Below are 288,358 nucleotides of genomic sequence, written 5' to 3'. Positions count from 1 at the left end.
TTAAATTCCTGCTGGTTTGCTTCCTTGCTTCCTTCCTTTCCTTCTTTCTTTTTCTGATACAGGTTCCTGTCATGTAACCCAGGCTGACCTAGCCTTTACTATGTAGTGCAGGCTTGCCTGAAATGAACAATTCTGTATCAACTTCTGAAGCAGCTTGCAGTCCCAGGCAGGGACCATCATGGCTGCTGATTCTCTAGTCTTTAAAATGAAGACTTTAATTTCCACAGAAAATGTGGCATTTGTCTTTCTGGGCCTGACTTATTTCAAGTAATACAATGTCAGTGCTATCTATTGCTGAAAATAACAGAATTTCATTGTTTTTATAGTTGAATCATATTTTATTATTTTATTCATGCTGTCAGGTCCCAAAGAAATTCAAGACAAATGACTAACTGGTGCCTATTAGCATACCAAAGCGCACTCTACCCTGGCCCATACCCTAAACTTCTCTGGCCCTAGGGCTGGGCTTCCCTTCCCTGTCTTCTCTCCTATAAAAACCTGCCATTTCAGTAGGTGCTTTCTTTTTCTCCTGTCTTTCTTTACTCTCTTGTCCCTTGGCTCCTTTCTTTGTGTGTTCGCGCTCTCGTTGCCTTCCTCTCATGCACCAGTTCAGTATGGATTCTTCCAGATGCCTCTGGCTGTACTCTCCTATAATCTACAATAAAACCTTGTCTTCATTTCATTCACAAACCAAACTTTTTTTTTTTTGCGATTCATCTGCTAATAAAATTCTCAGTTGACTCCATATCTTGGCTATTGTGAACAGTGAGGCAATAAACATGGAAGTGGAGGTATCCCTTTAACATTGTGAAACTCTGTTCTCCAGAAATGCCATAGCTCTTGCTTTCCCGAATTTACAGCAGCTGAGATTAGCCACAAAACACCCTCACAAGGATGGTCCCTCATATTAATTCCCTCCTAGCAGGAGGGAGGGCTTCTGAGGAACATGAAGGAGAGAAGGAGAGCTTCCCAAAGCACATGTAGCTCAAGGAGGCTCTACCCATCCCCCAAGGTAGATAAGCACTTAATGAGCTTTGGTGGTGGGGGTTCTATGGTAGTTTAATCATCTTAAATTGGTCATATGACTGCCTGTAGGTAGCCCACGCTCCTATAAGCAATGTTAATTAAGCGCATTGGCTCATCATGCTAGGTTACTACAATAGACTGTTCTTTGGTCAGATATACTCTCTATATGAGCTAAGCAGATATTAATTCACATCCCCCTAAGAAAAGTTAATGCTTTAGATATACAACCCGTAGTGAGATTGCTGAATTGCAGTGATATTATTTCTAATGTTTCTTTTTACATTTTAACTTATCTTTAAAACAACCATTCAAGGTGCTATATATCATTATGGCATTTTTGAACAAAATGTGGGTTAGTCGATTTTCTTCTTCCTTGTAGAGATCCTCCTGCCTGGGTCTCCCAAGTGCTGGGGTTAAAGACGTGTGCTACCATGCCTGGCAACTGAAACTTTGATTTCATGTCGTCTCATTGGTTGAGTCTTGGGGATAGACGGTAACCTCTGATGAATTATTGTACACTATGTAACTGACACAAGCAAAATACGAGGTACATGAGCCAAGCAAAATCCAGGTTTCAGGAGCCAGAGAGGTGGCTCAGCGGTTAAGAGCACTGGCTGCTCTTCCAGAGGACGTGGGTTTGATTTCTAGCACACACGTAAGTGGTTCACAACCATTTGTAACTCCAGTTCCAGGGGATCTAGTACCCTCTTCTAGCCTCCGTGGGCACCAGGCAAACATGTGGCACACATGTATGTACATGTATGTACATACAGGAAAACAGATATAAAATTATTATTTAAGTCAGGTGGTGGTGGCACACACCTTTAATCCCACTACTTTGGAGGCAGAGTCAGACAGTTTAAGCCAACCTGGTCTACAGATCAAGTTCCAAGACAACCAAGAAACCCTGTCTTGAGATACAAACAAAAAAAAATATTTTTTTTTAAAAAAAAGACATGCAGAGCAGGGCAGTGGTGGCACACATCTTTGATTCTGGCACTTGGGAGGCAGTGGCAGGTGTATCTCTGTGAGTTCGAGGCCAGTCTAGTCTACAGAGTGAATTCCAGGACAGCCAGGCTGTTACACACAGAATCTCTGTCTAAATAATAATAATAATAATAATAATAATAATAATAATAAAACAAAGCAATAACAAAAAGATACAGAACAAGGGCTCCAGTCTTTCTCTTTATAGCCACCCCCGCCCCTTCTTTAACTCTTGGCAATAGTGAGTCTTGATTTCTAGATATTGTCATTGGAATTGAATCACACAGCACAAAGCCTTTGGGAGATGGCTTATTTTTTGTCTTTTATTAATGGTAGAGACTGAATTCAGGGATTTATTTGCTCATGTGGCTGTGCTACATCCCCAACTCTGGACTGGCCTTGTCACGCAGCCTGATTGTTTGAAGCTGCTCTGCTTGGTGTGGTCACTAATTGTATTTATTTTTTAAGAGGCTTTCTCTGTGTAACTATGGAGCCTGTCCTGGAACTCGCTCTGTAGACCAGGCTGGCCTCGAACTCACAGAGATCCACTTGTCTCTGCCTCCCGAGTGCTGGGACTAAAGGCGTGCACCACCACTGCCTGATGTTTGTTGCAACTATTCTGACAACAGTGTAGTAATATTTCATTGTAATTTAGGTTGTTTGGTTTTCTTTTGTATTCTGAAACAAGGTATGTTGTAGCCCAGGAAGACCTTGAACTTGTCAAGTAGCAGAGGATTACCTTGCATTTCTGATTCTCCTGTCTCCACTGGCTGAGTGTTGTCATTACAGACACATCTCAACATGCCTGGGGTCAGTGTACATTCTTTTTCTGATTCTCCTGCCTTTGATTTTCATGTTCTGGTATTGCAGGTGGGCACTACCTTGACCAATTTACATGGTACTGGGGCTCCAACCTAGGACCTTTATGTACGCTATGCAAGCAGTTTACTGAGTGAGCTACATCCTCAGCTAATCTGGTTTCAGACTTTTATTTATTTTCTATTCATTTCTTTTATTCTAACTGCCAAAGTCAACAAGATACTTTTCAACTCTTGCTTTCTCTCTCTCTCTCTCTCTCTCTCTCTCTCTCTTTCTCTCTCTTATTTTAAAAAATAATTGTTGGAGCTGGACAGATGGCTCAGCAGTTAAGAGCACTGGCTGCTCTTTCAGAGGACCTAGGTTCAATTCCTAGCACCCACATGGCAGCTCACTACTGTTTGTAACCCCAGTTTCAGGAGACCCAATACGTTCACACAGGCAATACATATACATATAATCTTTTTCTATTATAGACGTGTGTGTGTGTGTGTGTGTGTGTGAGTGAGAGAGAGAGAGAGAGAGACCAGAAGAAGGTATCAGATCCCGTGGAGTTAGAATTTTAGCTGGTTGTGTGCTACCCAAAAGAGGTACTAGACACCAAACATGGATCCTCTGGAAGAGCAGGGAGTGTTCTTAACTGCTAAGGCATCACTCCTGATCCTAAACATTTTTAAATTGTTATGTAAATGATATGTGTATACACATATACACATGTGCCACCGTGTTCGTGTGAAGAATTTTAGATGTTGCTTATTCCACTGTCGGTGAACAGGAAAAAGCTATAGCCTTACTCTACCAGTAGAGGCTAAAGGGAGAATAGAGTTCAGCCTTTTCCAGACTATAATGATGAGGGTCTCTCCAGCTTTACAACGGAAATTAGAAATTGTAGAATTCCAGCTCCATTAGTTCAGTACTAAGGTGACTCTCCTTTCCTCACTGGGATAACACCAAATGATCAAGTGGAGCATTCTGGCTTTTTGGCTATCACCCACTGTTATGCCAATGGAGGCCATGTGGGGGACAGCAATGAGCAACTCCTCCTCCCTCGCCTCTGGAGGTGTCAAGGGAAGCCTAGTCATGGAGTTCTTATCCCATCTAGCAGTAAGGAGAAGGCTTCCAATGTGACTGGCAGTGGAGGGTAGGTGCGAGTCTACACTTCTATCCCCAAAGGGCAATACGGAGGTTCTCCGTCTCCTACTTCCTGTACTGAAACAGAGGAAACCTGCTAAATGTCAAGACTTAGATAAGAGCTCCCCACAAAGAAGCTTCAGTAAAAAGGATATAAGAATGCCAAGTAAGCACACACAGGATATGAAGCATCAGTAGACACATACACGTTAAAACTACAGCGGCAGGCAAGCAGGATAACTCAGTAGGTTAAAGCATTTGCTATGCAAGCCCATGGCTGATACTGGAACCCCGAGGTGGGGGAGGAGAACCTTTCCAAGGTTGTAAGGATGAAATGCAGCAGCCGAGGTGAATCACTTGGGACAGCACCCACTATGGAAGCTGACTTTGAGCTGATGAAAGATTTTGCCATTTGTGCCGTTATTAGGACGGTTGTAAATGTTGTAATGTGGAGTACCTGGTAGGATTCCTTGCCCTTGGTAAGTGTTAGTTCTGTTCTGTATTCCCTCGTTGGAAACAACGAGGAACCAATATCAACGATAACTCTGTTCTGAAGGTTGGCAACGAGTGGGCGGGCAGAAGAAAGCTTGGATGGAGGGGCATCTGAATCTTGGTGCTCTTATCAGGACCTCCTGAGATTTGACAGTAGCAGCTACCACTGCCTTCCTCCAGTTCAAACAGCATCAGCTACCATGCCCAGTCACGTTTCAGTGTGGCCTCAATAATAATGGCCTCATTATCCCAATTTGGTGTTAAAGGGAGAGCTTGTCACTTAATATCCAAATTGCAGTTTGAAATCATGTTTCCTGTTTTTTTGTTTTATTTTGTTTCTGTTTGTTTGATTGTTTTTCGAGACAGGGTTTCTCTGTAATTTTGGAGCCTGTCCTGAAACTAGCTCTTGTAGACCAGGCTGGCCTTGAACTCACAGAGATCCGCCTGCCTCTGCCTGTGCTTGGATTGAAGGCGTGCGCCACCGCCATCTGGCTATGTTGCTATGTTTATTTTCAAACTGTGTCACTCGACACTTCTGTGAGGAGAATGGAAATAGTGTTTGGAAATTGAGCAGCAGTAGGACATTAGAAGTTGCCTGACTAGGAGTCATCTACTCTAATAATTGGACATAATTCATGAACTTGTTCCCCTGCAGAGAAAATTCTTCCAGCCCAGGCTTTTATGGAGTTGCCCTACTCTCTGCAGACAGCAGAGGGCCTCATTAGCACAAACTCAATGTCCCTGGCAAACACTCAAAAAGGGAAGTTAGCCAAGGCTCTAGGAGCGCAGTAAAACTTTAACAGAACTGGGCAAGAAAATTGACTGGTCAGCTTAATTCTGTTTAGGGAAAAAAAAGGACAATGGGGGTTGGACAGAACGTTCTTATTGTTCCCCTCTTTGTGGTTGAAGATTCATCTAAAATCCCTAAGTTGTTTTCACTACCTCAGCTAGTAATCGGGATCCTGGTTAGGGTTGCTAGGTTCAGAAAATAAAGGCACAGGACTTACAGAGAGCGACACTGAACACTATGTATTTTTAAATGTTATTGTCTTAAAGAAAGGGAAAAGGGAAGACTGACTAGGGACTACAGGACTTCAGTACGTGGGCGCCCCAGCTTTTCTTTCTGCCTCATATATCCTGGCCTGGGTGCCAGACAGGTTGCCAGATATGCCAGTGGGCACAGAAGAAGAACACCAAACAGAATCCAGCTTCTCTAGGTAAGCTGCCTCAGGAGAGAGGCAGCCTGGCAAGACAGAACGCTTCTCAACACCACTGCTCTTCTGCAGCCAAATACCACAAAGGAAAATGGCCCCAACTCACCCAGGCCGGCGAAGACTGAGTGGCAAACCTAAGTTTCCACTCTGGCCAGGATGTGAGGATACGGTCTCTCACCCGCACCAGGTTTTAGAAAAATTGCCTTGTATGGAGGTGACTTTTAAGAAGCAAGGCCAGGCAACACCGATACTAACATTTTCTTTGCTGTTTGTTTGTTTTCTTGAGATGCCTTTAGCCAGATATCCTGGTTTTCACTGGGTTATCCTAATTTTAAGTGAATCTGGATCCTGAGATTGAAGTCTAGCAAATTGTCATCACTCCAAGCCTTGGCAAGGAAATTGTAAGACGTTTTCTGGAGGCAGCATCAAGTGGGTAGATCCTGGGCGCCCCTCCCCCACGCCCTGATGGCTGCTTTTGGAAATTTTCTGCCGATGCCTGGTTTTTTGCTCCCTCTTTCTCATCTATCCTAAAAATCAATTATGGGAACAAAAAAGGCAGTTTAAACTCATGTGTCTTCTCCAAGGAAGATGTCTCTGGCAGGATTATTATGTGGAGTAAATGAGATAAAACACATGGGGAAAAAAAAGCCCTTGATACTCAGGAGTTGCCCAATAAATACTATTTTTCTTCTTATTATTGTAGCCCAGGCTTACTTGAAACATCATTTTTACTGAAAATTTATACACTATATTCTAATCTCAATTTCCTCTCCTGCCTCTCTATTCAGATCTTTCCTTGAAACTTCTGAGTGTGGGATCATAGATATCACAGATGTGGGCCACGGCACTGGAACACTGAGTCTCTCTCTCTCTCTCTCATATCTCTCTCTTCCTCCCTCTCCCTCTCTCCTCGCCTCCCCTTACTCAACAAGAATCTCCGCATGCAGTCCAGACTCATTTTGAATACACAATCATCGTGCTTCAGCGTCCTGAGTGTTGAAACCAGAGGCGTGCAGGATAACCATATCACTTCCCTTTTCTTACTTGCACATTAAAAGTAATGTTTGGACACCCTCACCATGCTGTCAGCCCAGGAATGAAACTCTCTGACCCTCTGAACCCTGAATGCCACTATTATTTTTAAAAATTAATCAATGCTTTCATTAAAACAAATAAGCCATGGTTAATGAAAATCCAGGCAGTGGGAACTGGTATGATGGGATAAAAAGGAAGTTTCTCTCTCTCCTGTCCCAGGCTACAGTTATCCACTTCCTCTCCCTCCAATTTATTCTTGCACAGACCTTCTATGCATGCGTATGCCTATATATAACCTTCCCCCCACCCTTGTGAGCACTAGATTCCTTGTTCCGTACCTTCATATGCTATTTTTAGCTTCTAGCAGCCTGGTTTTACTGGGCTACTGACCAGCGGTTGATCCTGGGGTCCGTATGAAAAACAGCCCTTTGAAACTTGTTGCTACCACTATTGGAAGGATGTCGTCAAGGATGTTGTGCATTGTATCCCACAGCATCCTCTCAGAGGCCCCTGGGAGGAATTCCTGTCTGATCTTAGGACGGAGAACAGTTGCCCTTCTGAGCAATTAGCTTGTTTTTTATCTCCTGGACATTGTGAATTGTGTAACGGCAAGGTTTCCCCTTTCCTGTTGGCTGCTGCAGAGCTTAAAGCCATCTTTTGGGCCCACCCTTTGTGGCAGCATGGTATGACTTTGGAGCCTTGTGCTTGCCGGTGCTTCCAGTCCACCTCCTGTTTTGCCGACCTTTAATTTATGCCGTCTTAACATATCTTGTGTGTCCTTATAAGGTATCTGAGCTCCTTTATGGAAGGCAATGGGGTTGGGATACCGAAATGACTGCCTGGCTGTTTGCTCACTGCCTCCAGCCTCCCTGCTCCCCTCCCTTAACCCCCACCGTACCTTTCTAGCAGTTTCTCCACACGCCCCTCTTGCTTGCTTAGCTATGATATCCCCCCTCCAAACTTTATCTCCATTTCCTTCACTGCTTTGTGGCTTAGGTGGAAAAATCAGGTTTGTCACTATCCCCTCCCTGCCCCTGTACTCACTTTCACACTCACTGTGCACAATTGTGCTTGCCGTCGTCGTTCTAGAGCAGAAATTCTGGGACTTGGATCTATATTAGGATAACCCTTTTAAAGAATTTGTTTAAAGATTTATTTCTTTTATGTATATGAGGTGTTTTGGTGCATGTGTGTCTATGTTCCATGTGCGAGCCTGGTGCCCACAGAGGTCAGAAGAGGGTGTCGGATGCCCTAGAAGTAGAGTTATGGATGATTATGAGTTGCCATGTGGGTGCTGGGCATTGAACCAAAGTCTGCTGGAAGAACAGCTAGTGCTCTTGACTGCTGAGCCATAACTCCAGCCCCCGTCCCATTAGGATCATTTACCATCCACCCAGGACTGAAGGTTGCAACTTGCAGCCAGGCACGCAGGGCATGTCAATCTGGGCCAGGCCTCCACGGATGCTGATGAGATGAGTTCTTTTTTTATTCGATTTCTAACCCATATGCATTTAAATACGCCAGCTCTCAAAAGGTTGAGGCAGGAGGATCCCACATTTCAGGTCAGTCTGAATTTCACAACAAGAATCTCCCCCTCAAACAGCACCCAAATGGTGATGAATGACGGAAAGGAGCTATGTACCAGGGAAACCGTCCCTTAAAGTTAGGAAGACCAAAAAGGCAAAGAAGAGAACATGAAGATCCTACGGAAAAATTGGGATTTCTGTCTATCCTAACCTGATACTAAGCAGCAAGACAATATCCATTAATTCCTTTCTGTTCCTAGGCCTCGGGTTTCTAATTCATTAAACAAACAAATGAAAACACCAGCCTGGTCTACAGAGCGAGGTTCAGGACAGCCAGGGTTACTCAGAGAGACCCTGTCTTGAAAAAACAAACAAAAAAATGAAAATAAAAGCAAGAGGACCTCTATGGGCCCTTCTGCTTTTGACAGTTTATGAACAGATACTCTATGTAATTCTTTTTGGTTTTGAGACAGGGTCTCATCTAGCCAGGCTGCTCTTGAACTCTCTGTGTAATCAAAGACGAACATCTGATTCTCATGATTCTGCCTGCCATGTGCTGGGATTGCAGCATGCCAGGCCAAGTCCAGTAGTCCCTCCCGTTCCTTTATGGCCTCTAGCCATTCCTGCCTCGGCCCTGGTGTCAGAGAGTGAGCCCCTTAGCCCCATCTGCTTGTAAGACCAGGCTCCAAACAGTTGGACGATTCTGCTTCTTGACCATAGAAGGGAGCCTTGCACAGTTAGGATTTTCCAAGCTGGTAGCAATGTTCTTGGATCCAAATCCAAGTTGACCTTTGTAAGAAGTTTAAGGAAAGCCCAGCCAGAGGCTCTGATAGGCCCACTACTTAGCTGTTTGCTCTGTCCTTCCGAGGTGCCAACCGCAGCAGCGACAGCAGGTGGAATGGCTCACAATGAAGCCCTTTTTACTGTTTCCTGTTAATCGCCCACCACCAGCCTCATTAGAGATGACTATGCTCAGCAGTTAGAGGACAGCACTTGCCTTTTCCTCAGAGTGGCTTTTTTGTTTGAGATCTTGCTACTCAGCTCTGGTTGGCTTTGTACTTGCTCTGTAGCTGAAGCTACACTCAAACTCCCCACAATCCTCCTGCCTTGGTCTCCTTAATTCTGTCATGGCAGGAATAGAGTGTGTGTGTGTGTGTGTGTGTGTGTGTGTGTGTGCACGCATACGTGGGTGGGTGTGTACGTGCGTGCGTGTGTGTGTGTACCAAGTCATGCATGTGGAGATCAGAAGAGAATTTATAGGATTGGGGTTCCGGGGATCAAACTCATGTCATCAGGTACACATGTCATTTCACGAGCCTAAATTTTGACTTTAAATTGGTATGTTTTGCTGGGCGTGATAGCATGCACTTGTAATCCCAACACTCAGGAGGTGAAGGCAGGAGGATCAGGAGTTCAAGATAACCCTGGGCTAAATAACAAGTTTAAGTCAAACCTGGGCGACATGGGAGATTCTATCTGGTTTAAAAAAAAAAAAAAAGATGGCTGGGCGATGGTGGCGCATGCCTTTAATCCCAACACTTAGGAGTTAGAGGCAGGCGGATCTCTGTGAGTTTGAGGCCAGACTGGTCTACAAAGTGAGTTCCAGGATAGCCAGTGCTAAACAGTGAAACGCTGTCTTAAAAAAACAAAAAACGATCTAGCTTGGAATGCAAACACCTTTCAAACATACAGAATTTAGTATGTACATGAAACCTGAAAATACTCAACATCCTTTTTCATCAGGGAAATGTAAACCAGAACTACATTGAGGTCTGCCTTACTCTGATCAGAATGGCTATCATCAGGAAAGCAGGCTGAAAAATAGCTCAGTCAGTAAAGCACTGGCCTTGCAACCTCAAGGATCTGAGTTTAGTTCCCCGAACCCAAGATTTTTTTTTTTTTCTTTAAAGCAAGCTGGGCAGTGGTGGTGCAATCTTTAATCCCAGAACTCAGGAGGCAGAGGCAGTCGTAGAATCTTTGTGTTCAAAGCCAATCTGGTCTACAGTGTGAGTTCCAAGACAGTCAGGGAGGGCTATACAGAGGAAACACTGTTTCGAAAAATAAAAACAAAAACCCTGCTATTTTATACAATAACTTGATTACGATTTTAAGAACAAACTCTTTTTATTTGCACAGCAAAGTGCAGAAACAGGAGAAGTAGGTCTTGTGAGTGATGTCACTGGTCCAGGGCAGGGATTAGGTTCGGGTATGAGATGGGAAATATCTATCCGTGGTGTGGATGGGAAAAGGTCACCGATGGGAGAGGAAGGACAGCTCTCTGCTTGGTATCTCATTTCTCACCCAGCTGCCTCGGTCTCCAAATAACTTTAACCCTTGCCCTTGCCCCCGCCCAGTGAAGCTATTTAGGATCACAGACATCCATGTCAAAGGCTGCAGACACCAGCCACTTCATTGTGCATACCCGGAAACTAGGACGAAAGATCATCCACAGTACAGAGTTAATCTGTGCCCAAACTCTCCCCCAGCTCACCAGCCTAGACTACATGAAACCCCATCTCAAAAGAAGGTAAAGGAAGGGACAAGGAAAGGGTGGAGGGGGAGAGCAAGCAGCAGCCCTAGTCACCACAAAGCTATTAAACTATAGGCCCATAAGACCACACTAGTTTTGAAAATATTTTGGTGGGGCTGGGGTACAGCGCAGCGTAAAGGGTCCTTGCCGGGTACACACAGGCCCTGGGACCAACCTGCCGAACCACAAAGGGGCTCAGCTGAGAAAGGCACTTGCTGCACCATGACCTGATATGGTGAAAGGACAGAACCAATTCCCAGACGTCATCATGCTCTTGAGCTCCATACATGTGCCCACACATGGACAAAATAAATGTAAGAAACAAAATAAAATGTTTAAATGTTCTAAATGTTACTTTAAAAGTGGTTTTGGTGGCTAATGAAGTTAAAGGTTAAAAAAGTAAAGTAAAATTGTAAAATAGAGTCTTACTGTGTAGTTCAGGCTGACCTTGAACTTGTGGCTCTTCTGGGTCAGCTTTACAAGTAGCTGAGATTACAGATCTGTGCCACCAAACTTAGGCAGGATCCGAGTGTTCCTATCTCATTGTCTGTCCCTGCTCTGTCTCCTTCATTAAGAAGTCTAAATGTTTCGGATTTCTAAACATTGGTGTGTGCCTCCCTACACTTGAACCTTCGGTAAACTCAGCCGAGGTGCTCCCTGCTGGATCCACACCATGGCTGCTTTTTCCAGCCCAGGCTCACAGAGGCCACTGTTTCCATACTATTTCCACTGGGTACATCATCCCAGGAGGTCAAAACCAAACTGAAGGTCACACCCCAAGTAGACTTCCCACCCCCGAAAGTGGCACTCACCGAATGCCAAATCAGAAATCTAGAAATATCCTTGACATCTCCCACTTCGAGGAACCAATCCACCTCCAAATCCTGCCAATTCTTTTCCCTGAACATGGTAGTAGCCGGGTGCAGTGGCTAATGCTTGGAATCCCAGCTGCGCTCAGGGAGCTGAGGCAAGGGGAATCGCCACAAAACCAGGGCTAGCCTCTGCTACATAGTGAGGTCCAGACCAGTCTTGGATACATGGTGAGGCTCTGTCTCAGAAATCAAACGGAATCAAGCATAGCCTCATTCTTGTCAATTTCTCAGCATGGCGGCGGCTTTTCTGCCTAAACCACCATGCTCTTTGTCCTGGATTCCGAATTGGTTTCTCTGCCTCCTTCTTTTTGAATAATTGGGTTCTGAACTTTAAAATTTAGATTTATTTTATTATTTTACACACATGAGGGTTTTGCCTGCATGTATACATGGGCACCATCTGTGTGCTTGGTGCCGGCAGTGGTCAGAAGAAAGTGTCAGATGCCTGAACTCCAGAGTTACAGACCATTGTGAACTGTCCTGTGAGTCCTAGGAATCAAACTCAGGGTCTCTGTAAGAACAACAGGTATTCTTAAATGCTGAAACAACACTTCAGTCCCACTCTAAGCTTCATCTATTGGTCATTACCCCCAAATAATGTCAGAATAATTCCTCCACCCCAAATTCTTTAATGTGCACTTATTGTCTACTACAGTCATTTTCTGTGCTTATTTTATTTTGCAGTACTGGAGACTGAACCCAGGGCCTCAGGAATGCAGGCCATGTGCTCTACTGTTTAACTATATCCCCAACAAAATATCCATTTTTAAAACCTATTTGAGGGTAGAGTGTTTTAAATAATAGATTTTTTAGGCATAGTGGTGTGTGTGTGTGTGTGTGTGTGTGTGTGTTGTTTTTTTTTTTTCAAGACAAAGTGTGTAACAGCCCTGGCTGTCCTGGAACTCACTCTGTAGACCGGGCTGGCCTGGAACTCAGAGATCTGCCTGTCTCTGCCTTCTGAGTACTGGGATTAAAGGTGTGCACCACCACCACCTGGCTGAATTTTTAGGTTTTCCAAACATCAAGCCAGATTTATAGACACAGACAAGCTGAAGCCTTTCTATGTGGAGAGAGGTATAACTCCGGCAGCCTTGTCTGCTCAGCTCCTTGGCCCCTGCTTGTCTCCTCCCGCACTCTTACTGCTGCCTTCTGCAGGAGGAGTTCAACAGAGGCGGCTCTGTCTGTCAAACTTGAGTGTTTTGGGGGGAGGGGGAGCAGCTGAAAAACTGCAAGATCCATTTCAGACTTTTACAAAACAGAGCAAACACCACCACCACCGAGGGGCTTCTCTCATGCTCTGGGCCTCCCTTCTTGGCTGCATGGTGTCTGCTAAGCCACCTCACTCAGCTGTAGCCGTTCACTGGCATCTCCCTCAAATCCTCGACACCAGTTTTGGCCTTTAATCCATAAACTTCCTGTTCCCTCCCTGTCACGTCTCAGTCCCAGATCATGACCATAAAAGTCAAAACAGCATTGAAAGTCTTCCTTGCCTCCTCCAGGACGATTTGTGGGTTTGGGGGCGGGGGCTAAGGGTAGGGAATGGAGTAGGGAACTTCTTCAAACTCTCAGAGCCTGCAGAATATCTCATTCATTATCTTGGTCCCGATGCCTCAAGGCAGCCATTTTATTCTGCTTATCTCTGTGTACCACAGAGCCTGGCTTGTAACAGGTGCCCAATCAATGCTTGGAGAACAGCCCAGTAAGACTGAAGCGAGATGGTCTTGACACTATTAATAGACCCTATTAATATGGTATTTTAACCAACAGGACACACGCACTAGATACGGGTATCTGCAAAGATAAGCGTGAAATACACTGTGCCCGGTTGCTTGTTTCCTAGCATAAACAATGTATTCCCTCTGTGACAGGTTCCTGAGTGGAAGGGGAGGTTTCTTAGAGCCAGCTACTGTTGGCAGCTTTCTGGAGTCAAGTTTGGCCCCTTACTGGGAGCCCAACAAGACCACCAGGTTATTGAGCGCACTGCACTGCAGTGCGATGTAGACCGTGTGAGGGATGAGACCATGCCCTATGCTCTTTGTGCCATCTACACTAGCTTAACCAGAGCTTTTCACTCTCCAGTGGGGGAGGTGTTGTCCTAGGAAGGCCATCAGTACTGGGGTAACCAGTAGAGACGTGATCCCATGTATTCACTAGTCCTCCTTGGTATTCTTCTGAGACAACTCCTAGGATCACCCCCATGGGTCTTGTGAGCTGAAGGAGAGCTTAAGCTGCCCATTCCCATTTCTTTAGAGTTTACTCTGCACCGGCCCCTTAATTCATGCCACTGTGCTTGCCATTTAGTCCTCATAACTACTTAGGGTAGGTATCATGATTATCATTCTCATTTTACCAGTGGAGACCCTGAGGCCTGACCAAATCAAGTGGACTTGCCTGGTCTTGCAGGATCCAGGTCCCGATAGTCTAGCTCCAGAATCCATGTCTCCCATCATGGCTGCACACTCCCATTTACCCTGGTCCATTGGAGAGCCAGCAATGACAGCAACCAGGGATGCCAGGATCTTTAAGGGAAAGGATATGACTGGAAAGCACAAGGCAGAAGCATAAATAATGTAGCCCAGAGATGCTCATTGGTCAGTTGATTCTGGGGATCACTGGCAACGGGGAGTGAAGGAGAGGGCAAAGCTACCTATGTTCATCACCTATGCCATCTGTGTAACAATGGTGCCATGGGAAGTGGAAACAAGGCCAGCTCTCAGTCGAAAACTGTGAGAGTCAGACCGCTAGGCTGCTTCAGGGAATAAGTGAGTAACTCCACCATGCATTCCTAGGGCTCTAGCTAAATTAATTGAAATCGGATACTTAGCCATAGGCTTATACACCAGTTCTTTTCGCAATAGCCCCCAAATGGAAACAACCCAAAAGTTCACTGACAGATGAAAGGACATGCAGTATAACCATGCAGGACATGCAGTATAACCATGCAGGACATGCAGTATAACCATGCAGGACATGCAGTATAACCATGCAATGGCATACTACTCAGCCTTTGAAAGGAATGCAGTTTTGATCAACGAGCAACATGGATGAGCCATGAAGACATGCTACATAACATAAACCAGACGCCAAGGGAAATATCACATGATTCCAGTAACACATCATATCTATAGTTGTCAAATCCGCAGGGACAGAAAATAGAGTAGCAATTATAAGGGATGGGGGAGGCTTGTGGGAAAATGGCATTTAGTATCATAGTTATAGGTTTGCAAGATGAGTTCTAATAATGGACGGTTGTAATAGTGGCATCGACTATGGGAACATACCTTAATCACTCAGGATTTCTACTTGAAATTGTTCCAGAATTTCAAGCACTTGCGGATGCTCAATTCTTATATACTTGCCATGGTACCTGCATATAAACCTACCTATAGGGTGCATAGGTCTTTAATCTTAGCTCTCAGGAGGCAGAAGCAGGAGGATCTCTGTGAGTCTGTGAATTTGAGACCAGCCTGGTCTATATATCAAGTTTCAGAACATCCTGGACTATGTAGAGAGACCCTATCTCAAAAGCATGCAAGCAAGCAAGGAAACAAACAAATCTATGCCAATTCTTTTATGGGCTTTAAAAACCTTCCATAGATTATGTATGATACCTATTACAATGTCAATGACATCTACATAGACATTCTACTGTATTTTTTTAGGGAATAATGCAGAAAGTCTGCATATGTTCAGTATAGATGTAGTTTTCTGGGTATTTTCAGATACTGGTTGAATGCATGGATGCAGATGGTACACCACTCAGTGCCCCTGAGTTATGCACTTAACACGACCTAACAACTGACTAAAACAAAAACAAACAACATCGTTCAACAGCAGCCTGATTCACAGAACAGGTGTGCTTTTAAGTCCAGAGACTCAGCCTGCGTCAGCAGATATTTTGACTTGGACAAGAATGGCAGTTATCAGAGATTGCCTGAAGAGGGCGCAAGAGAGCTCTGGGACAGTGAATTCTCTCCCCCTCCCTTCGTCCACCTCTTCCCAATCTCCATGGGCCCGCCTGGTCCCTGCGTGAGCCCACAACCTAGCCTGACTCAAAGTACAGTCAACCAGTTTAGTTTAAACTGTTGGGTGTGGCCGAGCTCCCAGGGAGTCCTGGGGGAATCCCTGTAAAAGAGCAAATTTACTCCTAGCTCCTCCAATGAGTGCGCTCCTCTCTGGGGCTCAATGCTCTGTATTGTCCAGAGAACTTTGCAGAGAGGAGCTATTGTGCCCTCACCTGTGGCCTGAGGGATAGAGAGGAAGTTCAGAACTGAAGGAAAGGTCCTGTACGTGAGCAACAGACATGTTCAAATTCTGATTCTCCGATATGGTAGTGAACGGCCTTGTACACAGTATTTAATGTGTCTCCATCTCTCTGTTTCCTTGTCTTAAGAATAAGATTAATAACCGTTCCAGCAGGAGAGAGGATCATCTCAAAAAAATTGTTTTAAGGGCTGTCAAACAGTAGGCCCAGCTCATAGTCACAATACTTAGAAGACAAGATATGAGAGTTGCCAGGAGTTCGAGGCTAACTGAGGCCACACAGCAAAATACTGCCTCACGAATCTAAAACCAGGGTTTGTGGATGTAACCCAGTTGGTCGTTTCCTTAGTGTGTACAAAGTGCTGGCTTCAGCCCCCGTATAGCCTAAGTTGAATGTGGTGGTGCACAGAAGGAATCCCAGCACTCGGTAGGTAGAAGCAGGAGGATCAGAATTTCAAAGTCATCTTGAGCTACATAGTGAGTTCAAGGCCAGTCTGCCTAGCGTCCAAGTTCTGCATTCAGTCCTACCACAAAGACTGGGCTGGGGATGTGTGTGTGTGTGTGTGTGTGTGTGTGTGTGTGTGTGTGTGTGCATGCTTGCAATCCCAGGACTTGGGGGGAGAATCAGGCAGGGTTATTCTTAACTACATAGGGAGTATGCGGCTAGCCCAGGCTATGTAAGACCCTGTCTCCAAAAAGCATCTAAGGGCTGGGCAGATGGCTCAGCAGTTAAGAGCATTTGCTGCTCTTTCAGAGGATCCCGGTTCAATCCCAGCACCTACAAGGCAGTTTACAACCCATCAAATGTAACTCCAGTTCTAGGGGATTCAAGGACCCCTGGATCCATGGGACCCTCTTCTGTTTTCCGTGGGTACAAGGCACACACATGGTATACATACATTCATGTAGGTAAAACACTCACACACATACAATGAATAAATCTTTTTTATCTAAGAGTTGTGCGGTTTTAAAAAGATATATAAAGTGCCAACCTCAGTGCCTGCACGTGGGAGTATGAAATGTGTCAGATAGAAATGCCCCCTCCCATAAAGTGATAAAGTTGTGATGACTAAAAGCTCCAAGAACCCAGTACCCTCTGGGTCCTCAGTTAGGTACTAGTTGGGCCTGATGAGGCAGTAACTATGGAAGCACTAAGGCAAGAAAAACTAGCAGAGGAGACAGTGAATACTGGAACAAAAAGGAAAGCCATATTTCGGAACTTGTGTGTGTGGGGGGAATGACAGCCAGACACCCTCACCCTTGAGCCAAATCCTGTGGCTTCAGGTAGCCATGCAAGAAGGCAAGGGAAAGCAGAGAAAGAGCCAGCACTGGGGAGCTTTTGGCACACTTGACCTTTGACTCATGGCACACCTCGGGGGAGGGGAGGGGAAGGTGTGGCTCCACCTTGGAGCCTCAGGTACCAGCTGTACAGTAACGCGTTCTGTTTCAATTCCTCCCAGCTCAGTGTCTAAGCTTGTTTTTGTGGCTGGCGAGGAAAAGCATGGGCGGGGCTGCACTGCACAGCACCAGCAACCCAACCACAAACCCGCCCCCGGACTAGGGTACAGAATGTACCCAGACTACAAACCACACCCTTGTGGCTTGGGGAGGCCCTGGGGCCGACTGGGGAACTGTCACACTACATTGTTTGAGAGCCGTGCCTAGCAACCGGCTTGGGATTCCTTAGTATTCAAACAATGGGATATCCCAAAGGGCTAGGACTTAGCCAAAGGACAGTCTGCCAAAGGGTCGGCTAGGACCAGAGAGATGCCTCTGATTGAAGAAGAGGTCCATGGTCCTCTGACACCCTCCTGGGACCAGATTGGCTCTGGGGCTGGCCTAGGAGAGCTTCCAGCCTAAGCCATTGTGTAGGGGACACCCCAAGGTACAGCCAGGCTTGCCAATAACCCCAAAGTTGGGGAATAGAGTCTGCCTCTCTTCCCTCACCCCCGTCATCTCCCAGGAGGCATAAGTGGGATTTCCAGAGAAGTGAGGACAGGGCACCAGCTGGGACCTTTGGGGAGGGTAGCAACAGTTTCTCTAATTCCGATGTGACTCGGAGATGAGAGAAGGCTGGGAGGAGGCCAAACCCACAAGAGATAGGAGAAACTTCCAGTCGGATGGGTCAGAGGGAGGTCCTGTGAAACCAGAATGAAATTCAGTGGGGACTAATGCAAGAGATTTGCTAGTGACAGACCCTAACAACATAAGCTGGCTCAACACAAACAGGGGAAACACCAGATAGCGAGAGCGCCCGCCACAACGGGATAGGAAGCGCCTTCACAACAGAGCACGGTTCACTGATGCCGACCACATTTTCCACACCAAATATCAGGCCACATATTTGACAAGCTTGAGTGTACTTGTGGGGAAACAAGCCTGGGGGTTGAGAGCCACCGTCAGGCCCAGATTTGATGAGATTATGCTAGGTGACAGTTTAGTCTTGATGAGAGAGCTGTGTGCAGACGCTGGGGAAAACAGACAAGGTTAAGATTAGGAAGGAAGAGGCGGAAAGACAAGGCCTCCCTAAAGACTGGAGGAGGCAATGTGGAAAGGCAAAAAGAGTTGGGTGTCTGTCACTTAGTGATCGAGCAATGTCAGGAATATTAACTACTCTGAGCTTTAGTTTCTTTGTCTTTAAAAGTGGGATGAGGCTTGGACAGTGGGGGTGCGCACCTTTAATCCCAGCAGTCAGGGAGCAGTGGCAGGAGGATCTCTGTGAGTTCAAGGCCTGAACTGCAGAGCTAGTTTCAGGACAGCCAGGGCTACAAAGAGAACCCTGTCTTCAAAAAGCAAAACAAAATCGTAATGGATCTTACTGTGATAATGATGTTGGTTTTGGTTTGGCTTGGTTTTTTTGAGACAGGGTTTCTCTGTGTAGCCCTGGTTGTCCTGGAACTTACTGTTTAGACCATGCTGGCCTTAAACTCACAGATCTACCTACCTCTACCACTTCTGCCCAGATAAATGTTTTGTTTTTGTTTTTGTTTGCTTGTTTGTTTTTCGAGACAGTTTCTCTGTGTAACAGTCCTGGTTGTCCTGGAACTCACTTTGTAGACCAGGCTGGCCTCAAACTCACAGAGATCTACCTGCTTCTGCCTCCCAAGTGCTGGTATTAAAGGCATGCACCACCACTGCCCAACTAGATGTTGCTTTCTTTCTTTCTTTCTTTCTTTCTTTGAGACAGGGTTTCTCTGTAGCTTTGGAACCTGTCCTGGAACTCGTTCTGTAGACCAGGCTGGACTCAAACTCACAGAAATCCACCTGCCTCTGCCTCCCAAGTGCTGGTATTAAAGGCATGCACCACCACTGCCCAACTAGATGTTGCTTTCTTTCTTTCCTTCTTTCTTTCCTTCTTTCTTTCTTTCTTTCTTTCTTTCTTTCTTTCTTTCTTTCTTTCTTTCTTTCTTTCTTTCTTTCTTTGAGACAGGGTTTCTCTGTAGCTTTGGAAACTGTCCTGGAACTCGTTCTGTAGACTAGGCTGGACTCGAACTCACAGAGATCCACCTGCCTCTGCCTCCCGAGTGCTGGGATTAAAGGTGTGCACCACCACCACCCGGCTAGATGTTGGTTTCTTAAGACAGGGTCTCACTATGTAACTCTGACTCATCTAGAACTCATTATAGATCAGGCTGGCCTTGGACCATCCCCATCCCTAGAGACCCCCCCCATCCCTATTTTTAAAGCTGTGTGCCACCATGCCTGGACCCATAATTATTCTTATTAACATTTGCATGATTCCAAAAACATAAAGCACCAAGTTCATAGTAGGTCCTCAACAAATGTGTGTCTTTGGGGAAGAGAGAGAAATAAGACAAGAGAAGATTTTAGGAGGGAGGTTACCAAGTGGTCCTTTCCCCACGTCTGTGGCAGCCAGAACAAGGGCACAGACTATGGCTGTGTACTACGGGCACTGGAGGGAACCCAGTGACCATCAGAACTTGCCAACTGCCACTGAAGAGGCCGAAACTAGCCCTCAGACAGGTTTGTTTGGCTTGAACAGCGTGTCCCCAAAATTTGAACTAGTTGGCTACCTTTTAAAAAGTGGAAGATTTTGTAACCGCCCTGGCAGAAGAGGAGACATTCTAGAGACAGGAAAGTTTGGGGCCTGGTGGCAGCCAGAGGAGGAAAGAAGAGAGTTCACTGAGTAGCTACACCTTGTCAGACCATCTTGGAAGAGACACGGGAGCCTAGACAGCTATGGGTCAGCGGTGGGCCGGACCACACCTAGCTGGGGACTCTTAGGCGATTCGTCCCTTTTGCCCTCTACTGGAAACCTAAACATCTTGTCAGGACCCTGAAGACAGACTGGTGGAGTCACCAGATGAACCCCTTTATTTTTTCCTCTTCCTGTGCCTACATTAAATGAATCTCCTGGCTCTGATTTTCGCCGTTACTTGTCTCTTTAGTGTGCCTTTCAGGAGGAGGATGCCCAGCTTGTTGGTCCTGCCAGGGCCTGGCCTTTCATCCTAAAATCTCTAGTGGTACATTCCTGTAGTCCCAACATTTGAAAGATGGAAACAGGAAGTTTGTCCATCTGAGGCCAGCCTGATGCGTCCCGTTGAGACCTTCATGCTATCTAGTCATCTGCAAGATTTTTGCACAGAAATCCATGTTTAAAACTTCTCTTGAAAAAAAAAAAACCAACAGAATATCTAGCAATGCTGGACTCCCATGTCCACAGGAAGAGAATGCGGTGGGCCTACTGTGGCCGAACTGCCTTGCATGTAGATGCAAATGAGCTAAGGAGACAAACCCGTTGGAACAGGAAGTATGGCAGTGAGTGCCTGGCTGAGGGGTGGGCGGAAATGGGGAGCAACTGCTAATGAGACTTTTTTTCCTAGGACGTAAAATGTCTGCACGCACTGTAGATAGGCTAAACACTGTGGAAATGCAATTCTCAAAGATAAAACTTAAGGTATGTGGTGTATATCTTAATAAGACTGTCTTTGTGTCTTGTTAGTTTTAAAGGCAAGTGCTGATTCAGCAGATCTGACCAGGAGCTGTTTTTGATGAGCTCTCAGGTGTGGTGCAGGGCGCTGGTGTGCAGGCAGGGCTGGTTTCTACTTTTGCTGCACATTCAAGCCACCTGGGCACTTTAAAAATAAATCCTTTGTCTAACCACCCCCCCCACCCCGGTCCTGTCAATCACCCAGCATGTCTGTCTGCTCTCAAGGCACTTGCATTCTGGCAGAAGACAGTTTAAAAAACAGACACTGTTCCTTTCTCTGGCTACCAGGCTACTGAAATATTGAGCCCCAAAGAATTATAGTTTCCCCAGGATATCCTGCTAGGGGAAGAGACGTGCTGAAGCCCTGATGGCAGCCGGCCCGAGGAGGAACTTGCCTCCTAGGAAGAGATTTCACACAGTTCTGACAACTTGTGGGACTTTCTTTCTCGGGAGAAACTGGAGCACAGACATTAATGGGTTAGTAATGGCCTTATAGCAGCCTTGGCCGACTACTTAGCTATGCGTATATCTATTGCATGCAGAACAGTACACGTTTGAGACGTTGTCTTTATTTGCTCCTGTTCCCAGTGTGGTCACAGTGAAAAAAATCTTCACTGTCTGATTTTCGCTATTACTTGTCTTTTTAATTGACGTATTGGGGATGGGAGTGTCTTGAGGCAGGCTTGTTTGGGAGCTGAGGGTCCAGACTCTGACCAAAAGAACTCTCAGTGGCATGCTGGAGGTTCTGCACACTGTTGCTGGCACAGCTACCGAATGAGCTTACTTTGTAGCAAAGTTAGGGAACTACCTACTTTCTGTTCCCCCCTCCTTCCCCAGTCCCAGCCTGGGCGGCAAGGCATTTGATCCAGCAAGGCTTCAAACTTCTCAGCTTGGCTTCCACAACCCTGGCTGCCTCCCCACTCAATGCCTCTACACATTCTATTTCTGACATTCTGAGTTTAGGCCCTTCCTCCCCTGTTCCCCAAGTCCCTTATTAATGGAGCTTGTTTTGTTTCCTTGGGCATCTTTGAGTGGGAGCATGTTAGACACATTTGGACAAATCTTGGGCACTTCAGTCCTCCCTGCTACTTCTCTTCCCCAATCCAGTCATCTAGAACTATCCAGGAGCTACAGGCTGGGCCGGCCACCCAGAGCTCGCCCGGCCTGCCCTGTCTGGCAACCGCGTGGAGAGCCACATGCCTTCTGCTTCCCTGCTAGCCACTGAACCTCATGGGGAGCCATGTGCTGCTGGTCATCAGGGAGGGGCAGTGCTCAGCTAGGAAGTCACCAAGAACCAAGAACCAACCGCAGCAGTCACTTTTCAGAGGCCCGAGGGAGGGGAAGAAAGTGGGCAGGACGTGGGAGGAGAGCTTGCAGCAAGGACACCTGGGTAATGTATTATTGCGTGAGAGTGTCTGGGAGCAAGCAGCCCTGACTGAGGTCCAGACGTGGGCAAGTCATTCCAAGGGAAAAGAGGTTATAACCACAGAAAGAAAGAACATTTCGTACCGAGTGGGAGCGAGACAGCTGGGCAGGGCCAATGGAAAGGCCCCCGCCCAGCCTGGCTTTGAAAGTGCAGCTGCCATCGCCCAGATGTTTTTGTAAACATAGGGTCTCTCATATTTTCTCGGTCGACTGTTTGTTTTCTCTGTTGAAGACGCCTTGGACGCAGCTATTTGTGTCTTTCCCTTTACTCTTTTGGCTTGTCCCTTTTCCTTGAGCTTCGAAAGCAGCTAATGAGAGTCTGCCTCGAAGGTGCAGTAACAGCCGAGGAAGGAAGCCGCAGTTAAGCCGAAGGTGTCCTAATGGATTTAACACCAGGGATATTTTCACACTCGCTTTTGATAATTCCTCTGAAGTTCAGTGGCAAGTGCCAGAACCTAGTGTAAAGTTTGGAAAGCAAACAAATGCCTCCACCCAAGACCCTTTGCCCTTGCAAGACTGTCTTTGTCTCTTACCTCTTCGGGGTTTAGTGCAAATTGGGGCACATGTGTGCCTGCAGGGACCTTTGCAGGGTGGCAGTCTATGCGGAGGTCTATGAAGACCATGATCTTTGTGTTTCTTGTTCCTTTCACACAGGAGGCCAAAGAGCCGGGTGGAGAGGACCTGTGACCCCGGAGCAGTCCAACTTTGAACAGGGTCAGAGTTGAACGTTCTCAGAAAGTTCTAGTCCTTCTGCGGCTGCCTTCCCACAAGGAAAAATCGCTGACAGGACATAGTCAGCACCCCTGCTGCCCCACCCAGCCTTGCCAGCTTGCTCTTGGTCCCTGCCCTTTGCCTTCTGGCTCTGGCTTCCTCTAAGACAGTGGCACCAGAGAGGAAAGGCGAAGTGCAGAGGTGTGTGGGGCCAGGGACTCTGGGTTAGGGTGAAAGACCCCAGGAGAGCCACCATCTGTCAAGCAAGAACTGGGAGCCTCATAAAAGAATTGGGGCGGGGGAGGTTGTAGTCTGGCAACAATGGCCAAATGAGGTTGGTCTGAGTTGGGACCTTGGGAAAAAGAATCAATGAAGGATTAAAGTGGGGATAATTTTAATAGCTAACACTTATTAAAGGCTTACTAAGTGTCAGATGCAAGGCCAGGTGCTTAACACGAGTGATCTCATTTAACTCTCTTAAATGTCTTTATTATCACTGCGTTATTCTTGGGTAGTGGAAATTCTGGCTCAGAGAGGTTAGGTAGCTTGTCTGAGGTCCACAGCCAATGAAGGAAGACTGAGGCCTAGAACTCACATAAGTTTGAAACATAATCTTAGGTAACCTCTTCACTGCATAGCTTCAGAGGTACCAAGGAAGGTGCTAGTAACTCCATTATAGGTCTTGAGAAAGACCACTGGGAGCAAGAGGTCCTGGAGAAATGCAGAAACAGTTTTGGGGAGGATCGTGTCTCACTAATGCAGCCTATGATGAGAAGCCTTTGTTGTTCTCAGCCTCCTGTCTCTGTCAAATCCACGTGGAGCTCCAGCCCTGTGCAACACAGAGGATCATGGGCCAGTGACAGGGCTTGAGGCTAGTTGGAACAGCTGTGCTAGAGCTCAGGAAATCACCGCACAGAAGAAGTTGACTTCCTGACTTCCATATCCCTAGGATGATGAAGTTTGAGCTAGAAGGGAGTGCTAGGGACTCATGACAGCCAGGCCTGAGACAGGGAAGGCGCCGGTTCACGGACTGTGCCGGAGGGCTCTCTATAAAAGGCCAGCACTGTTTTGACACCTGCTGTTTTCTCCTGTGCAAACCTTTCTATTCAGATTCCCACAGGAGGCCTTTGGAGTGTTCTTTGAGATTGCCTTGGATCTGGCCTGGCCCTTCTAGCCAGGGACAGTGATTCACCCCGACCAGAACATTGACATCTGCTCAGGAGAACACTGTGTGCTCTGGACTGGTGCCGGAGCCCAAGGGAAAAGGGAAGTGTGCAGAACCCACAGGCCAAGGGAAAGCCTGGGCGGGCTTCTGCTATGGCAGCTGCTCAAACACTTCCATCTAAGCCTGGCCTTCTTCCTTTGGGCAGTGGGCGACCATGGTACCGTCACCGGGTGCTTCCTCAGCTCTTCTTGGGGGCTGTTTTCCCGCAGGTAGCCTCTATTCCTTCGACTTCTAACATGAAATCCCCTTGAAGGTAGTAGCCTCAGCCGATTTGGAATGCATTGTCTCTGTATCCTGCCACCCTGTCCCTGCCCTCTGCCTCTATCATAATTTCCCATCCTCTTGCCTAGCCTCACAGCCTCCAGCTTTTCTCCCCAAAACTTTATATACCCCTCCATACTACCTGAGCCATCTGCTTGCAAGGCATGTGTGAGCCTGTTAGTCTTGCAGTGAAAACCTTTCAGTGGCTTCTCATCACCCCAGGACCCAGGGTAGACATTGGGGTGTAAGGCTCAGAATGTTCACAGTTCATCCAGACCTTGCTTTCTATCTACCACCATAAAGATACCAGGTTAAAAAAAAGAAAGAAAGAAAGAAAGAAAGAAAGAAAGAAAGAAAGAAAGAAAGAAAGAAAGGGAAGGTTTCTTTAGTGTAAATGTATCCCTGGTATTGTATCCCATACTGTTCCCCACTGTATTTCTGCCATGCATCATAGCTTTTCTGCTGATAGAACCTCGGTTAAAGCTTAGCATCCAGTCCCTGTATTGGATGACATCATTAGCATCCAAAGTGACTCTGGAGCCCCTAAGTCCCGCTTCTTCCAAACCATCTGTATTAGTTACTTTTGTCACTGTTTTGTCACATGTTCTTGCCGCATGGCCCAAATGCCTGACAAGAAGCAAGGTGATGGAGGGAGGATTCAGTTTGGATCCTGGTTTAAGAGACTATAGACCGTCATGACCGGGAAGGCATGGTGGTGGGAACATGAGGTGACTAGTCACTTTGTGTCCTCAGCCAGGAGACAAAGAAAGATGATTGCTTTCTCCTTTTCATTCATTCCAGGACTCTGGCCCAGGGAATGATGCTCCACACAGTCAAGGTAGGTCTTCCTTCTCAATTAAACTTTCTTGGAGATCCTCTCCCAGACATACCCAGAGGTGTGTTTCCATAGTGATTCTAAATCTAGGCAAATTGACAATGAAGATTAACCATCACACACGTAGCGTCCTCCCCTCTGTCCTGAGATGCTACTTAGGCCAGTTTTGGGATGGTATAGTTCTCAGTCTTGTGCACATTCTCCCCGTCTCTCCCCACCCTCCAGTTACTCCTGCATGATGCTTTCTGTAGACATCTGAGCGACAGTTACTCATTCTCTTCCTTTCCTGGAATATTGACACCTGACTTTATTTGATCATGCAATGTCTTGCATTTCAGTCTGTGTGTCTGTGTCTTCTTGGCTAGATTACAAGTTCAAAGAGTGTAGGAGCTTCCTCCCTTTTATGCTCCACTCCTGGCATTACATAATAGAGCTTCAGTAAGTGTAGCTTGCTCCATAGCGCATTTTTCCCTCTCATAAGACTGAACTTCCTTTCGGGAAGTTTCTAGACTGAGTCTTCTGAGTCTAAGGCCAGTTAGGACACCAAAGTGACAAGTTACAATGTAGTGTGCAGGGGACAAAGGACCTGGAGAGAATGGACATGGTGGGCAGAACTGAATGCTGAGGAATTGGGGGTTGAGAATACAACAGAGCTAATGCCTGTCTGCGGAGAGGAGACAGGTAGTCCAGCAAGGGGACACAAGCATGTAGGCAAGAAGGGGCACACGATGGATATTAAGGAGTCATGGAAAGTTCAAGAGCTTAGTTGAGGATGAAGGGTGTTGAACAGGTGTTTGGATGGAAAATTAAGCTGTCCAAAGGTTTTAACTGAGCAAATTCTGCATTAAGAGTGGGAGAGCGAGGGGTCAGAGTCATAGCTCAGTGTGTAAGAGCAGTGGCTGCTTGTCCAGAAGACCTGGGGTTCAATTCCCAGTACCCACATGAAGGCTCACACACAACTGTCTATAACTCTAGTCCCGGGGGATCTTCTGGCCTCTGTGGGTACCAGGCATGCTAAGGATACACACAGGCAAAAACTTCTTATACACCTAAAATCTAATTAATTATTAAATTTAAAAAAGAATAAGAAAGTCAAACACAAAAGAACACATATTTTAGAATTCCATTTATATGAAATTTCCAGGAAAGGCATGGCTTAGTGATTTTGGGTGGCTCAGAGTGGCAATAATGATTGAGTTCTAGTGGGAATGAGGGGCTTCTGTGGAGTGATTCGTTTTTGGTTTGGTTTGGTTTGGTTTTGTGGCGCTGAAGTATGAATCCAGCATACTAGGTAAGGCCCCACCACTGCACTTGGCAATGTATTAAAATCGAATTAAGGGATAAAGGGGCTGCTCAGTGCTTAGGTTGCTGCACAACCACAAGGTCTAACTTCAGTTCCCAGAACCCAAGTAACAGACTGAGTGCTTGTGCTCCTACACTCATCAGTAACCCTAGCACTGGGGACAGGGGTGGGGGGAGAAGAATCACTGGTACTAGCTGGAATTTCATATTCAGGAAGACCCTGGCTTAGAGGAATAAAGCAGAGAGTGATGGAAACCATCAGGTTCCCTTCTCTGTCTTCCATGTGCAGAGGCATGCATACATGTACACACTCATGTAACACATTCTCATACACACTAAAAATTAAAATAAATAAAATTTAATCAAAGTGATAGCCACACAATTTTGTGAATATACTAAAAATGATTGAACTGTACACTTAAAGGGATCAGTTACATATGACATGTAAACTATTCCTCAATAAACTATTCCTCTTTACATATGGCCAGGCGGTGGTGGCGCACGCCTTTAATCCCAGCACTTGGGAGGCAGAGACAGGCAGATCTCTGTGAGTTCGAGGACAACCTGGTCTACAGAGCTAGTTCCAGGACAGCTAGGGTTGTAACACAGAGGAAACCCTGTCTCTAAAACAACAACAACAACAACAACAACAACAAAAAAAACAAATGAAAACACCCCAAAACAAAAAAACTCTTACATATAAGAAAACAGATGTGGGACTGGAGACATAACTTAGTAGTCTAGCTCACTTTCTCCTCTGACATAGGACCTAACTTTTGTTCCCAGAACCCACATGGGGTTCCACAACCATCTATAACTTCAGTTCCAAAATGATCTAATATTCTCATATAACCTCTGTGGGCACCAGGCATGAATGTGGTGCATGTACATATAGGCAAGCAAAACACTCACACATATACACTAAAATAGTAAATCTAGTTTTAAAAAAATGTAAAGGAAAACCAGTAATTCCAGTTCTTGAGATGCAGAAGCAGGATGTGGATTGTGAGTTCAAGATCAGATAGGACACATAGTGAGACATGCCTCAAAAGATAAGAAAGACGGGGGGGGGGGGGGATGAGGGAGAGAGAGATAGAGAGATTGAGATAGAGAGAGACTGAGAGAGAGATTGGATGGATATCAAGTTTGTGACTGCTGTGTGTGAAGTAGGTCAGAGTGGCTAGCCCGGATATGGAGACTGCAGCAGTCAAGAAATTTCTGCAGCAGTTCAGGCAAGAGTTAGCCAGCTAGTGCTAAAGCAGAGGGCGGGACGGAAGGAGCACTAAAGCAGAGGGCGGGACGGAAGGAGCACTAAAGCAGAGGGCAGGAGGGAAGGAGCACTAAAGCAGAGGGCAGGAGGGAAGGAGCACTAAAGCAGAGGGCAGGAGGGAAGGAGCACTAAAGCAGAGGGCAGGAGGGAAGGAGCACTAAAGCAGAGGGCAGGAGGGAAGGAGCACTAAAGCAGAGGGCAGGACGGAAGGAGCACTAAAGCAGAGGGCAGGACGGAAGGAGCACTAAAGCAGAGGGCAGGACGGAAGGAGCACTAAAGCAGAGGGCAGGACGGAAGGAGCTGGAGTCCACAGATAGGTCGAAGGTCAAATGAGAGAGCAGGTAATTGAATTGATGGCTCTGTTTCTGGCATCCCATACATGCCTAAGCATGGAGGAGACCACCTGAGAATGAATCGTCACCAGAATCTAGAAGACTGCTCTCTTGGGCTCAGCATTCTTCTCTTACCCCATTTAACCTTCACCTTCTCACAGACTCTGCACTCACCCCAATCCCACCCTCTCCTTAGACTCAGCCACACACGACAGCAATCAGTGACGCAATGGAAATTCTCTGAACCCACTAAAGTCCTGGGCTTCCACTGGTTCCCACACAGATCAGCCACCTGCCAACCCACAACACCAGTGGACCTCCAAGTGTTCCCTTTAGACCATCTGTCTCTGAACCCTGAGGAATGCAGATAGATAACACACGCAGTGAGCCCCACACTGAACTTCTGAGTAAGAATCTGAGGAAGGGGAAGGCTTTCTGGGTGATTCTGGTGTCCAGTAATGCAGGCTTTGTTCTGGTGCATTAAGGATGCTTGTGGTTTGACACGCCAGCACGCAAGCCCTGTTGGCCACTGGTGGACAGATAGCTTGTCCTGAAATGATCCCCGACCCAGGCATCTTCCCCTCTTGCTGACTTTTCTGTCAGGAAATGCACCCCTGCCCTGCCACTAATCAGATTACCCTCTTGCACAATTGTCTGCCCCTCCTTTTTCTCTCATTAAATTTCCATAGGACAGTCAGTTCTCAACTTCTCTTTCCTCTGTCCTAGACACTTCTCACAATTTGTCTCATTTAGGAATTGCTTATTTATATGTCAGTGTTTGAGATGCTCAGAAGTCTGGGAAGACTAAAACTATCAGACTAATAGCATCTAAGACAGAGCCAGGCCCACCATAGGTAGCCAGTAGCTATTGAATGAATTGAATCATTGACAAAATCAGCATAATGTGGGACTAGCATAAACCGTAGACCGTTGCCCTTGGTTTTTAGAGTTTCTTGCAAGGCCAGATATGTCCTTCTGCCTTGCCTGACACACAGCTTTATAGGCCCAGAGACGTGGGAACACAATGACTTGCTACAACCAAAGTAGGCACTGTGGACCTGCACAGTAGGCTACCTGAGTTGGCAAGGTTCGTCATTCACTAACGTATTCACTACACCGTTCCATTCACTTTAGGCACTCCATGAAGTACCAAAGATAAATACAGAAAAATGAGTTAGGCTCGGCGACACGTGCCTGGACTCCCAGCTCGTGAACGGTGGAGGCTGAGGGACCAAGCACACAAGGCCAGTTTGGGCTATAGACAAGATCTGAGGGCAGCCTGGATTACGTGAGACCTGTTCAGGGCCAAATCTGCCTCGGCCCTCCATGCCTCAACAAAACGCATGGACAAGACACATGTGACTCATGTACTCACACTACCACAGCTTACAGTTTAGCAAGAGGGACAGATGTTAAACAGAGCTGTGAGAGAAGGACAATGTCCAGGGAAAGTAGAAATTGACAGGAGGGCTTTGCCTGGGGCATTAGAGAGGGGCCAAGGGTTTATCCAAGGATCTAAGGAAGTAATTTAGAGCTGAGACCGCAGGTGTGACCAGGGGTTAGATAGGCCAGTAAGCCTCAGCAGAGAAGAACCTTAGGCAGTTGCTAATTTGACCCTTGCCGAAGGGACAAGGTGTGGCTGAACAGTATGCACTCCAGCTCTCTGGAAGAAAACATGGGGGCAAAGTCTTTTACCCTTGGCTTGAGAATGACTCATGTTTCGTCTGAGTGCTTTCAAAGCTTGATATGCCCTCTTGAGCTTTCCTGACTGCAAGGGAGTGAGAGGTAGGAGGTGACAGTAGGTAGCCAGCTAGGGGCCAGAACTTTGTGGATCAGTCCTGCCTGGGACTGGGGTTTTTCAAATTGCAGACTGGGAGAGTTTTTACTTGGGAGGAGGGTGGCGCAATATAGCTTGACTGCTGTGTTGGTTGGTACTGGGTTGACAGGAGCCAAGAATGGAAGCAGACATGGTTCAGTCCACACATTTTGCGGAGAAGGAAATTGAAGCCCAGAAAGAGGGAGTGACTGGTCCAAGGTCATCCCACTTCTGGTTTTAGTCTCGGGTTAAGAGAGAAGTTAACAGAGAACTAAACAAAGAAAGCCAAGTGGGTTGTGGTAAGATGAAATTCACTAGTGCATTGTGGGAGACGCCGAGTTCTGGAAGCAGAGATGCCCAGACAGGGAGGAAAAGGGACTCTGGTATCCATTCTTCCAAGTACTTTGTCCTTCACAGCATATGGGCGAATGGGTGCCGTTAAATTAGCCAGCATCAGACCTCAGTTATATCCCAGCCCTGTTTAATCTGGCGGTTGCTCAGACAGGAGCTCCGTTCTTAAGGGCGGGGCAGTTCCTTCCTGCCTGTGGAGTCTAACGAAGTGCTGAGCTGGGCAGAACTCCCAGTGCTCCCTGGGTCCCAAAGCAAGCAAACAGAAACCTCATGCAGGGCCACGTGAGGTCAGGTGGGGCGGGGCCCGGAAACCCGAGCTGCAATAGGATTGGCTGCTGTTTGACACACCACTTCAGGAGCCCGCCAGCCACTGGAGGCGCAGCACCCTTGTGCTTCTTCCGGCCCGTCCCTCACTTGTCACTCTCCTTTGAGGGGGGCTAGTGGTGGTGGAGGTGGTGGTGGCGGGGTGGGGTTGGGGGGGGGATCGCCTCAGAACTTCCCTCTACTATTTGAGCTCAGAAGAGAAGTTTCTTCCCTTCACTAGCTCATTTTGTAGAGATGTGGACGGATACCACTGGAACTCTGCTAGCACCCCAAAGAGGATGAACACTGGCGGGAGAGGGGGTGAAGATCAGGCCGAGGAGCAATTAGGGAGAAATATACATCAAATGATTTTCAGCCATGGTTTACCTTAAAATCATCTTGGTTGTGCCTGAGCCGCAAAATGCCCTTAGAAGCATTTCTCCCATGAGGCTCGAGGCTTCACTTTCAAGTGAACATTACTGCCCATTTATGCTGCACCGGCCAAACAGGCTGTTGCTGCCTCTTCAACCTAGGCGCCAGCATTTAGGCCTTCCTCGCCTCACCACCTACCCACCTGCTTTTCGAGAACAGTTCTTTGGTTTGAGGGAGAAACAAGGTGGATTGCAGATGGTGGGGAAATCTTTTTACTATTCTCTAAATAAAAATTGTGAGTAAATGCTTCCTGAAGCCACTTTTAGGTGTGACATACCAATAGTCTATACACCAATATCAGACTGAACATTTTTACAGGCTTTTTTTGTTTGTTTTTGTGGTGGTAGGGAATCAAACTCAGAGCCTTGGACATCTAGATCACTTCTCCACCCCTGACCTACGTCCTCATTCCACATTTTACTTAAAAAAAAACATTTAAAGGCCTTATTTATTCTCCACAGCAGCTATTTTGAGTTGTATACCGTTGATGACCCACTGACTAGAACTTAATTTTGGGGACAGGGTCTTACTTTGTAGACCAGACTGGCCTGTAACCATGTAGCTCAGGCTAGGCCTACAACACAGTCACTACAATCCTTCCATCTCTGCCTCCCGAGTTCTGGGATTACAGAGGTGATTGCCCAAAACAATACCCCATGTATACTGTAAAGGCAAGGTAACTGTGATTTACCCATGGACACATAGCTTATAAAAGACAGAAATAGGATCTGGACTCAGTTATGTCTATCCCAGCACCTCCTACCGTTAGTTTCTTCCCTAAGCAGTGTCTTTAGAGATTTTATGTTGTCCACATTATTTTTGATATCTTGACAAGCTGGGCCTACCAGAGAAAAATGACTCCCTGTCTGCCTGTCTCAGACTTTGGAGTGCTGGAGTTGCATGTTCGTGGAAACAGGTGGACACATCAATGCCACGAGCTGGACTGTCGTGAGAAGGCTTCTTTCAAAGCTCCCTCCTAGTGGTGGCGATCTGCTGCCAGGCTGGTGGAGGTGGAGGGGGGCGAGGTTGTAGGCATCTAAAGAGAAGCAGGGACAGCTGGGGGGTTGGCAGAAAGGTGGCCTGCGATGCCTCCTTAGGTTCTTCAATGCCTGACACATCTTGGATGGGTTCTTGGTTCTCTTCTCTAAAGAGATTAATGAAAGCAGGGGAGCCTAGTGAATATTTAATAGACACATATAAAAAGTTTCACAGACTCTGTCTACACAAGGTTCTTTTGAAGGTCCACATAAAGCCACAAGGGCCTCTTGGAACTCTCAATCCAGGGAAATGATTAACCTGCCTCGTTTCTGGAGAACGATGCAGTCTGTTTATGAAATGCCTCGATTAATGGTAAAGGAGCCAGTGCAGTTGGGGGCTTTCCACCTGCATTCATCTGAGGCTCCTGGTCAGGGAAATTTGAGCCTGAGGCCCATTTGGCTTCCTGACCACTTCCTGCTCCCAAGCGCCTCCAACAGTGTGCCTTTAATAAGTCCGGGTTGTTTCCAGTTCAGCGTTAGTTAACTCTTTGAAGTCTGGGTAGACATATCATACTTAAAACCCACAAACCATTTAATATACATCAAAGATTGGTCAGCAGTGCAATTGGTCCTATGTAGATGTTTCCACTGTAGGGATCAAATGAGATAATGTGTGTGTGAAAGCGCTGTGTAATCCTTGAAGCACAGTAAATGACTTTATTATATTTCTCAATAGAATGGTTTATTTATTTATAAGATGGGTGCTCAATCTTATGAGGGCCTTTGAAGCAACCAAATTGGTACTTGTTGAGTGTGGAGCGGCAGTAAATTTCCCTCGTACTTCTTTCCATGTTTCCCAAGCTAATGAACTTGGGAGGCATTGTCTTGCTCACTTCAAGGCACTATAATTTGTTTTTTTTTCCTTTGCTTTTTCCCAAATAAGGAATACAAAAGACAAAATATGCAAATATGTTCCTAGAAATTTAGGAACTTGGTTTTGTCCATGACTCTTGTGAAACCCTAGAGATTAGTGCTCGCGGGGCAGGGATGCACACACAGAGGCTCTCTGGGCCGCTCCTGTAGATCAGCTGTACAGACGGGACAGCCTGGGAACTGGAGGTGGTTGATATGCTAAGAAAACCTCTTCTCAAAAGATCTGAGGCGATTCTCCTATAGTGCTGGGGGGAGGGGGGACAAGAAGATCGATTCAGCCCTTCAAAGCGGGATTTGACACTAGCTCACAAAATCATCTGTGCATGTATCTTTTGACTCACCAATTCCATTTCTAGGAATCTCTCTCCAATAGTTTGGAAATGCATATGTGCAGATGTATTTATTGCAGTGCTGTTGGTGGTGGCAAAATATTAGAAACAGGGGCTGGAGAGGTAGTTTCAGGCGGTGTTTGCCTTGAATTTCTAAGGCCCTGGCTTCCATTCCCAGCACTATAAAAAACGTCTTAATGTCTACAGACAAAACAGTTATTACTGCACAGAGCACAGCATGCCCATGGCGGAGTACTGCGCAGCTGTGAAAACAATACAGATCCTCCCTGTGAACTGGTAGGGAGTGACTTCTTGGCTTGTTCTTTGTTTATTTAGTTAATGTTGAGATAAGTTCTTGCTAGGTAGTCCAAGCCTAGAACCTGCAACCCTCCTGTCTCAAGCCTGTCAACTGCTTGTTTTATAGGTGTGAACCACCACATCCAGCTAGGATATATAGTTAATAAAATAAGAAGTATGGGACCAGGGCATAGCACAGTGGTAGAGTACTTGTTTAGCATGTGCAGGAGGCCCAGGGTTCTAGAGCTAACATTGCAAAAGCAAAGACAAGTGCAGAAAGTGTGTCAATGCGACATTCCTTCTTGCCTAAGAAGTAAAAATTACATGTGTACATATACAATATATATACACACATATGTTGCGAATTAGGTCAGTACAGTAAATAACCAGGCCAGCTCAAGAATAACAGTTATATTTTAATGGTTAAAAAGGGGAAACTCACGCTACAAGGGTGGGAGGACGACGTCCTATCTGTCCAGCAGGCACCGCGCAGAGAGCGCATGCATCTTGCATCTTGTGCGTGCATCTGGGTCCTCCCAGTTTCTCTACCTGGGCCCCAGGTAGCCATACCCTAACTAGATGTGATTGGTTGATAGAGTTTCCCCATCACACACATATATTTACATCCATTCATTTATGCAGAAAGAAACAGAAGAATAAACCAGAAACTAATAGAATTGGTTACCTACACAAAGACAGAAACCCAGACATAATAGGCACTGCAGAGGCATTTCTGGTGTTGATTTCTACGGTATGCTGAAGGGAATAGCTGATTCAGCCGAGGAGTTCGGGAAAGTTTTCTATTGCTGTCTTGAAAGACGAGTATGCTATCACCAGGTTGGCTGACCTTAATGGAGAGCTTCTTACTGGCAGGTGGAAGAGTTATGAGCAAAGGCCCAGAAGTGGAATAGCTTGGCATGTAAGGTGACCCGGGCACTGCGTGGGAGGGGGTTTCTGTGGGAAGAGTCACCAGAGGGGACAGGCATGCCTGAGACCTGGACATTCTGTAAGGCAGTGAGTGATCCAGGGTGTGAGGTTCCCTGGAGATGAGAAAGCCGTAGGGGAGATCCAGGCCAGTTCATGTGGCAGCTCTTCCTCTGACTGGAAGTGTGTGGTGTGGAATGCACCGGCTGAGGGGACAGCCGAGAAGTTCAGGAGGGGGCCCCTGTGACCACCGTGGTCAGGCAGGAGAGCCTGGTGGCTTGCATCTTGAGCTTAAGTAAAAGTGTTCTGGGTCATTGTAGATTTCAGAATGAGGAGAAGTGATTTCATTGTTTAAAACAGTTGAGAAAGGGAGTCAATAAATTGCCTAGACTGGTCTTAAATTTCCTCTGTAGTCCAACAGGTCTTGTGCTGTTGACCCTTTTATGTGCTATCAGGCCTGGCCCTAGAGAAGATTTTGCACATTCTCATCACAGGGAAATGCTAAGTCCAAGCTCTGATAATGTATTGCATATAGTGACATTTATTGTGTTGCTATACTGCCTTCCACTTATGTGTAGAATGATATGTTAGTTAAACTATTTTTAGGAACCCAAAGAGTATAATGGCTTATAGCTGTAACCACAGCGTTTGGAAGGTGGGAACAGGAGGAGCTGAAGGGTCAGGCTAGTCTTGGTTGTATGCCAAGAACTTCTGCCAAACAAACAGATAATGACAGCAGCAGCAGCAACAACAGCCTCCCCCCCACAAAAAACCCTGAATCTTGCAGTGAATAACTACAACCTTATGAAGACTTTACTTAATGTGTGTCCTGTTCTGACCTTCAGTTGAGAGCAGAAGGGCCAAAAACAGGCCTCCGGGAAAGAAAGGCCTTGGGCTCCTTTCCTGATTCTGCTGTCTGAGGCCACCTCCAGCCCTGAGAGTTAGAAGAACTTGAGTCGTAAATTAGGCCTCACATTCCCAACAGCTTGGAGTTTGTGGGTTGCTGTGGCTTGCTTGTGGGTTTGCTCTGTTTTGTTTCTGAGACAGTCCCGTTTGGGAGCCCAGGCTCACCTTGAAGCCTCGATCATCCTGCCTCAACCTTTCAAGTGCTAGGATTACAGGTGTGTGCCGCCAAGCCTGGCATTGTTTGTTCTGGCTTTTGACTTCATAAGCGCGTACACTAATCACTGTCTAACAGAAAACAATGGGCTGACTCTTGGTCTGTGGCAGTCTGATGACTATAGAACAGAGAGGCTCTATGGTGTGACTTGAACCCTGCCTCTGCATTGACCTTGCTGTATTTGTTCCGGGCGAGCTCCTACCACTTACCGAGCCTTGGCTGCTCTCGCTGCCTGCTAAGTGTAGTAGGCAGATGGCCTGCGGGCACCCGAAAACTCCAACTTTCTACCTTTGTGAAAAGGTTAACGAACTTCTATTACATTTTACAGCATGTGCTAAGCTCACAGCAAAGTTGACTAAGAATAGAGAAAGTTGTCTTATATTCCGTCATCACGCTTTTGTAGCTTCTCTCCATGACTGCCTGTTGACACTCCCTACCAGAGGGAAACATGCATCAACATTGACGAGCCTGCACTGAGACACTCTCATCACCCAAAGGCCACAGCTTGCCATGGGGCTCAGACTTGGTGTGTGTATCCTGTGGGTATCAGCCAGTGTTGAGCTATGTGTGTTCCATGACAGGACAACCCTGAAGAGTTTCATTGTCCCTCCGATCCTCTGTATCGTACCTAGTCTCTCTCTTTTCCATCAGCTCCTAGAAATCCTACATATTGTCTCCAGCTCTGAAGTTCCGAAGAAACCATAGTGTCCCATAGCTAGGATCATTCAGTTTGTGGCCTTTTTGCTTTGGCTTCTTCCACACAGCGCACCTAAAGCTCCTCTAGGTCAGTGGTTCTCAGCCTTCCTAAAGCTGCGACCTTTAATCCAGTTCCTCATATTGCGGTGACCCCCACAACCATAAAATTATTTTCATCGTTACTTCATAAATGTAATTTTGCTACTGTTATGGATCATAATGTAAATACTTGATATGCAAGACATCGGATATATGACTCCTCTGAAAAGGTCATCCCATTCTCAGAGAGGTCAAGAACTGCTTGCTGCTCTGTCTTCTCATGGTCTCAACAAAAAAAGAACCCACTAACAGAATTCCCCACCACTCATTTGTCCATTCATCTGCTCCAGGCCATCATGGTGGCTTCCAAGTTTGGGTATCAATGAATGAAACTGCTATAAACACATACAAGGGCTTTTTGTATGGATCTAAGTTTATGGGTCATCTAGGTAAACACTAAAGAGCATTATTGTTGGATCATGAGATAAACTCGATTTCACAACTCTTTCAATGTCATTGTATCATTTTGTATTCCCAGTCAGTGAAGAATCAAACTTCCTTTACCTTCACATCTTTCCCAGCTCCCGATGTTTGTAAAGTTTAGATTACGGCCATAATATTAGGTGTCTCATTCTTTTTTTTAATTTGCAATTCCCTAAGAATGCATGGTGTTCTGTATTTTTTTAGGGGGGGGGTGTTGTTCTGTATCTTTCCTTGTGCTGATATTCTCTCTCTCTCTCTCTCTCTCTCTCTCAGTATCCCTCCACACCTCTCCCTCCTTCTTTTCCTTCCTGACCTCACCCCACATCTCTGTTCATGTTCAAGACAAGTTTTCATTCACCGTGCAAATGAAATTGGCTGGAACTCACTCTGTATCCTAGGCTGGCCTTGAACTTGTGATCCATCTGCCTCAGCCTCTCAGATTCCGAGGAGACAGACGTGCATCATCATGCCAGGGAGGTTTGAATTTGACTGGAGTTTAATGTATCAACTATTTCTTCCACAGAGTCTGTGTCTGCGGTTCCATCTGACAAGTCATCCCCACAGCCAATGTGTGCGCACAGTGCTGGCTATAGAGGCAACCCAAGCAGCCACGTTGAATGAGACTTCATGGATGCTGCTTCTGACTCTAGGAAGAGACATGCTCTTGTAGCAAACTCCCTGATCCTCTGGCTCGGACAGTCTTTCTTCATTGTGCTGGGCTCTCCAACTGTGACTTTTCCCAGTGTCTCGCAATCCCTGTGCCCATCTGGCAGAGCAGAATGTCTGGAGGAGTCAGGGAGCTGGCTATCTCTCCCACCCCCATTCTGCCCACCCACTCACATCCTTTACACATTGTATCCCCCCCCAATCTATGTGGGAGACTCCAGAGAGCTGGAGTTGAGTGTGTCATTCCCCAAGGTTGCTCAGGCTCTGATGTCAGGGCAGCAGGTTAAGTTCTAGTAGAATTGTTTTTCCTCGGGCCTTTAAAAGAAGAACGGAATGCTCTGGCGTATTTCAGAATGTTTTCTTTTCTCCTCCCCCCACCCCCTTCCAGAAGCCAGGCTAGGGCGTTTCTGATATTGGCTGGGAGCTGGTGGAGCTCCTGGAGGTAAAACAAACGCCTGCTGCTGCTGTGGGGCAGGGTTGCACAGGGAATGTCTAATTCTCGAGCTTGTCCACAGCCTCCAGCAATTTGTCAGTTCCAGCCCTGGCTTTTCTGACCTGGCACTGGTCTCTGAAAAGGGTTTTTTGTTGTTGTTCTGGGAAAGTTGTCATTCTTTAAAGCTTGGAAGGTCGTCTTCCCTGTGAACTTTAAGAGTATTGTTGACTAACTGTTGGTGGCACTGATTTGTAAGACTGCCTGTCACAGAGCAATCAGGAGTTTATCTTCAGCTGCAATCAGAGTTTGTGTCTGGCCTGGGGTGTACAAGACCCTGTCTCGAAGCAAAAAAGAATAGGAGGAGAAGAAGGAGAAAGAAGAGGAGGAGGGTGTGTGTGTGTGTGTTAAAGTTTTGGTTTTTATAGCCTTTCATTTGTTAGGACTGTATGGAGACTTTGTGTGTCCATATTGGGGGAGGGGTGAGCACACATGGACATGCACACACGCATATGCCTAGAGAAACCAGAAGAGAAACTCCGACGTCTTGCTCTAGCACCCTCTGACTGACTCCCTGGAGACAGGCTTTCTCACCGAACTTACTGTTTTATTTTGTTTTCAGGAGACTGGCTGGCCAGCAAGCACCAGCGTGTGATTCTCTTGTCTCGGCACCCTACAGGGCTGGGCTTATAGGTCATGGCCTGCTTTTTTATATGAGCTCTGGGGACCTGAACTCAGGTCCTTATGCATGAGCAGCAAGTACGACTTACTCACTAAGTCATCTAGCTTCCTTCCATGCTGGACCAGGACCCCACCTCTCTGTGTGTCTTTATTTAGTTTGCCTCCTTGATTATATTATAGTTTTGCAAGAACAGAAATATTTATCTTTGTGAAAAACAGGGTCTCGCCGAGTGGTGGTGACACATACCTTTAATCCCAGCAGTTGGGAAGCGGAGACAGGCAGATCTCTGTGAGTTCCAGGCCAGCCTGGTCTACAGAGCGAGTTCCAGGACAGACTCCAAAGCTACAAAGAAACCCTGTCTCAAAAAACCCGAAAAAAAATAAAAAGGAAAGAAAGAAGGAAGGAAGGAGGAAGGGAGAGAGGGAGGGAGAGAAAAAAGAAAGAAAGGAAGGAAGGAAAGAAGGAAGGAAGGAAGAAAGAAAGAAAGAAAGAAAGAAAGAAAGAAAGGAAAAAAGAAAGAAGTAAATCAGGGTCTAACTACGTAGCCTGGAAACCCTAATCTTCCTGCCTCTGCCTTTTCTGTGCTCTGACTACAGCTGTGCACCACCATACCTGGTTCTTTGACGCTCACTGGCTTCAGGGCCTGGTGCTAAATGTTCAATCCATAGAACATGTTCAGTGACCAAAAAAAAAAAAAAAAGACATTGGCCATCACAAGATCTTGGCTGTGTGATCTAGGGGAGGCTGCTTCCTCCCTCCCAGCCTTGCTTCACTTAACACATGATGCTGTGCTTACTGGTTTCTGTTTTTGTCTGCCCGCCTCTCTCCACTAGGATGAAGCCACACAAGTTCAGGAGTTCTCATCTGTCCATGAGCCTCCTATGCAAGATTTCTAAGGCTTTGTCCGCTGAACAAATGCTGGACGAAATGACTGACTCTATAGGAGGAGGACTTTGGCCTTGATGCTTCGAGGGCAGATTCTGGGAAGTTCCCCTGCCCATCCCATTATGGGGTGCCTGTCTAGGCGAGTTGTAACTTCTCTGAAGGGCTTAATGCCTTTCTAGGAGAAGAGCCGCAAGTAGGTCACATGGGTTAAACTGGCCTGAAGTGTATGGAAAAACAACTCCCCAGACTTTGGAACTCAGCAGCTTCCCTTCATGCTATCCGGGGGAACAGGGGCTCTGCTCCAACATGTGTGTGGGACAACAATTTGAAGCTTGATGTTCAGTCAAAACCACACAGACTTATGTAACGTGACCCAGTTCCTTGATTTTGTAAAGAAGGCGGGGGAGGGGAGTCAACTGCGAGAAGAGAATGTAGTTATTTACCAGTTTCTTCCTAAGGGCAAAAAAACAGAATGTTCAGCATTCAAGGGAGGGGCGGGAGTTGGGTTCTGCCTGAGTAATTCTTGCTCACTGGAAAGACAGGGTCAGGTGACAAACTTCCATAGCTAGGCCTAGCACCAGAAAGGGCCCTGGCTAGGGGCCGGGCAAATGCCTTCCTGAAATCCAAGTGCCTCCAGCCCTTTGTAACTTTGCCCTGGTCTCCCATTTCCTACGTGGATGGGAATGTTAGACAGGTCGATGCTGTAGGCCCTGCAGGGGAAATTGGAGGTAGAAGACATTGAGAAGGAGGAGCCCTTGAGAGGAAGTACTGCAGAGCCCCTGGCCTGCTCACACCACACACACACACACACACACACACACACACACACACACACACACACACAGGTGCCTCTGAGTTAGTATGGCCCAGGTTGGCCTGCAATCTACCGTCTGCCTACTTCACCTTCTCCAGTGCTGCTATTCCAGGCTTTCCTCACCATGCTTGACCCTTGCCTTTTCCTACTTCTCCCTCCTCTCCCTCCTCCCCCTTCTCTTTTGGGCCCAGGTCTCACCACGTAGGCCAAGCAGACCTAGAACTCACCAGGTAGCCCCAACTCAGGGTTACAGTAATTCCCCTGCCTCCGCTTTTCAGGGACTGAGATGACAGCTGTGTGCCATCACCCACAACCCTTGCCTTTTTCTGAAGGCCAAAGGAACACATGGCTCTATCTCTCTCTTAGTCTTGAAGCTTCTGAGGCAGGGAGTGACACAAGCGAATTATAGGGGACAATAAGGCCTTCCATAACCCTTCGTCGACGTCTGTGTCCTCCTCTGTGTGGTAGTGATGGCTCTCCAGGAAGGCTGAAGACTGTTGACATGAATCTGTACTCCTAGGTTTGGGGAACTGGGTGTTATTGCATAATTATTCCATCCGTACACAAAGGAAATCCTTAAGACCTGAAAGAATGCTACATTCTTGAGGGCATGTGCCTGCTGTGGTGGCCTTTGCCTCTACTCCTAACACTTGAGACAGCGGGAAAGAGAATGTCAAGTTCAAAGACAGCCTGGGCTCCATAGCAAGATCCCATCTCAAAAATCAATGCACGAGCCGGCCGGTGGTAGCGCACGCCTTTAATCCCAGCACTTGGGAGGCAGAGGCAGGCAGATCTCTGTGAGTTCGAGACCAGCCTGGTCTACAAGAGCTAGTTCCAGGACAGGTTCCAAAGCTACAGAGAAAATTCGTCTCAAAAAAACAAGAACAAAACCAAAAACAAACCCAAAAAATCAATGCACGAATATACAGGGGCTACATTCCTAGGGAAAACTTTGCCCAGAAATAAACATCTCTGCACAACCCATGTGTCCTGCAGGAGGTTGCAGTGGGAAGGTATGAGGGATGGGAAGAGATGGGTGTGGCAGCTCTCCAGGCCTTTCCCAGTCTTAAAATAAAGAGACCTTTTTTCCCCCTCTCTGGAACACCCACTTTGAATAATAGGCTTTGGGCTGAGAGCTTATTATTATTTTTTGTTTGTTTGTTTTGAAGAGAGGCTTTCTCTCCGTATCCCTGGCTGTTCTGGAACTCACTCTGTAAAGCAGGCTGCGGGCCTCGAACTCACAGAGATCTGCCTGTCTCTGCTTCCCGAAGGCCGGGATAAAAGGCACCCACCACCATCGCTGTGCAAGAGCTGACTGTTGTAAAGATGGCTATAGAAAGACATTTAATAGGATAACCTGGGCTTCCTAGTGCTAGAGTTCCTCTGATAACCTTCCGAGACACCCCCCCACACACACACACGTGAGCCATTCTTAGAAGTCTATTCCCCAGCAGGAGAGACGGCACTCCTCCCAGGAGCCTGCACTGCTGACTCTGTTACTTAGGTATGCAGTCACGCCTCACAGCCAGCTATGGCCCACTAATGTAGGCTTTGTGGGAGTTAGTGGTTCCAGACCTTTCTGTGAAGCTCTTTTCTGTTCTCTTCCTCTTTTTCTTCTCTCTTCCCTCATTGTGTCTGGGTGTATCTCTCTTCCCTCATTGTGTCTGGGTGTATCTAGACACCTGCTTGCTGCCTCTCCAGTGTCTGTGTTCTCTGGTGCAAATGTGAATTTTGTTCAGTGGTCATAGTTAGTCATAGAGGAAAGAAAACCTCTCTTATAAATAGGGGTGGGCAGGTCACGTTCTGGCCAGTGAAATGTAAGCAAAAGCATGCATTACTTCTAGGAAGAGTTCTCAGAAGTCAGGAGCGGTTTTCCTTGTCCTTTCTGAGGCCTTTGGTGTGGATAGATTTGCCAGCACATAAACAGCCCTTCTGGACAATGAAACAATTAGCTATCTATGGTGAGTAGCAACTTGGGAGGACTTTGAGTAACTGGTAACTTTATAGAAATGTTGTATCCACCCACCTAGGCTGCCTATCTCCAGACTTCTTATGAGAGAGATAAGTTAACTATCATTTAAAAGCAATTGCTGCTGGTGTTTTTGTCAACAGGCAGAGCCAACCCTAGTAACTATGGCCATCTCTTGAAGAGAGACATGGCTTGACCAACACCTTCAGACAGTTAGCAGAATCGTCTAGGTTAAAACCTGGAGACGGGGGGATAAAAGCAGACCTTTGGAGTATCTTAAAGAATAACAGTAGGGACCTCTACAGTCTTCCTTTGCAGTAACCCATTTAGAAGCCAGCATCATATCGCCTAGGTTTACAACATCATATTCCCAGTGCGGAGTCTGCTGTCTGACAGACACACAGAACCAGCTCAATGAAAAGTTGTTGACAGAGAAAATCCTTCCTCAAGACTCAGTGATACCACTTTTGGGTATATATCCAAAGGATGCTCAGTCGTGTCACAAGGACATGTGCTCACCTATGTTCATAGCAGCATTGTTTGTCATAGCCAGAACCTGGAAACAACCTAAATGCCCTTTGACCAGAGAACGGATAAGGAAAATGTGTAATTTACACAATGGAGTACTACTCAGCAGAAAAAAAATAACAACAGCTTGAATTTTGCAGAAAAATGGATGGAGCTAGAAAACATCATTTTGAGTGAGGTAACCCAGACCTAGAAAGACAGTTATCACATGTACTCACTCATAGGTGGTTTTTAAACATAAAGCAAACAAAAGCAGCCCACAATCCCAGAGAACCTAGGCAGCAATGAGGACCCTAAGAGAGACATAGATACAATCTACGTGGGAAGTGGAAAAAGACAAGATCTCCTGAATAAATTGGAAGCATGGGGACCTTGGGAGAGGGTTGAAGGGGGGAGGGGAGAGGCAGGGAGGGGAGCAGAGAAAAATGTAGAGCTCAATAAAATCAATAAAAACCGTTGTTCACAGAACAAGTAGGTCATTGTTTTCATAACTGACGTGATCAACAAACCAGTTTGCTTGTGCCATTTGAAAGGCTTTGGGATGTAATTCCCCATTCCACCTCCATCAAAAAGCTTCTTGCCCAACCTTCCATCACTGGCTACAGCATCCAAAATGTCAAGAAATTTCATATTGATTGGCATGTGTCAGATACTGTGTGGTGCTCTGAAGATGTTTCCCTGGTCTTGGGAAGCTTCCAGAGTTCTAAGGCGCAAACAAAACTGTAAATCATGCAACCGGGATAAGTACCATTGGAGGATATTTCTTTGGAGAGAGTAGTGAACAAACATCATGGAGAGAGAGCGCGCGCCAAGAGACAGGACCAAGTAAGTTTGTGATTAGCAGAGTGAGCTGATGGGCAGCTGGGTGGTTCATGGCTCTTCACAGAGAAGCACATACCCAAAGTGTGGGGTGAGGAGTAGGGGAAGGAGGGAGTTCTGTGCAGATGGAGTTTGGCCAGAGCAGCAAAGTGGCACGTGGAGAGGCTAGAGAGGTCAGTGGAGGCTAGATCATGCAGCTACTGTGTGCCCTGGGAAGGAGTTTGGACTTTAGTCTAAGTATGATGATAAGCCATTGATAGGCTTAAGGCAAGGGGACTCCATGGTTTGGTTTGGCATTAAGGCTGCTCACTGTAGCCGCTCACTACAGCTGTGGGATGGACAGGGTCGAGCACAGAAGCAGGGAGCCCCACTGTGTGAGGATGTGTGAAGCTGTGTGAGGGTAGCTTAGACTACAGTGCTAGAGAAAAGGGATGTCTCTCCCTGCTCCCTCCCCCTCCATAAATGCATTTACAGGAGTACTGGAGCTAGGATGGAGACTTGGACAGCTGTGTAGTTGGGGATCCACAGCTATGGAGGTGAGAGTCAAGACTTGATTTTGATCTTAGAGATAACAATGTCTGTATGAAACACAGGAAAACCACCGAGAAGGAAAACTTTGAAAACCTGTGCCCCAAAGCTCAGGGCAAATCTTGAAACTAGACAGAGAGATTTTTTTGGAGCCACAAGACAAAGTAATGGTACTTAAGACCCTGAGAATAGCTGGGTGTGGTGGCGCACGCCTTTAATCCTAGCACTCAGGAGGCAGAGGCTGAGCCAATGTAACGGAGTCTTTTTGTTAATGGTTGTTTGGGTTTGAGACAGAGTCTGATTGTATAACCCAGGCTAGTTTAGAGCTTCCTTTGTAACCCTTGCTTGCTTTCATAGACTGTCCTCCCGTCTCAGTCCCCCAAATCCTAGGATTACCCGTGTGCACCACCCTGCTTGGTAATGTGTAGTTCTTTAAAATATATTTAATCCTGAACTTTCCCCAAAATTGTCTTTACTGATCCTTGTAGTTTAGGACCTAGTCAATTCGAGTACAAAGTTAATCTAACCACCGTGCCAAGGCATCTCTGGGCATTAGCAATTGCTCGGAGGGTTGTCATGTCTGCTGGTAGAAAATACAGTGAGGAGCTAGGGAAGTAGCCCTAGCACGCATGGAACCTTGGGTTTGCTCCCCAGAACAACAAAAACCAGGCATGATGAATCACACCTATAATTCCAGCATTCTCAAGGTAGAGACAGGAGGATCAGGATTTCAAGATTGTCCTCTGTTATATAATCCTAGGGGAAAAAAAACCAGAGAGAGAGAGAGAGAGAGAGAGAGAGGGAGAAAGAGAAAGAAGGAAGAACAAAAGAAAGAATGACAGGTAGTATCAGGAGGGTTGCATGGAGCTCTAAAGATATTTTAACTGAGTAACTTGATAAGAGCGTGCTATGAAAAATAGAAAGTAGAGGTTGGAGGGGAAACTGAGTCCCTTTGAGCAAAGAGGTAATCTGTCCAAATCTTACAGCCAGAGAGCTCCTCTGTCTTTGGGCTTCCTGGGCAGTGGTTTAGAAATGATCCCATGGAGGCACTTTGTTTGCACCTTGTGAAACCGAGGTCTAGAGAAGCCCATGCCAGGCCACCCGTGATATAGTTGGCTGTGGAAAGACAAGGAAGGACGGCAGTTCAGAACTCCTGAGTGTCTCTTCCTGGAATACCCCAGTTGCTTTAGGCTTCCTCAAAGTGACTTTTAGGGTTGTGTTCAATTTTACAGGATGGCATTTGAAGAAGAAATGTCAGAAAGAATGGAACAAAGAGTAAAAATGAGAGCGGGTCAGCAAACTGTTTTCCCCAGCTCTTGTGTCCCAGGCAATCTGGCTTTCTCCTGGGCTTTCTGCTTTCTGTTTGTCTCCCTCTGCAGCCCATTTCTCTCTGGGGTGGTGGCTTATGTTTATTCACATGACTTCAGCATTTCATTTCTGATGACATGCAGACATGGACAAGTCATGTGCTCCAGCTCTGGCCTTCACAGTTCTCTCTCCACACAGTTGTAACAGAGAATCTTTCCATATGCAAACATTCATAGCTCAGCTGGAAATGTAAATTAAAACGCACCTTCTTTCTGAAGAACCTTTCAGATCTACAAGATGCCACCCTTTCACAGTGGGGCTGGGAGTAAGGCGGAGCGCATGCTTCCTTGGGACACAGAATCAACTCAGAACATTGACTGCATTCTGGGGATGGTTTGATCATGGTAGCATGCCAATCTGAATGGCCAGTATCCTCCAAACTGGTTAAAATGAAATAAGGCTTGGTGGTTCAAACCTGTAGTCTCAGCTACTTTAGAATCTGAGGCAGAATACTTGAGCCCAGGAATATCAGGAAAATTCTCATCTAAAAAGAAGACTGGTTATGATACCGGAGAGATGACCCAGGAGCAAGAATATTGGCTGCTCTTCCAGAGGACCCAGGTTCAATTCACAGTTGTCTATAACTCCAGTTTCATGGAATCCAATGCCCTCTTTTTTGTCTCCCTGGGGACAAGGGATGCATGTGGTACACAGACATACATGCAGACACAATATCCATACACATAAAATGGATAAATAATTTTTAATTGGTTGACTTTGGATTTGGTGTTGCCCATCTGTGATCTTAGCATTCAGAAAGTGAAGGCAGCACGTCTTGATTTCTCGGTCATCTTGAGTTATATAGTTAAAAAAAAAGATTGCAGTCCCATGGTGGTGGTGGCACACGCCTTTAATCCTCGTACTGTGGAGGCAGAGGCAGGTGGAGCTCTGTGAGTTGGAGGCCAGCCTGGTCTACAGAGCGAGTTCTAGGATGACCAAGGCTACACAGAGAAACCCTGTATATAAAATCAACCCAAATCAATATCCAAGTCATCTTTGACCTAGACTACTTTGTTATTGCCTCTCTACCTGACTCATTTTGCCACTAGGTCATAGTGACTTTTCACCTGGTAGAAGATCCTCAAAGTTTCCCATAGTGGAGGCTCCCCAGCAACATGAACTTGGGAAATAGGCAGGGTCTACAGCCTGTGTGGAGCTGGAGTCTGCAGTTTGCACTTCTGGGTCATCCTGATGGAGTGGATTGCAGACCACACTTGAGAAGAAAGAACTGCCTTGTACTGACTTTGTCCTTTCCTTTTGGTGACCCCTGTTCTCACCCTTCCCTGGGCTGGCCCTCATCACCGCACAGCTGGATTAGAACAGCCTCTGTCTTTTCCAGCCTCCCCAGCTGCCACAACCCATCCTGTACAAATAATTCTTGCCTCCCATCCTTTCCCTGCTCAGAGGCTTCCCTGAGCGCTCTTAGATGCTAGCTAAAGGCATTTGGCTCTTGGCCAGCCTAGCCGGCTTCCCACCCTCCCCTTTCCTTCTTCTTGGTTCACTCCCACCCCCCACCCCCCCACCGGTCTTGTATCCATCGTTGGATTGGGAAACATTACACTACACGGGAGAAATCAAGACAACTATTGAGGTTATTCATCTCATTTGTTCAGGTATTCATCTCACCTCCTTTATATGCACAGTTTGCCTCGCACTAGCTCTATGACTTTGGCCAAAGGGCCCAAGTTCTCTGTACCTTACTTAGCATTCTCATTTTCTCATTGGTAAAATGAGAATGTTTATTATTGGTGGCTTTTGGCTGGAGATTAAGTCCGGGCCTTTCTTGTACTGGGTGTGCTCTCTACCACTGAGCTACACTGTGTCTAAATAGGGTTCTTAATAGGACATACTTCATAGGCTTGTGGAGACGACTTAAAAAGTCAATAAAATGGATTCTAATGGTATGCAACATAAACTGTCACGTAACTGAAGATATGATTGTGATCTTTGCCTCTTCCAGCCTGCTCTTTTCTAGAAACCATTTCTTCTCGGAATATTGAATTGATAAGAGTCCCTGGTAAGGCCTTGACTGATTCAGGGGTGGGGATATTTCAATGCTCAGTGTTTGGATCTAACTGGGTTTCTCTGCAGCCCTCTCCCAGGGACTGGGTTGTCTCTCAAGCTGTAATTGGCCTGCAAGGAGGAGAAAAGGTAAGATTTGAAAGCAAGGGTTTCCAGAATAAACACAATGATGTTAGTACAACTTCAAAACGTCTCCAGAGCCAGCGGGCCCTACACTTTCTTTCCTGGTGCTTTCTCCTATTTTTCTTCCTATACACCAGGTGCAAGCAGCCCTGCCTCTTCCCCTACTCAGTCTTCACTGGCTCTCCAGGAGGCCTCCCTCCCAAGTAGTTTCCTCTGTGCTTGTCTTGAACCCTGGAACCTTGCTCTTTGTAGCCAAGGCAGCCCCTTTCTGTTAATCTAGTCCCACTGTGGGTGTGGGTGTTCGTGGGTAGTTAAACTTAGCTAGATAGCAATGCATTACTACTGTTCTAGCGTTCAAATGAATGTCTCTGCTTTCACAGATAAATATAAGCAGTTCTTTTAAAAGCCACAGTGAGATACTGGACACAGTGGCATACCTTTAATCCCAGCACTGGGGAGGCAGAGACAGATGGATCTCTGTGAGTTCAGGACCAGCCTGGTCTACAAAGCAAGTTCCAGGACAGCCAAAGATACACAGAGAAAATCTGTGTCAAAAAAAAAAAAGAAAGAAAACCAAAAAAGTCACATTGAACTCAATAATTTTGTTCTTTGCTTTCTCCCTCATCATTTCCTTCCCCTCTTCCTCTCATTAAAGATGCCCAGTTCAACCACTATGGATTTGAGGGTGGTCTGAGAGTATTTTTGACATGTCTAGGGGAAGCTGCTGTCTCCTGAGGTCCGTGGGGTAACTCTGGGAGCCACACAGAGCCCTCTGCCTGTCAGTTTTCTGGTCTGTTTAATGGAACTCAACCATAACTGCCTTGTTATAAGGGCAGGAAACAGTTTTGCCCTCAGGATGGTGGCAGAGCGGTGCTCTTGTGATGATGCCAGGAGGATCAATGCGACAGTAGATCAGAGGTCACCCAGCAAGTTGGCATGCCCAGAACCAAAGGTTTACTGCTTCAGCTCCCCTTGCTTTTTTTTTTTTTTCTTCTTGTTCTGGGTCTGATGCAACCAGCTGAACCTAGAACTTCAAAAGCCATGAAAGCCCACGAGCAATGTTTTCTTTTCCTGCTTTTCTCCACCCTAGTTGGTTTTCTGTGGAGCAACAATAACAGCTTGGTGCTGTGTGTGAATAACAAACACCTAAAGTTCCTCTTATCTGGTCTGCTAACTGCTGTGGCCTCAGAGGTTGCAGTTGTTTGTCTCTGTTTAGGCGGGGTTGCCTAGGGAACAAAATTGTTCTCTTTACCACTAAGTGATTGTGGGACAAGTTTTTTCCCCTTTCTTGTACAGAAAGTGCTTGTTGACCAGAGGGTTTGATGGGCTGCTTTCTGCCCCTCTTCATTCCCTCTCCCATAAGAACTCTTCCTCTCCTAGTGCCCCCCTCCCCTTTTTGAGACAAGGTCTCCTGCAGCCCAAAATGTCCTTGAACTTCTTATCTGCCTGCCTCCAAATTCTCAGGTGCTGAGACTAGAACAGCGCTCACCACCACACTCACTTCACCCCTGCCCCCATCCCCATCTTTATAATACCGTGGATCAAACTTTTTGTTACTTTTCAGCTAGAAAACAGGGGTGTAAAGTCTATAGGTGTACTGAATAGTCCCCAAAACCCCTCAGTTTGTTTTACAGGGAATGGGTGAAAGGATTTGGGAATGAAGGTTAAGAACACTGGGTCAGAGGAGGGATGGTTCCTTGAGAGCGGATGTGGCCATAGCCCTCAGTTTGTATCTATGCCATTAGCTCTGTACTCTGCACAGCATGACCAAACTAACAGGTGCACACAATGAATTTGGCATCCTGAGCAGCAAGATTGAGATTAGATAGGGAAATTGAGTCTCAAGAGGCCAGCAGAGATGTGTGATGTCCTGAAAATTGGAAAAGAACAGGCTAATATGTATGACTCTGACAGAGAAGGAAGCATTTCATTTTGAGTTAATTTGAGTAGCAATTGGGCCAAGTCATTTTGGTCACCTTGAGACTTATTATGACTTAAGAAAAGTGAAATTCTATTCAAACGCATGTGTCCAAAACATAGCTGTGTGTTCTACAGGAAGTCCAGATTAAATGAAATAACTGCCATAAGGGTGGCTCTCTTAAGAACCCAGTAGGCTCAGAATTGGTCTAGAATTAAGTCCATTTGAGGGTGCAGCAGAAGAGAAACTAAATGTCCTTCATTAGTCAGACAAACTGCAGAGAAATGTGGACAGAGAAGGGCAGTAGAAAGTATCCCCTAAGAGGTGCAGAGGGAAGCTGAAATAGACTTGGCCCACACCACTGGTTGATGCTGAGAGAGCTCTCAGGACTAGTGGAGAAGCAGGAACTGAACACATCTTTCTTTGGGTGGGGTGGGGAAATCTGACTAAAAGAATGTGGCTTTGCCACCTCACACAGGCTCCTACTTTGTCAAGGTCAAGGATTCTGAGTGGATTATTAGAAGCAGGAAGAGGCAAGTTCACCTATGTTAACTTGGCTCCTCTCTTGATCCTTCAGAAGCATACCTTTCTTGTTTGTTTGGGGGGATTCTTAGAAGGTATTTTTCCAAATTTCCCTTCAAGCTAAAAGTTGGGTGTTAATAGTCATTTAGACCAAGTAGGAAGGCTAAGTTGTGTCCAAATTTTCATAAGGGCTGTGCGATTTTGGACAAGTTACTTAAACTCGCTGAGTCTCAGCTTCCCTATGTGAACAGAGAGGTAAGAGCAAAAGCATGTAGAGACTATGTAAATGATACACCATCAAGGGAGGCAGCAGCCTTTCCCGGGTGTTCAGCAAATATTGGACAGACTAGCAAAACATTTTGCCTCTATCAAATGCCCACCCAGTCTATGTATACAATCAGACACCAAGTTTATTTTTAGAAAAAAAAAGAGCAAAGTTTATTGAAATTTCAAGCTACATCTGAAAAATCCAAATCCAAATCCTGAAGACATACAGCAGGATAAGGTGTCAGAAAGTGGAAAGTGTCCGCTGTCACAGAACCTCCTTACACACACTTCCTGGGTACATCTCCCAGGCCCCCAAGGGATCGAAACTATTTACTTCTCTTATCCACCACAGGACTCCATCCTTTAATTCATCCCAAAGTTTCTTACAAGAAGAAAACAAAAAACAAAAAACCCAACCCCCCAAAACAACAACAACAACAACAAAACAAAACCAACAACAAAAACAAAAACAATTAAAAAAAAACCTCAAACAAAAAAGTGAAGTCCAAACTGATCTTCTCTCAACCCCATTCTATGTAGTCAGCACCAATGAATGGTGGGTTTGGCATTCAAATGAGGACTTCAGTGTCTTCAGTGGACAGATGGGGGAGGGATGCAGCAGCAAGGCATCTGTGGCCGCATTGTGAGGCTGGTCCCCCTCTCCCTCCCTTGTATCTTAAGTCTTAATTAATCTAAAGGTCAAAGTGGATCAATTTGGTAAATTAGCACAGTCAAAAAATTAGCTTTAAGAGATAAGGGACCAGTCAGTACTCCCAAAGCTGATTAGACCCTTCAACATGTAGGTGTATGTGTATATGTATACATCACTACACTAAGATATAGATCTAGCCCTATGGGTATATATATGCATTTATGGCTATATAGAAAAACTATGCCAACACTAACCAAACAGAACTTTGTAAGCGGTCATCCCAAAGCTGTAATCCCACACTGGGCTGTGCACAAAGCCATGCAATATACCATATTAACCAACAGAAGGCTGACTTGGCTCAATCTCTCCCATCTCTGCCCCTGCCTGGGCAAGACAGAGGAGAAGAGAGAGGCTGCCTCTGCTTAAAACACAAGTGGCTTCTTCATAGGAACAGTCATTGTCAGATGAAGCTGTGGAAGATGTCCATGAAATGAAAAACAGACCCCTTATACTTTCTGGAGCACACTGGCATTACATCTCAAACTACTTTCTCCTTTGCCAGCTGTAACTAAGTTGCCCAGGCCCTGGAAGGCCCCTGGGCCCGGTAGCATGAGAGGCTCACTGGCTTGGGGGTTACTAGGCCCCATGCAACTCAGTGTCCAGGGACCTGCTCTTTGTCAGGGGTCTGTCACTGGAGTGGACCCAGATGGCCATGTCCTTGGGACATCTCTTGGCACCAGCTATGTTAGGTGTAAAGTTCTCCACATGAGATGACGCTTGGGGAGCCAAAAAAACAAACTGGAAAGAACTAGGTAGAACAAGTTGTGGCTCTGCCCACCCTGAGGACAAGAGCCACTTACACCGCAGAACCACCAGGGGCTTCTGGGGTTTCTGGGGATTCGGGTGCTGGCTCTTCAGGGCTCAGCCTGGACTGGAACTTTTCCAGCTGCTCTGGGCTTGCCAGGGTCTTCAGGAGGGTGTTCTCACGCTCCAGCTGGGAGTTCTTCTCCACCAGCTCACGGATCTGCTCCTTTAGGATCTCCACCTCCTCTCTCACAGCATACATCAGATGATTCTTCACTAGATCCTGCCATGGAACAAAGCTATTTGTTAGCTATCATGGCCCCTCCGCAGCACTGTCACCCTGCAATCAATCTGCTGCACTGGTCTTTATGCCACCATCAAGCAACCCTCACACAGCATGTTGTGCCTAGAGCTCACTTCTTTGCGCCCTATTCTCTTACACACTTAAGACTCTTGTTTAGGACAGTTGCAGGATTTGGGCCATGCCAGGGTTGGGAGCCCAACTTTGTTCCAGACTCTCCAATTACTAATGATTTTCAAGTCTGACTAGGTTAAAACCTCTCAGTTTATCCTGCTGATGGCACAAATCAGGGGGAAGCCTACAGTGCACCCCATATTCTTGGTCTGTTTTATAAACATTTGCCAATAATATGAAATCCTAAAAATGCCATCTATTTTGGCATTTTCTCCCCTGCATGTAACCCAGTACATCGAGTCACCCTTGTCTTGAAAACTCAAATAGGACACATGAACCTTACTCTGGGGATGGGTAGAGCTTTCTGTACCCTTTGAATTTACTGAGGGACAGGGAACTGTGCCATTAAGCTCCACAGCACAGTTGAGGGGCTTATCACTGGAAGAAGCCCCAAGTCTCTGCAGCATTTTGGCTGCTCGGTGGAGTATGACCTCTACCTATTAAGACGCAGGCCAGCAAAAGGGTGGGGTGCTTTGCTTTCTGTTTCCTCCCAACTCCTGACCCCAGCCCAGGATCTGCAGAGGCACTGCAGTGCAACTGCATCCAATGAGCTCTGGCCCCTGCCAACTGCAGGAAACAGACAAATCCAAGAGTCGCAATTCTCACCTTGCACCATTCAGGAGGGAGTCAGAGGCTGCTGCAAAGCCCTGGGATGGAGGAGGAGTCAAAAGGGAGGTAGTCTACCAAGGGCAGATTGGGAATGTCCTAAAAGGCATCCCGCCAATTGTCCCCTAAGGTCTCCAATGAGGATAGGAAGCTGGCAGTTATTTTCCTTAGGATCCTGGCTAAACGCTTTTGCATCCACCCCCTCAGAACTGTCCAGAGTTACATAAGCTACAAATAAGTCAGGGGACGGTAATGACGCAGTGATGCCACTCACCATGGCCTGCTCAATCTTGTTGTCTAGGGCCACCACGCTGGCTCCGGAGGCACTGCCAAGACAAAAAGCAAAGCCACCCATTACTCACTCTAAGTCCAAGGCAGTTGTGGCTGAAGTCCTCCATCTGCCTAGGGTCTTCTTCTCTCCTGCCTCCCTGGCCTGAATTCCAGGCACTTAATGTCTCTCTCCAGCCCCTGCAGGAAACTGCACTTCTCTAACCCCCCCCCCCCCCCCCCCCCCCCCCCGCTAACCTTGCTTGGGCACCGCCCTGAGTTCCAAAGGATTGGAGCTCCGCGCGGTTCTGAGGCGCCTGGGCCTGAGCGGCCTGCTTTCAGGCTATTTGCAAACAATAGAGCGCGCGCCCAAGGAAAGCCCCCTGCGGCGGGGCCCCAAAGGTCCCCGGCAAACCTACCAATCTCCGAACCTAGCTAGGAATTTCTTCTCGATTTAGAAGCTTCCGACCTTTCCCCAGACGGTGCACAGCCTGTCCCAGCTCTGCCTAGTTCGCCGCCCCTCTGCCTTAGCGGCGGCAGCTGCTGGTTCTCACCGCCGCGCGGCAGCCGCAGGGACGCTCCGCCGGCGGATCACAGTGCGGAGGTGACCCCCCCTCCTGTGTCCCCCTATCCCCACCCCTTCCCAGGATGCTACACCGCGGGGAAACAGGGACCAGTGCAAGGCTAGCTAGCTCTGTGATCCACCTCGGAGCCCAGTCCCGTGGGCTCCGCGGCTCGATTCAGCGAGCGAGCTAGGGCAAGTGGTTACCTGTTATCCAGCTTAACGGAAACCACATCCCCTCCAAGCAGAGAAGAGAAGAAGGAGATGGAGAAATTGTGCAGCTGATAGACCGCCACCTCCATGGGGGTCTGATACATTTCGGTGTTCATGATTCGAGTTGCCGGGGGAGCTGTGGCTGGTTTGGGTGGCTGCTGGCGCGCTGCTATGGGATAGGCTCCGGCGCCGCAGTTCGGCCCTGGAGCTAGGAGTAGAAGGAAGGCTGCTGGGCAGAACCTGAGCAAGTCAGGCACTTCAAGCTGGAGTTGAAGGGAAGTGGCTCGAGGGAAGTCACCAAGTGTGTCACAAACTCCACAGCTGCCAGCCCAACCCAGACTCAGAGATAATTTCGGCTCCTGCTTCTTTATATAGGAGGAGCCCGCTGCGTCACATGGCGTCAGGGGCCATGCAAATGAGTCCTGTACTGGGCTTTGTGGCTCAGTTAAACCACATCCCCCTCGGTGAACCTTAGTCAGGGAGTGTAAACAGTTCAGCACTTTCTTGTGCCAACTGGCATCTCCAAAGAGGACTTTGGAGGCTGGTAAAAACCAAACTGGAGCTCATTTCTAGAGAAATGAACAGCAGGTAGAAAGCATTCAGTAGAGGGCGGCACTGCATTTAAAAGCTTTCCGGGTGCCAATCCATGTGCTCTAACTGGCTTTGCAATGCTCTCCTGTCACTCTCTGAATGCCTACCCCCACCATTAGGAGTCTCACTTTCTCCAGCTGACTGCGTCTTTCCTTGGACACAGACTTTCCATCTGTATGTTCACTCACTCAGCAATACAGCTGTCTAGCAAAGTATCAGCCAGATGCTTACCCAGTCTGGTCCAAACTCCAGGACCCGCTCAACTCATCTCTTCCTTGAGAAGTACAAGTATGGGAATAATGGGTGGTCTGCATGTAATACACTCACAGGTGTGCACGAATCTGTGAGTGCATGTGTATGGGGGAAAGGGGATTCAAAAGCTGATGAGATCGACACATAATAGGGAGCAGTAGGTGGCTGACAGAGGATGTGGAAAGAAGACAGAGTAGTGGAGTTGGCAATGGAGTGACCACCGATGACAGTCCTTTTCTCTTTGGTCTCTACACCCTACTCTGCAAAGAAAATACATTCACCACTATTGCCTGAGAACTCATGTCCCTATTTATTTTATTTTATGTGTATGAGTGTTTTACTGGTATTTATGTCTATGCACCACATGAGTGCCTGGTGTCTGTCTGAGGAGGCCAGAAAAGGGCATTGGATCCTCTGGGACTAGAGTTACAGAAGATTGTGAACAACCATGTGGTGCTGGCATTCGACTGGGTCCTCTGGAAGAGTAACCAGTGCTCTTGCTGCTGAGTCATCTCTCCAGCCCTATTTTTATTTATTTTTTACTTACTTACTTACAGGCAGGGTCTATCTATGTAGCTCAAGCTGATCTCCAATCACAATTTTCCTACATGCTGTGATTGTAGACTGAGCCAGCATGACTTGGCTAACTAATTTTTTAAAACATTTTTAAGGGCTGGAGGAATGACTCAGCCATTAAAGGCTAGGTTCACAACCAAAAATATTTCTAAAAACTTTCTTATAAACAGCAAACTGAAGAAGAAAACTACAAACCGAAGCTACACATAAATTGCCTCAGGAAAAATAGCTCCAGTGTCCACAGAGCCCTGAGGAAAGGAAGATTTAGGATTTCTCCAGGTGCTCCCAAGCTGAGAACCCTGAAGCACTGACACCAAGGGAAATTTGCCTCCTCCAGAAATCTCAAAGTCCTGATAACAGATCCATCTACATGTGCATATTTCCTGTTTTTTTTTTAACTTCTGTTTTACCATTCCTATAAAATATGAAATAATGAATGATACAGGAAATCCAAAAAGAAACTCCATCCCTGGGGGAAATTTGGCCAAACTATAAATAAATTCACTTTTATTTGCCCACTTCTGTTTACTTCAGAATACAGGAAATTAAGCTGGTACACTGTGGACCTAAGTGTCTAGTAGTAATGGGTCCAACTATATATATTCACCGTTGAAGAGTACTTAATGATGCCATAAGGAAAGGGGTTTCTGTTGTCTAATAAAATTACACGTGTTTGCATCAAAATGTATTTTCATTCTTTTGGGCATTAAAAAGGAAGGAAGGAAAGAAAAAGACTGAAAAAGGAGGTGGCATCTAAGCCTTGAGGTTCTTCCTACTCCTGCCTGAGAGGCCACCTGGTGGATAAAATTATAACTGCAAGGATAAGAATCAACGTGGGCAGAGAAAGGAATAAGTGATGCAATCACCAATACTGTTTACACCAACCCAGGACTAGAGGAACATTAGGTTCCACCAACATATACAATAGTTTGCATGATGTTAAGGCAAGTGCACATAAATCAGTGATCCACAAGCTATGGTCCAATGAAACAACTCAGGGCAATCATTCTATTGGAAAAGTACTGGGACCTCTTATCAGCAAAGGAGGTAATTATTTGCTTCAGGATATTTCTTAGACAGGTACCTGGTACTGACACCCTGGCTAAGGCCCCAGCCAAGCCCAGTCTGAAGACCTTGATTTCCTCCTGGCTTTTAGTGCATTTATGTCACTGAACAGTCACTGTTTTCAACTATGAAATGGGGCTCCAATGGTAGATTTCAATGGTAAAATATTCAATGTCCACTGCAGTTGCAAAGAGCTGACCAAACGTCGGGTGATGGTGGTGTCCGCCTTTAATCCCAGCACTAGGGAGGTCTACAAGAGCTAGTTCCAGGACAGGTTCCAAAGCTACAGAGAAACCCTGTCTCAAAAAAAAAAAATAAATAAATAAATAAAAAAGCAAAGAGCTGACCAATAAACTCCAAGCAAATCTTTTCCATAGCCCATTCCATACCATTTTAGGTGGGAGAAAATGGCAACCAACAAGACATTGTTAACTTCGGACTCTCTGAATGTGGTATTTGCACTAAGTGGTGTGTAGCAGACAGAACAAAGTATAGGTAGTATTTATAGGTCATTAAGAACATTATCCGAGGAGAAAAAAATCTTTTAAATTAGCGGCTTAGCTGCTCTTGGAGTTTCCTGATTTATTAATCTTCCCTCTGCCACCTAGAGCTTTCTTGGTCTGAAAAAACTTCTGGGTTAATTTTTTTTTATTGCTTTATAAATTTTTCCTAAACTACTGCTACTCACCCACCTCAAGACTACAAAGAAGATGGTGAGAAGACAGTGGGAGGTAGGGATAAGACAGGTTGGCAGGGGCAAAATACCACCAGGAAAATGATGTACAAGAGAAATAAAACAACCATTTTGATGAAGATTTCTTCATTTGGAAACAGTGACAGAGAATTTCAGGTACTTTGAGGAAAGAAGAGAAAAGAGGAAATAGGGGTTGCTCACAAGGTTGAATTGAATTGCTCACTAATTATACTTCAAATAAAAAACAACTTGAGTTTGAGATTCACTGACTATAATAGCTACTATAGCACTAGCTATGGGCTGACACTGTGCTGGCTATACCATAAACCCTGCATTTTAGGCAATATCGCTACCATTTACAAATGAAAAAAACTGAGGGTCTGGTACCTTGCCCAACATGGTGAATACATTGCAGAGCTAGGACTCTAGCACAAATCTACTGACCAAGAAACTAAGTTTATTTGTTTGACTATACCAGTTAATGGATAATTGTTGGTCAGGAAGTAGGTTTACCGAAAGAGCAGAGATTACTAAAGTTGGAGGGATGAATTGGAGGAGTCAGAGAAGGGTAAGGAGGAAAGAAAGGGTGAAGGGAAAATGCCTGTAGGATGCCAGCAACTTTGATGACATACAAGAGGCTCTAAGACCAACTTTGAGTTTTAAGCATAGTCAGCTTTTCTGACACTTGGAGATGAGAAAAAATATTCAAACTGTCCCTAAGAGCTTTAGAAAAGGGCCATGTTGCTTTTACTGGTTAATGAATAAAGAAACTGCTTTTGGCCAATGGCTTAACAGAGTAAAGCCAGGCTGAAAGAGATCTAAAGAGAGAGTAGGTGGAGTCAGGGAGAAGCCCTGTAGCCCCGCCATAGACAGACACCTGTCCGATGGAACTTTACCCTGTAAGCCACAACCACATGGCAATACACAGATTAACGGAGATGGGTTAGTTTAGGATATAAGAGTTAGGCAGAAATACATTTAAGCTATTGGCCAAAAGTATTGCAAATAAAAAAGAATAAAATAAAACTGATTAAACTGAAAAAAAGGGCCATGTTCATTTAGATCAGTTCAAAACACAATTGAGAAGTCTTCAAAGTCATGTCAGTCTAAGAAATAGGAGCTACTGGTGGTTCCATAAAGGAATGAATATATAGTTCCAGAGCACACACTATTCCAAATAAAGTGTATGGTTTTAGAATAACGATCACAATCTATTCAAACCTCAAATTTTTGGGTCCCGCACTTACTGACATCCTTAGTTAAATCTCTCAATTTTTTCTTATTCTTGCTGTACTGCCTTTAGAATGAGGTCAAAAAGTAAACAAGCTTAGTTGGGCATTGTGGCATACTTTTAATACCAAGAGGCAGAGACAGAGGCAGGCAGATTTCTGTGAGTTCAAGGCCAGTCTGTTGTATGTAGTGAGTTCCAGGTTAGTCAGGGCTATGGAGTGAGCGAACCCTTGTGAAAGGGAAGAAGGGAAGAGAAGAGAAGAAGGGAAGGGAAGGGAGGGAAGGGGATGGGACGGGGGGGAGGGAAGGGAAAGCAAGGCAAGTTTATACCAAGAACTTAGTGGTTTTGTTTTTCTGACTGAACCACTATCCTGTGGATTCAGCCCACACTTAGACCAATCTCTCTTCTGCTATATGTCCATAGTTTTGTATGTGAAAAGTAAGCTTTATCTCAATTTTCAGAGAATTACTGGATCCCAGGGTTATATAAAGAAAAAAAAGAACTTATGTAAATGTCTCTATACAAAGATTTTCTAATAAGGACAAGGGAGATTGGGGAAGGGGGTTGAACCTAAACGGTTAGTTTTATGGTTAACCCTCAGCATACCAGAAAACTCTTCTGTTTAAAACAGTTGCACCAACCCTTGGAGTGGGTGAAAGATTGCACAGTACATTATATCCATTACCTAGTCTAATACTTCTGATTAAAGTGCTGATCTTATCCTTCTGTCCTGCACAAGTGGACTCCACACAGGAACGAGAAACTCAAGACTTCAACAGCCCAACAACATCAACATTCAGAAATATTTCTAAGCCTCTTATATTCCACAACTTATAAATATAGCCTAGATCTGGAGCCAGCACACCAGTACCTGCTGTGTGTGAGCTAGGCTCTTCACTGGCTTCACTTTTAGTCCTAACGCCACAGTACTTTGCAAGGAAGCAGACATAGCTGACCCTACCTCCCTCAGGGGTGACCTCCTAAAGGAGGGTGTTGTGATGAGGATGGATCAATTTTCCTCATTTCAGGAGGCCATGGGAAGTAGTTTATTGTTTGAGCTGGAAGAATGTGTTCACATTCCCAATTGGTCTGTTCTACTTTAAAAACCAAAGTCATCCGGACAAGAGCTCCTGCTACTTGGGGTTCCCACAGGATAGTAGATAGGTAACTGGGAAAAATCCTAGCAGCATAAACCTCACATGGGATCTCAGCATGGTGCAAAAGGGTGGCGATCAGGCTTGGGTGGGTGTGGTAGGTTAGAGGAGGCAGTGAGGGGGAACATCTTACTTCCCTTTTTGTCACACTTGAAGCATTGTGTACCACACAGCCAGAAGGAAACTATTTATAGGCAAGTCTTCCGTATTTTCTACAGGGAATGTTCCACCCAAGGATTCAGCAATATTGCCAGCAAAACACAGGGTCCTATGTCAGGAGAAGCGGAAAAGGACATGATGCGAGAGGTGTGGGACCAGCCACAAAACAAACATTGGGTTAGGAGCTAGAAAGGGAAATACAAAAAGGATATTGAATGCCTGAGCATTAGTACAGTGCTAATGGGATAGGTCAAAAAATCCCTCCCCAGTTATTCCTCCACCAGAAACCCCTTCTATCTAGGCTCTGTCTAGTTCTGGTTACTTACTTGTCCCATTTTCTGAAGAGGCTGGGGGAATAAGGAGGCTGGAATGCCATGGTATAATCTGTCCTTGTTTCTTTCTTATCTTCTCTCTTCCCCTCTGGTTCCACTCCAATGTGGGAGACTATAGACAGGAAGGCCACTGCCACTTACATAGTTATTTTGACTTCATGGAAAATCCCCAGTGTTCAGAAGGAGAGAAGCAAGAAGAAAAGACGGTGACAGTGAAAGTGTCTTGTTCTCTGTCGATCATGTGAATTGCCTTGCATAGCCAGGACCCAGAGCCTTAATTTTGTTGGGCGGGAAAGTGGGGAGGATGTAGAAAATGCAGAAGGCAATGGTGTTACGGGGGACAAGTAGAATCCCGGTAGAAAGATGGATACTCTCTTGGAGAAGCAGCTCTAGCAAATGATTTGGGGCACACCCTGGCACTGGATGATGGCAAGAACAATGAATTGTGCCTTTCAGCTCCCTCCTGGACAGGGTCCCGTGTGAGCTTCACAAACAATATCTGAGTGACACTAGGGATAGGAGGCAGAACTGAACTCCATTTCAATAAGGCATTCTGCCCTCATCCCCCAACCCCCCTTATTAACATAAGTAAACATTGCTCTCCTCAAACCACCTTCATTACCCTGACTTTGATGGCTAACTGTGGGGAGGTCTTATATTGGAGTCTCAACAGGACTGGAAATATTGATGATTTTTCAGGAATGTAGTTTAACCTCAGTGGATCTCAAATTTCATGAACCTTGTATCAGTATTTATGCCTGTCTCCTTTCCCTTTATACCTTGTGGCTGGCACAATCAACCGCCATAATTTTTTCAAGCCTTCTTCACATTTTCACCCTTACCAATAACTATCTATAAATTTCCTGAAAAAGAGGTTTGTAAAATTAATTTAGGTAAAAAGCAAACTGGTAATATAAGATAAATTATGATTCCTTCTAGAATATCTTAAGTTTGTGGCAAGTTTAGAATTTCTCCCTACTGTTAGATGTTGGTGAAAAGTTTATGTAAAGAAAACAAAACAAAACAAAAAACTAGGGTTTGGCACAGGAGTGTAGCTTGGAGTTCATGGGAACCATACCATTTCTACCTCTGGGCATAATTTTAAAATGAAGAGTAAAGTTTTCTTATTCCCATCCTCTCTTCTCTTCGGCTACTGTCTACCTGAAGCTGATAATATAGCCGCCACAGAATATGGTGTTTTTGTAGGATCTGTTTTCTCTGACACTGTGACTGACAGTGCCAAGAAGGGTTTGTAATGTAAGGCCACCATGGGGGGGGCGTTTATGTCTCCCTGCCATGTTCTTGGCCTTTCTCCCTTGGCCAACTCAGTCTTAATCTCATTCTATATCCTTTATGAAGCAGATACTGGGCTTGTTTGCACACCCATCCCCAAGCCAAGAGACATATTAATGAAGGCAAATAACTTCTCTCTGAAAATCTTGGTGCACTATAGCCTTACAGAGGCTGGGAAAATAAGGGTATAATATGGCCAAGGACACACTGGCAGGGCCTTCTTACCCACTTTGCTCTGTGAAGCCATCTTGAGAGCCAAAATTCCAAATCATTTTTTTCTAGCAGTTGCCAAGGTTACTTGGATTGGTACATCAAGGACTTAAGGCTACTAGAAATTCTTAGGAGACAAAAACCAAGAGAACTCTGTTAGGGTGACAGAGACAACAGACAAGGGGCTTGCTAATAAGGCAGAGGACCTTGTCAGGGAGGCAGAGCTAACAGGCAAGGGATTTGTGAAGAAGGCATAGGCTCTAAGATGGAACACCTGGCTTCACTGTGTGACCCACAATAAAATAGGTGACCTTTGAAGTGATACAAGTTCTCTAAGGAATATAAGAATGGCTAATAATGCCAGCTTCTTTAGGGATTTTGGTTCCTGAATCTACAATGGGTCTTACATTGTGCTTAGTAAAGCCCCTTTAAATCACAGCAGAGCTATTCAACAAACAGTCACTTGAGGTGGATCCTTGGATCTCTTTTGTGGGACTCTATAACTTGTGGAGAGAGGCGCTACAAATTTCAAAGGATCTGGTCTGTCCACACCCTACCCTGGGATTTCCTGGATGGTGAGACGGCAGTTTAGATAGAGGGGATACAGAAATTGATTGAGAAATAGGGGTACACTTCTATTAAAACAGAAAGCAGAAAAATAGGTGGAATTATTCCTTGGGCAGGGCCCCCCAACCATGGGAATAGTGCCAGAGAACACTTAAAGGAGTGATGGGAGTGGTTAAGGAAGGCCTTTCAACAGGTTTAAGAAACGCTGACAAGGGATACACACACCTTCTCAGGAAGAAAGAGAAAAAACACACGCACGCGCGCGCACACACACACACACACACACACACACACACACTATGCAAACACTTCCTTCTCTAGCCTTTCACAAAGTCTGATTCCTAGAGATAGGCAGGCAAAGAGGGGTCTCATCTTCCTTTCTCCTTGGTTGTGAGCTTCCCTATCATTCTCAGTAAGATAATAGGGTCACAGTATATGGCAATATAGCAAGACAGGGCACTTTAAATCAAGTCAGTGTTTGAATCATGGCTTAAAGGTGTGAGCCAAGAAAAGGCCTATCTAAATAGCTCCTGTGGTACCATAGATAGATACTGAGTTCTACTTTGTATGATGTAGTTCAACATATTCTAGGCCAGTTACCTAATTTTCCATGTTTCTCACTCTTACAAACTTGATAAGACCACAAGAGAGCTATTATTAGGGGGATAATTTCAAAACTACTCTGTTTTTGTTTTATGTCTTTTTTGGGGGTGGGGAGGAAAGGTGTTGAGACAGCTTCTTGCTATACAGTCTTGACTGGCCTGGATCTTGCTTTGTAGTCCATGTTAACCTTGAATTTGCAGAGATCATCCTACTTCAGCCTCTTCAGTGTTGGGATTACAGGCATGTGCTGCCATGGCCAGCCTTTCTGAAATACTTTGATTTATATATAAACTTTGGAAAACTTTGCCTCTGTTAAAAGAAATAGATTATTTCTAAGGCACTTCACAGTTGTTTTTAGAATTCTGTCTGTGAAGTTTAGGAGGTTTGGAAATGGGATCTCACAACAGGGAAGAGAGAACTCAGGCCAGAGAATAGGAAGGGTCTGACTTTTCTGAACATCATAGTCAATGAACAGACCTTAATTCCATTTACAGAAGTTAGCTCTACTGAAGGTCCATGCTTGTCATCTAACTAGTCAAATGTGGGTTGGGTTGTTTACTAGGTTTGCCAAAAGGATGTAACTCATTCCCTAACAGTAACTTGCTAGGGCTGACTACAAATGCCCAGTTGGGGACTATTTGCTGCACACATGCCCATCCCTATCCTAACCCAAGGCTGAAACTTAACTACTTCTACCATCTCTATCACCCTATGCTATGATTATGTCATGTCCTTGGTCAAGAGGCTGCCTCCACTGCTTACCAATTCCCCTCTCTCAAGGGATAACAGGAGGGGAATTCACTGCTCTCTGTGATATGCATCTGATCTGTGACCTGTAGTTGGGCATTGTATTTCATTTTCATCTTTATTTTATACTGCTATATTCTGGGGCTTAGAAATAAGCAAAGGCTATGCTTTTCTCCAAGACCTGGATTTCCTGGTTTCCTGTCAAAAACAGAATGATCTTTTAACCTTTTTCTATTCTGTTCTTCCTTGAGACATTGTTATAGGTGAGACTTTAAAAGAGAGATACTTTGGGTCAAAAACCTGGAAAATTTTAGTGCCAGCCTAAAACACCAGAGTCATGTGTTGAATGTTTGGTCCCAAAGTGGTGGCACTATTTCAGGGGTTGGGGGTCTACCTGTAAAGAAGGAGGTTAATGTTAGACTGCTCTTGGAAGATTATACCCATTCCCCATCCCTTTCTGTTCTCTGTCCACTATTAGGTGAGCAGCCTTTGTCCACTGTTCTCTGTTCTCTGTCCACTATTAGGTGAGCAGCCTTTGTCCACTGTTTTCTGTTCTCTGTCCACTATTAGGTGAGACAGACTGTTCTCTGTCCACTATTAGGTGAGTAGCCTTTGCCACATGCTCCTGCCACCATGCTGTTCTGACTAATCATAGGTACAGAATCAATTAAACCAAAAACAATGAACTTGTAGCTGTTCTCTGAGGTACACAGCTCTCAGTCCTTCCTGAAAGCAGGCATGTGAAATAGTGAAGTCACCTTAACAAGTACAGACTTCTTTTAAAGGCCACAAGAATACTGTAAAGATAAAGCACAGAAAAGAAAAGTTCAAAGTGCCAGCATAGATTAAAAACAACAACAACAACAACAACAACAACTTATAGCTATCTTTGTGTCAATAATCAAAGACAGAAGTGCCTGGGTCATGATGGGTGAAGGTTTTATGAGCATAAGAAGCCTTTAAGACCTACAGACAACAGAGTTTGTGTGCCTGACCAGGTAAAGCTTCTTGCCAAAGCTCATACACCTTGAAAATAAGATGAACACTAGCTCCACTATCCTGGGATAGAGCTCTAGCAGCAACCTAATGAATCCTGGTCAATAGTTCTGTAATTTTGTTATTTGTTGAAACTAAATAATACTGTGGGGTTTGTTGACAGAGTTGCAAGAGAACTAAAGTAAATATGGAAAAAACTGAGGAATAGCCAAGTATAGGCAGTTATTACCTCTATGGCTAAGAAGGGATTTTTAAAGATACTCCCTTGACTTCTGTTATGTTACCAGTGAGTCCTCTCTAGGCAGTTATAATAAGGATTTGGCCCACATGCAGATACAGGTCCCTCAGACAGATGGTAATGAAAGAAGAGTGAAGAGATATTTCCTAATGTACTTTTCTTGAGAGATACTCTAACATCCATCCTAAATAAACCTTGTCAAGCAAGAAGAAAATTATGCCAGGAGACCAGAGTATTTTTCTCACGTTGCCTACTGGTCAGCTGGAAGACAGCATAGATGACTTCTAAACACCCTATGTTGTTAGATCCTCATCCATAAAAATGGAACTATGTTCTTCCTCTCATATAATGCCTCACAAGGTGTATATATTATGGACACCTTAAGGTCTGGAAATGAATAATTTCACTTTATTTTTAGCAGAACAAAAATGCTCTAGAAGATTATATATATAAACCATATATAATATGTGTGTATGTATTATATTTCTAGAGTTTATTGACAAGCTTTAGGCGCTCACATTCCTTAATTTGTTGGAGAATGAAAAGGGAACATGTGAATGTGATATACTACATGATCCTAAAGAATGATTAGAAAAAATGGCTTTCTAATTATGCAAACCTTCCAGTACTGTTTCAAAATTTCTGTCCAGTTTATAATTTTGTTCTAATGGCTTCAGAAGTTATTTACATCAATTATGTGGAGGAGGGTAGTTGAGGAATTGATATGAAAATGGAATCAATACATAAATTAGAATGCACAATATTAACCAAGTCACACAATCTCAGAAAGAAAAAAAAATCAAGTCACACAATCTCAGAAAGAAAAAAAATCACATGTTCTCTCTCACATGCAGAACCTAGACAATAATATATGTATATACATAAACAAATGTATAAGTGAGAACAATGTAACATGAAGAAAAGAGAACAAGAAAGACTAAAAGGAAAGAGGTGAGGAATGACTGAATGTAGGCAATGTTTATTACGAAAGATATCAAGTCATGAAAGAGGATATAAAGCTGTTTTCCTAGTTCTAATTCTGTCATGGATTTGTTTGTTTCTGTTGGTGTATAAGTGCATAAAATATATTTAGTACTAAAAGTATAAAATGTAATGCAAAGCCCACAGTTTCAGTTCCAAATGCCTATTCTAATTGCATAGAAATTCAAAATTAGAATTTTGCTAATAGTTAATTAGCAAAGCTAATTCTTTGCTAGAATTTTAGCAAGAAAGAACTATAGGCAAATTAATGTATTGACCTTTTGTTAACACATATGCTTTGAAATACTCATTGTCTGAGAGTAAGTCTACAGTTAATACATGAAAGGCCCTTGAAAATCAAATATTCCTTGCAAACAGAAATACAGTTTAACTGAGCAAGTGGCCACTGATAACTTGTAAGCAAAGTCCAACCACTTAAATAAAAAGGGACAGTTTGCCTGAGTATGTACTCTTGGTTCTCTGATCAGTTTCCATCTTTAGCTAAAGGGGCTGAGTCAGTTGGGAACAGGTCATCCACAGGGAGCAGTAGAGGGTGATAAAAGTCCAGGAGCAGGGCAGCCAAATCTCAACTGGCACTAATATCAAAGAGGGATTTAGGGCTAGCAGGCCTGAGTGACAGTACTATAACTTGAATGATGGCCTGGGAGGGAGAGACAAAACCCATCTAGATAAAAATATCCCAACATCCACTAAGATAAAGGCAATTCTTTGTCAATGTCACCCTTGTTTTTGAAATCTCCAAGCATTCTGTTAAAAATGAAAAGTCTTTCAGAGAGAAAACCCTTTATTTTTTTTTCAAGAATGGTGATGATCTTAGCTTGGTCTGAATTGGAAAGAATACTGCTTACCTGGTAGCCTAGGACATGCGAAGTGAGCCAAGATATTCAAGACTAGCTGTCAAGAAATCAAATATGTGTGATGGGCACCTGTAAAGGCAATAAACTTTATGGTCTTTGAGGCCAACTTGGAGATAACTCAGAAGACACCAGACTCAGATGGCCCTCATGGAGGAGGTAAGGAGGTAGTTGGGTGTCCTCCCGCCCCTAGGGCCCTGTTGTGAGGTGCTGACAGCTGGGAGAGGACCTGAAACCAGTTACCCTGGGGCTCCCAGCCAGCAGTGTATTTTCATCTTGTTTTGACTGGGACTGTCCTTCCCTGTATAAACACATCTACCTCAGAGGCAGAAAATGTAGAACAGCTTAAAATAGGTGAGTGGAATGTTTCTCGCTCCTGAATCACCAACAAAGAGATACCCTGCAGGTAGGCCTTGTTTAAAGCAAAATGGATATAAGGAAACTGTGGGAGTAAAGATCTGTGAGGTCTTGACCTAATGGGAGACCTCCAAAGCATCATCTGGTCTAAACTATAAAAGCAACAGCTCTCAAGTCCGGATTACCTATTCTAAGAGCAGTATCTACATTTGATTTGGGTTTTGGTTTATCCCCTCAGCATTTTAAATCTTGTCAATAGTCTTAGTAGCTCAGTTACTATATGATATGAGGCCTACTGTATGGATGAGAATCAGAAATGTTAAACCATTAAATGACTTTCCTGGAACTGCAGCACACTAGTGGCATAGGTCAGGTAAAAATCTTTGGTATTCTATTCCAAAGTACTGGCTTGTGTTTAACTGTGCATTGCTTGTTTGCAGTAAACCACTATATCACTGAGTTATTATGCCTCCAGACCTTTGTATCTTCTTTTATTTCCTTTGAGGAATGTTGCAAGTACAGTTGTATACTTGACAGTGACTGTAACTTACATCCAATGTCACTTCTTGGGTAATTCCTCTCATCACAGCAGCATGGAAATCGGGAAGGGGTCCTTATAAAGATCAGGAGGGAATCCCAGGACAAGTGGGCCCTCTAGGATGCAGGATAGAATAACTGCATTTCAGGAACAAACAGGTGCAAACCACCCAGGAGGCCATGTAGAAGGAACAAAAGACTGAGTATAGTACAGTATAAGGAAAGAGCAAAGGTAAACATGTACTTTGAAACAAACTGTCACCCATCACAGTGTCTTTGCAGGACTGGTGTCCCCTGCCTCAGGCTAAACTCAAGCAGGAACGTGTTTTAGAACCTTCCTGTTTCCTTTTCAGGTACCTTCCTCGTGCTTTTATCCTCAGGCGACCTGTGTCCTTGTCCTCCTACTGCCTGGGAGTTTCAGAGGTGGCTGGGCACTGGCCTCTCCACAGCACTGCTGCTTTCGGGAAAACTTTAGGTCTACCTTCCATAAACCAAGTGTACCTAGCATTTAGGCTAGCCCTAAAGGACAAATTAAAGAAATTTGTTTGTGTTTTCACTGGTCAGATCACAGGTGCTTTAATCAAAAGAAGTAAGTCCATAGCATAATTTTAGGTGAGGGTGGCAATGGTGAAGGAGACTGCATATCAACTATTTTTAAATATTGCCAAGAGGGCCATGCTATACACTCATAGCAGGTAAATCTGAGTATATATATAGGGATAAATACAGCTATTCCCATACAGGTGCATTATATTCTTTCCAGAACACAGTACAAGTAATGCTAGAATAGTAGTAAAGAAAAGCTAAGTTTGGACCTAGTTGTCTCTTGCTACCAAAACAGCTTTGAAAAAAGTCTTATAACAATTTCAGGTCCAAACTTTCTTAAACTATAAGATGAGAGGGCCAGGGCTGCAATTTTATAGAGTTTTGGTGCTTCTTTCATAAATGACACGCCTATGTAGACTGAGATCCATATATCTCAGTACCCATAACAGCACCTGGCACACAGTATATGCTCAACAAACAGAGTGATTGAATAAACAATAAAAGTGACTTTTATATTTGACACCAGCTCTAACACTTTCTGCCATGGTCTCAGATGCAGTGATTTTTGTGCATAAACGTTTGAATCAAGAGGACCCAAACCAGGTGAGATGATCAGGCCCTTGCTTACAGAACTAGGTTATGTCTGTACCATTTTGTTCATGAATAGTCTGTACTGTGCAGGGAAAGTTTCTGGAAATCAAAGGAGCAAGAATGAACTTCTAGAAGACCAAGAAGTTTACAGGATGCTGGACTAGGTGGAAGGGATGGTATGAGGGTTGTAGGAAGGTTGGGGTCAGTCAGGAGGAAAAGCCAGGGAAGTAACTTCTATATAGTTTTCTGTAAAATGGGAAGCCAAAATAGCAGAGACCTGTTGGGTGTCTGGGCTGAGGTAGGAAAAGTGCAGAGTAGCATGGTGACTCAAGGTCAGGAGTTGGACTGGGTCCCAGAGCTCTCAAGCTTCTGCTCACCCCCTTGGGACTGGCCCGTGGCTCCAGGCCAGCTCCCTGAATAGCTCCCCGACTTGGCCCCTCCATAATTCCAACTTCTTAGGCCAATCTGCTTCCTTCTCTAGCCACTGCCAAGGTTTTTTCCCTTCCCCACACAAAGGCTAAACGAACGAACGTCTTCCCCAAACCTCTTTCCAAGGACTTAGCTGGTTGGTGCAGTCCCCCTTTAGAGCTATCTGAGACCAGCCTTGCTTTTGGACAGGTTTGCTCCCTCCGGTATTGCCTGCATTTACTCAGATATAACTCCTCCTCCACTGCTTATGCAAATGAGTGGAGGCTTGCCAGCCACCACTGGGTTCCTTCCCTCCCAATATACCCCTGCCCTACTCCACAGGAACCATGGCTCAAGCCCATTCTTAGGAACTTTCCCAGATCCTGAGATGCTGAGACATTCTCCTTGGCTTCCCTACTCTAGCCTTCAGTAGCCTCTTTCATTTCTAATGGGCTACAATTTAAGTCCAAGAAGAAGGAACATCTAGAGAGTTGAAATTAAGGTATCTTCAAGCAAGAGAGAGAGAGAGACAGAGACAGAGACACAGAGAGAAAATAAATACCAGCCGATCAGCCAACAAACAAGTGACACAGAGACTTTCTGTAAAGGGCAAGACTTTGGATGAGTATCAGATATTCTGCTGCTGCTTCCTCTTGCCCATGAGCCATGATAGTCTTAAACAAACAAACAAACAAACAAACCACCAAAAAACATACCCACACGTCCTAGGCCAGTTTCCTTCCCTCTCTCCTAACTTTTCTCTCTCTTCCAGGGCTTGGACCCTATTTAAGATCATCTCCTGCCCAACCCACATCCACTTTACCACTTTCAAGCTTGTGTTCCTTCAAGTCTTCCTCCACCAAGCAAGAGCCTCTTCCCATGCTCTCTACCTCTCCTCCACTTTGTCTGTGGCCCTGCTTTTCTAGCACTGATCTAAGGCTCTCTCCTTCAAAGCATTAAAGAGGAAGGGACTCTAGGGGGTAATGACTAGACTAGACTGGAAAATTAGCTACAAAGGCTTAGCACAATGGGGAACACCCAGCATGTGCTCAAGAAACATATCATCGTTTGGTTACATAGGCTGGGGGAGACAATTTGGTGGAGTCTGCTTTGGTTCCCCTGAAATCTTGCCAGCCATGGACAACTACATTCTCCACCATTACATTCCTGCTTGTCTGTTCTTCCCACCTATCTTCCCCTTCACTTCTCAGCCCAGAGACTGCAACAGTTTACTTAATTTCCAGGACCTGCATGCTACAATGTGATTTCAGTTCTCTAGTCTAGTGTAGCTGAGTTTCTCTGGTGACCTTACCTTTCCTCCAGGGATCTGAGAGGCTGATAAAGTATGAGCACACTCCAGTTTCCTCAGCACAAGCAATCAGCTAGCTACCTCTGTATGATCACACTCACAAATCTTTCTCAACCTGAACCTCTCACCTAGCATTAAGAGCTCCTGGGTTTTGGCCTATGAGTAGGTAGGGGAATGAGTCTCATCACAGCAGAACAAAGACATGACAGTTCTGCTCCTATCCAAAGTGATAGGTCTGCAACGGAAAATAATTGGATTGGAAAATAATGGAGAGGGTTGCCCCCACTTTTTTCCTCCCTTGTGAGGACAAAGCCCTTGCTTTTATCTGTGCTCCCTTCGGGCTGCATTTTAACCTTCCTCTCCCCAAAAGGAGGAAATTTGAAGCAAAAGGTCACCTTGCTAGGCCTTGCCAGAAAACTGATGACAGAATGGCAATGCATGGCCTCATTTGGTTGTCCCCTGACACCTGTCTCCCACCTTCGAACTTCTTCTGGGGCTTACATGGACAGGCAGGTTGGAAGGAGGTAGAACACTCTGGAGAAACTGCCTTGGAATGCTGGTGTCATAAGGTAATTAAGAAGGCGATCCTGAGAAAACAGGGCTTGATTATTGGACCTGTATGACAGAACAGAACTCTAAAGAAAGCAAGGGATGAGATTAGTGGGATATTGGCGAGGTAGGTACTAGACTGTCATATTTACTGCCAGTAATGGTAGTAGTAGTAATCATAAAAGGATGATGATAATGATGATGATTATAGCTACTGCTATTGGAAGCTTATAATGTACCATTATGCTAAGTGATTTTCATGCGTTATTTCATTTATTTATAATAACCTAATGAAAAACATTATAGATGATAGATAAGGAAGCAGAAACCCAGAGAGGCTGTAACTAGCCTAAGATTACACAGTTTAGGTTTGAAGATCCAGTTAATTATAGACTCATATTCTTTCCCCTCATCTAGCCCTTATTTCCTGTGCTAGGTTCAGGTTTTGCAAACAAACAAACAAACAAACAAAAAACTCCATCAAGTTCCAGCCTTTGTAGATTGGCTTTTTAAGGCTTTAAGAGAACAGTTACCTGGAATTGGTTTTTCTTTACTGCTTTTTTTTTCTCTAATAGGCTAACATTTCAGTTTGGGGTTTGTTTAAGAAAACCCAGATAATGGAACAGGAATAATAAGAATACTTAACAACTTTTGCTCCTGGTTCTGCCATGAAATTGTTACAGGGTTCTTGGTAGGTTGAACCAATATCCATATAGACTTTGTCTGATTGATATAGCTCACTTGTGGAGTGCTTGCCTACCAAGCATAAAACCCTGGCTTCAACCACTAGCACTGCATAAATGAGATGTGGAAGCAGAAGAATCAGAAAGAAATTTAGGATCATCTTTAGTTACATAGCTGATGTCAAGGCCAATATGGGCTACATGAGACCCTGTCTCAAAAAACCAAAACCAAAACCAACCAACCAACCAACCAAATAAATAATTGAATAAGGAGAATAAAATCCAAGAGTGTAAAATACTTGATGAAGAGCCGTTAATTAAGTTCTGCACTCCCTCACCCTGCCAATTTGAAAGTGTTCCACCTCTCCTACTTTCCATTTGAGGTTCATTTTTTGGTGAGTCTGCTGTAGCACTCACCACCCTCTTCAACATCCTATTCTGGAATCCATTTCAGATCTCTATGCCAGGTGGTGGCTCCTTACCAGAATGTCTTCCAACCAAGTCTTCTCTCACTAAACATGTAGTAATAACATCTTTTCCAACAATTCTTTTGAGATGACCATGCCTTGTCATCCTCCTCCTCCAACTTTTGCATTGAAAATGCCATGTTTTAAAAACTCCTGACATAAATGATGATCCACAGTGGCTGGCCACTTTCTTAAATGCTTGCCTTTGATTTACTTGGCATATTCTGGCTTCTCTTTATTATAATTTTTTAACATATTCATAGAGATTAAAGGAGCCTTCAAGGTCAACTAGATCAATTTTCTCCATTAATGATAAAGTAATTTTAATTAGGTAGGAAAAAATGACTTGCTCAGGGTCTCACAGCTAGGTACAAAAAGAAGCTTCTATCCAGGTCTGCCTGATTCTAGAGCCACAGTTCTTTTTTGTTTCCCTTGCCCTATGTGTCAGATGTTAGCCTGCCATTCATCATCAACAGTGTCTCCCATCTCTAAATGCACAGCACTGAACACTGATTTTATTTCTTAAATGTATGTATGAATATATCTATTTTTTGCCTTAATAACAAAATGGCTTGGGTAGTAGAGAACTACAGGCATGAGATACAAAATACAAAACCGTGACATGACTTGCTTATTGTCATATAGCTCATTAGTGATATAAGTGAGAACAGAATCCATGGGGTTTCCATTCAGGACCACTCCCACTCCACCACAACACCTCTCTCTCTTCCCTAGTTTCCCCCTTTTTGTACTGTCCTAGAATTGTTCAATCTGAATCCCTTTCTTTCTTTTTCACACTTTTTTCCTTTCCTGATGCTGTATTTTCTTTTCACAAGCCTATAGGATTTTAGAGATAAGAATAATCTCTTTACCTATTCATTAACAGATTATAAAACCAAAAAGCAAAACCAACCAAATAAAACAAACAAATGAGCAAAAAACAGACAAGAAGAGGAGAAGCTATCTGCGTAAATTCAGATGGTTAATTGTGTGGCACAGTAGGGACACAAATCCCAGTCACCAATTCAACAAACCCTGTGCTCTTTCAGACATTCTTCTGCTGCCTCAACATCATTTTTCCTGTTCCTTCACCCTAGAAAAGCCTCCTTTCACTGATAAGAGCTTAGAGCATGTGGGTCTAGGTTCATATGACATCTCTGGGGAAACAGGAAGGAGTGGGGAATGCCTGGAATCACACACATACTATATCCCACCAAGGGAGGCCCAGCTTGGCCGTGCAGAGAGCGGTGACTATCAACTGTGTTGAAATAAAGGCACAGCCTCTGTGATTCTCAGTTTATGGCCTAGACAGTGGTGTCAAGGCCTAAGCTGGCCGCAAAATGAGATCAGTTCACTGTCCTCCCAATGGAAAAATCTTGCAAAATCAATAGCACTTAACGTCAAAGGACCTGGAGACCTTTCTTCTGTTTTGTTTTTTCTTGTTTTTTTTTTTTTTCCTTTGGGGTCAATCTCTTTCTCACCGATCATATGTGGAGGTATGGACAGCACAGAAATCTGGCATAAGAAGCTGACAATTCCAAAACACAGCTCTCAGAGTTCTTTCAGCGATGAAGACCAGGGCTACGATGAGTTATTAGGAACTGTTAAGATCTTAATCTAAACCTTCCTTATCCCCACCAGGAAGTGGTTCCTAACTCTAAGGCACTTCCTGGCCACTGCATGTGGTTGGAAATAGTAATAATGAGTTTCCCAAAAGCACTAGAAGAGATGCTAAAATCTCAGCTTTGACGTAGCTTTGTCACACTGGGACTTCAAATCACTAAGAGAGTCCCAAACCCAGTTAGACACCACCATGGTAGCCTTCCCGTGATGCGGAGTGTTATAGTCTCTCAGACTGCAGTGAGTCCTTTGCCCAGATATTCTCCCCAACCATACCATAGGTATATATACAGAGGGTGGGTGCCTACATATTATTTTCTGGCAGGATTCTTCTTCCTGACCTTCCCCATGAACTGGTCCTGCCATGGAGAGAAGCCTGTCTGCCTGGTATGTGTAGCAATAGATGAAAACTTTCTATATGAGAGTATTATACATTTATTTTAGGCTGTATTCACTTGACAAATATGTGTTGAGCACTGACTGAGTGTCAGACACTGGTTGCTTCTGTCAACTGTGTTTTGTGCAGTTAAATACTAGAGCACCCCATGAGTTCATCACTGCTGAACACCCACAGGACTTGACAAATAGCATCTGTTACATGAGAGGAAACTCGAGATGAGATGCAAAATGGCCCCTGAAACTAAGTATGTGCCTTGCTATGGATGGATTCCTGAGTTTTGGGACAGAGGCAGCTGAAGTGGTGAGGCCGGAAATACTCCTTTTATATAAACTCTTGTCCCAGAGAAGCTGTTCTGTGTGATTGTGATGTACACAAGTTAGGACAAAATATCAAAGATTTGCAAAGCTAAAGAACAACTGTACCCTCTGCCCTAAGTTCTGACAGCATGGATCTCTGTTGACTTCCAAAGAAAACCAAAGAACAAGCAATTGGAAAGAAATTACTCTATCTTTTCTGATATATCCTCTGATACCTGAGCTTGGCTGTGTTAGTGGTCAAAATTCATCCAAGATATTTAAAGGTAATGAGGTAGCTGAATAAAACTTCCTGATTAAATACCGAATCTCTACCTCTCAGATGTATGAACAAGATTTTGTAGCTCATCTTCTCTTAGGCAAGGCCTTGGCCCTGTGCCTATTCCCCCAACCCTGCCCTCTGGGTGATCTTGCTCAAGGACACCAAGGGAGTTGATGGCAAAGGCTGGGAGCACAGCCCAGGATTTCTGGATCCTGGCCTAGCACTGTTGCCACCAGACCCCACTGCTGCTCTCTTTCCTCTCCTGCCCTTTATGCTCAGTCTGCACCCCCTGGAGGCACATATCCCACATCCCATAAGCTTTCACTGGGTGAGATATTTCTGTCCAACACCAGTCAGCAGTCCAGCCCTATGGGGCATAGGGAGTTTGTCTGGTTGCTACCATGCCATGGAGTCATGCCTGGGATAGGATGGGGAAACACTAGCCACATTGCTAGTCTAAGACAGGCAGATCTGGATATTTAAGGAAGTTATTTTTATCTGGGACCCTAAGTGTGGTCCCTGAGCTTAGCTTCCCAGAGCCAGGGCCAGGCCCCTGTGGGTACCCTACTCCCAGCCTTGTTGCTATGACACATGGCTCTACAAGTGCTGAGTGGCATTGTTGGGGCCGGATGCAAACAGCACGCAGCAGGGTCTAGCTGTGAGCCAGTTGGCCAGCTGACATTTCAGGGTCCAAAGAGCTTGTGTGTACTGGACAAGCTGCTTATTGTGATGCTGGCACTGCCCAGCCCTTCAGACAGCAACAAATGCTCTCAAACTAGAAAAGAAGAGGAAATAAGGAATCAGTGGTAGCCAAGGCAGACCTAGACTCTCTCGCCCCTTGCCACTTGCTCCCCACAGCTGAGACACTTATGGTGCCAACCATTGGAAGTACTCTTTGAGGTAATTAAAGGAGTCAAGCTCCTCAAACATCCATTTGTGAAGAACTAGATGACAAATCATGTCCGTGCTATGTCTGTCTCCTTCTGACTGTCCAGCACTATAGAAACCACTGCTAATAGCATGTTGAACAATTTATAGTTGGGTTTGGACAAGAAATCTTGCTGTCATAAAGTTTACCATGCAGAGGAATTGGCACTCCAAGGTTGTGTACACACACTCACTGCACACCCTTGAGGAGATAGTAATAACCAGGCTGTGATAGAGGTAGTAGTCCTTTAGAGTCCTAGTCTGGTACTTTTACATGTATTTAAGCTTGAGAATATGCTGGGAAATATGTGGCAAGGGGTGTGTATTATTAGCACATAGGGCAGGATGGAAAGATGAAACAGATGTGACCCCAAATGAGGGAAGAAAGGAAGTCAGATTAGAGATGTTGCGTGTAAGGCATAACTTCCCAGAAGATATTTTTGCCCCTAACTCATGAACTAGTCTAAGTGACCCAAGGGGAAATTACTTGGGATATACATAATCAGGCAGGTGTTGAACTGTGCTTTAGACCCTTGTTTACTCCTTGCTCCATTCAAGTTTGTAGAGCCGAACAAATGGAATTGCTGAAAGGTCTTCAGAGTGTCTCTGCCAGGGTCTTTGGTTTTTCATAAAGTCAGTTCTATCAGCCCATTTGTGTGGGACAAACACCCTTTACCATCACAGAAATATTGAGGAACAGTAATAAAAAAAATCAGCAGCTAACGGTCATTGAGTGCTTACTTTCTGCTGAATAATGTTCAAAGCACTTCACACACAATATACATGTAAGCACAATCAGACTTCCCCAAAGTCATGGGGTTAGTATTATTGGTACCATTTTCACACAGAGAAAAGCTGAGGCTCAGAGAAGCGAGCTAGTGAAGAACTAACTCAAAGCTGGGAAGAGACTAAGGATTCAAGTCTAGCCCTAAAGTGCATGCTCATGCTTTAGAGCCATTTGTGATTGAGCATAAGAGTGCTCCCATTTGTAGAAGAAGCTTCATGGAAGGAGGAAGTGAAGACTGAGAAGCAAGAGTCAAGATCTTGGCCCAGGTAGAAGAACCACAATGTTAAGGAAAAGACAGGGATGATGGGCAGCAGAACACCTACGAGATGACAGAGGTAAGATCATCTACATTTTTTGTTCATCAGTACTCAGTAAAATTCAGCAAAAGAACAAAGAAGCACAACATGGTAACTTCAGGCAATACACATAGACCAAGTTATTGATTCCCACTGAATTAGATCCAAGCTTTAAAGTGAATTTCTCCAGCGTTTAAGTCATCAGTTGTTTAAGTAGGCAACCACTGGGGACCCTAGAGATACATAACAGGGATCTTGCTCTTGAGGTGTTTCCAAGTTTCTAGGGTGGGTATCAGGTTTTTTTAAGCCATTTCCAGGGTCAACTGAGGCAAGAAGTGCCTGTTGTGTGATCAGAGAATAGAATGAATACTCGAGGCCTCCCTGAAGATGTGGCTGTTGCCTTAAGTGCACAGAGATCAGTACTATCTTTGAACTTAGCAGCCCCAGTGGATTTCATTTTCATGAAGTTGTTTCAACATATGCATCTAACTTTTGGTGCTGGCCACTTCAGCTGAAAAATCAGAAATCTGAAGAGGATGCAGGCTGGGAAGAGAAGCAAAGCCACAGGTGGTCTGCCACTTCCAGAAAGAGAAGAACATCCTTCTTCTGAGCTCTCCCTCTGCCCAACATTGCTGTTTTTTTTCTCAATTGGAAGCCTAAAGTTCAGAGAAGTGAATCCCAGTAATTAACTAATTAATTAATATAGATGATTAAGTTGCTGAGGTTGCTGGAAAACACCCTGTTGCTGCCAGCACACAGTCTGGCTAGGCACCTACCTCCCACTGTGAGTTGACAGGGAAGCACTGGATTGTATCTCCCCAAGACTCTAGGTGTAGTAAAGAGCTCCTATGATGCACACCCATTGCTCAACTCTTGGAGACCAGCTTTTGAGTAACACATTCCCTCTCGAGACAGCCTCTTCCAGACCAGCTGCGGTTGTGATCTGCTTAGTTACTTAGCATGCAGATTTCTCTATGGTCCAAGGATGTTTGTATATGGCCTTTCCCAATGCAAAGTGCAAGGCTGTAAAAGATGGATAGATGGAGATAGGAAAAGAATTGAAAGAAGGAGACCAAGAGGCACACACAGCTGGCAGAAGCCCATCTCCAGCTGTTGGGCAGGCTGTTTCCTTTGATAAAGCACTTGGCAGTACTCCTAGTTCTGTAGTTTCTGGCCTGCGAAAGCACACCCGGAGCACGAGCCTGCCTGTGGGAGGACTTCAGCCTTTCTTTGTTTTCTTTTCTTTCTTCCTTACTTTGCCCCCAAGTACTAGAAAATGTCCCTCCCCTCCCAAGGAACTTGTCCTTCCCTCACACCTGTCCAAAGTGAAATTCTACCTGCAGTTGATGTTGCCTGGATCATTGGCATCTTCACAGAAAATTGGTGTGATGGAACCATGTTCAGGGTCTGGGATGAGTATGCAGTGAGGCCTCTGTATATATTTATTGGCATATGTATTTAAGTGTATGCATGTGTATGTATAGTAGGAAAGTGTTTGTAAATAAGACTGTACGCATTTGTCTGGGAAGTTGTGCTTATTTATTGTAGATGACACTACTTTCTGTGTGGCACATTATCACTGTTCTCCCTGTCTAGTTTCTTTCCAGTTTACTAATGCTTCCCGCAAAAGGACTATGAAATAGGGGCAATCCTAGTGTCACTACATGATCTTCCCTTCCTTCATCTCCCAGTCCAGCTTTATGAAGACCTTTCTTTTTTCTTCTCCTCAGCTCCCCAAAATGAAAACCCAGGCTTGAAGGCCTGAATTCAAGGTCCCTTGGAGAAAACAAAGTGTATAATGTTGCACAGCCCCTGCCCACTCTCATTTATAGTCTACTGGCAGCACTCTTCCCCAGGCCCATAGTTTGGTTCCCTCAGGGCCTCCATGCAACTTTCCCAGATTCTTGTCATGAATCTGATCCCATCCTGGGATCATTCTGGGACCTTCATATCTTCTAGAGAAATCCTCACTTCTCAGGAACCCTGAAAACCGCTCCTGTTCCCAAATGTGACTGACTCCACAATGCTGTCTGCCTGGCCATCAGGGATTTCAGGTCACCTCACAGGTCAGTGGCAATGATTCTGAGATAAGGGGCTCTGCTCTGGCAGCTTATCCCAGCACAGGTAATAGTATTTATTTTTTACCAGCCCATGCTCCCAGAGTAGCCCTGAACTACTAACCTGGTGGACCTGCTGACCTACCTTACCCACCTGCAGCCAGAGTGGCCCTTGGTCCTTAGAAATGGGGAAAACCAGTTAGGAAGAAGCAAACATGACATAAAATAAACCTAGCCTGAGAACTTTGCCCCAGCTTCCAAACTGGAGATTCTTAAATATCCCTTGCCCCTCCTCGAAATGTTTACCTCATGAAAACCAAAAGGACATGTAAACAAACAGGACAGACGTCAGAGCCAGAAGGCCACCTTCGGGATAATGTGGTTCAGCATTTGCATCTTCCATATGGGAAGACTGAGGCCAACAGTAGCAACAAGATTTCTGCTAGTTATCAGAAAAGCTGGAAGAAGATATACCAACTCAAGAATAAATGGGAATATCAGGACCCAGAAGCACTAGACCAATCTATAAATCTTAAGTGGAGAGTGCAACTTAGTGTGAACTGAAGCTAGCCAGAATGGTATTGTGGGGCTGGAGCATTCTAGACCCCTTTGTCAATTGGCATGCTTGGTAACACTGTCGGGTCAGATGAGAAGCATATTTGGGACTCAAGAATCAAACCTGAATGGTAACAAACTTCCTTTTTTTTCATCCTTTTTAGACTATTTGTTCTATCCAGGGCTCAAGCTCTGGAAGGAGGTAGGTGGCCAGACCTGTTTTTTTCATTGGTTGGGTAGGAGCAATGTGGAACAAATCAAGTTATGTAACATTTAAGTGTTTTTTGGTATTCAGACCCAATTTGTGCATTCCTACCTTCCATATACTCTAGTTGAAGCCTGTGTGTCTATCTGAAATGGAGCCTAGAAGAGGAAGAAGGTAGGTAGAACTACCTCCTAGCTCTAGGGTGATGAGTTGTTGGGAATTTTCTAAACTTTGAGAAAGTTCTGCGGTCAGATTATAGGCAGACAGAAAGGTTCATAATGCTGACTCCAGTGTGCCTAGGCCAACATTATAATCAAACAGGTCTGTGCTCAAGCTATGAGCAGGGACTGAAGCAGAGCTCATTCCCTGCCCTGTCCTCTGTGTTATGACCAACTTTCCACTCTTGTAAGTAGTCATTCCTTCATTATGACCAGTGGAAAATAGTACACATTGCATTCTGAGGTAAGGTAATCTAGATACCTCCTAGAAGTTCTGTAAAAATAAAGAACTCAGCATGGAAGATAATCATGCCTACTACTCTGAACACTTAAACACATGCCATGGAACATACCCTATAGGAGGTTCAGTGGCACACATGCACCAGAACAGTCTTACACACATGATGATCTTCATCAAGACTGTAGATAGTAACTGTCACCTAATTTCACCTGGTGCCAGAGACATCATTTTGGTTTGCACTATTTTGTATCCATGGAAAAATGTATTCTTGTTATTGTTCCTGAGAGGTTTGTCTGTGGATCTTATCTTCCCAACCTAATCTAAAGCTCCTGAAGGGTGGGGGCAAGCCTTCTGTAGTTTTCTCCCCTCCCCCTCCTCTTGTGGCACCCAGTACAGTGACATGGATTAGAGGATGGTCTCAATAGTGATTGTTCAACTCGGCAACAACTGGGGAGGCCAGTATAATTTCTGAATTCATCTGTAAGTGTGTCCAGTGATGACAGAAATCTGCAGCTGGACGTATCCCTTACAGCAAAAAGAATGAGCTATTCTTGACACGGCAAGCCAGCATTTCAGTTGACTTAACCAGCCCCTCCCCACGTCTTCATAAAATAACAAGTAAGCAATTGGGACAAGGGTAAAGCACCTCACACCAGGCAGCTTTTAAGCGCAGGGGCTGATGGACATTCCACTCCCTACCATCTTCTACTCTATTGCATCTATCTCTTGGACAACAGAGTTTTAGGTTTACTTTCTAGAAGTTGTAGTTCCTTTAAATCTACCCATGTAACTATATTGGCTGCAGAGTGAGTTACAGATAGGAAACCATTTGAAATTAAGATATACTAAACTTGATAAGATATACTCTTTTTTGAATTAACATGAGACTGGTTTTGATAACCCTACATATGAAAGCTGAGTATTTAGTAATACTTTTCCTACAACAGTCTTCAAAGGAGAGCTGAGTTTTACTTATAGCCTGCTTCAGAAGCAGGAGAGTAAAACAGATCAAATGGATAGACATTTTTAGTTTCAAACAGGAAAAAATCTAAGAGTAGTCTAAAGACCCATGTTATAACTAAAGACAGATTTATTTTACTATCTCTAAAGACAGAACTACTCTCTATTAACCAAACCATTAATTAGGGTCATGTTTGCACTTCAATTGCCAACTCCAAACATTTGTTTATTTAAACCCAGGTCACTCTAGTTTATTACAGTTATAGCCACTGGTGAGATAATGTGCTTAGATTTCACAAGTATGTGTGAATTGCCTACCTCAGCCTTTATTTTCATGGAATGGAGAGTTCTCTTGAAAGTACGGGTCAGACTAAAGATAATAAATGATTTTCTTTCTCAATAGAACTAAAAACAAGGTTTTAACTAATTCACCAAAACTCAAGGATTGAATATCTATATTACATTTCTTGACAATGTTAGTCGGTCCAAGGGTGACCCACAGGATTTCAATTGATCCAAGAACAATCTTTAGGCAGACATTTCATTGGCTTGAAGGTTGTTTCTCAATCATTGAATGCTGTCTTTCTTACTGGTTGACTCACCCCCACTTAGTTAGAAGACTAGGTAGGGGTAAAAACAGAAATGTGGGAGGGAGAAACTTCATGATAGGAAACATCTCCCTAAGAAAAAAGAAGCAGAGAAAGGAGGCCTAGGGGTGCATTATAGAAAAAGGAAGAGGAGCCAAGGTAGTTCTCCTCAAAGCAGAAGACTTGATGATTGTTTAGCAGACACACACAACCTCACTGAGCACGTGCGCACGCATACACACACACACACACACACACACACACACACACACACACACACACACACACGGCTTACGCATATACCCACACAGGAAGACACACATACCTTCTTCACATATGTCCTTGTCATCATGACTCTTGAGTCCCATATTGAAAAAGAGACTCAGGTAGAATCACAGAAGTCACACACATAGTAACATCAACCTTACCAGGTGCTAGCCTTCCAGCTGTCTTTTATCAAATGTACCCTGAACACTTAAACCTATCACCTGTTATTCTGCATCTTTTACGCATATGGCATAAACAGACTCTTTATATACATCTAAATTACTACCAAAGCCACTCCCACAAACTCAAGTCCTCACAATCACACATACACACACAAGCATACACATGCATGCTCGCATGCACACACACAAAATCCTCTTCCACAACGAAGTCTAAAAGAGTCTGTGTTAAATTCTTAGTGCTTTCATCTTTGATGAATAATATTTAAAACAATGACTTGATGCTAGGTGAAATGAAGAAGTATTTTTCCTGGTAGTTTATTAGCATGGTGGAAAAGTCCATCAAGGACATTTGAAATCCCTCATAGAGTTCACTCCCTTGGCCTATAGACAAGACACCAGTGGTAACCTTTAGAGACTGCCAAAAGCTTCTAAGATTCTCTTGGTCCTGCTATGCTAGCTGACCTTTGCAAGGAATCCTGGGTATTTTGAACTAGGAACATTTAGTATAAAACAAAACAAAAACAGAAATCTTTCCCTGACATTTAAGAACAATATCAAACTGCCTGACAAAACTAGCCTGGCAGGCCTGGCCTATGGCAAGCCAGTGATGAAGGAAGAACTGATTTTAAATCTCTCTGGCCCTATATGTTACTAGGAGATTGCTCACTTCTCTCTCCTCATGCATGCACTCAGGCCTTATTTTGTTCTCTGCCAAGCATAGTCTGATCTGGCCAAAGAAGCCTAGAACTAGGAAAAATACGTTTGGATTCAAATAGAAGAAAATCACAAGCTAGTCTAGAGGGATCAGTGAGTTCATGCAACCCAAATAATGTAGTACAACATCTAAGTGGTGGGCACTGTGATCCATAAAGTATAGTCAGCATAGGAAATCAAGACTCCAATGACCCCCCCCTCCCCAAGTTCCATCAGTCTGTCAAAAAGTTTAACTGTGCTTCTGCTGAAAAGCAATCAGATCTGTTATTGACACTGTTTCATTCTGAATAGCACAGAAGACTAAAGGCTTTCCTTACTTAGTTCATTAGTTAGCTAACAAGCATTTTTCAAGCACCTACTGTGCATGGATCACTGTCCCAGACACTCGGCTGTTGCTGTTGCCGCTCCTGCTATTGAATTTCTGAATACAGACTGTTGCCAGACATCCAATTTTCTGAGTGCCTGCTCTGACAGGGAACAATGACTAATGAACCAAACATCAGGGAGGGCCCTCTGATCTCCAGCACAGAACATGTCCATAAAGGCAGAGCCTAATTTGTTCAGCAAGCAGCTGCCAATTCTTCTGGGATCTTAATTACCTGGAGCAGTTTATATGGGTGAATCCCCTTGGGAAAGAAACCCTGAACCCTGTCTTTCTCACACCCTGTCATACCCCAGGCCCTATAAATGGCTTTAACCCCAGTCAGTGCATACGTGTACAAGGTCCAGGCTACAGCAATTCACCAGACAAGTATTCCCAGCTCGGTTCACAGTACTTCTGTCCTTCTTCATACTCTTACACACACACACACACACACACACACACACACACACACACACACACACACTTCAACATATTTGCTTCACCTTCTTTGTGTGACTTTTAGTAATTTTTTTTTTTTTGTCTCTGGGATTCTGTTTCCTCTCCTGGAAAAATGAGTGGATGGACCTTTACAGTTCTTGGACTTGACTATGGCTCCAGGAGTTTCAAGAAAGTCATGTGACAAGATCAGTTTTTTGGAGCAGAATTGAGACAAGGTGAGATAATGGCTCACTAGCCCTGGGAGCCACCATGATCAAGAAGGGATGTCTCTGCCTCCTTACGTGGGCCAATCCCAAAGTTCTACACTGCTTTTGATTCCCAAGCAGGGATGGTGGATCTGAAGTACTGTTGATTTTTCATCCCTTCTGCCTCATCTCTCTTCTTTGTCATTCCTTTCATAACCCTTGTTCCAACTCTTGTTCCCTTTATCTAGCCCTTCATCTCATCCTGACTAGTTTCCTTCAGCGAGCTCTCCAGTGAGGTCAGTCGATTAAATGTCTCAGGCCTCCCAGTCTGTAAAATATAAATAATAGTTCCTAGCCTGGCAGCACTCACAGACCTTCTAGAGGATCAAATAAGATAAAGCCTGTGAAAGTACTTTGGAAATTGTCAAGTACTATGCAAATATGAGAGATTATTATTAATGATGGGTGGGGAGGCAGTTACATGAAGTGGGAAACACTTTAACTGGGTGAAGGAACTGGCATTTCTAGCAAGCCTGAGCCACTGATCACATCTTAGGGACCATTATTTGATTAGTACTACATCCCTTTCACCGTCTGCTAGCAGAGTTCAGACTCAGAGGGAAGGCAAGGCATAGGTTAACTTTGACATGAAGAAAGGCCTAGAGCAGTAATTTAAAAAAGTGAACCTCTTCTTTCAAACATAGACTCATATGCCAAGCTCTGTTTATAAAATACACAAAAGCAGGGCTACTTGGGTTGGAGCTAGTGGGAGGGGTAAGTGGCCTCAATGGCTAAATCAACTTGTCCCTGAGATCCCTCCAGTGGATCCCTATGCCTCAGGTTCCAAAGGAGTACCCCTGCCAATTGACAGTGTAGAGCAGGAACCGCTGATTAACACGTGGTTCTTCCAGGCCTTCAGGCTGAGTATTGTAGGAGTTGGAGGACAGGACATGGGGAGGATGGGTGAGAGAATGCTACAGAAAGGTAGAGCTGAGTTTAGTCAGCAGCTTTTTCTACATCCCAATCATAAATTTTCAATCATTCTAGAATAGAACTACTGCTTTGGAAATCCGTGCAAAAAGTCTATTAACAATGTAGATCCCCCCCCCCCAAACGGATTTTAAAAAGAAAGTGAGAGCCCAGGTGAATAAGAGTTGTGTATCTGTTTTCTAGGATAAGTCTATTGAAGAAGCAGCTTTCAACTTGTGGAACCACAAATGAACAAGCCTGCCTTGGTGAGGACGAAAAGACCAAGAGAATATCTTTAGGTGGCTCAGTGGTCAGGCAGGCAGACATCTGCAACCAGCCCTAGGAGCTGAGCCAAAGAGGAGTGGTGGAAGCACTATATTGAAGTAATATACTGAACAAAACTGCAAACCCAGTGTTATAGGTGAGGAAATTGGGTCAAAACAGGATGGGGGCCCTGACACAGAACAAGTTTAGAGACCTGGAAAGTGGGGGTGGGGAAACTGAGAACAGTTTCCTCCTAGAATGCTTGCTCCATTTTCCCACCCTCCCCACCCAAACAGGCTCAGCAACAGGGCATATTTGACTGACTAGGCAGAAACTGATCAGATACTGCAGGAACAAGTTAGAGGCTCTAAGAAGGATAGGGGTATGTGTGTGTGCCCAAGATATTCACACAGTCAGAAGACTGGTAGTGGCTGATTCCCCAAGGCAGATGGAAGAGTGTCGGAGATTTTGGTGAAATCACTAAACCTAGGAAAGGATATAATAATCATTTAAAAATCACCTTAGAGTAAATTATGCTGGCATTCTAGAAACATCCGGTGCTGGCATTTCTACATTATTAAAGCTGTTTGCAAAGACCCAGCATCTTTCTCTAGGAGATTTTTATTCCACATGTGTCTTCCCCTGATTCCTTTTCCACATGTGGTAGCCTAGAGCTGCTTCTCAAATTACCCTGAGGTAGCTGCTACAGAGACACATTTGCTGTGCCAGGGTTGAGCAGGAAATGGGTAACCCAGAGCAAAGGATCAGCAGCAAAAACCATTTGAGCTTGAAGGAAACAAGAACATTTGGAATTCCGGTGTGCTTGGGCGGAGGGGAAGAGGTCATTATGTTGACCCAGACAGTCTTTGTCCCTGCTCTTCTAGAAGAACCAGTGGGACTATCTCGGAAAATGAGTTGGATGAGAGACTCACTTGGCTAGGGGTTACTTCCCCTGCGTAAGCTCTGTGAGCACAGACATTGAGAAGGAGGTGGAGAGAGAAAGAGGCTCTCCTGAGGGGCCTAAAAAGGAACAGAACTCAAAGAGGAAAGAAGAGCAAATGAGCCCAAAAATAGCTTTGTAGCAGATCCTTCTGAAGGACTATAACCCTTATTGTAAGTGGGAAGAGCTCCTCCCTCAAACAAAGGTGGGTTTGTCATCTTAAGTAACTGCCTCACACTTGCATTCTCAGATATTTAAAAAGTCAACTAAGATAGGTACACTGGGAAGAAGATTTGCAGTTTCTTGTCAGGATCTCTTTTAAGTGCCTGCCTGACTGGTGGGAAGATGGACTAGAGACTGAGGCAGAATTTTGCAGGCTTAAGTGAGGAGTTTACCTAGTCAAGATTTTCCCAGCTTCTTCTGCTATAATATGCTATAGCTATAACTACTATGGCTATGTAAGACCATGGCCAGGAATGACCTCACACACAAATGGGGAGGGTGACTTCCTGCATAGTTTGAGAGGATACAGATTGGACAATGTCCCCAAAAGCTCAGTTTACCTGTCCCCCACTGAGCCTGCATTGCTTACTTGGCTTACTCCCTTTGAAGGGCTAGGCTTAATAGAACTGGGACCTGCGTAGGACAGCATGTTTGCTGCTTACAGTTTACCTGGCATCAATATATAACATGAATTTTGGCAGACAGCAAGATGTTGAAAGCCATGGATGGTTAAGAGGCCAGGAGATCAGAGAAGTTCTATAACATAAGATATTATTGACAACTCTGAGCAGCTTCTGATTGTATGATGAATAATTTGCTAGAAGGAAAAATGGGGGAAGGGAGGGTGTTAAAACCAAATCCTACATCATTTGCTGATTTTTAAGAATAAAAATGTTTTTTTCCAGGCAATGGTGGCTCACACTTTTAATCCCAGCACTCAGGAGGCAGAGGCAGGCAGATCTCCGTAAGTTCTAGGCCAGCATGGTCTACAAGAGAGTAAAAATGTTTTCTATATAGCATCAAAGAGGTGAAATCTCCTTTAATGCTGAGGAATTTTCCCTCATATCATGTTCCTTCATCTCTTCCCACGTAGTATAGGGAACATGTGCTACAGAGAAGGAAGTAGGTCTGGAGTCTGAGTGGTACCTATTTTCCTTACTGAGATTCAATAAAGGCTTGTCAAGGCTCACCTCATGCTTCTTGAGAGAAGGAAATGCCAACAGTCATTAGGAAAGAAAGAATAAGGAAGAGTTAAACAAATAGCTGCATCTAGAGGTCTGGGATTTCTCTAGTCTGTCTTAGCAAGTGCTGGGATGAGTTGTGAGCAGAGTGGATGTTTCCCAAGATAGCTGAATACAACTTTTCAGCTGGGACTCCTTTGCATTGGGGATGTTACAAGCCATCAGGGAGGATAAGAGCACCAAAGATGAGTCCTGCTGCCCAGCTTAGATTCCCATGGACACCACTAATGCCTAATGAGGTTGCCAAAGGAGCCAGTCTGGCAGGCTCACAGCAGGGGAAGATATGTAAAGCAAAGACTTAGTCCCAGGCTCAGCAGAGAGCCCAAAGCAATGATATGCATGGCTGGTGAAAATGCAGAAACCAATTCACAAAGACAGCAAGAATTAAGACTAGATAGAGTCCAACTGAGCGACTGGCTTGTTTCTGTAGGCTGTGGGGATTGTCAAGACCCCATTAGTTGCCATTAGTGCCAGCCATGGTGACATGGCACCAGCTGCAAGCCTGCTGTGACTGACCCAAGCATCTTGTGTCTGTCCTCACATCCTCTAATTGGCACACAAAAAGCAGTCCAAGATCTTACTATCCTTTCTTCACCCACTGCATGGCCACTGGCAGGGTTCACTCAGCCAGTTCAGTTGCTTTCTTCAGTGTGTGCTGAGTAAGAGGGGAAGAAAGCAGGAAGTAAAGGAGAGAGCAGGGAGAGTGGACTCCAGGAAGGAAGAGAGAAAAGAGAAAAAGAGTCAATAATGCTGGCTAACTGAAATACCACTAATTCCCAATGAATGCACCACTGACTGCTAAAGGTAGCAGTGCTTCCCTCGCCAATTCTTGCACTTCTGGGAGTCATTTCTCAGCTCACACTTCCCTCCCATGACAGATACATAAATCCCTGGCCAAAGAGGCTGCCATGCTCCTTCCTGTCTCTGAAGTGATTTTCCTCAGATGGATTACACTACCTTTTGCAAACTCACACAGGTCAGGCACTGAGATATAGCCACTGTGCTATGAAGAGGATGGTGAAGGGGGCTATCAATTTCCTGAGAACTGCTTGATTCTATCTCTCCTAGGCAAATTAAGTCCCAATGGGTAGCTCCCTTAGATCTTTCTGGACAAATCTATGGGGTAAACGGTCATATAACACATTCCAAAGACAAACAAATATTATTTCTGTGTGCCAGAAAATCAACTCTCAAGTGTTTCTTGGTCTATCTACTTTGTGGCAAATACTTGGTCTCAGCTTAGTTTCTCCTTACATCCAGGTTCTTCTGGTTTTTACGCACTCCAATGATGCAAACTCATTTTCACATCAGCTCAAATAAGTAGAATGGCACAGCTATTAAAATATATGTGACTTATAGTGCACCTTTAAAGTTTGCTATACATGCTTTTCTTCCCATATTGATCCTTTGCCACACATTCTACCTTAGTGATCCTGGCATGGGAAATTCAACCATGCTTCAGTATGAAATCCAAATGTGAGTAGGTAATATGTTTTTCCAAAATTCTCCTTAATTTATACTCTGTATGGACTGGTGTCAAAGCACTCCTAAGTTCCCAGAAACTAGCTAGACAATATGCAAGTGGGCCACCTGAGATTTTGGAATTGCTATGAATAATTCACAAAACGAAAAAAAACAGGGATATTACAGATGTGGCTCTACCCATATACAAAATGGGACCATACCGGTGGGTAGTTAAAGGCAGGAGTTTACAATAAATTGCTATTACATAATTTAGCATTATTAAAGGAAATAGCATGATTGTGAATGATCTGAATGTGAAAGCAATATGTAGACTCTTTGAGGTCATTTTCCCTCTTTATTCTGTGGCCATTAAGCTACCAATAAAATCCGACACAACCCCAGTTTCCAGAAGGACAGCTAGCTAAAAAGGGTTTAGGGAAGGTAACTGGGCCTTCCACAGTCCAGTTACTTTTGATTCTTTCCAAACCTGCATCCTATAAATGTAAGTCATTGATCAAAGTTGGATTGGGGTGACTAGCTAAAAGTAAAGTCATTCATACTATAATCTTAAGCCCTTTTAAAAGATAGAATGAAATCTTTATTGGATAATTTGGAAACTATATGAAAGGTGGAGAAAAATGAGATGGTTCAAATCTATCTATCTATCTATCTATCTATCTATCTATCTATCTATCTATCTATCTATCTATGTATTTCAAGACAGGGTTTATCTATACAACAGCTCTGGCTGTCCTGGAATCTACTTTGTAGATTAGGCAGGCCTTGAACTCCATACCTGTCTCTGCCTCCAGAGTGCCAAGATTAAAGGCATGTGCCACCATCACCCAGAAAAATTTTTTATTAAAAATAGATTTCATACTATAAATCTGGCCAAGAATTTATGTTTGGGAGCTCATAGGCTCCAGGGGAGAATCCATTACTATTATATGGCTAAGTGGACATATCAAACTGCCATCTAAATTAATCTTTCTCTACCTATAGATTAGTGCAGCTCTCAGACTTCATCAGTGTTTTTTTGTGCAATGGATGGTGGCAAACACAGGAACTTGTAACTGGTCAAAGTGCAGAAAATAAGATTCAGTGGAGTGCTCAGCCACAAATGGGACATGCATATAACACTCCCTCTCCAAAGTTTAGGGATCATAGTTGGAAGAGGCAGGCAGAAAGACTGCAAGAGTCAGAGGTCAGAGATAACTAGACTCAAACTGTGTCATCTGAACATGACAGGACTACTGCATTGAAGAATTCACAGCTGTGGTGATATTTTGTTTGTGCTTTAAGAACGAAAGCTTGCCTGAAGATCAGAGTGTGGAGAAAACCAGTATTTAGCCATAGAGGCCAGGCAGTGGTGGCACACACCTTTAATTCCAGCACTCAGGAGGCAGAGGCAGACTCTGTGAGTTCAAGGCCAGTCTGGGGTACACTAGATTGTGATGTAGGTGGGTCATCTGTCTATGTGTTACTTTCATTGGTTAATAAAGAAACTGCCTTGGCTTTTTGATAGGGCAGAATTTAGATAGGTGGAGCAGACTGAACAGAATGCTGGGAGAAAGAAGGCAATGAGGCAGACACCATGATTCTCTGACCTGAGACGGATGTAGGTTAGGATCTTTCCTGGTAAGCCACTGCCTCGTGGTGCTACACAGATCATTAAAAATGGGTCAATCAAGATGTGAGAATTAGCCAATAAGAGACTAGAACTAATGGGCCAGGCAGTGTTTAAATGAATACAGCTTCCGTGTAATTATTTCGGGTAAAGCTAGCTGGGCTGCGGGAAGCGGCCCACCATTCCTATTTTACAACAAGATTGAGCCAGTCTCAAAGAAAAACAGAGCCAGGCAGTGGTGGCTCACACCTTTAATTCCAGCACTAGGGAGTCAAACACCTCTAATCCCAACACTAGGGAGGTGGAGACAGGAAGATATATATATATGGCTGGGTAGAGAGAGGAATATAAGACGGGAGGAGACAAGAGCTCAAAAAGCATTCAGTCTGAGGACTTATAGAGACAGGATACCCCATTCTTTCTGAGGATTTTGCAGAGGTAAGAACTAGTGGTTGACGGCTCTGCTTCTCTGATCCTCATGGAAGCTTTATTTGTTATAGCACAAACAAAATATCACCACACACAGCAGCTGTGGTTGCCTGCACAAGACTGGCACAAGATCAAGTCAGTCAACATTTTAGAATAGAGTGGGAGGGGTTCATTACTTCCCACTCCTAATTGAGTATCCATCAACAGTTGATGTCTTCTGGGATTAGAAGGGTCAGTCTTCTTTAAGTTAGGGGCTCCTGGTAGGTGGATCACATTCCAGTAGGTGACCCCCAACCCAGGAGTATATATGGGTAATGGGTAGCAGCACAAACTAGAGTAAATAAGTTTGGGTTATTATTATTATTATTTTATTACTTAAAAATACCAATCCAGATTCTCACTTCCTCTCCTCCTCCCACTTCCCTCCCACTCCCTCCACACACTTTCCCCCACCCCCTTCCAATCATAAGAGAGGGCAAGCACCCTGCCCTGTGGGAAGTCCAAGGCCCAAGGCCCTCCCCACTACATTCAGGTTGAGCAAGGTATACATCCAAAGAGAATAGGATCTCAAAAAGCTAGTATATGCAGTAGAGACAAATCCCAGTGCCATTGTCATTGGCTCCACAGTCTTCCCAAACTGTCAACCACATTCAGAGGAACTAGTTTGATTCCATGCTTGTTCATTCCCAGTCCAGTTGGAGTTGGTGAGCTCCCATTAGCTCAGGCACATTGTCTCAGTGGGTGAACCGTCATGGTCTTGACTTCCTTGCTCATACTCTCCCTCCTTCCACTCTTCAACTGGACCTTGGGAGCTCAGTCCAGTGCTCTGATGTGGGTCTCTGTCTCTGTTTCCATCTGTTGTTAGATGAAGGTTCTATGGTGATATTTAAGATAATCAGTCTGACTAGAGATGCGCCTCAACGGAAGAATGGATAAAGAAAGTGTGGCACATCTACACATCAGAGTACTACTCAGTGGTAAAAAACAATGATATTTTGAATTTTGCATGCAAATGGATGGAATTAGAAAACACTATCCTGAGTAAGATAACCCAGACTCAAAAAGTTGAATATAGTATGTACTCACTCATTAGTGGATACTAGCCATGAACAAAAGGACATTGAGCCTATAGCTCATGATCCTAGAGAAGCTAAGTAATAAGGTGAACTCAAATCAATCAATCAATCAATCAATATATATAGATATAGATATAGATAGATAGATTACTAGATAGATAGATAGAGAGATCCACCTGGAAATTGGAAGGAGACAAGATCACCTGACAAAATTAGGGAGCATGGGGGCGGGGGTAATAATTTCAGAGCAGAGCTAGTTAACCACTAGAATGTATGACCAAAGAAAATTCTTTGAGTTGAAGGTCAGTCAACTATACTTGAGCTAGTTCCAGAGGTCAGACACACAGGAAAGACATACAATTCTTCTGAATACAACCTAGCCATAAGGAAATATATACCAAGCTCACAATTTTCATTGCTTCTGCTCAGGGCTCACCCTCATAATCTGCCAGGCAGGACTCTGGGAGAAAGTAGGATTCAACATCAGGTTCTGTAAGCATCATGCTATCTGTCTCCAGTTAATCTCAGGTTAATGGAAGGAAGAGGTGAACTAAACTTATGTACACAGAGCCCATTATAGAATCCCAGCAGAAGTGAGAAGTCTCTTGTTCAGTTTGATTTTATACACATTTCTCACAAAATCTTTTTCTAATCTGTCCAAAGATCAGTACAAATCTATGCAAAGTTATCTCAGTGACAGTTCCCGTCCTCCTCTTGTTTTGAACATTCAAAGAAAGACTAATGTCTCGCCTTGCTTCCTGGGGGATACCTACCTTAGATTTGAAAGAAGTAATGGATAATGCTGAGAGGAAATCAATGGAGGCAGGTGGGGACAACCCCGCCAGCTCTCTAACACTTAGTAGTCCATGTTTACCAAAGTGTGGTTAAGACAGTGCTCACCAGGAGTGAAAGACCTACTGCTAATCAGGAGTGCTGAGTGTCATGGGGCAGAGAAGGACACCAAAGATATAAAAATAGCAGACTGATCTTGTGTTTGGAATAAGGTTTTCAGAGGATGATTTCCAGCCAGGTTCACATGAAAAAGAAAACCTCAGGCCTTACTGTATGGCTTCTGTTTTCCCCTGGATTTTCTTGCCATATGTCTGTTAAAGACATAGTGTGGTAGTTCCATGTCCTTGACTTAATTGTCTACTGTCAAGAAATTTTCTCAAAATTAACTTTAAGCAGATTAACCTTTTAAAAATGCCTCATCCTTAGAAATAGTTCTGAAATCAGAGTTTATGCGCTAACCAATTTATCCCTAATACATGTTAAATCAATAAATAGCTATAAAAAAGAAAAAAAAACAAAGTTAGTCCTTATACCACCTAAAATCATCTTGCACACCACCAGTGTATGTTTGCCACACTTGGATAAACAGTGCTTTCTGTATCATGCACACAGATGATTCCCTTAGCCAACAAGCACTGCTTTATTTCTTTCTCCAAATGTAAAGCTGGTGGGGCTTTCGACTGCCCCAAATGGCCAGGATACCATCCTGAGCCTGGCTCCTTCCCTCCTTCCTCTTAGAGCCAGTTATTATTTTTCTCCTTTCAGGTGACAGCCTCGGCCAAAGCTGGAGTTTGCTACAGAACACAGGGCCCTTATTCCTGGTCAAGTGTTCCTTCCCTCGAGCTATTTCCCCTGCACAGAATGCCACAGTAGATTTCACTTAACTAAACCAGTACACTCTGTGGAGTGGACTTCCTCCACCTTGGCCCCAGGGGCTGTGTGGGCTGGAGTGCCTCAAGCCCACATCAGTGGCTAGTCTGCCCACCCATGAGCCATATCTTGTACTTATAGAGGTCCCATGAAGCACAAGACGCCCCTAGTTGAACACTGCAGCCAAAAAACACCTCTGGCCACTAGCCTGCTACCCGGGTGGTAAAGAAACAAAGGAGGCTCGCAGCAGGAATGCTACTGGAAGGCTAAACTGTTCTGTTTCAAGAAGAATGTATGCTGATTTGATTTGTATTAAACAGATAGGCAGTCTAACAAGCAGGTTTGATCAACAAGAGAAATGGCTTGTGCTAGTACTAGTTGACTAAGTCCAGGCAGTGTCTCCACCTCTTATGGATAATTTATTTGTAAGAAATTCTTGTTTGATTGGAGAGTTAAGGTCCTTCAGTGGTTTACAAACCTCTTTGTGATTGCTAAACAATAATCACCCTCCATCCCTTGCCTACTCCCTACACTAAGCTAAAATCTTTCAAGGTCTCTGGATGCAAGGTCCTTAGAGAAGAGTTGCTTTATGGGAGGCTGGGAGCTCTGGCCACCTGGTTCCCCTACCTCCCAGAGCTGTCTAAATGTACCACCCTTGTGGTGTCTCCAACCATGGAAGGAGTGTGGAATTCTTTTGGCAAAGAAAAACAGTCAAATTGACGACCAAAATCCTACAAGCATTAAAGTCACATATAGATTCTTATTTGTGACTTTAGAAGTATAATCTCTACTTAGGGAAAGTGATAATACAATTTACCTCCTTTATTTGTTCCCAATTTTCTTTACCCCCTTTATCTCCCTTAAAGTAATTTCTCCTCTCCTCAGTAAAATCTCTTCCCTTTCTTTTCCTCTCCTTCTTACAGTCCCTAAGTTGCCAGAAAGGATTTTACATTTGCAATTATTAAAAAAAACCCTTTGTTCTGTGAAAATAAGAAGATCTTTTCAATCTTAGAAATCTATTAAGATTAATTCAAGTGGCCAGAAATCAGCCAAGAAATAATTGAAGAAATGAATTCAGTTGAGACAGACAGAATTATGGGCAAGTGTAAAGGTGAGGGTGAGGGCAAAGAATGCGTGATTAATGGCTCTAGGGTTGTGGGCAAGTTGAGGGAGGTTCCCTTTCTACTCATTGTCTCCACTGCAGTTTCCTCAGCAGTACAGATGTTGTTAGGCATAGGACAGCAGATGAAAATGTAAATAATTTGCCATATGAGAAACTTCAAGGTATCATGCCTGTCATAATGAGGAGCTCTTTGGTTGCTCAATAAATGTCTCCTCCTATAGTCTGTAGACACTTACCATATAACCCATGGAAGGGTGGCTAGTATTGAATGAATCTGAATATAGTATCATGTCCCAAACACTAGCACATATCAAGTAGATAAGGGTTTGGCAGTTCATCTACATATTATGAATGGGGGGGTCTGTCTGTCTATCTATCTATCTATCTATCTATCTATCTATCTATCTATCTATTTATCTATCTATCTCTATATTCTCAGATTTTTCTAAAGGGTCTGCTTTAAGTCATGCAGTAGTAAGTCTAGTGGGAGTTATGGTTTGCTAGGAATTCTGGATGTGAACAGATATCTGATATTACCTCCCTTCTGTTCAATTGAGAATTCCTCCAAAGCTACATATGAAAAACATAATAAACACAATTTGGGTTCAGTATCTGCATTATAGGATGGATGATGCCATGGGGAGGCATTTGGTTGAGGGATGTATTAGCAATAAGACCCCAAATGCCCCTTTTCCCATTACTTATATGCTTGCTCCAAGCCTAATCTCTTTGAGGTTTTTTTTTTTTTTAAATCAAAGCTGACATTATGGTAAGCCTTATATTGAGGGTCATAACTCCCACATTCACCACCTTTTTTATTCATCTTACTCATGTGAATCTTTTGTGCCCCTTCAACATCATTCTGACATTAAGGTATGCAACAACTGATTCAACTTTTTCTGCAATCGAACCCTACACATAGACAAATTTACAGACATATTCTTCCCAAATATCTGAACTGGAAGAGACCCTAGAGACCATCTTATCTCTTCCTCCCCATTGTATAATGAGGGAAAGCAGCCCGTAGAAGGGCAGGGAGTTACTTACTCAAGCTCAAGCATCAGATTCGTGGCAAAGTCTGGACTCGAACCCAGATCTTCTGGATCCAAATCTGACCCACTCTCTACCACATCGAGCTGTAACTCATCCAGAAACTGTGCCTCCTCCCCAGGCTCTGGGTCCTCCCCGAGCTGGGGCTCCTCCATGAGCTGGGGTTCCTCCAGCCTTTCCACCTTCATTTCCCAGTTGCACAGGGAAACTTTGGTTGCCTGGCTAGAGTTGTTTTTTTCTCTGTGTCTCCTCTTGTTCGTTCTCCCCTCTCTCTCTTTTCCTGTAGCTTCCTGGCTAGGGCAGGAGCAATTGGAAACTCTTTCACAGACTCCAAAGTAAAAGTGTCCAAGGAGCCTCAGGGCCAGCCTAGGCTGGCTCTGCTGCGAGGCCAAAAGATGCTCCCTGCCCTGAGTCCTGAGTGCCTCTGGGGGCTCTTGGGCTCTGAGGGAAGACTGGAGCTCCTGAGGCAAGTGCTGCCCTCAGGATCTTCTGCGGAGGCTGGGCCAGCTTCCTAAACTAACTCCCAGACTAAAGGGGAGGGCCGATCTTCCCGGGAAACCCAGACAGAGGCTCTGCCAGCCAGTCCCTGTGGTTGGAACTTTCAAAAAGACCAATGTTTCAGCAACTGATTTCTTTTCCAACCCGAACAGCAAGCTTTTCTGTCCCCTTTGCATGACTGTGGCTGTGGCGTGCAGCCCCAGTCTGAAGAGAAGTAGGATTCTAGGGCTGGGGCTCCCTAACACCCAAACCACTGGTCAATTCCATTAAATAAAATCAAATTTTAAAAACACGTTTTTGGCATTTGGTGGGCCTGAAGCTGGTCTCCTGGCATGGAGATGTTGTGTACCTACTGGGATGGTATGTGTACAGCCATCTAGAGATGAAAAGTTGGAAGATCATTGGATCAGAGAATCAGGAGACATGATTTCTTTATCCAGCTGTTCATTAATTGGCTGTTCAGTTTGGGGCGGGTACCACTGAACTTGGGGCCTCAGTATTCTCCTTGGTGTTTGGAGGGTTCAGACCAGATTATTGAGAAAGTATTTACAATTCTAAGCCTCTATGTTCTGTTCAAGGTACAGCAGATAATAGTCACTCTTGGGAAGGAAGTATGGGTCTCAAAGACGCCATCCCAAGTCCCACATTGCTCTGAACTTCATAAATTGACTAAGTAATGGTAGGAAGGTACCCCTGTGCTTATGTGTGTTTAAATTTCTGCTTTAAATGTCAATGCCATGGCTCACCCACCCCCAACCCCACACCACCACCATCAGGAGAGAAACCAGAAGTTAGTTTATTATATCTTAGTTCTTTATATCTAAAGGTGAATGAAGGCAGAGAGAGCTAGCCTTGTTGCAGGGAAAGCTTACCGGATTGGATTTCAGTTGTGGTTCTGGGCAGGAGAAGGTTTGTGACTGACAGCAGATGGGGAGGAGTCGGGCAGAGAAGGATTTAGGGAGAACGGGAGGCAAGGATAGACAGATGTTTTGTTTTTGTACCACATAAGATATCTCTAATACTAATGAAAGAATACTGGAATACAGATGCCTTCTAGGAGTGCCATCTCAATTTTTCTATTCATATTGTCACTAATTTCTAAATGATGACACCAAGGTTTGCTGGAAAACTGACAAGTTCACAGTATGTTAGATGATTGTCCCTTGAATGGGAAGCCCCTGTCTCATGAATACACAATGCCTGATGACCTCTGAGCTGCTTGGTAGTCCACTTTTGAAGGTTGAGTAGTCTACCAATTTCTCAGAAGGGCCAGAACCAATCAGTTTCCTGAGAAAAGAGATAAAGGAACAGTGAAATGGGGGTACTATCTCTCTGTAACCTTAGATTCCCAGAACCAAGCTACTTGTTCTTCAGCACTGAACCTAACCTGTAGCCCAAACAAGGTAATCTTAGCAAATCTTTTCACATTTAAAGAGTAAAATGAGGGAATAGCATTTTTGGAGATGTGACTATTTCTAGTGTGTGTACTGGAGGGTAGTTTCAAATAAATTTCCTTTCTTTTTTTTTTTTTGAGACAGTGTCTCAAGTACTCCAAGCTGATCTTGAATCTGCTAATGACCTTGAACTCCTGATCTTCAGGCGTCTACCTCTCAAGTGCTGGGATTATAGGCATATGCCACCATGAGCAGCTCTTTGGTCCTTTATTCACTTCATTGACCTCCATCCTGTTCATCTGGCAGGTAATGAACTCTTCAAAGTCTTCAAGACACAGATTTTTTAATTGATAGGCCACTGTGACACACAGAGAATCACTCTCCCTTAATCAAGACTATGTGATAGCAGGAATGAGAAAATTTACTTGGGATGGATTGCTTTTGTTTGACAAGACTTCAGTGAGTTGTAGGAGATTCAACATCCACTTTTGAGGGCATTAATGGTGAGAAGGTTCATTTTTTAAATTTTCTTGCTACTGATTTTGGGCAAGATATACTCACTGTGGGTCACTGGCAATTCCTAAGGTCTTAAGAAGGGATTCTCTTTTGCAGATTCTCTAGTCCCAAGTGAAGCCCCTCTTATGCTGTGCTCACCAGCTTCCTGTTCCTTTTCTGTGATAAGTGAATCAATATTTTCATTTGTGTAATTATTATTTTATATCTGTCCATACTACTAAATTTTAAGTTTTCTGGGGCAGGAAATCTGTCCTCTGCATCTAATCTTTGTCATGTGCATGAGGACAAAGTCCTTCTTTCCATAAGCACCTGGGATAGGCAATCTTATTCCACTGTCTCCAGAATAGAGTGAACTCCCAAATCGTTAAGTGTAAGTTATGGGAGCACCCCATTGATACTAATTTAGCTAAGAGACAAGAAAGCTGGAGGATTCTGGAAGGAGTCTTAACAGTTCCTCACACAGTTCATTTCCACACACCACTCTGTCATACAAGAACATATGCTAGCTGTAATGATTCACCTCTAATGGAAATTTAATTGATACACTTTCAAAGATTTATTTTTACCACTTTTAATTATGTATTGAGTGCTGGGGCCTGTGGAGCCCAGAGGTGTCATATCCCCCTGAAACTAGAGATACAGGACATTGTAAGCTATCCAACATGGGACATGGTTCTGGGAACTGAATTGAGTGAGAACAAAAGCAGGACAAACTTTTTTTTTTTTTTTTGAGACAGGGTTTCTCTGTAGCTTTGGAGCCTGTCCTGGAACTAGCTCTTATAGACCGTGCTGGCCTCAGACTCACAGAGATCCACCTGTCTCTGCCTCCCAAGTGAGTGTGGCACCACCACTGGGCAGTAGTACAAGCATTTAATGGCCAAACCATCACTCCAGCCCCACATAGCATTCTTATTATAAAATTGTCACACATTTTTATCTTGCATCATGTGCTTTTATTTTTTTATATGTTCTTGTTCCTTACCTATTTGCTTTCCCCAACTGTCTATCCCCTTCTGCCATGGCCTTTATTAAATCAACATTCTCACTCTTTTATCCAGCTATTGATAGCATTACACCTGCCCCATACTTTAAAGTCATAAATAATACTTTTTGGTAATTCTGTCTAGCTTCTCTGGATGCCTATAGTCAGGAAGTTATCTCTGCTATCTAATCTCAATTATTTATGCTATAGCATAGGAATGTTTTCTTTTATTCTGTCCCTAATGTGGTTGGGAAACAGCTAGTCAATATAGCTGAGCTGTCACTTTTCTTTTATTTGAAAACCTTCTGTCTCTTGATTACCACTTTCTCACACTTAAACTCCTCTTTCAGTCAGTGATCTTAGTTCCTTAGTTTTGACAAACAGGAACCTCCAGTCCTAAGTTTACCTCTTGTTGTCTCTGAAAGTCTTACAACCCAATCCTGACCCTTCACAATCTGATTTTCCTTTGATCCCATTTAGCTTTCAACTGTCACCTGTTTTTTCTTTGTGATGAAGTCATGTCTCTCAAAGGAAAGATATGTGGGGACCTTTGATCAATTTCCATGCCCACCTCAGTGGTGTAGTACCCTTCTCTTCAATATCCAGGTTATCTTTTTCAGCCTAGACAAATATCTGACATTACCATGGGCCCTAGAAAGGAGTTTAGACCTGCAGAGCTATGCCCAGTTGCCTCTTAAAATAAGAATCATTTGTAGTTCAGAAGAAGGATCTCAAAGGAGAAAAACAAACAAAAAGCATCCCTTCAATTGTGCTTTTGTCTGTTTTTTTTTTGTTTGTTTCTGTTGCTGCTGTTCAGTGAATAATTTACAAAACCAAATTTTCCTCCCCACAGGCTATACCCACTTTGTCACGGTCCCCAGGACTAGCCTTTACACATTTCCATACTGTCAGGGCCTATTTTTAGCAAAGGATAACATTAAATGCTAGTTGCCTCACGGGCTTCAAACTTATCTCTTCCACTTGTCAGAATGTTGTTATTCCTTCTGCTTTGGACCTGCTGTCTACTCAGGGTCTAGACATATGTCTAGGGGTGTGAGAACTATCTGCATGGTATTACTTGAAGGGTTCCAAAAAATCTTTTTTTTTTCTGGACATGTCTTCCTTTGACCTGTGTCTGGTAATTAGAATTTCTTTCTTTCTTTCTTTCTTTCTTTCTTTCTTTCTTTCTTTCTTTCTTTCTTTCTTTCTTTCCTTTTCTTTTCTTTTCTTTTCTTTTTTTTTTTGAGACAGGGTTTCTCTGATTAGTTTTGAAGCCTGTCCTGGAACTTGCTCTGTAGACCAGGATGGTCTTGAACTCACAGAAATCTGCCAGCCTCTGCCTTCAGAGTGTTGGGATTAAAGGTGTGTCTCACCACTGCCTGGCTGATAATTAGAATTTCAATACTGAATATTCATTTCTTTAGCACAGTTGCCATTCCTTAGGAAGTCTCTTTGCTATAGTCTTCTCTCTTGGTAGTTCAGAATTCATATATTCATTGCCATCACCATCTAGTTTCTGCCTGACTCTCTCAGATAAGATCATGCATGCCTTTTGTGCATTTCCCATTGTACCCTCAGTGACATTGAACCTAGAATATGAGAGATGTATACTGAGCACTTCTTGTTGAGTGAATCAGTTCATGAACTTAAGTGTGAATTCTTCAGACCACTTGTAAGAAAGGATGGTGGGCACAGGTGTCCAGGACATTGACTGGGGTAGAGAGCACTAGGAAATAAAGATAGAATACTGACCTTGAGCAATACCTTCCTTGATCAGTTGACCTGAGGCTGGTTCTTTTGCTACTTTAGCTCCCTCTCCCTTCCTGCCAACTTGAGGCTTTCCACCTTTCTCAATTCTATCTAAAGGCCTTCATTTAGAGAGCATCTAAGAAAGAGGTTTTATTTTTTGTTTGTTTTGTTTTGTCTTTCTTTTGGTTTTTCGAGACAGGGTTTCTCTGTAGCTTTGGAGCCTGTCCTGGAACTAGCTCTTGTAGACCAGGTTGGCTTCAAACTCACAGAGATCTGCCTGCCTCTGCCTCCCGAGTACTGGAACGTGCGCTGTCGCCACCACCACCTGGCTAAGAAAGAGTTTTCTGTGGTGTAAACAAGCCTAAAATGACACCCTGGAGGGCTACCAGTCTTTTTCCAAGAAAGACATGAGCAAATTTTACACACACACACACACACACACACACACACACACACACACACACACGGTAGCACCCTGATACTACTCTGCTTCTTCTTTTATTTCTTCTAAAGGGTCCTTGTAGAGATGGAAGCTGAGATCCAGATATGAAGCTACACCCCAGGTTCTTCAGGGGCTTACCCTCTACTGTATACCTATGTTCAACCTTCTTGGTTCCAGTAGTCATAAGACAGAGGTATCTTCCTGCTCCCATTCTCTAGATGCCTCCCTCTATGGAGGGATAGTCCAAAGTCCCGAGTAAAGGATATCAGAGTCAAGCTTGTTCTGAGTCAAAAAGGAATTGTGAGGGACAGTGCTAAAGTAAGCCTTTCTCTCCTGCTCCTAAAGCTTGGTAACTCTGGGTTCCAGCCCAGGAAGAATAAAAAGTGTTCTCACTCCAGGCCAGCTCCTTCCTACCAGGATCCCTGCGGGGCTGGCAAGCTTCTCCTCTCCTCTCCCAACCAGAAAGTCTTGCAGCCAGCCAGCCAGCTACTAAACACCTGCCAAAGCCAACCCATTCGTTAAGGCTCTGCTGGAAGCTGCCGCCATAAAGAGACTCTCCCTTCCTAGCTTGCTTTGGCACAAGCCAAGCTCCACTAAGCGTAAGACCTTTCTCTCAAGGAGCATAACCTCAACTCAGTTTTAAAAAGCCCGCAGCCTGCAACACTTCTTTGTCCCCAGTCCTTAGTGGCAGCTGCTCTACTCCCTAGGGCCACACCTTCAACTTTTCAGACACTGGCCTTGGTGTCTGATAGCCCTGTGTTCTTTACAGGGCCATGCAGGAAAGGTAGGCTTTCAATAAATCCACAGTCAGAGCTCAATAAGTATCAGACCTTTGGTCAATAAATGATGGATTAACTGAAGTGTTTGGTGGCTCAGTATAAGGTTGAATGAGATGCTGTCATTATTTATTTCTCTGTGCACCAGAGCAGGCAGATTAAGTACTCTTAAAACTGAGTAGTTCTTAGGCTTCCCTTTTTCTTTTTCATCCCTTTCCTTTTTCCTCTATGACTACGAAGCAGGGGAGAGGGAGGAGTGACAAGTGCAAATATCGTGGTAGGGGTTTACAGTTTTCCTTGATTCTGGCTGTAATGTGTCTTCAAGAACTCAGAATGCCCAGATCTCTTGAGTCCTGAGATAATGGTCATGGGCTCGTCCAAGAACTCATGAGTACGATCTCTGGTTGCAGATTATGCCTGTTAGTAATTTCCAAGTCACTTTTTAAAAACTTGTTTCCCTGCTTTTCTCTCTTTTTCTTGGACTAGAGAGCAGTCTCCTCAGTTAACCTCAGCTTACAAGCCACTTACCTGGTGGCAACATAGTGGAACAGGCTGGGGCAAACACAAGGGAGGAGAAGAGGAGGAGCTACTGACTTAGTCACAAACTTGGAGTCAACAGAATATTAGATCGATAGGGATATGTGTATTGTATATTGACTTGTTTATTAGAGAAGAATGTCAGAATCTAGCAACCCTAATTTTACTAGGGCTCAGTTGAACTAAGATGGTAATGTAATTTTCTAAATAGGCAAAAAGAAAACCCCCCAAACAAAACAAGACGAATCAACCTAAAATTCATGGTGAATTTAGGGAGACCTGAGAACTAAGAGACTTCATGGGAAATGGACTGGGAATTGGCATGTGAAGTGCTTTTCTTTACATGGCTCTTCTAGCTTCAGGTACATCTTTCTGCCAAATGTCTATCAAATTAGGGATCCAGAAACATTCCTGACCTGATAATCAGATAAAAAAGGAAAGGGGATTTCTGAGACCTATTCTGAAGCCCCTTCACACATCATTCCTTTAGTAGTGCACTATTAGGAAAAAGTAGTGGTACTCCTGCAAATGACTTCAGTCACACCAAATCCTTTCCAGCTTGCCTGTCTACTTACATCTACTTCTAAGTGTGGGACTAAAGCGACTCACACCTTGAAGTCTGGCATTTACCTCTGAGACAACTGTTTGCCTCACATAGGGAATAGCAAGCTTTTCCTTGGAAAGTATGAGCTCCATTTAAACCTGAAGCAGGCTTATGAGTGCCTCGCCTTGAGGGAAGCCCACCACTGAGCAAGCAGAAGCTTGATGGCTCAGTAACCTGGCACTGTTACATAAGACACTGCATGAGATATGAGTCAGGGCCCTGAGGCTGGCACAGGCCCAGCCTAGTTTGGAAAGTGAGGCTAAACAGTAGTGTAGGAGAGGTGCAAAGGGGCTAAGCTAGAATGCAGCCACTGCATCCACTTCTCTCCTCTCACTTCTCACTCTTTTCCTCGGGGATAATTGGAGCCAATTTTTGTTGGACACAACTCAGAGAAGTACACAGCTCAGAGAAGTAGAAATCACTATCAGACCCCTGCATTGTAAGCAGCTGCTCTTCATCTCCTCTGACAAGAAGACAAAAGAAAGTAGGTTGACTACTCAAGGCTATTTTGTGAGTAAATTCTTCCTCCGAGAAAGGTCACCGTGATGCTTCCATAGGCAGGGGACTGATTTCAGGCTTGGTCTAACTAAGAAATGTTACTCTAAAGAAAGGAAGGCAATAACATGCTTTGGTCATCACCGACTGAACCTACCTGCAGTCTTTGTTTTCTCTTGGACTAGTGTCTGCACATTGGGAACCTTCTCATTCCGTCTCTTGTGTTGGTTGGGACCTTACACCTCTTACAATGTTTCTAAAAGTTCAGTAGCTACTTTGGGGAAGATTCCCAGCCAGAAGGTACAAATGCACTTACTTTGCTTGCTGATAAAATCATCTTCTTCCTAGCACAGCATTTGAAAAAGCTGCTTTCTGCTTCTAGTTTATCTCTATTCCAACTCCTCGATTAAGCTGGATTTCAGCATGGAAGGCAGTAACTTCTAGAAGCCATTTTTTCCCCTAACTGACCCCTCACTGGGTGAAGTTTGCTAAAGGTGGGGTTTAGCCTTTAGTCCTACAGAGGCTCCCACTAACCTAGGCGATTCCATGGACAGCCTTGTCTGCCAAAGTTCTGGCATAAAATGAAGCCCTTACCCTTGCCCCATTATTGCAGGCATTGGGACAGCACAGTATGTCCTGAGTCATCATTACTCTCTTCATCTGAAAAGGAAATTTCATCTTTCTGACCCTTGTGGTCATGGAATGCTCTCCCTTGAGTACACTGAGCACACAAAGTACCCCTACAAATGAGCCCAAGCTTTGGCCTCTTTCAGCACACTGGTTTCTCAAGGGCTCAAAAGACTATTGCATGACACCAACCAATTTGTTATGTAAACTCAGTCAGCCATGGCAGATTACAGCTTTGCAGTTATCTTGAGGGATGCCTTACATAAGAGGAGAAAGTTCAGGTAGGAGCAGGATAATGATGAGCAAACACAGTGCAGTGGCTACCATCATGTACAGACACAGCCAACCTCATTCCTCTCAAGAAGTGGTTGGGGGCTAGTATTCTGTGGTGCTCCATCATTAAGGGGACCCAGAGACCCTGGAAACCTTGGCCAGACACATCTCTTTCCATTTATCTAGATGTCTTGGCCTTCAGGAGTGAGTCTGGAAAGAAGCCAACACTACCTGGAATTGAGAGCCTGTCAGTTTATCTGGAAGTACAAATATAAGCAAGGGTGTTAACTTCACTTAGGGAGGGAAAATAAGGTCACCCTGGAAAGAGTTATTTCCTAAGGTATGGACTCACATAGGTCCTCTCTGGGCTAAACTGACAAGAAGATAAAATTAATGCCTCATTCTGACTCTCTTTAAGAGCTGAATCTTCTAGGCAGACTTCTTGTGCTCTCTTGTTTCTCAGTGCCTCACCCACTAACAGCCCACCCAGCCTGGCCTTTCATGAATCCTGTACCCTCTATCCACTTCTATTTTCTAAACTTGGCTTTTCCATATCTCATTCACATTAAAATCTACTTCCTATGAGATGTCACCCTTTTCTCAGAGATGATGCAAAGAAGTAAATGACAGGTAATGACTATGAATACATGGTCAAAATTTTCGATGAAAATCAGTGAACAATGACATTCCCAGGTATATATCCCAAATAACTGCAAATACCCCAAATACCAGCTACTGTAGCGCATACTTGTATAGTATTAACAGCAGAATTCCTCATAATGGCCACACAAAGTAGAAACAATCCATGTCTGTTGACAGATGAATGCATAAACAAGATGTGTTATAGCAATAAGATGGAATATTATTCAGTCATGAAAAGAAGTGAAGTACTGTTACATGTTACAATGTGGATAAATCTCGAAAACATCATGAGAGTGAAAGAAGCCATACACAAAGGATCATACACTGCACACTTATATGGAATAACAAGAACAAGAAAATCTATAGAAACAGAAAGTTCCAGGTTACCAGGGATGGGGGAGAGGAGAGACTGAGTATGTTACTACTTAGTGAGTAAAGTGGTGAAAATGGCAAAATTTACATTGCAAATATTGGAGCACTAAACACATAAAATATATGTGTATGCACACAATATATATGGCCCAGAGATACTCATGTAATGGTGGTAGTAGGGCACTGAGTTTTCTCATCAGCATATGAACTGGCTTCCATGTACCAGCCTGCCAGTACATGCAATTCACATCTGTACTTTGGCAAAATGACAATTTTTTATATGGTAGGGTTCTCATAATGTATTCAAAACCTTAATGTTAAGTTTGCAAATGCATTTGTGTTTTTAATGGAGGATGTCCCTTAATCCTAGAGTGCCTATTTTGTGTCAGACTACTAGACACTTGGGAAATAGATATTTTAAATTACCTTAGGCCAAGGAAGGACTTTCGAAGTCTGATACCAAAAGCAAAAATCACAAAAGCAAAGAATGACAGGCTTAACCACATAGAAACTCAAAACCTCTCTATGACAAAGAATCCCGTCCTTGAAATCAAATGGTAAATAAATTAACAAAGGGTTGCAATCTCTAATTCAGGGTTTCTCACGGTGTGGTCTACATACCACTGATGCTATAGGAGAGGAGTTACAGATGGTTCAGATTCAAGGAGAGACTTGAGTCTTAAATAGTATGAAATATTTCTTGAGAAACAAAAACTTATGTCTATATCTAACTCTTCCTCCATTCTAGTACCTAACAAACAGCTCAACAAAGAATATTAAATGAATTAGCATACATCAAGCATTCAGAAATATTTAATATTATTTCCTGAGATTTGTGTATTAGAACCCGTTGGTAGCAGGTCGGCTTATAGATAGAATCCTAGGAATTTTGGAGCTGAAGGAATTAAGATTTAGGGTACTTGGGATGACACTGAGCACGTATGCTCTGGGACCAAGGGCAATATATGGTTAATTTTGGACGGGTGTGGTGGCTCATACCTATAATCCCAGCACTTGAGAGGCAGAGTCAGAAGGACTGTATTGAGTTCAAGACAAACTGGGCTATGTTGAGTTCCAGGACAGCCAAGACCATTATGAGTTCCAAGCCATCTTGAGCTGTAGTGTGAGACTCTATGTCAAAAAAGTCTTAGAAATAAATCTGAGGTTATAAAAACAGCAACTCATAGAACAGAATATTCCCAGTTACCATGTCAGTTAGCTACACCTTGCAAGTTAGGTAATTAAATTCATTCAAAATTTTCATTTAAGAAGGTTTATGTCTGTCTGTTTGTTTTAAATACTGCATATAAACTGGAAAATTCAGCTAGTTGTCCAGTGTACGCTGTCTTTCTCCTAAACTTTCTAGTATTCAGAAGCCAAGACAAATGATAAAGTGAAGTCTAAGAATAGTGACCAACCATCACACTTTCCCTGAGACTGTCCAAGTTTGATCATCAGAGTCCTGTGTCCCATGTAAGAGTAGAATAGTTGGACATTTTGATCACTTGGAAAATTTCTGGAATAACATTTTTTTTCTTTGCTTCGTAGAAACAATTTAAGTGTTCTAAGCACCTCTTTAGTGTTAGTTAGCTAGTTAGTTAGGGCTTTTAGACATTCAGTAGACTCCAGAATCCATGATATCAGTGGAGTTTTAGTATTGCTCTTCACTGTGAGACAGGGCAACTTAAAATTTCCAAGCATCAATTTTCTTCTTATAAAAGTGAAAATCGGTGCTAATAATATCAGTTTCATTGGGTTGGTATAAATACTAAATGACATTATGCAGATGTTATTATTGGTATGTATTATAAATGAACAATAATTGTTAGCTATTAATCCTTTATAGTTATTAATTACATTACAAAGATTTAAGGGTGGTGTTTAAAATACATTTCTTCTCCCTAATAGTCTAGAGGTACCATTTATATACCAAAAGGCTGCATACTCATCCTAACTGATTTCCATAAGTACAAACACTCCATCAGAACTTCTACCAAACTACTAGCTACCACATGTGATTAAAACTAAAAAAGAAAAATCCACATTTAAACACTGATAAGGATTTTCTAGGACATTATTAGTTGTGGGGCTGGAGAGATGGTTCAGTGGTTAAGAGTGTTTGGTGCTCTTGCAGAGGAAATGAGTTTGGTTCCTAACACCCACATTAGATATTTTACAATCACCTGTAACTCCAGCTTCAGGGGTTCTGATACTCTCTTTTGGCTTCCATGGGTACCTGCACACACACACAAACACATCATCAAGAAAAATTTTAAAAACCTTTTTTTTATAAAGGTTAAAGTTGTGAAATCTTTACCTCAGAGTACACCAACAATTAAGTAGTTATTCATAATCACCAGAACAGAACAAAACAAAAACACCTTTAATGAATACTGGCCGCATAAGTAGAAACAAAGGAGAAACCAAGCAAGTAAAACACAACCCTACCCTCAAATTGCTTATACTCTTTGTTCCAAGAAAATCCAGTCCTAAACTGGGAACTAGGACAGATCAATACCAATGAATCAGATATAAATCAAGAATGTGCCAAGTCTTCTTCCGAAGAATGTTGGAGGCCTTGAAATAGCAGAATAGGCTACAAGGTAAGAGGCAGAATCTCCGGTAGGAGTTGTTGCCTTGAAAGATGATAATGGAAAACACACTCAAACAGAGACCTGAAATGCCTTATTGTGAACTGGAACAGGAGTAAAAATTGTGGCTGGATTATGCAGGTAGAAACTCAGGGAATCAAATGATTCAAGAAAGGAAATATTCATATAACAGCCTGTCCAGCCTAGACATTGGAGAAGACCCATAACCAACAACAATGTTCTTCTAGTTTGCAAAGAACATGCCATTCTGTGCAAAGCCTCGACTGAATCTAGGATCTGAATCTCCAATACCAGTCATTAAGGAAAGAGTGATTTATCCTGCCATAATTATTAGGTTCTTACCAAAGGATCTGTCACTCACTACTGAGCTTCAAAAAAGCCTGGTAGCCTTCTGGCTTTTTCTGAGATAGCAGCACAGAACACTGACTGGTTCCAGAGTTGCTCTGGTTCCAGAAGGCATTGTGGTCAGGTGCCTATTCCCCTACTTTATTCTTTTATCTTATACAGTGCCTTTAATATTCCTATTCAGTAGCATTTTCAGGTTTTGCCAAGAACTAAGTACCCAAAACTGCTAGTGGGTGACAAAGGAGGTCTTTCAAGAAACCCAGGGAATCGGGACACTACAGGGGTGTGACACAAAAACTCTGCAAATCTCTGCAAATGTCAGCCTCACACTTTACTCACCCAGGTCAGACCCTTCTAAGGCCTCTTTTTTTTTCTAAACAGAAATCACCCTCTCACTTCACCAAAGACCTAGAAGAGCCCTTGCTTTGCCAGTTGAAGCAAATGCAAGTGCTGTCTCTAGGTTCCTCCCCCACTCTCTAACTGAGCTATGCCAGCAAGCAGATCATTACCACCATGACGAGCCAGTCAAGCATTGTGCTCTACAGCATTTCAGTGTCTGTGGGCTAAATACACTTGTAGTAGTATTTCATGGGAAATGAAGATCCTCTTGAATTCTAGTCTATAGCTTGGCTTTATTTTAGACCATGAAATAATGTGATGCCTAATGTGAAATAAGTAAGAAAATTATCCAATGGCATTGCAGATGCTTCAGAGAAACAACTTGATATAGCAACAATATTAAGACAAGTAGCCTTGCTTATCCCCACCAGGAACCACTTTGGCTAGAGTGAGGAGATAGTGGATGTGTACTGGGACAAAGGAGGTAAACACATTCTTTAGCGGTAGACAGGAGTGCCTCCTGCACTTCCTGGTAGCCTTTAAGATATCCCATTTGAGTTTTACTGCCATGCAAGTAGTGCATGAGGATTCAGCATTTCTTTGGGCATTTCATCACTTGGGCACACCATTTGCCCAAAGATGGGAAGTGCCCGACAGAGAGCAGGGAGGTAAGATAACTCGCTCAGGCTCAAACAAAAAGATAGAAGCATAACTTGTACTACCACCTAGGTCTCCCCCAGCAGGGAATGTCACTCTTACATAACCTGTGTCATTGAGCAAGAATAAAATCCACCCCAGTGTGCACAGACACACATGCACACAATGCACATGTGCATGCATGCACACATAAACACACACACATATACACACAATATCTCTAAGAACACTACACCTATAGAAGGGTTTCCTGAAGTTCCCGCCTCTAAATTGTCTGAGTCTTAAGTTATTAATAGCAAAGTATCTCGTTGTTGGGGATAGCAGATGCCCTGGGCATTCCCATTGTGTTTAACTCCTCCCTGCTCCCGTTCTTTCCTTCAGGCTTTCTAGAAAATCTGATACACACTCAGACACACACGTCTACATGGATGTGGATTCATCCACCCTCCTGCCATACAGGAGTCTTGAAGTTCTTAAAGTAATAATCCTAAACCACTTTTTCTGGGGTAGCTTTTCACTTGCATTCAAAATGGAAGGCTATAACCTACGGAGTGGGCCAGTTCTCCCCATCCCGAATCTCAAACGTTCTCACAGGTTTCTATTTTTCCCATCCCTCAACCTTGGTCTTCCACCTTCAGAAGCCTAATTTGTTCATGATGTTCCGCTTGTTCTCATTGTCAATGCCGCCCAGTTTCAGTTCCACTGAGTAGGGTGGAACTCAAATTCCAAGAGAACCTCAAGGCAGAATTGTCTGAAGGATTACAGAAATTCCAAGAGGGGGCATCTACAACTACTTCCAACCCATATGGCGTCACCCCATCTTCCGAGCCCTAGAGTTTGCGAGCACCATTCCAAAGGCACTTGCACCTGCTAAAATTCCCTGAGCTCTGCAGGGCTCTAAGCTAGCCAAAAGAATCAGCCATGGTCGCCTGTGAGCCTGCCGCTCCCCCCACCCACCCAGTGCCCCTCGGAAGCTTCCTGGTTGGCCCCCTCGTCAGAGGCCAAGATCCAGCAGAGGCCGGTGTCAGCAGGATCGTGTTCCTAGGCGTTCTGGCCGGCTACCCACCTGTGGAAGAAGAGCAGAATGGAGAGCATGGTCTGGTCGATGTTGCGGTTGCAGATGCCCTCGTTGATTAGGTAGCAGGGGTCCCGCAGCACCGGCTCCAGGGAATCCTGGCGCATTATGCTGTCGAGCTTGTCCGCGTTGAGGTTCTCGAAGATCAGCTTCTCCTGCAGCTGCCGAAAGTTGCTCACGGTGGGGCTGCCCGGGTTCCTGTCCCCGGGGCTGCCGCTCTGGACGTCGCTCCGATTGGCCAGGTCCAGGCAGCAGTTGCAGCAGTCGAGACCGACAGGTGAGCGGCAGTCGAGCTTGGACTGGGCCATCTTCTTCTCAGGCTTGGGGGCTGCCTGCTCGGCGGCGGCGAGGTCAGGGGCGGCTGGCAGGTGCGCGCCCGCCGAGCTGGCCTTTTGGGACTCCAGGGTGCCTGAGAATGACAAGCTGTGAGGAGAGTTGGAAATTAGCGCCTAAAAAAAGCCGGGCCACCTTCGGCGCGGGCCCCCTTCTGGCTGGAGCGCTCAGGGTGCGAAGAGAAACAGCTGGACAAACAGCTCCCCAGCGGATCCCTTGGGCTCACTTCCTCCTCCTCCTCCTCCTCCTCCTCCCCTTGGTCTGGAAGCCAGGGCCGCTCCCCTCCCCTTACCCCCCTACCCCGCCCCCCGCCGCCGCCACCTCTACCCTCCTTCCCCTGAGGTGCCACACGCGGGGCCCTCAGGCGCAGTCCTAAGTTTCCCAAGTGCGAGCAGGGCTCCTGGCGGACCTGCCGCGGGCAGGAAGGGCGGGCGGAATGGGAGAGCCGCGGCGCGCCCTCGCAGCCTCCGGGCCTCCGGCTCCCGGCCTCCGCTGACCGAGCGGCGGCAGGAGCCCGGAGCGAGCGGGCAAGCTAGCAAGCCGCCAGAGCCCGGGCGTCCGCACCGGGCCGTGACAGCACTTATATGAGCCCGGAGGGGCAGGCGGAGGACGGTCCGCCGCCGCTGTCGCCTTGAGGGGGCCGACCCCCTCCCCGCCGACGCGCTGAGTCGCCCCCCCCACCCCCGTCCCCTTAACGCCCACGCGGTCGCTCGCACCGTCGCCCGCCCGCGCTCCTGTGGAGGCGCCCGCTTCAAGGTTTGCTCAGCCGCTCGGCGCTGGGTGGCTCGGCGCTCAGCGCCTTAAACGTCCAGACCTCCAGGAGCGCGCGCGCGCCGCTCTCCCCCGCGAGAGAGGGAGAGAAGGGGGGTGGGGGGAGCGAACCGTCCCGGCCGCACAGGTCTCCCGCTCGCCGGGAGGGCCAATGGTGCCCGTCCCGCCGCTGCCCGGGGCTTCCCCGACAGGACGGCCTGAGGCGCTCAAGGCCGAAGGTGACAGGGCCTTTAAACGGCTGCCGCGCCGCGCCGCGCCGCCCGGCTGCGGAGAAGTGCAGAGGGAGTGCTGAGAGCCCCGGCCTCCTCAGCGAGCGACTCCGGAAAGTTCCAGAAAAACAGCATGAGTGCCTAAGCAAATGCCCCGACTCCAAACTCGCCGAAAACACGCCCGAGCTCTCGGTGCCCGTCACACCTCACTCGGCACCCCCCGCGGTGCTCCGTCCCGCCGCCCGTGCCCCGCTCGACGCCATCTCCCTTAGGTCCCGCTGTCGCGGCGGCCGCGGGCTTCCCTGGGGCCTCCCCTGCTCCCTCACCGCCGCCGCCGCCGCCGCTGTCGCTCAACTCGCCCGTTTCTTCTCCCGCTCTTTCCGCTATGTCTGTCATTTAACGTCTCCCCAAGTTTTTTTTTACCCGTTTCTTCGATTTCTCTCACCATTTCCCCTTCCCCTTTCTCGTATTTCTTTTCGCCCCTCTTATTTCTGGCTGCCCCTCTGTTTTTCTCTGATCCTGCTTCGACCCCATCCCCTCATATTTCCTTCATTTTATTTCCCCGTCTCCCCCCTTCGCCCCACATGTCGGCATTCCCTCCTTCTCCTCACTCATCTTTCCTGTTTTTTTTTACCCCCCAAACTTGTTCTCCCGCTTTTCCGAGCCCCCCTACCTGCTGCTTCAGGTGATCTGTCGCCTTCGCTCTTGAAGAGACTTCTGCACAGCCGCCCGCACGCACAGTCAGAGAGGAGTGATGCGTCCCGTAATGGCGGCGGAGGGATCTGGGAGAATAAACCTCCAGCGGAGGTATAGCAAGAGGGCACATATAGGGGTCACTCTGGTGCCCTGGGTTCAAGCCCCTGCTGTCGACGTGAGCTTCAGGGACGCGCGAGCCGATCAAGCAGTACGGCTTTTAGGGTGTCTGGGAGCTTAGAATATGTTTATCGTGGAAGACCGAGCAATCATTGATTCTTGGGAATTTTTTTAAAAAAAAATCCACATTATTCAGTTTTTGTATAAAACTCAAATTTCTATTCAGTCCAACTCCCTTACAACTCACCCCCACCCCCGCCCCCTTCATTCTCTTCATTCATGAACCCCGGGCATTTGAAATCGAGCAGTATATACTGCCATCTTCTGCCCAAAACCTGAACTATGTTCTCTCGGTACCTAAGGTTCAGCGCTGTGAGGAGACACTACAGGTGCCTCCTGGTGGAGTCCATTGGGACGCCAAGTCGAGGCAAAAGGCTCTCTATTTCAGTAAAAGTGAAGTTCCAGTTGCCTGAACCCTGCTAGACTTGACTTAAATACATTTCTAGCCTACCGTGGTGGAGCGCATCTAAAGTCCTGACTACTCGCAAAACAGAAGTAGGAGGCTCATTTGTTCCAAGCCTGCCTGAACTAAACAGTGAGACTGTCAAAAAACCAAACCAAGCCAAACCAAGCAACAACCAAAAAACCAAAGCAATCCAAACCAAACAACAACAACAAAAAACCCCAAACCCACCCCATATAAAACCAAGCCTCAAGCCAGACCTGTTACCAATTAGGAGCAAAGTGCGGCCAACTAATTCCTGTTCCCCAAGTCCTTCTGGCTCTTCCATGGGGTCCAAAGTGTGAGTAATTGGGGAAGGCAGTACTCGGTGCTGTAGTGACGAGAAAATCCAAACCTTCTTCTATTTCTGGTTCCGGAGAGGTTCACAAGGCCCAGGATGAAAGAGGCCGTGGGGGTTATCCCAGAGAGCAGTTTAACTGAGAGTATCCTCATAGACTAAGAAACGGCTATTTGATTTTCACTTAAAAGCCCGTCACGTCATTTTACTGCATTTTCTTCTTTCTTCTCTTTTTTTTTTAAACGTTCTTGGATAAAAGCCAGAGGAGGTAGTAGAATATAAAATTTCATCTGCATTGTGTAGACTTATAGTCTACAGAATTGTTTTTTAATTACAGTGTTTATTATTTTCCTTCTTGTTTATAATTATTTTATGTTAAATGTTATAATAAAATATATTAGTTCCACAAATGTTTATTTGCGTTCTGGGAACAGCTAGGCCTTTTGCTTCTCTGTTTGCCTGAACCCTCTTATCTTTGTGTATAACCTTGGGATGAGGCCCCGGTGGAACTATTTCCTTCTCAGCATTTGGCACCATTAAATTCAAGATTTTTGTCCCCTTGACATTTCCCTGTTGTAGTCCTTGTTCTCAAGGAGTATTGTTAATAATTCAGTACAGCTTTGCAAACCATATCAAGGCTGATCAAGAGCAAATAGAATTAAGATACAGACCAATGTAGATAGTACAGAGATAGAGTTCAGAGCGCCGGCATTTGTGTGCGCGCAACTTCAGCGAGCAAGTCCAGCTCGTGTTGACAGACTGCATACCTCTGTGAGGGAAGGCTGACGGAACCGGGCCCTCTTGACTCTCCTGTCTGAAGTCTTGCTTTACTGACATACAGTCGGGTTGAGAGATTCCAAACAAATGCTCTTGCATAAATTCAGAGAGCAGGCGTCTGGGGCACTAGTAGGCAAAGATGGTGGCTCTTTTGGGTGAAGCAAAAAAGGGAGTAGAAGAAACACCTACTTCTTGGATGGAGTCACTCAACAGCCATTTACTGTGTGCTTGTCCTGTGCCAAGTACAGCATTAATAAAAATTCAGAGGTAAATAAGATCACGTCAAAGCTCCCCACACGAATTCCTGCTTCAGCTGAAAAACCAGATTTACAGACAGACAAAATACTACAAGTCTAGCTGAGTCTGGGGGCACTGACCTGAAACACCGGGTTTTGTGGAGGCTAAGGCAGGAGGATTAGGATTACAAGTTCAAGGCCAGCTTGAACAACTTGCTCTCTCTCTCTCTCTCTCTCTCTCTCTCTCTCTCTCTCATGTGGGCACAAGCATGTGTGTTAAGAGTTGAGGATATAGCTCAGTGGTGGAGTATTTGTGTAATGTGCATAAGGCTTTAGGACCAGTCATCAGCACCTTAAAAAAAGAAAGAAAAGAAAACCAAAGCCTACCACTACAAGAGGTAAATGATAGGCACTTGGTGCTTCGGGGGAAGGCAACTGCATGTCCTGGAGAAGGTGGAGGAGAGTGCTTACTTTGGGGTGAATGGGCAATGTACACATGTTCCTTGTTTGAATTATAGCAAAGATATACCCCAGTGAATCCATCCTGAACCGAAAATATCCTAAATAAAAAAGTGGAGTTGCTACACTTAGTCCACTGAGCAACATAGCTTAGCAAACAGTAGTCCATCTGACTTTCCTAGTCTTCTGGCTTACTGGGAGCTGCCCATCATTCAAATCCTAAGTTTGAAGTAGAGAATAAACTTTGATTTTTTTCACCATCATAAAACAGAGAATTTGTGAGTAGAACCATTGAAAATCAGGGACTAGTGGAGAGAGGCCTGTGAGCGAGAGTAGTGGGTGTGTTTGGATCCTGTGTGAATTGCAAACGAGCTTTGTGTTACTAGAGAAGCTGAGAGTTGGAAAGGGACTCAGAGCTCATGTCTTAGGGACCCAGTGTAAAGCATTACAAACAATTTTGCTCTGACCTTAGTGTGGTGACTTATACCTGTAATCCCAACACTCAGGGTGATTTGGGCTACATAAAAGATCCTGGCTAAAAACCAGCCAGCAGCAAACCCATCCACTTCATAGATTTGCCTCGCTTTAGGTAATTATTAAGAAAAGAGATAACTATTTTTTATTGTGCCCTTACTATGTGCCCCAAATGTGCATCTCTCTCTCTCTCTCTCTCTCTCTCTCTCTCTCTCTCTCTCTCTCTCTCTCTCTCTCTTGTTTATTTGTCACAACAATCCTGTGAAGTAGATAGGTTTGATTTTGGTGGTGATGTGACCTTGGATATGTTAAAGAAACTCTCAGGCTATACAAGGAGTATATGATGGAGTCGGGGTTTGAACTTATAATTTCTTAACTTCAGAGCTTGTGTTCTTATCCATTGAGTGACTTTTAAAATGAAGGCTTATCAAATATTTACAAAGTGTAATGCCTGTTTTAAGAAGATTGATCGTTCACAGAAGCACATAGACATCCAAAGATTTCCTGACTAATATATTGAAAGATTTTTATTTACACTGTGGAGTACCGGGAAGGAAATTAGTGACCCTAGTATAATATTATAATAGCTGAAAATTTGAAGGGCCGTCATGAGCCAGGCATTATGTCCTTTATATGCTACCATACAAATTAATTTTCCCAACAACCTTCTGAGTTAGATGCTATCATCAGTCTCATTTAATAGATCAGGAAACTGAACCACAGGGGACAGGATAACGCACACCTGGATTATAAGTACACACCCTTTAAGCACGTATAGTCTAGTTAGGTTCAAATCAATATACCCAAGGGAGCTGTAGGCAAGTTCATTTCATATCATCAATACTCAGGTTTGTTAACTTCTCCTCACAGAGGGAATCAGATTCATTAAAACTCTCACACACTTTCGTATCACAGATTTATAAAAGCTGGGAATGGTAAATCTAGATCAGGTTCACAGCCTTTTTTTTCTGTTTTGTGCCACACATCCTTATGACAGTATAGGGAAGCTTATGAACCTCTGCTCAAAACAGTGTTCTTAGATAACACAAAATAAAGCACACAGGGTTACAAAGATAATCGATTGTACTGAAGCGAAGATTTCAAAATATACAAAATAGAAAATTATGTAAGTGCTTGTTAATATAGTAAAAGCAAGATTCTAGATGCAGCTTTGATAACCATGATAAAATCAGTATAATGGCTGCTAACATGTTTAAAGATACCCACAATAGCCGTAATGTGACATAAAACTGTTAATTATTTCTGGGGCAGGAGAGATGTCCCAGTCAGTAATGTACCTGCTACATGAGAACCTGAGATCAGATCTCCAGCACCCACATAAAATTAAAATACATTTTGTGGGTGGACTGAGGGTAGGTGGGGTTGGGAACAGGAGGAATCAAGTTGTGGGGAGGTAAGGGAGGAAATACTGGAAGAAACAATTGGAATGGGGGGAATTTCAGGGGTGACATGGAAACCTAGTGCAAGGGAAACTCCTAGTAAGAGGGGGGTGGATATTGAGCCTGAGCCGGTCATTTTCTGAAACCAAGTAAGGCTTCCAGTGGAGGGATTGGGACACTAAGCCTTCACAAAACCTTTGACCTACAGCTTGTCCTGCTTGCGGAGTGTTCTGGGACTGGACCTTAGCAGAAGTGTCATCAAAGAGACCAGAGAGACTTCATCCAGCAGATGCAGAGTTCCACAGCCAAACATTAGGGGAGACCTGTGGAGGAAGGATTAGAGGAACCAGAGGAGTCAGGAACACCAGGAGAACATGGCCCACAGAATCAATTGTCCAGAACTCATGGGGGCTCGCAGAAGTCAGTGAACCTATAGGGATCTGACTTAGGTCCTCTGTATATGTGTTATGGCTGAATAACTCGGTGTTCTTGTAGGATTCCTAACAGTGGGAGCCAGGTGGTTGCTGAGTCTTTTACCTGCTTGTAGGACCGTTTTCCTCCTACCGGGTTCTCTCATCCAGTCTTGATGTGATGCTATGTGCCTGATCTTATTGTAGCATATGTCGTGTTTGGTTGATATCCCAGGAGGCCTGCTCTTTTCTGAGGAGAGGCAGAGGAAGGGTGGATCTAGGGGAGAGGGGAGAGACTGGGAGGAGAGGAGTGTTGAAGGATATTCAATCACACTATGGACCCCGAGTTAGCATTTGCATTAATTAAATAAAATTAACCTTGGGTCAGGAGGCTGAGTTAGCAACTAGTTGACAGAAAGTAATCATAGAGCATCAGAGGGCGTCTGAAAGAGATAAAATGACATACCGGAAGTAGTAGGGAGGGGTTTTGAGTGTTTTTTTCTGTTTTGATAGAGTGGAAGAACAGGCTTTTGGGAGACGGCAGCAAGGAGAGAAGGTTAACTTGGTGCTCCTCAACCTCTCTGAGCTAGCAGGGTTTCGCCCCAGCCTTTGAGTCCTGAGTTTTCGTTATAAGTAGAACAATAGAGATTTAGTTAAAGCTACCTTTAGCTGCAGTGGCAGAGCCCGCAGGGAAAAGAATTCTGGCCAGGCCCGAGCAGCCAGGAGAGAAGCAGGCCTGTAACTGCAGGGTCCCAGCTGCTGGCTGAAATAGTAAATTAAGGTGCAGCCACTGTGACAGAGATAAAACGGGGGGGGGGACTGCAGTTGGAATGCAATATATGAAAGAGCAACAACAACAACTACAATAATAATAATAGTCACTAGTGCCCATTGAAGGCGTAAGTCACAGACAATCCCACACCAGTTTGGAATTATGATTAATAGAATGGTTATTTATTCAAAGGGGAAAAAACTTACAGATTACCGTCCCAGACAACAGCCCCTCCGCGCGAACAGGAAAGGAGTCCAGGGGCCGGAAACGGAGCCGGAAGACAAAGAGAAAGTGGAGGACAGCCGCTGCTTTTTTTAAAGGGAGAGACCACGCCCCAATGGGCTGGTAACTCAGCGGCGATTGGCTGAAGGAGCTGAAGGAACTCCCACAGCATCTCCCCCTTTTGTTTAAGTAAGAGAGTTCTAAGCCTACTACGCAATTATATATAATAAGTACAAACCTACGAAATTATATACAATAAATACAAATATCCTATTCTAACTAGCTTAAGTCTTGTATAACAAATAACTTGGCCAAGTCATGAAAGGAAAGTAACTACATTTATATAATCTTCAATCCCATCGAAGATCTGAGAAGGGAAATAATGTTATCTGAGTAATTAGGAAGTGCAATCAAACAACTTCCAGAACATGTAACAAATCGCAGAGACAACTGGCTACCTGGACAAACACCCAAAGTCACATTTGCAGCGTTGAAGCAACCAACTTTGGCTAAGGCCTGATGTAACTGACATACCATTTTCAAAGGCAAGAAACTTCAAAACTATCTTACCCTGTCTTGGCAGGATATGACAGTCTTGTTTTATCCATTTACGGATATTCTGTAACTCTGTCAGTAGTTGAGGTATAAGCATTTCTTTACCCAAAGGCCAGTTCTGCCAAGAAGAAAGGCTCCAGGTGGAGTGTCTTTGGTGCTCAACATTCTCTCGGGCATAGATCAGTGTTGTTAGGAGTGATTGTGTCTCCCTACCATAGAACTCTGAATTAGATTAAAGGCCATTTTTTACAGCTCTTTGAAGAGGTTGAAGATTATCTATCTATACTGAATATAATCTCTATATATCTAAAGAACCTGATTAGTCTAATTATAAATGACAAACTTAGATGACTGTTGATCTATATAATTTTCAATATCTATCTAACTTAAAGACTGAGATAATAAACAAGTGTGCAATAAATGAGGACAATGAGACCTCCAAATATAAACAATGTGCAAGTATACATTGTAATATGTTAAATATATATTAATACATAAACAATATATAAGTATCTTAATCAGAGGTAGAAGTGTACAATGCAATATGGTAAATATACATATATCAATACAATATATATATACAAATACATAAAAATGTTTTAAACAGAGGTAGAAGCATGAAGCATGCATGCATAAAATAGTCAACATAATTTAACTTTGTATCAATATATAAGAATCGATACCAATATGTTTGTCTAAAAGCAATAACTCACAAGTACAAATCTATTTATCCCATAATCCAATTATCCCTCCTTTTTTTTTTTTTTTTTTTTTTTGGATTTTTGTGTGGACATGGTATCACAAGACTGGAAGCCTAGGCAGAAGGTGAGTGGAGTCTGGAGGCAAGCATCCAGGTGTCTGTGTGTGGGGGCAGCGATGGTGGCTCTTCAGGGCCTCTGGTCAGCCATTCTCGGCACATGTTCTGTGAGGAAACCCTATTTCCAGGGATAAGGTAGTAAATGATCTCGAAAACAACTTCTGACCTACACACGCACACACACACACACACACACACACACAATCATACTCATACACACATGCACTACACATCTGTGGACGTACACGCACAAACTACTATTGATTTCTATTGATTCCTACCTACACACTGGTAGTACTATGACTTGTTTGCCTTTGTAGTTGAAAAAAATATAAATTTAAGTTGGAGACTGATGAAGATGAAGATTTAATATTTTTTTTTATCTAAGTACATTTTCTCTGGAGATTTCTAAAAATCCCTGTTCTACACATTTTCTATGTAAAAAAAAATTACAAGGTACAACATACGTGTGTGTGCTGAGAGGAAAGGACCTGCAGAGAGCAATGAGAGGTAACTGGGATGCTGGAGACATGGCTCAGTGGGGAAGAGCACTGGCTGCTCTTCCAGAGGACAGGAGTTTCATTCCCAACACCAGCAAGGCTGTAATTCCAGACCCAGGGGATCTGATGCCCTCTTCTGGGCTCTGAGGACACTGCACACATGTAGTCCACAGGCATAAATGCAGGCCAAACGATACCTTGTATTATACGTGTAGGAAATCGCCAAAATCAATTTTTAAAAAAGTGAACATAAGGAGCAGATTTTTCCTAACTTTTATTGATTCTTTGTGGATTTTGATTCTGATCCTACTTATTTCCCCAGCCCCTTGCATCCCCCCTCTGCCCTTTCAACCTCCCCCCAAAACAAAACCAAATTTAAAAGAAAAAAAAACAAAGAAACAAAAACAAAAACAAAACAAAACAGAAACCGTCATGGAAGCTGCCGTGTGGCCCTGTGAGTCACACAGTTCACCCTTTAGTCCATTCATCTTTACTTGCAAGTGTTCATTGCTCTGAGTCACTGGTCTGGCTCAAAGCCTCTGGTTTCTGCTACACCTTCGATACTGGGCTCTCACTGGGGCGCCTCTTGGATGTCCCGTGTTGTGGAGATTCTGCAGCTTTGGATCGGCAGGTTTGGCTCCTTTACATGCTCCAGCAGTTCATCGATGAGGTGGATGTCGGGGTAGGCCTACTCATAGTCCCAGTTCTGGGTCTGGAGTGGGGAGGGGCCGGTAGCTGAGTTGGCCAGCCCTCCGGCTCTCTCCCTCGTTGTCCCTACCTGGGCGAGCTCTCCAGCACTGTCTTGGCTAGCTCACTGGTGCAATGCAACCTACAGAAAACGTCGAGCAGGACAGTTCTCTTGCTCTTGGGCCCTCAGACTCGGGTTCCTCACCCTCACACCAGGGGCCAGTTCGACTGTGTTCACCCAGGTGGAAGGCCCTGTCTCTTGATTGTTGTAGGGGGAATGTGGGGGGGTGGAGAGTGGGGTCAGCTCTCCTGCTCTCATGCCTTCAGGGTTAGTTCACTTGAATCCAGGCCAACAGGGTCAGCTCTAGTGTGCTGCCCAGCCAGAGAGCAGGGCCTGCACTTCTGTGTGCTGCAGTTGGTGTGGAACAGGATTAGTTCTCTCTGTCCTGTGATCCCTGGGGCCAGCTCTCTTGCCTGCCACAGGTGGGCAAGGGGTGGACGGCATCTTTCACCCATGCCACCACATGACCAATGAGGGAGTGGGCAAGTCAACTCGCCTGTGTCCTGACCACAGGGTCAGCTCTAGGGTGCTATCCAATTCTTCTGCTTCAGTACCCAGTGATGGGCAGGGACAGCCATCCCAGGGCCACAGAGGGCGAGACTGGCTCAACACAGCGGAGTTCCAATGAGTCCCTGTGCTAACATGGCCCATGGACACCATCACAGACCCCAGCTGCAGCCTCGGCATTGACTAGAGTGCTGATATCACCATGGGCTACTCAGATCAGTATGGCCTGGACAGCAGCATGGTCCTCGAATACCGACATGGTCTCAGGTGGCTGACCAGACCTCAGTCATCCACACAGCCCTCAGTGGTAACAGGAGCCATGGAAATAGGAGAGAGAGAGAGAGAGAGAGAGAGAGAGAGAGAGAGAGAGAGAGAAGGGTTCATGGACTGGGGAGAGAGGTGGATCTGAAGAGGTGACGGTGGTGAGGAGCAAGCTGAGGCAAATGATCTGCTAGACACCTGAGTCCAAGGTGATGGGTGATGTCCAGGCCAGTGACCAGGTCTTGGTCCAAGGCTCTGAAACAGCCCAAAGGGCCCTGACCGATGCCACCCCCTCATTGGTCATGTGGCGGCATGGGTGAGAGAAAGATGCCGTTCACCCCTTGCCCACCTATGGCAGGCGAGAGAACTGGCCCCAGGGATTACGGGACAGAGAGAACTAATCCTGTTCCACAGCAGCTGGGTTGATAGGCCCAGACATGGCCTTTGGCAGCAGCCCTAGTCAAGAGCACACCATGACCCTTAGGTGACAGCACAGGTCACTTAGGTCAGCATGACCCTTGTGGCAGCATGGCCCACAGACATTACATGGCCACAGGTTGTGGCCTAGACCCTGGGTATCCATTTGGCCTTTTGTGATAACATGGGATAGGGACATGAATCCAGACCCTGGCTGTGGTAGGACCATGGAACCAGACATGGTCCTTAGGAGCAGCCCAGGCCAGGATGTCACCATGACCCCAGGTAGTGGCCAAGACTACATACCTCTGCATGGCCTTCAGTGGTGACAGGAGCCACAGGTATCAATACAGGGCCCTTTGGGCTATTTCAGAGCCTTGGACCAAGACCTGGCCACTGGCCTGGACATCACCTTGGACTCAGGTGTCTAGCAGGTCATTTGCCTCAGCTTGCTCCTCACTACCATCACTTCTTCAGATCCACCTCTCTCCCCAGTACATGAACCCTTTTGACCCCCCCTTCTATTTCCCCATTTTGTGCTCACTCACTATAATGGTGACAGTCTGCCCGGCTCCAGGGATTTTGGTTGGGTTGTAGGTGGTGCTTGGTTGAGTCCTGCCCACACCAGCTTCAATGCATGGCACAGAACTGTCAGGTTTTTTTTTTCTCTTGAGTGCCTGGGCCTAGAAACCTTGGATGGCGCTTGGTATGATGGTGCCTGACCACCCAGTGCTCAGGGCTCCTGGTTGATTGTGCCCCCACCCCAAGAAGTCTTGGTGGACCCATCTGTGTCCTCCACTGGCTCAGGTCTGGAAAGGGCCAAGCCAGGAATTTGCTTTTTAAGGGATAGAAGGGTTGGGGAGTTTGGAAAGCACTGTTCACACAAGCCTGACCACAAAATTTCGGATTCCAGAAAATCTAACACAGAACTGCATTCCAGTGCCCTACAGGAAGATGAGAGTTTGTGCGAATGAGAGGTTTTTTGTTTTGGTCAGCTTGATACAAGCTAGGGTCATCCGAGAGTGGAGAATTCAACTGATAAAATGCATCTATAAGGTAAGTTTGTTGAGCATTTGTGGATTAATGACTGATGTGGGAGGGCCCAGTCTATTGTGGGTGGTGCTACCCCCGGAGTAGGTGGTACTACACTATTCTTTGCTACTGAGTAGTTGGTTCTTAGGGTGTTGTATCACTGTGAACAGACACTATGACAAAGCAAACTTATGAAAGGAAGTATTTAACTTGGGGCCAAGCTGCTTACAATTTCAGAGTGGTAAGATTCATGACCACCATGACAGGGAGTATGGCAGCAGGCAGGGAGGCTTACATCTGGTTCATCAGCACGAGGTAGTGAGACGGACGGACAGACAGACAGACAGACAGACAGGCAGACAGACACACACACACAGAGAAAGAGAGAGAAAGATAGAGATAGAGAGACAGACACACAGACAGACAGATAGACACACACACACACACACACACACACACACACACACACACGGGGGGGGGCGGGAGAGTGAACAATCAGTGGTAGAACTTCTGAAACCTCAAAGCCAACCCCAGTGACATACCTCCTCCATGTCCTAATCCTTCCCAAACAGTCCTACCAACTGGAGACCAGGCATTCAAATATGGGAGCCTATGGGAGGCTGACTCATTTAAAGCATCACAGGTTGTGAGAAAACAAATGGAGCAAGCCAGTAAGCATAATTCTTTTTTTTTGGCTTTTAAAATTGATTTTATTGAGTTCTACATTTTTCTGTGTTCCCCTCCCTTCCTCTCCCCTCTCCTTCAACCCTCTCCCATGGTCCCCATGCTCCCAATTTACTCAGGAGATCTTGTCTTTTTCTAATTCCCATATAAATTAGATCCATTTGTGTGTGTGTGTGTGTGTCTTAGGGTTCTCATTGTTGTCTCTGGGATTGTGTTTTGTAGGCTGGTTTTCTTTGCTTTATGTTTAAAAACCACTTATGAGTGAGTACATATGATATTTGTCTTTCTGGGTCTGGTCACCTCACTCAATACGATGTTTTCTAGCTCCATCCATTTGCCTGCAAATTTCAAGATGTCATTATTTTTTTCGAGCAGAATTCTTTCATGGTTTCTGCTTCCATTCCTGCCTCCAGGTTCTTACATTGAGTCCCTGCTCTGACTTTGCTTCCTGATGGAGTGTTACCTGGAAATGCTAGATAAACTTTTTCCTCCTCAAGTTGGTTTTTTTTCCAGCAGATTATTTTTTATTGCTTTATAAATAATATCATTCAAAATTTCCACTTCCTTCCCTCCTCCCATTTCCCTCCCACTCCCCTCTCCCCCTCCCCCCTCCCCCTCCAGTCCTAAGAGAGGGCAGGGTGCCATGCCCTGTGGGAAGCCCAAGGCCCTCCCCGCTCCATCCAGGCCTAGGAAGGTGAGCATCCAAACAGACTAGGATCTCAAAAAGCCAGTACATGCAGTAGAATCAAAACCCAGTGCCATTATCAATTGTCAGCCACATTTAGAGGATCCAGTTTGATCCCATGCTTGTACAGTCTCAGTCCACCTGGCCTTGGTGAGCTCCCATTAGATCAGGCACTCTGTCTCAGTGGGTGGGCACAACCCTCGTGGTCCTGACTTCCTTGCTCATCTTTTCCCTCCTTCTGCTCTTCAACTGGACCTTGGGAGCTCAGTCCAGTGCTCCGATGTGGGTCTCTGTCTCTATCTCCATCTGTCGCCAGATGAAAGTTCTATGGTGATATTCAAGATAGTCATTAGTCTGATTACAGGACAAGGCCAGTTCAGGCACCCTCTTCTCCACTGCCCAGGGTCCTAACTGGGGACATCTCCGTGGACACCTGGGAACCCCTCTAAAGCCAAGCCTCTTGCCAACCCCAAAATGGATCCCTTAATGTAGGTATCTTCTTCCCTGCTCCTATATCCGCCCTTCCTCCATCTCAACCCTCCCACTTCCCTAAGCTCTCCCCAACCCTCCCCTTCTCTCTCCCCTTCTCCCCCTCTCCGCTTCCCCTTACCCCATCCCCACCCCATGCTCCCAACTTATGCCTGGCGATCTTGTCTGCTTCCAATTTCCAGGAAGATCTATATATGTTTTTCTTATTACTTAGCTTCTCTAGGATCGTGAACTATAGGCTCAATGCTCTTTGATATTCATATATACCTCAAATTGCTTTTTTTTTTTAAAAAAAATAACATCAAGAAGAACCCTAACTAAGTTGCACACTAGAGAGAAGCCCCAGGAGCCCACAAGATAGCTAGCCTAGCACATGCTGTGGTGAACCACAGGACCCTGCCTCAGACAAGGGACGTGCATGAGGAGTGACTGTTGAAGTTATCATACATGCAAGCATGTGAGTTTCATACCTCTCTCTCTCTCTCTCCCTCCCTCTCTCTCTCTCTTCCTCTCTCTCCCTTACTCTTTCTCTCTCACACACACAGCAAAATAAATAACACATGAAAAAATATATAAGAATGGTTAAATTCAAATATATGCATAATAGTTGCATTATTGCAATGGTGGATATATTTCACCTATTTCTGATATACATTTGTCGGTATTGTGTATGTGGGGAATGTCATTTGCATATGGCGGTGTATAGGTGTGAGGGAACTGTATGAAAAAGTGTGTAAATGCGCACGTGTGTCAGGTTTCTTGTTTTCCATTGAGGGTTGCTTTCCCTTTCCTCATCAAGTGAAGCAAATGGCCACCATTATAAATGTTTAAAATCATAACGTAGAGGTATTAACAGTAGTCAGAGTGTAATAGTGGTATCGAGTCCTTGTCCTTAAGAATTTCTCCTCTTGTTTGTTTAATACTCCTCTTTCTTTTCCCTTCCCTCATTTTTGTCTTCTCAGGACAGCAGACTTGAGAGAAGTCACATCTCAGAGCACTCATCTTCCCTTACAGCCAGCAAACTGGATCTTCTTGAATGACTCTAAAGTTGGTTTCTCAGCCTTCAGTCACAGGTAAGGTTTGCACCGCTCAGAATGCGCGCACGTTTTTCTGTGGCTTAAGTTAACATAGCTCATCTGTGGAAGGCTTGCTACTAAAGTGCTGACAGCGCTCACCTCTAGAGGGGAAACTGGGCGTCATGGGGAAAGGAATGAAAGGAGGGAGCTTTCCCAGGTTTCTCATTTGCCAGAGTTATCATGGTTTGCCTGTAGAAAAGAAATGTTTTTATTGTAACGGCAATACAAGATGATTTCAGAAAACTGATGGCGTAGGACGGGATGATGAATTCTCACAGCTCACCCACAACGTTACCACTCAGGAGCAAGTTTTCTCTCAGCTTTCCCTTTCTATGTGTGCATTTTCATGACACCAACTCAATAGCGCAGAGAACGTTGACTCCCACCCCGGGCAGCTATTGTTGACATCCCAGTGCCTCTGCTCTCAACTCTTTTTGTCTCCAGACATTGTGAAGAAGCAAATACTTTGATGAAAAAACCCCCTTGCTGAGGCCCCACCAGTATGTCAGAACACTCGGGTCACCCCTGATCTTTAGCTCTAATACCCGAGGCTTCTGCCTTTTATGAAGTATGGGATGGGTACCTGGGAGTGTGCACATCCTTTTCATCATGAAGATCGCAGAGACACAAGTGCAGGGCATCAGAGGCAGCCGCTTGGAGAAAGCAGCTCCCACCCACACTTGGACACTTAGGACGTCTGTGTCCTCTGTGGGTTCAGAACTCGCAATTCTGAGTCTGTAAGACAGGAATCAGTAAACCCTTTTTGTACACTTTTCCCTTTTCCTAGTTGCTTTTATTTATTTTCCTATGCTTTATTTTGGTACAGCTGACAAAAATGCATGTGCTGTATACAAAACGATGTTATTTTGTTATGCATACAAAATGTGAAATTATTTTCTTCAATGAAGCAAATTAACATATCTATCACACTCTCTATAGATCTGTTTTGCAGAGGTTATCTATTATTGTGTCCTAATGTGTGTGTGTGTATGTATGTATGTATGTATGTATGTATGTATGTATGTATGTATTTTCTCAGCTGTAGCTTATAGTCTAGTGTGTTTGTGTGTTTTCAGGGTGGGAACAAAAGCAGGTAAAGAGTCATTCACAACAGACATATAATAAAGGTTGTGAAAGGAAGACACACAGGTGTTGATAGAAGGGACACAATGTGGGCCTACCTAATTTACATAGGAAGATTCAAGGAAGCCTTTCTGGAAGGGACATATTGAATTGAACATCAAGTAATGAATTGGGAAGATTAAAGCAGTTTTCAATCTGTTTTTCTTCTTTCCTTCCTCTCCCCTCTCCCAAGAGACTCTCACATCACTCAGACGGTCTCCAACTCCCTAGGTAGCTAGGGATGACCTTGAACTCCTCAGCCTGCTGTCTCCTGTTCCTGAGTGTTACGCCATGTTAGACATGCATGCTAGTTCGATTGCCTCCCTGTTGTGAATGATGCAGCAGTAAACATGGATGTGCAAGAATCTCTGTGGTAGGATAGAGTCCTTTGGGTCCATGCTCGAGTGCTATAGCTGGGTCATATGATCTATTTTTAAGTTTCTGGGAACCCTCCACAGATTTTGATAGTGGCTGTACTAGGTTGTACCACCATTAATAATGAATAAAGGTTCTTCTTTGCCCACATCCTCACCAGCATGTGTTTTTGCTTTTGTGTGTGTGTGTGTGTGGGGGGGGGGGCAATAACCATTCTGACTGGATGAAATGGAATTTGAAAGTAATTTTAATGTGTATTTCCCTGGTGTCTAAGGATGTTGAACACTTTAATAAAAAATACTTATTGTCCACTGTGTGCATTTCTTCTTTTGAAAACTTTCTGTTTATTTCATTAGCCAATTTGTTGACTGGTGTATGTGTTTGAAAGAGAGAAAGAGAGAGAGTGAGAAAAAGTGTGTGTGTGTGTGTGTGTGTGTGTGTGTGTAATTTTGGCATTCTTTATTTATTATAGATATTAACCTGATGTAGATTGCAAAGATTTTCTCCTGTTCTATAGGATGTCTGTTCACTCTGCCAATAGTTTGCTTTACTGTACAGAAACTTTTCAATTCCATGCCATTTGTTAATTATTGGCAGCCTTCTGTTTTTTTTTTTTAAAGATGGAACCTCACTAAACTGGCCTTGAACTTGAAATCCTTCTTTTCCAACCTCCCAAGTAATTGGAATTACAGGTATTTATCAACTATTCTTGGATTTCCAGTTCATTTTATAATCCCTCTTAAACATGCGTGTAATGAGCTCGTAGCTGTATAAAAACAGTGCCCAGAGCATAGTAAGTATTCAAGAGGGTAGACATCGTTATAACTACCTGAAAAATTTAAACAAATTGATATGAGAAATAAATAAGATCATGTATAGTGTGTTAAGTATTTAACTCAGTATCTAGAGTATGACAATTATATACCACATGGTGGCAGTTAACAGTATTGCTCTTTTTTTTGGTTCCCCTGGATTGAGATGGCATTTTCTCTTTGATCTTCTGGCTTGTCTGACTGTGCAGTTTATCATGTCATGTTATTTCAGATATGATGCCTTCAAGCGTGCTTCCAGTTAGAGCTGTTCCGGACAACAACTTCGGGCCCGCACCATTGATACCAGCCATATGGAATGCTCAAGTAGCAGTTTCTAAAACTGCATATAGAAAAGAGAGAAGTTGATGATGGAAGAAGTGGATCAGATCTCTGGTTGCCTTCAAGAATATTTTCTGTATAGTAAAGACATGACGCAGATTTTCCCATCAGCACAATTCCGGCACCGCCAAGCTGAGGAAAGCTGATCAATAGAAGTGGATCAAAAGCTTTCTTCATTTTTCTTGAGTACATCTTTTTGATGTTCTGATCAGATGGCAGAGTCTCAGTAGGCCACAACTGTGTTCTTCACTCCAACCCCATCTCCCTCTAACAGCTGGCAGAAGTTCTGTCCTCACTATGTTGGTTACTTTACCCATGTTTCTTAAGCTAGTACAAATCTTAGTATCTTCCTAGAACTTCATGGCTACTTTACTGGACATCTATAAATAGTGGTCATCAGACACTGCTGGCTTGCTGCCACATTAACCCAGAGCTCCTTTGGATACGATTCATTTTACTGCTACCAATTTTGGTGAGAAGTGATGCAACTCCTTCTCTCTTTCATGGCCTTTCATTACTAGCTTTCCATTTCTCGTCATCCTGGAACCACATTTTTACTGGCCAGCCCGTTTTACCCGATATAGAAGTCTTCTTACTTTTGTATGAAAAAAACTGCAGTATTTTTTTTTTTAAACTCGAAGGCTGGATGCCAGAATATGGAGGTAAATAGGATTGGGGACAACTGCCCATAGCAGGTGCTAATTGTATGGTGGGAAGAAGGTGACTATTTCGGAGGTTTAACTTGCAAAGCCTCTAGTACTGTTTGTAAATCCTAAGCTACTAATTAGTGGTACCTTACCCAACATAGTAGAAAATGCTTTGTTGTTGCTGCTGTTCTTAAAAATATCCATTCTCAGCCATGGCTCCATTCCTATTAGCTCTCTGAATCTTGATACTGTGAACTCAGATTGATTTGTTTGCCTTATTTTCCACTTCTTTTAGTAGTGTGTTTTTGTGAATGTGTGTTTGTGTGCCTATTCTAGTGTGTCTGGTACATCTGTGTGTGAGTGCCCATGTGGAGGTCAAAGGTCATTCCACAAGAGTCACTCATATTTATTTATTTATTTATTTATTTATTTATTTATTTATTTACTTATTTATTCTTCTCTAATGCATTACATCCCAATCCGAAGTTTCTGCTCTCTCTACTCCTCCAAGTCCCCCCCCTACTCCCCTCTTCCCCCACATTCACTCCTCCTTTGTTTCCCTTCAGAAAAGAGCAGGTCTCCCAGGGTATCAACAGAACACAGCATACCAAGTTACAGTAAGACTAGGTACAAACCCTCATATCAAGGCTGGATGAAGCAACCCAGTAGGAGGAAAAGGGTTCTAAGCTTAGGCAAGAGTCAGAGACATCCTCCACTCCCATAGTTAGGAGTCCCACAAGAACACCAAGCTACACAACCATAAGGTATATGCAAAGAACCTAGTGCAAACCAATGCAGGCTCCCTATTATCACTTAAAATTGGGAATCGATCTACCTGAAGACCTATTTATAACACTCTTGGGCATATACCCAAAGGATGTTCCATCTTACCACAACAATTGCTCAACTATGTTCATAGCAGCTTTATTTGTAATATCCAGAACTTGGAAACAACCTGGATGTCCATAAACTGAAGAATGGATGAAGAAAATATGGAACATTTACACAGTGGAATACGACTCAGCGGTTGAAAACAAGGACAGCAGGAAATTTGAAGGCAAATGGATGGAACTAGAAAAGAAATTATCTTAAGTGAGGTAACCCAGACCCAGAAAGATAAACATGGTATGTACTGACTCACAAGTGGATATTAGCTATGTAGTAAAGGATAGTCTACTATCCACAGCCCCAGAGAGGCTAAGCAACAAGGAGAGCTCAAGTGGGGATGCTTGGATCTCCCTGGGAAGGGGAAATAGAATAGATTTTGCAGGTGAACTCGGGGCAAGAGGTGATGGGAACAGGGCGGGGGGATCAGGACAGATCAGGAGAGGAGTGGAGAAAGAGAGAGTATGGTGAGAGCCCACCTTGATTTTTGAGACTCTCTGGGACCTGGGACTCACAGATTAAGCTAGACTGGGTGGCCCCAAAGATCCACCTCTCTCTGTCTTCCCAGTGTTGTGATTACAAGCACCTGTTACTACACCTGGCTATTTATATGAATGCTGTATATCAAACACAGACTCATGCTTGCCTAGTAAGCACTTTGCCAATTGAGAGGTCTCTTTAGCCCTCCTTGTAGTATTTTTTATTTGCCTCCCAGGCATCTTTGAAATTCTAAATTTGGTTTATATAATCCTCTGTGAGCACTTTATCCATTAGCATGTTTCTACCCTATAGGCAGTCTAAGTTCTCCAAGTTCATCCTGAAACCAATTATTTGGAAGGTGACATGCATTTTTCCACAGAAGAAAAAAAAATTGACAAATGGAATTACATTTCCAGGCCAGTCCACAGAAGAATGTTTTTAAAGCTCCAATACACTAGAAACATGGGCCATTTGCAATGAAAAAGTAGGAAATCTTGCTAATTCTGCAAGACTCAGAAGACAGCCCAAATGGAACAAGAAATATTTTAGCTTGACTGCTGGTTTTGTGGTCAAGGAGGCAGACAGAGTTCCCAAAGATATCCAGAAAGAGAAGGGTTCTGACAGGCTGTATAGGACCATAGGCTAGTTATTTTCTGTTTCTAACAGAGAGTGGTGATTTTTTTTTAACAATAATGGCTACCATGCAGCGACCACCTACTGCATGCCACGCATTGTACTAGTAGGCAGCTGACCTAACTCCCCCCATTTCATCTTCACAACATTATGAAGAAAAGCATACAATGATCTATGTTTTCAAATGCATTAACCGAGAAGCTCCATACAACAGTACTTCTCAAACGGTGCTGTGCATGCAAATTGCCCGATGTTTATGAAAAGGCAGATGACTGTTCAGTAGGTCTGGGAAGGAGCCTGAGATCTTGCCTTTCTAACAAACCTGCTGCTGATGCTGTGCCTCTGGGTCCAAGGACAACACTTTGAAGAGCAAGGCCGTATAGTATAAATGACAAACATCCACTAATATCTACTTCCTACTTAAGTTTCTTGAAATAACCTTCTACATTACAGTCGCTTATTCTCTATTCTCCTGCAAGCTGCTCAAGGCCACTGTCTCTGCTTTGGATCTGCCAGTCTGTTTCAGCTTATGTTTAACTGTTCATTTAAATACCGGTGTTAAATATATATAAGCATATTCTCCTATTGTGAGCTCCAAGTCGCTTCAGTAGGGTATTTGGTTTTTCTTAGAACAAGCTAGATAGCCGGCCACTGGGTTTCAGGCCTCAACAGGTGCACACAGCATCCTTTAGCCCCTCCCCCCAGCAGTCTTCTAAAGGCAAACCTCTTTCAAATTTCCTTTCTCAGAGCCACTGCCTTCATCTGCCACAGGGAACAGCATAGCCTTTTAAAGAGTTCAAATCCGTATTCTTTTCACATAGTTGAAACAGTACCAAGTATCAGTCTCAGGCGGTCACTGGAAAGATTCTTTGCAGAGCCCTCTCGGCAATTCCAGGAGTCATTCCAGTAAATTTTGTTTCCTGGAAGGTTATTTGGTTTGTCTGGCCACCTTCCTCCCTTTCGAATTTTGAATGTGATCGTTTTTGAACTATTTTTCAAGCTCCCTTCTATTTTTAGAGTCAGTGACTAACTCTTCCCCAGTAGCATGAGTCAGGGAGAAGGCCTTCTACTCGAGTCTAGCTATACAGTTTAGGGAGGAAAGAATCCTTCAGAAATGTCTACAAATCCACTCGGGGGGTCTGTGGCCCTGAACAACTTCTCTCTCTTCTCATTAACATCTCAGGAGGTTAGTCTTGGAGGGTAGCCTTTCTAAAATCCAGAGGAAAGTAGCTGTTTATTTTGTGTCTACTGAAAACAGGAGACAAGTTCACATTTTATCACGGCTAGAAAAGAATCACAATCTTCTAACTTTTATGCAGTAATCTCATTTCTGCCATATGGAACAGGAGTCGCTTAGTCAAGTGTCTCACAATAGCTGTCCTATCCTTCTGTAACCAGGCACACTCATTTCCTACATCAGTTCATGGCTCCCTCTAGCCCTCCCCCCAATCCTCGTAATCTCTCTATCTCTATATCTCTGCAGTACTTCTGATCAAACCCAGAACCTTTCACACGCTAGGCAAATGCTCTATCACTCCTTGGGGATTTGTTGGCTGTCCTCTGGATAGATCACGTGTTGCAAATATCCACTGTAAAAATAAAGCCTTCAGGAATGCACATGGTGCTCTCTGTGTTTTGTCCAATGCTGGGTACATTGGAACTGTCACTTCCTGTGATCTTCAGATAAAGTTTGATGATCACATGAGCTTAAATATATTCATTAGGCATCAGCTTTAGTCAGATTCCTAACATCTACCAAGAAACCAACCTCCCTAAATGATCAATATTTAGAGGCTCTTTCTTATCCCGCAAGGTCAGTAGACGGTATGGCCTCTCTATTCTGATTCTTTCTACTGCGATCTACTTCTCTCACTTACAGCTTTCCTTTATATACAGTTATGGTTCCTATACAGAGCTAACCTTCATGCTTTCAATTATCTCTGCCCCACTTCAATTCTCTAGCTAATTTTCATGGTTTACTTTATTCTAAGCAGAAGAGTGCACTTCTTATTATATTATGAACATGTAGGTAATTAGATGAAGCATTGATTTTTCTGTTTTCCCTTTACACTGTCATACAGTTTCATCTCCACACCTTCTATTCTCCTGAAAAACCTTTTATCTTGAAAAAAAAAGGAAAGTTTTTAATTCTCTAGTTCAAATGTAATCCATCCACCTAAATGCTTTTAAACCCACGGCCTCTCACTTCCCTGGAAACTATTTTCTTTCTTTTGAAAAGAATATATACAGGGATTTTTAAATAGAAGGTTGATTTATTTTATTTTGCTTGCATGAGTGTTTTGCCTGCATGTGCATCTGTGCACCCTGGGCATGCAGTACCCAATTAGGTCAAAAGAGGGCATCTGATCTTCTGGAACTGAAGTTGCAGATGGTTATGAGCTACTATATGGCTCTTTCCTGTCTGTTTCTTGAACTACTCCTTTTACTAAAGTCTTTTCATTAGCATTTGGGTATGTTCACATTCTTCTTTTTCCTGTAACTCACCACACACCTGACCCAATTCAGGTCTTTATAACATATATGCATTGATTGATTTTGTGTGTGTGTGTGTGTGTGTGTGTGTGTGTGTGTGTGTATGTACGTGTACGTGTGCACACACACACATGCTTGACAGGAGTTGGCTCTCTTCTTCTACTGTGTGGGTTACCAGGTATGGAACTCAGGTCATCAGGCTTGGCAGCAAACACCTTTACCACCTGAGCCACATCGTTGGTCCCCTAAATATGCTTAACTTTTGCTCCTTTAAAAAGAAACAAACACAACTTTCCTCCAACTATATCCCCAAGTGTCACTTGCCTTGAATCTTTTCTTCCATAGTCATGGATACTTTTATCTTTTTGTAACTTTTTGGAGAAATATTATTTTAATTATTTTTCACATCCTGACCACAGTTTCCCCTCCCTTCTACTCAAAGCTTCACCCCCTTCCCCTTCCCCCCTAACCCACTCCTCCTTGGTTTCTCTTCAGAAAAGGGCAGACCTCCCATGGATATCAACCAACCATGGCATTTCAAGCTGCAGTAAGACTAGGCCCCTCCCCTCGTATTAAAGCTAGATGAGGTAACCCAGTGGGAAGAAAAGGTTCCCAAAAGCTGGCAAAAGAGTCAGAGACCACCTCTGCTACCACTGTCAGAATTCCCACACGAAGACCGAGCTACACAACTGTAACATATACGCAGCAGGTCTAGGTCAGCCCCATGCAGGCTTCCTAGTTGAAAGGTCAGTGTCTGTGGGTCCCTGTGAGCTCAGGTTAATTGATTCTGTGGGTTTTTATGGTGTCCTTGTCCACTCTGGCTCCTGCAAATGGATGCTTTTCTTAAGTGCAGAAGCTTGCTCCATTTCCTCACCTCCTTTAAAAACTCCATCCCGAGTGGGCAGTGGGGGCACACACTTTTAATCCTAGTATTTGGGAGTCAGAGGCACATGGATCAATGTGAGTTTGAGTCTATAAAGCAAGTCCCAGAATAGACAGGACTATTAGACAGAGAAACCCTGTCCTGGAAAACCAAACCAAATCAAACCAAAACACACCAAACCAAACCAAAACGAAACAAAATACCTCACCTTCCCACCTTGCTTTTCTGTTTGCAGAACAACACCACTACTGCTCCTGTTAAAAGAAAAACTAATAGCCTCCTCTTTGCCAAACCCCGTGAGTAAATAAAAGCCTCTCTGCTGCACAGACTGTGACTGATCACTCTTAGCCTACTTCTAGTTTCCTGCCTCCCTTGGACCTGCCTCCCCCTTAAGGTTTCTGATGATATTTCTCTCCTGAGTCTCCTCATTCCTCTTGTGTTACTTTGTGGACTCCTTCTCTGCATCCCTTAGAGGTCAACCTTTCTCAATCTATATCATTCCAATCAATCACCTACCTCATCTACTCTGATTGCTTTATTGAGCTGAAATCCCTCTCTGTATCTTGTTGAGCTTCAAACCATATATACTCAATTGATGCCAACCATGTAGATCACAACCTATCTCACAGATACCTACAGACAAAACGGTCTTAATGTCATCTTTGGTACACAAGCCCACTCCTCCTGCTTTTCTACTCGCCCTTCTTATCCATTTTGCTGCCATCAATTTGGTGACTCACCTCTATCTTCACAGTTGTCCAGCTCTGAAGCTTTAAAGTCCTGATAATTCCTTCAGCCAGTCACCATGACTTAATAAGTCTATCTTCTAAGTATCAGATACACCTCTTATTTGTGGTGCTATATTATTAACTGACCTGTCACCCCCTCATGTCTTTTCTGAATTATTTAAATAACTGTTTTCCCTTCTCTTCATCTATTCTCTTGACTACATTGGTTCCATGAATGTGTTGTTTCTAATGTAGATGAAGTCCCACCACTTCTAATTAAAGCCTCACCATGGCTCCCACTTATTAGAATCCAAGATGCTTCACATGCCCCACAATTACCTTTACAACCTGGCCTTGTTTTCCAATCCTTTTCCTTACCATTTTTTAATCTTCGTTGTCAATTAATGTCACTCTGAACATACCATCATTTCTCTCTGCCTCTGCACACACTCTTCTTTCTAAGATCATTCCTTGTCTTCCAGTCAAACCCTTATTTTATTCTCAAAATTGAATCCTGAGTATGTCACAAGACGCTACTAACTGATTTTTCTCTGTGGAGAGCTGAGTGGATAGTTCACAGGAATGAGTGGAAGAATTACTTTGCTAAATCTTTTGTGAATTTCATACTATAAATTTAAAAATAAATATGACTTTAGAAAAAATCAGGTCACACTTTGTGGGGACCTTCTTCACCCTCCTCCATTATGGTCTCCCTACTGTACCCTTAGAAATGTTGCCTCCACTCTAGCCCATACCCCCAAACTCCATATGGTACCCCTAGACCTAGGAACCTAGGATCAAAACATCCAGGAATCTTGGGACACTATGAGAACACTAAAAATGTAAGTAGGTAGAGAGAAAGGAGAATAAACCCAGGTTAAAGGCATATAAAGTATTTTAAAACAATCTCATAGAAGAAAATATAGTTGTTTTTTTTCTTTTTACACTTTGCTCTTTGGGGGACCACCATTCAGCTCCCAAATAAATACACAAAGACTTATTCTTATTTATGAATGCACAGCCTTAGCTTAGCTTATTTCTAGTCAGCTTTCCTTAACTTAAATTATCCTGTCTACATTTTGTCTCTGGACTTTTACCTTTCGCTGTTCTATATACCTTTCTTTCCTTTTTACTCTATGACTGATTGTGTGGCAAGGTGACTGGCCCCTGGTATCCTCCCATCTCCTCCTTTTCTCCTCCCTCTTCTCCTTTTCTCCTGTTTTTTTTTCTTTCTGCTTGACAGCCCCAGCTATCCATATAACAAAGGCAGTTTACAGCAAACCTATAGCCAATATTATACTAAATGGAGAAAAACTGAAAGCATTTTCATTAAATCAGGAATAAGACAAGGATGTACACTTTTCTCCATACCTATTCACTATAGTACTTGAAATCTTAGTTAGAGCCATAAGACAACTGAAAAAGATCAAGCAGATACAAATAGGAAGGAAGATGTCAAAGTATTCTTATTTGCATGGTGTGTGTGTGTGTGTGTGTGTGTGTATACCTAAAGAATCCATCAGGAAAGTCCTACTGTTGATTAATATTTTCATCAAAGTAGCAGAGCATAATAAAATTAACACACAAAAATTAGTAGCCTTCTTATATACACATGACAAATTGACCGGGAAGGAAACAAGGTAAGCAGTACCTTTCCCAGTAGCCTCAAACATATCTTGAAATAAATCTTACCAAGCAAGTGAAAGACTTACATAATAAAAATTTAAGACAATGAAGAAGACATTAGAAGGTGGCAAGACCTCCCATGCACAAGGATTGGTAGAATTAATATTGTGTAAATGGCCAACCCATCAAAAGCAATCTGCATATTCAATGCAATCCCGTCAAAATTTCAACACAACCAGGGGTGTGAAAAGACTACTGAATAACAAAGGTACTGCAGGAAATATCAGAATCCCTGATTTAAAGTTGTACTACCAAGTACAGCATAGTATTGGCATAAAAACAGACATGTCGATCAATGAAGTCAAATTGAAGACCCAGACATAAGTCCTTACACTATGGACACTTGATTTTTGACAAAGAAATGCACACTGGAGAAAAGACAGAATATTCAACAAATGGTGCTGGTCAAACTAGATAACTCAACTCCAAGTGTATCAAAGATATTTAAAATAAGATCTGCTACAGCGAATCTAATGATAGAGAAAATGGGGAATATGCTTGAACTCATTGGCACAAGAAAGGACTTTCTGAACAGGATCCCAGTAGCACAGGCATTATGACCAACAATTGATTAATGGGACCTCATGAAACAAACAAAATCTGTACAGCAAAAAATGCTATTGCTTGAATAAAGAGCCAATCTATGGAATTGAAGAAAAATTGTTATCAATCATATATATGGCAGAGGGTCAATTTCTAGAATATACAAAGAACTTACACACACACACCAAGAATACAAGTAACCCAATTAAAAATGTGGGCACAGAACTAACAGAGGGTTTTCAAAAAATGAAGCACAAATGGCTGAGGAATATTAAAAAACATACAACATTCTTAGCCATCAGAGAAATTCAAATGAAAACAACTCAGATTCCATCTTACCTCAGCAAGAATAGTCAAGGTCAGTAAAACACACTGGTGAAGATGTGAGGAAAGGAGAACACTTACCCATTGGTGGTTGGAGTGCAAACTGGTACAGTCACTATGTAAATCAGAGTGGAGGTTCCTCAAAAAACTGGAAATCAGTTTACCACAAGATCCAGCTACACCACTCTTGGGCATATACCCAAAGGACTCTACACCCTATTACAGAGACACTTGCTCATTCATGTTTGTTGCTGGTCTATTCATAATCTCCAGAAATTGTAAACAGCTAAGATGCCTATCAGTTGATGAATAGATAACGAAAATGTGATGCATTCACACTATAGAATATTATTCTGATATTAAGAAAAGTAAAATTGGGAATTTTGTGGATAAGTGGATGCAACTGGAAACTAGAAACAATCATCCCGAGAAAGATAACCTAGATCCAAAAAGACAAATATTGCATGCCTTTTCCTTTATGTAGAGGTTATCTTTTAAGCTTCAGATATATGTGTTTTGTTTAGAATATACACAGAGGGGACCAGAAGATGTCTCAAGGAGGTTATATAGAATACAGTGTTATAAGGGTATAAAGGAGTAATTAGAACAGGGGGTGTAGGATGAAAGGTAGGATAGAGGAGGGAATATGGAGAGGGATAACTAAAAAAATACACTAAAGGTCTTTTTAAAAGCCATATGGAAACATACTACTGTAAAAGTTTCCTAAAATAAATACATATATAAAAGGAATTTAAATGAGTTACCATGTAATGGGAGAGACAATACCCTAACTAGATAACATACGCTACCAAATAGAACCCCAGATGCCGTGAATGGGTTGTATCTTTTTGAGACTCTGTCTAACGGAGCCCCACAGACAATATTACTTGCTTATGTCACTGAATATGGAAAAACGGAGCTGGTGCCCAACTAGAAGCTTCACCCCTTCTGACTAGTGCTCGTGGTGCTGGGAAGTACTCTGCACGCCACCAGAGGAGAAATGTCATCATCAATCTCAGTCAGTTATGAACCCTGTGAGCTATAATATCGATCTGCCTACAAGATATGCACAGTGGTGCCATAATGCCATGAATATCAAGTCAACAACCAACCATATTTTATTGGATCTAAGGACTATTCCATAAGCTGGAACCCTTCCAGGACACTGCTAAAGTGGCCAAGAGCCTGAGACTAGATCAGTCATGAGCCCAGGAGAAAACCTGCTGATACCATTCTCCTAAATGAACATAGCAACAAAATGACCCCTAACACCAGTGAAGCTCACCAGGCTCTCACTCAATCTCAGCAGAGAACCTTTGTCTTGCAGTCAGTGGTAACAAACACAAAGACCCATAAGTGAGAGTTTGGCGTACTCAGCCCTGACGGGAGTATCTTGATCAACTGCTCTTCAATCAAGAGTCAGGGATCTATGTGGAAAGAGAGGTAGAGAGATTGCTCTAAGAACCAGAGGTTTTAGACAATTTTCCAGACACAACAGGAAAGATGCACATATGAACTCACAGAAACACTGGCAGCATGCAAGACCTGCACACACTCAAGTTAGACAAAATTCCGAACATGAAGGAGGGGAAGTGGGCACAAAGTCCCGCTCCTAAGTCAGAAGCTATTTGCAATTGATAACTCCTGGAAGATGTCAAAATTAGTTCTCCAACGGAGTGATACTGTATATCAACTCTTGAGCAAGCCCAATGCTCAGGAGGCGATGACCAACCCAAACTGGACTCCATGTTCTTTTGTTGTTGTTGTTGTTGTTTTAGTGACTTTTGTTTTTGTTTTTTGTTGCAAAAAGAGAGAAAGCACAGCAAGTTGGGTGAATAAAGAGCACGGGGATCTGGGAGAAGTTGGAAGATGGAAAAATATGATAAAACATACTGTATCAAATTCTTAAAGAACAAATAAGAAAGGGAAAAAGAGTTGCAAAGGCTCAGGAGTCATGTCCTGTAGAAAGTTGTCTCCCCCTTAACCCCCAATGCTAAACTTCTGTACTTCCTTCAGGGTACTTCCTCTCAACTTCCACATGCATCTGGAAAGAGAATACTCACACTGTATTATTGCCCCAGAGGGTGAGCTCCTTGAGAAAAGAGGAAGCATATTATTGCTTTCAATATTTAAAAATTTGTTTTTATGTATATGGATGTTTTGCCTGCACGAATGTCTGTCCACCATATGCATGCAGTGCCTAAGGAGGCCAGGTCCTCTGGGATTGGAGTTAGGGAAGGCTGCTACCACATAGGTACAGGAAATCAAACCTGGGCCATTTGAGAGAGCAGTCAGTGCTTTTAACCACATACCCATCTCTCCATCCTAAGCATATTACTTTGTCTGGCTTCCCCAGAATCCAGTAGAATGTTTGAAAATATTTATTGTATAAATGAAGAAATGAGTAGAAACAAATAAATTACTGAATTTTCTATTTCTAAAACAGAGCTTCTCTCAAGCCTGTGATCCGTCAGTTTGTCTATACTTTGTCCTTTAATTATATGTTCCTTCTAAAAATGATACCCTATATGTGTTCTTGTTAAGTATTATCCATCAATTTGTCAGTTTGAGTATGGCACAATCTAATCTTACTTGCTTGTTTTGAGTGGTGATGGTAAGTAACACAGTGTGCATGTGGAGGTCAGAGGACAACTTTTAGGAGTTGGGGGCCTGGGGTTTGAACTCAGATCACCAGACTTGGTGGTAAACACCATTACCTCATGATTCATCTCATGGGCCTTTAAAATTGGGGGAGAGGTATCTAGGATGAATCAGTTTGATTCAAAGTCTCTCCCATCTTTATGTCATAGATCAATCTGAGATGTATTTGCATGTCCTCTGAGTCAGTGAGCAAAAATAATAGGTACAAGATGACCCGTTTGCGAAATACCAACTATGTTCTCGACCTTGTGTTGTGTGTTTTTACATAAAAGTGGTTAAAGTATTTGCTGCAGGTGAAGTATTTTGACCTCTCACCTACAGCTGAGGAAACTAACACTATTTTAGTTGTACACCCTGCTCAGGACCCTATTCTCAGAAAACTGTGAAGCTGAAATGTGAGCTAAAGTCTCTTTATTTGCTTGCCTGTGGTAAGATTTCTCTGTAACCTGGGATGGTCTAGTAGCCCAGGATATCCTTAGAGTCCTAGCAATCCTCTTTCCTCAGCCTCCTTAGGACAATGATTTTAGGCATGCTTCATCATGTTCATCTTTGAGTTGTGATTCTTTTATTCTGCAAGTTCATGCATGATTTGAAATGACACACTAATTAAAAGGGCCTCGTCTACTATTTGGCTACCAGATAAAAAGCTCTCCATGGTTGGCTTGAATCCCTTGGTGTCTAGTGCTCATTACTTCTCAAGGTAGGCATTCCATCTTTGGAGTTCTCTAAGCATCTTTAAAGCTCTTATTACAGTGGTTCAAAATTATCACTTAGCCCAAGAAGATGAGCAAAGAGGCTTTTGGTTTTCTACTAGAACTTGCTTTCCAGTCTGACCAAATCATTCTTTTACTTCTTTGACTAACTACAGTGATTCAACTAGTTATGGAATTATCTTGACAAACTGCTCAAGCATCCAACTTATATTTTACCCATCTCATCTGAAAGGAAACTATTGGAAACTATGTCCAATGTCTGGGTGAAATGAAATCTGTAACTAACATATGATCTGATTTTCTAATTCAGGAATAGCAATAGCAAAAGGAAATAAAATATAAAAGGAATATTTGTTTTTTCACAGAGCCATTTATCAATGACTCAAAGAACTAAATGTCCAGAGCCATATTTCCAGACACCACTGATAATCTGTCATATGTGTGTGTGTGTGTGTGTGTGTGTGTGTGTGTACACACACATATTCTTATCTAATGGGTTTCTACTGCTTTACCAAATGATATCTAAAACAGCAGGGTATCACATTTAAATTAATTAATATATTGCTGTGTGGTGGTTTAAATGAGAATGACCCCCATAGGTTCATATGTTTGAATGCTTTGTGCCCAGTTAATAGAACTGTTTGGGAGGGATTAAGAGGTATGGCTTTGTTGAAGGAAGTGTGTCACTGAGGGTGGGCTTTGAAGTTTCAAAGACCCATATCAATTCCACTAAACTAACTCTCTCCCTCCCTCTCCTGCCCTCCTCCCCCACCCCTAGCTATTGTCTCAGCTACTGCTCCAGCACCACGCCTGCCTGCTTGTGGCCATGCTTCCGTGATGCTCATGGACTCTACTAGCCTCTGAAACTGTGAGCCCCTAAATTAAGTGCTTCCTTTTAAAAGTTGGTATCTCATCACAGCAATTTAAAAGTAACTAAGACTCCTGGGTTCTCCAGGCTTTCCCTCTAGTTTTCTTTGCTTTTATGTCTATACTATGTCTCTGTGTTTTGATATATTTCCTCTGCTTGGCTAATCTTCCAAATTCCTACATCCCTCTAAGGGCTAAAAGCCAATTCCTCTGACTCCTCACACACATCCTGGGTCCTCTGAGAGTCAATGCATGCAGTATTCCTTCTAGACACATTCTCTGTTGTCCCTGAGCTGAGTTAACTGCTTCTCCTCCAGGATGACACAGTAGAAGGTTGTCACAGTGCCTGCCACAAAAAATCCCAAATAAACGCTACCTTCTTTCTCGTTTCTTTCATAAATATCTCTAAAATGGTATTAATCATTCTGTATTATGTTTTTCTTGTCTGACTTCATCTGAGAACTCATTCATTCATCTACTCACTTCTTCATTCAACAGATATTTATTGCATGTCTACTGTGTGTGCAAGTCATGTCATGTAGGTACTTGAGATGCCTGCTAAAAGACTTCCATTCATTGAGTCTTTTCATTATTGTACTCATAATGGCTATCACAAATGCCTAGAAAACAGAGTGTTTATTTAGTATTTGTTAAGGGAGTGCTGCACCTCAGCAAACTTTCTCAAACTGTGTTTCTTGGACCACTTGCAACTGGCTCAATGAGAGGTGCACATGACAACATCAATTCCTGTGCCCCTCTCCACATCTACAGTCAGAGTTGCTGCAACAATATATGCTTACATTTCATTCTCCATGTATTTCTTTCACTGTCGAATTTTTTCTTCGATGTCTTACAATTTATTAAAACATACAGAAAATATAAAACTCATAATAAACAGAATCTTCAGGTACAGCTCAAGAATATGAATCTTCAGTTTTTTTTCAAATGCAATTCAAAGAAATGCTATCATGTCACACACAAAAGTATGGTATGAACTTTGCAAAAATAAATGTATGGATCCTTTACATACATATTATCTGCATATTCTCCAGCTTGAGCGTATCATCAACTCGTGGGCCCAAGACTCCCTCATTGGATGCTTTTTTCAGGAAGGCCTAGCTTAGCTGCTTCATGTGCATTTTTAACTTACTTTTCAAGCCTTTGGCATAGGTCTTCACATTTACTGGGGTCACTGAAAGTGAGACAGGGAAAGGAGATAATGCCTTTTCTGAAAAGTGTGGCTATCAACAACTGAATCTTTGTTTGCTTGAGATACAGTTTGGGGGCTGGAGAGATGGCTCAGAGGTTAAGAGCGTTGCCTGCTCTTCCAAAGGTCCTGAGTTCACAATTCCCAGCAACCACATGGTGGCTCACAACCATCTGTAATGGGGTCTGGTGCCCTCTTCTGGCCTGCAGGCATACACACGGACAGAATTTGTATACATAATAAATAAATAAATAAATATTAAAAAAAAGAGATACAGTTTGACTATATAACTCAGGCTGGTCTCGAACTCGCACTCCTGCTGCCTCTGCTTCCCATGGGCTAATATTACGGGCATGTGTCACCAGCTCCAAGGAAGTCATTTTAGTGGCTTTTGCTCCTGTTAGAAATTTTTTGAAAAGGAAAATTATTTAAAATTCTCTATGAAGTTTTCTAAAATAGACTTTGAATATTAAAGTAATTAGACAAAACTGTCTCTAACGTCTAAGATGACAAGTAGAATTATTGCTAATAAAATCTTATCTTAATTCAGGTCAAATTTAAAATACCAGAGTGTTCTCATTTTTTATAGAGCTCCTTGACTACTTGATATCTAGTATATAGGGATCCTTTGTGTAACTTAACAATACAATATATTGATCCCCATGTTGTAGACTTCAAACTGTAAATCTACTGAGAATATCATAAGAGTAGGCTGCATGAATCTGCATTTCAATCGAGTTCAACAAGCATTTCTTTCATGCAAGAATTTGGGAACCACTTCAAAATAGGAAAGGGAAAAGATAACATATATAGGGACTCTGTGTAACCTAAAACATAATGTATTGATCTTCATATTATAGATGGGAACTGTAAATTATTAGGATATGACCGAAAAGTATTTGAACTTTCTTTATTCAAAAAGCAATCTTTTCTCTCATTTTACATACTAATCCCAGTTTCTCCTCCTCTTGCTCCTCCCTTACCTGCAACTCAATCTCCATCCACTCCTCAGAGAGGGTAAGGCCTCCCATTGAGAGTCAACCAAGTCTGGCACATCAAGTTGAGACAGGACCAAGGTCCTCCCCACTAGGAGGTCCTCAATATCTAGGTTGAGCAAGGTATCCCACCATAGGGAATGGGCTCCAAAAAGCCAGTTCATGCACTAGGGATAAATCCTGATCCCACTGCCAGTGGGCCCACATATTTGTACTTTCATACTGATCATATGTGATTTATCTGATAACCTACTCTTTAAATCTGTTTTATATATTTTTTTATTGATTTATTTTTGTGTTTATGTGCACATAATGTGTGGGGCACATGTGTCTGAAGGTGAGTGTGTGGAAGTCAGAGGAACTTTCAGAAATCAGTTTTCTCTAAAGTCATCTGGCTTAGGGGAAGATGCCTTTATCCATCGAGTCATCTTGAAGGCCCTGATACCTACTCTTCTTTTTTTTTTTTTTAAAAAAAAGATTTTACTTATCTATTATGTCTACAGTGTTTTGCCAGATCTCACAGATGGTTGTGAGTCATAGTGTGGTTTCTGGAAACTGAACTCAGGACCAGTGCTCTTAACCATTGAGCCATCTCTCCAATCCCCTGTTACCTACTCTTGATCAGGGATAGTAGGGCTCATTTTCTGAGAGTATTTGGTACATTTAGTAGTTTTATGCCATATTTTCCCAAGTGCATACTGTTATGAAAGTGCTCTGAGGATCAGTGGTAAAGCACTTGTCACGCATGTGCGAAGCCTTGGGTTCCATCCTAACCACAGGGGGAAACGTGTCCTCTGTGAAATAGAAAATAAATTCTGAGTCAACCAAAATCAAATGCTGAGGCATTTTTTTTGTTCCCAGAAAGACTTTAAAAATCAGACTTTATGATCATGTTTTTTTTTTCTTAGAACAACTGAGGTTGTCCTTGCAGTTGGACACAAATCTGTTACATAGTCCCAAGTGGGTACTTTCCCCCTTCCTGCAGTTTCTTTCTGCATTTTAAACTTATCTTAAGGTTTTGGTGGTCATGCCACCACCTATTGAGAGACGATGTCTGTTTGCCACCTTTCCCACATTAATGGGATCCTCAGTGACTTGAGGACTGTGTGCAGCGAGTCATTTCTGGAGCTCACGGAGCAGTAGACATTTCATGGAGGTAATACTGAGCAGGAGCGCATACTGAAAGAAATCTCTGCACAGTGTATGGGCAAGCTTACCCTCTATGTGATCAAAGAGTAGATATATGATCTCTTTACGAGACTGGAGGCTAATGAGTGCAGTTATGAGCAACTGGGCACAGGGACCCATGTTTGAAATTCCAGGACTCAAAAAGCTGAGACTGGAGAAATGTAGGTTGGAGGCCTGGTTGGGCTTAGTGAGTCCCAGGCCAACTAGGGCTACAATGAAGCGACACTCTCCCCCAAAGAAAAATATAATAGTAATGATTATGAAAGCAAAAAGAATGTATTTATGGATCAGTGAAAATACTAATTAGAAAAAACACCAGTTTTTTTCCTGTTTCACAGAAGACCACACATAACATGCTGAAAACCGCCCTGCAGTTCCTTATTGAGACCTGCCTAGTCAGCCATGGCCTCGCACAGATTGGAATTTCAGTGTTAGAGAAGGTAGGCAGTGCCAATTTAGAGGAGAGGTAAAAGGGTTTCACAAAGATTTTGGCATTGGTAGAGGATGCTTTGCAATCAAGTTTGCAACCACAGTAGGAAAAGAATCCACCAGAGAAACTTTTTTACAGTACACTCTTCTCGAAAAGTCTATTACAGAACAACACTGAGTCTACAAATAGTCCATCCTTCAACAACTCGAAATTACATTCCTCACCGAGCAGAAATTCTTTTGATGTCCTTTTCTTTCTGAAAAGCTATTAAACGATGAACAAAAATAAAATACCTTTGTTGTTATCTTAATTTTGAAGCCAGTTGCCAGATTACCAGTTAGAACATCACACGGTCAAAAGTGAAACGTTTTTCAGGAATGAACTCGGTAGGTAAGATTTGTCCTCCAAAGCACAACTTCCTCTCAGGAACCTTCACTTGGACTCTATGCCTGTGTTTCTGGGACCCGAAATGATCCCTTTTTAAGAGCCTGTGTGGTGTGGGAGAATTTTCTGTATTCTGTCAATCATATTTTAATAAAATGCTGATTGGCCAGGCAGGCAGTATAGGCGGGAAAGCCAGACAGGAAGTAGAGGTGGAGCAAAGAGACTGGGAGTATTCTGGAAAGCAGGAAGCTCCCTCCGAAGTTCTGCCCAGACCACCGGAGAGGAAAGATATAAGCTGCCCCACTGGAAAAGGTACTGAGCCATGTGCTAACGTAGATAAGGATAATGGGGTAACATAAGTTATAAGAACTAATAAGTAGCCTGACCTAATGGGCCAATCAGTTTATAATCTTATGGAATCTTGTGAGTAATTTTCCTTGGGACTTGCCGGCTTGTTGGGGTACTGAGCGGGACAGAAACCCCAACAAGCCAGCCGTCATGTTACACCTGTGTAAAATAAAGTTGGATAAATGGGAATTTTCAGTACTCATCAAAGGAACATAAAAACACTAATTTGGACCATAAAATGTCCAGAAGAAATTATGATGAGTGAAGGAATCTTTCGGCCTCACTCCTTTCTATCCGATGTCGCCCCCCAACAATAATTTAAATCTTTAAATAATTTTCAAGTAGGGGAGTTTATTCTTACCTCTAAATAACATGATTGCTTATTTTAATTTGAAATATTGTCTATTGACTGTCTCCCTTCGTAAAGGAAGAATTCGCTTGCATAATGCTCCTGTTTGCACGGCTGTGCTCTTCTTCCTCTCAATATGGTTGCCGACATTATGCTTTCTGTTGCTGTATGGTCTCTGTCACAACCTTCGAAACACCAGTGACTTAAAAATACTCTAGGCTGGGGCTGGAACAATCCATAAAGTAAAATGAATAAATATAATTTAAAAGTCAATTAAAGGTCAGTTGTCTAAAAATAAGAATTACTTCTGGGTTGTAAATTGTATCTCGTAGTAAGTTTGTAATGAGGAAATAAGAATCTTCCAACATTTTCTTCTCATTTTTTTGTGATTCTATTCCATTTTCACATAAATCTTAAGATCACCTTGTCAATTTTTTCTAAAAAAACTTAAGTTTTTATAGGAATTTCTTCAAACCTATAGTTCAATGTGAATGATATTGTTCTCAGTATTTTAAATTCTTTTAAGTATTGTGGGTTTTTTAAAATTTAACTAAAATCTAATTACACCATTTCACCTCTCCTGCCAACCCTTTCAATGCTTTCTGGCCCCTGGTCCTTCTCAAACTCTATGATCTCTTTTTCTTTATTGCTACATATATGTGGATAAACATATAAATACAGCCTGTTGAGTCTGTGTAATGCTGCTTGCATGTAAAAGTTTTTAAGGCTAACGATTTGGTCTTGGATAACCATGATGTTATTGTGAACAGAGTTGCTTTTTTTTTAAAAAAATAATGTAGTTAAAATATAACTATACCATTTTCCCTGCCTTCCTCTTCCCCTTCCCACGTGCCCCAGCCTTGGTGAACTGTCACCGGCACTGGAGCGGGCTCTTGTGTCATTTGAATCTTTGAGTTGTTTCTGCTCCTGTCAGTAACCCCTCACCCATTCCTCTATGTAACCCTAATAAAACTCATTGGTTCACCAAGTTGAGCTTTGGTGGTATCAGTACTTGGGTCCATCATGGATTTCTTATCTGAGTAGACATGAGTGAGGCATCTCCCTAGGAAATGGCTTGTCACACACCTGCACCCCAGTTGGCTAGGATTGTTGGTTGCTTTCTTCTTTTAACAGCTTGCATATCAACTTCTGGTACCATGAAGCTAATACTCAGGGAGGAGGGGTTTTTTTTGGGTCAAATCCATGAAGTTCTATGTCCAAAGTGTGTGGTATCTTCAGCGATAGAGACTTACCTTTAACTTCTTGGAGACAACCAAGGACAATAGCAATAGTCTATATTGCTTTGGGACTCTCCTTCTCTGAGCAAAAGCTCACAAAGTCATTTCTCATGCCTAGTTCTGGGGTTTTTATTAGATTATGGCTCCTGGGGAAGTATATAGCACCCCAAGTGATCTAACGTCATTTAAATGTATATTACATATATGAGTAATATATACATTATTCTTAAATGTAATTTTAGGTAATTATAAAATGATGGTTCCCTATGTCTTTTTCAAGTATCATTAGTGTTATTTATTTCACCTACTTTCCTCTCCTGTATTATCTATCCTCTTTCCCTCTCCCCATTTAAAGCCCCCATCATAGTTGCTTTCTTAATTTTATCTTGTATTTTTTTTTACCATTAGTTTTAAAGATGAAATTATTAGTATTGACTTTCTATTCTGCAGTTTGGTAACCTCATACTCCTTTCTGTGGACTCCTTAGGGACACACACACATACACACACACACACACACACACACACACACAAACATGGCATTTGCAAACTAAGACAATTCTATTTCAATCTGAATTCTTTTTATTTCATTTAACTTGCTCAGCTGCCCAGATTGAAACTTCCAATACAATATTGTACACAGACATCTTGTCCCTGATCTCAGAGCAAAGTTTTCAATCTTCACTATTGATGATAGTAGGTGTGGGACTTTCAGAGATACCCTTAATCATGGTGAAAAAGTTCTGTTCTATTTATAGTTTGCTGAGAGGTTTTCATCAGGAAAAGGGTATTGAATTTTTTCAAATGGTTTTTCTGAGTCTGTTGAGATGATCATGTGGTTTTTATGCTTTATCCCATTGATGTACTCAGCGTGAGTTTGAAGAGCACATTGTGAGAACCGCTAGTCTCCTAGCCACACAGTGAGAAAGGTCCTTAGCTTAGCCAAAAGCATCCTTCACAAGACCTTGTCGAAAGCTTTTCGGAACCTAGGAAGACACACTTAGGTACAATTTATACGGGAAGCCACTAGAGGAAAAGTTTGAGAGATACCCCCAAAATAACCCATCTAGAAACACCTTGTGATTTAAAAAAAATCCTTTAATTCTGTAACTTTAAAACTTTTTTATTATTTTAAAGAAGTTGCTGGAGAGAGATGCTGGAAAAAAATCAGTAAACTCCGTTGGTGAATGTAAAGTACACTAAATTGGCCTGACAGATGGTCCTCTTTCTTCCCCAAATAGAGGATAAGTATGGCTGGATGGCAGGAAACATGGTGTCTGAGAGATCCTAGAAACCAAACCAGAAAGGAGAACATACTTGAGGCATTTGCTTGTGGGAGAGAGAGAGTTCCACTGTGAAGTAGTCAGCTTTGCTTGAAAAAAGAAATTCAGAGTAAGGGAAAGTGAAAGATAGGAAAATGTGCCCCATTTAAGGGTACTAACTTTAAAAGAAATTCTTGTGGTTGGACTCCCAAGTCTACTACTTACTGGTTGATGATTTTAAGTATTTTACCTTCCCAGCTTCCAGGATTGTTTCTCTCTCTCTCTCTCTCTCTCTCTCTCTCTCTCTCTCTCTCTCTCTCTCTCTCTCCTCTTGCAATAAGCACAGAATTGTTAAAAATGAAATGAATTTGTGCTTTAACAGTAAATACCTAGTACACAGAAATCATTTCTTTTAAAAAGGAATATTCCAGGCTGGTGAGAGGGTTCAGTAGGTAAAAGCCCTTCCCTTGAAAGCCTGCTGACTTGAGTTTCATAATCTGAAACACAAGTGAAGGGGGAAAGAGAGAACCGACTACACAGAATTGCCCTCTCACCGCCAGTGAATGGTGTGGCACGCACAACCCCATATGCACACAATAACAATTTTTAAAAGTTCACATGGATATTCCTTTTCTTCAGGTCATAAGTTTGAGTTAGGCAGGCTACAATCCAGAGCCCCAGAGAAGCTAGGTAACAAGGAAGACCCTAAGAGGGATGCATGAATCACCCTGGGAAGGGGAAGTAGATGAGATGTCTTGGGTAAACTGGGGGTGGGGAAGAGGGGAGGGAATGGGACATGAGGTATCTGGATGACCGAGTTTGAGGAGAGATAGAGAGGGAGAGCAATGAAAGAGATATCTTGATAGAGGGGGTCATTATGGGGTTAGGGAGAAACCTGGTGCCAGGAAAACTCCCAGAAAACCACAAGGATGACACCACCTAAGACACCTAGCAATAGTAGAGAGGGTGCCTGAACTGGCCTCCTGTAATCAGATTGGTGACTACCGTAATTGTCAACATAGAATCTTCATCCAGTAACAGATGGAAGTAGATACAGAGATTCACAGCCAAGCATTGGGCCTGGCTCCAGGAGTCCAGTTGAAGAGAGGGAAGAGGGATTATATAAGCAAGTGTGGGGGGGTGTTCAAGATCATGATGGGGAAACCCAGAGAAACAGCTGTCCTGAGCTCATGGGAGCTCACAGACTCCGGACTGACAGCTAGGGAGACTGCTTGGGACCAAACTAGGCCCTCTGCATGTGGCTGACTGTAGTGTGGCTTGGTTTGTTTGTGGGGCACCTAACAATGGTACCAGGATCTGTCCCTGGTGCATGAACTGACTTTTTGGAACCCATTCCCTAGTTGGGATGCCTTTCCCAGGCTTGATGCAGGGGGAAGAGCTTGGTTCTGCCTCAACTTGATGTGCCATGTTTTGTTGACTCCCATGAGAGGTCTTACCCTTTCTGAGGAGTGGATGGGGGGTGTAGAAAGGAGGTGAGAGGAGGGAATGGGAGGAGAGGAGGGAGGGAAAACTGTGGTTGGTATGTAAAATAAATTTTAAAAATGTAATAAACAAATAAATAAATAAACAAGTTAGAGTTAGGACTAAGAAAATAATTTTATCCAGCTTTCTAATAGAAAGATCAGGAATCCTGAATACATATGCTTGAATTCATGAAGGGTTGATTTAATTCCTTTATGCAAGAATAAAATTTTCCAGACATGCTAATGCACAACTGTAAGACAACTGCAATCCCAGAACATGGGAAAAAGAAACATGAGGGTCAGGAGTTCAAGGTTATCTTTGACTACAGAGTGAGTTCAGGGTTATCTAGGGCTACGTGAAACCCTGTCTCAAAAATAAAACAAAGCAGAAGGGCAAAATTAAAGATGAAATGTAGGAAGTTTACTATCAGAGTGCTAACGATAGCAGAATATCCTACCACACGCAACTTTAAATAATAAAGTATATCTTCTTTTATAACTCATGTCCTTCATCTGCATTCAGTCCTTCCTTATTTCCTAACATTGAGCCTTTTTGCTCTTTCCTACATGTTATTTGGTACCCAAATGTATATGTACCTACATATATATATATATATGTATACACACACATATGGCTAGATTCTACATATGAAAGATGATATAAAACTACTTGGTTTTTCTAGTTCTAAACCAGTCATGGATGTTTTTGGGGTTTGTGGTGAATCAGTGTGTAAAATTATATTCCATAGTGAATGAGTAAAATCCAATGTGAATCTACGCAGCTTCGATTCTAAATAGCCATTCTAACTCTATAGAAGTTCGCTGAGATCTTTAGATTGTTGGGTCTAGTTAATTTCAGTGTGTGAGTTTTTATTTATAACTTTTTATAATAAAGTTTATAAATGAGAAAAATATTTTAAATAATAGTAACAATAGAGTATAATGTATTAATTAACATAATGGACATCCAGACATAGTGTGAGCAACAAGGTTTGTTAATTCATCAGCTAGAAAATCTCAAGAAAGACACAAGATTTTTGGTCCCTCTTATTTCCATCTAAAGTATCCCAGTCATCCTAGGCCTTGTTTTTTCTGTTTGCAAGAAACCTGTTTTTAGAAAATGCTTTTTGTTTTGTTCTTTTTGAGACAGGGTCTCACTATTTAGTTCTGACTGTCCTGGAATTCACTATGTAGACCAGGCTAGCCTCAAACTCACAGAGATCTGCTTACCTCTCCCAAGTGATGGGATTTAAGGCATGTGCCACCATGTCCAGCTTGCCATAATTAACTGTATGCATTCTTGCTACCATTACGTTTCCCCTCAAAAAATAAGGTAAAAATTCTTTATTTCAGTCTCCCTGGGATCCTCATTGATTACTGCCCATCTTGAAGTCATAAATAACTATTATCACAAGATTACCAACTCTGATTGCTTTATGCCTGTGTTCCTAAACTGACCATCAGCAAGAGGAAAATTGTAACTGATTTACACAAATCAGGTCCAAGATGCCCACTATTTACAGTGATCGCATGTACAGCAGAGAAAAGGTATAGGAAGAAATTATAGCTATAAATAATGTAATAAAATTTACTCCAAATAGGACACAAATATCTAGATTGGAAATTTTCCTTGAAAGAGTATCACAGTAAGTGAGAAGAAAAAGAAACACAGCTATGGGAACATAGGGTTTGTGAAACTGGCGGTCATAGCCAAGACTATACTGATGAAAAATACCTGGATGACAAATATTACCTAAAGAAAGGCACTAGTTTTAAACCAAAAGTCTCTGTACTGGCTTGCCAGGAGCAGTTGGTAATGACTGGCAACATTTTGGTCATAATAATTTGGAGTATGAGTGTATGTCTGTGTATGCAGTTGTGCAAAAACATAATTACTATATACAGTTGGTATAGGTAGGAGGTCAAGGGTGCTGCAAAACACCCTATGGTGTACAGAACAGCCCCTCACAATAAAGAATCATCTGGCCCAAACATCAGTAGTGCAAAGTTAAGAAGCACCGTACCAGAGTAACCAGTCTAGACAGAAGCACAAGAACAGGTAACATTGTGGGGACAAAAGTGGGGGGTTTCATTTAAGATTTTCATGAGAGGTTTGAATACTACTTGCATTCAAGGTCTCTTTCTACAGGTATCTCTCCACCCCATCAGAAGCTGGTTTTGGCAACATGGTTCGAAAACTGAAATTTTAGCGAAGGTGTCATTTAGTGGTGGGAGGGTGAAGAACTGCCACATGTTTTGCTACTTCTTTGTTGCCTTCTGTTGCCACCATTCCGGAGAATGGTTATACCACCAGGTTGGGCCCTAGAATGAGGAAAAATCATGACATGGAACAAAGCCCCCAGGTAATTAACAGCGCAGTAGTAGTGAAGGGAATGACCCATAGTGGGTTTTTTGTTTATTTGTTGTTTCTATTTCTATTTTATACGTATGGGTGTTTTACCTGCTTGTATGTCTGTACCACTTGTGTGCCTAGTGCCCATGGAGGCCAGAAGATGTCAGATCCCCTGGAACTGGAGCTATTGACCCTTGTGAGTTATCATGTGGGTGCTGAGAATCAACTCTGGGTCTTCTTGAAGACCATCTCATTCTCTTAAGTACTGAGCCATCTCTCTAGTCCCTGATAACTGAAATTTGACAAGGTTTTGGCAAGACTATCCAATTAAGATTTTTTTTTGAGACAGGATCTTGTTGTTTTGCCCAATCTTGCCTGGAACATCTGAGCGGAACTGATGTGTCACCACATCTGACGAAGAAGAGCCTTTTAAAACTGATGTACAGCTGGATATATTCATGCAAAAGAACCAAAAGAATGGAATTAGACCCCCACTTAACACCATCAACAAAAATTAGTCTGAAATGAATCAAAAACACACATTTAAGGGCAATCTGCAATTATTGGGAGAAAACTTAAGTATAACTTTGTAAGAGTTTGGACTAGGCAGTGGTTTCTTAGGTATGACACCAAAAAGCAGGAAATGGGTAAGGGAATTGCATGTATCTGCAAAGATGAGATTTTTGAGACGAAATTGGTTAAGGAGTCAAATTTGACAGCAGATATGGTGAGAGTGACCACTGACGCATGGGAGGTATCTTTTTAGACAGCTGAAAAAAATAAAGGGCATTGTGCTCCACAGTCGAGCATAAATTCCCCGCTGAAAGAATAGAGAATGAGAAGAGAATAGGGTATAGGACAGATTGCTTCCGAATGCCAGTGCTTTTGAAGAAGGTACAAGGAAGATCAGATATCAAAGGAAAAGGAGGAATGACTGAATAGTTAAGAAAAGAGCCACGAAAGTACAGAGTCCAGAAAGGCACCTATGACATGTGTTTCGAAAGGGAAGGATTTCTCAGCAGTGCTGAATACTGCTGACAAGATGAGCAGGATGAGGGCATGTAAGTGCCCATTAGATTTGGCAACATGCAGGGTATTGATGACCACAGCTATTTTGGTGGGGAGGTCTGATTATAGTGAACTGAGAATCGAGTACAAGGCAGGAAGTATAGAAAGCAGATGTAGACAACTCCATATATGAGAAATTGATGAGGAAGTGGACTAGATGAATAGTATGAGAGACTGGAATTGGATATATGGTCAGGGAACGTTATTTAGTTATTAGGGATTATTGGGGCATGAATGAAATCTGATGGAAATGGTCCAAGGGGAAGGAAAAGAATAGTATTAGAAAAGAAAAAAAGGAACTTGGGAGGCAGAGGCAGGTGAATCTCTGTGAGTTCGAGGCTAGCCTGGTCTACAAGAGCTAGTTCTAGGACAGGTAGGGCTGTTACACAGGGAAACCCTGTCTTGAAAAAAACAAAAGAAGAAGAAGAAGAAGAAGAAGAAGAAGAAGAAGAAGAGGAAGAGGAAGAGGAAGAGGAAGAGGAAGAGGAAGAGGAGAGAAGAAGAAGAGGAAGAGGAAGAGGAAGAAGAGAAAAAGAGAAAAGTCATAAAGGAAGAGATTCTTTGAGATTAATAGGACGTGATTCAAAGTACAAGAGAGGGACTGAGTTACCTTGTGATATCTAAACTCATAATTTTGAAGCAAGACCTGCCTGTCAGCTCAGTGATGTGGTATTCTCCTGTACTCTTCAGTAGCTCGGGTCAGACTCCAAGAAAGCAAACAGTGGTGTGCATTTGGGGTTAGAGCTTTACCAGTGGACTGAGGAGTGAATGCCCAAGTGTATGTATTTGTAAGGATGAAATCCGCATTCAGGACCGGCTAAGGAATGAAGTCAGGAGGCAGGCTGATGAATATTTAGAGTAGCAGTAAACAGTAGATTTGAGATCTTAGAGAGCTGTGATGATGTGAGGGGATATGTATTATCAGCAGTGGTGGGTGGTAGAGGATTGGGTATTTCAAATAAAACGGCAGAAGTGCTATAATTTTTTATGATGGTAAGGTCCAGAGTATTAGCATGGAAGTAGGTGGCTGAGTTATTAGAACTAAGATAAAGATCGTGGGAGACAAACAGGAAAAGGGACAGGAAATCTTGTGGTTCACCCACATGAATACTGAAGTACAAGCTTTGTGGAGTAGGAGGTAAAGCCATTATATATAGGATGAGTCAACAAATGGGTTTGCTCTTTTGCAAAGGTGCCGTCTGGCCCAGACTGGCCTTGAACTCACTATTGAAGATGACTTTCAACTGCAGCTTCTCTTCCACTGCCTGATTGTTGACCAGTACAGTCAGTTTCAGGTAGGCTTTTTTATGACTGGATGTTACTCCCTTGAGCCTCAGCTGTACCCTGAACAATACTAGATAATTCAGTATTTACTCTTTTTCCATCTCCCGTTCCTTAGAAGAGCTATTTTGATTGTATTCCAATTTTCAAATAGAGCACTTTACTGACACCCTACTTAGACTTCTTAGATGACAGAATTAAGAAGGCTGAGAACCACTGCACTAGAGTATTTAATTCTGCGACCTCTTAGTACAGTTCTTCGTGTTGTGCTTACCCCCCAACCATAAAATTATTTTTGTTGCTACTTCATACCTGTAATTTTGCTACTGTTATGACTTGTAATGTAAATTTCTGATATGCAGATGGCCTTATGTGACCCCGTGAAAGGGTTGTGTGACCCCCAAAGGGGCCTCAACCCACAGGCTGAGAACGGCTGCCTTAATGGGAGTGCAAGCTGTCCTATCAACCCTGTACATATTTACCTTCATAGGAGCGCTTCTATGCTTTCTGTCCATTCTCCCAACCATGGCTCTGCTCTGTCAATGTTCCTCATGTCAATATTTCCTGATACACTATTGTCATTTATTGTTTTCTAGGAGACTATAGACAGGCCAGCATCCCTCTCATCAGTACAAAACCATCAGCTGCCACCAATACCACCACAGAACATCCCTTCAGTCAAACTCAATGGAAGAAGTCAGAAAGATAAGTAAGATTGGTTAAAGTTGAGTTGTTCTCTTTACTTCATAATAATTTCTTTTACTTAATTATTTTGATATAATTGCAGATTTACAGAAGAGGTGCACTGAGTAGAAGGAAAAAAACCCCACCTTTTCCCTTCCCCAGATTCCTCAAATGTAAACATGTGCTGTAATTGCCATGTGTTCTTTCTAACCTCCTTGCTCCCCTTCTCTTGCTCCCTCCGTACAGGGTACACATACCTAGCCATAGTCGTGCACATCTGTTCTGCTCTCATCGTGCATTGCTGAAACAATGGCACTGATTCTTGAATCCTATCATCAATGCATTTCTGTAGATAAATGATACTCTCTTAAATAACCCAGTGGTAGCTCAGAATCAGGAAATTAACAATGGTTAGCTAATGTACATGTCTACTTCAGATTTTACTCTGTTGTCCCAATAATGTACCCGATAGAAGAAGAAAATCTTAGTTGAGCTGTACTCAAGTTTCATGTGTCCTTTAGTCTGGGTGTGTTTCACGACATGGACAACTCAGAAGGGTATAGTCCAGCTGTTTTGTAGAACAGCGCTCAGGATGTGTGTGTCTTAGTTAGGGTTTCTATTGCTGTGAAGAGACACCATGACTACAATTGAATTGGGACTGGCTTACAGTTTCAGAGGTTTAGTCCATTATTGTCATGGCAGGCAGCTTGGTGGCATGGAGGCAGACATGGTGCTGGAGAAGGAACTAAGAGTTCTACACCTTGATCCAGCAAGCAGCAGGAAGTGATTTGTCTCACTGGGCATAGCTTGAGCATATGAGACCTTAATGCCTTCCTCCACAGTGGCACACTTCCTCCCACAAGGCCACACCTACTCCAACAAGATCATGCTTTCTAATAGTGCCATTCCCTATGACCAAGCATTCAGACACACGGGCCATACCTATTCAAACCACCACAGTGGGTCTATGAACTCTCCCCATTATTCATTATTGCATTAACTTTATACACTTTACAAAGGAATAGAAGTGCTATGCCCTTGGTAACCATGTGATGAGTATTTGTTCCTTTAATGGCCATATTAAGTTTGACCACTTGCTTAAGATACTTTGAGATAATACAAATATTTTATTACTCTTCAGACTTTTCATCCACTAGTTTTAACATTCGCTGGTGATTATTTCCTGGTTGAATTATTATCTTTTAAATTTTATTTATTTATTGAGTTTATGCATGAGCATTCTATTTATATCATTTCCACCCCCGCTCCTTCAATTCTTACAGTATCCCTCCCACTCCTTCTCAAATTCATGATCTTTTATTATTAACAATAATTGTTACATATATGTGTGTGTAAATTTATAAATGCCAGCTGCTGAGATCATTTAGTGTTGTTCTGATTCAATTATTATGGTGAAACCCTGGCCCCAGAACCAGCCATTTCTCTAAGAACTCCTGCTCTTTTTAGTGGCAAGTGGCCTTTAGAGTCCAAGAATTAGATGCTTAGTTTTTCCTTTTTGAGATTATAATTCCATTATTTCCCCCTTACTTTTGCTCCCTCCAAACCCTCTCATATACCGCCCTGCTTTCTTTCAAATTTATGGCCTCTGTTTTAGTCAGTGTTCTATTGCTGTGAAGAAACACCATAACCATGGAAACTCTTACAAAAAGAAAGCATTTAATTGGGGGCTTGCTTACAGTTTTAGCGGGTTAGTCCATTATTTTCATGGCAGGGAGCATGGTGGCATGCAGGCAGAAATGGTAGCTGAGTGTTCTACAGCTGAATGTGAAGGCAGCAGGAAGAGAAGTGCTACTGCACCTGGCTTGGGCTTCTGTGACCTCAAAGCACACCCCCTGTGACACACTTCCTTCAATAAGGCCACACCTACCCTAACAAGGCCACACCTCCTAATTCCTTTAAGTAGTGCCACTCCCTGATGACTAAACATTCAAATACATGAACATATGGGAGCCATTCATATTCAAACCACCACAGCCTTTTCTTTCTTTAATTGTTGTTTTACACAAATATGCACACACATACACACACACACACACATTCCTAAATATATAAATACAATCTTCTTAGTCTGTATAATGTTACTTGTATATACATGTTTTCAGAGCTGACCATTTGGTATTGTATAAACAGTTGATATGCTCTTCTTCCCTGAGGAAAACTATTTCTTCAGTTCCCAGAATTCTGAAATTGCTTATAATCTTTGTGTAGAGTTGAGGTCTTGTGAGATTTTCCCCATCCACAATAGCATGAAGTATTGCTAAGTATCATATCAGGTGATATAGAGGCATCCATGTTGATGAGACTTCAAGGCTGATATTCCTGGGAGATGCAGTCTCACAACGAACGTCTTGTTCCTCTGGCTCTTATAGTTCTTCAGCCCATTGTCTGCAATGATCTCTGAGACTTAGGTGAGAGAGTTGTACAATGTCAGTGGGGACTGGGTCCCACAACTCTGCATTTCAATTGGTTGGGGTTTTCTGTACTGGTCTCTGGGAAGTTTCCTTGATTAGGAGTAAGGACTCTACTTACCTGTGTATATAAGTACAAATATTTAGAATATAGTTAGAAACTATTCTAGTTTAGTAAAGTGGTGGCCATAGGTTCTCCTCAATAGCCATGACGTCACTAGCTTTGGATAGTTGGTTACGTTTCCAGTACTAGGCACGATTTTCCTCTTGTCAAATGGGTCTGAAGTCCAATCAGAGAGCTGCTTGTTACTGCCAAGGTATGTGTGCCACTGATGTACCCTTAGGGTTATTGTGTCATGCTGGTCCTTGTTGGGATTTACAGGTATCATTGCTAAGTATGACTGTTGGTTGCTTTCCCTCTTTTAGAAGCTTGCATGCCAACTTCTTGTATTATGAAAGTATTATGAAAGCTAGTTCTCAGTGAGGAGGCTTTCAGGCCTTCATCTTGAGGGTCCGTAGTACCCTGTGTCCAAAACTCATAGTGTGTTCAGCAATTGGGACTTATTTTCCACCTTCAGGGGGAAACCAAAGGCTAATCACACTAGCCTAGTGTTTTGGGAGTCTCTTGGACTACTTTAACCAACAACTCAAAAAAAAAATGTTTCTCCTGCCTGGTTTTAAGGTTTTTGTGAGATGATCTTCAGCTCTTTGGAGCAAGTAATATCACCCTAGATGGGAAATTTTCATTTAAATGACACGTATATATTTATGTACCAACTTATAATTATTTTTAGGTAGAAAGTTAACAGTTTGAGTCTTTGACTTTTTAATACATTCTTACTATTATTTTACCCTCCCACATAATTCTTTTGTACTTATTTATCTCTTTCCTTCTTTCCTTATTAGAGCCCTTCCCCATTTTTCCCATTTCCCTGAACAGATCAGTTGTACTCTGTTATTCCCCTATTTTCCCCCTCCATGGTCCTTCTTTGCTTTTCTGATTTCTGAGTTACTACAGGTTTAGAAGCTAAGATATCTATTGTTCTTACTTGTTTGTGCTATCTTTTGGTGGAAGGAGACACAAAATGGTTTGTTTGTATGTATGTATATATATATACATATATATGTGTGTGTGCATGTGTGTCTACATATGCATGTATTTGCATTCAGATAGGTAGAGGTGTGTAAACATTAATGCAGATATATTTCTATATTTCTAAATTGTGTTATCTATATTTATATATCTATATTAAATTAAAAACAATTGCTTTGTGCCAATTCTTTATTTCCAATTAAGCACCATAGGATTTATTGTGCTCTTTTTCTGTTCTATATTGGTTCATATAATGGTAAAAGATGAGAGTCCTATTACATACAACATACTATAGTTGTCTTTTAATTTACTATTCTGTAGTTCTAGTTCTATCAATTCTTTCTGAGATGACAATTTTTTAATAGCTACTAGTTCTAAAGGCCACTTTAGTCCTCATTTTCTTTGACTTTTGTGTTGGATTCTATTGAATCTCCTCTGTTTTGAAAGCCTCTACTTCTTTAGTGCAGTAAACAAAATAACACAACTCAAAGATGCCTGTTTTCACATCATTGGACTTTTTGAATGTGTTGTTTTATATGAAAGAAAAGACTTTAAAGGTATGATTAAAGATCTTGAGACAGAAAGATTATCCTGGCTTATTTGTGTAGACTTAATGTACTAACAAGGGTCATTCTGAGAAATGGGCAGCAGAGCGGATATAGAAGAGAATGTGATTTTAAATGCAATGATAGTGAAATTCTAACACTGCTACTGGTTTTAAGATGGAGGAAGAATCCATGAACCAAGGAATACAGAGGATTTCTAGATCCTGAAAAGGATAAAGAAATATATTGTTTCTTAGAACCTTCAGAAGGAATCAGCCATTTTGAGACCTTAACTTTAGCTTGGTAAGACTAACTTTAGATTCCTGATTCTCAGAAGAATTAGGCAATAAGTTTGGATTCTTTTCAGCCACAAAACTTGTGGTTACTTTGCATAGCAACAGTAGGAAACTGCCTTAGTTAGGATTTCTATTACTGTGAAGAGACACCATGACCAGGGCAACTCTTATAAAGGAAAACATTTAATTGAGGTGGTTTGCAGTTCAGAAGTTTTGTTCATTATCATCATGGTGAGACATGCAGTGTGCAGATGCTGGAGATGGAGTTGAGAATTCTACATCTTGACCTGAAGGCAACAGGAAGTGAACTAAGACACTGAGTACGACTTGAGCATGTATGAGACCTCAAAGCCTGTCTCCACAGGGATGCACTTTCTCCAACAAGGTATTACGTACTCCAACAAAGCCACACCTCCTAATAATGCCACTCCCTATAAGGTTATGAGAGGCAATTACATTCAAAATACCATATTCCATTCCATGACCACCATAAGCTTGTAAAATGCATTTAGTCCAACTTCAAAAGTCCCTATAGTCTATCACAGTCTCAACAATGTGTAAAAGTCCAAAGGTCAAAGTTTCATTTGAGATTTATGAAATCTCTTAACTGTAATACTGTATAAAATCAAAATTAAAAAACAGACCACATACTTCCAACATATAATGGCACAGGATACATTTTACCATCCTCAAACATAGGAAAGGGAACTCAGTGAGGAAATACTGGACCAACGCAAGACTGAAAACCAGCTGGCCAAACTTCAAATTCTGCATTTCTATGTCTGCTGTCAAAATACTCTTCAGAACTCCAACTCCTTTCCGCTTTGTTGACTGTAACACACTTCTTCCTCTTAGGCTGGTTGCACTCCCTGTTATCAGTTTTCCTAGGCAGGTATCCCATGGCTCTGGCATCTTCAACATCTTGGGGTCTCCAAGGCAATCCAGGCTTCCCTTTCACATCTTCACACAATGGCCTCTCTTGGCCTATATTCAGGGACTCCCCTGATATATGTCTTGCCTCAGAGGCTTTCCTTAGTCACAGAAGAATATTCCATAACCTCTTTCTTCTCCTTTAAAGTCACGACCATGTGGCTAAAGATGCCAAATTCTGTTGTTTAATGGGGCTGGAACATTGCCCCCTTGTTCAATTACATCTTCACCAGCTTTCTTATATCCACGGTTTCCTTCCCTGCTTAAGCCTGGCTGTCCTGAAACTAGATCTGCAAGTCAGACTGGCCTTGAACTCAGAGATCTTTTACTTCAGTCTTCACCAGCTTTCAGTTTTCACTGCCTAAGCTTAGTTGTTCTGGAATTTGTTCTGTAGATCAGGCTGACCTCAAACTCAGAGAGCTGCTAGCCTTGGCCTCCTGGATGCTGGGATTAAAGGTGTGCACCACCACACCCAGCTCTAAATTTTCTTTAATTTCTTTTCACATATTGGAAGCTTAGCTGGGTGGGATCTTGCCCTGAGGCCACCACTCCTTTATTCCATTTCTTAAGCTGTTTAACTCCTTGAACACAGGCTTTAGCTCCATTCCACTTCCTGGTGCTCTCTTTCTCCTCAAATTGAGTATTTTGTATTTATCCTTGCTTCATTTGCTCATTTTTATTATGCATCTTCTTTAGAGTTAACACTAACAACCACATGACAGAGTTTAAACTGGGCTGTTTTGAGATTTTCTGTCCACAGCTCAGTTCTTAATTCATTGTGCAGATGCTTCCTTGATTAATTTATCAGCTGTCATAATTCCCACGTGTCTACTTGGATCCACACCTGTGTCATTAGCTCGCACCTCTTCTGAGAATCACTGAAACATTCATTTTTCAGATCAGCAATTCTAGCTAGTTGTCCCATAGCTTAAGTTCAAGCTGATCTTGTCATTCTTCCTCATTCCCCCATTTCCGTGTTCCTCCAAATCCTGCACTTCCTTCTGTGTTCCCTTTTGAAGAACTTAGTGCCACTGCCATCTCTCCTGTGAAAACAGAAACGTGACCATTCACTTCTCCCTCAGTTATTTTGTCCCAGAGTTCCACTTACATTTTAAATCTCTTTCAAATATGTACTGTCTTCATTACTTCTTACTCGACATAATGAATTTTTTTTTTCAGAACAGCCCTCTTGCTTCAGTCCCTACTGCTTTGAGTTTACCCTTTCTATAGTTATTCGGGCATTTATTGTACCATGGAAATTTCATCATGCCAGTTCCCCACTCAAAATCACATAAAGATTCCCAATTGTGTTCATACTCGTTGGAATGTCACATGGAACTTGTATGACCTATCCTATGACAGCTTCATCATATTCTCTTCATTCCACTCCATATTCAGTCTGTATTCTCAGAATATCATTACTTCATTGAAGTTATTACATTCCCTTTGGCTTTTGAGCTTGTTAGGGTTTAAGTAAAATGCTGCAGTTTCTGAGTGGCTGCAGTGGGCCATGAGGGGTAGTGAGTCCCACGTGGTGGGTGAGAGACCTCGACAGGGCAGCCAGTCCCATGAGGAGAGAAAGACAAATGGGCATGCCATGAGACCACACTGCAGGTCTCTGAAGGCAGCGTGGATAGAGACACACGAATAGGCACGCCATGCAGAGTGAAGTTGGATATTTATTTAGTGGGTTATGGAAGGGAAGAAGGGGAAGAGAAGAGAGAGAGAGAGACAGAGAGAGAGACAGAGAGACAGAGAGACAGAGAGACAGAGCAGGGGAGGGAAGAAGTGGGGAGAAGGGAAAGACAGAAGCTCCCTCTTCCAAGAGAGAGAGAGAAAAAGAAAGAACTCAGACTGGAAGCTGAAGATCAGCTTGCCTAGGCAGATGGGGGAAGGAAGTGGGTGTGGCTTGTCTCTTAAAGGGACAGAGCAGACCATTACAGAGCTACTATCCCATCTTTCACAAGTGTCTTTCTTTCCCTAAGTAACTGCTATTTTTCTTTTAGATCCATCTTTTCTTATTATCCCCTTCCACTACTTATCATGACTCTATTTTACATGCCCTGTAGAAGCTTGTATTTACTCTACTTTGCTGCTTTTTAAATTGTCTCTTTGTCTTCCCCTTACTAAACCATAAGCTTCTTCAGGAAAAGGATTTAGTTTATATTGGAAAGTTAAACCCTCGAATAATGAGTTTGATTTATATTATGTAAGATATCAATGAAAATCAGTCAAATAATTTTATACTTACAATCTTATATCTTATTTTACTATGTAAGTATGCACTAAAATCCTTTGAAATGAAATATAAGATTGTTGCATTAATTGTCATATATTTCTGCTTATTCTGTCTGGACTGCATTTTCACTCTTTGAAATCTAGATTTTCTTGGAAATTTAAAGTCCCTTCTAAATAACTGTCCTGTCTTCAATGAACTTATCTGTTCATTACCCAGCTAGTTTCCCACAGTTATACATAATGGAGGTTATTTTCCTTTCATGAAAATGTGTCAGGAACTAGAGAATTTAAGGGTTGGAAAAGACTATTATAGATCCTGTTTTCAGTGATTCTCAACTCATCTAAATCAATCTGTAAATAAATGTGTAGTAAGGAAGGCCAGGTTACTTGTTTGTCGTGGTCTCCCGGCTAGCTTATCCCCGAAATGACCACACAGAAACTGTGTTAATTAAAACACTTCTTGGCCCATTAACTCTAGCTTCTTATTGGATAACTCTTATATTAATTTAACCCATTTCTATTAATCAATATATCATCACATGGCAGTGGCTTACCGGGTAAAATTCCCAGCATCTGTCTCTGGCGGATCCAAGGAGTCTCTATGACTCTTTCCTTCTCCCAGGATTCAGTTCTGTCTTCCCTGACTACCTAAGTTCTGCCCTATCAACAGGCCAAGGCAGTTTATTTATTCATTAACCAAGAAAAGCAACACACAGAGGGGACTCTCACATCATAAATGTATCCTCAGGTCCAACCCCAGAACTACAATACAGTATAATCTAAAGTTAGTATTCCTAAAATTTTCTTCAGTAAGTTCATACAAGCAACCTATTTTCAAACTCATGAGCATCCTGCTTCAGCCTCTCATGTTCTTGGATAATATTACTTTGACATCACACCTACTTAGCAACCAGTTGTGAGTACTCTTGTCCTCACAATGTGATCCAGGCTTGTCCCCCCATGGTCACTTATTCTCTGCATTGTAGCAGATTCTCTTCCTGTGACCTTTGTAACCACTGGTAGATGTCTCAGTTAACAGTACAAAGTTAACATTACAGATTCATTCTTATTGAGAGGATCGTAAGCTCAATTAGCAGTTGTTGGTTACCCACAAGATAAAACTGCCACTATTGCACCACTGGGGATATTTTCTCAGGCTAGCCATTGTTGTGGTTCATAGGCTTTATAGCTGGGTAGGACTACCAATTAGTCCTTTACTCCAACAGTTTTCAAAAACCTTCTGATACCAATGGGAACCAGTCTGCAGGGAAAATGATTCTAGGTCAGTTTCAGATCGATTTTTTTCCCATGCTCTGTGTTCAAAGTGTGTGGTGTCTTCAGCAATAGTGTATTCCCTTCAAGTTCTGGAAGGCAACCAAAGGCAGTGGTAAGAGCCTATGTTGTTTTAGGAGACTCCTTTATTCCTCCTATTGTTTCCAAGTCATGACAGGGAAAATGTACCCATAAAATCTTAGTAGTACGGTTGCCTGAAAAAGAATGACATAATGAGCCGGGTGGTGGTGGCGCATGTCTTTAATCCCAACACTCAAGAGGCAGAGGCAAGCAGATCTCTGTGTGTTTGAGACAAGCCTGGTTTACAGACTGAGTTCCAGGACAGGCTCCAAAGCTGCACAGAGAAACCTTGTCTCAAATAAATAAATAAATAAATAAAAACCATGGCATAATGTCAACACTAGTTGACTTGTCAACATAGTCAGGTGAAATTCCACAGCGTTCCAACCCTAGATTAAGAGTTCTAGGTGGACAGTGGCTACTGAGAGAATCAGTTTCTTCCAGGGAGGAGCTCCTGCTTAAGTTGTCCAATTCCCTGAACTCATGTACATATGAGCAACACTAAATGAACTTAGCAGAATATATATAAATTTGTGAGTGTGATGTGTAGATTCAGTTCTCATGTATGATTTTCCTTAAAATTGCCCCCCAAAGCAAATCTAAACAAAACAAAACAATAAAGAGCTACAATGATGAAAGCTCTTTGTAATTCCTAAAACATTAGCTGTGAGTGATACAGTAGATTCCAAGTTTGTTGAACTCTATCTTGTAAGCAATGTGCCATTACCTGAGAAAATATTTACTCTTTTTGAAGCAAGGTCATGCTGTGTAGATCACCATGTATTTGAGGCTGACGTCAAACTCACTATCCTCCTGTCCCAGTCTCCTCAGTGCTGATACTGCAGGTCTGTGCCATCATAACTGATTCTCAAACTTTCACTTATGAAAGGCTAATTCTGGGGTCAGTGAGATGACTAGGTCAAAGCACTAACCACAAAGTCCATTAACCTGATTCCAGTTCCATAAAGGAAGGGGGGAAAAAGACATGACTTCTGAAAGCTGTCCTCTGACCTCTGCAAGTATGCTCCCTCTCACTCCCTCCCCCCTCCCCCCCATACACACTCGCACGCATGCCCACACACTCTCACACACACAGATCATACACACTGCACAAATAATAAATAAAAGAGAAAAGAATATTTTGGGGAGGTGTGTTAAGAATAGAATCGATGCAAAACTGAAAAAGAGACCAGAGGAGTTGATTATAGTTGAGTAATAAGCTAACAAATTTTAAGTGGTAAAATTGAGATGGGCTTGGTGTTTAGATATGGGTAGGTAGAGTAAAAGCAGAGTGGGAGAGAAATGGCATGTAGGTTTCTAATGTGGAGATAATAGATGATGTCAGTAACTGAGGAGGTGGTATAAGAAAAAGAATAGGATTTCATTTTGGACATGTAAACACAAGGTGCTTGTGGGAACTTCTCAGGCTTGAAATAAAAATCTGGTCAACTATTAGACTAAGGTGTTATCAGGAAAATGAAAACAGTGACAATGGAGGGGACTACCTAAAATCATTTCAGCTGAAGATGGCATTCTAGTTAACACCCCCAGTCGAGGAGATGATTGATGGGGAGAAGGTGTTACAAAGGACGAGGTAAATTATTAAGGTGTAGAAGGATCTAGGAAACCACAAAATACCATGGAAACCAAACAAAAAGGGAAAGAGAAACAGCATCAAATGACATGGAAAGCTCTTATGAAATAGAAAATCATGTTTAATGATTTGCTAAAATGCAAATAACACAATGACTTAGTCACTTTCCTATTGCAATTACCAAGGCAACTTACATAAAAAAGAATTTATTTGGGCTTGCTTACAGTTTCAGAGGGTTAGAGTTCATGACCACCATCATGGCACGGAGCATGGCAACAGGCAGGCATGGTGCCAGAGCAGTAGTTAAGAATTTACATCCTGGGCTGGAGAGATGGCTCAGCGGTTAGGAGCATAGCCTATTCTTCTAAAGGTCCTGAGTTCAATTCCCAGCAACCACATGGTGGCTCACAACCATCTGTAATGAGGTCTGGTGCCCTCTTCTGGCCTGCAGACATGCACACAGACAGAATATTGTATACACAATAAATAAATATTTTTTTAAAAAAGAGTTTACATCCTGATCCACAGCCAAAAGACAGAGAAAGAGAGCTAACTGGAAATGAAATGAACTTTTGAAACCTCGAAGTCAACCCTCAGAAACACATCTCCTCTGACAAGGACATGCCTCTTAATTCTTCCCAAGCAACTCCACCAACTGAAGACTAAGCACTCAAAGATATGAGCCTATGCAGGCCATTGTCATTTAAGCCACCACACACAACATTGTACTTATTTTTCTTGTCTCATCTAGTAGCTTCATTAAAAAGTAATCAAATTTCAAATTCATTGAATACTGACTCCCTTTAATAAGCTTAGAATTTTTATTATGTTGACATATATTTATTAACCAGATGCTAGACACTGTTCAAGGACATCACTAAACAAGCCAGATAGGATACACACAATGCAGAGCTTATCACTGAGATTTAATATAGTACACTGCTTAGGTGTTGCAAGGAGGGCATGCTTGTTTGTCCCGGCTGCCTGGCTAGCTTAGCGCCGAAATAACCACACAGAAACTCTATAAATTAAATCACTGCTTGGCCCATTAGCTCTAACTTCTTGTTGTTAACTCTTACATATTAGTTTAACCCATTTCTATTAATCTGTATATCACCTCATGGCCTACCAGCAAAGTCTCAGCACGTCTATCTCCGGCGGTGGATCCATGGCAGTTCTCTGACTCTGCTTTCTTCTTCCCAGAATTCAGTTCTGTCTTCTCTGCCTATCTAAGTTCTGCCCTATCAGGCCAAGGCAGTTTCTTTATTCATTAACCAATACAAGCAACACACAGAGTGGACTCCTACATCACTTAGGGGCCAGAGTCTAAATCCTAGAACCATCACCAACTCAGTTATGTGATTGAGAATAAATTACTTAATGTTTCAGTCTTCTTTTCCTCATCTACAAAATGAGTCAATTAAAAATTATTTTCAATATGTTATTATAAAGATTAAAAGGATTAATGCATGTGAAGTGTTCAGAACAGTAACAAATATACATAAAGTCTTAATAAATATTAGTTATTATTTTGGTATGTGGGGGAGCTGGGGGAAATCAATAAATAAGAAAATACCATTTGGGATAGGTACAATAGAAATAATTAAAATAATTAAATTTTAAAGCACATAAAGCAAATATTTTAGATTGGATAGTGCCATTTGAGATAATAATGTTTATGTAAAATTTTGAATAAAATAGATCATTCATAGGGATTTTTCTGTATTTGCTCCATATTGAACAACTTTATTCATTGGTCCAAATCTGATCCACATTCTCATTCTGAAAGTAAAGTTTTATTATTTATGTATTGTTAGCTTTGCAGTAACAGCAGAACTGAGTAATTGGGACAGACATCATATGTCCCACAAAACCTGAAATATTTCCAGATGCCTACAATAGAACAGGCTTTGCCTATGTCTGCTTTAGGCAGAAGGAACAGCAACTGTAGAGTCCAGTAGCATGAATCAATGTACAGTGCTCAAAGAACCAAAAGAAATACTGAAATGGGTAAGAGCAATAACGATGTGTCTGACTTCAAGTCAATGTGCATTTCCATTGGCCATTGCCTTGCAAATCTCCCCTTTCTCCATCCCTTCTACTTTTTGTTAGATAGGGTCTCACTATGTAGCCCTGACTGGCCTTCAACTTGCTGTGTAGATCAGGCTAGCCTCAAACTCACAGAAATCTGCCTGCCCTTTCCTCTCATGTAATGGGATTAAAGACAGGTGCCACCAAACTTTGTCACACCTTTCCCTTATAATAGCTGTTCATCTCTCGTCTTTTAATTTGATAGTAATACTTTCCCATTTTGTGTATTCCTAAGGATTACTGATAGTGTGTCATTGATATCTGTGTGTATTCATGTGTGTATGCACATTCACATGTGTTCAGATGTATATATACAGGCGTACACACATATCCACGTGGAGGCTAGAGTTACACAAACCTTAGGTGCTAGTTCTCTTGGACCATCCACCTTAATTTTTGAGACAGAGTCTCATTAGAACCTTTGGCTCCTAATTAGGCTAGGCTGACTGGCCAGTGAATCCCCAGGAATCCACTCATCTCTACCTCTTTAGTACTGGGATTAGAAGCATGTGACACTTTGTTCAGATTCTGTGTACATCCAGGGATCAAATTCAAGACATTCTACTTACATGACAAACATTTTACCAACTGAACTCTCTCCATAGTCTCTTCATCAGTCGTTTCCAGATTGTCAGTGTTGTAGAAATAATGCTATGAGGCAATAGCGTTTGAACTAATGTAGAGCAACACTGTTCACTCACTGTAGGCCAGTTCATTCTTACTAGGGTGTTTTAGTCAGGGTTTCTCTTGCTGTGAAGAGACATGGTGACCAATGCAACTCTTACAAAGGAAAAAAATTGGAAATGGCTTAGACTTCAAAGATTGAGTCCATTATTATCATAGTGGGAAGCATAGCAGCACACAGGCAGACATGGTGCTGAAGAAGGAATTGAGAGTTCTCCATCTTGATCTGCAGGCAGCAGAAGGAGACTGAGAGTCACTATGCAGACTGAGACCACAAAACTGGCACCCACTGTGACACCCTTCCTCCAACAAGGCCACGCTTCCTAATAGTGCTACTCCCCATGGGCTAAACATTCAAACACGTGAGTCTGTGGAGGGCATTTCTATTCAAACCACCACATAGGTTTATATTAACAGGACACAGTGTCAAACATCACATAGGTTCGCGTTAATGGGGTGCATTGTCCCCAAAAGTTGTCTTATTTTAAAGATTTATTTGTTTTATGTATATTGATGTTTTGTTTGTATATACATCTGCAGGTCAGAAAAGGACATCAGATCCCATAGAAGGTTGTGAGCTGCCATGTGGGCACTGGAATTGAGCTCAGAACTTCTGGAACAACAACCAACGCTCTTAACCACTGAGCCATCTCTCCAGCCTGCCCCACCTCCCGTTGTCTTATTTTAAGGTTGCATCCCAATCTAATTCATTTCACAGAGAATCTTTTGATTAGGATTTATTTCTATGAATCCTAATTCAATATTGATCAACATCCATGATACACACACACACACACACACACACGTATGCACACACATGCTTTGTCTGAATATCTATGACAGTGCTTCCAGAACTGTATTTTGAGGATTGTAGGACATTGTAAGATGTTGTTTTACTGTGGTGTTAGAGATGGAATCCAGTGCCTTACACATGTTAAACAAGCATTCTAGTGTGAGCTACATTCCCACCCCACTGTGAGATGTTAATAAGTGGATAGACCATAAATGTTTCATGGTCAAACATGTTGGGGGAAATGTTAAACAAAGTACAAATAGATTTTATTTCTGGCAGAACTTCTTAGAGTCTTAATATGCTAATGTGTGCTGTGAGTCTCTAAGAGACTGTAGCATTTTCTACACATCTTTGATCAAATCTCCTTTTCTCATAATACCAGTTAATATCTTAAGGGACACTAAAGTTTATAGAGCGAGTTTAAGAATTAGAATATAGACAGTTGAGGCTCTGAGTCATGTGTCTGGCCTCCCATCATGGGCCTATTATGACTGTACTAGTTCTGTCAAGAGAACCTCTCCAGATTCTCATTCTGTATTGCAAATTGGGGTAAGTCTAGGTCAGGTTGCAAAGGTCATTTCTGGCCCATACTCTTGTACCAGTTTACTTATATTATTTGGTAAATATTAGTATTTACTGTGATCCAGGTGCTGTTTGATGTGTTAGAGATACACCAGTGATAGAGACAGGCAAAACTCTCAATCTCATGGAATGCATATTTATGTTTATGCATGGGTATGTGAGTGCATAAAATAAACACATGTGATTTTTTTTATTTCGTGATAGTGTCCAAAAGAAAAGGAGTGTAGTACAATATTATAGGATGATGAAGATAAAGAGAAGGGGCTACTTTAGATAGAGTGATCAGAAAGGATTATCTGGTTAGTTGCTATGTAATCTGAGAGAAAACTTTGGACAGTCATGTGGAGAGTAGAGGGAGAAACCCTGCAGAAAATGGAAACGAGCACATGGAGTTCTTGCGGGGAGCAGTGTAAGGGCAGTGTATAGTTCCAGGGGTGTCAGAAGGCCAGTGTGCTTAGACTGTCATGAGCAAGGATGAGTGCTGAATAAGAGAACTGCTGTTATTAGCCAAGGTTCTACAGAGTCACAGAATTTATGGAATGAATTTCTTTATCTCCCTTCTCCCTTCCTTCCTTCCTTCCTTCCTTCCTTCCTTCCTTCCTTCCTTCCTTCCTTCCTTCCTTCCTTCCTTTCCATCATCTCTCTCTCTCTCTCTCTCTCTCTCTCTCTCTCTCTCTCTCTCTCTGGATGTATGGATGTTTCTATATGTATACATACATGGGAATTTATTGGAATGTTTTACAGATTACAGTCCAACGATGGCTAGCCGTGAATGTAAAGTCCAAAAATCTAGAGTTGCTCAGTCCCATGAGATTGGGTGTCTCAGTAGGTCTTCTGTGTATGCTGGAAGGCCAGAGAAGTAGGATTCAATGCCAGTGAAGGAACGGATGTGCTGACTAGGTGAGGGCAAGTAGGTGAAGGACAACCTCTTCTTTCCTCCACATCCGTACACAGGCTAACAACAGAAGGTATGACCCAGATTAAAGGTGTGCCTTCTCACCTCAAGGTCTGGATTAAAGAAGTAGGTCACCCTGTCTCAAGATCCAGATCAAAGGCATGTTGTTTTCCTGCCTCAAGTTCCGGACCACAAGATTGTAATTCATCCCCATCCCAGACGTAGTCAAGTTGATAACCCAAGAGTAGCCATCACAACAGCTAGTGCCAGGTCTTGCGTAGCTTCTGCAACTTGAATTTTTTTTAATGACAATGAGAAGAGACTGAAGAGTTCTAGTTGGGAAATGAGGCTTTAAATGATCAGATTTCCATCTTGAAAGGCTCACTGGCCAGAGTGATTAATATAAGTAGAAGTGAGAAAATGAAAATCTGACTCGATTATAAGTTACATGTTGGGCACCGGGGCGTGGAAAGTGTCAAGGATGACAACTTCAGTCTGATTTAAAATAGTTGGATGATGCCACTAAATGAAATGAGTAGGGGTAGAAAGTAAGAGTTCCCTTTTGGTCACACTGTTAGCATTGCCTATGAGGCAGCCAGGTGGAGATGCAAAATTCTCAGAAGAATATGCAAGCTTGGGCCCAAGGGAGAGATATGAACTGATGATACAACTGGGATTCATCAGTATATAGATCCCATCGGAAATCACAGGACTAGAGGATGTCCCATAGGAGTGAGTATTTATGGAAAGGGGAGCTCAGGCCTGAGCTCTGGGGTATACGGGCTTCAGAAGCAATAAAACAGCAGAAAGAAACAACGGAACCCAAGGAACAGATCGTGAGATGCTAGGAAAACCAGCAAAGGTGCGATGTTGTGGAAGCCAGCTACTAAGTAACTGATTGGGAAGGCTTGGCCAACGGTAAGGGTTAGGCTTGGACCCGATGACACATTAACACTCTGGAAACAATGCTATGCAGATAGCAAACACATACGTTTATTATAGCAGTTCAGAAGTGTTATAAAACTGATGAAAGCAGTAGCAGAGTATAAATAAAATAATACAACGTGCCAGGCACATGCTAGTTCTCCACATTAGGAACATTTGAACCACTCTCTCGCAAGCAGCCTGCGGAGTCCATTCCCCACTAGAGCTTTAGAACAGTGTCCTATTGACGAGACTATGCCAAAAGTGCTTTTCTTCCCACCGTCCTGTTAAGAGCTGCTCAGTTAGAAAAGCCTTTGGTCAGCCTCTGGATTTCAGACAAGTAGCTGCTTCTTTTGAGAGCAGTATAAGGTCTCCTTCTGCAGAAGCAATGATGCTCTTGTACAACAAAATCACCCTTCTATGATTTTTTTCCCTTCTGGAACAGACTGGCCTCTGTGCTGTCTCTGAAGAAAGTATCTGGAGCTACTCCCTCCCCCTTACATTCTCAGCTGGAAAAAAATAGCCCATGAGCTGTCCCTTTCATACTGCGGGCCTGTGGTGTGGTAAGTCTGCTTCAGATTAATTCAATTAAACACCTCCGGCTGCATCTGTTAGACACCCTTTTTTATGGGCCAGATTTATTTTAATAGGATCAACATATGTTATATACAAAGGTAACCATTAAATAATTATAAACAAATAATTGCATCACACTCCAAGCCAATTTTGCATCTCCTGCCAGATACAAAACATTTACTTTAATAAATTTACAGTGAGCAATTTGCATAAAACCGTTGAAAGTGGGGATATTTTCAAAGCAGCTGCTTATGCGATGTGATTAGCGAAATCTCCCCATCCCCCATTCCCACCCACACAAGCCATTAGTCATTCCTTTGAATTAATACATTGAAGGCCTCTGTTAAAATTAAAATATTATCTCCTAATAGAGAGACAAATGAAGCTATTAACATTTAGCTTGAGTTAGTTGATTGAATTCCTTAATCACTTAGCAAGGTCCTTTGTGAAAGGGACCCAGCAGCTGTTAAGTTTTGAGGAGGGAAAGGAAAGGTCCAGAACATTCCCTTGGGAGGAAAGACAGGGTTAGGGAGTTCTGTACAGAGCTCCAGGAAGTTAGGGATGCTTTCTGAAGCACTGGAAACTCAGGTGCAGGGGAGATGGCTAAAATACAAAGGATGGGATCATTTCTAAAGGGCGAGAAAAGCCATTAAAAGCAAATCTCCTTTGCTGTCAGTTCTGCCAAGAGTGAGCTAGCTTTAATCAGGTAGACCCCTAATGCAAGTGGCCATTTCTTTACATTTTAGAAAACTCTCCATTGCTCTGTGGGGATCTTCCCAAGAGAGGCTGAAGAACAATTCACAGGGATCAGCCGATTTCTCTCTTCAATTTGTGACTCAACATTTTTTTTTTGATAGATATACTTTTTTGGTTTTGTTTTAAGCTATCAAAGAACATTTTCTTTCTTTTTTTTTGGATTTTAGAGACAGGGTTTCTTTGTAACTGTTCTGGTTGTTCTGGAACTGGCTCTGTAGAACAAGTTGGCCTTGAATTCACAGAGATCTGCCTTCCTCAGCCTCCTGAGTGCTGGGATTAAAACCACCATGTTTGGCTCAAAACAGATTCTTAATGCAGAGTATCCAGTTATCAAAAGATTTCATAAATACTAACGTTAGTTCTCGGGGCACATTGTATACAAGGCATTACTAGGCTCATCTACTCATGTGCTGACACATGTTTTGTTTACACAAATGTGATGGTCTATGCTTGTTCACAATACTTCCTCTTTTTTTCATGTTTTAACTTGTTTTCTGTGGTACAATATACATCACATACAAATTTTCCTCCTTACTTTTTAGTGTACATTTAGTTGCATTAAGTACTTTCATAAACAAATTATTTCTAGGAAAATTTTCAAACTCTCAGACAGAAAGCATGTATGCTTTAACCAACTCCTCATTCCCTCCTGCCCCCAACCCCTAGTAACTTTCATTCTGCTTTCTATCTCTATGATCCTTAGTCTTTTCAATTGTTTATAAAACGTCAATTAAAAAGCTCGAGAAAGACAGAACAGCACATACAATACTGGATGCTTCCCTGTCATGGTTTGGGTCTAAAACATCTCACACAAAGCTTATGCATTGAAGGCTTTGGCCCCACTGGACCAATTCATGTTCAGAAGCGGGCCTTTGGGAATTGCCTGGATCATGTCGGCTTTACCCCCCCCCCCCCGCCCCGTCGATGGATTTGTCCATTGATGCATATGTGGTTTAAAGGACTATTGGGAGATGGCAGAAACTAGGATGTGGGACCTGGTTATAGGAAGTAGGCCCTTGGGTGTGTGCCCTTGAATGGCATGCTGGGACTCTGAACTCCTCTTCCCACCCTCCTATTCCTCCCTCTCTCTCCTTGCTCCTTTCTACTTTACTTCATCCTATAGTCGCCTCATAATGCTCTGCTTCACTGTAGGCTCCCAAACAGTAGGACCAGTGACTTGGGACTGAAAATTCTGAAATCATAATCCAAAACAAAGCTTTCCTTTTAAATTGTTTCTCAGATTTTCATCACAGTGACCGAAAGCTGACTGACACTTTTCCCCTCCTATGGCTGACCTTTAGGTAAACAACACAATCAGTTTCTGGGTATCTTTACAGAGAACACATACACATATACAAAATACCTCTTTCCTTTTCTTGCTACTAGTAGTTTATCGCACCCAGTTTTGGACTTACCTTTTTTTCACCAACAGCCTAGGCCTCTCAGCAGGCAGACTGACTCCAGACAAATGTATATAGAGATGCACGCACACCAAATATGCATATATATTTTAACATTTATGTGGTGTATTTGCCCACTCTGTTATGCCAGAATCAGCAGACTTCTGACTCATTAACTTGAAAAAAATCAACTGTTTCCTTGTGTCAAAAATCCCATGGCATGGAATTTACACATCTGACCATTTTGCAGGATACAGTATAATACTATCGACTTTACACAACACATCTTTAGAACTGCCCCATCACTTTATTTTGCATTTTTTCTGATGGATAATCATGTGGACCATCTTATCTGCTATTTTTTCCTTTTTTGAGAAATACCCATCCCTTTATCCTTCGCCCATTTTAAAACACAGGACTTCTTTATATATTCTAGATATTAAGCCCTTATTATATACGGGCTTCAAATATTTTCTCCCATTCCCACCTGTGTTGATTGTGTATTCTGCTGTGTAGGCGTTAGGTGCTATGCAGTCTCGTTTGTCATTTGCTTTTGTTGTCTGTGCTTTGGGTATGACACATTGGCTTTTACATCTCTCAGTGCTGTACTTCCCTTAAGGTGGCGTGGTTGGGTTTTCCCTTTCATTTCCACCCCAGAGTTCTCTAGCACACTGTGTAACAGCGCTGTTGGCTGACTGCTATTGGTTCCCTGAGGGGACACACCCAGCTACCTTCATTTTTTTTTTCTGGATTTGTTCCCAAGCATAGTAATAGAAGGCTCTTGTGAGAAGGACTGTTTTCTGATTGCTTTCCTCATCTCTCTTTTTGAGTGGAGCTCAAAACAGTATCTCCTGGAGGCACTTCCTTCTTTCAACCACCTGAAGTGGGGCAGTGGTCTTTGAGCCAATGGTAGGTCAATAGGCAGCTGACTCCAGACCAACAACAGGCTCCTGGGTTCCATATGGACCAATCATTGTACTAGGGACGTTGAATTCCCGGGTGGCTAGCATCTGCCTCATGAACCTCTTGTTAATGACTGACTGTCTTGTCTTATTGGTCAAGAATCTGAAGGTGCCAAAGAAATCTTACCCCCCCCCCAACACTTTTAGTAGCTTTAATCCACCCGAACAACTTGTGCCCAAGGCCAATAGAACATAGCCATTCTCCTTTTGTAAAAAAGAAAAAGGGGTTGGGTTTCCTTCAATTGTCTGCCCTTCTCTGTCTCCTCCACTATTTTTGTTTTACTCTCTAGTTAACTTTGCATAGAGCAGCTTCACCAGTAGGACCTGTGCGGAGGATCCAGGCAGACTCATCTCATTGGCGGCGCAAAGGCCTTTTCCTTGCTCTAATCAGGGGGTTTGTGGAGGTAGTGGGTGGTGGGTGGAAGAAGAGTTTGGCCATAATCTTCCCTCTGCACTTCACACACACTACCCGCTCGTGGACACGCGCTCACACACACACACACACACACACACACACACACACACACACACACACACCCCACACACACACACGCCTGCTCAGGCCCCTTCTCTCTGTCTTCCATCAAGATGACAGGGCGCTGGAGAAAAGGCTGCTGGAATCAGCTGGTAGGTACAGTAGTAATCTGAACCCCACCCACCCTCTGCCTTTGCTTGCTCAGGTTTCTCCGGTCACTCCTGCCAGGGGAGAAAACATGTAAGCGCGCCTCCAGAGGAGGGGCTCGGGGAGCTGGGAGTGGCGGGGGCGGCGGAAGGTGAGCCTAGGAAGGTGGCTCAGCGCCCCTTCTGCCCGGGCCCCTCCCATTGCTCCCCTGGGGTGTCAGCTTCGGCTCCGCTTGCCCCCACTCCACCCTCCTTTCGAAGGGATTGCCTTTTTTTTTCCTCTGCGGCGGCGGAAATGACAGTGTGGTGCTGCGGTGGTGTCATGGTGCTGCCTCTGGACTGAGAGGCGAAAACTCTTAAGTTTCGCCCGGGAGACCCAGACGCGGGAACGTCGCGGTCTCCGTGCTGTCCCCTGTGGGGCGCGCGGGCTGGCGGATCCCGGCTGCTGCGCGGCGGCGGCGGCGGCGGCCGCAGCGGCGAAGGCGGGCGGCGGCCTAGAGTGGTGGTGGCGGCGGCGGCAGCGACAGCGGCCCGGGAGCTCGCGCGGGAGCCCCAGCCAGCTTGCTGCGGAGGCCGGCGAGCGCCCGGCGCTCCCAGGAGCACAGAGGAGATGGCTGGCACCCGGGAACAATATGGGTAAAACGTGTCCCCTCGCCGCGGCCCGGGGGAGGGGGGGGGTCGAGTGTCGCCACCCGCGCAGGGCTCGGCCCCGGCTCCGGCTGCTCTTCAGGTGCCGCCGGGTCCGGCGCTGGCCGAGGACACCCGGGATCGGCGGGAAGGGGGGTAGGTTGGGGGGGGCGGTGAGACGGGCAGATGGGATCCGCGAGGCTCCAGGCGGCAGTAGCGGGTGCCCGGGGTGTATGTCACACTGTGGTGACCCGGGTTCTGCCGCTGCCCTCGTGGGAAGGAGTTTGCACTCCTAGATCCCAGGCGGGGGAACGGCCCGAGGCCTCCCGCTTGGCCAGGCCGAGCTGGGAGAAAGCAGTGGAGCGGCTCTCCTGGCGCCTAGGCGCAAGTCTGGGAAAGGGCGCAGCCGCCTTCCCACGCTCCCGCAACCCACGGCGTCCTCGGCCCGGGCGGCGCCCCTAGGTCGGCGGTTTGCTCAGTGGTGCTGGCGCAGCAGCCTGGGATGCTGCCTGCGGACACCCAGCCGGCGGGAGCCCGGGAGAAACTTAATCCCCCTTTTCGCTGGGGGAAGCGATCTTCAAGTCTCTGTCTGGGTGGTTCCTTCTTTCTGGCCTAGCTGTGAAAGCAGCGCCGTGGGGGAGAGGGAAAACTTGAGTGTGTCCACAGGACACGCTGCTGCTGAAGCAGGGACATGGGAGGCTTTTCCATTTCGGGCTCGGAAGAATTAAGTAGCTAGCGGCAGAGCAGATTTACTCTAACATTTCTGGTGATGAGCTGGCTTAGGTTATTTCGCACTTCACGTGCCGCACGTTATTTATTTATTTTGGAGGCATTTCTATTTTGAGCAGGAAATTTGGGTCCTGAGACGCTCGGGCTCCTTAGACTTTTCACACTCTTTCGTACTCCTTTGGCAATGTCACTGTTATGCTTCTTCTTTCTGTTACCCTCACCAACATTTGCCCACCCAGCTCTCTCACCAGAGTCCCTGCACTCTCAGCTTTTCGCTATCAACCTGTGCACATCCAGCAACGCAGCTTCTTGCTTTTAAATCACTTTGCTTTTTTTTTTTTGAATATTTTGGAGGATGGGGCTGGTGAATGGCAGTTGTGTGTCTCCGAGGGGGAGTATTTATGAAGGAAAACACAGGGAACTGTAATAATAGACAACTGTTGTGTATGGATTAATTAATCCGATTCTCAAATTGGACCATAAAGGCTGACTTAATCCCAGTCTACTTCCTTTCCGAAATAGAATCAGTACTCTGACAATATTAAAATAGGAGATGGGGCTGCCAAACTGAAAGTTCATGTTCCTCACTTCTGCTTCTTACATTATTATTATACCTGGATTATCCCCCCCACACACCTTTTTACCTCCTCCCCAGTCATCCCTGCCCTGAGGGGAAAAATCAGTCTTTGCTATTTTCATATATTCCTGCTCAGTCAATTAACTTAATACAGATTCATAATGTGAATTAAATTTCTCTTGATTGTTCCTTACAAAACTTGATTCATGTGGTTGAAGCACAAGTCTTGGAGCCAAGAAGATCAGAGAGCCCATTCCAAATGTGGTGCTGCATTGGCTTGACGGCCTTTGGACATTTGTGTGCCCTTTCTTTCACAGTTGCTGCACTTGCATAAAAGGCATAATATTATGTACTGGGTATTGTGAGCATTGGCTTGGCCCTTTGAAGATAAAAGGATTCTATAAACCTCAGCATTATACTTTTCAATGAAAGCACTTCATTTATCCTTTATTGGACTACTGGGTTGACTGGGTATAAATGGGAACACCAATTTACAGAAACCTTAATTTGCCATTATTAGTCCCCTTGGGATTCAAATTATCATTGTAGTTTGGACCTTAAGTCAATTTGTTTCACCAAATGTGTGTGTATCTGAATGGGAACATATACAATTAGGCATAGAAAGTAATGGTGATGATTTTCAGTCGAGTCATAAATCATATTGGCTGCCCTCTAACCTAACAATCTGAGTCAGGCTCATTTGAATACACAGCCTCACCCATTTTTAGCCAGCATGGGGGTAGTTAGTTAATGCCCAATAAAAAGTGGCACAGATAGTTTTAGGTCTGGCTGTACAAGCATGATTAGCACCTTGCAGCAATGAGTCAATATTTTTAAAAGCACCCTTAATGTACGGAGGCCTCTGCTGGCTGTGTTGAAGCCCCAAACTTGACCCAGTATTTTGGGCTTATATTTGTCCTATGCTCAACTCTTCTTACAGCTCCATGGCTAGGACCGGGTGGAGGAGAGTGCTGTGTAGAGTAGGAAGAGGTTATGGGCCATGGAGGGCTCTCGCTTCTATTTCCTTTCCTGACTACTAGGATTCCTATCTAGCATGTTGTACCTTGCAAGACCACTTCTGGGAGGCACTGCTGCAAATAGGAGTGACATGGTTGCTTCACAAACAGATCATCTGAGCAGTGCAAATTGACTTAGATAAAATTGGTTTGGTTAATCCTTCCTCTAAGAACAGGGTAACTTGCTCCAACTTGCAGATCTTAAAATAGTGTCGGTGGAGTCTCATAATTGCGTCCGACTAGTGTTCTGAGTAGTGTACCTTTCCATTCCCTCCTCCCCGAAAATCTGCTGACACCACAACAATTAAGAAGGAAACTACAGAAGATTGGTGTGTGTGTGTGTGTGTGTGTGTGTGTGTGTGTGTGTGTGTGTCAATTAGCAAACATCGTTGGCTTGGTGAAGAGGAAAGAATACTGGTTTGGTTGTTAGATCCCTTAGAACTGAAGTTTCTCTTTCTCACCAAGAAGGTAGAACCCTGAAAGGCAAAGACAGGGATGAGGCCCAAAATTATGTCTCAGATGATTGTTTTTAGAGATAGCTGTCTTTGTGTGCCCATCATTCAATCTTTGTAGATCTTGCCAAATTTCTAGATGTTAGCCATGGGACTCAGCTGCTAGGAGAGGCTTGAGGGTGCTCCAACTCCATTTAATGTTGAGTTTTCATTCGGCCCTCTGTGCAAAGAAAGCTTTGTGTCCATGAAATGCCTTCTTAAGCCGAATGTCCTGACTTGAAGCAGTGTATCATCAGAAATATGAGGTGTAACATGTCCCAATGGATATAATATAGTTCAAGAGGTTTGAAAGATAGTCCCTTAAATTTTTACATTTATTTATTTGTGTGCGTGTGTGGGCATATGAAGATGCATGTGTGCCATAGCGTACGTGTGGATGTTAGAGGAAAATCTGTGGAAATAAGCTCCTTCTTTCCACCACATGAGTTCTGTAGATCAAACTCAGGTTGTTAGTCTCAGTGGACAGCAATCTTACTTGTTGAGCCATCTCACTGGCCCTAAATATGGTCACTTTTTGAAATTTTGGGACAAAGTCTGTATTGTGCTAAAGTATCTCTATTTCTGGATCCTTAACAAATACTGTGTTCATCACTGAGTAGTACACAGAAGAGGCTAGAAAAGCGCTTCTCTGTGTGTTGAGTCATAGCGTCAAGTGAGAAGTTCAGATGAGTGGAGGCGGGAGAAGAAAATCCTCCTTTCTTACTACCCTGTGTAGACTGCTAGTCCCTTTTACGCTCTCTCCTCTCCTTCAAGGGTCAGTATATGTGTCTCTACCCATTTTCACATACTGAAACTCTACCGAAAGTTTTCTGTGGGCTGAAGAGGTTTGTGTTCTGCGGCTTTTCCTGTCTGTTGCTTTTTTCATCTTTCTATTCTTCATGACCATAATCACATAACATTTTTGGCAGTCAAACTTTCAGGTTCTGTATTTCTCTCTAGAAAGCCTAGAAAGTGATGAGGCTACTAGATGGCATAAGATGCTTCAAGTAAACAAGGCAGAGGGATTCTGGGAAAAAAGTGACAACATCCCACCATCACTTGCTCCATGTGAGGTTTGCCCAAATAGAATATACACTATGATGTTGGTTCAGCAAAAATGGGTTAGAAAAGTGTGGGTTCTTGTCCCTCCACAGCACTCTGATTGCCTTGACCTTGGGCTTTGTCTCAACCTCTTTCTGCAGGTCAGAGTTCTCTGGTTGATGATGAATAGTATCCTCTGACTCTGGATCATCCTCTTACAGAGACCAGATGATCCGATAACAAACCCATTATATAATGAAAACGCTTCCTGGGGTCTAAAATCCCAATATTTGCAATTTGCTCTGATAAGAACATAATATGTAGGCATGGAAGACAACGTTAATTTAGGAGAGCAAAATGTGTAGTATATATAAATATATATGTACAGTCCAGGGATAGAAAAATGGTTTCTAGTCCAGAATCCTCTATCACTTTGTCTACAGCCTTTTGTTCAGTGTTGCTAGGATCCATGTGGTTCCCCGGAGAGTAGAAGCTTGATTTAAAATAGGCCTCTGTTTTCTGTCCCTTGTTACTGATCAGAACTTGGAGTCATCGAAGCCTAACATTCAATAGAATGCCCTACATACATACATTACAAGTTTTATTATGTAGAAATAACTGTTCATCCTGGTAGACCACTAAATGCTTTAAAAATCACTGAGTATTTAAAATATGTCATTGAAAAATAGAGGATTGGAAACTCAGTCTTAAAATGGATAAAAATATGTACTAGTAGCATAGGTAAAGATGTTTGTTATTTATTTGTTCCCCAACCTTATAACTTTGCTAGTGTAATCTGTATTAAGATAATGGTGTTATGAATCATACTTATAATTCTTGTTAAACATAAGTTGCCTCAGCAAATCCATTTTTGGTTACTTCAATTAATCATTTTTAAAATAATATTTTTATTCTTTGAAATTTTCATATTTATACAATATATTTTGGTCATACTTGGATTACTCTTTTGTACTTGCAGCAGACTTAGGACTTTTGGTTTTGCTAGTTTGCTATTCATTTTAATGATGACTACATTAGACAAAATATACAAAGTGTTAGGTTTAGGAGCTAATTATTGGAAGGCAATGGCGTTAAATTCATGTACTATAAAATGCTAATTAGGCTCTGAAACCTATTAGGCAGAAACTGGATCAGGTCTCTCTACCAGTCAATAATTAACATCCAGTTCTGAGTTCTCTCAGTGTGTGAAGGAAGCCTAAAAGAAAACAGTAGAGATAATTTTTCCCTCAGGAGGACCCTAGCCTAAATGGGAAGACATACGAGCAACACAAACACTACAGTTAAACCCATGATTTTCCTGGGATTTTATGAGAAGTGTAATTGTCCGCTATCATGTCAATTATGTGTTTGGGATGACTCTCCAAAGGTTATTAGCTTGTAAAACAGTGTTCTGGGTGTATCACGTGTGAATGTGTAATGCAAATAAATGTACTTTAAAAACAGGTTAATTTATTTTCTCCTCAGTGGATCATCACAAGAGCCTATGCCATGCATATGGCAGATGCTCTTAATTAAAGTGGAGGGAAGCTATGGTCTAAAGAATTTGAATGTTTTACATAGCACCACTAAGCTAATACTGTTTAGATATAAGACCTTAAGAAGACTCTATTATAAGAATAAAACAATGGTTTTTAAAGCTATAAAACTACTATATAAATATAAGATTATTCTTATAATTAATTATGGTCATTGACAACCTACCTAATATCCATTTTGTCTTCTATTTGAGTCTTCATCATATAGAATATAGGGAATTCTATATACTGACTATTTTTATGTTAGAATTTTTTGACAGTTGCTTTGTAACCCAGACTGGCTTTTAAATCATTATGTAGATTAGGCTGTCCTTGAACTAACTTGTGATTCTCTTGCTTCAGCTTTTCAAGTGCTGGAATTACAGCCATGTACCAACACTCCCGGGGGGGGGGGGGCAAATTATCTTTTCTGAACTTGAATGAGTCATTCGCTAATCATAAAGTTCTTGTATTTGGTTGTTTTCTTTTTCAGTTCCAGAAGATGTTTTCATTAGTTGATGTTTACAAGGGATTCCCCCGATCTTTAGTTGTTCAGTGAAACATTCATTATATCTTCCTTGAGGTACAGCACAGGATAAATACATCTGCTATACTTCACATTCGCTTAGCCAAGGGACAGTCATACACCTTGCCTGTCTTTAGTTCCTTCTTAGCCTGTTTAGTTACGCTTGTAAATAAAATTCATGGTTTTAGGAGCTAGTTTATGGCACCGAGACATCCTTTTGCATGATGATAAATAGAAAGAACTCTATAATAACTGGATCTAGCGCTATAATAAAAGTGATCTAGAAAGCATCTAAAGGATCATCTGGTGATTCTAGTTGAACCTGAACAGCAGTTTGTCCTTGAAGAAACAGACTAAGGCTGGACTTATTTGTTTGTCCTCCACGGTATTTTCAGGAACATCTCATGGGTAGTTAATGCTAATATCCTGAAAGGTTAAAGCTAATATCCCAAAGGATAGTTCTTGCATTACTACTTTTGAAAAATAAATCTCTAGCTCCTTTTTTTTCAATCTACAGCCCAGAGGTGAGGCTTAGTTTCACATTTATGGCTTTTCTAGGAAGAAAGGTAACCTCTAGTTCCCCAGGGAGAGAGTGAGAGCCCAGGGCCTTACCCCGAAGATCTAAAAGATGACAGCTACCTAGGATATTAGTTGTTGGGATAAGTAGGTATTTAGGTATGTTCAAAGAGCATTGGAAATAATAGAATTCTGTCAAGTGCAGATCATAGCTGCTTGATCATAACCCTTGATCAGAGCTAGCTAATGCTAGATTTGGAGGGCAATACTTGAATAAATTTTTCATCTTGTAAGTGTAAAATGTGTTATGTTTTGAATTCTTAATCACTTTCATTGAAGCATTTTCTCTTCCCTTTTATATAGGAGTTATGGTGCGTGACTGTAATTTTAGCACTTGGAAGGCTGAGGCAAGAGGATTGTTCTGAGCTTAACTTAGGCTCAAAACATTGAGACCCTATCTCAACAGAAAGAGAGAGGGGAGGGAGGGGAGGGAGAGAGGCAAGCCCTTGTTGTGGTTCTCTTCAGGCACAGAGCTTTGTCATACCTTACCACTAAATTTACTTTTGTTGGTAACCCACCCTTCCCCTTTCTTCTTCCTATTTCTTAACAAATCTCAAACTGAAGAGGATAGAAAGTGAAGGTAAACTATGCAGGAACAATTTTCTAGCTGAGAGACCAAAACCATGTGCATTTGTCTATGTCCCGATAACTAAATCATTTGGAAGGGAACTCTAGGTGGTAAGCACATGGATATTTATTTAACATGTCTATTGATTCTACCATTTCACGTATTTCATGAATACACTTTATGACCAGCAATTGTGTTTTCTGGGGAAAGCTTTATGATTGCCCATCGTTGGGTCATTCTCTAACAGATTCACATTTTGTTGTCGTTAGCACCCTCTAATTCCAAATAAATTAGTGATTCAAAAACTTCCTGAAATTGTAACCCTTTCTTATTGTTTTGTTTTTGTTGTAGACCTTCCTCCACTAAAAGCATTTTGTGATGTAGGTAGGAATGAAGTACTTTTAGTGGCCATTTCAATATTTTTAAGTGAATAAGAACTAAGGCTTAAGAATTTTCTGACACTTGTTGGAGATTGTCGATGTCTCAGAGCATTGCCAGATCTAGACAGGGACTCATTAACCTAGGAAAACAACTTAAAGACGTTAGCAATTCAAGCTGGGGGTGGTGGTGCAGGTCTGTAGATCCACCACTAAGCAGGTAAAACAGGAGAATCGGGAGCTCAAGGTTACCATTTGCTACATAGTGAGTTCAAAGCCTCATGAGATATATGAGACCTTATCTGAAAAAAAAAACCCAGAAGTAATCCACCCAGTAGAGTTATGGGTACTACATAAGCACACAATTTGCAATATTTTAATACTTTATAGTAGGTAGCTATATAGTTTGCTGAGTTTGACTATCTTTTTAAAAACTGAGATATGGTTCGCATACCATAATCATCACCATTTTAAAGTATGCAGCCTAATGGTTTCAAATATAGTTAAAAAAAACTTGGGTAGCCATCCCATTATCTAGTTCCAGAACATTCTGAAAATCTCAGAAAGTCCATACGTATTCGTAGTCACACCCACTCCTTCCCTCCTCTAGGCCTTGATTGCTATTATGTTTTCTATTGCTATGAGTTTCCCTATTCTAGGTATTTCATATAAAGGGAATTACACAATATACTACATTTCTGTACTGGCTTCTTTCATTTGGAAGTATAGTTTAAAGTAGTATCCATATTGCAGCATTTATCAATACTCCATTTGTTTTTGTAGTCAAATAAAATTCTGTATTATGAATAAACCATGTTTTGATCATTCATGGTGACTCTGAATATTGCTGCTGTGAACTTTGGTGTGTATGAGTTTTTGAATGAACACGTTTTTTATTTTATTCAGTACATACCTAGGAGTGGAATTGCTTGATCAGATTTACATTTAACTCCAGAGGAAATGCCAAACTATTTCCCAAAGCAGCTGCACCATTTTACATTCGTGCCAACAATATATATGAGGGTTTCAATTTCTTCACATCCTGGCAGACACTCGCTGCTTTCCCTTTTTGTTTGTTTGCTTTGTATTATTACAGCTATTCTAGTGTGTTTGTTTGTTTTGCATTTCCCTAATGGCTAATGATGTTGGGTATCTTTTCATGTGTTTTCTGCCTATTTGTTTATCTTCTTTGGAAGATCCTTTGCCTTTTCATTCTGCTGGTGGTGTTATTTATAGCCCTAAAGTTTTAAATTGGGATAAAGTAGCATTTATCTGCACTGGTTGCTTGTGCTTTTGCTGTGATCTAAAAAATCATGTTGTTTAATCAAAGTCATCTCAGATTTACAGGAATCTTTTCTTCAAAGATATTTATTTACTCTTTCATTTCTTATACTTAGATGATAGATTCATCTTCATTTATTCATCTTGTAGACTGAAGGGTTTTTTTTTTTTTTTTTGTAGCCCGAGATCTGAACTATGTAGTCACAAGTGGCCTTGAACTCACTATGATCCTCTCCTCCCACCTCTCAAAGGCTGGGGTTGCAGGCACACGCCACCATGCCTAGTTTGAATTATTGTTGTATGTTGTAAAGTAGGTTTCTAACTTCATTTCTTGTGCATGTGGAGATGAAGTTATCCAGAACTATTTGTTGGGATTTTTCTTTCTTTGCGGAATTATCCTGGAACCTTTGTCTATTGGCTGTAAATATACGGGCTTATTTCTAGAGGTTTTTATTTTCCTAAGTTTGAACATTTGCTGTGTGATTTGCAAGCAAGTATCACCTTGGACAAATTGCCTTTTTTGTAATGATAGTACTTGTTTTTTAAGAAAACTGTGAAAAGGGTAATAGGTATTGTAATGCTTAGGTAGTAATGGGGATAGAGAAAATGGAGGCTAGTTGCAGAAATGCTGAAACAGGAGTAACAATCAGAAGCCTTAATAAATGAGAAATGAACAAAGAGATGTTTGAGGAACTTGCAAAAATTATTCAATCCCTCAAATTGGCTAAGGGTGGTACTGTGTCTTAAGAAAATGAAGGAGAATGGAGTCCCGGGCATGGTAGTGCATGCCCACCATCCCATCACTTGGGAGGCAGAAGCAGGAAGGTCACGTGTTAGAGGTCAGCTTCAGTCTAACGTCAGTGGTCTTCCATAACCATCTTAACTGGTTGCAATTTTGTAAAAATAATACAAGGTATTTAAGGTATTTAAGTAATTTTCTGTACTTTGTCTAGCCTTTCTGTTGTATTGTTTGTTTGTTTGTTTGTTTTCAATGTCAGACTTTACTGTTAAGGACACCTCTGAGAGTCCATTGAAAGCTACGTACAATCCTCTTCAGGTAATAAATGCATACGACAGTCACATGCTCTGCAGACGTTTTATAGGAGGCCCAGAATCCCCCAGTTAAAACTCTTAATTTGACCTTATATAAGGCAATTGTGCCCCAGAATGTGCTTCCCCAAGCTTTATTTCACAGTGAAGTTTAAGAGTTGTATTGATTTTGGAACACATTTTAGGGTTTCATATGAGATTGAAGAGGCATTTCTCCATACAGAAGCATTTGTACAGCACCCTCTTAAGGCAGAGGAACTGTGACACTTAAACTGATTTTATAGAGGTGTCAACATGTAGAAGTGACTTTCAGTATTGCTTCTGACCAACCAAGGTAGTTTTCAACACAGATATTGTGGAATGCCTGAAGCCCTGGGAGGGGTTGGAATAGATGTGTAGTGTCAGATGGAGATAGTCCTAGAGGAAGGAGTCAGAGAGGCAGGCAGGTTCAGAGGGACACAGAGAGACAAAAATAGAAGCGGAAGCAGGCCATTTAGAAACCCTCTTAAATAGTTAAGATATCGTCAGTGAAGGAGGTGAGATGATTAGAGTAAAGGTGTGGGGGGAAAAAGCACAGACCTTGGCATGAGACTGGTTTCTGCTTTTGCTTTGTGTTTCTGGTTGACTTACTAATGACTATGAGCCTCGTTTCCCTAAGTATGTGATGGGTCTAGTAATAATACTATATCTATAGTCCTGAAAGAATAATGCGCACAAAGTACTTAACACAGTACTCAGAATGCAGTGAAATAATCAATAAATATTATGCACCTTCTTTCTTTTGGTTTGAGTAATACTTTATTGGCCATTATTGAATACCTATTTTGTGCCAGTCAAAATGCTAGGAATAAAAATAAAAAGTTGTTGCTGCTCGCCAGGAGAGGAAGGAGTTAGTTGGAAATACAGGTATGTTAAGGAAAATGTTCTAGAGAAATAATAAACACATTCTGGGCTTGGATGGTACCATTCATCATTTAAGGAAATCTGAAAGAGGAAATGATTGTGTGTGGGTTTTTTTTTTTTGTTTTGTATTTTGGTTTGGGTTTTTTTTTTTTTTGCATGAATGATCAGAGAGTATAAATCCATTTGTGGCCATTTTCAATCTGAGCATCTGAGGGGCATCAGGTGAAATCATCTAAGGAAATAGTCTTACTTTTGTGTAGAAGTTGTGATCTTTATTCTCTAAAAGCATCCAATTGTAACATTTCTATACAAGCATATGTGTGAATATATTTATAAGAACATGAAAATTGTAAAATGAAAATATCACATGTCCCCTTTTAAAAATGTAACTCAACAAACCTTTGAGCCTACTAAACTAACTGGGAGTGTCTGTCTTATAAAGAAAACCCTGCCCATTTATAGCACAATTTACTGTAGGAGGTTCCATTAAATAGCTGGTTAGTCCGGTGCATTAAACAGGGTTGATTTAGAAACATCTTTTGTGTATACATTTATTGTACTTAAGTGCTAGATATAATTGTACCCGGAACTTGTCATTCCTGTCAGAAGATGACTTGCATATCACTAATCAATGACAATATTTGAACAAACACCAGTGCAAGAATCAAATTTAGGGGTCCTGGTGAAGATGTCTAAAGCTAGGGAGATGAGTAAGACTACTCAAAATCAAAAGATGTCCTTCTCTCTCTTATTAATAGAATCTGCAGTTTCAGTCAGTGAAATACGTTTATAGTTGTCCTTAGTGAGAGCTAGCAGGATGCTAAGGACACATAGCAATCCCTGTATGTCCAACTCTGAAATGCCCGTGGGCAAATGCATAAAGTGACAAACTGGTTAGTTCTGTCAACTGGGAGATTTCTTGTGCTCTCTGGTCCACACTAAAATGAAGGTTGCCACATCTGAAGATTTCTGGCTGTTCAACTTGCCAATTTCCATCCAGACCTTGATTTGCATCTAATCGTGTGTTAGTAAGCACGAAAACATGCATGGGGGATGAGCTTTGCAACAGGCAGGTGGTAGTTGAGAAAGTGTTTAACATAAAACCCAAACTGAAGCCATCATCGTTAGCAGTTGGGTACTAATTCCTCATTCCTCAACTTGAGGATATGTAAGAGCTTTTGAAGGTGAGGGTTTGAGAAAGGGAAAGGGAAAACTATCATCTTTTGTCTCTAATGACTCAGTTTACTAGAAATAGAATGAAACAAATTTCCATGTGTGGTAATATGAAGTAATTCAAGTTCACACTCAAAAGAAAAACGTATTATCCTGCACTGAAAACTGCGTTCTCCCCAAAGCTGTCTGCTTTTTTTTTCATGCGTATGCTTAGAATAAAATCATTTCAGGAAGGCGAGAGCTAGTTTGAAATATAGCCTTGTTTTCCTTCCACTGGATGTAAGCTAGGAGCAGCCCTTATATCTTGCCTTGACATGAAATAGAGAACAATATTGGAGAATAGGGATTGAGAAATTTGTAGGGCCTCCAACCCATCACGGTCTCAGTGAAGAGATGTCAGTGGAGAATTTAGAAGAGAGCGATCCATGCCAATTGTGTGAGCTGAGATGGTAATGTTAATCAGGAAACCAAGACACAGAGGTGGCCACTTGCTTCTATTTATTAGTGAAGGGGGAAAAAAATCTCAGGCAAGTGTCTAAAACAAGGTTTGAAGGAGAGTGGGGTGTAGAAAGGCTTCCTGATTAATCTCCCGGTAACTCCTATTGCTTAAGCATCCCCGGGGAGCCTATCTGGCCAAAAGTCTCCATTGGTTACAATATAATTATTCTACAACCACTTTTCCTTTGGAAATGCTTAATGACTCTTACTTTGTATTACTCGCAGGTGAAAGCCCAGCCTCTGCGGTTCTTAATGCCTCAGCAGGATTATTTTCACTAAAGATGGAAACACTGGAGTCTGAATTGACCTGTCCAATCTGCCTCGAGTTGTTTGAAGACCCCCTTCTGCTCCCTTGCGCTCATAGTCTGTGTTTCAGCTGTGCCCATCGCATCTTGGTCTCCAGCTGCAGCTCCGGCGAATCCATCGAACCCATTACTGCGTTTCAGTGTCCTACATGCAGGTATGTTATCTCGCTGAATCACCGGGGCCTGGATGGCCTCAAGAGGAATGTGACCCTGCAGAACATTATTGATCGCTTTCAGAAGGCTTCAGTCAGTGGGCCCAATTCTCCAAGTGAGAGCCGTCGGGAGAGGACTTACAGGCCAAGCTCCGCCATGTCTAGTGAGCGAATTGCTTGCCAATTCTGTGAGCAGGACCCTCCGAGAGATGCTGTGAAGACATGCATCACCTGTGAGGTCTCCTACTGTGACCGCTGCCTTCGGGCCACACACCCCAACAAGAAACCCTTCACCAGCCATCGCCTGGTGGAACCAGTTTCAGACACACATCTTCGAGGGATTACCTGTCTGGACCATGAGAATGAGAAAGTGAACATGTACTGTGTTTCTGATGACCAATTGATCTGTGCCTTATGCAAACTGGTGGGTCGTCATCGAGACCATCAGGTCGCTTCCCTGAATGATCGGTTTGAGAAGCTAAAGGTAAGCAGTATGCGTTTTTTGATTTACTACATAGTTGTATAGTTAGCAAGTTCCCCAATAACCTAGGTCACTTTTTCTATAGGATAACTACATCAACTTCAAGTTGTTTTCATGGGGAATAACCTACTCCCTGCAAGTTTTCCCTGGAACCTGTCTTTTGCACAAGCCTGCTTGCATTTACATGTTTCTGTTCAATTCTGGGAGAGTAAGCCCTTTGCCCACCTGACCAGGGTAACAACAATCTCTCTCCTCTGGGACACATTGCACATTACGTGTCTTTGCTATGATCTTTCCCCCTCTTCTTTTCAGTATGCGAGTACCTGTGTAGGTGTTCTGCAATTAGCATGTGTGCTAATTTGCATACTTTTGGGTGAGTCTCTGTGGAGGTGTGGGTGGAAGTGTCTGAGTGTATCTATGTAGATAAGAGATTGGTGGAGAACATTAGTACATGCGTTTGCAAGGGCTGGGGATGTGGCTTGGTAGAGTGCTTGCCTAGCAAGCGCCAAGTCCCTGAGCTCTATTTCCAGCTCTGTAAAAACAACAACAAAAATGCTTAGTCAGTACAGCAAAGGAAACAATACTTGGCATTACAAATTGCCATTGGTCAGTTAACATAGAACTAATTCTTATACCAATGTATCACCAAGTCAGGAGGTGTGACCAAACGCCTGAACTAAAAATGTAAACTGAAAAGCAGTGACTGTCAACCTAGTATTCGATTTTGTGCCCACGTTTGGTATTTTCGGTCCAGGCTAAAACAGTCGTTTGCAATCTCCATCTTAGAAGTTTCGAGTCTTTGACGTGTGTCCAGCGGGCAGTTTTGTGAAGTCATGTTAAATAATATCTGTTTGCAAATCCGAGTACCTAGTTTTAAAAGTCTTCTTACCTCATTTTCATGTTCACCGATGTCAGATCTAGCAAACTGTTCTACTCCTATTGTCTTCCTGATATGTGGTATAGTTTTTCTCAAGAAGGAAGCCACTTACCATAGATTCCAGACAAAATAGAATGTCTAGAGCTGGCTTTGGCAACATATATACTAAAGTTGGAATGAAAAGAGATGATTGATTAGCATGGTCCTGGTGAAAGGATAATGTGAAGCAGTCCATATTTTTCTATGGTTGGAATATATTGTATAAAAAATTATTTTCTATTAAAAACATTTAGATTTGGCAATGTCTAAGTACTTCCGCAGGACTAAAACCTGTAGTGTACACTACATGGCTGTCTTATTAAAATTAAATATATAATTCTCCACATTGTTATAAATTTTAAAACAATTGTTATTTCCTTCAATGACTATTATATTATCACACACTTAGTTATAATATGTTCAGTTTAAAATAAAATGAAATCTAACAAAAATAAAATGTTTGTTTAAATGAATAGTACTATTGGCACCCTGAAATAGAGCCTATACACATATGCAAGCTAGAAGAAAGGCCCTGATTATATGCAAGGAGGGCAACAAGGCAATGGCAGTTCTGTCATAACCTGGTCAACTATTATGCAAATTTACATTAAAATAGGTGTCGGTAATAAGGGCAACAGTACTCAGAATAGGATATATTTTCTTATCCGTAATTTACTGTACACAATATTTAGAGTGTTGGTTTGTGCTTCTTTTGATGACAATTTGTTTCCAATACATAACCTCTTCTCAGATTTTTGGTTAAGAGTAAGTGGTCTCAACTTGGTATGCCAGACTTTGTTGAGTCCCCAAGGAAAGTCTTAGCCCCTCTGAGGAGCAGATGGGGGTTAGGAAGGGGGGAGGTAAGAGGGAAAGTGGGGGAGAGGCGGGAGAAGGGGAGAGAGGGGAACTGGGGTTGGTATGTAAAATGAAAAATAAATTTTTAAGATAAAAAAGAGCAAGTGCATACCTAATGTGTATAAAAGTCAATGACAATCTTTTGATTCTAGCTGGTGATACTTTTATTCTTGTGGGGCTGCAGAGCGGAAGGTTATTGACTTCAGTTCTTAGAGTCAACAAACTGTTAGGTTATGTACCTAGTCTAGTCAAAGCCTTACACTTTGAAGTTTCATAAACTGTGACTCTGCTACACAAAGTGATTTGGTTAGCAGACCCGTTTAGTAATTGGGCTGGAACTGAAAACCAGTCTCCAGGCAGAGTCTACTATCTTTTTTATCCCACAGTTGCCTGCTATTACACTGTTGTTTCCCCCCTGAAATCTGACTTAAACTTAACTCTATGCTCCAACAGCTACGCATTCCCCAGGCCCCGCTACATGATTAACAGCATCAGGAAAAGCACACAATTACATAACGTTCAGCTTCACAATGGCAAAAGATGGGGGTGGGTTGTAAGAAGAGTGACGGATACGGAGAAGAGGGAGCAATCACTGCCAAATATTTTCAGGTGTTAGAATCATAATCAGGCATCGGCCTTGAAAACTATTCCAGGCAGAAATACCGACATCCATATGTACTGCTGAGATAACAAAGAGACCGGGTAGAGGAAGCTTGTATCTCCAGAACACTGGCTACTTGAAAATAGCTGAAAACAGCTATTGATTGATCAGGCATTTGGCAACATGCAGAGAAAGTCCCTGTATCCAGGACTGGGGAAACACAAGTGTATTTATAAAAAGATCCCTTAGCCTGTGACTAATCAGTAATTTTTGGAGAAAGAGTGGCTATATTTTTTGACAGTTTCCCTTTAATTTTTAGGAAATGTGCAGAAAAATCTGTTTATAAATTAAATGGAAACTATTTTTGCTCATTTTTGGATAGAGACTGGAAACAACTGAATCATTCCCAACTGTGTGGTTTGTTATGTTGTCTGGAACATCTAGGACTTTGGAAAGGAGAAGGAGGTGCTGTGCGTGCGTGTGTGTGTGTGTGTGTGTGTGTGTGTGTGTGTGTGTACATGCACAAGGGTGTGTGTGCACGCATACCCATGCATGTGAGTGTGTGTGTGTTAGAGAGAGAGAGAGAGAGAGAGAGAGAGAGAGAGAGAGAGAGAGAGAGAGAATAAAAGAGGGGCTGAGGGAAGAAGGGAAGGTCAGGGAGAAACAGAGAGAGGGAGGGAGAGTTGAAGGGGAGGGGGACTTGGAGAATTTACTCAATCCAGTGCCAAGTGGGAAAGGATATTAGTTCTTCACATTAAACAGAGAAGAAGCCTGACTTTTTTCCTTTTTTAAATTGTTTTTATTAGGCTATATATTTTCTCCACTCCCCTCCCTTCCTCTCCCCTCCCCTTCTACCCTCTCCCATGTTCCCCATGCTCCCAATTTACTCAGGATATCTTGCCTTTTTCTACTTCCCATGTAGATTAGATTCATTTATGTCTCTCTTAGGGTCCTCATTGTTGTCTAGGGTCTCTGAGATTGTGAATTGTAGGCTGGTTTTCTTTGCTTTATGTCTAAAAGCAACTTATGAATGAGTACATATGATAATTGTCTTTCTGAGTCTAGGTTACCTCACTCAATAGGATGTTTTCTAGATCCATCCATTTGCCTGCAGATTTCAAGCTGTCATTATTTTTCTCTGCTGTGTAGTACTCCATTGTGTAAATGTAGCACTTTTTTTCTTATCCATTCTTCAGTTGACGGGCATTTAGGTTGTTTCCAGGTTCTGGCTATGACAATCAATGCTGCTATGAACATAGTTGAGCACATGTCCTTGTGGTACGATTGAGCATCCTTTGGGTATATACTCAAAGTGGCACTGGGTCTTGAGGTAGGTTGTTTCCTAATTTTCTGAGAAATCGCCATACTGATATCCAAAGGGGCTGTACCAGCTTGCACTCCCAACAGCAATGCAGGAGTGTTCCCTTTACCCCACAACCTCTCCAGCATAAGTTGTCATTAGTGTTTTTTATCTTGGCCATTCTTACAGGTGTATGAAGGAATCTCAGAGTTGTTTTGATTTGCATTTCTCTGATGACTAAGGATGTTGAGCATTTCCTTAAATATCTTTCAGCCATTTTAGATTCCCCTGTTGAGAGTTCTCTGTTTAGATCTGTACCCCATTTTAACTGGATTATTTGTTCTTTTGATGACCATTTTTTTGAGTTCTTTGTATATTTTGGAGATAAGCCCTCTGTCCGATGTGGAGTTGGTGAAGATCTGCCATTTTGTCTTGTTGCTTTACAGAAGTTTTTCAGTTTCAGGAGGTTCCATTTATTAATTGTTTCTCTCAGTGTCTGTGCTGCTGGGGTTATATTTAGGAAGTGGTCTTTTGTGCCAGTGCATTCAAGTGTACTTCCCACTTTCTCTTCTATGAGGTTCAGTGCTGCTGGTTTTATGTTGAGGTCTTTGATCCATTTGGACTTGAGTTTTGTGCACGGCGATTGATATGGATCTATTTTCATTCTTCTTCATGTTGTTATCCAGTTATGCCAGCACTATTTGTTGAATATGAGAAGCCTGAATTTTAATGCCATAAGTAATACTTTGTGTTTAATTAAAAAAATTAGAAATAATTTATGATTATTCATTTGATTTCTTCCTAAGGAGAATGGAGAAAGCCAGCAGCTGGCAAAGGCTATGTGAGAAATGACTTACGCATATTCCTCTGGTCCTGAGACTGTCATAAAAGAGCAAGGATGATAGTGTATACCCCCCCCCACACACACACACACCTGACTTATGGTCAATAACTGATGCAATGTTTATTTTTACCTTTTGACTCAGGGGCTTCACTTTTGGCCTTTTATAACTATTTTTTATGTACAGCCTCCTTGACTAGGATTAGTGACCTGTAATGTTCAAGAGAAAGCAGGCAAACCATTACATTATAGAAGAAAGGTCAGAGTAACTAGAAGCGAGCTTGATTTTTGAACATATCCTCAAAATGAAGTTGAGGACTTGGAAGGATACTTATATAATGGTTTATGTTCTTATTTGCTTAGTCTGCATGTAGGGTTGAGATTCGGGACTCACGATCTTCAGAAGACTACCAGTGGCTTAATTAATTCAAACAATACTCATGGTCCTGATAGCTACACATACCTTAGTTCATGATACAGGCCATAGTTTTATAAAACTGCTTCACATTTCAGAATTTCCATTTATAACAGTTCCTCCCCTTATAAAAGACTAATATTACTATATTATCTAATGTTGGCTTTATATCTAGAAGCCAATTTCAGTGGCTCTCTTTTACTAATCGACTTCAACTTTATATTCTAAAATCTGATTTTTATCAGTTGCTGCTCATTTACATTTTCCCCTCACAACTCTCAAATTTGCCAGGTTCATCTACTCAGATGAGCTTCTTACCTGTGACCTGAATAGCCAGCCTCTTTTTTTCTTACTACTTTCTTACTACTTTGACCTGCTCAGGAACTCTACTGGTTTTTTAGAGCCCGAGCCAATCCCTCAAGTCTTCTCCAACATACTCCGGAGACATCATAATACCTTGAGGCCAGATACAATGTCTTTGTTTCTTCAATATTCTCCTTAGTGTCCACCCAGCAGATGTACATAATATATCCTTAAGAAATCCAAATAAATTATGCCTTCCGAATGATATGTTTTTTTTTTTTTGGTTCTATTTTGGGTTTTTTGAGGCAAGATTTTGTTATGTAACACAGACTGACCTTAAATTCACAATCTTCCTGAATGTGCTTCCTGGGTGCTAGCATTATAGGTAAGAGCTACCATGCCCAGTTTTAGAATTATTTTGTAAGAAGTATACTAGCGTCTGTAGCTTGATTTGGTTCTCTTCTTAGTAGATACAAACCAGTCTTGCCATTAGGAATACCTTGGAAGTCTGAAAATGCCTTCTGTGGACTACTGACAATTTTCAGGTACAGGGAATGAGCGAAAGCATGAAATGTCCTTAATTTTATGTGCCTATTCATTTTGATTACTGGATTTTCCAACTGCCTAACCCTATGGTGACATCTGTATAAATCAGATGTGATTATTATAATTCTCTTTGAGAGTGATGTCTTCACATTTCCATGCCCACAGCCTGCCAAAATATAGCTGATGAAAACCAGGGGGGGAACAGAGGAATTTCCTGAAAGGGATAAACAAGCACATTTTCTTTTTCATTTCATTTCCTCTAATTCATCGCTACAAATAATTCTTAAATGAAGCTACACTTGCGTATCAAGAGTCTCATTGTTACAGCTTATTACCTGGAATTAGAGTAAGCTTCTTTCATGGGAAGGTAAAATGCACACACAGACACACACACACACACACACACACACACACACACACAAAAAAAAAAAAAAAAAGAGCAGAGGTTGAGACAGAACTAAAGATTCCCCAGACAAAGAGAAGGGAGATATAAAACTTGGAGAATGTTCAAAGGAAAGCTACAGTAAGAGTTAAAAAGTTGAAAAATAAAATATTCTCGAATCTTATCACCTTGATTACTGTCTTTTTTCCTACCTAGTCACTCTATCACAGTCTCACCTAGTCTCATTCCACCACCACCTTTCCCCAGTCAATTGTCTGTGCACCCACTTGACACCCACTTCTATTGGCTAAGGCAGATACCCTCATAACTATGTACCAGTGAGCATTAGATTATATCTGAACCAATATGAGCATGAATATAAACATGAGAAGATGCATATCTTTATGAGAAGACTGGGTTGGGAAGAGGGTATATTTGCATAAATATGTATGCATCATCATCTGTGAGTGTGTACATTCTTGCGGGAATTGGAGACTGAGAATGGCTCTGTGGCATTGTGTCAGTGTGTCTGTAAATGTGTGTCACTGAATGTGAAGATGAGAGAATGACTGTGATGTCTACTGATAAGTTGGACAGGTGGGGATCATGAGCATAGGACAGACTTTCTATAGACACCTTAGGCAGAATCTGTGACATTGTACCAGTGTCTATAAATATGTGTCACTGTATAACTATGAGAGAATGCCTGTGATATCTACTGATAAGTTGGACAGGTGGGGATCATGAGTATAAGACAGACTTACTGTGTGCATCTTAGGCAGAATCTCAGGAGAATCTATCCTAAGGCTAGGGGAAATTCTAAGAAATGAGCCAGGCATCTGTGCTCAATTAGAAAAATCTTCAATAGAGGCCAGAGTGGGTAATCATAGATGAAAGTAGAGGAAAAAGTTGTTTCTTTATCTTCCTCACTTGTGTCTAGAATCACAGTAGCTACATATAACAGGAAAAAAACAGCACTCAATTTAATATATTTTCTACCAAATTTAAAGAAAAAAAGAAAAAATTGAGTTGGGATTTGTGCTCTCCAAGGTGTGGTGATGATTGTAACGGATGCGTGTGGATGGGTAAGCTTATCTGCCAAGCGATTTTTTTCGGCTAGCTCTGTCTTCAGGCTTTGACTCAAGACCACAAAGTTATTGTTGTTTATAAAGCTGGCTTCTCTGTTGTCTCTTAACTGTTCAAGACTTCTCCACCATCATATGTATATATGTGGTGTCAAATGCCTGTGATCTTAGTAATTGGTAGGTTGAGGAAAGAGGATCAGGAGTTCAAGGTCTTTCTTGGCTCATAGTGAGTTTGAGTACACCCTAGACTACACGAGACTGTGTCTCAAAAAAAAATCACAGAAAAACAAACACAGGCAAGGGCATGTTAGCACGTGCCTGTAATCTCAGCATTTGGGAGCAGTAGGAGGGAGGATCACTGCAAATTTGAGATCTGCCAGATCTATATAGTGAGTTCTGGACCAGCTAGGACTACATAGCAAGACTGTGTCTCAAAATAAGAGGTGAGAATATGATTCTAAAACAAAACCAAAAAAATCAGAATAATTCTGCAAATGGCTTCCGTGGGTGTCTGAGTAGAGTATTTTAATTCCATTTCTACTAAAACTGCTTTCTAAGGTGCATCTGAACCCTTGCTTTTTTCCTTCCAAGATTTCATCGATTTCTCTGGCTCTGCACTCATGTAGTATTAATGGGACCCTGTGCTGGAAGATATCTTCTGTTGTCTCTCTGATTTAAGAGCAAGTTTTGCAAACAGAAATTCCAATTATTTGTGTGCTCACCTTTCTGTTTTGAGAGTGTTTTGTCCCAAGTCTTTTAGTCGCCAGTGTCTGAGATAAATCACTACTTTGAGAATTCCCTGAAAGATGATGGATGATTCAGATTACTCTCAGGTTGATAAGAATCATGTATGTTACTATTGGACAAAGGAACCTATTCCATAAACTTAAAACATGTAAGGAGAGAATAGGAAACAAGAATTGTTGAAGTTAAAGGAGTGATGTTGGAAAATGAAAATATGGTGATATCTCTTAAGTTCATGAACATTTGGTGCAATGAGATTATGCCTTTGTTCTTTGTGTTACTTGAAGATAGGAGAACCATTAACAAACTGTAGCATCGGGTATTTGGACTAAAGAATCCTTCATTCACTTAAGAGGCACTGAACACTCACTTTGTTTATTGGACATTGTGGCAGAAGCAGGAGTCACAAGAAATAAGGTGCAGTCTTTGCTACAGCGAAGCTTCGAGATTAGTGGGGAAGACAGACATGATAGAAATTTGCACAGGATGCTTGGAAGGCCAGAGTTTAGGTCAGGGAAAAGATGTCATCAGGTTCAGAACTGAGAATTGGAGATGATTTGTAATCAAAGAAGGGTCAAACTGGAAAAGCTCCATGAAGAAAGAACTGACAGGGCTTGATGAATGGCTGCGGAGAGAGTTAAAGAAGGATGTTTGAGTTGGAGATGTCTTAAAAAATGGAGGCACTGAAGACAGAAATAAGGAAGTTAGGAGGAGGCAGCATGGAATTATGGGTTACTCAGCCTTCGGTCATCAAACATTTGCTGACACCTACTAGGCAGCAGGTAGCAGAAAAGGTGCTGGCGTAGCAGTGATAAACACAGCTTAATCTCAGCCCTGGCGGAACGAGGAGAGACAGACAATTAGGAACATGGGTGGTATGTAAATGAATTTTTAAAAAATTTAAAAAGTCACAGTTATAACACAGAACAAACATGAGAGGTTCTGTGAGTCTTGGAGGGGAAGTAGGCGAGACTTTGGTTGATTTTGGACCTCCTTATTGGGGACTGGGGGCAAAGTGAGGCAATGAAGTTGTTCTGGTTAAGAGAACAGAATGTGTTTAAATATCTGACAGGTGGAACCCATGAAATGTTAGAAGTCTTAAAAGGGAAGGGATTCTAGAAGGAACTGAAATTCAAGTTTTTCCAGTGGCTGAGAAATTATGGCTAGAGGAGTAGATTTAATTGGCTTCGTAATGGAGGTACAGCCGTGCGAAAGAGAGCTGAGAGGGGCCAAGGGTTGGCTTTCGCAGTACACTTATGCAGAAATTATATATGAAGGAAGAACAGATGAAAGAGAAAGAAAAGATTGCAGCCAAAAGATTGGCAGTTATGAGGGGCAGCGCAAGTAGATTGGGATCCCGAGGCTTTTAGGAGAGCAGAGTTGGTTTTTACTTACTCTGATGAGTGTTATCGAGTGCTATATTTAGACTTTTTTTTTAGAAGATCTAAGTAAAAGTTACCTATTTAAGCTAAATATTTAATTCTGGTATGCATCCAAAGAGGAAGGGAAGCATGCAGAATGGTTCGAGTAACATTCCTGGCCATGACAGGAGTGGTTGGATGGGTCTGTCTATGCTAAGTGTTTGCAGAGACATCTGAACAAAAGGTGTGCGTGTGGGGTGGGGGGTGACAATGCGTTTCACCTGGCTTGAGAGACTGGCCATTTTCTTTCTAACAAACTTTAAGTCGAGTACCACACATCTACTACATCATCTGCATCTCATTGTAGGACATAGCTTATGTCTATACAACAGCAAATAAATGTTGGGGGAAAGAATAAACTCTGGCATAAGGGTGTGGGCTTCAGTTTGTCGACCAGATGGTGTGTTCTGTTGTTGAAAGGCCATATGTAATTGATATATAAAGTGACAGAGTAAAGCCAAAGCAGAGTCAGTATTTCTAAGATAAACACGTTGGGGGAACAAAGAAGAAGGTAGAACATGCCCTGAAAACCATATTAACATTCTGGCTTCTGGTTTTTGAAAGAGCAGGTAATATCCATGTAGGGATAGGATGCAAAAAAAGGAAAAGAAAAAGAAAAAGGATGCTGAAGAATGGGCATCATAGCACTGATATTTGTTTTGCTTATGGAGACCGGTTCCCACTCTGCTGGCTGGAGCTCATGGTGATCTTCCTGCCTCAGTCTCTTGAGTGTTGTGATGATTGATTATTTTATAAATTGACTTTCCCCTACTACACTGAGGTTTGAACATAGGACCCCATACATGTTAATCAAGTGCTGTACCACTGAGTTTCATCCCTAGACCTCGGATGATGATGATTGTTTGGTCCTTGTTCCTCATCCACCCTATTTCCTACTCCCTACCCTGATCTTCTCTGTTCCCACTCTTCTCTTGCTTTCCACAACTGAATCACATGGTGTGGGGATCCATGGAAGTTACTTTTATCTTTAAAATCTTAATTTTAGGGTTGAATGTTTTCCTTCTCACTCCCACTCCCCTGCCCCAAGCTTCAATTCCCATATCAAAGCCCCAAAGTTCTAATGTTGCCTAGCATTAGACAATATTCTCCCTGTATCTTTTGGAAAGCTACATAGAATACAGGACTTTGATGGCAATACTAGATGTCTTAATAGAACGAACAGAAAATCTGGACCCCTTTTCAGGTCTTAAGACTGTAGCAAGTCAGTGTGTGTAAGTGCTCATATGTGTGTGAGTACATATGCCTCCACGGACCAGCGCTGGGCAGCTGGAGGAGGGCTCTCTAATGAAGAGCTGTTTCTTGTTTAATGTATGACTAAATTTATTGAGGGAGTCAATAATAAAAAAGAATCTTACCTTAAGTAACCTGTGTCTAAGGAAGTGAGAATTAAACGAAAAAGCAATGATTATTTACGTGAGTCAGAGAGGGTATTTTGAAAACTGGGGTGCTGTCTGAAAGAAGAGTGGCCTGTGCCTGGCTTCCTGGATAGAAAATCATGTTCTTTCGGAAAAGAAACTAAGAGCACAAAGAGGCCAAGTCTATACAACACAAATGAAATGGAATTCGGGTGAAAATGGAATCAGCATAGACTGCCGATTTAGCAAACACAGGCCTCTTACAATCTCAATTATGGAAGCCAGCCAAATCGTCCCTTCTTCTTGTGCTGTTTAGACACATATGCAATTTTGTGAGAGCTAGAATGTCATCATTAGAAGGTGAAGAGGGTCTCAGAGTTTCCTAAGCTAAAATGGTTTCCCACCCTCACAAAAGGGAAGCGCAGAAAGACTCAGAGGTAACCTCCTGCAGCAGGAAATGGGAACTTCATCCTGCTCTCTCTGCCAACCTCCTGTCTCTGTTTCCTCCCAGCAGATATCTCCATTCCAATCTCCCCTGCCACTTCGGCTCTCTTGCTGTCATGGCTCGACTGTTTGGAGAAAGTTGTACTAGCTGGACTTAGACAGAGGGAACCTAGCCCAGTCATTAAACGGAATACATAGAAAGGAGCAAAACAAAGCGATTCTTCAAAACCCAATTACAATAACAAAGAGACATGTTTATTTTGACATGAAAAGAGTTTGTGTATGTGCACACACAAACACACGCACACGCAAATCAACTTTGTTTACTCAGACATGGTATAGACACGACCAATATAGACATGGCCAAATCACTCCAAGTCATTCAGACCTAGAGTGGCCCAGAAAGATTAGTTCTAAATGATTTGTGAGCACTAGGCATTTGGGAAAGGGTGAGGAGAGAGGCTGCATAATTGCTTCAGTTCACTGCTTCCCTTCGCATATGTCCATTATTGAGGATCAATTCCAATTTGAAAGGAGTCTTTAATTCCTTACAAATGAATAGGAAGTAAGTAAATGTTCAGTGTTTTCCCCCCTAAATTACGTCTCATAATATAAGAAAACAGTGGCAAGAAGCCATCAACAGATGGTGTTTTCATTAGTCAAAGATTTATTTTTCAAAGCATTTTTCATATTAATGAAGCAAGGTTGAAATTAGAGTCATCTTGTCAGTTCTGGGACTGTGCTGTTAGAACGGACTGGCATTCTGCAAATTGCTAGGGGGCCAGAGCAAACCAACCATTTGCCATAATTTTGTGATGGTAACCCAAGGCCTGTAGTCTAACCAGACCCTAAATTATGTGTTCAGCCCTAATTTTTGTTTTCCGTAGCTTTATACAAGCCATGACTCTCAGTGCAGGGCCATAAATGAGGAACGCACAGCGGGGATGGTCATCCTGCTCTGCGGCATGAATTATTTATGATCTATCAATTTCAAGGCCAGTCTTACAACAGGTCTCATGTACTTGTTAAAAAAAACATTCTCCCAGTGGAATCATATGTTTGAATGGAAACACATTGCGGTGGGAAACAGAGAATTTTAAACTGTTTTTTCTTCTTCTCTGGGTTTATCAATCAAATGGGCTATTTATCAAATAGGTCAATATAATGATTTTTGATATGTGGGATTTCCATTGATCTGGGACTGTGAACTACTCTTCGAGAGGAAGTGTTTGACTGGTTGGCTCCATTAGTAATTGCCCCTTTCTGGTTTACACTAGACCCTTTGATCAAACTGAAATCTATTCTATTCCTTCTATGGCCGAACTTGGGGAGAGGAGTCTAGGCTTGCAGCCTGCTGATGTACTTTAACCTTGAATGCTTTAGCATCTACTCCCAAAGCCCTACTGAAACTCCTTTTACAAAGGTTACTTGTGACTTCTGATTCCCCAATCTAGCCCACCCCCACCTTTAAAAATAAATTCTCACATTTCTCTTGGTGTTTGCACGTTTGACAGTGACGAATCTTTTCCTGAAGCATGTTTCTCCTGATTATCCTCTGAGCTTGGCCCAGACCTGCATTTGCAACTGCCTTAAATATTGTGGTATCTTCATAACCACTGTCTCTGCCTCCCAGGCTTTCCTGTTTTGCTCTGTTCCCCATATTGCTGCTAGGTTAATATCCTAAATGTAGCCACGATTATGTCATTTCCTTATTCAACAGCCCTGTGTAAACCCCAGTACTAAAACAAATAGGTACAAACCCATTTGTACATTCAAGACCCTCAAAGCAGGACTTTATTCCACTCCCCCAGATGGGTCTTCATTATGTAGCATTGGTTGTCCTGGAACTTTCTCTATAGCCCTGGCTAGTCTGGAACACACAGAGATCTGCATGTCTTTGTTTTCCAAGTGCTTGGACTAATGGTGTGCACAACCGCACCCAGCAAAACAGGGCTTTGATCTCCATTTTCAGCCTTGTACCCTGTGTTCTAGTCAAACTAAACTGTTTATTGGTCCCTGAATATATGAACAATATCATTTTTTCTTTAGGAAAAGAGTTTTAGTATGTTGTTCAGTGCATAGTAACTGAACAGCAGTTCAAACTCCTAGGCTCAACTCTCCGTCCTGCCTCGACTATCTGAGTCGCTTTGGCTATAGATGTATGCTGCCACTCCGGTTACTTTATTTTGATTTTTTGTTCATCTTATTCCTCATGCCTGAAACACCCCGTCTTCCACCATCTCTGTCTGTTAAAATCCTGCTTATCCTTCAAGATTCATCACTGCACCCTGACCACAGTAGATGCTCAATATGTCTTTGTTGTGATAAATCTCTGTACTGTCATTTCTTCTTTTTCCCTTTGACACTTATTTTATTTAGTGATGATGTCTAATTCAGTGATTGCCGCCATTCCCTTGTCCTTTTCCCCACTTCTTCCCATTAAGAACACATATTTAGATGGTAGCAGAATAAAAGAGAGCTGAGAGAGAGCCCTCAAGAAATAAAGAAAGAAAGCAGAGGTATCATGGGCGACTTCCATAGAACTAAAGCTAAGGAAACCAAGAAAGATCTGTGTACTGTGGCTTTTCTGTCGTTATGATAAAACACCAAGGGCAAAGCAAACTTACAGAAGGAAAAGTTTCTTTTGGTTTATAGTTCCAGAGGGGTAACTGTCCATTACGGTGGGGAAGCATGGAAGCAAGCAGTGGGCATGACAACAGAGTAGAAAGCTGAGATATGATTCCTTCATCTGTTGACAAGAAGCAAAAAGAATGAACTGGAAGTGGGGCAAGGCTATGAACCTTCAAAGCCCACCCCCAATAATACACTTCTTCCAGCAAGACTGCACCTCCTATACCCTCTACAAACAGCACCAAAGTATTCAAATACCTGAGTCTATGGAGACTATTTCACATTTCAACCATCCTATTCTGACATGAAGGGAAACAAGAGTAAAGCTGGTCCTCAAAATTCCGTCTGAGAGCAAGTGAAATCAGATCAGCCAGCCTAGCTATACATACATCTATAGGAATATATCCTTGGTGACACATTCAGAAAACAGTGCCAAGGTTTTTAATGAGTCACAGCTACTTCCTAGACAGAAAAAGATCCAAGAACACGAGTGCCCTCTCTTTGTCTACATCCCTTTACTCCCCAGGGTCCTTATCATCCTCTTTTTCAATAGCATGAACTTTGAACGGCTATAAATCATCGCAACCATGGAGACAGCAACGAAACAGTGAGCATGACCCAGGGCAAGAATACTACCAGAATGAGGGTCAGGAAATTGGGGTATTATATTTGGGACAGATTTGATGGAGTATTGAGATGGTGTATAAAAGAGTAGTATATACTGAGACTGGTTCTGGAGGGGAAGCAGCTATCATAGCTAAAATTTGGAGACAGGAAAGAATGAACGTCCAAGCTCAATACAGAGAGACATAATATTTTAGTTTTCACACAATGGATGGAAGATAGTAGTTTGTTGAACTGGAAATATGTTAGAGTGTAAGTGCTGGTACAACTATGTTATGTTCAAAATATCTGCAAAATGATTCCCATATGAACCTACATAGAGCTGTGTACCAGTAAGTGAGGGTAAATAGTAGATACTTTCCAGACATCAGACTTTGTGTCTGAAACTCTTTGTGTCTATGGAAAGAAAACTGTGAGATCAAAACTTTGATTTTGGTGACTATCACATTTAAAGCACACTATATTTTTCTTGAAGAGGCCTCCCAATAAGTACATAATGTTAAAAACAAAAATGCAAAACATTATAGAATGTTGATTCAACACTGTGTACTGATTAGAAATCCAGATTTCAGTCCTAGCTTTGCCACACACTTGGTTTATAACTACAAAACACTTTACCCTCACTCTGTCATTCACTTTTTTCCTCATTAAAATGCTAGCATATCCTTCTTTGTGAGATTGCTATGGTACCAATACATACAAAATTGTCTGGTCAGAAGCAATCATCCAATCAATTATGGGGCCAGGGAAACAATTTAGTTGATAAACTGCTTGCTGTACAAATATGAAGATTTGAGTGTGCTCTCCAGGACCCACGGAGAAAATCTGGGTAGGGTGGTGTGAACTTGTAACCCCAGTGCTAGGGAGTCAGAGACCGGCAAATGTCTGGGATTCCCTGACTAGCCAGCCTGCTCTGATTGGTGAGCACCAGGCAAATGAGTGTTCTTTTCTTAAAATGCAAGGTGGATGGATGGCTCCTGATGAACAATATTCCAAATTGGCCCATGGTCTTCACAAGTGTGTACACACACACACATGTATGCGCCCTCGCACACATGTGCACCCACACAAGCACGCACACATACAAATTATAGTTTTCTTAGTCTATGAATAAAATGGTGGTATCACCACCTTATTTTCTTATGTTACTGGACCTGATTAGAGAGCAAAAGGAAATGACTATGAAATGGTTTGAAAAGTTAAAGATAATATAAAATTATAAAAACTATAGGTTGCCTTAATGCCAGTAAATTCCTACATTAGCCTACAAAGTCATGAATTCTACCTCCTCCCCAGTCAGGGAACATTTACAATTCTTAGTCTGTAGCAGACTTGGTAAATCTGTAAGATATGAATCTCCTGAGCTGGTGGTGTGTTGCTCAGTGGTACAGCACTTTCTTAGCATGTGTGAGGCCTTCGGTTCTATATCCATGGAGAAGCACATGCCTACAGTCCTAGGACTTTATGGGCTGAGGCAGGAAAGTCACTGTAAGTATGAAGCAATCATGGGTTATAGAGTGGGGCTCTGTCTCACCTTTGTGACCCCCCTCCCAAAGAGGCAGGGAACTCTGTCTTTTGGCTTATTGATTTTCATATTACATTGATTCTCAAGTTATTGTTCTTTTTTCCCTTCTCCTGTTTCCCGCCGGCTTCATACCCTCTGTGATGGCAGCAAACTCTGGAGATGAACCTCACCAACCTGGTTAAGCGCAACAGCGAGCTAGAAAATCAAATGGCCAAACTAATACAGATCTGCCAGCAGGTTGAGGTATGTAACAGTAGTATTTGTAATTCTTGAGTTGGATCTGAACTGGATGGTCTTTGGAGGGACTTCAAATTTGCCATCCTGTAGCTCAGTCATTTGGGGCGAAGGACTGACTGACAGTGTAAATGATCTCATGCCTTTAGGAATTTTATTCAAAGAAAGGTCACATATGGATGTGGATGCTTTTTAAAACTAGGTGATGGTGATGGTTTGTGGGGAACAACAGATGAAGAGTAACTCTCTTCTTTTCACACAGTTGATCATACGAGAATCATAAAGAAAGCGATTCCTCATCAAAATGGATGTTGTCACTTAAAAAGTCAATCATTACAGGTCAATTTGGGACTCACGAATCCTTAGAATAGGGCTATGTTCATTCAGTACAATGTTCTGGTCATCACTGCTCCCTCCCTTTCTAGCTTATCTTCCCCTCATCCCACAGCCCTGGGCCTAGCTATATCCTCACTCATTATCTTTTCACTTATTTTTGATTCCTCTACCTAGTCTTTTTGTAGTCAACAAATAATGTCTATGATTAAATTGTCTGTGAATTATGAACTACTGTATAAGTATGAGGTTTAAAAATACTATCAGCATTGAATATTAAAAGCTCTTAGAAGGGAAGTTCAGTGTTTCTTGGCACGATAGAATAAGAGAAAGGTGTTATTCTTTCTTCTTTCTCTTAAAAGCATATACAAAACTCCACATCTATCATTTTGCTTTGTGTGGGTTTATAGAATAACTGATAATAATGCTTAAAATCTAAATACAGACCAATAAAATATAGAATTTGTCATGGGTAGTGATTGGGTAAATTTTCCCCGATTCTATATAGTCTTATAATCCACTCTTAATCTTACTTGTATGACAGATAAGGATAAGAGGTCAAGTTTGTTTTGTTTTAAATGATAAAATAATTTTATCATGATCCCAGTCCATGGTTCCTGTTTGAGACTAAAGAATATCTCCTAAGGCAATAACTCATTATGCATAAGTAATCCTACATCCCCCAGCTGATTGGTATTTGACTTCTTCTAGTACAGTGAACATACTTAAATGATGAACATGTGCTAGTAATATAATCCCTGCTGGGCACTAATCTATGTAGAGTCCATGGGGTACTGGTTAAACTCACATGTGAAACTATAGAATGGGATGTTATGGGTGTAGGGAGAAGCATAAACAAAAAGAGAAGGAGCATTGAAGTGTTGGAAAACTGAATTCCTGACTTGCCTCTTCTATGAACTAAGTGCTTGCATGAGGGTAAGTAGGTTAGGACCCCTGCTTCAGGGTCCTTGCCTATAAAATGTTAAGTTGAACTGACACCACGCTTTTCGCTTCTTTTCCAGATTTCACAAGTCATGGCTCTGTCAATGGTTACTTTCTTTTTATTTTGCTCTTTTTCTCTACTGTCTCACCCTTTCCAAAAAGGAAAAAACAAAGTAGAAAGGTATTATTTCTGAATAGTTTTCAACCAACCGTAATCCCTCTGTGTTCCATTTTATCAATGCTTCTGATTATGCTGTCAGATTAGAGTGTAAGAAATCTACAGTGTCGAGGGGACAAGAGAGGATTGTAAGCAGAAAATTGGATGGGGGATCCCTCAGTTTAGAATTTGCATGATTAACTGGGGAGTAATAGATAATAGTGAATAAAATATGATTTAAAACAAAACTGTCCTTGCATTCGTTCTAATCAAAAGACTATTAAGTACAGAGAAAGTAATAAGGAAAAAAAAGCAAAGTTGTAGTTTATTCCATTGCTCTTTCATGTTAGAATCCCTTTTCCTGATCCCTGGGAAATTTATCATCCTGACCAGCCTTGCCTAAGCATAGCTCTCTTCCAACCTTTCACAGGCCATTCTGGAAGCCAGTTCTTTTTATTATTTGCTCTGTTCTTTTGAAGTGGTAGCAGCAGGCCTCATAAAATAATCCACTATTGTGTTAGTAGGGGAAGATGCACTCTGGCCTTTGGATAACAGGTGAGTTTTCTTTCTTTGGGTGCTGGGGCAAATGCTAGGCAAGTGTTTTATACCACGGAGCAATATCATAGCCCAAGAAGTGGGCTATGATACACAGTTCCAAAGTAGCTTTCTGAAGTTAGCACTCAGAAGTTAACCTGTGCCTTGAGGAAGAAGTGCTAGCACTACCATGTGTAAGTAAAGTAAGTGGAAACCCCATGGCGATCCAGCAAAGCAGCTATTTAAATAGCACCCTTAGGGATGCTTGTTAAATCTCATTATGTGAGCCACTGTCTGCTCTGGCTACACAAAAGAGCAGCTTTTGCTACTAGCTTTTAATGTATGGCATCATGCTAGGTACAGGAAAATAGCTTAGACATCCTATCTACACACAGAATGGCTCACACACTGTAAAAATCCCCTCTGGTGTGGTTACACCTGTACAGGGGTATAGATAATGGAATAGAAACATTAACTGGGAACCAACAGAGAACAGTGAGACAATATAAGAGTGTTGAACATGATTCTGTATTTTAGGAGTTAATAATGTATAGTCCGTTCAGTTCAGGATTCTTTCCTGAATGAAGTTAGGAGGGTGGTAACGAGGTGGCTGTGAGTCTGGCAGGAGTTCGGGGAAAGGGTTTGTGGGTGAATGTGATTAAAATCCATTGTATAAATTCTCAACGCATTCGTATTTTTTAAGATCCTGTTCTGGACAGGGCCCCTCCAGGATGGTTTCTGAAGTCCATGGCTGTTCTTTATGACATCATCTTTTTCTGAAAGCTTAGAGATAGGCCCTCACCTTCCCCTTTAATAATAGGGTACATGCAGACTGCCTATTATACTCATTCAACACAGAGTCTGTATGTCCAAAAGGCTTCAGGACAAGCCCCAGGATTAATAATGCAGTAAAGAAGGGACTTGAGAGTTCAAAAACACTTGTAAGTACTTTATACAATGAAATAAATAGTAGGATAGTGCTAATTATGAGAGTCAGACACTGAATGGTGTCTGGATCCCCCCCCCCCCATTTTATCTCATCTAGATTTGTCTGTAGAGAATGACTACTATATTCACAGTGTAATTCAAGCACTTTGCATTGGGCAGTGGTGGAGGATACCAGCTACAGCGCTTTGGCAAGAACAGGAATAGGTTATATTCCTGCCAAACCTGTTCCCCTTCCTTATTGTTTGAGAGTGTTTTTGTCACATAAAGAGTCCTTAAATACTGTCCTCTGTTCCCTAGTCTCCTCAGAAAGTAAACAAAGCTGGGCTCTTCCTATTATTACAGAGACAGATATTAAGATCACCGCAGGTTTATTAGATGAATTGTATGCATCTTATACCTGAAGCTCAGCTATTAGAATCCCCAAAACAGGTGGTTGAAAATCATTTCATTTGGGGCCGGAGAACACAGGAAAGAGGTAAAAGCAGGCCCATAGCTCTCCTTTAATCTGGCTAAGGAAGGGCATGCTTTGACCTTGATACTCTGGCCACTTGAACTCTATATTTAGTTCTTTGTCCTGGCTCATCAAGCATCCTTTGTTTATTTTTCCAAAGGAAATCTCTGTATAACGCATAGCTAAGGAAAAATGTATACCAACAGATGGTTGCTTCCTTTTGGCTTCCAAGACGCCACGGTTTTGTGAATAATAGGCATTCCTGAAAATTTGCCAGGGAAGGAAAATAGTTAACTACGTAGTAATCAGTGCGTCAACAGTGTTTCTTGAGCATACACTATGTACTCGGTGTGCTGGAAAGTTTAGAGAATACAAAAGAAGCATGTGACACGCGGCTGATGATCTCCAGGAACTTATTGACTGGCTAGGGAAAGCAGAGCCACCAGCAAGAAAAGAAGAGCAGCGTGCAGTGTAGGGAGTCCAAATGAAGGCAATAGAGTCCCCTCTCCCTTTGTTTACTTTTGTTCAGAACTTTCAGACCCTGAGCACATTACACAAACAAACAAACAAGCAAACACTTTCCTGGATGTTTTGGGTGCCACTTTCTTTTTACTTCTCTCCCAAACTGCTACAATACAAGGGCTAATCCACCTCAGAAGCTCTGTGGGCAACTTGATACCATCTGGCTCTTCTCAAGCCTTTCATAGGGCTGGACAGCACTGCCCTGTCCACGAGGAAGAAACAAAGGAGATGAAGAGAAAGCCTCCGGGTTGGAGCGGGAGGGGAGCCTCCCTTGCATTGAGAAATTTAAGCTTTATGTCTCTTACCAGCTCTTAGCTCCAATTACTTTTGGATATCTTTCTCTTTGGTCTTGAAAGTTTAGGTGACTTTGTGTTCTTCATCTCTATTTCTGTTACTTGGGTACTTGGTTTAGGGTGGGCAAGAGTATGTTTAACAGGAGTCTAACTATTTCTTTGAGTAGAAAGAAAATGGATATTTTAAAGGAAATTAATTTTTAAAAGCACTGCAATCATGGTTTCAGCAGTGGTCCTTAAATACATAAGGTGGTTGAGCTAGAATTAAGAATAGAATCTAAACCATTTGAACGCACATACCGAGGACATAATAAAAATGAATGAGTAATTACAGTGAAGTGAGTCCAATCAGGGGAATTTTTTTTTTAATGAGAAAATGCATTTTAGCTAAATGCTGAAGGAGGAAAAATAACCCTCAAGTGGTAGGCAACAGAGATATTAATGAAGGTGAAAATGTCAGCTCGCAGGGGGAAAGTGGTACTCTATGCTCTGGGTGTATAACAATAAATAGAAAATGGTTCCTGCCTCCAAGGAACTTGCAGATTGGCCGAGAAGCTGTCAGACAAAGTGGCAAATCGAATGCGAAGGAATCCTTGTTGTAATGAAGACAAATGCAAGGTGACAGGCTGGCACCGAGGAAGAAACATCGAGATGTGCTCGGGGGACTTAGAAAAGAATGCAGAATGGAAATGAAAGTGGAGTTATCGCGAAAGTGAATAAACTTTTGCCAACAAAAATGAGATAAATGATTTAAGGGGCTGCATGCAGGAATATAAAGAGGTGATCGGCATAGAGATATTGAGGGGACTAGAAGAAATTTGATTCCACCAAATCTAAGATTTGAGAACCATTGCAAGAGGCAAGTCTGGAGAAATAGCTTAGAGCCAGAGAATGACGGACTTTGCATGCCATGAGCAGATAAAGTCCAGACTTTATTCTAAGGAGACTAAGGATCTACAGAATGACTTTAAGCAGATGACTAGCTTGATAAAAATCTGTGCTTAGAAAAATCGTCAAGACTGAGATGGTAAATGGAGCAGGCGTTATAGGTCACAACTGAAGACAAAAAGACTACACAGATTTTACTGATCCTGGGAAAGCCTATCGCCGTACCACCTTGAATCTGCAGATCTCATTTGATATAGGGAAAAGTGAAGGGCTTTCTGGAGTAGGTGACAGTAAGCTTAGGGAGGAAGGGATAAAATTAAAATGTTTCTATAAGATAGAGTTATGTTACTTGGTGATGCGATGAGTGACTGTGTATCAGGGAGTACTAAGATAATCCACTGATTTATTTCTTCCTTGACTGAATGAATACATCTATTGCTTTTAACTGGAGGAGGAAAGACAGGAGTTCTTTTTAGACATTGATGGTTTGCTGTGCTTGGATGAGAAAGTCAGATAGGAAATGCCTGGCAAGCAGCAGCTGGTTGAATATGGGCTATCAAGAGAGAAGAGAAAAGCCATCAGAGATAGAGACTCAAAATGTCAAGGAAAAAGAAACCTTCATTGTGTGGAACATTTGACAGAATCCACTGCTACAGATACATCAAAGAAGACACTAATGGCCTTTGAGAGAGAAAGGTGTCTGCAGAGAAGAGGATGGCAGATAGATTCAGAGAGGTCAAGGAGAAAGCAAACTGTTAGGAAATGCAGCCTGGAAGAAGAAGCTTGATCATGATAACGAAGGAAGAAATGGGCAGGCAGTTATTATCCTTTTGCATGCAGAGTAATTGGATGCATACACATATGCAATCTTTTAGCTGTTTATTTTTCTTTTTCTGTGCATTAACAATAGGAATCAGTAGATCAACTGCCTCCATCCGTGCATGTTCCGCTTCCCTTCCCTACGGCATCCAGTCACTCTTCGCACACAGGACTATCTTGCCCAGCTCCAAAGCCTTGAATTTTACAACTTGCTTCTCCTAGAAATGGTTGTGTAGGTTCTGGATTGCAGGATGCTATGGTAGCTTAGGAGCTGAATAGACTGTAGTTTGACAGCCGCAGCATAATATTAGTACAGATAGCTTGTCTGAGATTCAGTTTCATCTTCTATACAATTTGTATTGATGCCTTGAAAGGTAGGGTAATTCATATAAAGCACCCACGGCTGTGCCGGGTATAAGGCCAAAGCTCCATGATGGATAGCGGAAGGAAGAGGAAGAGAGAGAGATGGAGCAGGGAGAGAAGCAGGTAGGAGCAATTGTCAACAGTAGTAATCACCTTAGAGTGCCACACTTACTGTTAGAGTTTCCTCGCCTTGACCTTAGGAGTTGCAGAGAAGTATTTGTCACTATCTATAAGGCACTGGAGAAGGTCGGCCATTGCTAATGCTTGCAATCAATTTCAAGCTCAGCAAGTATATGCCAGAGCTTCCCTTGGGAGGACATAGCAGTAATCAAATTCTAACACCTAAAACCTGGGTATTTCAATCCCATGGCTCTTTTAAAAAACTGCAAGTAACGTTTGCACTCACATTTTGTGCTCAGTGAGCAGACACTTTGCAGCATTTATCTGGGAGGTGAAAGTTCACTGTCATTCTACCCAGATAACTAAAGGATTCTTTCCATTGATACTTAAATAAACTTGTCTATTACCCTGTACAAATTTCTCTAGATTACCGACTCTAAGGAAAGGCAAAAGAAAGTTTTAGAGAAGAACACACACTTTCAGCTTCAGTAGTTGAAAAGGACAGGGAGTTCTTTGGGATTTAGTGTTTGTTAGAGAGAATGTTCAGCGAGTATTTTTATAAAAGAAAAGCATACTTGATAGCTCCCAAGAAGAGGGACTTAGAGCTACCAGTGCCTTGTGAGAATGAAATACCCATTTTGAAATCACTGTGGAATTATAGGTGGAGAAAATAGTTTCCACGAACAATGGAAAATAAGTGCATACTGACCTAGTCAGTCTATTCAGCAGTGACTAATTCAGAGTATTACATTCAATCTTATTAAGTATATAGCAATTGACATTTAATACAGATGGAGAATCTAAATCTATTGTGCAATCTGAAGTGTGGGCACAACCTATTTTTATAGTACAAAAGAAAACACTTTATAATTTTCAGACACATAATGCATTCAATCCTTCTTCAAAACTACTTTGTGACAATTCTTGAAATATTGGAGTAAAATAACATTTTTGAGCAAGTTAACTGTTGCAGTGGAAATATTTAGAGGGTATAGATACATGATGAGGTTTAAGGATAAGATGAATTCACATTAATATTATTTTCCCACTCCCATATCTTTTGGACAGGTAAGATTTCAAGTGTGGTCATGCCATGTTAGTCACAATAATCCATATAGGCATACATTCTCCTTCTGTTCTAATATACTCCTTTGATATGACAAACTTCATATTGTGGCTCTGTTTCCAATTTGTTTACTGTCCTCTTCTATTTCCCATTACTCAGTATCAAAATACCAGATCTCACTAACTGACTAGAAGACTCTTCCTGTTTGCTTAATTCTTTGTAGTTTGCCGATTCTCCATTTTCTGTTACAACACTTAGCAATTCAGCTAAAGACCTAGCCAACCTGTCTTGTACACTTGAATACCTCTAGCTCTTCTTATATCATCTCAACCTAAAGGGAAAAATTACTTTGGCCTAAAATGAAAACAACCATCATGCACACACAGCTGTTGAGACATTTTTTTTTAAATCTCCGTCTTTCAAGAGAAGTCTAGCTGCATGGTATGCTTAGCAGGGGCTGAGAGGAGGATCACATTTGAATAATTTATTCTTGGCATTGTGCTAGAGGAATTCTTGTTTGCATTCTCAGTGTTTGAGAGAACCTTGTAATAGAGTAGGTGATATCCTCTTTTTCAACAACGAACCCAAGGGTCAGAGGAATGAGATGCCTTACTCAAGGTCACATGCACAGTAAGCCAAGATGCAGTTCTAAATCTCCAGCTCCAAAGCTTCGGCTCACTGCACTGTTCTGTGCAGCTTAGAGAATTGTTTGTTCCCTGGTCACTGAGTCGTAGAAGGAGATAGCCCTGAAAAGCCCACTTTTTTCTTCACTAAGTCTCTGAATCCCTAGAAGAATAGATTGTCTGTTTGGGGACTTGGCATTCCTTAGCCTAAGCCTCCCATGCATGTACATAGTCTTGCCTTTCTTGACCAATCGTTGGCAGCATGGTAGGCCCCCATATCCTAAGAGCCTGTCTTGGGGGAGGAAAGACAGGGAGAATGAAGGAGGCCTCATGATCAAACTCTTATTGGGGCCATGTGCGTACTGAAAATACTGTAGTCAGCTCTAGGTATTAGCACTGCCCCACCTATAGTCAGTCAGTTTACTACAGGACCTGGGCTTACTTGATGAAAATGCCTGACAATGTCCTTCTTCTAAAGGCTGGGCATCATGACAGTGCAAGGTAAAAGGAGTGTCTTTGCGATACAAGTTTTCTAAACAATTTCAAAGAGTTTGGCACTAAAGAGTTATTGCCTCAAGTACACTTAATATTACCACATCGAAAACAGACTCTGAGAACACACTGTCGCAGTGAAAGCATTTCATTAGATCTCCTCTGCAAAAGTGAATGCTTTTTGTGTGTGTATCAGTGGTGAACTCTTGTTCTTTGTTGAAATGAGAACTGAAAAGTGCATGTACACTCAGGACGTTAGCTACTTACTTCTTCAGCACAGAAAGGCATCCCTACATCTCCGCCCACATGGCAGTTGAACAGTATTGGGGCATGCTGTCTCTGTTGTGGTCATCTGTCTATGCCCTTGCATGGTGCTACTCCTGCTTACTTTACAGATGACTGTCTGCATGTTCATCTTTGTGCTTTTAGAGGGACAAGGGCTGTGTGTAAAGAAGATATTCGTGGAAAGAAGGCGATTGGCCACTGAGATGTTTGTGTTTAAACTGGGTCATGGGTATTGCTTTGACCTCTGTATTTTTTTTTTCCCTGTAAAGGGTTCGTTTGATTCATTGTTTCAATTCCTTGTGGTCTTCTCCATATAAGAAGAAAAATGGCAACACCAGCAGAGAACTTGGTATTTCCTTTCTTCTAAACTAAAGTATTTTCTCTCCTGTATGGAGCTTGCCCCCCACCACAATCTCTCGTTCTTTTCCACATACCAAGCCAATTTCACCTTCTCCTCCATAAAATCAAAGGCCCCAAATGGTTTTGAAATAATCATAAGCCTGTAAAATTTTAGCTCAAAGATTTCATTGTACCAATTGGAGTCCATGTTGCATAGAACCACACGGTTCCACCCTTTGCTCTTCAAATGCAATCTGTGTATAAGTAATCACACTTTGACATGGGACATCTGAGCGTCCAAAGATGTCTTAGTAGTAAAATCTCAGGTCCAAGGACAATGATGTCTCAGGACATGGAGTGACAGGACTAGGCAGGAAAGGATAACGACGGGAGATGTAGAGAAGAAATGTGTAAAGGGAGAGGAAACAAAGCAAGGCGTTCATTTACTTTCTACTGAACATACTACAAAGTTCTTGCCAAGTTCCTGGGGGTGGGGTGTTCTAGCAACTGAAGAGCCCTGCGTCTTTAAGCCCTCTGGGGACTCTTCTGGGTTTCTGATTGCTGCCTGGTCACCAGCCAAGAGCTCCAACCCAATTCAGGATTCGATTGGCTTTCTAATGGGATGGAATTTACCTTGTTTTTGAAAGCCTAGATTGGATGCTGATATTTTAGAAGTAAACATCTGATATCACAGATGAGTAGGCAAATTGCATACTGTCTATTTGCCAGAGAATAGAATTAAGTACCTGCATGCTTTCACACTCCATTTCTGTCAAAAACAGGATATTGGCAGCAAACCACCTGAAAAGAGCCCACTGACTTTTGTCAGTGAATATTGCCAAGTTCCATGATAACCTAGTGACACATTAGACTGGAAGGTAAAAACAAATGATGCTCTCGGGGGATGGATATGGGAGGATGGTGTTGATAATTTTTGATCTTTTATTTTTTTAAGACAGGGTCTCACTACATAACCCAGGTTAGCCTGGAGCTCCCAATGTAGCTCGGGCTGGCCTCGATGTCCCAGAAATCCTCCTGCCTTAGCCTTGCAAATGCTGGACCAGCAAGACTGAGCCACCACTTTGTCCTTTGTACTTAAAAGTATCAAGTTCTCTTCCAGTGAGTCAGTAACACTTCAACCACGTTTCCCCTCTATGAATTTTTATCAAAAAAACATTCATTAAGCTCCACTGTGTGTTTAGCATTGTGCTAAGTGCTATTGGGGATTGTAACAGGTACCTTAAGTCATGGTGCTCATCTTTAAAGACTTTATGGTCTAATTAGCAGAGCCTATAATATAAAACAACAGTGAGCTCTAAAAACAGGAGTTCATGCCAGAGCAGGATGGAGCAAGGCTAACATTCTTATTCTCATCACCAGGAGATAACACGTATTAATATTTAATATGCACTAGATAGTGTGCTAAGTGCTTTCCATGTATTATTTCATTTAATCCTCTCAAATACCTCTGAGATCGGCACTTTTATTACCCTTAGTTTTCATATGAGAAATATCAGATGAGATAAGGGACTTGCTCAAGGAGAGCAATAAAAGATGAGACTAGAGGTATGTGGAGGAACCTGGACACAAAGGATTGTAAAAATCATATTAAGAAGTTTGGAATTTCCCCTAAGGTCGGAGAGAAGCCAACTGATATTTAGCATGAAGCTATTTAAATCATGGAATTAATGTGTGTGTGGGGGAGGGGGGTTAAATTATTCTGTGTTACTATCAGGTTAAGAATTCTGCAGGAGGAATAGTGATACATCTCAGTGATGGAGTGCTTGCTTTGCATGCATAAAACCATGAATTCAATCCTGGTATTGTGTAGCACAAATAACAAAACAGAGAAAGATAGTGGGGTTCAACCTGAAGATCAGAAAAGTAAAGCAGTCAAGCCACTAGCGAGCTCTAACCTCTATGAAATCTTCAGACTGAAAGAGAGAGAGTTCCTGTCTCCTCCCATCTTATATTCCTCTCTAGTGCTGGGATTAAAGCTGTACACCACCATCCAGCCTCTATGGCTAACTAGTGTGGTTGCTGGGATTAAAGATGTGTGCCACCACTGCCTGGACTGTATGGTGGACTAGTGGGGCTGTTTTGTGTTCTGATCTTCAGACAAGCTCTATTTATTAAAACACAAATGAAATATCACTACAGTATTGGGTTGCAGAAGGATGTACCATGAAGATAAAAACTGGAGCAGGCTAGTTGGGGAATGCTGTGTTAGACTGCTTGGCACATGATACCCTCAGTACACATTTCTTGAATGGGTAGAATAATGTAACAAAGATGTTCTGTTAGATTTAGTGAGGTAATAATTAGAAAGGACAGAGAGAGGAATGAATTGGAGCTATATTTGGTAATTGAAGTGTATGGAATGTGATGATTCATTGGATGTACAGACAAGAAAAAGAGACAGTTCAGAACAATGAATGCCAGTGTTTCGAGGAGTTAATCACGTGGCCCTTCATTCATTACATTTAAGGACATTAGGGAAGATTTAGATATTATGGGAAGATGAGTTTAACTTTGGAAACACAGTTTATAGTGCCCATTTTTAGATAAACAAAAATTCCAGTAAGTAATTAACTATACAAGTCCAGATTTTAGGAGAGATTTAGGATGGAAATATAGATAAGGCAAAATAAGGATCTTTTTTAATGTAATAGAATTGTTCTCAAATTGGATTTGCTGGGCTGCAGATGGCTCAGTAGTTAAGAACACTTCCTGTTCTTGCAGAGGACCAGAGTTCAATTCCCAGCAATCATGTTGCGGGTATCAGAACTACCTGTAACCCCAATGCCAAGGCATCCAATGCCCTCTTCTGACTTCCATGTGTATCTGTATGCACAGGCGTGTACACATACACCTAATTTTTAAAAATCTTTTTAAACATTGGATTGTGCTAATAGTTACATAATTCTTTAAACTTACCCAAAGCCATTGGATTGTTGACTTAAAATGTATTGATTACATGCGATGTAATTTAAACCTCAATAAAAATAGACAAGAAACTAGCATATAGTGACAATTGCCTTAGAAATAGATGAGATCAGGCTGGCCATGGTGACATGCACTTGCAATCCCAGCCACTTAACAGACTGTTGGGGGCAGATTGAAAGCATGAGGTCAATCTGGGTAATTTAGTGATACATAGTCTCAAAATAAAGTAAAAAATAAAAAGGTGTAGTTCTGTCATGGATTGCTTGCCTAGTATGTGAAAACCTTAGATCAATCCTTAACACAGGAGAAATGAAAAGTAAAACCAATCACCCATACCAAAACAAGGCAAAAATCTCAACTATAAAAACACCAAAAATCAAGCCTGCAATAGTGCTAGCATTCTAAGAATACTGGTTTTTATGATGTGTGTGGGAGTTGGAATAGCAGGAAGAAAACTAGGACTGGTGTCGTGGAAGCTGCAGGAAGACAGCATTTCTACAAGTACGTGGGTTTTCAGTTTTTGTAATGATATGAAAAACAAGTGTTTCAAATGCCAATGGAAGTTGACTAATTGTCAGAGAGGGGGGAAGGAGAGGAAGGGGGAGAGAGAGAGACAGAGAGACTGAGAGAGATTGAATGGCAGGAACAGGGAAGAGCCTTAATTGAATGAATGAGGATACCAAAAGAGGAGAAAATGAGATTCAGAGCACAGGAAGAGGGTAGGATTTTTAGAGAAAGACATACCCCTTCTCTTTCTCTATAAGACAGAAAGAAGGGAGAGTGGTTGAAGAAGTATGCTTGTTGGGGGCTTTGTGATGAAATTTCTTTTTTCCCTCTGAAGTAGGAGTGCTATGATGATTTTGCTGCAAGTGAGCATGGAGGTGATGGGACTTGAGATTTGAGGACTGGATTGCTGTGCTTATAGCTGGGCACGAAATTAAACTTGAAGGGGAGTTAGTTTCTTCATAGGTCACACATGCCAAAAACAATGGGAGTGAATAACGTTTTCCAAGAGGAGGCCGCTGGTTAGGTGAGAAGCATTTAGGAGCTTGTGGAATCCTCTCCACAACTAACTTAATCCTTACTCTCTCTCTCTCTCTCTCTCTCTCTCTCTCTCTCCCGGCCCCCCTCCCCATTCCCCCCTATCTGAGATAGGGCCCTCATGTAGTTGGAACTGGTATGTAGTCAAGGATGTCCTTTACTTCGGTCTCCCAAGTGCAAGGATTGCAGGCATGCCGCTACACCCAGTATATGCATACGGTGGTAGGGCTAGAACCCATGGCCTCCTGCAAGCTACACAAGCCTCTACCATCTGAGCTACATACTCAGTTCTTTCATAAACTTTCTTGCCACATTTTAAATTAAGATTTTACTTTTAATAGTTAAGACATTAATACACCTAACATTATTTTGGGATATATGAGGTCTTGAATTTACTTCCAGAGAGATAGTTACTGCATAAAGGTCATTGGCTAAAATAGAAAAAGCTCTTTTCTTATTAAATATATATGCTCTTAGTCATATATGAAGTCTTCATATGGACTTAATTTTATCTAGACTGTATTCTGTTTCACGGATTTAATTTTCTACTCCCCTCCCAATGCTTTATTATTTTGATTTATAGTGGTTTTAGCAATTGGTACCACATATCCTGTAATCTTTGTCCTGGGGAAGCTGAGGCAGGAGCATCATGACTATAACACCAGTCTAGGCTCCATAATTCAGGCCAGTCAGGCCTATATAGGGAAAGCTGGTCACAAACAAACCAGAACAAAACAAAACATGTTTAGCATCTGGTATCTGTTTTTCCATTGTTTGTTTATTGATTTAAATACTTATTTTTTCATATGAATTTTAAAATACTTTTATCCATTTCTAAAACACATTCAGATTAGGTTGTAATTATTATCTTATTAAATTACATATTAATTTTTAGAAGAAAAATTTTTATGATGTGATATTTCATTAAGAAACCTGATGATAATACATGTACTATTTTTTAGTTTTTATTTTTGAAATAATCTCGTTAATATTTTTTCCCAAGTAGCACTGTACCCTTTTGTTAAATCGAATCCTAGGTGTTTTATAGACCTGTTGGGAATGTGTTACTTTTCCATTTTCACTTTTAAAAAGCATGTGAAGAAAAGCTTTCGATTTTGTGTGTTTTCTTACTATACTGATAATTTTAGATCTATAGTAAAGTAGTTTCAAGGATTATCCAAGATGCTTTTATCATCTTTACAAAAATACACTATTTACTTCATTTTCTTTTGCTTCAACCAAACAGCAAGAGCTGTGAGGTCAGATTTTCTCACTTTGTCTGTGGATTTACTGGAAAGGGCCTTAGCATGTCACCATCTAGTATGATGTTGGCTATTTTGTTTGAGCATCTTTAAACAACTATTTTTTTTAATTTAGAGTTTTTATTTGGTTTGGCTACTGAATTCTTTTAAATTTTAGAATTTGTTACTATAATTCCGTATGTTGACAAATATTCTAATGTTAAGTCATTCTTTTATTTCTAAAATGATATTTTGTTCCTTTGTTGCCATGTTAACATTAATTTTTAGGTGTGTTTAGGGTTTTTAATATATTCAGAAGTGAAATAAACCTATAATCTTATTATTTATGATTATCTTTTTTTGGCTTTGGGTATTGTGATATTATACTAGATTTGCCAGATGCATTTGAGATCGTTATATCTTTCTCTGTGGTTTTAAATGAATTCAATGATATGGAACTAATCTATTCTTTCAAGAGTCTATAGAACTCAGCCCTACAACCATCTGGACCTGAAGTCTTTTTTTAAAAAGATCTTTAAGTAACTTTTCAATCTTGAGTAAAGTTATTAGTCTCAATATTTTTCACTTATTTTTTGGTAAACTTATGGAGTATTTAAATACTTTTTCAACTATAGGTCATAAGTTTATTTGTAATATTCCCTTGTAATTATATTAGTATTTATTTAGTAGTGTGTTGGAACTGGCTTGCCAGTTCTAGGTTGTTCCTTCACAATTGGGGCTTAGTGGCTACACACTGGGACTTAAAACCCACCATAAAAAAAAATAAAAAAAATAATAAAAAGAAACCCCACCATAGTGAAAATTTTATAGTATAAAAATAAGTAAGTGCTGTAAATTATGACCAATTGTATCTTTACCTGCCCACTATCTATTGTCTATAGCTATGGGCACCTCTCCCTTTCCATTGTTACTACTGCATCTCGTTTATGTATTTATGTATGTATTTTTGAGACAAGATCTCACTATGTCGCAATGACTATCCTAGAATTCTCTTTGTAGACCAGGCTGGCCTTGAACTCCAAGAGATTTACTTGCTTCTGTCTGTGGAGTGCTGGATTTTTGTTTTCTTTTCCCTTTTCATTGACCGTTTGAGGAACCATTTTTGATTTTAATTATGATTATAATTATCTGTAGTGATTTCATTAACGTCACTTCTCCAAAAGTGAATTTCCTATCTTAATTTATTTTTATTTTTGAGTTAAATTGTTAATTTATTTATCATTTTATAATCCCTTGAATCAAAATATAACAGTATCTAATAGATCTTTGGTGTTAAGACTGTACCCTGTGTCTAGAGTGATGGCTCGGTGTTTAAGAGCACCAGCTACTTTTCAGGATCCGGTTCAGTTCCCAGCACCTACATGGCAGTCAACAACCACCTGTAACTTCAGTTCCAGAGGATCTGATACCTTCTTCTGACTTCTTTGGGCCCCAAACAGACATGGCGCACAGATACAGGTGCAGGCAAAACACCCAAACACATAAAATTTAAAATAAGACTGTGCTCTTTTGTTATTTTCTATAGAATTAACAATTTCAATTTTGATGTTTTCAGAGCGATTTAAGAGCCTATTTCTTTATTTACAAGTAGTTAAGGATTTGAAGATTTATCTTTCTGTGCTTTTTAAAAATTCTTCTTTTGCAGAATAAAAATAGACAATAGGCTATAAATTCCTTATTTGTGTATGTGCATGTGTATGTGTGTGGGAATGGAGATCAGAGGGAGACACAGGTGTCCTGCTCTGTCTCTCTTTGCTCTATTCCTTTGAGTCAAAGTCGCATTGTCAATCTGGAGCTTGCCATTGCTCAGCTAGACTGGCTGGCCACTGAGCTCTGGGGAACCAACTGTCTCTGCCCCACCTTTCCATGCTGCGGCTACAGCTGTACATTGCCCAGCCTAGCTTTCATATGGGTGCTGGGGCTCCAAACTCACGTCTGCTTATGCAGCAGGTGCTCTTATCTCTTGAGCCATCTCCGCAATCCTCTTAATATTTTTTTACTCGATTATTTTATACTGGAGCCCCATCTTTCCCTGTATCATTTCTCTTTATCCTTTTTCTACTCTTTTGTAGGCTAGGGATGGAACCCTGAGCCTCTTGAATCCTCGACAAGTGATCTCTCACTTAGTTATAGCCCCAGGCTTTTCCCTGTTTTAAAGATATTTATTTCCTATATGAGTAACTTTCAATTTAGAATTATTGAATTGTGTTGTCAACAATCTCAGATTATTGAGGCAATTCATACTCTCATACCAAAAATATACCAGCAAGCAGGTGGTGCTTTTTTCCATGTTTTCCTGTACCAGGCAATTGCAGAATGAGATCAAGTTCAGTCATTTATATCAAAAGAGCCCTTTTGATCAACTCTCTAGTAGAATAATAGATATCAGATACCAATTAAAGTTGAAAATAGGATAGAACTACCACTCGGTTGAGGGTATATACTGACAAATATGTTATCCCATAGGACTAACCTCCTATTATAAATAAAACAGGTCAGTTTTCCAGACTTGAGCTGCTTCAATACAGAAAGAAATCAGCGAAATAAGAAATAGTTTGGATTGAACAGTTGAATGTCCTCATGTTAGACTGTCTTCCCTAATTCTTGTAACTCCTGCATTCTCCAAGTATCTCCCTTTCTGTTCTACCCTGAGACGTTCTAGTCTTCTGTCCAATGTTTGCTTCACAACTTGTTTTCAATGACCTGAAATTCACAATGCTGTGTGAATGAATGAAATATCATTTTATGAGGGCCTGCATTTTTATTAAGAACAGGATAAATGCTACCACCATGACTCTCTCTCCTGCAGCAGACTCCAGCATTTCTAGCCTGTGTAGTTACAACTGTCATTTATCTGGCTGGGTAGCCCAGGTTAGCTTCTAATTCAAAATCATCCTGCTTCCACCAACTGAATGCTAGGATTACCAGTGTATACCGCCATGCCCCAGTTTCAGACAGATTTATGCAGCCCAGGCTGTTCTGGAGCTCACTTTTAGCCAAGGCTAGCCTGAACTCCTGATCCTTCTGCCATTGCCTCCCAAGTGCTGGAATGACGGGCACAATCCACCATGTCTAGCTCATTTTTTTAAAAGAGTAATGGAACGGGTGCGTACTAAGAATGAGGCCTTCTATTTTTTCACTATAAAACATGGCAATTATTCAAATATGTGTGGCCTTTTAAAAAACCAATATCAAATTATTCTTCACAAAGTACCAGATTCAAATAAATCAACTCTAAATGTACTTCTTTATATAACTAGTGAAGTTAAAACATGGAACAGGCGTTAGATTCTGGTATTAAGAAATCGTGTCAATAATTGTGCAGCAAAACATCTTTTTGAAATGTAAACTAAAGTAGTGGGGGATGAAATAGTTTCTCGCTTTGAAATGCTGCAGCAGAGAGGGACCAGAAGAGACTGAACCAGAGAAATGTTGATGGCTTCCGAAGCTAAGGAATGTACACACTGGGGTTTCATTATGCTGCTTAGCTTTAAATATGCTTAGAGAATTTCACACCGAAACTATTTAAGATGGCAATAATATTTTCACTGCAACGAGTTAAAAACTGTCAAAATATGTAAGGAAAGCATTTTAAAGCTTTCCTTACTCTCTTGTCAGTCAAACGCCACAGAGCTTACTTTTTTGTTTTTGTTTTTTAAATCCAAGTCCTATATCACCGCCACCTTTATCACTGCTCCTACCAGTCCAGTTTTCTCCTATGCCCATTGTGCCTTCCTTTCTGCCCATTGTCTGACACTCTCCATTGAGGAGAATTTCAAAACAGAGAAATCGCTAGGTACAAGATAAACCACACTGACTCTCTAAAACTGGCCCGTGGGAAACTACATAGGATTCGCTCCATCTTTTGCTGCAAAGTCGATTTGGAATCCAACTCTGAGGCCATGAGATCTGAATTTGGTGAGAAATCACGGACGTGAAGTATCATCATTCATTCAAGTCAGAGTGTGTGCATAAGTTAGCTCCCTACCCAAGTAAGAGCAACCCAGTCTTTCTGGTTCTAGCTTTATAAGTGGAAGGAGACTGATTTATCTGGTTTTATAGCATGGAAGTAATGTCTGTATAATAACAAACTTGTAAATTATTTAAAAAACACTTTCTCATGTTCAAGCGCATGAGTGTGTGTATGTGCACGCACCCCCCCCCCCCACACACACATATGTATTCACTAGATATGGGCTCCCAGTATATGGCAAATGACTCCCAAAAGATGATGGCGATCTGAGAGATAGTTCACTAGATAAAGTGTTTGCTGTACAAATGTGAAGGATCGAGTTTAGAAGCCCAGAAATCACATAAAAGGGGAGAAGTCATGGTAGTCAACTTTAATCACAGCTCTCAGGAGGCAAAGACAGAGGATCTTTGGGACAAGCTAGCGAGCTAGAGTAACCAGAATTGGCAAACTCTTGGTTCAGCGAGAGACCTTGTCTCAGTAGAAAGAAAAAGCATGGAGAGCAACTGAGAAAGGCACCTAGTATGAACTTCAGAACTTCACATGTGCACGTGTCCGCATGCATGCGCGCACACACACACACACAAACACACACTCTACACGTACAAGAATGCATACACACATATGAACATGGACAAACATGTGTCATACGCATTTTTAAAAGATTATAAGAGCAACCATTTTTAAGTGATAAACCAAAAGCTGAAATGTGAGCCACCCTGTACTATAGTAAGACAAGTAGGATCATGAATCAAAGCCTGAATTTCAGCTTTGGGCAAAAGAAATGTTGTCTGTTTTCAACCCAGCAGAGCAAGTTGGGAGTGGGAGAGAAACCGAGAAAGAAATCCATATTTATTTAACTCCTACTGTGTAGTGGGTACTGTGAGATCCCTATCTCTATTAGTTCATTTGCTTTTCACAAGTGCTTCTGAGATAGTTAGTGTTATTTCTGTTTTACAGGTCAGAAACAGAAGCCAAGAGATAAATGACTTGTTCAAGGTCACTGGTCTTGTAAGTTTCAGAACCAGAACCCAGAGAAGCCCACTTGACTTCAAATACAGAACTCATTCCACTTGACTTTGCTGCCTCCTGGGCTAGAAAAAAAAGTGCTAATAAAACAGAGAGAAAATCACATGAAAAAAGCTCAAAAGGAAGAGGGGCAGTTTTCCCAAATAATAGTTTTAGCTACAAAGAACATGATGAAAGGGCAGGACGACTTTGATGGCTCCAATGATACGTGGGTGAGCTGGGGATGTAGCTGCGTTGCTAGAATTGCCTGCCTAGTGCACATGAATTCTTGGGTTTAATGTCTAGCACAGAATAAGATCCTAGTACTTGAGAGGTAGAGGCAAGAAGATCCGAAGTTTAGGATAATCCTTAGTTACACAATAAATTTGAGCTCCTACTGAACTTCATGGTGCCTTGTCTCAAAAAAGAAAGAAAGAAAGAAAAGGAAGAAAGAGAGAGAGAAAAAAGAAAGAAAGAAAGAAAGAAAAGGAAGAAAAAGATAGAGAAAGAAGGAAGGAAGGAAGGAAGGAAGGAAGAAAGAAAGAAAGAAAGAAAGAAAGAAAGAAAGAAAGAAAGAAAGAAAGGGAACATACATAACATAAATATCTGCTTCAGAGTTAGGCAGCCCAGCTTGTGCTGGAACCAACACTTGCTAGCTCATGTGATTTTGATAGTTCACCTTATCCCTCTGGATCTTGGTCTTATCATCCATAAAATGCAGACATTAGTATCTTCTCCATATACCTCGTGAGTATTGGGAAGATAAATACAGACATGAAATAGCTCTGTGATGACTCTCCAGCACTGTTATTCTCCCCATGCTGCCACTACGTAGATATAAATGTATAAGGTTAAGAATGTCACTAAGGCAAAGTTGTATAGGAAAGCAGCTATATAAAGGTGGGCTTTCGTTTAGCAACTATTGGGGTTGGGAACACAGGTTGACTTGCCTTGCCCTACTGATGGTTGAGAGAGGTATGTAATATGGGCATTATACACACAGATTCATATATGTGGACACAACAAGGCAACACCCCTTGGGGTCCCTGGGTAGCCTATGTTACCCTATGACTCCAGTAACACTTTTATAGTACCAGCGTTGCTGTGATTTTGATAATCAATCCTCCCCAATGCCAGGCAAGCTAATAAGTGGATTTCCTGCTATGCTACATAGAATGGAGATTGAATGGGGGAAGGTATACACTCATTGATGTGTTACCAAGTATTTTAATGAGCCTCCTGTATATAGAGATGTACTCTGCTTGCAGCTCAGAGCACAGAACAGATGGAATCCCCTCCCTCCAGGAGCACTACAGATTAGACTAAAGCTGAATGCAATTCCAGTGTTCTATTTTTTTGTAAGAGAATACATTAGTTACCTTTCCTTCTTTGACACCTATTTCTTCTAGACTCCAGCTAATACCTTTTGGCCTCAGAGCCTGGGGATTGTGTTAATTATGGGGTAGCCCAGAGCAGAAAAACAAGTTTGGGCCAGCCAAATTCCTTTCTAGCTAACCATATGAAATGTAATTGGTGTTCTGTCAGAAATAAGTCATTGACCTCCCTCCTGGCATAGCCCTTTTGTTCTGAATGATGACAGTAAGTAGGTAATGGTGTGGTTGCTAGTAGGGAGAGAGTCAATCCCTCTTGGCATTGACCTTTTGTTCTGAATGGTGATAGGAAGTATGATAGTGTGACTTTAGGGAGAGAGTCTGTCTTACTTTTAGAGGCAGAGCTAACCCTGTCCTATAGTTTGGAGGTCACTGATTTGAGAATGAGATTGAGAGGTGTAGATATAGAAGAAAGAGCTAGAGAAGGGACCTAAGGAATCTCAGGGAAAAATAGATCAGGAAAAATAGATCATGATGGCCCAGTATGTTCCAGGAAACAAAGCAGATTGTATTTTTAAACTGAATAAAAGTAATTCAGACGATAAAACAGTACTCGCCTGTTTCCGCAGATGCTGTAAATTCTATAGCAGTAGGAGCCACCGCTGTCGTCATCATTGATGCAGTGGTGAGACAAGACAAAGCAAAAGAAAACACAATCGGAAATGTATAAGACGGTTTAGTTACATCATTCAATAAGCATTTACGAACCCTCTGAGACTAGGTATAAGTGTTGTCCCCTATAGAGGAGAGGAAACTGAGGCCACTTCCTGTTAAGGAGGCTTTTCTAGCAATATGTTTTTAAAAATCCATTTCAAATTTAAATTGAATTTTGTTTTTTAGTTTGTCACTCAGTGACTTACAGGAAACCCTTCTTTACATTGCCCTTAGAAATTTGCACTTAAAACGTGTTCTGGATGATGTGCACATATGTATGTATGTATATATGGACAGACATCGATATATAGATTAATTAGTATGATTAATTAACATAGAGCTGATTTTCTCTTTTCTCTTAACCCTTCACTGTCAAGTGCGCTACTGTTTCCTGCCATATGAAGTAGTTAAGACCTTTGCAAATATATCCTCAAGGCATATTTGTCTTTTGTCACAGACTTGGAGAATATTCTGAGACTTCCTGTCTCCGTGATGTGCTCAAACATGACTCCTCAGATTCTTGTCCTTGGGGCTCTGTCCTGGTATTTCTCTATCCTCTCTCTTTACTCCTGACCTGACTGACCCATGGAGCTTGGGGGGATGTGCTCTCTGCTTTAGCTAATTTCATTTTTCTGCTTGGTTTTGTCCCCCCTAGTGATCATCTGCCTGTTCTGAACCTGAAACAAGGAGTTTGGTTTTTGTCATCTGAAATCCACTAATTCTCAAAGAATCACTTCTAAGACCCATCATGATCGGGACTTTGTTTCCTTAATTTATGTTTCTATTTTGTTCTTTTAGCATTTTCACTTTGTTCACCAATTTCACACGTACTTAAGCATATATTTACTTTTGGCCAGGCATTTGAAGAGCATGGAACTTGTTTTTCTTTTCTTCTGGCTGACATTTTGTCCCCTAAGACTCTGCTCAAGTGTATTTCTCCCCACAGGAAGCCATTCTCCACCCCCCGGTGCATCTTCCTAGTTTAGGTACCTCCCTTCTCTGTGCCTGGGAGCACCCTAAACATACTTCACCTCAGCTTTTCTGTGTACTCATTTTTCTTCCCACCAGACAAGCTCTAAGAGTAAGCTATCCTGTATTGCTTTAAAACATTCATAATTCCTTCTCTCATACAATACATCCTGACCGTAGCTTCCTCTCCCTCCACTTCTCCCAGTCCCCCCCTCCCCTCCCCTCTCTCCCAGCTCCACTTCCTTGCCCCATCTCCCCTCAAAAAAAAAGAGCAGGTCTCACCGTGACATCGACTGAACATAACACAACGAGATACCACACCAGGCACAAACCCTTACATGAGGTCTAGGTTAGACAGCCCAGCAGGAAGAAGAGAGCAGGCAAAAGAGTCAGAGATAGCCCCCACTCTCACTGTTAGGAGTCCCACAAAAACCCCAAGTTAACACCCATAACATACACGCAGAGGACCTAGCATAGACCCACGAAAACTCCGAGATTGCCGCTTCACACAGACAGACCCTGTGAGTCCTGCTTAGTTGATTACTTGTGACCTTGCTCCCGTGGTGTCCTTCTAGACTCTTCTGGCTCCAATAATTTCTCCTCCCCATCCTCAGTGGGGTTTCCCGAGCTCCGAGCAGAGGGACCCGATGGAGACCTCTAACCTGGGCTCTTGCTATGCCTATTGTGTGGCTGTGGGTCTCTGCATCTGCTCCCATCAGGTACTGGTTATGTTGAGAAATGATAAGTAAATAGTTCCCTCTTGTGGCTAGTTCTTAGAAGTACAACTTTTAATGCCCCGGCAGGATTAGCCAATACTCAGGTAATTTTTTTTTCTTTCAACATAAAGAAAGGAAATATTTTAAAATATATGGTCTCCTAGGATCTATGTAGTTATTCAGACATGTCTCCAATTTTTCATATTTCGGTAGACTATTGTTTGGGATGACAAAACAGATAAAAGAAAACAAATTTGAGCAATTGTATAAAAAGAAAATGGAAGAGCTATTTGTCTCATAATGAAGAAATAGAACACAGTACTGTTCTCCCTCAGTATCCATGGAGGATTGGCTCCGATACCAAACTTTGCAGATGCTCAAGTCCTTGGCATAGCATGGTTTAGTATTTTCATACAATCTAAAGATAGCCTTCCTTATACTTTAAATATTTGTAGATTACTTATAATAGCACAGTGTGGATTCTATATAAATAGTTGTTGTACTATATTGCTTGGGAATAAGATCAGATATCTGTACATACTCAATCCAGAATCAAATTTGTTCAGATATTTTCCCCTTTCAGTCCATTCTTTTGTTTTATTTGAATAACTTTTTTCATTTATTTTACATACCGGGCGCAGTTTACCCTCCCTCCTCTCCTTCTGGTCCCCTCTTCCCATCTACCGCCCTCCCTTCTACTCCTCCTTCATATTCATTCAGGAAGGAGCAGGCCTCCCATGGGCTTGAACAAAGCATGCCTCAGATATTTTAAATATGAGATTGATTAAATCCACTGGTACGGAAGTTATGGATGTGGAAAGTTAGCTGTGTAGACTTTTCCATTATACCTTGATTTTAGGCCAAGCACACCCATATTCATTGATTCTTTTTAACAGATTCAGAGATTTGCCTGCCTCTGCCTCTGCCTCCTGAGTGCTGGGATTAAAGGCGTGTGTCACCACCGCCTGGCCTTTCAACACATATTTATAACTCGCCTACAGTATGTTAGGCCGTATTGTGGGTATAGTAGTGAATGAGGCAATGCCTTCATCTTTAGGAGCTTGCGTTCAGATTGGAGGGTGACATAAATTTAAAAACCCAATATTCTTATTAAGTGGGGTACAGGATGATTTGTGGGGAGAGGCAGAGATATAAAAAGAGACTGAGATTATATTGGATCCAACTATTTTATCAAATATATGTAATTGTTAGAATTTCAGAAAACTATAGAAATGTTGCCTCTCCAGACCTGCCAAAATCCTTATGGGGACTCTAGAGAGTTCTCTTCCTTGGTTTGCTTTTTATTTGTGGAGGGAGCATGTTTATTTTGTCATATACATTCTTATAATCACCACCATAATTAGGACAGTATTGTTTCATCATCTCCACTTCAAACTCACTTGTGCTGCCTCTTATTAAAAAGTAGATGTGTTTGTTTATTTAGTTATGTGTTTGTTGTTTTGTCTGCATGTATGTCTGTGCACTACTTGCATGTCTGATGCTCACAGAGGTCCGGAGAGAGTGTTGGGATCCCTGGATCTGACATTACAAATGGTTAAGAAGCAGCAGATGTGGGTGCTAGGAACCAAACTCAGCTCTTTTGCGAGAACAGCCAATGAATACTCTTAACCATGGAGTCATCTCGTCAACACCATGTGCTACCAATTTGTAGTGTAGTCACATCTCCCTTCCTTACAATCACTGGTCTGTTCATCATTTTAATTTTGTAGTTTCTGTAATGTTTTGTAAATGGAATCATACAGTATTCAAAATATTATGATTTTCTGTGTCACTCATCATAATGTTTCTGTGATCCATTCAACTTGTATCAATAGCTTTCTTTTTTCTATGATTTGATATAGTTGGGAGGGTATTCTATTGTGTGAATATTCCACTGTTTGCTTATCCTTGCTCTTAGCAAGGAATATTTCAGTTGTTTTTAGTTTGGGTCTACTATAATAGTTCATGTAAGTTGTGTGTGCACACTTCCATAAATGTTCCTTTTTGTAGAGTAAATGCATAGACGTATGAGCTAGAGACTTTGGTGTCTCCTAACTGGTTTATAGCCAATTGCTGTGTAGCAGACAAGTAGTAGAGGGGAAGGAATACCAACCAGATAAGGAGTTCAAAGACCTAGCTCTAGGCCGGCTCTGTCGTTTTTTACTAATACAATTTTGGATGATTCCATCCTCCTTCCAGGATTCATATTTTAGAAAGCAATGAAGTAGAAATCTATGGGTTTTTGCCAACCCATTTCATAGCTAATCTGCTCATGGTTCTGAAGATATTCCTTTTTTAAAAGTAGGTCTCTCCCTCATTTCACATAGAAATTTTACTGTGTACATAAAATGATAGATGCCAAACCTAAATTGTACCTTTCCTGCTTTTTTCTTTCATGTCCTAAGCAATTGCCTTGTATAAATGGTATATTGAGGGAGACACTGGAAAACCTGAAGGCTAGAAAGGTTTGATGGTCTGATCCCTGGAGGAAAAAGTTTTCCAAAAGCAGCGCAGAATTGTCATGTGCAATTATGTTAGAAAGGCCATTCTTAAGACAGATATGTGGAGCAAATTGTCCCATCCCTATACTGTCGAGATTTTTGCTAGCTAGACAAGGGTAAAATAAGCATGGGACACATATGTAAAAATACGCATGTGTACATCGTTCACATTTCTACATATGTTACATTATGTGTTTGTTATATTTTCCCACAAAACTAAGAAAACACATACACAAAGCATTCCAAGACAATAATTTTAGAGAATGTGATTGCCTTGAGAGGAATTACTAAGAGAAAGAGAAGCCTGTTTTCTCTGCCTTTGTCTCCTGCCTGCCTGCTTGTCTGTCTGTCTCTCTCCCTCCCTCCCTCCCTCCCTCCCTCCCTCCCTCCCTCCCTTCCTCCCTCCCTCTTTCCCTCCCTCCCTCCCTCCCTTCTACCCCTTCCCACACACATACGGTGATTAAAATCATAGACAGGAACAGACTGCCTAGTTTAAAATCCTGGTTTTGACTCTAGCTATATGACCTTGTGCAAGTTGTACAGCCTCTGTATTTCCTAATTTTCTTCAGAAACAGTAATGACTGCTCACGCCTTCTGCAGAGGGCTAGTGGGAGAAGTAAAGAACCTAAAAATACATGAAGCAATTAGAGAGTGAGAAGCAGCAGAAAGTGTTAAGTACTGTGTACCTATCCCACAAGCCGACAGGAAATTTGTCTCTTAGTCAATATCTGACTGGTGCCCAACTCATTAGCATTCTTACACCACTAGACATGGCGTAGCTTCCATTGCCAACTTGTCTGGCTCCAGCAGCCATACCCCATCCACGTCCTAATCTCTCATGCCCCTGCCTTACCAGAGAAAACAGCTTAAGAGCTGAGATTGTGAATTGCTTAACTATGCCCAAGTAACCCTTGGTAGTTACCCAAGTACAGGGAGCTAAAAAACATATTAATAGTTTCATATGTTCCTTAGTTCTTGAGGTGGCCACCCTCCTCCAAATCTAAAGGAACAAAGCAGACATATTGGAGAAAGTCCTGCTTCCTTTAGTTATTTTTATTTAAAGCTTCAGTCGTGTCTTTGAAATGTTGTGGTGGTTTGAAAACAACATAAAAGATTTCTTTCTTTCCCTGTATTCATTTGAACCTAGCAGCTGTCTGCTGGAGGTGCCGGTGCTGATGATGGGGCCTGTTTGTGTATGTCCTTAAAGCATGATCTGGCTTAACACCTTGGCTTTGATGCTGCCACCGTCAGTACTATATCTGCTTCATAAACATTGCATTTTCTTGAAAGCATCATTGTAAAAAGCAATGATTTTTTTTGCAACTTTGTAAGATGGCAAATCTGTTCTTAACAGCTTCTTGGTAATTCATCAGCTGTCCAATTTACCTCTCCCTTTTCCTTCTCATCTCTCTCGTCCAGAAAGCAACTGCATACTGAACGACTTCCAACTCGGACTCTTCTCTCTGATGTTATGGAGTTTGAGAAGGTGGGATAGAACAGTAATGGGAAAGCAGGAGGTGCGGAGATTGTGGCGTTCCCTCCAACTTCTTTGAGTCCTGTGCCTGATTTCTCTCCCCTCTGTTCTGTTTATAATACTTTGGGTGTTATTATAGCACCAAGATCCTGACTCAAAATGGCAGCACATCTTTGCAAAGTATATCTGCAACCTTCGTGCTTTTCCTTTTTGTGTGTATAAGCATGTGTGTGTACATGTGCATGTGTGTACACGTGTGGAGGTAAGAGGCTAATAATACCAAATGATTTCTTCTACTCCTCCCTGCCTTATTTTCTAAGACAGGGTGTCTCACTGAATCTGGAACATAGCAATTCAGCAGGACAAGCAGGTCAGTGAGTTCTAGGCACCATCTTCTTTCTTGTTTTTCTTCAACACTGGCAGTGAAGGTGCATACTGCCATGCATAGTTTCTTTATGCGTGTTCTAGAAATCTTAGTTGGGGTACTCATGTTTGCATGGCAAGCACTGTGTCCACAGAGTCATTACCCCAGCTCTGTTTCTTTCTTTTCTTTAATAAAACACCATTTTGCCTTGTATTTCATGGTGGCATTAATCTCAGAAACCTTCTGTCTCTTGAGCATTGTAAGTATAAAAGCAAGCCACTTTGCCTGATTTGAAATCTCCTTGTTAAACAGTGTGTATGCATGTGTGTGCGTGCGTGCGCGCGTGTGTGTGTGTGTCTGTGTGTGTACATATATGTGCAGGAGCATGTGCCTGTGTGTGCATGTGCCTGTGTGTGCATGTGCCTGTAGAGACCAGAAGAAAACATTCAAATGCACTTTCAATCCCTTGACACCTTCTTTTTGAGATCGTGGTCTCATTGCTGAACCTGAAGCTTGCTGTTTGGCTAGACTTTCTGTTGGTCAGTGAGCTCCAGGATCTCTGTCTGTCCTTTCCCCCACTGCAGTGGGGTTACAGGTGCTTGTCACTACACCTGACTTTTTGCAGGCACGTTAGCGATGTGAAATCCGGTCCTCATGCTGGGCAACAAGCAGTGTACCCACCGGACTGTCTTCCAACCCCTGCATCGCTACTTCCAGCCTTACTTCATTGCGTCTGCAATCTGATCTGCTCCGTCAGCACATTCTCTACTGCTCCTCCTAATGCTTTTGCTTACTCTATTCACACCATTCTCTGCCTGGCCTCCTCTCCCTTTAGCCCCACTTCTTCAAGCTCAACTATTGCTTATTCATCTAAGCCAGATTAGAGATAGGAAACCTATCATAACCGTCCTTGATGATCTTTTTCCGCTGGCAAAATCCGATGCTTCCTGGTATGTTCTCATTAGGACTATGTTGTACTCCGTTATAGTGAGTGTTCTTTAAATTAGAATTAGTTGCCTTCACACTTCATTCTTTCTACTAAACATTGAGTTTCTCAAAGGCAGAAGTCATGTTTTTCATCATTGCATTCCACTCCTTGTAAATGGCAGGCACTCATTGTTTGCTGAAACACAAAGTTCTCCAAATAATCTTTAATGCTGGAATTTTAGAAATTTCCAGGAAGATGATGATCTGTTTAAGTAGATGACTTCTTGGTTGGCAGTAACTTGTCAAGCGGAGAACACGGACATAAAAAAAATGATATTCATTTGAGTCTGGGTATGTGGGATAATTTACCGCTACATGGGGATTGTTCCAGCTGAACAAGTAATCTCAATACCTTCTGAACTCCTGCACAACTCTCTACAGGACTGAAATATAATATGACAGTGGAGGGGAGGGCGTGGGTGAGGCCGTTTCTCGCCAAGACAGAGAGAAGGCTGACGAACTTTAAACACAGGAATAAAGCAAAGACTTGGAGAATGAGCACATGAGGGATTTCCCCCTAAAATTGTCCAATGCATTTGTGATGGTTTATTGATTGTCAGTTGAGAGGATTTAGAACAGCAAGGAGACAAATCTCTGGGCATTCCTGGGAACAATGATCTAGAGTGAGTTCATTATGGTGAGAAGATTCCCTTGAATTGTGGAAGGCATCTGTGGGAAGTCATAGAGTGGATGCAAAGGCGAAAGGCAGCTAAACACTAGCACATACCATCCTTTGCATCCGACTGTGGATGAAACTAACTAGCTGTCTCAAATGCTACCTTCTAGGATTCACCTGCCATGAGGTACCCTTGGACCTTGAGCAAAGCAAGCTCTTCCTTAAGTTGCTCTTGTCAGGTGTGGAGTAGTAGCAAGGAAAGGAGTTAATGCAGCATCTCTGAAAGGAGCTAGAGTTCTAGCCCACCTCCATTCCAATATAGAGTTTAAGTACTTGCCAAAATAACTATTTACACTAAAAAAGGGTCTTTGTAACACATGACATTTGTAATCACCCCATATATTTGTTTCCTTGCAGTGCTCCCCCAGTCAAAATCCTCTCAGCAAAGGAATTTGTGAATTTGCACTAGAGAAGGGTGGGCATTTGACAAGATGAGACCTTGCTTTACAATCAGTCTTGGAGCTGGGGAATTTTCAGCAGTAGAGGGTTTGCTTAGCATGTATGAGGTCTTAGTTTTAATCCTCACTACTCAAAAAGGATGAGTGGTGTACAGCTGCTAAAAACATGCAAGTCCCAGTTCTTGCTGCAATTGAGAGGAAAGTAAAACAGCATGGAACCAAGAAGAAGACCTGGGAACTTGCCAGGATGGCCTATATACCTAGTGCTTAGTCTTTGAAAGAGTGAGTTGGGATCCTTTGTTTTAAATATCACAAACTGCCCCTCAGAGTCTTTTGAAGTAGGTGGATTCACAAAAATAGGTTGGCAGAATTGCCCCAATGATATCTTTAAGGGGGATATTTTTTTCAAATTAAGCAATTTGATATTTTTATTTCTTTTCATGTTCATTAAAGACAATTTAGTATGTGCAACTAGCAGATCTTTGGAAAAAATCAATCTATCAAATATCTATCAACATATCTACATCTTTTTTGTTCATTCACTACAAATGTCATTTGTTCCAAAATAATTTATGAATAATTTATTAATTTAAGGACAGATTAAAGCATGAAGAAATGAGCATGGCCTTGCATCTGTCCTTGTCTCTGAGCTCACTAGTCTTATTTTTTTCTTTCCACGATAATAAATTGTCTCATAGCTTTTCTTCTCATTAAATTTTTTCATTTATTTGACATACCAACCACAGTTTCCCCTTCCTTCTCTCTTCCTGCTCCATCCCCCACCTCCCGTCCACACACCCCCATCCACACCTCCTCCATTCAGAAAGGAGCAGATTTCCCATGGGAGTCAACAAAGCATGTCATATCACACTGAGGCAGGACCAAGCTCCTCCCCCTGCATCAAGGCTGGGTGAGGCTTCCCTGCATGGGGAACAGGTTTCCAAAGAGCCAACTCATACATCAAGGACAGGTCCTGAACACACTGCTAGGGGCCCCACAAGCAGGCCAAGCTACAGAACTGTCATCCACATGCATATGGTCTAGTTCAGTCCCTTGCAGGTTTCCAAGCTGTCAGTTCAGAGTCTGTGAGCTCTCACTAGCTCAGATCAGCTGTCTCTGTGGGTTCTAAAGGGGATGGATTGTTATTCATAAAATCTAGCATAAACTTTATATAAAATCCCTTACCCAAGCCCACTAACTCAAAGCAAATAGCAAAGTTCAAAGAGCTGGAGTCTTCAACATACTAACCAATCTACCAAAGACATTTAATGAGAGAACCTGAGTTCCTATATAGCTAAAATAACCTTGATGCATATTCAGATAAAACTGCAAACAAAACATTGGGCTTTCAAATACCTTCCAAGTAATTTGAGTTGTTTTATTCACATCATGAAGACAAATTTTCCCTGGAGTTTTTCCTGTTCGGAAAACATTTCAAGACATTGCTCTTCTGGGCTGCTTCTTGACATGGAAACATTTTAATGTCATTGCTTTAGCTTTGATTTGGAATGTTGCCTCTTCAGCCAACTTTCTGCTCTACTAGTTGTTCTTGTTTTTTTTTTAAATCTCCCCTGATGTAATGATTCCAAGTCCCTTCCCATCTTAGCTTCTACACTTCAACCTAATTTTTTTCAACAAAATATATTTACTGTGGCATATTTTCTGAAGTTTGGCCTCCTTGTTGCTTTATATTTCACTTGACCAATTCTATCAACAAATGTTCTGTAAGTATTCATTTTTTACAAGACATTGTTCCAAGTACTTTGGAAGGCACAAAGTGGAAAATCTCTCCTCAAGGAATTTGTTGGTTAATCGGAGAGTTTTAAGGAAGCAAAGAGTAGTAGTTACTTGTCTTGTTACTGTGACCAAATACCTGATAAAGCAATTGAAGTAAAGAAGGGTTCATTTTGGTTGATAGTTTAAAGACATAGTCTATGTGGCAGAGAAGGAATGGCAGGAATGTGAACCAGATGGCCACATCGGGTCAACAGTCAAGAGGTACAGAAAGACAAATGCTGGTCAGCTCACTTTCTCTTTCTTATTCAATCTAAGGCCCTAGACCATAGTGTGGTGCTGCCTGCACTAGGGGTGAGTTTAAACCCAATCATGTTTACAATAAATATTAACTATCATGGAATGGTTTCTAATCTTTGATATACATGTTCTGTTCATATCCAATAACTTCCTAAGTCATCCTTAAGTTTGTTATTACACCAACTGAACTAATGGTTGCTGGTAGAGGCTGCTTGTTTATTCCTAGAACTGAAGTGGTCACACAGAAACTGTATTATCACAACACTGCTTGGCCTATTATCTTACACTTCTTATTGGCTAGCTCTTATATCTTAAATTAACCCATTTCTTAACCCATGAAAAGTTCTAAGTTTTTAAAACATTTTAAATGCCATATTCTGTTAGTCTTTGAAAGATTCGAAGAATACCTGTCTAACTGAAATGTATATATATATATATATATATATATATATATATATATATAACCTAAATAACATGACAAGAAGTTTAACTACTATAGATGATTATCTATTAACTTATATTTCTTAATTATACATTACGTTTTAAATGAGCTACACATACACAATACCTTAATCAAGAGAATATATATATACATACATATATATAACAAAATAGAGCTTAAATTTGTATCAATAGACCAAGATCTATACCATTGCAAAGTATTCATCTCTTTATAAACAATATTTGGGAGTTTTGACATAGTTCTTTCCAAAATACTTCCTGCTTTTTGTTGGGCAAAATAATTTTAGGGGTTTACAGAGACCTTTCAGGGGATCTTGGTCCATCAAATCACATTAGCCTGGAAGGAATCCACAGGTTCTCATCTTCTGTGGAAACAAAATCAGAACCTCTTTTCCAAAGCAACATATCCTTAGACCCAAATTTTGAAGTCAAGATACTTTTAAAATATATATGTTGCTTTAGCTTAGCAGCCTGTAAAATAAAATGTCTCTCTGTACTTAGCTCAATCACAGTCAAAAAATTCAAAGAAAACACAGTAGTAAACATAATTCAGATTCTCTGTGTATATTCCATCTTTATGTGGCTTATGTTTCTTTACTCCTTTAATCCATGACTGTCTGTATTCTGTCTCATTAAAGTCTTTACTTTTTTCAAACCATTTATTTGGTTTTATAACTATTTCTTATTTCTCCCAAGCCTACATATATTTATTCAGCACTGCAATCCATTTAGAGGTCTTTTCCATCTGAATTTGTCTTTATTGCATATCTGTAATCCTTTTCTGACCAGTACTGCTTCTTAAAATGCTAAGCAGCATGGTAAGGACTAAGGCTGCTTTGCCTTTTGGCCCCACCCAGTCCAACATGGCAGAGGTCTGTTCACTGTTTCTGAGACTACTGAGTGGGGGCCAGTTGGCTCATGCTGCCACCAAGTAACTTACAGAATGTTGCCCACAAATCCCATTCAAGTGTTTGGCCTCCTAAAAAAGGCTGAATTCGTGCTGCCTGAACCAGGAAGCCGCCATTTCTTATGCTGAGTCAGTAAGCTTTTTCTTAAAGGAGTCTCAGCACTCCTGCTTGCCGCCAGCAAACAGAGTCCATCTGAAAAAAATGTCAGCTACCAAGAAGCCATGCTTAACTCTGTTCTTTTGTGTCTATAATTCCTTTCTAAGCTTTCTCAGGTTTTATGTGAATGTAGTTGGCCCATGTTGGCATGCCAATAATGATATTTCCTCTTCTTTAAAAAAATATTAACTGAAGACATCCATCATCCTACTTTTCTTCTTCTCAAGAATATTTGGTGGAGAGATGACTCGGTGGTTAGGATAGCTTACGGCTCTTTCAGAAGACTAGAGTTTAGTTCTTGAATATTCATGTCAGACAGCTTACAACCACTGTGACTCTAGCTCCTTTTTCTTCTGGCCTCTGTGGGTATCCTACTAACATGCACATACAGGCACAGGCATGTATGTATACATAAAAATAAAAAAATAATTCTTAAAAAATAATGTTTTTAAGAATATCATATTGCATATAGAGTAAAGTTCTTGATATGGTATCTCATTCAAGCCTTGTTGCTTGGTTTGAAATGTCCTTCCTTTTTAACTTTTAAATCTCTAACACATCCCATCTCATTCTGGGATCTTTTCCACTTGTTCGCTAAGAGCATGGTGTTTTCTTTCAGTTTCTGTGTTTAGAGTTGGCATGGCTCAGTTGACATTTATCTTATGCTACTTTGATCTCTCTCTCTCTCTCTCTCTCTCTCTCTCTCTCTCTCTCTCCCTCTCTCACGCATGCATGCACACATACATACACACCATTCTTCCTCATCTAGATTGCTAATTGTTTGAAGACAGGGCCTTAGCAGAATGCATTCCACAAAGGGTGCTTAATAAATGTTTGATGAAGAAGGCAAAGGAAGAGTTATGGGGCTGCAAGTAGTAACAATGACTTTGAGAGCAGAGAACTTAGTTAAAGAGGCCTTTTCAAAAGTGTACAAAGAGTAATAAAGGACTCAATGTATTTGCAACTTGACTCAAATTCTCATTTTATTACTAGAGAAAATTTAGGGAGATTTAAATGTCAGTAGGGCTTTGGGACTGTTGAAAATTTACATGTGACTATGAGGGACAAGTTTGCTGTTCCCTAGTGATCTCAGATGCCACACCCATAAAGTCTCACCAACATGACTTCCTATACGTGAACTGAGCAAGGACAACAATATACATGCCAAGGTGGATGGGGGAAAGACCATGAGGCCTCAACACTACACAAAGGCAGCTAAGGAATGCTAAAATTGGGAGAAATAATCTTCCCCAAGGAAGTGCACATCAGTTGGTTATCTAATTCCAAATGGTGAACCATAAAAAGATACATACAAGTAGAATTATACATATATAGTTAGAATTATATATGTATATATATTATATATGCATGTAACAACAATTAGTGAGGAAAGAAACCATGAATTTGAAGGTGAGTAAGGAGGGGTATACGGAAGAGGTAGGAGGGAAGAAAGGGAAGGGGAAATTATGTGATTATATAATAATATCAAAATTAAAATAAAAAACGTTTTTTGAAAAAGTTACTAAACCCAAGTAACTGTAATAACATTATTGATAAAAAGATAGTAAATCAAAAGTGGAGAGTAAACATGGAGGGAAAAATGAAAAGTTAATCTTTAGGTATCATATATAGAGCAGAGAACCAACTGGACATATCACACAAGCAGTAAAAGATGCTTTTGGGGGAATTACCACTCCATTCACTCCAACAGATACTGACATAGTGTGTACTATATACCATTCTCTATTCTGGAGATAAACAAAACACAGTCTCTGCCTCCAGACTTTATGATTAAGTGGGAAAGACACACTAATACAATTGCAGTAATATGAAATAGTAAGCAGAGTTACTGAATTATATGGAAAATATTATGTAAATATAGATGGGAGAGTAATTGATTGTGCAGTTACCAGTGAGAAAAAGTTACAGAAGGGATGATTACTGAGTTTGTCCTTCGAAGATAAATATAAGTTTATTCAATAAATGAGGATATGCCTTGTCAAATAAAAGGATAATCTCAGGGAAAAGTATAGGGCATACAAATTCATGGCATTCTAAAGAAACAATAAGAAATCTGAAATGATCGAAGAAAAGGGATGCCAGAATGAAGATGGGTAGTGCAAAGGGGATAATGATTATCAGAAACCAAAGCATCAGGAACATACATGGTACGCATACACACATGAAGGTAAAACACTCATGCACATAAAATTTAAAAAAACCTTTAAAAAAGAAATATAGCACTATCCAGCAAGAACCAAGAAACTCTGTTCAGTTGGTGACTTCTCAGAAAGAAGAATCAGTTGTCTTTTTTTTAAAAGGTGTGGTCCCTGGTAGGTTGACACTCCAGTGGATGGTCCCAACCTAGTATTATGTGGGCAGTACAAATTGTACTTTGTGGGTTATTTTCTTTTTTAAAAAATTTTGAAAAGAAGACAGGAAATTAAAGAGGGTAGGAGTGGATCTGGGAGGAGTTAGGGGAAGTAGTTGAGGGTGAATATGATCAAAATACAATATATGGAATTCTAAAATAATTAATAAAGCCATTTAAAAGTATTCAGCAGGGCTGATGGAGAGAGGAGATAGCAAGGTCCAAGGGTGGATATTTTACTGAATTTGAAATATGTATAGGAATCTTTTGACGAGAGCGAGTGACTGACACTACAGCCCCTCCTCCCCAGCTAATATAGCAATCTAACTCCTTGGGTTTTGATGCTCTCAAGGAAATCATTGTCTATTTCTCAGCTTTCTAGAGCTCTGCTCAAGTGGTCCTTGAATAGACTCTTGGGATAATTGTGCTTCTCTGTGTCACTGCTCTGTGTGCTGCAGAAATGGAACTGAAACTTGCTTGCCAGCCCCTGCCGATGTTCCTTCTCAACCAGCTCAGGCATACATTTCAAAGAGCTCAATTTGAAATACGGTTTTGCCACTTAATTAGCGTTGCGACCTGGAGCAAGTTAGTAAAATTCTCAAAGCCTTTGTTTCTGCATTTGTGAAGTGAAAGAAAAGAACAGCTTCTGTATTTAAAAGTTATAATTATAATTTAATACATGAATTACTTTTCTGTGTAGTGTTTGGCATATAGATTGCTTTCAAAGCAGTCAGATACTTGTTTCTTCTTTCCCCATTATATCTGGGGAGTCCCATGATCTCCTACATCCATTTTAGCAATGCATCTGGACTTCATTCCATCCATTATCAATAGTAATAGAGAGGAAGAGAAGAAGAGATCTGTCCACAGAAAGACAATGAATAGTGGCTGTTGATTCAACTCCATCTTGACTTTGCGGCAGAGATATTTTTATGTAGACAGTATCTCAAAATAGGAAAAGTATTTAGATATTGAATAGAATTTTTCTCTAAGCCAAGAAATATGAGTAAAACATTATGACAGCTATGTGAAAAAGTATCTACACATTCATATGTTTCGTGTGAAAATAGATCTGCACATTCTCATATTTAAAATCAGAAGGGAACGAGGAAAATGGAAAGCATTTTAAGCCAGTAGAAATACGTTGTTGCATTGGAATCTTAATATTATTGTGCCTGTGGAAGAGGATCTTCTTTCCTTGAAACACATGCATATTCTATTCTTCTTTTCGAAAGAACAGCAGGAGGACAGGTGCTTGAGTAAAGGGATTTGCACAGTGGGAATAACATGCCCCCATCTCATCTGTCCTTCTGCCCAGCCTTCCATTAACCATCATGACCTACCAGAGGCCTGGAGAGATTCCTAACTGTGGTGCTTCAATACCCTTGCATCATTAATATCATCATCTCTACCTTTCTTCTAGGAGTGGATCTTATTGAGGGAGGTCTGGAAGAAGTTGTGCATGTTTAGCTATCAGTCCAAACCTTTTATATTCAGCAACAGACAAAAGCAACAATCCCTTTCTAATACGTTGGCCTTTCTTGGCAGGTGAATACGGCCATGCATGAGGCAAAACTTATGGAAGAATGTGACGAGTTGGTAGAGATCATCCAGCAGAGGAAGCAAATGATTGCTGTCAAAATCAAAGAGACAAAGGTAAACCCCAGTGCTTCAGGGAAGCCAACATGCAGCTGACCTTTTACAAAACTTCAGCTCATTCCTGACAATTGCAGTTTGAAATTGAGTCAGAAAATCAAAAAAGAAATGAGGTCATTGGGAGAGACACCAAGAAGTGTTTGGTCTTTGCTGAGTCTGATAAAAAATGATGGCAGCTCTGAGTGCTGCAAACATTTTATACTTTGGCCTGGATGTTGGTTATGTGTGCACGCACACACACAGATGATTATTTACTTAAGATTGAGGCATTTTGCTTTAGCATGTTTTCAGTTAGTTTTTTTTTTAACATTTATTTTGTGTGTATGGGTGTTTTGCCTGGATGTGTGTCTGTGTATCATGTGCATGCAGTGTCCTTGGAGGCCAAAAGAGGTCACTGGTTCTCTTGGGATTGGAGTTAAGGTCAGTTGTAGGCCAACATGTGGGTGTTGAGAATAGAACCCAGGTCTTCTGGAAAAGTAATCATTGTTCTTAACCACTAAGCCATCTTTACAACCCCTTACCCTCCATATTTTAAGGTAATAAAAAGGAAGAAATACTGGTAGAAACGTGGGTTGGGATTACAGAAGAAATGTGACTACCATCTTGGCTGCTTAGGCCTTACAGAAGATGTTGGGAAACTGTTGTGACTCTATAGGAAGCATTCAATCTGATATGGTAGAGATGCGCATGGTAGATCAAAACATGATGACATTGATGCCAAAAACTCAAGTTTGCAGACATGCAATGATTTCTGGTATGAGTTCTAGAAGATGTAAACCAGACTAGTGATAGAACATATGGAAAGGAAAAGCATAATATTTGCTAGAGAGAAAACAGCATCATTTAATTTATTAGATATAACAGATGAAGGGAGAGAAAAGAGTCAAAGAACTGCAGATTTCTATTCAGGGAACTGAAGAGTAAAGGGTTAAAGAGGTCTGATGAGAGTCTCCATGCAACCTCTGTATGTTTTTAGACTTGTTAGCCTGCTGGTAAATGATGGTGATTGAAAGCCCATGCTGTGGGTACAATGGGAAAAGTTGAAAGTACCTCATTTGATGACCAATACTTTGTGTCATGCTGGGTAGTTGCAGCTAACATAAACTGAAGTTTCCAAGAATACATTGTAGTAGGTGTAAAGATACTTAGAGAAATATATGCTTGTAAATACAGCTTCTCATAAATAAAAATGAGAGAGTTTTATTAAATGTATGCAGGAATATATTGCCAAAATAAAATGTAACAATGGTGATCTCTAGGTGGTAGAATTTCTTTTTATATTTGTATTTAATATTTTAAAAATTAGCATACATTGCTTTTACAATCAGAACAATGTTGTTAATATGAAGAGGAGGTAGATAACAGAGAAATGCCTGAGTGTGAAGTAAGTAATCAAGTTATAGATTGGGCAAGAGACTTAGCAGCCAGGATGAGAAGGTGAACAGTTGATGCAGGGGCCATAGGATATTAATAATCCTTACTCTTAGAGTCACTGGGGCAGACCTCCTTCATGTTATTTTATTGCTTTTAATTAAGCACAGTATGTTGTATCTCATCTTTTCTTTTCCCAATCTTTTAAGGTTATGAAACTGAGAAAATTGGCACAGCAGGTTGCTAATTGCCGCCAGTGTCTTGAACGGTCAACAGTCCTCATCAACCAAGCTGAGCATATCCTGAAGGAAAATGACCAAGCACGGTTTCTGCAATCTGCAAGAAATATCGCTGAAAGGTATATATGCTCCTTATATTCTTTTGAAATGCCTGCTCTTGTGAAAGGGGGCTGGCTTAAAGTCACTTAATTCTCTTCAGCCATTGTACAGTAGCTGCCACCTGAAGATTTTTACCAGCTAGGTAAATTACTGAGCCTCAGTGATAAATTACCCTGCAGATATCTGGACCCTTTCCTCTGTCTTTGCTGCCCACCAGCTATTTTTTAAGATATTTTTTATTTTATGTGCATTAGTGTGAAGGTGTCAGATCCCCTGCAACTGGATCTTCAGACAGTTGTGAGCTGCCATGTGGGTGCTGGGAATTGAACCCGGGTCCTCTGGAAGAGCAGTCAGTACTCTTAACCACTGAGCCATCTCTCCAGCCCCCCATCAGCTCTTTTAATACACAGCCAAGTATAGGGATACCTACTACCTTAAGTTTCCTGCTAGGTCTTGAGCAATCTGTTATAGTTATGGTGTATGGAAGAGAAACTCTGGGCTGCATTGATAGGATGTGCCTTTCCTAAGCCTATGTACTTTTTAAAAAATAAATCCAATTCGCTCCTACTTCCTTGACTCCAATTCCTTTCCTAGCCCCCACCCTGCTTTTCCTTCCCTACTTCATATGTTCTCTTTTTTCCAAACCACTGAGTTCATTTATTGTTGTCTGTATGCACATAGGTGTATATACAGTTTTTAATGTTTGCATTTTAGTTTTTCTTGTACAAATTCCTTAGAATAGTAATTCTTGGGCTTTTGTTTAATCATTTGGTTCTTTGAAAATTAATGTCGTGAACATTTTTCCAGAGTGTCAGAGAACTCATGGATCATTAATAGTCTACCTATTGGCCCAGAGTCAATGCTCCTAAAGGAAATCATTGTCCAGTACAGCCACCAATCCTTCAAGGGGTTACAGTAAACCATTAGGCCAGATATAATCTCCTTTACATATTTTCCTCTCATTCATTGAAGACTGGTTTTAAAATCATGATCTTCCTCCTATCAGTAGTGCCATCAATCTTGGTAAGTTCATCAGACAACTAACCCATGGAATACTCTAACCACCTAGTCATCCACCTTCTCTGATACCTTCTCCAGAGACTCCCAACTTGGATTCACTTCATCCAGTCATGTCCTGGACCACATCTCATCCTCATCACTCAGAATCACACAATCATAAACTAAAGTATCACATTTTTTAACCACAACTTCTTTCTAAATTCAACTTTATTGAGACCTCTAAGTCTTGAGTCATACATACACTTTCCTATTTTCTATGAATGACCTCTTGTCTCTCTTTTGTTCTAAGCTTGTTTGGGCTTTGTGATTTATCACTCTCTTTTCCCAATTCTCCTTCCCATCGCCCAGTCTGATGAAATCCCAAACCTGAACCAGCCCACCCTTTCCCATGCCTGTATTTGACTTTCTGAATTTTGGTAGAGAAAAATCCCACAACCAATTATGCACCACACTACTGAGTGTGTAGTACTAACTCTGTGATGCTATGATCAGCTTCCTTTTCAATCCAGCTCCACAACACTATTTCAAATCTTATTGTACTCACCCTAAGTTTCAACACTGCTGTGTTTCTGCTCATGCTTGCCAAATTATATAGATAATGGTAAGTATAAAATGATAATGTTCAACTTCTCATATCAAATTTCTAGACATAGTTATGTGCATATTCCTTACTTCCACCTTCCTTCTGGTTCTAATAAAAAACTTGTCTCCTTATTTGTGATTTGGCTATGTGCATCCTTGTTTTTTATAGCTTCAATTTTCCACACAGTTGTTGGTTTCACATTCGCTTTTAGGCCCACTCATGTTTCCATAGTCTAAAAACAAAATTTAAAAAACCACGATTTTCTTCTACCTCATATTCCCCATAGTTGTCATTGTATTTGCCTTCTTTTTGAAGACAACTGCTTTTTATTTCCTCAGTCCTTATTTTCATTAAATGTTGAATCTTGTTTATTAAAAATGACACCTTGTATGTAGTTAGAATGTAAAATATAGCAAAATCATATTGCCAGAAACATTACTCTTCTATTATCCAAAACATATAGTTTGTATTAATCCAGCAGCATTTATAATCAAATGTCTTTTAGCAGCTGTTGCTCCTTCCTCAGCTGTCAAACAATTCAAAGACAACACAATAACATATAGTATCCAGATTCTCTGTGTAGTTTCCATTTTTATGTGGCTTTATTTTAACCTCTATTTCTTTTATTTTTATTTTTAATTTTTGGTTTTTTTGAGACAGGGTTTCTCTGTGTATCTTTGGCTGTCCTGGAACTCACTCTGTAGATCAGGCTGTCCTTGTACTCACAGAGATCTGCCTGCCTCTGCCTCACAAGTACTGGTATTAAAGGGGTGTGCCACAACATCCAACTATTCTCTTTCTTTCTTTTTTTTAAGTACTTTATCCTTTTTCTTTTTTCATCTGAATCTATCTTCACTGTATATCTCTCTTTTTCTGACCACAAGAGTCTTTAATATGCTAAGTGATATGGTTAGGATTAAAGCCATGGCTTTGATGACTGAATCCAGCCCATTCCTTAGCTTTCTAAGATTCTAGCTTCATGGTGGAGGTACTGGAAGGAACTATATTTATTGCCACAACTCCATGGAGTTTCAAGATCCCTGCCACCACCAAGAAGCATGCTGTTGGCTATTCATCAACACCATTTAAGTGTTTGGTAGTGGGGACTCTTAAAAGAACTGTAAGATTTTTGTAGCTAAAGCTGAGTCAGGAAGCCTCTCTTAAATGAGACATGCTTGCCTCTAGCAAACAGCCCACCTGAGAAAATGCTAGTACCAAGTAACTATGCTTAACTCTGTTCTTTTATGTCTAAAATTACTTCCCAAGATCTCTCAGGTTTTATGTGGATGTGATTGACCATGTTGGACACCAGATGAAGATGAAAGTTATAAAAATAATCTCTTACTAGAATTGAGTGTAATAAAGAATTATTTATTTAGGAGTAGGCTCACAGATCACAATCCTCTGCACAAACAGGGAACAGAAACCAAATTCAGAAGCAATGGGGTCGGGGAGAGAATGCAAGCATGACCTTTACATCAGTATTTATAGTATAAGAGGCCACGCCCAAGTGGGCTGCTATCTTAAAGGCTACTAGCTACAGCACACATGTGCCCTAACACCTCCGTTTTCTCAGTGTTCTTCTGTTGGTCTCTTTTGCTCTTCAAAGTTTCACTCCTATTTTCATCTCATACCCGATTTTATGAGTCTATATATAAATCTAGAAACTACAAATGAGAGAAAAGCATATGATGCATATTGAGACTGGCTTCACTTGCTTAATATGAACATCTCTAGATGAATTCATTTTCCAACGAACAAAGTAACTTCATTCTTCTTTATGGCCCCCAAAATACATACATACATACAAACTTACATATATAATACATACATATATACACATATGTGCGTACATATATTTTTCTTCATTCTCCTATTGTTGGGCACCTAGGTTGTTCCATAACTAGACTATTATTAATAGTGCTACAGTAAATATTGATGTACACGAAACACCGTGATATGTTGACTTGGAGTCTTTGGGGTAAATCACCAGAAATGCTGTAGCTGGATCATATGGTAGATCTATTTATCATTCTTTAACAACCTCCATACTGATTTTCATAACTAGTTTACATTCCCACTAACAGTATTTAAAAAAACAGGGTTTCTTTTTATCCATATCCTGGCCAGAATTTATTATTTTTTAAATGATTACCACTCTGACTTGGATAAGATGTAATAATCACAATGCAGCTTTTATTTGCATTTTTTGTGGTTACTGAAGTTGAACATTTTTCATGATTGCTGTTCACTTGCATTTTATCTTTCTATTTTGGGGTTTGATCTGTGTGTATACATGCATGCATGTGTGTATGAAGGTGCACATGTGTTTTCCCATGCACATTTGTATGTGTGTGCATGTGGTGAGCAGGGCACAACCTTAGGTGCCATTACTCAGTCTTCATCCATTTTGTCTTTTGAGATATGTTCTCTCACTGGTGTAGAATTCACCAAATAGGCTAGCTGGACAATGAGCCTTGGGTATCTACGAATTTGCCTTCCCAACACTGGAATTATAAGTATAACCTACCATATCGTGCTATTTTCCACATGGGTTCTGAGGCTTGAACTTAGGTCCTCATGCATCCACAGTAAGCACTTACCAACTGAGCTATCACCCAAGCCCCCACATTTTATCTTTTGAGATCTATTCATGTCATTAACACATTTATTGGTTGCATTGTTTGATTTATTGCTGTTTGGTGAGTTCTTTGTATAATCTTGATATTAATCCTCTGGCAGATATAAAGCAAGCAAAGGTTTTTTTCCTACTCTGTTGGCTGTCTCACCACTCAGTCAATTATTTCCTTTGCTAGATAATGTTTTTAGTTTCATGAGGCCACATTTATCCATCATTCACATTATTTCTTTACTGACTGGTCAAGTTGTGCTACAGAGTGATATTAACTAGAATAGCTAATTAAAATGATCCCTGACTTAAAGACAGAAACATACATTGATAAAATTAGATAGAAAATCTACGTGTGAAGTCCCACAGCTATTGCCACCTGATTTTTTTTTTACAAAGATGCCAAGAATATTGGAGGGGAGAATGTAGTCTCTTCAGCAATTGGTGATTGGAAAAAAATGAGCATTCATATGTAGAAGAATGAAGCTAGACCCCCACCTGCACAATTATTAGCTCCAAATAGATCAAATATCTTAATGTGAGGCCTGAAACATTAAAACTGTTACAGGAAATAAGCAGGAGAAACAATCCAGACATGAGCAAGGATACAATTTTTTGTCTCTTTGAGACAGGGTCTTTATTTTAGCTGTTTGTACATGGAAGATACTCTGACATACATGCTGTCATCAAACTCTGGACAATACTCCTGCCTCAGCCTCTTCAGTGTTAAGAATATAGGCATGAATTTATTAATTCTTTCCTAATCTTCTGTTCATCACTCTATTAAAAATTGAACTTTACGCATTGTACTTTTATTTACAAGAGACTTTCCTTTTTAAAACATTCTATTAATTCATTGTATTTTGAGCGTATTACCTCACCCCTGACTTTTCTCATATTCACTGCCACCTCTTTAGCTACCCAGTTTCACATTCTTTCTTTTCGTTAACCCGTCATGTACAGTTCGTACTGCTCAGCGACTCTTAGATGTGAGTCCTGCCCTGTAATGCGGTTGACAGATCAGGGGTTACACCATTAAAGAAATGGACACCCCCTCTCTATCAAATGTTATCAAATGCAAATAGCTCCTCAGCTAGGAGTGGAACTCCATGACCATCTTTCCTCCTCCATACTGAGGTTTTGTCTGTATTGAACTAGTACATGTCTAGTGAATGCTGTCAGCATTGTGAGTTCATGTGTGCAATAATAGCCTGGTTGTGACCAGAAAACAGCCTCTTTGAAGTCCTTCATTACCTCTGAGTCCTAAGATTTGTATACTCTTTTTTCCCTGAAGATCCATGTGCCTTGAGGAGAGGAATATGATACAGGCATTCTAAATGGGATGAGCACTATGTAGTCTCTTATTTTTTGCATGTTGACTGTGTGTGCGTCTCTCTATTGATTGCTATCTACTGTAAGAAAATACCATATGGAAACCTACAGTAGAATATATATATAAAGTTTAAGTGAAGGTACCCTATAATAGGGGACTAACACCCCAACTAGATACCACAGGCTAACACATTTAAAAAAAAACTCAGTGCGAAGGATAATTCTTTGAGATTCATTGTTTCAGGCCTCTGCTAGGGCCGTCGTATTACTTTCAGTACTTCCCTGAATACCTGGTAAACTTTTGACTTCCCTTTTAAGTTTCAGTTCTGAAAGATGTTGGGAAGCTATGAGGGGGCGGGGGCAATTTGTTGCTTGGTGAACTTTGCTGTAGGATTATAAAACAGAGTGCCAGCTTTTTATTGTTGGATCTCAGCTGTCAGTAACTATAGGTGTTTCTTTTGGATCTATTTCCCTTGGAATGAATCCTGCACCCTCCTGCTTTTGGTGGGCAGGGCATATGGGGTGGGGCAGGCTTATAGACCCTGCTGTCAACATTCTAGGGGCCAAGCAGGGAATAAGACTGAGAAATCCCACACACCCCCATTTTTTGTAAAACATCAAAACTCTGCCAAAGTAAACCTCACATCTCCTGCCAGGCTGAGAAAAGGGCAGGCTGAGTAGATCTGTGACTCTTGCTATTCTTCATGCAAAGTTTCGTCTTTGTGCCACTAAACCAGCTTGCTGCTGTTGGCTTCCTAATCCAGCTTTCTCTGGTCTGTTGTTGGTTACTGCACATCTGTCCCTTTCTAGTTCCAAACATTTGTTGACAATCTCTTAGTTGCTGGCATCTATTTGTTTCATTCTCTTTGTCTTTGTAGGTTTAGACCATTTTTAATTCTTTTTCCTTCCAGTGGGATTTTAGGAAAGCAGAGATAAAATATGTGTTTCGACCACTATATTTAACTGTCCTTCCTCTGCAGGCCTCTGAAATGTTTTCTCCCATCTTAACATTATTGAAAGTGTTCGTTTCAAGGTCACCAAAAGAAGACTTTGCTGCTAAATATAAGAGACGCTCCTTTGTTTCATCTTTCCCTTTCATCTTATTGGTATCTCAGTAGCATGTGTCCCTGCTGACCATGTTTACCTGCAATCTTTCTGTTTTGTCTCTCATAAAAATTCCCATTACCTACCTGCTTTTCTTTTCTTTGCTTTCTTTTTCTTTTTCTTTTTTTTTTTTGACATTGAGAGCAGCTTTTCCTTGAACTATTTCCTTAACAATACTGTTCTTGCTGATTCAATATTATGAAAAGTCTCTTCTCCTGGCACACAGTTTTCCTTATAAATCCATTAGCTTTTAAGGTTTCAATTACTGTTTTATTATGATCAAATGCTATGCTGATGATACCCAAATCTCTATGTAAATCTTTTCATGGGCTTAAATGCATGGAGTAGATGGCTATCTCTGTGATGCCATTTGAGAATCATCCTCACAATATACATTATCTTTTTCTCTAGTCCCTCACAGAATATGAAACTCATACCTATTCTTATTCATTGTATTGTATTCATATACTATAACTTCACATAAAATGAAATATTAGCTGGGAGATATATACCCCTCCAACACTTTCTCTATTATCTTGTGTAATGATCAAGGTTTTGAGAGATTGCAATGAGATGCTAATGTATAAACACAGAAACACAGACCACAGAAAGATCCAACACCCCATATTGTCCCTTGTAACACATTCCTAACCTTCCAGCCACCACTAACATTTAGGAATATAGTATTGTAACACACACACACTGCACAAGTGTAAAATAATACTGTATACACTCCATTATAGCTGCTGCTTGAAATAAGATATCACAAACTTTCATATCATTAAAAACTATTTTTGGATGACTTATGGCATTTTGTATATTTATATATATATAATATATTACAATACTTTAGTCTCTGATGTCAGAGAATTAAGTTATATATGGCATGCTCAGTGCATTTGTAATTATTACATGAATCTCTGTTATTTGCTTTGTAGGAATTTTATGAAGGGGACCAATGAGATGGTTCAAAAGTTAAGAGTGCCTGTTAGTTCAGGCACACTATCTCAGTGGGTGGATCATCCCCCCTCCTGGTCCTGACTTCCTTGGTCATTTTCTCCCTTCTTCTGCTCTTCAACTGGACTTTGGGAAGCTCAGTCCAGTACTCCCATGTGGGACTCTGTCTCTATCTCCATCTGTCGCCGGACAAAGATTCTGTGGTGATATTCAAGATAGTCATCAGTCTGACTACGGGAAAAGGCCAGTTTAGGCACCCTCTCCTCCACTGCCCAGGGTCCTAGCTGGGGACATCCCTGTGGACATCTGGGACCCCATCTATAGTCCAGCCTCTTTCCAACCCCACAATGCCTCCCTTAATTAAGATATCTTCTTCCCTGCTCCCATATCTGTCCTTCCTCCATCTCAACCATCCCACTCCCCCAAGCTCTCCCCAACCCTCCCCTTCTCCCTTCTCTCTCCCCCTCTCCCCTTCCCCCACCCCATTCTCCCAACTTTTGCCTGGTGATCTTGTCTGCTTCCAATTTCCAGGAGGATCTATATATGTTTTTTTGGGGGGTTCACCTTACTACTTAGGTTCTCTATGATCATGAACTATAAGCTCAATGTCCTTTGTTTATGGCTAGAATCCACTAATGATTGAGTACATACCATATTCATATTTTGGGGTCTGGGTTACCTCACTCAGTAAAGCGTTTTCTACTTCCATCAATTTGCATGCAAAATTCAAGATGTCATTGTTTTTTACCTTGTATATGTGCCACTCTTTCTTTATCCATTCTTCCTTTGAGGGGCACCTAGGTTGTTTCCAGGTTCTGGCTATTACAAATAATGCTGCTATGAACATAGTTGAACAAATGCTTTTGTAGTATGATTGGGCATCTCTTAGGGCTCATTTTCAAGAGTGGTATTGCTAATGGGAGCTCACCAAAGCCAGCTGGAATGGGACTAAATGAGCATGGGATCAAACTGAACCCTCTGAATGTGGCTGACAATAGGGGCAGACTGAGAAGACAGTGATAAAGGCACTGGAATTTGTCTCTATGGCATGCACTGGCTTTTTGGGATCCTACTCTATTTGGATGCACACCTTTCTAGGCCTGGATGAAGTGGGGAGGGCCTTGGACTTCCCACAGGGCAGTGTACCCTGCCCTCTCTTAGGACTGGAGGGCGAGGGGAGTAGAATGAGTGGGGTAGCATGAGGGAAGCAGGTGGAGGAGAGGAAGTGGAAATTTTGATTTCTGGTATTAATAAAATAATAAAAAAAGTTAAGAGCGCTTTCTGTGTAATCATGAAAACTAGAGTTAAGATCTCACCACCCGGGCTGGAGATCCCATCACCTGGGCTGAAGAGATGACTCGGAGTTTAAGAAAACTGGCTGCTCTTTCAGAGGTCCTGAGTTCAATTCCCAGCAACCACATGGTGGCTCACAGCCATCTATAATGAGGTCTGGTGCCCTCTTCTGGCGTGCAGGAATATATGCAGGCAGAACACTGTATATATAATAAATAAATCTTTAAAAAAAATCCTACCACCCACACAAGATAACTGCCCTACCCATACCTGTAACTCCACCTTTGAGGGGGGTACAGATCCAAGAGGATTGCTGGAATTATCTGGCTTCCAGTACCCATGAAAAACGTGGGCTCCAGGTTTGGGAAGAGTCTCAGAGGAATAAGTGGATAGTGACAGATGAGAACTCAGCACCCTCTTCTGGTATCTGCCTGTGTGTATCATCTCATACATTTGTGCACACATGTGCACACACACATACAAATAGACGACTAAATCGTTTAAAATATGTATGAAGTAGAACTAGTGTCAACAAATATTTAATTATAAACTGTTTTGATATGCAGTGTTACTTTTCGACATATCTATTTCCGTTTCAATAAGATATGTGCATCAACACTGAGATACAGCCCCACACTCTTATCCTCAGCAGCCCGTGGAGTTCTAACCTGTCAGAGACCTCGATCCAGACCAAACCGGGATTCATGGATTTGATGTAGAAAAGAATTTCAAAACCAGCCAGTATGATGAAGCAGAGTTGGGCATTGCATTAAAGATATTTTAATATGGCATTAAGCACAAGGGTCAGGAGAAAGAGGCAGCCATGGAAACAAAGGCACACCTAAGAGCATGAACGTGGCCTCCCCTAAGAGTTACAGAGAATTAAATACCCATGTATGGATATGAACTCCTCAAGGGAGTCACAGAAAATAAGACATGCACAGAGTATAAGTGTGGGCTCTTCAAGAAAGAGTTATAGAAGATTAGGCATACCAAAGTTCTGGATATGGGCTCCACAAGGGAGCCGCATAATTAACGACCTTGGCATTAACAGTATATACCCTTGTGTTGGCCCTCAAGTTACAACTTAAAAGGTTGCTAGCTAAGAAACCTTAGCACTTTTTTGCCTCCCTCTTTCTCTCTCTTTTGAGAATTGAGATTATATGGTGACTCTGGAGATGCCTTGTACTGAGTTCTAACCTGATAGGTAAAGCCAGAAGGTACTGGGGTCTTACAAGGGTCTTAGTACATGCCTTTTCTCTCTAAATGGGGTTTAGAGAAATGAGAAATGAGAAAAATACAGCTTTACAGCTGAGAAGGGAGAAAGTTACGCAGTTGTTAATTGTGCTAAAATTCTTTCTTCATTTCTGGCAAGAGGCTTCAGATTTCTGGGTGAAAGGCCCCATTTTTCTCATGTCTCCCAATTTCCTGTCTTTTTATCTTGCTTCATGTAGGCATTGTTTAGTATAGATATAAAAGTTCCTATATTATCTTGCTTGTAATCTAAATGCTTTCCCATCTTAATTTACATTTCTTCAACTTCTCATGTATTTGGATTTTCTGTGGCAGGATCTTGCCATGTAGCCCGGCCTGGGACTCATGATCTTCCTGCCTCAACTTCCTGAGTTCTGGGATTCCAGGTGTGTGCCAACATTCCCTGCTTTGTGTTTGCCCTTTAAAGTCTTCTTGACTGTTTCTTTCCATAGGGCATTGTTATTATTGCCGCTGTTATTTTTGTGTAGTCCTGGCTGACCTAGAACTCCCTTTGTAGTCCAGTCTGGCCTCAAATCCTAGAAATCCTCTTGAGTTCAGGGATTACAGGTATTCACCACCACATCTGGTTTGTTTTCACGGTGCTGTTGGTTTGTTTTTTAATTAATGTATGTATTTATTAGCCATTCATTTATTGCTGTCTCTCTTTGTGGGTATGTGTGTGAATCCACATGTGTGAGATCAGAAAACAACGTATGAAAGTCGATTCTCTCCTTTCACAATGAGAGTTCTGGAGCTGAAACTCAGGCAGTCAGCTTGGTGACAGACACCTTTACCCATTGACCATCACACTGGTCCCATTGTCTTCATGGTTTTGGAATCCATTTTTCAGGTGTGTATGCGTGCGTGCGTGCGTGTGCGTGTGCATGTATGTGTGTGCAATATTAGAGGACTGAAGCCAGGGATGTTTGACTGCTTAGTAAATAAATCCTCTACTCCCCTTTCAGTTCTGTTTCCACTCTTGTGCCTGTCACAGACAGTGGCCTCTGGCAGGAGACACAGCACTACACTGTCCCCGGCAGCAGCCTGAGGGGTTCTTTTCAGAGACCGCCACCCGAGTGATGACAAGGAATCTCGGGCTGAGTCAGCTGGGAGCAGAATTGGAGTGTATTAGGAAGACCGTTTCACATCGATTTGAACCTGAGTGTAAATAGAAAGAAAGGTGCTCGGGAAAAGGATACAGCACAGCCAAGAGCATGAGTTTGGGCTTCTCCAGAAAGCATCCCCCCTGAATGCCTTAGCAGTGCCTGAATATAAAATGTTAGAGTCTTTTGAAATTATATAGCTTGAGGTGTTTCAAAAGAAACACCTCTCCTCTGTCTCTTTCTCCTTTTCGATAAGTGAAATAATGGAATGGCTCTGTAGGAGCCTTGGGTAAGATTGCAACCTGATAAGGCAAAACCAGGGGTTCTGCAGGTTACACAAGGGTCTTAAGACATGCCTTTTATTGTGAATGGGCTAAGTTATTGTGAGATTCCATAACAGTTGAAGGCTTATAGCAGACACCCCCTTAATTTTCATGCCCTGTTATTCTGCCTCATTAATACTTCACTTACTGCTTATTCCTAGGGGACTTTAAGATCCCATTGACTTCCCTCCCCTACAGCTTTAAAACTGTTCTTAAAGCTTAAATGTAGGGTGGCCTCCAACTCACAGAGATCCGCCTACCTCTTCCTCCTAAGTGCTGGGATTAAAGGCGTGCAGAAGGGGAGGAAGGGGGGGGAGCAGAGAAAAATATATAACTCAATAAAAACAATTTAAAAAAAACATAAATGTAGGGGTTGGGGATTTAGCTCAGTGGTAGAGCGCATACCTAGCAAGCACAAGGCCCTGGGTTCGGGCCACAGCTCTGAAAAAAAAGACATAGATGTATGCACATCACTCTTCTATCTAAATTGCTCCAGTGGCTCCTATTATTCTTAGGTTAAAAGTTTAAGCTAAAAACAAAGCATGTAATGCCTTACATGATTTTGTCTCATTCTCTACCCTTTAATCAGGAGGGAACATATTTAGTCTTTGTTAAGTATTCATCATGTAATCATGGCTTAAAAGTAACTTCCAGCCAGGCATGGTTGTAGCACACGCCTTTAATTCTAGCACTTGGAAGGCAGAGGCAGGCAGCTCTCTGTGGGTTCGAGACCAGCCTGGGCTACAGAGCTAGTTCCAGGACAGCCAGGGCTGTTACACAGAGAGACCCTGTCTCAAAAAACAGAACAAAACAAACAAAACAACACCACCAACAACAAAATACACACATACGGAACAATAAAACAAAAAGTAACTTCTTCTGGGGATAGTTGTCTTTGTATTGTTAATCTCTCATTTATTAATACTGTCATGCAGTGTATTCCAGAAACATCTTCATTCTCAGAAATAGTCAAGAGGTATTGTTTGTAGATAGAGTGTATATATTTGCTCAATTCCTCATGTCATTACAAATGGCTCAGCGTAAAAATTTCTGTTCTGATTTTCCTCTACGCCATGCCTCTTCTGTCTTCTAGAATCTGCATAGGGTTTCCAAGATAATGAATGTTTCCTTCTATCTTGCCATTTGTGTGCACAAGGACCTTCAGTTCCTCTGATTCAGAAGATCTGATCCAGAACTGAAACCTGACTGTTTTTGTAAAAGTTCCTTCAGATAAGTCTGATTAGTCATCAGATCATAAGAATTGCTGACATACATAAAATGTACACATAAAATTAGCAATAAATAAATGGTTATGGAAACAGAGTCCAGAATCAAATGGATATGGGTTCAATTAAATTTTGACTTTTACTATTGTATGTGATTTTGGCAGCTTACTTAGCTTTTAAATGTGCGTGCTTCCTCACTTACAAAATGGAAATAGCATCTACTACATAACATTGTGGTAGGGAGAAAATTAGATAATTTATGTAAATTTTCATTTTATGCACTTAATATGTATATATATACATATATATGCATGCCCATCTTCCCAACCCTCAGAAGATAGAAGCAGGAGAATCAGGAGTTCAAGGTTATTCTTAGCTGTGTAGCAAGTTCAAGACTATCCTGGGATACATGAAACCCTATCATAAATAAACAAGCAAACAAACAAGTGAGAAAGAAGGTAAGAATTAGTTTTGGACATGAAATTATCACAGTATTATGACATCAGAATAATATAATGAAATATAAATATTGTAAAAGAAAAAATAATGAATAGTATTAGTGGGAAGGCAATTAATCCAGCATGATGGTTTGTAAGTTAGCATGAAAAAGATGTAGAAAAACAATCTTAAACTGCTCTTACCAAGCCAGCAGAGGACTACTTTGATGCTGTCTGCCAGATGGAAAATGATGCAGAGGGGAAAAAATCCTGTATTTACTTCTCAAAATTAAGACAGAATGGAGGAGTGTGTTTGAGGGGTGAACATATGTGTATAAATATGGTTTAACTCTTAATTGGTTCCTTACGATTAAAATTGAAACTGTTTCCATTGGAAAGGCGGAAATGTGGTGTTTTCACTTACAAGTGATTTATTTTTACCTCGTTAAACCAGAAATCAAACATTAGATGAAGGTTCCAAGCCTATTTTGATGTATATTGATGTATTTTTTTTCTTTTCAGGGTCGCTATGGCAACTGCATCTTCTCAAGTTCTGATTCCAGACATCAATTTTAATGATGCTTTTGAAAACTTTGCTTTAGATTTTTCTAGAGAAAAGAAACTATTGGAGGGACTAGACTACTTAACAGGTGTGAATGTACTGTGCTTTCCTTCCCATTTATTTGTCTTTCTGTACCTTTGTAGTCTAAAGTAATCTGAAAAGGAAAAGATTTACTATGAGAATTTTTACATAAACCTTTACATAACACTTGCATCTTTTCAGAAAAGATCAGGTATGTTCAGGGTGGTATAGTTTTAGCCCACATGTACCTTTATAGAAACAATATCTTTTGGTTCATGTTACATAAAAGAAAAGCGGATGTCTGTGGGGCTGTGGCTCATTGGCAAAGATCTTGACCAGTATTTCATATGGTTCAGTCCTAGGTAACAGCAGAAAGAAGAGTTTTATCAAAACAAATTTGTCAAATTTGTTCCTTACTAAGTATCATATTACTTCCCTGAGCTGTTAGGACTCAGGATTATTCTTCCAGACAAATTTTTCATGTACCAAATTGGTGTCAGAAGTGACAGCCTACATTTGTTAAGCTGATTGGAATAAAGACTAAAAATACCCATGAAGAATACAAAGAAAGTAAAGGATGAAACCAGCTTGTTAAGAATGTTGACTACTTTCAGGATTACTCAATAGTCTTTTCTTGAGAAAAATCTACACACAATAACCTTGTTTGTAGCTATATTGTTATTATATCAATGTGGCTATTACTTGTTATCTATTTTATTCCAGACACTATATTTTAATTTTGTATCATTATTCTTCATAACAAATCTATATGGTAATGCCCATTTTGCAGTGGGAATTTCTTATTAATTAGCATTTAAATACTGTCAAATATCTTAGAAAAGATTATTTTGAAACAGAAATAGGTTGAAATCCAAGTGATAAGAAAAACTATTTTGCTTTGCTATCTACATACGTGCTTTTCCAGGCATTCTAGAAAGGTGGAGACGTCATCGCAATTACTTAGTCTTATGTATTTGTCAAAAGTGGTTGGAGAGGGCTTGAGGTCTCAGTACAAAGCTTCAGTCCACATGATTCTTGTCAAAGTTTGTTTATTAAGACACTTTCGCCAGAGCTGAGGGTGTTGCTCAGTAGTACTGTGCTTGTCTAGCATGGACTTAATCCCGAAGACTGTAAAAATTAATACAATAACAAAAATTCCTACCTCTTCTGTCGAGACAAGGTATTTCCTTACCAGTTTCTTTATGTTTTCTTTTTCAGCCCCAAACCCACCATCTATCCGAGAAGAACTTTGTACCGCCTCCCATGACACCATTACAGTCCACTGGATCTCGGACGATGAGTTCAGCATCAGCTCCTATGAGCTTCAGTACACCATATTCACTGGCCAGGCTAACTTCATCAGTAAGTCATGGTGTAGTTGGGGCCTGTGGCCAGAGATAAGGAAATGTAAGGAAGCAGTAAGCTGCTCAAGATTGGCCGGTGCGCCACGAGGCAAGTGTTTGCAAGACATGTGAGGTTGTTTAGTATAGACTTTCATAGACAGTGTAAGCTCCCCAGGGTATTGTAAAACATTACTGGTGGCTGATAAGCCAGTTGTGTATTTTCTTGCTGGGTAGTCACTGGGATCAGTCATAATGGTTTATGTAATCCTTAGCCTTTTCTAAATCCATACCACTGCATTGATCCAAAGTGCTGTTAAATATTTGTTCCTGGGTAGCTAAGTCACCCCATTCCACATGTGTGAACCTCTCTCTCTCTCTCTCTCTCTTTCTCTCTCTCTCTCTCTCTTTCTCTCTCTCTCTCTCTCTCTCTCTCTCTCTCTCTCTCTCTCTCTCTCTCTCTGCATCTCCTTCCATTTCATTATCATGATCAAATTATGTTCAAAGACCATTACTTCCTTTATTGTACCTATTTGTGTCTATGAATATGTAGATCAGTTTCCTGCTCCTGTCATTCTTCTCTTTACTACTTCTGCATTTCCACAAATAATTCCAGTAAATATAAAAACATGACAGAGCCAGATCAGTAGCACATGCTGATAATCCCTGTGCAGAGGAGGTTAAGGTAGTAGAACTGCAATTTCAAGACCTGTGTCAAAAAGCAAACAAAAAATAGTGTCAGTGAATCATAGTTAAAGATGTTCCAGAGGCTAAGGCTGCTCTTCAGCCTACCTGTTAACATGATTTCGCCTTCTGCTGAACTGCAGCTAGACCAGGCTCAGCAGGAACTTAACGGATTGACACTTAGTAGGCATTGAGCAAAAAAGGTCCCCTCAGTTCACTGGAGGGAGGAGGCTGGGGGGAGAGAAAGCAATGGAAAATGTAATGAGTCTTTTTCTGTCCTGCCAGACAACTCACAAATAATGACATGGAGACTTGTTATTAATTATGAAAGCTTGGCCTTTAGCTTATTTGGTTTTTTTTGTTTTTTGTTTTTTTGGTTTTCGAGATAGGGTTTCTCTGTAGCTTTGGAGCCTGTCCTGGAACTAGCTCTTGTAGATCAGGCTGACCTCAAACTCACAGAGATCCTGCCTCCCAAGTGCTGGCATTAAAGGTGTGTGCCACCACCACCTGTCCTAGCTTACTTGTTTTCAACTAGCTCTTACAACTTAAATTAGTCCATATTTTATTAACCTACATTCTATCATGTGGCATGACCTCACTTCCATCTTGCACCTTCTGTTTCCTCTCCACTTCTCCTGGAGTCTCCCATGCCTTTATTATCTCTTCCTTCTTCCTCTCTCTGCCCAGAAGTCCTGCCTCTACCTCTTGCCTCGCTATTGGTCGTTTAGCTCTATATTAAGCCAATTGCCACAATATATCTTCACACAGTGTACAAATATCCCCCAACAGGAAACCAAAGAGAATCAAAGCTGAATTCAAGCAGTTGCCTTTGCTAATCTGCACATTAATATTTTCTTTGACTTTGCACTTTGCATTTACATCCTTCTTCACAGACCAACATGGATAGACTCTTCCTTCACATAAACCCTCCTTATGGGTTTTCTTTTCTTATATGGCGACAATTCATGGGCAGAATTCTGTTTTGTGACACAAGTAGGGAGGAGAGATAAGGAGATATTTGGGAATAAAACATTTAAAAAAGCCACTTGGTTCATGTAGCCATATGTTCCTGGGCATTTCTTCAGATTTTGAAGTCACAAGCTCGTCTTAGACCTTACTCTAAGTCTCCTCTTCCAGTTTATTCTGTAAGTTCTGGAAGCCCATGTTAAAGACAGGAACTGTCCTTTCCCTTCCTGATAGGGGAAGAACAATTGTCTCCCAGAAATTGATAACAGGTCTGAGAACTGACTGACAAGCCTAAAAACTGTCACCTCTGGCTTCAAAGGCACAGAGTCCTTTGTAAATGAAGTCCTAAAGGAGTTTCTGCTAGTGCTACTAATGCTAAGGTTAATAGCATCTTAGAATTCTAATCTTCCCTTCTACCGGGCAAGTAGATGTCTCTGTTTAAATGTTGCTAGTAAGGACATGCTCATTTTCATGAAAGCAGTCCATTTGATTTTTGAGCAGCTATACATTATTTCCAGTACTTTCTTGGAAGAGGCCTGTTGCAATTGGTAAATAATAAGGACAGAAGTAAAGCTATGTGTGCATTCTGCTTTGCCATTCTCACACACATTCTCTCATTTAGTCCTCATGTGCTCTTCTAAAAGAGATTATATTGATTCCAATGTTATATGTGAAGAAATTGGTGCTCAAGTTAAATGAGTTTCCCAGGGACAAGATCGGAACCTGTGACTGCCCGACTTCAAGCTTGATGTTCCTTAATTAATCATTTTGTGCCTCGTTAAGAAACTTATTCCATCTTGTACATAACAGCTCTTCAGACATTTTGGGGTAACTCATATGTAACTACTAACATTACGCTTTTATGACTCAGCATCTTTGGTTCTTTTGATGCTCCTTGTACAATGTGCTCTTCAGACCTTTCTCAGCATAGCATTCTTTTGATGGGCGATCTTCTGTCGGTTAAAGTGCTTTTCAAATGTGCTTTGTGTCAAAAGTGAACATAAGTACTCCAAACGTGATTTGACTTCCCCAAAGGGTAGATGAATTATGTCTTTTTTTTTTTCTCCTCTGAGACAGGGTCTCTTGTAGTTCAGGCTGGCCTTGAATTTACTGTGTAGCAGAGAGTGACTTTGAACTTCTGACTCTTCTGTCACCACTGCCTGAGTGCTAGGATTATAGGAATTTACTGCCACATCTGGTTTTATTAGTGCTGGAGAAGGAATCTAGGGCTTTTCTTCATACTGGACAAGCACTCTACCAAGGCAGGTATGGCCCCAGTCAATGGGGTATGTTTCTTGTGCATAAGTCCCTCCCCTCTTGTTCTGTACCTTTTGGGCAGCCACATTGACTACTGAATGTTCCCAAGCATAAATTTAACGAGAGTCCTATGTATGATAATTTCTTTCTCCACTCAACTCAAACTCAACACTTTTGAATTTATGCCCATTATATCTTGTCTTGTTACCCTTGACTCTGTATCCCATCATGCCCAGATCCTCTTAGATCTGTTTTCTACTTTTCAGTAAATTTGATTTTCCTCTCTGCCTGACATCTGTGCTTTCATACATTGGCAGAAAAGTTTATTAGCATAGGCGCAAACCCCTTGCAGCGAAAATTCAAATGGCAATGAGTAATTTTTTTTTTTTTTTTACGTGAGTCCTCCCTTTGTAGCCCTAGCTGGCCTGGAATTCACTGTATAAGATAAGACTGACCTTGAACTCAGAGATTCCCTTTTCTCTGCCCCCTAAGTACTGGGATTAAAGGCAATGGGCAACCATTTTACTCAAAAGAACTATTAATGAAGACTCAGAGCTCTAGGCCTACCAGTCAGTCAGGCCTGCCCCTGTTGAATGAACACTAGTGCTGAGAGCTACTTTCTCTTGAGACATTTTTCACATTGTCATCATCTAGAAATCCCTTCCTTGCTCACTTGCTTGCTCCCTGCCTTCCTTGCTGCCCCCTTTTTCTTCCCCCGTCCCCTTCCTCTTTTTTTTTTTTTTAATGCAGGAACCCTGGTTAACCTGGGGCTCACAGCAATTCTCCTACCTCAGATTCCCTGAGTACAGTGTCCCCTTATCCCCCTACTTGGTCAAGCTGTCTTTCTTGTTGGTTGAAATTATGCTGAAAGAGGTAGCTCTCCCTCCTTCTTAACTTTTCCCCTTTATTTTGAGCTCTCCTATGACCTCTTCTAAGATTTAAATGATCACAGTCAATAAGGTTTCAGGCCATACTCTTAGGTGAACGGTGAACGGGAATTCCAACAGGTGTTTGTCTTCCTGGTTACTATGTTATCTTTCCAGTTCAGTGATCTTTGTCTTACAAAGACGTTGGACACAACCTCTGTCTGGTCAGGCAGTCTGGAGCACATTCCCACAAAGCTAGAACTTCATTTCTTTATCTTTTCACTGATTCAGCCATCTCCACCACACATGTACGTCCTGTCATTTAAATTCTCATACTTTGGCATTTCCCTTTGAATAAGGGGTGTGCTTTCATTACCATAATTTACTTGTAGGTCCCATCACACCAAGTCTTACTGAAAACCTCAAAATCGTATATTTAGTTTTATAAACTCGGGAATGGTAGCAAGGGAGACAGTGCAGAGGGTACCGCGTGAACAGCTGAGTTCGGTCCCCGGCCCCTGTGTAAACACAGCTCAGCCTGGTAGCACAGCTGCCATGCCGGTGCTAGGGAGGTAGAAATGGGTAGATCCCTGAGGCTTGCTGGCCAGACAGCCTAGCCTACTGGATTAGTTCCAAGGCAGTGAGAGGCTGTCTCAGAAAAAAAAGAAAAAAAAAAAGATAGACAGTGCGTGAGGATTGATACCCAGGCTTGTCTTTTGGCCTTTCTGGCCTACAAACACACACACACACACACATGCACTCACGCACGCGCACACACACTATATGTGCGTGCACACAAACAAAATAGGAATGATTTCAAAATTTAAACAAATGCAATACTAACACAAAGAACAGCCTGCCCTTCTTACCCATGTTGGCTTGCTCTTGGTATTTTACTCTCATCTGTTACCAACATCTCTGTATTTTCAGAACCATTTGAGGGTAAATTTGCAGCCATCACTTCTTTTCACCCCCTAAATTTTTCAATGTAGATGTCCCCAAAAGGAAATGCTCTTTACACTTGATTGTTTTTGTGTTTGACAATTTTATACATGTAAACAGAGTATTGTGATTGCTCTACTCATAGCCTCTTTTAGTTCCCATCTCTGTCCACTCCCTTCATCCTGATGAGGGCCTTACCCAGAATCCTAACTTTTGGTTTTGTTTTGCTATCCATTTTGTTTAACAAGAGATGTCTATATGACCATTAGATTGGAATTGTTCATCTAAACCCTGTGGGGGCATTAGTGGGTATATACCTTAAGGCAGTGATTACCTCTCTCCCTGAATCTGTCAGTATCAAATAGTTTATCAGTGAAGGCCAAGGTTCCTGAACCTTCCCTTCATTCACATCTAACTGGTCATAGGCTCATCCTTTTGTTGTTTTGGTTTTGGATTTGTTATTTATTTATGTTTATTTTATGCATATGAGTGCTAGCCTGAACCTAAGCCTGTGCACCATCCCTGCTGTTCCTGAAGCCAGAAGGCATGAAATCCCCTAGATCTGGTGTTACAAAGAGTCAGGAGCTCTGTCAGGTCCATTCTTATGCAGACTCGGTGCAGGCATCCAAACTTGCTGAGTTCTTGTTGCACTGACTGAGTTTTGCAAGGAAGATGGCTCGTCACAGCTCTGCTCCCTTTCTTCTGGCTCTTACATTATTTCTGACCCCTCTTCTCCATAGTTCCCTAACCCTTTATACATCTGTCAACTTTAAGAAATTTAATATTAGAGCTATGTGGATCTCTGTGAGTTCAAGGCTAGCCAGGAATACATGGTGAGATTCTATCTCAAAAAAAATTTTTTAACAACCACATAATACTTTTATATAACTCTCCATTTGCATTCCAGGTTTGATAATTAATTCGATAATATTCATTATAATATATAAATAGCCCAGCATTGACTTTGATAGTCTAGGATTTAACATTACATTTAATTATTGTATATTGGGCTTTATTTAGCCTAGCAGGCTTCCTCAGTCCTTCTTTGTCTTTAATAATCCTTGCTGTTTAAAACAGTGTCCATTTTCTAGGTGTGGTAGTACACATCAATAATTCCAAGTGGAGGATTATAGCTCAAGACCAGCCTAGGCTACGTAGACATCTCTGTCTCTTCTCACATTGTTTCTTAATTTGGATTTATCCGATACTTCCTCACAGTTATATTCAGGTCATGCGTTCTTTGTTGGAATAATGCATAGATGATAGAATATAACAATAACAGTATACTTCTTAGGATATCATATCTGGATACACGTAATGCCCATTTACATTACATTCTTGGTACTAATTTTGATTATCTGACCATTATGTTACCGACTCATTAAAATTATGTATTTCTATCTTTTTATGCTACCAGTAAGCAATCTGTGTGGTGATGCTTTAAAACCAAAAAAAAAAAAAAAAATCCTGCTTCTTCATCAACCCATCTCAGCCCACTCTTACCCCCTGGGCATCAACTGTTGGTTTTGGTCTACACAGTCTTCATATGATGATTGTGAAATGACCGGTTTCCCTCTGCACACTCTGTCCCACACTCAATATTCTTCTGTGTATCGAGAGCCTCTCTGTATCATGTTTTTTATTTATTCATCAGTGGAGACTTGTGGATGCATTTTCATCAATAATTTAGAATTCCTTAGTACCTTCATTTTTCTTGTGTAAATGTCCCAGATTTAGCCAGTGGGAGCCTTCCAAGGCAACTCCAGGGTTTGTGTGATATTCTTCTATTCCTTTTGTGAGCATTTTGTTTTGTTTTCTGGCCTAACAAAAAATATTGGCGACTCTTTTTAACTTTATGCTATCCAAACCTTCAAGTCAGCTATTTTCCCAGGAGCCCTGGTTACTTTTAGTAAGACAATTATACTAGAAAGTAAAACCTTAGTAATGCGCACACACACATATACACTCACGTCATAGACTAAATTGTCATTCTTCTGTTGCTGTGATAAAAGACAGTGACAAAGGCAACTTCCAGAAGAGTTTCTTTGGGCTTCTGTCTATGATGTTATCGATCTAGAGCCTATGGTGGCATATTTAGGGTATATACAGCAGGAGCAGCAGGCTGATAACGCACATCTTGAACTGAAACAGGAAACAGAAAGACTGAACTATGAATGGCACATGGCTTTTAAAAACCTCAGAAACATATTTCTTCCAGTCACACCTCCTAAACGTATCCACACAGTCCTACCAACTAGAGATCAAATATTCAAGCATCTGAGTCTATGGGAAGCATTCTCATTAAAACCGCCACATATACATATGTACATAATCTACATATGTGCACATCTATGTGCAAATATGGAAGTATGTATAATTGCCCATTAGTATCCAGGTGGGATTGGTTTACCTGACCTGCTGAGGATCCCAGAATCTATCAAGGCTCAAATCCCTACATAAAATGGTGTAGTATTTGCATCCAATCTATAACCATCTTCCTATATACATTAAATCATTTGAAGACTATATTGCCTCATAAGGTATAAATTCTGTAAATAGTTACTCTATTGTTTAGGGAATAGCATGAGAAAAAGATTATACATGTTCAATGCAGATATAATTTAGAAAACTATGTTTAGCCTCAAACATCTTGGCATATGCAGGGAAGCTATACCTAAGGTTGAAGAATCATGAATTTGAGGACAGTCTAGTCTATATAGGGGATTTCAAGCTAGCCTGGACTACATGGTAATGTCCTGTCTCCAATCTTTAAATCTGTAGTTTGTTGGGGCTGGAAAGACAGCCCAGTGCTAAAGAGTACTAGCTATTTCTACCGAGGACCTAGCATAATTTTCCAGCACTCACATGGAAGCCCACAACTGTAACTCCAGTTCCAGGGGATTTACACTCTTTTCTAGTCTCTGTGGGTACTGCATATACTATATGTATATGCTATATATAGTATATATACTATATATATGCAAAACACCCATAAAATAAAAATAAATAAATCTTTTTTAAAAACACCTTAAAAATCTGCTGGGTTGGGGTGGTGCACACCTTTAATCCCAGCATTCAGGAGGCAGTGCAGATCTCTGTGAGTTCAAGGCCAGCCTGGTCTATAGAGTGAGTTCTAGGAGAGGTTACACAGAGAAATTCTATCTTAACCCCCCCACACACACACACAAAAAAAATCTGTAGTTGATCCAATCCTTGATTGATTGCAAAACCCACAGATAAAGAGGGCTAACTGTAAATATTTTAGAAGTCACACAGTGTTGTGTGAGAGGCTTTTGCTGAGCGCACACACACACCTACTTATCCCAGAAAAGGAACTCAAAATAGATATAATCCAACTTGCTGCACCAATGTGTTTTTATTGGAGTAGTTTATAAGAATATGGGTAAAAAGTTACTTGAAAAAGCAGGGATAGCTCAAAAAAGCAACTTTATCACCAAAAATCCCACTGCCACATGGGTCATGGTTTAGGAAATTTGCAACCCTGGAGCTCTCAGCAGCATAGTTTGCAGGTGGTTCAGTGGTCTCTCCTCCTCACCTTGGCCTCTCAAAGTCTCCCCCCCCCCCAGCAGTTGTTTACTCCTTCTGGAAAACTGGGGGAGAGGCCTTAGAGAATCTTCCAAGTTTCATTTCCCCAGAGGTGTGATGCTTTGTTACTTCCTGGGTCTCCTGCCTTCTCCTGGAGGAAAAGTTTGAACGAGGGGGACATGGTCCAACGCCATGCAGTCACATCAAACTCACTCCATTCTCATTCATCGCCACAAGCTCCTTCTTGCTTTCTCTCTTTCCCTATGCTGCATGCTCTTTTCTCCACGGTAAGTCTCTTGAGTCTCAACAGCATCAGTGTGTACTTGCTCAATCCTGTCAAATGTCTATCATAATTTTAGAATCGATTTGCTCGGGGGCTGAGGATGTAGTTGCCTGGAGGAGCACTGGAACAGTTCTCCCCTCAACTGTGTTTTTTATGGTCATTATTCCTTTAAGATGCAGTGGGTTTAACTTGTTTCAATTTGCCTTTAGTCCCATCTTTCCTATTTTTTCTTATTGGTTTGATTTTAACCTTTTGAATTTATATGTATTTTACAAATTTGAAAATAGAATTTATTGATTTAATTTTAGTGAAAAGTTTCTTAAAAGAGAAAATATTCTAAAAAGTATACTCAGAGAATTATCCTTTTCTCTGGTATCCCGTTTACCTTTGTAAGTGGCCAAATCTGTTATTTTCTAGGCTGTATTTACTGTGGTTATTTTTTTTGTAAATCCAAGAAAATGTAATATGATTTATTATTTACATTTCTCTTGAAAATATTATATATTTATATATTATATATGGTCTTTTATAATTAGGGTTCTTCAGTTAACTGTATTTCCTGGAAATTATTCTCCATCAGCTTGTAGAGAGCATCCTCCTTGCTCTTTTTTAAAAATAACTACATGGTACTTCACTGTGAAAAAATAATTGTAGCTGCTTTTTTAAAAACTTTTGAGAGACCCTGCAGTATCCTCTTTGTGATAAAAGTTCTGTGGTTTGTTGCTCATACTGTCCAATGATAACACAGTTAGGTCAAAGCTTGTTCTAACCCTTCTCCTTTTTTCAACAAGAGTCATTTACAATCTCAACCAAGTCAGGCTATTTCTCTGGTATATCTTTTTGTTTCCTATTATGATGTTTGTTTGTCTGTTTGGTTTTTATTTGATGTTTTGAGATGGCCTTGGCTGAGCTTAGAAACTGTTCCGTAGCTGAGGCTGACCTTTAGCTCCTTGATCTTCCTGCCTCTGCTTCTGAGGTGCTGGGATTACAGGTGTACCACTGTGCCCAGTTTATGTCTTGCTTTCTAGTTCTAATTTAGGCCTTTCCTACCTAACCTCAAATTAATTGTCAGTCTCCTGATCAGATCCCTTGTAAAGTAGTCATAACATGATATCTAATTTCTGATCTAAGTCCTTCATTAGAGGCATATTATAAGAACTAAATTTTGTCCTCATTTTCCTTGTCCTTTCCTCTCCATTTTCAAGTAGGATTGTGTTTTAAAATGGTACACCAGTTGAGAAACAGATAACAGTGAAGAGAAAGAAAAAATAATAATCAACAGAATAGATTTATTTTCCTGAAAGCTAGCCAAATGCTTGCTTTTAATCACATATATTTCCCCGCTGTTTAAGTTAATATTTGTAACCTAAAGATTATTTTCAAAAGCAAAAGCATTCTTGAGACCCTTTTCCATGCTTGGAAAGAAAAAAAATCTTTTGGACAGTAATATAATTGTGGACCACACAACCCCTGAAGAATACGGGAATCAAGCCATGAAGAGCTAAAAGCCTGTCCTATCAGAGCAAGCAGATTCTGCCCTGGTTTGTCATGTCATCTTGACTTCTTTTGGAGTCCAGAAAATTTTAGAAAGGACGGGTGTAGGGACAAAGGCTATATTTGGCCATTCGCCAACCCCCTCCCCACCATACACAGTGCTACAGTGCACAGATCACTGGTGTAGGAGAAGACCACAGGGTTCGACTTTGAGCACCATCTATGACCATGGGCAAGTCACTTTCCTTCCATTCTTGTTTGCCCTGTGAAATGAAGGAAATTCATGCCTAGGTGTCCTTTATGCTCCGAGCTTTCATGTTGCTGAGCTCTGTACAATAACTTTTCTGTTCCTGGAAGGCCGGGCTGAGTTTTCACAGAAACAGACTTTAGTAGTAAAGATCCGGAAGGCCCATAACTGTGAGAATTCTACCATTTGGAATAGTGCCCATTCTTGTGTTCTTTGACAAAAAAAAAAATTATATAAATTAGCTTTGGTCAGTGGTTGCTAGATGCCAGAAGCCTGGCACAAGTCTAAGTGTGTGGCAAATAAATAAATAATGGATTCATAAGTACTGGTTCATCTCATTATATCTTTCAAGGCTCAGACGAAACAAAATGAATTCACATCGATGGGTTATGATTGATTCTCAGTGTTTTTTGTTGTTGTTGCTTTAATCCTAGGTTTTTTACCTATTGATTGATGCCTTCATTTTCCCCCACTTCACAGGCCTGTATAATTCAGTGGATAGCTGGATGATTGTGCCCAACATTAAACAGAACCATTACACCGTGCACGGCCTCCAGAGTGGGACACGCTACATCTTTATTGTGAAAGCCATAAATCAAGCGGGCAGCCGGAACAGCGAACCCACCAGACTGAAAACAAACAGTACGTTGTAGAGATTCTAGGAGGAAAGACCCATTTTCCTCTCTGGGCTAGGGAGGACAATTAGCCTGAGAGACTCCCATAGTAATGTGTGAGAACTGTGTCACTGGGTGGGGGAGCTTCACTGTTGTGCTTTGTGTATGGGATTTGCTGGTGCCCATCGGTGTTTGTGGACTAAGATATAGAGAATCGTGTGTGGCTTGGAAAGAAGTTAGGAAAGGGCTTTTTTTTTAAAATCTGCCTTCCACCCCTGTCTCCCATGCTTAAAGAGTATTATTTATGATGATCTCCAAAGCTGTACCACAGAGAAGTTAGGAATGCTCTTGATCACAACTGATGGAGTTGAACAGGCACTTCCTAGTAGCTTAAGTGAATAGTGATTTTTATTTGTTTGTCTGTCTGTTTTTTAACTACCTCTCATACATAACAAGAAGTTTGAGGGCAGCCTGTTCATGGCTAGTATAGCAGCTCTGAGGTCTCGTGGAAGGCTGGAGCTCCTTCTTTATGTCTTTGCTTATCCACAAGGCCGTCAGATAGGCAGTGCAGCTGCTGATGCCCTATTTCCCTTAAGACAGGAAGAAGAAGAGAAAAGTTGCTAATCTTTTAATCAAGAAAACGGAAGCTTAACTGGACATTCCTTCCACTCTGTTTGACTTCAGCTTCCTTTTTTATTAGCTAGCCTTAGTAGCAAGGAAGACTGGAAGACTGAGTAAGAGAGAAAAATACAAGAAAGTGGCTCTGTATTAGTACATGGTGTCTGGCACAGAAGCGTATTGTATACTAACGCTCTTGCCGCACCCAGGACCTGGGCCCTGGGACACTGTATTTATCATATGGTTATGAGTTGCTGCAGTGAAGCACATGCTATCTCTCATCGATGATGGAACAGCCACTTTACAAAGTTGCCAGATTCTATGCACACCTCGATTTCAGGAGAACCAGCATCCCCTGCTGCTGAGCTCTTCTCGGTTTCTTGTCTTTGTGAGCAATTGCCTCTTTAACACAGAGACTTTCCTACCTCAACCTTTGCAACACTCTTTAAAATCTACCCAAATCCCAACCCACTCACTGAAATAAACCAAAGCGCCAAACATATTTGAGGATGTGAGACTTTGAGCAGCCCCTTTTAATTTCATAACACATGATGGGAACACTTTACTAGCTCCCATGTGCTTGGAATATGGCTTCCAGCAAAAGGCTGATATGAGAGACGGACATTTTTCACACAGAGGGAAATTAATGCCTGCATGAAGGCTATTTGGGGGGGGATAACTTACATCTTGCTTAATTGCAAATTGTGCCATCGTGCTGCTTCCTTAATATAATCCAAACTGCAGCTGACCTGCCCTTACCCAACGATCAACATCATATTGAGGCTCCTCTGTTCATGATGATCCTGGAGGGGAAAGGCGCAGTTCTTAAGTGCTTTATCATGCTCCCTCTTTCTTCTACCTTTTCCAGGCCAACCCTTTAAACTAGATCCCAAAATGACTCACAAGAAGTTGAAGATCTCCAATGATGGATTGCAGATGGAGAAGGATGAAAGCTCTCTGAAGAAAAGCCATACCCCGGAGAGATTTAGTGGAACGGGGTGTTATGGGGCAGCAGGAAATATATTCATTGACAGTGGCTGCCACTACTGGGAGGTGGTCATGGGTTCTTCAACATGGTGAGTGGATATTTTCTTCTTTCCTTCCCCCATCTTCTCTGCTGTTAAGTTCCCAGGAGATTCAGTTCCGCAGCACAACTAAAATACCAATAAGTCAAAATTAAGATATATACAATAGGAACCAGTCCTAGAAAACTTGACTAGCTTTTCAAAGATAAAATCATGGGAAATAGAGTGGGTTAGGAGATGGGAAATGCTGTGTCACTGTAATTGCTGGCTTTGCAAGCTCCGGTGATGTTATTATTATGATGTAAATGTAATTTTTCTAACGGAAGAAGCACATAGTCACTCATAAGTCCTAAAGAACGTCTATCACAACTCATATCATTCCTAAGTTTTCTTCTGTCTTCCCCATGGTCTCAGGTATGCAATTGGTATTGCCTACAAATCAGCCCCGAAGAATGAGTGGATTGGCAAGAATGCCTCTTCCTGGGTCTTCTCGCGGTGCAATAGTAACTTCGTGGTGAGACATAACAACAAGGAAATGCTGGTGGATGTGCCCCCACAGCTGAAGCGGCTCGGTGTCCTCTTGGATTATGACAACAACATGCTGTCTTTCTATGACCCAGCTAACTCTCTCCATCTTCACACTTTTGATGTGACCTTCATTCTTCCAGTTTGTCCAACATTCACAATCTGGAACAAATCCCTAATGATCCTGTCTGGCTTGCCTGCCCCAGATTTTATTGATTATCCTGAGCGGCAGGAATGCAACTGCAGGCCTCAAGAATCCCCCTATGTGTCCGGGATGAAAGCTTGCCATTAAGTGTCAAGAGAGCATGTAATTCACTGGCTCTCCAGTTCAGCAGTCTTCCCCTCTTACGCCTCCATTAGTGTTCCATATGAGATACAAAATAAAGATCATTGGAAGCACCCGTCCTAAATAACTAGATATTGTAGATTTAATTTTTGTGCATTAAAGCTTATGTTTGAATTTATGTATTGAGTTACTCAGAACAAATTATCTGAATAGTCTGGGTTCATGCCACTGGGGAAGAATTTTAGAGACTATCTCTGTCATCATTGGAGAATTAAAAATTCCCAGTGATTTGGGAGTATAAATGATACTGGAAGGAATTAGCCTTTCTAGCAGTGGCTAGTTTGACCAGGTAGAATTTGCACAGTGTCTAATTACTGCATATTATATGTCACTTTTTAATAAACTAACAATCGAGGTGTTATGAGAATATCATACATGTGTATATATAATATATAAAATGACTGAATTCATTTTATGAGCAAAATGACATAGTTCATTTTATCTATTACATATATACAATAAATCTTAATTTGCTTGTTTAAGTGAGAAACATATTGAGAAGGAAAATAAATTATACTGTCCATACTTATTCCCGAGATGAAACATTACAGTAGACTGGCGTTCTCTTCCTCCCTTTGAGCCTTCCTTTCTCCCCTCTTGTCACACGTACAAACACATGCAAACGACGCAGGAAGTGAGCAGAGCTCTTGGTTAGATTAGGAGAGATCTGTGGACAAGATGGCATAAGAGATGCTAATGCTACATTGAAAATTGATTCCGGTAGAAGTGTGCCATGTAACATAATTTCATTAATATTATTTAATAGAGATTTATTTGAATTATTAAAAATTGTCATAGAATATTTCAAAGAAATATAGTTTTGTTACTCTCAAATACATAGTTATTAGACTTAAGCTAAAAAATAGAGTTTCTTAATGGAGTTTCTTCAGAACTCGCCTTACTTGGTCAGTAAGAATAGTGTTACAGGTTCAACAACTCTATGAATACAAATGTATTTCCAGACGGGGCGCTCCTGAAATGCTATTTTCCTTGATAGGATCAGTACTCCTTCTTTTGTGATTTTGTTTACATTATTCACTCCCTCAGCATCCCCTTCATGACCAACAGCACAAATCCCACCCTACTATTCACCAGACTAGTTAAAGGAAATTGAGCTTCATGGCCTGTGATTTCACCAATTCTTTTGCAGAGCTTGGAAATGCCAGAGAAATAGTGTCTTCTCCCAGGGGCAAAGTGCACTAAAGTGATTACGGCTGTGTGACTGTAAAGTGACGGTAGTGGCCATTACCTGGATTGTATGTAGCCTTGATGCAGTGTCAAATGTTTGCCCCTCTTTCTACCAACATGGCAGATTCTTATTTATTAATTTCTTCAATGAACTGTTAGATGCCACACTACACATATTACTAACATTCAGTCCTTGCTGCCAAATGACTCACTCTTATGCATAAGAGACAACATATCGCTGTAAATCTCACCTAATAGCACTTATCTACCATGAACAGCAAGATCAGTACCCAGACAAAAGGAAGGCTCAGATTTACAAGTCAAGTGGCAAAGTCAGTTTCTTTGACTTTAAATATCATATGTACCTTACGGCTCATCAGGGAATGGGCAACCTCGGTACAACTCAGCAGTGCTGGTAACGAGCTCGTGGTATTAGAAAGCTCCCAGCCTTGAGACTGAGATAGGCCTAGCTTCTCTGCCAGCTAACTAGCAGTGTGACCTCAGGAAAGCACTTCTCCGAGCTTGTTTCCTCTTCTGTAAAATGATTCTATTTGATAAGGCAGGTGCAAAGGTTTAGAAAGGTAGTGGGTATCAGCTGCCTAGGACAGCACCTGGCATTCACTATGTGTGCCACCAACATACCCAACACTAGTCATTTGCTTTTGGTGCCCTCTTAAGTTTTAGTTCTAGGAACAGAGCTTTATTCCCCATTCTACTTTTGACTGCAGCCTGGGACTACCTTTCCCTCAGTTAACTAGTGACCTTCCAAAGTGGCATATGTGGCCCTCTGGGGCACTCCCCTGGCACACTGAGCACCCTCTCTCAGCAATAATCACATTGTATGATAGTATTTCTCAGAATGTCATTTTCAGAAGGCCATTCTCCGAAGACCCATTTTAGAACCACCCTTCGTGATTTGTTCCTTGAAACAATTGATGCTTGGCCCTTACTCCTGATATATTTAATTACACTATCTGGGAGCATAAAAAAACTTAGATTTGTGACAAACTTCTCAGGTTATTCTGATTCACACAAAAGTTTAATGTATAATAATTCTCTTCCCGGCTAGAGTGGGAATACCCTGAGGGTAAGGCCCGTGGCTTTTGTTGTTGCTGTAATTTTAAGACCCAGCACAGTGTCTGAAACAAAGTAGTTGCCTGACTAATGTTTGTTGAAAGAATGTATGAATGAAGAAATGAATAATCAAAATTGCTCTGTTTGAGTGTAATGTCCGCTAGTGGTATTTGTTATTCTTGGGCAAGTTGGTTACTTATTTAGTCTGTATTGATATTAGTTTGTAAATGTACCAAGTCTTATACATACAAATGAACATTGTTCCAAATTGGCAGTTATCATGGAGAATTGTCTTTGGAGCATGTGGTACCATTTTCCCAATAACATTTCATGTTTTCATGAACTTCAATGAACCGTATTGTTCTTTGAAGGTAGATTTAAGTTTTCATTCTAGGCAGAGTTAAGCCTACTGAAATAGGCTACTGAAATAGAAACTGGGAAATTAAATAGGATTTGTGGTAAGCAATGAAGCTTGACTCTGAAATCCCAACTTCTGAGGCACGTAATTGAAATGCCTTCCAAGAAACAACATGGTGACGAATCACTCAGAGGGCCATGATGGGTCCCAGATATTTACTTCAGTAAACGTAAGGACTTTCATAAAATACTGGCAATGGCAGGGACCAGAGGCTACCTTTAGCTAAAGCCAGTTGCACAAACAGAACATGACCTACATTTAACATCATAAGGAAATGTGATTCCATAAACGTGGGTCATCGTTGCTTTACTTGATCTATCTATTCAGAACTTTTTCTCCTAGAGAATTATTTTCTGTCTGCAATCTATGCTTGTTTCCACTTTTTTATTGTCTTGTTGAAGAAAGCACAAAATAAAGCTAAGCTTGTTTTGAGAATATGGAAGAAATTTCAATGCCACATTGATGTTCTTGCTACTTGTAAGAGTAACTGCATCTGGCTGTGTTTTTATGATGTAATTCCATTGTGTGTCTTTGGATGCAGTGAAGTTCATATTGCAACAAAAATCACTTATACATGCTTTTCAGCTCAAGCATTCTAGGTGAATTCTCTCAGCTTCCATGGTTTACATATTTGTATATGACTACCTGGATGGATCAATTCATGGATGGACTTTTAAATAAGCTCAGATGCTGAAACCCCTTTCTTTCAAGGAATGGAGACTGTCAGGCAGGTAGACATAAACCACTCCCACAATTATTTGTAGCTCCTGAAGCCAATTCCAGCCTGAGAGCCATTGGGCTGTATTTGGCTGTGCATTACAAGTTGGCCAGACTTATTGCCATCAGGTCAGGCAAAACTGCCTTTTATGGTGTGGTCTGCCAGCTTCAGAAATACGCTGTGTTATTGTTATTGGCTAGAATATTTATTAGACTATTGTTGGACTATTTTTTATCAAATGCTTTACCCCAGGCTTGTTTGTACTGGGAGCTCTGGACGAATAGTGTCTCTCCTAGTAACAGAAACATGAGCATCTGTGGATTACACAGTCTCACCCCTCTCTAAAGATCCCAACCCATCCAAAATGCTATATTATGAATTAAATAAATATATATGTATTCATGAGTTGTTGGATGTCTCTCATTGTAGTTTGTTGGGGAAAAGTCTAAACAGAAGGTGGTCATGAGTTCCCAGAACTAGGTACATGGCTCAGGGAAGTGTGTGTGTGTGTGTGTGTGTGTGTGTGTGTGTGTGTGTGGTGTGTGTGCACCAATAATCATGTAATTGGTAGATATCACAGTAAGTAAAGATCTATGAGGTTTTAAATTTGAGGTTCAATTATGAAGACTTTGGTTTTAGGAGAAGACTATAGTCAAAACATCTAAAGAAATGAAGATCTAAGGTCTATGATTCATGAATCATGAACATGATTCATCTAGCTTCAGATATTGTGGCAGAAGGCAAGAATTAAAGAACAATTAACCTCCCGCTGCTAGAATCCATTAGGTAAGACCAGAAGATGATCACAATTAAGTAAAATGACTAACTTACTGTTAAGCATCTGGCCTGGAGGAGGACCTGGGAAAGTTAAAAGGTTCCTGGATTCGATATATCCTATTCAGAGTTGCCACTGCATGGAGACAAAAAGGCCATGTAACATGGAGTGAACCAGTCTAGGGAAGTAGAGAAATGGCTTGAAGAAAATGGTCAGACCAGGGATGCATAGCTCAAAGGCAAAAGAATACACAAAGGAGACAAGAATTTGAAACACTATGGGTTTGATGACTTGTTAGTAGCCTGAATGACTACCAAATATGAAGCTGTTGATGTCTACAACTAAGGTGTGGATAAAGTGTGTGTGTGTGTGTGTGACAGAGAGAGAGAGGGAGAGAGAGAGGGAGAGAGAGAGAGAGAGAGAGAGAGAGAGAGAGAGAGAGAGATAGAGAGAGAGATATTGATTTTTGGAAAGCCCAGCTTCAGTGTGGTAGAAGAAAAAACAAGGGTCTTTCATGCTCCCCCCCCCCTCCCGGCTAGGAACGGAAACAGTCATAGAGTGTCAGTGAAGCTGAACCATACACAGCTGAACAACATATATGGCATGGAAGCTAATGAGAATGGCTCTTTCTCTATGAAATTCCAGGCACGGAGGATCAAAGTGGTCTTCTTATAACTGCTGGGCACAGCATATGAATATACATTTGTGACTTGTTTGGTCTGGTCATTTAAGAAACATTTACAGGCCGGGTGGTGGTGGCGCACGCCTTTAATCCCAGTACTTGGGAGGCAGAGGCAGGCGGATCTCTGTGAGTTCAAGGCCATCCTGGTCTACAAGAGCTAGTTCCAGGACAGGCTCCAAAGCTACAGAGAAACTCTGTCTCGAAAAACCAAAAAAGAAAAGAAAAAAGAAAAAAAGAAACATTTACTCCATGGCCCTGCTGTAGCCAGGGTCAGTGTTGGTGTACATGGCTCCTGTTTCCACCAAGGGCCATGCCAATGCCCAGGGTCTGGGCTGTCACCCGAAGCCATGTTGGTGTCTGAGGGTCATACTGTAGCCTAGGCCCATACAGATACATATAGAGTGGCCTGCTCTGCTACCCAGTACCATGGTGATATTTGGGTCAGAGCCGCAGATGAAGACCACGTCTGGGTATGTGGCCTTACTGCAATCAGGGTCTGTTTTGATGGCTGTGGCTCCTGTTACCATCGAAGGCCATGTGGATGCTCAGGGTCTGGGCTGCCACAAGGGGCCATGTTGGTGTCCAAGGGCTATGCTGTCACTGGGGCCATGCTGATCTGAGTGGTCTCTGCTGCCACCTGCGGCCATGGTGTCGCCCAGGTCCGAGTTACTGCCAAGTGGTATCTCTGGGTCCATGGCCCTATAACAACTAGGGTCTAAGTTGATGTTCCTGGCTTCTGTTACCACCAAGGGCCCTACAGATGCCTGGAGTCTGGTCAGCCACCTGAGACTATGGTGGTGTTTGAGAGCCATGCTGCCACCAGGGCCCTACTGATCTGGGTAACTTGAGCAGCCACACGGGTCTTGGTGATACCTGGGCCTGAACTGCTACCCAGAGCCATATCCGTGTTCATGGTCCTACTGCAGCTGGGGTCTGTATTGATGTCTGTGGCCCATGTTAGCACAGGGGGCATCAAAACCATGCATGATGAAATCTGAGGGCCAGGCCTAGCCGGCCCTGCCCTTTGCTGGCCTTGAGAAGGCTGGCCCTGTCCCTCTCTGGACATTGCATCAAGAGAGTTGGCTCCCACTCTCATGAAAGAGCTGGCCGCAATGACCTGGAAACCAAAGAACTGGCCACTTGCACTCTGAAGAGATGGCCCCACCCCTCACTACAAGCAAGGGAGAGCTGGCCCTGATGACGTGGGCCTAGGAGACCTGGCGCCACCCATCACCCAAGGGACTGGCCCCAAAGCAGGGTCTGATGAGTTCAACTGTCACCCAGGTCCACATCCAGGGGCTTGGGTTGGCCCACCCTAACATCTACCCCATCTATGACCTGCTGGAGCATGTGGAGGGACTCGGCCTGAGGAACTGTACCCACAGGACCTTCATAACTTGAGGAGTTTCGGGGAAGGTCCGGTGATGATGGTGTGCCAGAGGCCTTGAACCCGACCAAGGACTCATTGCAGTGCACACTTACAAGCAGAGCTGATGGGACAGGAGGGCATGCTGCACGCTGCACAATGCACCTTAGGTCCCAATGTCACCGAGATGAATGGGGAGGGTGAGAAAGAAAAAGTGGGTTTTGTTTGTTTTGGTTTGGTTTTAATTTTTAAAATTTGTCTTTTGTGAGGAGGAAGATTGCAGGAGTCGAGGGCAGATATGGAGGGACTGGGAGATGGGTGGAATTGGGGTGCATGACGTGGCATTTCTAAGGAATCAATAGAGAAATTATGCCTAAGAATTTACTCTCCATTATGTTCCTAGCACTCTTTTCATTACTGAGGGGGAAATACTAAGATGAAAGCTATTGCTAATATTTACAATAGAGTGTGCCATTCAATAATTACCCATTATTGTTTTAAATCTCCAAATTTTATGAATTATTGGTAATTGAGAAAGGAAATATTTCTTAGACACACATAGATGAGAGTAGGAGCTCTTACCAAGCTGTGTTATACAGACTTGTACATAGTAGATTCTTAGAAAATGTTGTTAAATAAAATTAGAATACAACCCAATCAGCAAACTGACAAGAAGGCTACCCTGTCTATTTCAAGATTTGTTTTTGGTAACTTCAGCACCACCACATACGCAATCTTTATCAGGCCCTGACTTCTGACCCAACACTCCCATGAGGTTTATTGAAAACTGGGTTCTTTAAATTCAGGAAGCAACTAGAAGGATTGATAAATTACTCACCAATGGTGTGCTAACAGAAGAATGTTGGCAACTTATATCCCTACTGTGTATGTATTAATAGCATCAAATTAACGGGATCTAGACTCATAAACATCTGGTTGTGTCTATGGAAGTTCCTAGAAGGGGTCAGTAGAAGTGAGAAAGATCAAGAAAATCTGGGCAGCACCATTCTGTAGTATGCTGTGGTCTCAGACTAGGACAGCTTTTATCTTTCTGCTTTCTCATTGTGGATGCTATGGGACCAATTGCCTCCAAATTATGCTGACATGACTTCCTGCCGTAGTAGACTGACTATACCTCTAAGCTGTGAGTCAGAAAAAGCCCTTTCCTGAGTTGCTTTTATCACAACAGGAAAAAAAAGTAACTAATGCTCTTGTAAACTATGTTCTTTCTTCTCAGAAACCAGGGAAATATTAACAAGGACATTCTAGAGATAATTCGTTATATAATTCAGGGCTGACAAGGTGAGGAGGGAAAGTTTGAATTTTCAGATTTCATTTATTTATTTATTTATTGTTCTATCTATCTATCTATCTATCTGGTTTTTTTTGAGGCAGGGTTTCTCTGTAGTTTTGGAGCCTGTCCTGGAACTAGCTCTTGTAGACCAGGCTGGCCTCAAACTCACAGAGTTCTGCCTGCCTCTGCCTCCCGAGTGCTGGGGTTAAAGGCGTGTGCCACCACCACCTGACTGAATTTTCAGATTTTAAAGGATCAGCTGAAGCCAGATGTGGTGGCATATGCCTGTCATCTCAGTACTTGGGAGGTGGAGGCAGGAGAATCAGGAGTTCAAGACTAGTCTCTGATACATAGGGATCTTGAAACCAGCCTGCAAAAAAAGAAAACAGTAAATAATCAATCAATTAATCGGCTGATAATGTGGTGGGGGGCTTATAGTAGACACATTTTGGAACAAAAAGGATCTTTTAAATAATGGAATACAGATGCAATCTCTGCTGTCTGTGAAGCTGGCCTCCTATCACACTGCAGTGGGGATCTGCTACTTTTCCAGCAAGATTAGAAAGCCCAAAAAATGGAACTTTCCCTGTGAGGTAAGCTGGCAGGAAACAACCCATTATAATTTACATGTGTTTGTTCAGCTCAGCTTCTTCAGAAATAAAAGAAGGTGCTATAATGTACCAGAAATGTAAAATTTATAGCAAGTAGCTGTCAAATACACACAAAGCAAGGCTAAGTTCAAGGCCTGACAGATGCAGTGGTAAAGATACAATGGAAGACTTTTCAGATTTGGTGAAAGGAAACAGCAACTAAAAAGTATAGTTTCTGGTAGTCCTTATCCCAAATACCAGGAAGAATGCTCCCACCCCCCCAAAAGGCCTGAGGACTTTTGTGTATGTTGGAGAATGGAGAATGTTCCATTACTTAGAAGTCAAGTCTGCTTACACTATGGGTTGGCTTTATATTCTAGGATCTATTCTGAAGAAAATGATTAGAAAGCCTTGGGCCCCATCAGAACCCACATGATTGGAAGCAAAGTGAAGCTGACTGATGGTGACAGCTTTCCTATGGAGACATAAGGAGGCAAATGAAATATGGTCTTGAAGCAGTCTCCCCCAGACTCCCATTCTACTGTGCTCTGGGAAGAGAATTATAGGCATTCTTCTAATATTCAGACTGGCTGTGGGCCAAATTTGCCTGCATAGCCTACTTGGATAGTGCAAGAACTCCAGAGTGGTAGAGTAAAGCCTTTCTTTGATAAAGGTTTAATTTTCCTGAGGTAAAGGTGGGAGCTGCAGGAAGCAAGAGGAAGTAAAGTCAGGGTCTGCTGAGGAATTTTTGCTCACCTTCCCTTCTGTTGATCTTCACACCAGCTCTTTTGCTATTGACCATCCCTATAGAACAGCAGTTAGAGATGGACCGAGAACTAAAGGAATATCCAAATATACCAAAACTGAAACCTGAAAGATTCAGTACCAAGGCCAGAGAATCACAGAGGCCAAATGTTCTGTCCTCTGGTTCTTAAGTTTTCAAGTATAAATTGTATTGCATGAATAATATTTTAATATTTATCTATTCTCTCTCTCTCTCTCTCTCTCTCTCTCTCTCTCTCTGTGTGTGTGTGTGTGTGTGTGTGTGTGTGTGTGTGTGTGTGTGATGAGTGCAAAGATACTTGTGGAGGACAGAAGGCAGTGTCAGATTCCCCAGAACTGAAGTCACAGGCCATTGTGAACTGTCTGACATGGGTGTTGGGAACTGAACTCTGTTCCGCTGGAGGAGCAGCAAATGCTCTTAACTGAGGAATCTCTCCAGCTTATGCATGAATAATTTTTAAAACAAAATTTTTATCATAATTTATTTGTGTGTGTGTGTGTGTGTGTGTGTGTGTGTGTGTGTGTGTGTGGTCTACATGTGCCATGGAGCACATGTGGCTCTCAGAGGATAAATTGCAGGAGTCTGTTCTTTCCTTCCACCATGTGAGTCCCAGAGACTGAAGTCAGGTCCTTAGACTTGGTGATAGAAACCTTTACCCATTAAGCCCATGGATAAATTTTATTTTGGGGGTAATATATTACTATCCAGGCCAGGCTTATCTCAAACTCCTGAGTCTCCTGAGTCATTCTCCCCAAGTGTTAATATTACAGATATGTCTCACTAAAATTGGCCTTTTAAAAATAACATAATTCTTTATTGAGTCTTTGGGAATTTCACATCATGCACTTGATCCTGCTCACCTCCCAGTCTGATGTAGGAGGATCATCTGTCTATTTGTTACTTTCATTGGTCAAATAAAAAAACTGTCTTGGCCTTTTGATAGGCCAGCCCTTAGGTAGATGGAGTAGACAAAACAGAATTCAGGGAGAAAGAAAGCAAAGTCAGGAAGATGCCATGAAGCTCTGGCCTGAGATGGACGTAGGTTAGAATCTTCCCGGTAAGTCACCACCCCATGGTGATACACAGATTACTAGATATGGGTTAAAGCAAGATGTGAGTTAGCCAAGAAGAGGCTAGATATAATGGGCCAGGCAGTGTTTAAATGAATACAGCTTCCGTGTAATTATTTTGGGTGAATCTAGCCAGGTGGCGGGACGCAGCCTGCTGCTCCATTTACACCAGTCCATGTCCACCCTCACCCTGAAGCATACCTCCAAATGAATTACCCCAGATTAATTAAAAACAAAACAAACAAAAAAACCACCTCAATCCTCTGTCTTTCCATCACCTCTTCATTCATCCTGTTATGATTAAGCTGCAATGTGGCTGATACTTCCAGATTCCAGTGCCACGCATGTGCGGATAAGCCCTCAGGTGTGACCTACGTGCAGCATGGTTGCATCACTTACATATGACACAGCTATGTGAGCCCTTGTGTGCATGTGTGAACTCCGTCATCTGGGTATAACATAACCACCTCATCTCCCTGTGTACATGCACTATGCAGCCCTTAAAAGCTGGACGCGGCATCTTCAGCTCTCTCTCTCTCTCTCTCTCTCTCTCTCTCTCTCTCTCTCTGCACACAGACTTCACCAGGCCTGCACAACCCCCAATAAACTCCTATGTGGCTTTGTTGCATGTTCTGCATTTCCTTCTCACTCATGTCAGGTAATTTTATTGGTGCCATGAGACTCAGGAGGCTCTCCTGGGGTCGGAATCCAGAACCAGGTATTTTTTCCACAACAACCATGTGTTCCATCTGCCTGAGCGTGACCTCTACTCACACCACCAGCTTCAATTGGTGAGTTTCCCCATTCTGGTCAGCTTAATCATTTTTCTGAACCCAAGGAATTGACTGTTGAGCTCCCAGAAATCTTCTGGTATTCCTAGAAATGGGGGGACAGCCCCCAACCACGGCCTTCACAGCTACAGTTGAGCTCTTTGCTGACATTCATCTCTGGATTGCTTCCCTTAGCCAAAAACATCATTAGACAACCCAGGGTTGCCTGCCCACCTCAGATTTTTCTTTTCCTCTTTCTTTTGGACCACTTGTCAGTGGTCCCTGCTGTGAGAGACTGCTAAGTCTCTAGCCTCTCTGGCTTCCCAGTCACCTGGACTAGAGCCAGTTTGGCTTTAACATCCCACCTGTAGATAGAGGATGCTCATCTACAAGCCCTGCATTGTTCGCCACCATTTCACATCCCGCCTATAGAGGGGAGACGTCCCCCTATAAGCCTGTGGTGTCACTGTTTCTGCGGGTTTTCACAGTTTCAGCTCTAGGTAGCAAGTCATCTAAGACTATCAATCCAGCCTCCCCACTGGCATGACTTTTAGAGGCTCTAAAACCTCAGGCCTTGATACCCTACTTACAGATTCCCACACTTGTCCATCTTTGTTCAAAAATGGCTTTGCTACAATTTAGATAACAGTTTAAAGTGACCACCTAATGGTACCTTTGATCTCAATATTCTATGGGAACTTTCTAACTACTGTCAGCACACATGCAAATGGAAGGCGTTTCCTTATATCTAAGCCGTTTACTATCTAAGCTCTAAGACTAAGCCCTCTGACCTTGCAGGTTGTTCGCCTGCTCACATGTTCCTGGCTATGCCATCTGAGCCGGAAGAACACTCCACTTCTGCTCTGGACCTGGCTAGTGGAACCCCGCCTTTTCGACCTCAGCAGGCAGCTTCTCCTACTTCTTCTTATAATTTCACCTTTCAGGATATCTATATGATCCTATCTAATAGCCTACTTCCTGAAGAACACAGGAAAGTTTGGGAGCAGGCCAGACTACATGCAGATGAGGTTCACCAAACACATGCAACACCCCCCCCACCAGGGGCAGAGGTGGTCCCTGAGCAGGAACCACACTGGGATTATAACACCCTTTAGCTACGGACCAGTTTTTGACTTGCCTTCTGGCAGGTCTTCGTAAGGCTGCCCTCAAGCCAATAAACTATAATAAGCTCTCGGAGGTCATTCAAGATCTGAAGGAAAATCCTTCTGTATTTTTGGAATGTCTCACTAAAGCCCTGTTGCAATATACTAACTTAGATCCAGAAATCACTGAAGGCAGACAGTTACCCATGACTCATTTTTTTCTCAGTGCTACCCTGACATTATGACTAAACTTAGATGTTTGGAGAAAGGCCCCTTGACTCCATAGGCTGAAGTCTTAGAGTTGGCTTTTAAGGTGTACCATGCAAGAAATGACAAAGCCCTCAACTACCACTGTCATATGCTAGCCATGGCTCTCCGACCGGCAGAGGTGACAGATCACCCGACCCGTGCTGTCTGTGCTGCTCCCTTGCCCACCCCAGGGCTCAAGAACTGCCAGGCCCATGTTTCAAATGTGGTAGAACTGGTCACTGGAACCGAGCATACCCTAATCCTCTTCTTGGTCCCACGAGACCTTGTCCAAGATGCCATAGGGAAGGACATTGGGCAGTCGATTGTCCTTGTGCACATCATGGCATAAAGACATCAAACACAGAAAATTCTCAAGTTGACCTTCTAGGTCTGGCCATAGATGAGTGAGGCTGCCCAGACTCCTTTGACCTGACCACAACCGTCATCTGTAATGAGGAGCCACAGGTAAGCATAATGGTATCAGAACGGCCCATCTCCTTTCTCTTTGACACCAGAGCCACATACTCAGGACTGAAGGAATTCTGGGGGCCTACCTCTCCTTCTAGTTTCCCTATTGTCGGGGTAGGGGGAAACCTTATCTACCTCAGCAGACCCTACCACTTAACTCTGTTATTAAGGGTATTTATCTCACTTGTTCATTTTTAGTCATGCCAACCTGCCCGGTACCTCTTATGGGAAGAGTTTCTTTTAGCAAAAGGAGGAGCTTCCATCTCGTTTGCTCCTTCCATTCACCTTACCCCAGATTCACCAGCAGCTCCTCTTCTCCTCCTTCTAGTTTCCCAACCTCCCAGCTCCAATGTATCTTTTCCTCTACCAGCCTCTCAGGTAGACCCCCAAGTCTGGGACACCCAAAACTCCTCCATCGCTAAGCACCATTTCCCCGTTGTTATCCAATTACTAAGTACATTACCCTACTAAGTATCCTACTAAGTACATTACCCAAGCCCAATACCCCCTCTCTCTCCAGAGCCTATTATCTCTGACCTTCTAAGAAAAAAGCTACTTTGCCCCACCTCTTCTCCCTTTAACATCCCTATACTTGCTGTTAAAAAGCCTAATGAAACCTATTGCCTGGTTCAAGACCTCCGGCTCATTAACTCCACAGTGGTCCCTGTTCATTCTGTAGTGTCTAACCCTTACACATGTCTTTCCACTATCCCCCCAGGAACCTCCCACTTCTCAGTTCTAGTTCTTAAGCATGCTTTTTTTCTCTGTTCCTCTCAGCTCTCAATCTCAAAATATCTTTGCCTTCACCTGGACTGACCCTGACATTCACCTTTCTACACAGCTCACCTGGACTGTTCTTCCCCAGGGATTCTGGGACAGTCCACAGCTATTTGGTCTACTCTCACTGTCTCTCCCCAAGTCTAAACTCACACAATATGTGGATGATATTTTACTTTGCAGTCCATCCTTAAAGATCAGCAAAACTGATACCTCTGTTTCTTTAAATTTCCTTTCCAAAAAGGGTTGTAGAGTCTAACCTTCTAAAATCCAACTGTCTGCCTCTCATGTCATTTACTTGGGATTAACTATTACCCCAACCCAAAAAAGCTATTACCCTAGACAGGAAAAAGCTAATTCAGTCCCTTGC

General features: G+C 42.2%; 2 protein-coding genes and 3 long non-coding RNA genes across 9 annotated transcripts; 3 read left to right on the top strand and 2 right to left on the bottom strand.

The window, feature by feature from the left end:
* Positions 1-21,057: 21,057 nt before the first annotated feature.
* On the top strand, positions 21,058-37,916 carry LOC125396568 (uncharacterized). The gene is made up of 4 exons (XR_007230834.3): positions 21,058-21,320; positions 22,923-22,982; positions 25,267-25,303; positions 37,428-37,916. It is a non-coding gene; the product is annotated as an uncharacterized LOC125396568 (long non-coding RNA).
* Positions 37,917-50,587: 12,671 nt separating this feature from the next.
* Positions 50,588-112,549, bottom strand: Tsc22d3 (TSC22 domain family member 3). Of its 3 annotated transcripts, XM_048428477.3 has the most exons (4): positions 112,405-112,549; positions 110,410-110,841; positions 53,257-53,308; positions 50,588-52,184 (listed from the first exon to the last, which is right to left on the bottom strand). In XM_048428477.3, exons 2-4 carry the CDS (start codon positions 110,724-110,726, stop codon positions 51,954-51,956), a joined length of 600 nt encoding a protein of 199 aa, XP_048284434.1. In that variant the 5' UTR covers positions 110,727-110,841; positions 112,405-112,549; the 3' UTR covers positions 50,588-51,953. The 3 variants fall into 3 exon arrangements, with proteins under 3 accessions (XP_048284434.1, XP_048284436.1, XP_048284437.1); XM_048428479.3 differs by lacking the exon at positions 112,405-112,549 and having other exon boundaries at positions 110,410-110,900; XM_048428480.3 differs by lacking the exons at positions 110,410-110,841; positions 112,405-112,549 and adding an exon at positions 54,019-54,292.
* A 9,925-nt stretch (positions 112,550-122,474) lies between these two features.
* On the top strand, positions 122,475-130,434 carry LOC125396570 (uncharacterized). Its single transcript, XR_007230839.3, has 5 exons — positions 122,475-122,955; positions 123,504-123,602; positions 125,752-125,862; positions 127,983-128,054; positions 128,407-130,434. It is a non-coding gene; the product is annotated as an uncharacterized LOC125396570 (long non-coding RNA).
* LOC146889207 (uncharacterized) lies at positions 124,951-168,004 on the bottom strand. The gene is made up of 3 exons (XR_015000247.2): positions 167,934-168,004; positions 126,449-126,600; positions 124,951-126,054 (listed from the first exon to the last, which is right to left on the bottom strand). It is a non-coding gene; the product is annotated as an uncharacterized LOC146889207 (long non-coding RNA).
* Positions 168,005-176,969: 8,965 nt separating this feature from the next.
* On the top strand, positions 176,970-278,465 carry Mid2 (midline 2). Of its 3 annotated transcripts, none has more exons than XM_048428497.3 (10): positions 176,970-177,094; positions 190,282-190,997; positions 207,151-207,246; positions 244,249-244,356; positions 245,937-246,085; positions 259,849-259,976; positions 261,128-261,361; positions 272,015-272,176; positions 273,635-273,842; positions 274,206-278,465. In XM_048428497.3, exons 2-10 carry the CDS (start codon positions 190,338-190,340, stop codon positions 274,606-274,608), a joined length of 2,148 nt encoding a protein of 715 aa, XP_048284454.1. In that variant the 5' UTR covers positions 176,970-177,094; positions 190,282-190,337; the 3' UTR covers positions 274,609-278,465. The 3 variants fall into 3 exon arrangements, with proteins under 3 accessions (XP_048284454.1, XP_048284453.1, XP_048284455.1); XM_048428496.3 differs by lacking the exon at positions 176,970-177,094 and adding an exon at positions 177,177-177,724; XM_048428498.3 differs by lacking the exon at positions 176,970-177,094 and adding an exon at positions 177,179-177,724 and having other exon boundaries at positions 261,128-261,271.
* Positions 278,466-288,358: the final 9,893 nt, after the last annotated feature.

Source organism: Myodes glareolus, chromosome X, assembly GCF_982192425.1.
Source record: "Myodes glareolus chromosome X, mMyoGla1.1, whole genome shotgun sequence".
NCBI classification, from domain to species: domain Eukaryota; kingdom Metazoa; phylum Chordata; class Mammalia; order Rodentia; family Cricetidae; genus Myodes; species Myodes glareolus.
Note: the sequence above shows the minus strand (reverse complement) of the source record. Positions and strands in the feature narration are given on the sequence as shown.

Excerpts from the sequence above, each read along its gene's own strand:
- Tsc22d3 (XM_048428477.3), bottom strand. The coding sequence starts at position 110,726 with ATGGCCCAGTCCAAGCTCGACTGCCGCTCACCTGTCGGTCTCGACTGC. Across the intron at positions 53,309-110,409 it reads ATTCTGCTCTTCTTCCACAG|TGCCTCCGGAGCCAGCGTGG; the intron begins GTGGGTAGCCGG and ends TTGTCTTGGCAG. Across the intron at positions 52,185-53,256 it reads ACAAGATTGAGCAGGCCATG|GATCTAGTGAAGAATCATCT; the intron begins GTGAGTGGCATC and ends GTTCCATGGCAG.
- Mid2 (XM_048428496.3), top strand. Across the intron at positions 207,247-244,248 it reads AGATCTGCCAGCAGGTTGAG|GTGAATACGGCCATGCATGA; the intron begins GTATGTAACAGT and ends CTTTCTTGGCAG. Across the intron at positions 244,357-245,936 it reads TCAAAATCAAAGAGACAAAG|GTTATGAAACTGAGAAAATT; the intron begins GTAAACCCCAGT and ends CAATCTTTTAAG.